A 235,207-nucleotide genomic window follows, 5' to 3' on the forward strand; every position below is an offset into this window, starting at 1 on the left:
ACGAATCCGTTTCTCACACACCGAGCGGCGCTCCGTCCACGTGGTTCACTGTTTACTGTGTGCGGCCCCGGCGGGACTCTGGGCTGGGGGCTCGTTCCTGCCCAGCACCTGGCGGAGCCCGCGCACAGGGTCCGCAAGTGTTCGCTGGCGTGAACGGACGGCGCAAAGCTGTTGGGCCGGGGGTGCCGCCAGGCTGACCCGGCGAGCTCTCCTCGGCTCGCGCTCTCGGGGTCTGAGAGACGGGGGTCGGGTGGGGTGAGGGCGCGGGGGCGGAGCCGCCGCGCGGGGCGGGGCCCGGGCTGGGGGCGGGGCCCTAGGTGTGCCTGGCGTCCGCTCCCATTCGCCCTGGGCGGTGAGCAAGGATTGGACTGTACCACCTTCCAGATGGGGGAGTACCTCTCGGAACAGCCCACAGGCGGGGGCTTAGACTCTTCAAGTTCTCCCAGTAAACTAGTCTTTCTGGACGACAACAACGTATTAAATGGTGTTTCCAAGGCCTCGAGATGCCTGAGCTCAGGTAGAGGCGCCCTCCTCTACCTCAGGCGTTTCCTCCCCTCCCTCGTCCCAATGGTGCCCACCAACAGGCGGGGCGGGAAAGCCCCGGAAGCCGGCTCCATGTACTTCCGGGTCAAGGAGCGCGCGGCGGAGGCGACGGCGGCGGTGGCGGTGGCGGCCTAGTTGTGCCTCTTGGTGTGGCGGCGGCTGCGGCAGCGGCGACGAGCGCACGGTTCCGGGTACGTGCGGGCCGCGGCGTCCCGGGTTTCAGTAGCGCCCCGGCCGGAGGGCCGCTCCGGGCGCCGCGCGCTTTGTCTGAGGCCTGCCCGGCGGTGCGAGGCCTGCGCTGCTCAGGCCCCGGGCTGACGGGCAGCGGCGGCCTCCTGCGGGCGCTGGAGGCCTCGCGCAGAGGCCGGGCGGCCCGCCTGCAGGCGGGTTCCCGGGAGGCGGGGAGCCCTCCGCCTCGCCCTGTGGCACCCGTCCCCTGTGCTGTCGCCCTCCCCGGTCCGAGAGCGGAGTGTGACCCTTTGCTAACTCGCCTCCAGCGCCTCGTCTTCTCTGCTTTTATTGGCTTCGCCTGTGTGTCGACAGGCCCGTGTGGTTGTTGGGATGGTCTCCCGTTCCTTAACTCACGTAGTCTTCATAGCAGTCTCTCAGGAGTAGGTATTGGCCTTCCTGTTTTTACAGATAAGTAGATTGGAGTCCGGAGACGTTAAGTAACTTGCCAACGTCACACAGCTGCTGAATGCCGAGCCAGGGCCGGTTGTTAACCTAAGCCCTGATCCTGATTCCTGGCCCATGTTTTTTCTTTTCTTTTTCTTTTTTCTTTGTAACAAGGATTGTGTTACATCGTTGTCAACTTGGCGGCGTTTATATACTCTTCTTGCTTCTGTAACAGTATAGTACTCAGCTGGTGAGCCACGGTTTGGCCATTGGTCGCTTGGACAGATCCTAAGGCTGAAGTGAGGTTTGACTTGGGCTTTAGCACGCCTGCCCCCTCCCTGAACCATTGGTGTTTTTCTTACGGAAAGAATGTTGAGTCAGAATGACAATAACTGGTTCTTCTTTTGCACCAGGCTGGTGGCAGGGCCCTGACAGAGCCACCCTGGCTTTGGTTCTTCCAGCAGCCCCCTGTATTGGACTCTTGGTGTCTCTCTTAACCCTGCCAAGACCTTACTGGACTCTAGTTTGTTGGTTTTTTTGGTGGTGGGGAGGCTGGGCTCTCGCTTTTTGACTTGTATTGCAGCTTACAGTTTCAAGGTCTTGTAGCTGCTCCGGCAGATGATGAATGAAAAATGAGAATTGAGCCCGATGGACCTGAGCCGCTGGACCTAACACCCTTGCTCAGGGCCTGGGGACGGGCACCCAGGTTCTGGTCACGGCACAGCTGCCAGTGACCACACCGGAAGGCCTTTTGGTTCCTTAGTTGGGATACAAGGTGCTTTCAGTCCCTGGATTTGAAAATAGAGGGAAATACTACTTTTGTTTAAATGTCCCCCGGCTCCCCCAAGCTTGGAGACTGGGCAGGAAAGCCACAGAGCATTGCGGGCACCGCCTGGGGCGGCCAGCAGCCGGGAGGGGCCGAGCGCCTCCTGCAGAAAGGGCTTCCTGGGCATTGGTCTGGAGTGTGCGAGCGGAGGTGGGGATAGTGGATCTGGGCAGGCGCATCTGAGCTGGGGCTGCCACTGGGGCCGCCACTGGGGCCGGTGGGTCCTGAGCCGGGGTCACATTCCCGCAGTGTTTGAGTGTAGCGTTCCTCACGGAGAAAGAGGGTGCCAGGGGTCCCTAGTGGTGGTCTCTTATTTAGTGTTTGCACAGCTGCTTGGTCTGGGAAGTACTTTCGGAGACTCCTGGGCTCTTCCCCCTGGGTGCTGCCGGAAGGTACTGCGTGTGACCGTGCAGGGAAGGGAGAGGGGTGTTGGGTGGCCTTTGGAAAGTCTCCTCCCCGGCTGTGATGGTGGAGCACAGGCTTGAGGGGCTGAACCCCACATGTGCAGGGACACAGGGAGTCAGCCTCGCTCCAGAGCTGGTGTCCCTGGCAAGTCCCCGTGGGCCAGACCCCATCGTGGCCACACTGGCCTCTTCTGACAGCTCTCTGAGGCAGGCCTCGGTCTCAGTCACTGAGGGAGAAGCCAGGGGTTACTTGTGCGAGTGAACTGTCCCTGAGGGTGCTCTGTGGTCTGCTTGGAGGGTTACATTTTCTGAAGTTTGCCCTGGTACTTTCCTGGGTGTGAACACTGACCCCCCACTCATAGGCTGAGCGTCCCCAGTGCAGGGCCCGTGCCGCGCACAGTCGGGCAGGGTAGGTACGGTAGGTAGGTGTCGTACGATGGCGCTGTGGAATCTGGTCACAGGTGCAGCTTGAGGCTCACAGGTCGTCCACCTGCAGTGGCCCAGCTGCCGCCACAGGCACAGGAAGGTGCCGCGCTCCTGGGTGGGCAGTGGCAGCGTCTCGTCCGACGGCCCGTGTTTCTCCAGCAGTGCTTGTGGTCGGGGCTCGGGTGGAAGACAGCGAAGGTCCCTGCCGTGCTGCTGACTCACCAGGCAGGGGAGTGCAGACCCTTAGCTGAGCAGGACTGACTGATTTTTTCAACCTCAGGGTACCAGGTAGAAAAAAAGTGGTGACTTTAGGGGGTTCGTAGTCTCAGTTGACTGTTTCCACGCAGACGCATCGTTTGGCAGGTGGCGATTTAGTGAAGTTAATATGCCTTCACTGTTTTAGAAGACACTCATCCAGAGCCTGGGGCTTTGTCTGGGATGTGTGACACCCTGGCTGTGATCCTGGCCCCAGCCCCATCAGGGACCATTCTTCAGGAGCATCTATACCGTGGCGGTGGCGACAGCGCCTGCCCTGGGTGCCAGCTGACGCGTGTGAAGCGCGCGGCATGTGGGGTCCGGGAGTGAGAGGCTCTCCTGACTTCTCGGCTTGCTGCTGTCTGCCTCACCTCCTGCCCCGGTTCTTGCTTTGCTTCCGTCCCTCCGATCTTGCTCTTTAAATGTGCAGACTGGACTCAGAAACGCACTGTGCCACGGCGGGGGGTCCCCTGTCAGGGTCACCGGGAAGTGAGTAGCCCTGACGGGAAAGGAGCCCTCGTTTCGAGACCAAAGTCAGAGGTCCTGGTGCAGGAGGGTGCCTGTGTCCCTTTATGTTTGTGAGGTCACCGGTCTTGGTCTTTGCCGTTACCCCGGCAGTGGCCTTGCAGAGCAGGCAGGCTCGGCACCCCCAGGTGGTGACCAGGAGCTGGTGGACATGGCAGCCCGGCCCCTGCTCCCCGTGGCCCTGTGCTGCTCCTGGGTAGGCAGCTGACTTGGCCGTGTTCCTGGAGGGGTCGAGGCCAGGTCAGAGGAGCCCCAGCTGGTGCCCGTGGCCTCTTGTGGGAGGCAGGTGTGCGAAGCTGGGCTGGCCAGCCGTGGCTGAGGGGGACATGCCACGGGAGTGTGGGCAGAGGGCCAGCTTGGCACTTGAACATTCTGGCGCTCACCCGCCGCTGAAAGCCCCGCTTTGCCTCAGATTGTGAAGTGCCGTTTCCCTCGAGCCTGGCCTTGGGTACCCGGGGAGTGTTGAGGTGTGGCAGGTGGCTGAACAGGAACACGGCTGGTCTGACGCTACGCTGGGCTTGCTGTAAGTTGGCGTCTGGCCGTGCGCATGGCTCTGTGAGCAGGAGCCAGGCTCGTGGGTGCCTGCACAGTTCTGAGACACCCCTGCCTGCTGTGCTGCGGGGGGACACGTGTCAGCAGGCCTGTGACGTGCAGTGATTGTCACTCGCTCTCGGTGGGGAGCTTAACGCAAAGCCTGGGACAGCGGGGACTTACTCGAGCCTCGTTTCTTTCAGAGCTGAACGCCCATGTCCAGCGATGGATGACGAGAGCCTGGACGAGCTTGTGGACCGAAGCCCGGGGCCCAATGGCCACCCAAGACTCCGTCCTGCCACCCTGGCCAGCGATGCTGGTGAGCTCCCCTCCGCCCAGAGCAGGGAGTGAGTCTTTACGCTTTGCCCTTAGAGTGCTCGAGTAGCTCGTGGTCTGGTCTTTATTTTTGACGTAGTCGATACAAATCTGCTCTTAAACCCAGCGGAAGCCTCCACCCCCGCACCTCACCCTGGCTGCCCGGACGCGGGGCCAGGGTGCTGCCCGGAGCCCTGTGGGCAGGTGTGCTCTGCACACCCTGCACACCTTCTCCCCAGCCCTGCTCTCTGCTGCCTCGGGTGTGACACTGCCCCTCAGGCCTGTGTTTCTCCCTGTCGCTCTAGAAGGAAGCAGTGATGCCCACTGTGACGCCTCCGAGGACGACTCTGTCAGCGAGCACAGCGATGAGGAGGACGCGGACAGGGACCTGGAGGACGGATCTGGTGAGAACACGGATGTCCTCGGGGCCCCGGGTCTCCTCGTGCCATGACGGGGGTTGCTGTTCACAAAACAGCCTTGGTGAGCTTGCCACCTTCAGCACACCCGCCAGCGGAGGCTGTGAGCTGTCAGGATGACATTGCCTGACACGGTGGCCTCCTCTGGCAGTCCCCTGCAGTGAGTTTCGTCTTCAGCTGGGCAGCTGGCTCACATTGATGTGGTTGGGCTGATGACACAGTGGGAAGGTCTCTTGTCTGGTGGCAGCAGGAGAGTCAGTTCAGTTCAGTCGCTCAGTCGTGTCTGACTCTTTGCGACCCCATGAATCGCAGCACGCCAGGCCTCCCTGTTCATCACCAACTCCCGGAGTTCACTAATACTCAAATCCATCGAGTCAGTGATGCCATCCAGCCATCTCATCCTCTGTCGTCCCCTTCTCCTCCTGCCCCCAATCCCTCCCAGCATCAGAGTCTTTTCCAGTGAGTCAACTCTTCGCATGAGGTGGCCAAAGTATTGGAGTTTCAGCTTCAGCATCATCCCTTCCAAAGAACACCCAGGGCTGATCTCCTTTGGAATAGACTGGTTGGATCTCCTTGCAGTTCAAGGGACTCTCAAGAGTCTTCCCCAACACCACAGTTCAAATGCATCAATTCTTCAGTGGTCAACTTTCTTCACAGTCCAACTCTCACATCCATACAGGACCACTGGAAAAACCATAGCCTTGACTAGACGGACCTTGGTTGGCAAAATAACGTCTCTGTTTTTCAATATGCTATCTAGGTTTCCTGTGGCTCATCTGATAACTTTCCTTCCAAGGAATAAGTGTCTTTTAATTTCATGGCTGCAATCACCATCTGCAGTGATTTTGGAGCCCAAAAAATAAAGTCTGACACTGTTTCCCCTGTTTCCCCATCTATTTCCCATGAAGTGATGGGACCAGATGCCATGATCTTCATTTTCTGAATGTTGAGCTTTAAGCCAACTTTTTCACTCTCCTCTTTCACTTTCATCAAGAGGCTCTTTAGTTCCTCTTCACTTTCTGCCACAAGGGTGGTGTCATCTGCATATCTGAGGTGATTGATATTTCTCCCGGCAATCTTAATTCCAGCTTGTGCTTCTTCTAGCCCAGCGTTTCTCATGATGTGCTCTGCATAGAAGTTAAAAAAGCAGGGTGACAACATACAGCCTTGACGTACTCCTTTTCCTATTTGGAACCAGTTTGTTGTTCCATGTCCAGTTCTAACTGTTGCCTTCTGACCTGCATATAGGTTTCTCAAGAGGCAGGTCAGGTGGTCTGGTATTCCCATCCCTTTCAGAATTTTCCAGTTTATTGTGATCCACACAGTCAAAGGCTTTGGCATAGTCAATAAAGCAGAAATAGATGTTTTTGTGGAACTCTCTTGCTTTTTCCATGATCCAGCGGATGTTGGCAATTTAACCTTTGGTTCCTCTGCCTTTTCTAAGTCCAGCTTGAACGTCTGGAAGTTCACGGTTCACGTATTGCTGAAGCCTGGCTTGGAGAGTTTTGAGTGTTACTTTACTAGCATGTGAGATGAGTGCAATTGTGCGGTGGTTTGAGCAGGAGGGTAAAGCGCCTGAGAGCAGCGAGAGAGCAGCGTGCAGGGTGTTTGCAGGGAGCGTGTGCAGCTGGACGGACCTGTGGGCAGGGCGGGCCCAGAGCCCGTTACAGAACAAGGGTAGCCTGAGCCCTAGTTCCCAAACTCCCGAGGGAGCCGGCAGAGGCGTGGAGCGATTGCTACAAGGCTGTCAGTCTGCACCTCCGAACTTACGTGCGGGAGTTTTGCCGTGTGCACGTCCTGCCCCGAGTGCCGTGCACCCGCTGTACCGCCTTCCCTGGCCTTCCTGCCCGCCCTGGCTAGTGCGTGGCCTGTGGGCTCCCCAGACTATCCCGCCCAGCCCCTCCCTGTGTGGTGCTGGGCTTCGGGAGCTTGGCTCACCACGGCTTCCCTTCCAGCACCGCCATTGGGACCTGTGTGGATGTTGAGGCATCCGCCTGGTCTGTCACAGTCCTTGGAGCTCCGTGGATATGAGCGTTAGAATGTCCCAGAGAGCTAAGCCCTCATGTTTGGGGCAGTGCCTACGGAGGAGCAGCGTGAGCTTGCAGCCCTGTGTGCACTGGTGACATGTTACGCCAGAGTTAGGCTGCGACTTCTCTGCAGGCACAGGCAGCTCTGGGCTGAATCTGCAGGTCATGATGGGGCTGTTCCACTCGCTTCTGCAGATAGACTTGGGGCTTGGTGGCAGAGGACGTGAGGTCCTTGTCGGTTCAGCCCTGGAGCAGAGGCCAGAGGGCCTGTGGATGCCAGTGGACAGCCGCTGGGTGCAGGGGGCTGGAAGACGGGCAGGGGGCAGAGACAGCGCGCAAAGAAGCGGTTAGCTCAGGGGGATAGATGCCAAGGGTGTGGTTTAGGGGACATCACGAGAAGGGGCTGGGCTCGGGCTCTTTGGTCCTGGGTTGGTGAGAAGCTTCCAGAAGGACAGGTCTTAGCTGTGATCTGGAGGGCTAGCTGGGCGGTGGTGCACGTGGGGCAGGGGGAGTGCTGGCGGGACGGCTGCCACGGAGCCGAGTCCCAGGAGTCCCGTGGGCGATGAGGAGTGCCGGTGGGGGCCAGGCACCTGGAGGCCACAGCTGTAGCTGAGGGGCACTGACCCGCCCTGTACACCCTGCAGTCTCCAGCGCCAGGCTGTGAAACAGGCTGGGCAGCAGGGGTCCCTGGCTGGTGAGAGCCTAGGCGGCTTGGAGGGCCTGCCTTCAGAGAAGCGACCTGCACCCTCACAGCCCCGTGCCGGCTGAGCCCCTCGCGTGCAGCTCTCCACCCGTGTTTGCTTTTCTTGCCGTGGTGTTGGTCCCTGAAAGTCACCTGCTTGTGTTGCTGTGTGCTCAGGTTTCAGCTGTAGAAACGTCTGTTCAAGTCTCAGGATGAAAGAGGAGGACTTAGGACTCTGACCTGCTGTCCAAGTGGTGCGCACGCACCCTCCTGATCTGCTCTGCGCGCCCCTCCCCACAGGTTGCTCTCAGCTCTTCCCCACGTGGTCCTGCCCTGCTCACGGAGCCCTTGCCCTCGCCTTGCCCAGGCTCGCAGGCGTGCCGCCAGCTGTCTCTCTGGTCTCGTACCCGTGTCTGCACCTCCCTCCTCCCGGGCCCTTTTCTGTCTGGGACCTGGTCCCACGGCTCCCAGGACGAGGTGGGCGGGCAGCTGGCTCGGCCTCGGCGCCTCGCTGCTGGCGGCTCTCAGGGACTCTGGGCGGCCTCTGGGGGCGGGGCACCGCAGGGTCTGGTGGCCTCAGACGCCGGTTCTCTGCCTGCCGCTCAGCTCCTGGTCTTCTGGGATTCTGGAGGAAGAACCAGAGCACCCGGTTCCCATGCTCCGCCTGGTGCTGCGCCCTTGGCCTCAGCCAGGCGCGTATCTGAGCCAGAGCACTCTCAGAACTTCGTGGACCCCAGCTTAGTTCTCTTGCTTTGTGACAGATTGTCACAAACACAGCAGCTGAGAAGAGCACGCTTGGTGTCTCAGTGTAGTCTGTAGCCCAGATACCAGTGGCCAGTCCTCTGCGCAGGTCTTGCCCAGTTGACGTCAACGGGTCGCAGAGGCATCACTCCTGTCTAGGCTCAGGGTCCTCCCCCCAGGTCTGGCTGGTTGCCAGGTTTCACGCCCCACAGTGTGGGGCTCTCGTCCTGTCTCTGCCTGGGTGGGCCCCCATCTCCTCCTCGCTCAGGTCCTGGAGGCCATCCCTCGGTGGACAGGGTGCGTCAGCCTCTTGTTCTCTTGGGTTGTACAAGCAGCCAGAGGAAGCTGCTCTTCCAGAGCCCGTGTGATTATGTCGTGTAACAGCAGGGTCTCAGGCGTGTGAGGACCCTGCCCACCGCGCCCCTCATCCGCGTCTCGCGTCCCTGTGGCTTGGACCTTTGCTCACTGGAGTTCAGTGGGGAGAGAAAACAAGCGCACACTGACGGCAGTGCGAGCTGAGTGGCCTCAGAGACTGAGAGGCTGATCAGGGCTGTGGTGTGCAGCTTGCCTGGTTAGGCATTTGTGGCCTCTGGTCCGGAGGAAAGAAAAAGGAGACCCCTGGAGCAGAGGCCTTCCCCGAAGGTGGCAGCTCCCTGACGGCTTTGAGAAGGTGCCGCTGGAGTGAGGTGTCCTCCAGAGCCCGCTGCGCTGCGCCCAGAGGCCCGCTGACCCCTGGGGGCCGCCTGCCTCCTGCGGGGGTTCCGATTCGGCTCCAGGTGCAGTTGGGGCTTCGTGCCTCCTGAGGGCCAGTTCACAGACTTGTACCCTTGCCTCTTAAGGTTCCGAGGACTCTGAGGAAGATGGTGACGACGTGGACACATTGGCAGGAGTGGCGGATTCTCAGGGAGCGCTGGAAGGCAGCGGTGCGTTTAATTCTGACGACGACTCTGAGAGCTGCCCGATCTGTCTCAATGCTTTCAGGGAGCAGGCTGTGGGCACGCCCGAGAACTGCGCCCACTACTTCTGCCTCGACTGCATCGTGGAGTGGTCCAAGGTGCGTGGCGTGTCTTCAGGCTGGGCTCTGTGTGGGTGACCAGCCCCTGGCTGGCCCCTGGTGGGTCTGGGTCTCTGCCTGATGGCAGGGGTTGGAGCCCTGGGTGGCATCCGAGCCTGGTCTCTGCTTTGTCCCCGTTCTGGGCCCTTGGGTGCTGGTGACGCTCACTCTGGGCAGCACAGGACGAGGGGTGGGGGGGTCATGGGCGAGAAACCCCGGGTGGCCCCGGGCAGCCTGCCGGCCAAGCTGGCTGGTAGGCATGTGCTGAGGGGTCAGCTCACAGACACGGAGCCTGACTCGTGAGCGCGGCAGTCGTGCACACGGGGGTTGTGGGTGCTGCAGGGTGAGCTCTGGAAGCACTGCCCGCCCCACTTCTGAACTTTGTGAAAAAAACTCAAAGAGGCGTGAGCCCAAGGTCGAGTGGCCGCAGCTCCGGCCCGGGCCGTGCTTCAGGACACCGGCCTCACCTGCTGCGCCCCGCTTCCCTCCGTCATGGCCGTGGGCCCTGGAGCAGGGGCAGGTCTGGCCGCGCTGCACCCGCCCTTCCGCAGCGAGGGTGGCAGTGGCCCAGCGACTCGAGTGCTGAGCCACCTCGTCCATGCCCGGCCGCCCGCCCAGCCCCCAGCGCACCTGCCGCCCCGCGGCCTCCTGTTTCCTGGCCGCTGACCGTTCCTGTGTCGGCTCCCCAGGAGAGCTGCCCCGCACCACGGGAGCGTGGCTTCTCTCTTCCGCTCGGCTGTGCTCGGCCCTCACACGGGGCCTGGTGCACACCAGCACCGAGTCAGCAACTGGGTTTCTTGTGAAAGGAACTCTTGGCTTCTAAGAGGAATCGTCTTGAGGTGGTGTTAACAGTAACTGATTCTTCAAGGTTATAACACAGTTTTTATTCTTTTACAGAACGCCAATTCCTGTCCAGTTGATCGAACTATATTTAAATGTATTTGTATTCGAGCTCAGTTTGGTGGTAAAATCTTGAAGAAGGTAAGTGTAGGTGCCCCCTTACGTGTATTACATTGGTCCCCGTCTCGTGGGAAAACCTTCCTTCAAAAGATGATTTGCTCTTCTGAAGTGTTGATTGCGTGCACTTTAGAAATCCGCTGAAATGCCATTTGCGGCTGTGGGCTTGAAGCCCGGCCGGTGGTGGTGCCGTGTGCCTGCCCAGCAGGGGCTCTGCAGCAGAGCCATCCCTGGCCCCTCCCCTCCTCTCCACGCACCTCTTCTGCATCTCCGAGCTGCTTCCTTCCTGAGCCACAGCGGCCACAGCGCGGAGGCCGGGGTGGACCCCAGACTTGGGAGAGGAGGCCAGCTCTTGGGACCAGACTTCTGAAGGCACAGGACAGGGCCAGGAGAGCTGAGAGTGGGCGTGTTCCTTGCTGCTGGGGCCTCTGCGGGCCTCCTTTTGTTGAGCAGCAGCGTTAGAGGGTCTCAGAGAAGGCATTCCCTGGTGGCCTGGTGGTTGGGACTCCCTGCCTGCACGGTCTGGCCCTGGTTCAGCCCTGGTCAGGGAGGTCCTCGCAAGCCTCAGGGTGCTGCCGGGGAGGATGGCGTGTGCAGCCTGGCTGCACATCTTCTCAGTGGGCTGCTTGCAGCCAGAGGTCTGCTCTTCACTCTGGAGCCAGAGGCAGCGGGGACTCCGCTCTGGGCACAAAGGTTTCCCTGAGTATGTGTGGGTGACGTGGCCCCGTCCTGCCAGGGATGCCCTGCTGTGCCCGCCTGCACTCTGCCGTTCTGCCCAGAGGCCGCGGGAGCGCGGGCAGTTTCCCCACAGGCCGGCTCTGCTTGAGTAGCTATGAGTGAGGGCGGGCCCTGAGCCGTCCTCTGGGGAGGGAAAGTGGTGCAAGGACCCTCACACCAGCAGGTCTGGACCCGACAGAGAGCCGGGAGGCGCAGGGAGGCCCTGAGTGCCTGCCTGGCGTGGGAGCGAAGCTGGGGAGCACGGTGGGGAGGGCGGAGCAGACGCGGCTCCTCGGGCGGGACGTAGGGCAGGAGAGCGAGACGGCCCACCCCCCGCAGATGGGGCCTGCTGGCGGCACCGTGGGGAGCAGTAGTGGCCGTCGAGGGGCGGCGGCCGCTGGAGGCCTGGGTCCCTGTCTGCCCGCCGCCTCCCCGCTCTGCAGCGCCGCCCATGGGCTTGGCTGGCCCGTTGTTCCTCTGCCCTGGGGCCCTTCTGCAGCGCACACCTTGTTCTCCGTTGAGTCGTTTCTTTCTGGGGGCTTGCTGTCTTGAAATAGTTAGAAAACGTTAAAACCACGCGCGTGTCACTTCAGAGCCCCTGGGCCCACGGAAGCCGTGTGAGCGAGTCCGCTCTGGGCCAGTGTAGAGCGACACGGATGGCCCTGCCTGCTGTGTGCTCAGCGCATTCTCGTACCCAGATTCCAGTGGAGAGCGCCCAGCTCGGGGAGGACGAGGATGAAGACCCGACCTTCTGTGAGGTGTGTGGCCGGAGTGACCGGGAGGACCGGCTGCTGCTCTGTGACGGCTGCGACGCTGGGTGAGCCCCTCCCTGTCCTGTCAGGCCTGGCTCCGAGTTGGGACCCCCGGGGCCTTCCTCACTGCAGAGCCCCCAGCAGCGAGGAAGACGCCCGCCCTCGGTTCTCCTGGCCCTGCGCTATTGGGACATGCTAGAGGGGAGCCTGTGGGCCACTGCTCCGCGAGCCGCCCCCACAGGCCTGCCCGGTTGTGCTCGGCGCCGTGAGCCCCCACAGGTCATCTGAACCCCAGCGTCTGCCGCTGCCCCCGCCGGCCTGGCCTCAGCTCGCACGCCCCATCCCCTCTACCCTCCCCGTGGCTGCTTCCCTTGTTGCCGTGTACACCCTCCCCGTTCCCAGCCATCTCCTGAGACTGCTCGCAGGGGTGCACCGTACCCCTCAGGACGGAGGGCAGACGTGGGAAACGGGGGTGTGGGCCGGCCGGGCCAGGGTGGACACGGGCGGGACCTGCCCGCCATGCAAGGCCAGGCATGGGAGCCTCTCCCGCAGGGCAGGTGGGCAGGATGGGCTGCCAGCCGTCCTGTGTCCGCAGTAGCCTGTGGTTGTCGTCCGTCCACGCGGTGGGGGCTTCTGCTTCCCGCAAAGCGCACCCCTCACCCTGGGGCAGCATGGGCCCTGAAGGACCGGTGCCCGTGGAGCAGCGCAGACTGCTGGGGCCACCCTCCAGGGCCCACTTGCTGCCGTCGCCCTGCCCCAAGGCAGCAGGGCCCTCTCTCAGGGCCTGACCGCATCTCCGCCTGCCTCCCAGTCCCCCTTGGGGTTCACACCGCTGAGAACACGGGCCTCCTCCCTTCCTCACCCGCATCGGTGCCCAGTGGCAGCCCCGGAGGTCTGCCTGCCCTGTGCCTGCCCCTGGGCAGGCCCAGCGCTCAGCCGTGTCTGGGGGAGGCACGCTCTGCCTGCTGTCACTCTGGATCTGGAGGGCAGAAGCGGGCCCTGGTGTCCAGCCCACGGATCTTGCTGTCATGTACCGTGACCGTGGGACGCGGGACAGACCGCGTCCTCTTTCCCAGTATGGCTGGCTGCGCAGGAAGGGGCTGGGACCGCGGGACGCCGCCTGGGAGGCCACACGCAGGGGAAGGAGAGGCTGGTTCTGGCGTAGCGGTGGTTACCACCTTTGCCTCTGGCTTCCCTGAGCCTGAAACCAGCCTGTGCGTTTTCTGGCGGTCTCGTGGATGCTGGGACACTGGGGAGCCCTGAGTAGGGTATTCATTTGCCAAGCTTCAATTTTCCCTTAAGCTTTTACCTCTTTGGGGGAGTAGGGGCTGCACCATGGGGCTTGTGGCACCTTAGTTACCCAACCGGGGGTTGAACCCAGGCTCTGGCAGTGAAATGGTCCCTGAACCACCGGGGACTCCCCCTATCTGTGTTTGACTTAACGGTGTTCGTGAATGGGGACCTCTCCATGTCAGGGCTGTGCCGCCGTCGGTGGGGGGGGTCGTTGCTGTAGGCGTGTGAGCACTGCAGGCCCCCTTGAGCGGCCACAGGGGTCTCCTGGGCTCGAGCCTGCAGCTCTCTTCTCCGTGGAGGGATCTGTGGGTGCAGACTGGGCAGGAGGGGCCCCCGTCACCCCCGCCAGCCTCCGCTGCAAGATCCTGGGGTGGTGGTGAGAGCACGGTTGAGCACGCTCAGTGCTGGAGGTGTTTCCGTGAGACTCTGCCTCTCCCTGTCGAGTGGTGCCCTTGAGACTGACTGCGTCGGGGGGTTTCTCAGGCTGGAATCTAGTGTGGGTTCTGGGTGCTCCCCGGTGCTTGGGGTCGGCCTGTGGCATCTGTCCACTGGGTGCTCGGGTGAGGTCCCGCCTGGGGATCCAGCTGTGACCTCACACAGGGCAGGGCCGGGAGCGGCAGGAGGCTTTGCAGGGGAGTCCAGCCCGGGCCTGGGTGTGCAGCATGGGGTTGGCGCTGGTTTCCACCTGCCTAGGTGCTGCCTGGAGTCTCCAGGATGCCAGCACTGGAGACTCCTCCCTGACTGCTCCCCTGAGGACAAGCTAGGGAGCACTACGGGGCAGGTGTCTCTGGGCAGAACTGGTGCCGGTGTAGCTCCTCCTCAGGGCTGGGGGGCGTGGGGCCACCACCGTGGTGGTGGGTGGGAAAGGACCTCCTAATGACGTCCTTGGAGACCACCTCCCAGGAACGGTGGGCACCACCCGTACAGCTGCCAGCTTCCAGCTGCCAGTCTCTTGGCCCCAGATAGTACGTGCCCCGCAGAGAGTTGAGCAGCTGTTGGGCCCTTCCATAGGGCCGAGATGCCCTGAAGCCTATGGAGGAGGTCCGGCCGCCCAGAATGCCTGGGGGAAGGGAGCGGACAGGGATACCCAGCTCCAGGCACAGTCGCCTGCCCCACGTCCTCGGGAGGGGCCTCCAAGGCAGCCCAGGCGGGCCCTGGTGCTGCTGTCAGGGTGGGGTGGGCACTGTGTCTCCTCTCTGTTCTCAGACGCCCGTCCTGGGGCCTGGGGTGCACCCTGTGAGCTCACTTAACCTCACCACCCTTGCAGGTCCATCTCCAGACGCAGCTACGTTGCAGGGTCAGGGCTCCAGCGTGGATGGGGGTACAAGGGCACAGCACCACGTGGGGGGCACCGTCGTGCGGCTCAGACGCCCTCTTGTCTCCCAGGTATCACATGGAGTGCTTGGACCCCCCTCTCCAGGAGGTTCCAGTGGACGAGTGGTTCTGTCCGGAATGTGCTGCTCCTGGGGACGCTTCTGCCGCTGGTAACGTGCTGCCTGCTCTCAGGCGGCCCAGACCTTTTCGGTGGAGGTGGGCACCTCGGCCCAGGGTGATGGCATCAGGCTGTCTGGCGGGGATGGCTTTCAGTTGGACTCCGGTGCGAGGGCGGGAGGGCACGTTGGACATGGGGTTGGTCGATGGGGGGGTTCTGAGGGCCCAGGTGCCAGGCAGGTGCCCCCTGCCTTCTGTTCCCGAGTCCCCCTGCCAGGGCCAGGGCGTGGCGGAGCGCGTCAGCCATGGGTGTTTTCTTCCAAGATGTGGGTCCCGTGAGCGAAGAAGAGGTCTCCCTGCTCTTGGCTGACGTGGTGCCCACCACCAGCCGGCTTCGGCCCCGCACGCGGAGGACACGGGCCATCGCCAGGACGCGGCAGAGCGAGAGGGTGCGAGCGACGGTGAACCGGAACCGGATCTCCACGGCCAGGAGGTTCCAGGTGGGTGCCTGTGGCCCTCCACGCTGGCTGTGTGCAGGGAGCGACGCTGAGGGGGCCTGAGCTGGCGGCAGCAGCGGAGAGCTGGCCCTGGGGCTACTGGGCAGCGCTGTCACCCGCAGGGCCCGTGGTGCTGACCCGGAGGGCTGAGGGACTTGGCGGCGGACTTTGGCTCAGGACCTGCCACCGAGGCCTGCAGTCCACTCTCCTCAGGCCCAGGAGCGCTCCTCCTCCTGCCTTCGGGCCTGACCTGCCCCTCGGGAGGCCTCCCCAGACCCCGCTCCCCATGGGTACTCGGGAGCCCCCGCAGCCTGCCTGCTGTCTGTCGCTGCAGCTTCTGGGGCTCGGGGTCCCCGGGCTCCCTCGCGAGGTCTGAGGCGACTCCGCCCCCCGACCGTGCCATCCTGTGCCGTGCAGCGCGTCCCTAGGTACCTCATGTCCTCTCTGCTGGATGAAACCATTGACGCCGTGGCTGCCGGGCTCAGCACAGCCGTGTACCAGCGCCCTGGGCCGCGTGCCCCCGCCCGCCGCAGGAGGAAAGGAGGTAGGCGTTCCCGGCTCCCGCTGCCCGCGGTCCCTGCCGTGGCGTGGCCTGGTCTCCATGGCGGCCAGACCAGTGCGTCCGAGGCCCTGCAGGCCTGGGGTTTGGGTCTGGTTAGTCCCTCTGAACGCCCTGTTGAGGGGCTGTTGGTGTGGCAGCACCCCGAACGTGCCTCAGAGTGACCCAGCCTCCCTGCGTGGGTTCAGGAGAGCCCGCAGGGGCCTCGTGGAGGTTCGCGCTGTTCCTTCGGATCGGGCAGCCCGATGGTGCATCCCTGTGCCTGGCCTCCCTGGGCGGGGCTGTTGACGTTACTCAGCCTCTGTGCAGCTGCCGTGCTGTGCACGCTTTCTGGGCCTTTTCTGTGTTAGTCTTGGTAACTTTGTCCCAGGAAGTTCGGTTCATCTCTCCCAGGGAGAGGCTTTCACCGGAGGTCAGCGTCCCTGGCGGCTCCTGCTCCGTCTTCTGTCTATCTGCTGGTCAGAATTCTGCTCCGTACAGGAGCTGGCCCTCCTGCCCGACTGCTTGTGTGAATCAGAAGACGTGGGTTCCTGTTTTGTTGAGTGGCTCACAGTCTGTGGTCTTTTAAAAGCCAGTGTTGCTGAGACACATTCGCCGTGACAAGTGCTTCCACGCTGGGCACGTGGCTCCCACTGAGGCCAGTGAGCCTTCCAGCCGGGCCCCCGCCATCCTGCCGTCGGTGCTGTCTTTGCGTCCTTGGCTCCCGCTCGGGAGGCCGCGAGTGTGTGCCCTGGCTTCTCCCCAGCAGTGACCTGGGCCCATGTGGCGGGTGTGTAGGGTCGCCTCTCTTTCCTGTTGAGGCGCGTGCCCTGGCTTGTCTCTTTGCCTGTGCCGGGCGTCTGGCTGGTTCTGTGGTGAAGCTGCTGTGCGGACCCTTCCCCGGGGGTGGGTGTGTCCGCCGCTCTGGCTCAGTAGAGAGGGCGCTGGCTGGCGCAGAGGGGCCGTGTCAGAGGCGCCCACCCCGCTTCCAGCGGCAGTGTGCACCTGCAGCGGCGCTGTGTTCTTGCCCAGCTCCTCCCATCTTCCTGCGCTCCTGGCCTCCCCAGAGGACAGGCGGGGTGTGGAGATGAGACCTGAGGACTACCTGTGGGTCATGGTTTTCTGCACCCAGAGGTCACGCTGATCCCTGAGCTGCCCGCTCAGGTGAGAGGTTCCGCTTCGCCTGTCTTCCTCCTGACTCTCCCCGCTCACATCCAGGACCTCACATCTCAGTCCCAGCAGCTCACCCTTCGTCTGCTCGCCCCTGCTCTGTCCCGGGCCTCCCCGTCTTTGGCTGTCACGTCTCTGCAGCTGTGGTCACAGCTGTGGGGGCTGAGGGACACAGGCCCTGTCACCTTCTCCCCGGGGCCTGGCCGCTCCCGGCCAGTGTGGCCGTGTCCCCCTCCCCTCCTGCGTTACTTTGAAGCACGTCCTCGTTTTATACCTGCACATGTCTCGCAGCGTGTTTCTGGAAGAGAGGGAGTGTTTTCTCTGACTTAACCCCAAGGCCGTCGTTAGACCTGAGGAGATGAATAGTAATTCCACAGCCTCGCGATGCAGCCTGTCAGCATCGGGAGTTCTGATTGTGTCACAGACGTGGTGGAATTTCAGAGCAGCTTACGTGGAGCTGGAGCAGAGCTCTGTGCTGCGCTGGGGCTGCCTGTCGCGCGCCTTGTCCTCCGACGGGGTGGAGCGAGCAGGTCTCCTGGGGGCAGATCTCACCTCCTGGGCAGCTGGAGGCCCGCGGCTGGTTCAGGCGTGCGAGGCGCTGAGGAGACGGCAGAGCGGCTCCCTCCTGACGGGCCGTGTCGCGGAGCGTGGTTTCCGCCTGCTCCTGTGTTGACTGGTTCTGGTCCCTGAGCTGCGGCGGCTCCAGTGGAGATCGCTTAGGGCTCTCGGCCTCGTCATGGGCTCAGGGGCCCAGGCTCGGTGTACACACTTCCACCGCACAGTCACGAGGGTGGGCCTCTGTCTTTCCTGGAACCTGCTTCTGGGCTGAGGTTCCTGAGTGCTCCAGGTCTGCGGGGGCAGCGCGGCCTCGGGGCACCCTGTGGCTGCTGGGCTTCTGCCATCGCCCAGAGCACCCAGGTGGCTGCTGGCTGTGCAGGGTCGTCCTCGGGATGTGTTTGCTGGAAATGTATTGGGACGTCTCCAGTTCCAGCCTCTGGGGGCACTCCTCGGCGAGGCCGCTGAGCGGCTCGCGTCCTCTGCTTTAGTGTTCCGTGGTGGTGTAAAACCGTCTCCTTGCTGGTTCCAGTGGTCAGATCTGGAGGTCAGTGTAAGCTCAGACTTGCCCTGTCCTCGCCGTGCGCTGCCCTCCACCCCCGGGGGGAAGCGTGTAGAAAGCCCGTAACGAGAAGCAGGGAGCAGTGCCCCAGGCCGGGTGGGCGGGTGTTGGTCAGCTGAGTCTTGGGGGACAGCGGGGTGGGCACACAGCCAAGCGAGCGCTGTCAACGTGCTCTCGGCAGGAAGGCGGAGGAAAGCGTCAGGACGGAAGAGAGCCCTGTCCAGGCCGCCTGCAAAGAGCAGGAGCTCAGGGGCGAGGCTGAAGAAACGCCCAGGTCGCGTGAAGAAGAGGAAAGTGCAGAAGAGAAAGGTAGCCCGGGGCGGGGTCTCCCTAGGCGGGTTCTCTGGCCCGTGCGGTGGGGGGACAGAGGGAGGCACGGAAGAAGCGTCTCTGTAATTACTTGGAGACTCACCGATAAAGATGCACATTTCTGCAGCGTGGACTGAAAACAGGCCTGAAGCGAGGTGTGTTCAGAGCACTGCAGAGTGGCTTCTGGAGCCACGGGGGCCTGTGGGGCCAGGCCCCCCCACCTGTTTGGCGCTTGTGCCCAGGGTAGCAGGCACCTGGTGTGAGGCGGGTGGAGTGAGGCCTGGGCGGGGTCTTTGTGTGATGAGCACGTTCACCCCTCAGGCTCCAGGGCGGCCGGCCCTCTGCCCCGTGTTTGGTGCCGTGGGTTCCTAGTTGAACTGGCATTCCCAGAGGCCGTGGATCTCAGCCCTGTCGTTTCTCCCTCTGACCCTGGGTTCAGAATGAAGCTACAGCTCGTTCACGCATCGCACGGACGCTGGGCCTCTGCAGGCCGGCCCATGGAGCCTGCACCCCCTCCGTGTACAAGCCTGCAGACCCGTCTCTGGGGCTGATGCGTGCCGACATCGGGGCAGCCTCCCTCTCCCTGTTTGGAGACCCCTATGAGCTGGACCCCTTTGACAGGTGGGTGCAGAGCGGCTGGGCTCTCTCCCTCAGGCCGGGGGACACGCCACTTCCGCTGGGGCCTGGCTCACTCTCGGGGTTTGTGTTTGTGAAGTTCCTTGCTCTGAGCAGCTCTCAGACCCCATTAGGTGGTGAATGAAAAGAGCTCTGTGCTCCCTTGGCGTGTCTGCCCCCGTCCCTCCCGACTTAGATGCTGGGGCAGCTGCTGACACAAGCTGACACAAGGTCCCTGCACAGGGCCCCGGTTCGGTGTTGAGTCACAGAGCCTGCCGAGGGCTGCTCGCTGTGGAGGGTGGGTGGGAGCTCCCTGGGCCTGGATGCGCAGGGCCACCTGCCCTTTGGCCTATGTTCCTCCCCAGCAGTGAAGAGGCGTCTGCAAGCCCTGCTTCCCCTCTGAGCGCCAAGAGGAGGGTTCTGTCCCGGTCAGCCCTGCGCTCCCACCAGCCTGTGGCCAGACCCGTCTCCATGGGGCTCTCCAGGTGTGTCCTGGGGGGCAGGATGGGATGGATGGGGTGTAGGTGGGCCCCAGACCTGCGAGAACAGTGGACTACACAGCGGGTGGGCGCTCTGCCACCCGGCACCCTGACCTCTTGTGGCCTCTCCGGGCTCTAGGAGGAGCTGCAGCCAGTCCCGAGCCCGGGGCGCGGGGACAGAGCAGGGACAGCACGGGGACAGAGCTGGGCGCGGGGACAGGGCGGAGCGCGGGGACAGAGCGGGGACAGAGCGGGGCGCCGGGACAGAGCAGGGCACGGGGCGCGGGGACAGAGCGGAGCTGGGCCAGGAGCCAGCCTTCTCTCCTGGCTGACGGTCCCCCAGCCCAGCCAGGCACCACTGCTCATGCGCCCCGCCTGTCGGTGGAGCCGGGGCCGAGGGCCTCGCACCTGTCTGCCCCCTCGCCCTGCCGTCCGTTAGTGGGAGCTGCTGTGGGGGTTCCCTCTCGGGGTCCCTGCCTGCACGAGGGGCACTGGGGCTGGAGGGGCTGAGACAGCGGGGCCTGCCTGCAGGAGGAGTGCTGCTGACATGGCCCCCCAGCCGGACGTGGACACAGAGCCCAGCCCTGACCTGCTGGGGAGCATCCTGTCTGGCCAGACCCTTCTGATGATGAACGGTGCCGACATCGTCATCCACCGCGACGGCTCCCTCAGCGCCAAGAGGGCAGGTAAGCAGCTGTGCCCATGGCCTCCTGCCGCCCTCCGCACACCTGGGCTTAGGGCCACACGTCCCTAAGAGGCGGTCTGCGTTTTGTGGCCGACCGAGCGACCCTAGAGTTTACTCCCGAGCAGCGCTGAAGGCTGAAGATGCCTTTCCGTCGCTTGCTGGTAGCGCAGTTGGTGGTGGGGTTTCCAGGCGGCCCACAGGCCCTCCTCACCGCGGCACAGCTGCTTGCCTGCTCTCACAGCCCCAGGGGCCAGCACAGGGCCCTCTCCATAGATGGGGGCCCCGGCGGGTCTCAGGGCTGGGGTGGATCTGGCCATAGAGGGCAGGCCAGGCCGCACAGCTGCAGTCAGTGGCACCAGGCCCGTTCTGATCCACAAATAAATAGCATAAAGACAGTGCGGGGAGCAGAGGCGACGTGGGCCGCAGCACAGAGAGCCTGCGGCCCCCGCCCCCCACACCGCAGTGCTGGGCGAGCAGGCATGGAGACCACACCGCGCTGGGAGGGCGTCCCGGGGGAGGTGAGCCCCTGCGGGGCCAGCAGGACCGACGGCTTGGCCTTCCTGTCTTTCAGTGCCAGTCTCCTTTCAGCGGAACTCAGCTGGTCCGTCCAGAGCGCCAGAGGGCGCCGGGCCGCAGAGCTCAGGGCCCAGCTGCCCTGGCACGGCTGCCCCTGCCCGTGTCCCTGCACTCACGTCAGGGGCAGCGGCGAAGCCGGACTCCTCGGTTACCCCTCGGTCGGGCCAGCCTCAGACCTTGTCCACCGAGAGCAGACCTGGTGTAAAGCAGAGTGAGGACAGCCGGGTTAGCAGCGACAGCAAGCACTTGCTGCCTCTCGGGCCTGCAGCCTTGAAGGCCTCACACAGTGGCTCTGACTCGCCCTCCAAGAGCACGTTGCCAGGCCAGGCCCTGAGACCAGCTCCCAGGCGGACAGACATCTCCGAGCTCCCCAGGATACCAAAGATCAGGAGAGACAGCCGGGGGGACGAGGGCCCCGCTAGCAGGCAGGGCGTCGAGCTCCCCAGCTCCTGCATCAGCCGGCTGACAGGCAGGGAGGGCCCCGGACAGCCGGGCTGCAGGGCCCGGGTAGAGGGTGAGCCCAGTAATCGGGGCGCGCAGGAGCCCAGCACACACTCGGCGGGGGGCCCCCAGCCCCCTGGCCCACTGGGGCCCGCCCGGGGGAAGGCTGTTGGCTCCACCTTTGAGAGTTTCAGGATCAACATTCCTGGGAACACAGCCCATTCTGGCAGACTGCTCAGCCCTGGCTTCTGTAACACGTTCCGGCCGGTGGACAGCAAGGTGCAGAGGAGAGCGAGCCCCTCGCCCCTCTTCTCTGTCAGGAAGACGAAGCAGCTCAAGAGCGAGATCTATGACCCCTTCAACCCCACGGGCTCCGACTCCAGCTCCGCCAACAGCAGCCCCGAGCACCTGGGCCTCCTGCCCTCGGAGATCACGCGGACCATCTCTGTCGACAGCCCCAAGGCCCCAGCGCTGCCCCCCGTGCGCTGCGTCACCTCCTACACGGTGCAGACCTGCGCGGGGAAGGAGCTGGAGCCCCCCCAGGGGCCCTCCAGTCTGTCTGAGCTCCAGGACGAGGAGCCCTGCGCACAGGCACAGCAGCCGTCCCCACCGGAGCCCTGGGGCGATGAGAAGCTGCCTCCCCACAGCTCCTTCTTCGGCTCTGAGGGCCGGACAGTGACCTGCGTGACTGTGGTGGAGCCTGACACGCCGCCCAGCCCTGACGCCCTGCCTGCGACCACCCACAGGGTCGTGGAGCTGCGCTCCCCCTCCCGCTCCCGCTCCCGCTCCAGCTCCCACAGCCGGAAGAAAGGCCCCCCACCGAGGGTGGCCACCAGAGAGCAGCGGGCCGGCCGCTCAGGCTCCCGCTCATCCTGCTCAGGAGACCGGAGTTCCAGGTCTGCCTCGCCGCCGGCGGGCGAGGACCAGCACAAGAGACACCGGCCGAAGGCCCGGGGCCGCAGGTCATCCAGCGAGCGCTCCAGCAGCCGCGAGCGCGCCAAGCGGAAGAAGACGAAAGACAAGAGCAGGGAGCGGGGCAGAGGCTCCTGGGGCCACAGCCGGCGGAGGTCCCGCTCCCGCTCTGGGAGCTCATCCCACGAGCAGCGCGAGGGCCGCAGGAAGAAGAGGCGGCGGTCAGGGTCCAGGTCTCGGGGAAGGGAGTGCTCCCCGCCCAGGCACCCCAGGGAGAGGAGGGGGCGGCCGCGAGACCGGCGCGGCTCCCGCGAGAGGCGGCGGCGAAGGTCCAGGTCCGCCAGCCCGGAACACAGGCCCCGGGCGCACCGGCGGCCTCGGTCCCGGGAGAAGCGTCCGCGGCCACACCCCCACTCTCCTGAGCGGAAGTTGGCCCCGAAAGAGGCTTCTGCAGCACCCCCTCCCCAGGGGGAGCCCAGGCCGGACAGGGAGCCCCCGGCCAGGTCCCCGGCCAGGCCCCCATCCTCAGCGGGAGCAGACGGCTTGCCAGAAGGGCCCGCAGTCGACAAGGCCGCCCCAGTCCCGGAGGTGCTGGCCGAGTACCCAGCGGAGGACGCGGACTACGGTGACTCTGTGGAGGCGGGGCACCTCTTTGAGGACTTTTCCAGTGACACCATCTTCATGCAGATCGATGATATGAGTTCCCCGCCCTCCCCGGAGAGCACGGACTCCTCCCCGGAGCGTGACCTCCTGCCCAAGCCCACCGTGCCCCCAGCTGGCCCCCAGCACGACACCAGCCTGGCGGTGGCCGTCATCCGGAGGGAGGTGTCCCGGATCCACGGGGAAGACGTGGTGCAGCCCTCGCCGGGGGCCGAGGGCCCCCAGGAGAAGCGCCCGCTCCAGCAGGACGCGGACGAGCCCGCCGCAGTGCCCTGCGCCCTGGGAGCCCAGGCCCCGGGCGGGACACCTGTGGGGAAGGAGGAAGGCCCCTCTCAGAACCCCCTGCTGCGAGCTAAGGCGCTGGTGAAGAGGGTCACCTGGAACCTCCAGGAGGCGGAGTGCGGGGCCCCGGCCGACGACAGAGGCCTGTGTGAGTAGGCGCTTTGGGGGGCGGGGAGTGATCCTCGGGTGACTCCCAGGCCACCTTGGTGGTTGGGGGTGGGATGGCAGCGCCTGCCCTGGGGTCCTTGCTCCGGGACGCTTTTCTGGAATTTTCTAGCCAGGAGGCAGTCTTGTGGCCTGGAGGGCCCCAGTACACCCACCGCCATATGTTGGCCCCCAGGGACACCACTTCACAGGCCACAGAAGCCGCGGGAAGGAGTCTGGGAATCTGACGACGTGGGCCCCGTGGCTGGGCTCCATCAGGCACCCTTCTCTGCGCTGCCTGCCCCTGCTTATGCGCTTCCAGAGCCTGGCTTCCCCCCAACTGACCCCTCTCAGGTGGGCCCCTGGGCTGGAGGGATGTGGCCTAGCACCCAGGCTACGCGGGCTGGGCTGGATTGGGGCTGAGGCCTGCACGCACCAGCCCTTTGCTGCCTGGGCTCTTCGGGTTCAGAAGTGGGGGTTGAGGGCACAGGGTAGTGAGTGTGTAGAGGCTGAGCAGGCTTGTGTTCTCGCCCAGGTACAGAGCCCCAGCCTGCCCCCCGGCCCAGCCCTGCCATCAGGCATCCCACCATATGCACCTATCAGCCAGCCCGCAGTCCAGTTCCTCCTCCAGGGGAGCCAGCCCCTCCCAGGCTGCGGGGCAGCCCAGAGCCTGGCCCCAGTGTCCACCATCCCGACTGCAGCCTCAGAGCCAGCCGGCCACGCTGCCGCCGCCACTGCTACCAACGACTCTGAGGAGAGGACGGCTCCCACCAGGCCGGCCCCAGAGAAGGCCAAGAATGAGGAGGTGAGACCCTGCTCCTCCTCCAGGGGCAGGCGCGGGCCGGTAGCCCGGTGCTGAGCCTTCACGGTGTCCTTGCCCCCAGTACATGAAGAAGCTGCACGTGCAGGAGCGGGCCGTGGAGGAGGTGAAGCTGGCCATCAAGCCCTTTTACCAGAAGAGGGAGGTGACCAAGGACGAATATAAGGACATCCTGCGCAAGGCGGTGCAGAAGGTGGGCGGGGCCTGAGAGCCCTGGGCTGGGGCGGTGGGCGGGGCCTGAGAGCCCTGGGCTGCGTGGCCACACCCCCACACCCCCTCGCTGTAGCCGGCCGCTTAGGTGCTTGGGGTGTAAAGGTGGCTGTTTGTGAGCAGTTGTTAGAGGTTAAGCAACACTACGTTTAACCCCACTCATGGCTAGGAAAATGAGACTCCTAGAGGCGGACGTGCCAGGTCGCCTCAGGAGGGCCGCCAGCCACCCTGTGAAGTGGGCAGAGCTGGGAGACGCGCGCCAGCCTGCCTGCCGCCCCTCCCAGCGTCCCCAGGGCCTGGTCCCCATGATCCATGACCGTGTGGGGAGCGAAGGGATGTCTGGGTCACTGTCTCCCCTCCCCCAGATTTGCCACAGCAAGAGCGGGGAGATCAACCCCGTGAAGGTGGGCAACCTGGTGAAGGCTTATGTGGACAAGTACAGGCACATGCGCAGACACCGGCGGGCCGAGGCCGGCGAGGAGCCGCCCGCCCAGGGCGCCGAGGGCTGAGGAGCGGCTGGAGCGGAACGCGGGGCGCGCCCTGCCCTCCTGTTTTCAGGGTTCTGCGATCACCCGTGGTCTGTGCACCTCTTTTGCTCATAGTTTAAAACTGGACTTTTTTATATGTATATTATAGATACACACTGTTCCCACTGTGTTCTAATTTATCAAAAATGGATTCTCTTTAGACATGTCTGGCTCGGTACTTGAAAGGTGGTGAGAGAGCGGGCCCGGGCGGGGGGGCTTCTCCCCTAGTCAGCCTTCTGCTCCCTTGTGTTTCACAGACAGTTGCTCGAGTTTTTATTTGGGCCCCCACCTCCCAGGTGGCACCCTGCTGGCAGCTCACACTGGCCAGAAACAGGCCTTGGGCACAGCAGGCGGAGCCCCTGTCTGCAGCAGAGGGGCCCAGGGGCTGCCCCTCGGGCACGGGGGGACATCTGCGTGGCCAGAGCTTGCACTGTGAAGAAGAGATCCGCTGAATCCACCATGCCCCTCCAGAGCCCAAGCTTCAAGCCTACCCCCAGTGGACACTGCCATGGTTCTTAGAAGCTTTTTCTTTTCTTTCTTGGCCAAGCTGTGTGGCATGTAGGATCTTAGTTCCCCAACCAGGGACTGAACCTGTGTCCCCTGCATCGGAAATGTGGAGTCTTAACCACTGGACTGCCAGCCAGGTCCCCTTAGATCTTTTTATTGGATTGGGAGGGGTTGGGGGTCTGGCCTAGGCAGCCTGTTCCACCTCCATCATGAAGTGCTCCAGGAAGTGCTCCAGGTCCTCGTAGAGGCTGTTAGAGCTGGAGAGGCAGAGGCTGAGGCTGCCACTGTCCAGGGAGGACACACCTTCGCGTTGCACAGCCTCCAGGTACGCCCGGCACAGCCACGGCTCCAGCTGCGGGGAGGGTGCTGTCAGGCCAGGTGGGGGCTGTGTGCAGCCTCCCCCTGCCGGGGACCTGGCCCCTCACCTTCACCAGGACCAGGCTCTTCTCCTTGGGCCTCCCCACTGATAGGTCTTGCCCAAAGCCCAGGTAGATGGTGTAGTGCGGGGAGCTGCGGCGCTGCCGGGCCCGGAACTCCACCAGTTCTGTGGAGCAGGGCTCTGGTGAGGGGGCGGGGCACGGAGGGCCCACAGCCCCAGGGCAGGGGTGTCACTGACCTTGGAAGAAGGTGCCGAAGTCAAAGATGGGCGTGTCACAGTCCCGGGGCAGCAGGCGAGCGGGGCTGGAGGCGCTGGCCGAGCCCAGGGGGCCCCCCACCTCCCAGTAGACTTTGCACTTGCCCAGGCGCCGGGCCCACAGCCACGGCCCCCGGAGCTCCAGCTGCAGGCCAGGGGCCACGTGCTGCAGCAGCTTCTCTGTGTAGTGGAGCTGCTTCTGGTCGGGCAGCTCGGCGGGGCTGGGGAAGGCTACCTGCTGGGGCCCCAAAGCCTCTCCAGCTACGCCAGAGGGGCCGTACAGGAGCACACAGCTTGGACGCCCCACCACCTCCTGCAGCACTGTCCGGCCTTTATACAGGATGGTCAAGTCCAGGGCCCCTAGGCTGGGCTCTGGCTGCAGACCAAGCTGTGAGCAGCCAAGGCCAGCCAGGGGCGGTGCCCCTGCCGTCGGCGTGCAGGCACTGGCAGAGGCTCCCACGTGCGGCTCCGCCTCTGGGGGCTGCCAGGGCTCTGGGGGTGGGCCTGCGTCTGGAAAGGAAGAGAAGCCTGAGCTGACACCTGGGCCCCCAGGTCCTCCCTTTGCCACATGTTCCCTGGCTCCTGGGGCTGTGGCCTGAGGCTGGAGGCACCACCTCTGTGGCAAGTACAGCTCCCAAGCAGAGGGCTCTGGGCCTGCGGAGGCCCAGCTATACTGGCCCAGCTGTGACCAGCACCATCCCTGCCAAGCACCCCCTCCCCTGGGCCGCACTCTGCTGTCTTGCCTGTCCCTGCAGGGTAGAGCACTCCCCACCCCCTGCAAGAGGCCCTCACCAGGAGCCTCTGGGGAGATCAGATCCAGCAGGTGGTCCTCCAAGCAGCTCTGCTGCAGCGCCTGGATCAAGATGTCCCCGGCATCTCCAGCTAGGCTTGGGGGGCAGGGTTCAGGGTTCAGCCGGTGCCGCAGGCTCTCACCAGTATCTGCTGCCAGGCATGGCCCCGGGAGCCCGCCCTGCAGAAGAGGGCAGCGCCAGCATAAAGGAGCTGCCCCCAGGCTCAGGGAGGGGGCGGCCTCAACCCCGGATGCAGAGCGGCCTTACCCTTGCAGGTGGGGCATCTTCTAGGGCCTCGTCCTCCCCCTGGTCAAAGCCTAGGCCTTCTAGGGGAGAATTAGGGTTGGGGAAACACTGAAGTGAGGCGCCTGGATGTCAATGCCCCCTTGCCCCCGGAAGCTGGGCTGCGCTTCCCCTTGGAGCCCCAGCGGGCTCCCTTCACTCCAGCGCTGCCACCCCCCCCCCCCAACTGGCACCAGCTTCTCCCACGCCAGTTTCTAAAACCTAAAATCTGACTTAGCAGCTACTCCCAGGACACAGCACAGTCCCCCTGCCGGCAGCACCCCAAACCCCGGCCTTCCTCACCTCGGCACCCCGGCTCAGAGCTGATCTTGTACACCTTATGAGGGTCGGTAGGGTCCCCCGAGTTGTCTTCCAACATCACGAAGCGCTGCGTGCTGTGCAGAGCGCAGCGGAAGTTGGTTTTCCAGGAGGCCCGCAGCGCACTCTCAGGGATCGGCCGGGCACCTCCACCGCTGCGGGGCGGCCACCTGCCTCGGGCCACGGCCCAGGCCTGAGAAAGACAGAGTGTAGAGCACGTGGCCTGGACTTGCGGACCTGGGCCCGGCCCTCCCCAGCCCGGGCAGAACTGGGGTCTCACCTTAAAAATGCGCGAATCGGCTTCACCCAGGTCCTTCCGCGCGAAATGCTTCCAGGGTACGCGGAAGCGCGTTCGGGCCGCGTCCAGCCACCGTAGCCCCTCATAGCGGCCGCTGCTGACCTCGCCCAGAAGCCAGTCTCCGAAGAGCACGCGCGGGGTTCCCCTGCGGGCGGAGCAGCCAAGTGTCAGGGCGCAAGGGGGCCGCCGGGGGCGTGGGGCCCGCACCGGGCAGGGAGGCGGGCTCACCGGTCTGGAGCCTCGGCCATTGGTCCCTCCGCAAAGGCTGGGCCTGGAGACAGTGGCACGCCCTCCGCGCAGAGGGCTGGGGTCTCGGGGCGGTCGGGGGTTGGCGCAGGAGAGGAAGGTTGTCTGTGAGTCTCCACAGGTAGTCCCGGGTGTTGGGGGGTCACAGATGCGGGCTTCCCGGCGTTGCGGGAGGTGAGTCCTGGCCAAGACGGCGCTGGATGTGGCTACAGATGCGGCCGGTGCGCGCACGACGCGTCACAGGTTTTGAGCCGGCGTCCGGGCTGGCCCCTACGGGGGCGCGACGGGAACGGCCGCAGGAAAACGAAACCCGGCGTTGCGGAAAAACGAAACCTAACCCGCCACGCCCCGCGCGTCACCGCCACCTCCCCGTCCAGGTCCCCGAGTTCCAGACCCGGGCCCCGCGCCGTCATCCGTGCAGCCCGCCCCCTCCTGGTCACTGCTCTGCGAAGCGCGTCCGGGACCCGTGCCTTCCGCCGACCTCCGTGGTCACTGCTCCGAGAATCGACCCCGGAGTCCGACGAGGCCTTACACTCGGGTTCTTCCCGGGTTGGGCCTCCCCAGTACCTGGCGCAGGTTCGGGCCGCCTCCAGCCTCAAGACGCGGAGTCACCCGTGGGGAGATTGATCCCCTGGGGCTCGCGAGCAACCGCTTTTATGGTGGCGGGGGGCGGGGCGGGGCCGGGGGCGGGGCCGGGCCGGGCCGGGGCGGAGCTCCAGGTGCCGGGGAGGGAGTCACGTGCGCCTGGAGCGGAGCCGAGCGCAGGTGCGCAGGACCAGCTCTTGGGCCGCGGCGGGAGGCGGCACGGGGGTCCTGGCGACCCTGGACCCAGCCCCGATGCGGCCCAGCCGCTCCCCTCGCTCACCCAGCGCAGCGGGGCCTGGGGCCAGCAACCAGCGTCCCGGGAGAGGCCGTGGGATAAGCCGAGGGTTCCAGAAACAAAACCTGGCGCATCGCGGAGCGGAAGAGCGGGCGATGGGTGCGTGGGAGGGGCTGCGGCCGCGCTCTTTGGATTCTTAACCAGTGACAGTTCCTCAGGGAATAATACTCAAATACTGTCGAGATTAAAATACTTGGAAAGGGATGGGAAAACACCGGCGACCCGGAAGGAACGGTAGTGGGGGGGGGGGTTCGGAAGTCTTGCCTGAGGGCCGCCCCGAGGAAGCCAGTGGAGGGGGTTCGGGCCCCAGCTTCGTGACTCTGGGTTCCGTCCGTCCATAGCCTCTGTTCTGTGCACCCACCAGCCCCACGTGCCGCACTAGGCTCGTGGCCACCGTCGTTCTGGGCCACACCCCCCACCGCCAATCAGTCCAGCCACCTGGACCCGGTGGCTCCGCGAGAGCCCCAGAGCGCTTACTGCCCTCACTGCGGCCCTCAGGGGCAGCAGTGTGACCCTCGGGGCGGTCCCGGGGCCCACGCCCTCCCACACGAGTCCCTGAGGGGAGCTTCTGGCCAAGTGGCTCCTCAGCTTCCCCCAGACGAAGAATCTCCATGTCGAGGCGGCCGCGGTCAGACCAGGAGAGGAACTTCCTGGCCACCAGCTGGCACCAACCCTGGGAAGCCCCTCGCGCAGCAGGTGGTTTCCGGGAAACGGCGCCGAGAGCTCAAAGCAGTGCCCAGACCGCCCGCCCCTCGTGGCTCCCACAGCTCCCCTGGCGGCCAGCAGACGTCCCCGCAGAACCGAAAATGTTATTTTATTCTGCGCCGTGGAGTGTGGGGACAGCCACCAAGCCGACTCTCGGGGTCCCGACTCCGGGGGAGGCGGCATTAGAAGTGGATGGAGTCGGTACCAAGTGCGTCCTGGGCATCCGCAGCCTCGTCGCCGCTGCCCTCGCTGCCAGAGTCGCCAGCGCCGCCCACTTCCGAGGCAGGCGTGTTGAGAACCACCACGTCGGCCTCGGCGCCGATGTCCTCTCCGAACCACACGGCCTTGTAGCCGCCCTCAGGCCGCCGCTCCTTGGTCAGGATGGACCTCACAGCCGCCGGGCTGCCCCCGTCCGTGCCTTTGGCAGGGGCCTCTGGGAGCCCATGGGGGGTCTCAGGGCTGGGTGGCGCGGGCTCCGGGGGCTCGGGCTCCTGGGGAGCCGGCAGGGCGTGGCTGGGTGAAGGGCTAGGCGCCGGCGCCCAGTTGGCGTCGTCCGAGTCGTTGAGGAAAGCCCGGCTGTCAAACCCTTGAGGCTGGGACTTCTGGGGGTAGGCAGGAGCCGGCAGTCAGCCAGCGGCCAGCTGGGCTCGGCCACCCTGCCCCCCGACACTGGGGGGCCGGGCGCTCTGCCCCTCCGCCCTGCTCCCTAGTCTTTGTGGCATCCCCACCCCACTCTCCTCGCCTCTGCACCCCGTCTCCCACGCTGACCACCAGCCTCCCTCCGTCTCCCACGCCGCCCGCTGCCTCACGCTGCCTGGCTCTCCATCCTGCTCCCTCTCCACCGCCCCGCCGTCTCCGGCTGCTCTCTGACTCTGCAGCCCCTCTCGGGGCCGTCCAGCGAGCAGCTCCTGCCCCCACGCCGAGCCTCACCAGTGCTCGGCCAAAGCCGCACACGAGCCGGTGGTCGTAGTGCTTGCAGACCAGGACCGTGAGGGCGATCAGAGCCAGGAGGAGCAGGGCGCTCAGCACCCCGCCCAGTGCCGCCATCTCTGCCTCCGAAAAGCGCCGGTCCCCAGCCTGGCCGCCGTCTGGCCTGCCTTCTGTGCGGGCTGTTTCAGATGTCCCTGCGGGCAATGTGACTGCTGCCCACTTACTCTCACATCCCAAGCACTCCTAGGCTGAACTGCGGGAAGCTCAGGACACCGAGAGCAGGCCAGGCCTGGCACCAAGGGCCGCGGTTCCCAGGGGTGGGTACACTGATTCCCCACAGGGAGCCCAATAGGCCAGGCTGCTGGAGAGGGCGGGGAGGGGGTGTCAGTGCCCACCAGTTCCAAGTGGGAGGCCGAGGGGGCCACTATTCCAGCAAGGAATGCGGGCAGCACAGGGCCTGTGGACTGAATGACCCTGGGAACTAGGGGGGTCACTGAACCCCAAATCTGGGCTCTGCCCCAACCCCCACACCTTCTCCAGTTTTAACTCCTGGCACCCTTAGGACCTGTCTCTCCCCCAGACCGGAACAGACCTCCCTTGGGGTTTCATGGTTGTGCTGGGCTGACCTGAGATCAACCGTGCCCCACTGTGATGACCCAGTCATGAGTCAGGGAGCCTGAGGGTGACTCAAAGGTAATGGGGGTGCTACCTGGCATCCAGGTGTTCCTGCTGGACCCAGGGGACGTCGGCGGAGAGGTTCCTGGTTTCGAGGTCTGTGCTGAGCCCCCACTGGGTGAGGCTGCTGGTGGGGAGGGGCTGGTCCCCACACTAGGGGTCCCCGCAGGCGCAGGCATGGAGGAGGCCGGTGGCCTCAGAGTGGTGCCTGGGGAGGGGTGTGGGCCAGTGTTCCCCCCAGAGCTGGTCATGGAGGACCCCTGAGAGGGCTCAGAGGGTTGGGGAGCTTCTGAAGTGGGGCCGCTTGAGGGTCTGGTTGCTGAGCCCCGGCTGGGTGAGGCTGCTGAAGGGGAGAGGCTGGTTCCCACACTGGGGGGCCCCGAAGGCGTGGAGGAGGCCGGAGACCTCAGAGTGGTCCCTGAGGAAGGCTGCAGGCCCGTGTCTCCTCCAGAGCTGGTCGTGGAGGACCCCTGAGAGGGCTCAGGGGGCCGGGGGACCTCTGAAGTGGTGCCGCTCGAGAGTCCGGTAGTTCTTGCCGTCTCTGGGGACGTGGGGGGGCCTGGGGCCAGGGACAGGGCTTGGACTCACCACTGCCCCAGCAAGGGGCCCTCCCCCTGCCAACCTGGGGTCCTGGGGAGGCTCACCTGTGGGGGAGGGCTCCTGTTCTGAGACCTGAATCTCCACGACCGTGGTCGCAGTGCCTGAACTCACTGTATTCTCGGCCTCGACCTGGGCAGGAAGGGGGCTTGTCCCTCCTGGGCTCCAGCTGGAGCCCTGGCCCTCGGAGACCGCCGCCCACCTCTCACCTCGGCGTAGAAGACCCCGGCGTGCTCCAGCGAGGCGGCAGTCAGGACGGCTTCTCCGTCCATTCGGAAGTCAGAGTTGTTGGTGATTCGATACGTGATGGCTGAATTGAGGTCCTAGACGTGGCCCCAGTTAGTCCTGAGCCCAGGCTGCTCCGCAACCCACTCCACCCTCGCGCCCACCCCCCGGCCCAGAAGGAGGCCAGACAGACCAAAAGACCAGGCGGTGCCTACTGGGAACTCAGGGTCCTGGGCCCGGATCCTCAGCGGCTGGGAAGGGTCAGCTGCATCCTTGATGGCCACGCCCACCCCAGAGCCAAGCCCCGCAGTGCCATGATACAGGCTCTGCGCGAAGTGGGGCACGCTCCCGCTGGCATTCCGGGCCTCCACCGTGACCTGGGTCACGGAGTACTGGGCGTTATCAGCCTGCTCGCCCTGGAGGTTTGGGAGACAACAGTGACCAGCTGGCCCTTGAGCTGCATGTGCTGTAGCTGTGGGCCCGAGCAGGGCCTTGTGTGGGCACCAACCTTGACCACCAGAAGGAAGGTCTTGGCATTGGGGATGCTCTTGGTCATGGTGAGGTTTCCCGAGTCGGCACTGATGGAGAACGTGCTGTCCTCGTTTCCTGAGAGGATGGAGTGTTTGGGCGGGGTCCCCTCTGGAGGCCTGAGGTCTGCCCACGTAGGGATGTTCCCTGGAGAGGGAAGTCGGGAGCTGCTGCCCACTCACCACTGATGATGCTGTACTTGATGGGCTGGTCGATGCCCCGGTCCCCATCCACGGCGTAGACTGGCCCAGGGTGCAGGATGAGGGGGCCTGGCTGTGGGAACAAGGAGGAGTGAGGACCCCATGGGGCTGGCGCTGTGGCCGCTGCTTGGCATTCCTGCGCCCCTCCAGGAGGCTGGGGTCGCTACCAGTGGGCAGCCAGGGACACAGCCCAGTCGCCCAGCACAACTCTCCACTGCAGCTCCTGGGATCTGGTGCTAATGAGTCAGTTTGCCCAGAGGCACTGGATCAATCTGAACGTGCGTGTCTGTCTCAAGAGGCAGCATTCAAGGATGGGAGGGTGCATCTGGTGGCCGTGCCAGGCCCGGCTGCCCCCCAGCTCCTCTGTGGCCCTCGAGCCTCCCCAGCATCCTCCCCAAGCTCACTGCCCACTTGCTGGGCCCCAGGGGGCTGTCTGGCTGTGCCCTGAGGACAACTGGACCCAGTTCCCTCACTGGCATTTCAGAGGCCCTGGCCACCACGGCTTGAGGCAAGATTGGTTTACGAAAGAAGGCTCTCTTTTCCTTGAAAATTACAACCACTCCGGCCCCTTGGCAGCCAGGCCCCACGCCCCTGCCACCCTGCTCCTTGGGGTCCGCAGTACCAGTCTGTGGCCGGTGGGCACAGCCCCATGGTACTGGGCATGGACGCAGACAAGACCATCCGAGTAGCTGCAGGGCAGGAACCAGGGGGGCCGCAGGTCGGCGGGCTGCACCTCCAGGACCAAGGTGGCTGTGGCTGTGTGGCTGGGCTCCGTGGTCTCCTGTGTGTCCTGCAACAGCCCCGCCCTGCAGTCAGGCCCGAGGTGCTGGGGGCCGAGGCCGCGCGCAGGGCTGTGAGCGGGAGTGGCCTGCTCACCCGGGCCAGCAGCCGGAAGGTCATGTTTGGCCACCTCTCCAAGTCCAGTGACTGGTCCAGCCGCAGCGCTGGGCGGTTCGCACCCACCAAGGAGAAGAAACTGCCGGCTCCCTGGGGAGGTGGGGGACTCAGCCCGGAGGACGCACAGGGTGGGGCGTGCCCAGAGCAAGGAGCTGGGAGCACTGACCAGAGTGACCTCTTGGAGGGTGTAGAAAAGGACATCGTCTTTGTCCTGGTCCTGGGCCTCCAGTTCTGTCTCTGAGACGACGGTGGTGTTCACCCGAGTGTCCTGGGGGCGGAGGGGCTGGTCTGGCCGTGACCCTGACCCCCAGGCTTAGACCCCAGTCTTCAGATGCCCCAGATGGTACCGGCCGCTGCCCCCTCTAGCTCACCTCAGGCACTTTCCAGAGCTTGGTCTCATAGGGGAACCTGGGCGGGTTGTCGTTGACATCCAGCACGGACACAAACACCCTCAGCTGAGTCACCTGGGGGAGGGAGAAAGTCCCCGGCCAGGCCGGGTGAGCTCATTCCGGATGCTGGGGTGCACCCCAGACTGCTCTCCGCCTGGGGCTCCTGCTCCAGGCATTACAAACAGGGAACAGAAAGTGATTTTAAAAGCACAGATGTGCAGGACTCCCAGTGGTCCGGTGGCTGAGACTCTGAGCTTCCAACGCAGGGGGCCCGGGTTTGATCCCCAGTCCCTGGTGGCTCAGCTGGTAAAGAATCCGTCCGCAATGCAGGAGACCTGGGTTCGATCCCTGGGTTGGAAGATCCCCTGGAGATGGGAAAGGCTCCAGTACTCTGGCCTGGAGAATACAGTTCATGGGGTCACAGAGGTCCGACTTTCACTCTCTTGTCTTTGAGGGAACTGTTAACAGATCCCACACGCAGCAGCTCAGGACCCCGTGTGCCACAACTAAGGCCTAGTGCAGGTGAATAAATAAAGATTAGCACTAAAAAGCACAGAGAGGTGCGGGTGACCTGGAGGAAAACGGCACAGGCCCTGTGGGGTGCGACCAGCTGAGCCCCACGATGAGGAAAATGGCCAAACAATCCAATTTCTTCAAACTTAAAACTCGGGGGAATCAGGAAACCCTCAGCCAGCTGCTCCAGGTGGACCTTGCTGGGGACCCGATTCAGGCAAGAAACTGTCATAGACGCCTCTGGCCCCGGGGGAGTGGGGACGCGGGGTGTCGCACAGCTGAGGGGTCCCTGCCTTCCCTGGTGTGTGACGGCATCACCACGGGAGCGAGCCGTTAAGAAGCAGCCGTATCTTTTAGAGGCTCATCCTGAAGTCTCCGTGGTGCCCTGTGATGTCGGCTGGGGGCACCTACGGGACTAGGGAAAACCGAAGCGCCGGCTGGCGCGCGGCAGGGGCCGCGAGGGTGGGCGCCTCCCCGAGGAGCGGGCTGGGGGCGGGGCGCCGCTCTGCCTCGATTCACTCCTTTCGGGAGGCGGGGACCCCGCTGGAGAGAGCCCCCCTCTGCTGGAGACTTTCTCCTGCCGCGCCCTGGGCTGGGCGGGGCCTCGGGGGGAGCCAAGCACCGGCTGGAAGGTGCTGCTGACCGGGCCCCGGGGGGGCGCCCGGGGCGGGCAGGACCTGGCCTGGGGCAGAGGCAGAAGATTCGCTGGGGAGGGGCCGGGAGGGCGGCACGGAGCAGGCGCGCGGGGTGCCTCTCGGGTCGGCTTGGGGGGCCCTCTGGGCGGGGGTTGGGAGCTTAAGGCACAGTCTGCTGGAGGCAGTGTGGCCCTGCCGGCAGAGGGGACGCCTGAGCACGCCACCGGGCGGGGTCAGCAGGGAGTGACCGCGGCCGGGCAGGGCGGAGCGCAGAGGTCCAGGCCAGGAGGGGTGGGCTCGGGGGGGCGGGAGGGGCCTGGGGGCGCACTCACCGCGGAGTCACCGCTCCTGCACTCCAGCTGAGCCTCCAGCACTGTGCTCGCCTGTGAGGGGGTGGGCGTGGGACTCACCTGACCGGCTGGCCCCGCTGACCGTCCCCATCGCCCAGCTGAGGAGACGAGCGCCGCAGGCGCTGGCTCGGGGTCTGTGTCCCCCGCCCTGCGTCCAGCGGGCGTCAGGGCCTGGCAGCTTGACTCCCTGAGGGGCCCACCCCCGAGACCAGGCCCTCAGCCAAGCCAGGGGGCCCAAGAGGCCCCATGGGCAAACTGAGACCCAGAGATCCCCAGAGAGCTGGGGAGGAGTGTCAGTGCCCAGGGGGGTCCCACGGGAGTCCCTGCTGCCCCCACGGGCACAGCCAGCCTGGGTCTGCTGTCCGCACCTCATAGTCCGGGGTCACGTTGAGAAACAGCTGATTCCTCTGGATCCGAAACGCAAAAGGGGTGGACGAGGGTCCAAGGGTCACCTGCTGGCCCTCGGGGACGTAGATGTCCAGGAGGGGCTCCCCGGGGTTCGTGTTCTCCTCGACTGTGAGGAAGGTCTTCTCCACGGAGCAGACTGGACGTCGGGGAGGAAGGGTCGGTGCCGCCAGCCCCCCGCGCCCCGCCCCGCCCGGCCCCGCCCGGCCCCCGGCCCCGCCCGGCCCCCCGCCCCTCCACACCTGTACCCTGGGCCTGGGCCTCAGCCGCAAACAGCAGCGGGAGCAGCAGGACCCAGGTCCCCATCTGGGCGGTGGCGGCGGGCAGCCCGCGGAGGGTCCGAGCCCGTCTGGTGTCCAGGACTCGTTGAGCTGCCCGGGTGCTGCCTGGTGCATTCTCCTCCCGGGTGACCTTCGCCCCGCCAGACGCCGCCCCACTTTATGGTCCTTGACAACTGCCGGCTGCAGGCCTGGCCTCCACCAAGGGGGCCCTCGTCGGCCGCCGGCCAGGCCCCTCTGACCGCAAGGAGGGGGAGACCAGATCCAGGCCGTGTACAGGGGCTGACGGGGCTTACCCCACAGACCCTGAGACAGAGGAGCTCACAGCAGGGCAGGGGCAGCGGATCCGGGGCTTGGACTGGGGGGCGGGGTGGGGGGGCGGGGGGAGACTGGCTTCTGTGCTCGCCGTATTCCCGCCCCACCCCCACGAAGAATGCCCCTCTGCTGGGCTCCTCTGCCAGAATGATCACAGGCGCAGTGCCAGGAGTCAGCCCTGTGAGGTCCAGGCCCACCTCCTCTCCTTACTCAACCCTCTAGGTCTGGAAGGGAAAGGTTATTTGTGTTATTTGTGTCTCAGGGACTCCTCTGCCTGTCCCAGAAACAAGCTGGCTTCCTCCAGGCAAGGCTGGGTGAGCCCACCGTGACAGAGACAGAGTGTTCCAGGAGCAGCTGGCAGCTCTGGGGGGGCACCCTGGGTGCCAACAGAGGGGCATCCTGGTGAGGAACCTTAGCCCAGGCCCCCAAGCATCCTGCCTCCATTTCCTTGGCCACCTAAGTTCAGTAGGTGGGAGACAGCAATGGGCGGGGTCCAGAAGGGGAGAAGGGCCTGCTGTGATGGGGCGTGGGGTGGAGTCTTCCCCACCTCCTGGCCTGAAACACCTTCCCGGAGCAGCCCTGCCGGCACCCCTGGTCCTCCAAGCCCTCCTGCAACCCTGGCACTTCCTGGGCTGTCGTCACCGGCCCTGCCCCACAGGCCCCGGGTAGTCAAGGCACTCTGCCAGACGGCAGGCCAGGACACAGGGCCAAGAGTCACGCTCAGGCCCTTCCACTGGGGAGTGGCCTCCTGGGCGGCGTCTCCTGCCTGTCACCTCTTCCTGCTTGGCTGAGCCTCCCTGCCCCGTCCTCGTCCCTTGCTAGGCTTCAAGAGTACGTGAACCGAGAACTTCCAGATGCCCAAGCTGGACTTAGAAAAGGCAGAAGAACCAAAGATCAAATTGCCAACATCCACTGGATCATAGAAAAAGCAAGAGAATTCCAGAAAAACATCTATTTCTGCTTTATTGATTACGCTAAAGCCTTTGACTGTGCAGATCACAATGGACTATGGAAAAATTCTTAAAGAGATGGGAATACCAGACCACCTTACCTGCTTCCTGTCAAACCTGTATGCGTGTCAAAAAGCAAGTTAGAACCAGACATGGAACAATGGACTGGTCCAAAATTGGGAAAGGAGTACGTCAAGCTTGTATATTGTTACCCTGCTTATTTGGTCCCATCACTTCATGGCAAATAGATGGGGAAACAATGGAAAGAATGAGAGACTTTATTTTCCTGGGCTTGAAAATCACTCTGGACGATGACTGTGGCCATGAAGTTAAAAGACGCTTGCTCCTTGGAAGAAAAGCTATGACAAACCTAGACAGCATATTGAAAAACAGAGGTGTCACTTTACCTACAAAGGTCCATATAGTCAAAGCTATGGTTTTTCACGTACAGATCTGAGAGCTGGAAAATAAGAAAGGCTGAGTGCCGAAGAATTGATGCCTTTGAACTGTGATGTTGAAGACTCTTGAGAGTCCCTTGGACTGCAAGGAGGTCAAACCAGTCAATCCTAAAGGAAATCAACCCTGAATATTCATTGAAGGACTGATGCTGAAGCTGAAGCTCCAATCCTTTGGCCACCTGATGCAAAGAACTGACTCACTAGAAAAGACTCTGATGCTGGGAAAGATTGAAGACAGGAGGAGAAGGGGATGACAGAGGATGAGATGGTTGGATGGCATCACTGTCTCAGTGGACATGAGTTTGAGCAAACTCTGGGAGATGGTGAAGGACAGGAAAGCCTGGTGTGCTACAGTCCATGGGATAGCAAAGAGTCAGACACGACTGAGCGACGGAACAGCCTTGCCCCCTCATTGCTGCCTCCCTGGGAAAGGAGCTGGGGGACATGTGAGCCCCCCACGGTCTCTGAATGTTTGCTGTGTGGATGGCAGGGGTGCAGCCAGCTCCCAGGGAGCCCAGGGGATGGGCAGCAGATAAGGAAGTGGGCAGATGAAGCTCCCCACTGGCTTCCCAGGTTTAAAGGGCAGCTGGGCGTGGCCACCATCTTAGACTCTGGAGGACAGGGCCCTCCCTCCCTGGACAGCCACACACCACAGGTGCTTTGAGGGTACCAGACGGCAGTGCACAAAGAGAGTTCGGGGGGCTAGGGTCTGAATTCCTCCTTTATTGGTGCCAGATGCAACCCCTCCCCCTCCTCCCACCCCCTCCTCTGTCCAGGCCCCCCTCCGGAGGGTCCTTCTTCCTCAGGGCCTCATCGGGTCCCCTCAGCAGTCGGGACGGCCGGCTTGGACATCATGACCCCTGCCTTCAGTGCAAGAGGCAGCTGGGAAGACCAGGCTTGACCCTCGGGGGGCCTCAGGGGCGCCCTGCAGAGACAGCCGGGTTAAGGGTTGCGGTCTTGGCGCGGGAGACCACGCCCACCTGGGGACAGCAGGCCTCTCTGATCACCGGCGCCGGCAGTTTCCCCTTCCCAGGCTCCCGGACCGTGCTTGTGTCCAGCTGTGCCCGAGACCCAGGGTGCCTCAGGGAGGGAGGCGCTGGAGGAGGGATGGGGAAGGGCCGCTGCTCACCAAGCCGGCAGGGCGGGCGCGTCCGACCACAGCAGGCATAGCGGGCCCTCCGCAGACTCGGTCCAGGCTGTGCTGTTCTCTGTGTCCTGCTCGCTGCCCCCCACCCCAAGTCAGGGTTAGTCTGGAGTCGGGGGGCTCCCCCACCGCGTCGCTTGTGCCCCGCCAGCCCCTGACCGGCGCTCTCCACCAGGCCCCGCCCCTCGCCGCCTTCCCCCACCAGGCCCCGCCCCTCGCCCGCCTTTCCCTCACGCCCCGCCCCTCGCCCGCCTTTCCCTCACGCCCCGCCCCTCACCTACGTTTCTCCTCTAGGCCCCGCCCCTCACCTGCTTTTACCCCCCCCAGGCCCCGCCCCTCACCTGCGTTTCCCCACCAGGCCCTGCAGCAGCCGCTGCAGCCGCGCGCTGTCCCTTAGGCGGCTGAGCTCGCTCGTGAACGTCCCGTCCGAGTGTCGCGGGGCCCTGCGGAGGGGACGGGAGGGCGGCCGCGGGTGGTCAGGGCCGGGCGGGGGCAGGATGGGCTGGGGGAGTGGGCGCAGGCCCCGGGCCGCAGGCTCACCTGGGGGGCGCGGGGCGCGCGGCACAGCCTCCGAGCAGCAGCGGCGGCAGCAGCAGCAGCAGGGCCAGCGTAGCCATGGTGCGCGCCGGACCGGGCTGAGCAGCCGCGAGGCCCGGGCCCCTTTATAGCGGCGCCCGGAGAGGGAGCCGGGCGGGCGGGCGGGCGGGGGTCAGCGCCGCCCCGGCTCCGCGCCGCCAGAGCCGCGCCCCATCGATCGCGCGGGAAGGTCAGGGCCGCCCCCCCAGCTGTCGCCCCGGCAAGCCCGCCCGCCCCTAGCGCCGCGGTGGCGCCCCTCGGCAGGCCAGCGGGGGTCGGGCGCCCGGGGACCAGGGGACCCCGGTGGAGGCGGCGGGCGGAACCTGCAGGGGGACGGCCTGTGCGAAGCTTAGAGGCGCCAGCGGAGGCCCGATGAGGCGGTCCAGAGGGCCTGGAGGGGACTCAGGCCGAGGCCACCGAAGCTGCGGACCGAGTGACCTTTCCCCAGTCTCCGGACGCGGCACGGCGCGGGGAGCTGCGGGCAGCTTGGGGCTGGAGGGCTGCGGCCGAGCGAGACCAGGGCCTGGGGCGCCTGGGCCTTCGTGTGCGGTTCTGCAGGCGGGAGATCTGAGCCTACCTCGGTCGGCCTTTCTACAACCAGCCCCTCTGAAATCCTGGCACAGAAACTGCGAATCAAATCAGTGGAGTTATAAACCAGCAGCTCTTGTGTTAAACTTCATGTGCATTCTAAAAGTAGTCCCCAGACTTGGTTTTTTAGAACAGTTTTAGGTTTACAGAAAAATCGAGCTGAAAGTACGAATTCACACACACACACACACACACACACACACACCCAGGCTCACCAACAGGGCGCATTCATTTAGGACATTTGTTACAAATGAACCAGTATTGCACATTATTGCAACTACATCCGGGATTTTCCGTTACTAGTCATCTTGGTGTTACATATTCTATGGGCTTTGACAAATGTATAATAACACGAATCCACTAGTGTGGACGCTACCTCACAGAGCTTTCCTGCCCTAAAAATCCCCTTAGCGCCACCTGCCTGTCCTTCCCTCTGTCCCCAGCGCCTGCTTACTGTTTCTGTTCAGTTCAGTTCAGTCGCTCAGTCGTGTCCGACTCTGCGACCCCATGAATCGCAGCACACCAAGCCTCCCTGTCCATCACCAACTCCCGGAGTTCACTCAGACTCACGTCCATCGAGTCAGTGATGCCATCCAGCCATCTCATCCTCTGTCATCCCCTTCTCCTCCTGCCCCCAATCTCTCCTAGCATCAGAGTCTTTTCCAATGAGTCAACTCTTCGCATGAGGTGGCCAAAGTACTGGAGTTTCAGCTTTAGCATCAGTCCTTCCAGTGAACACCCAGGACTGATCTCCTTCAGAATGGACTGGTTGGATCTCCTTGCAGCCCAGGGGACTCTCAGGAGTCTTCTCACCTTTTCAGGAGTGCCATGTGGTTGGAGTCGTACAGTGTGTGTGTGGCCTTTTCTCATTGGCTTCTTTCTCTTACACAGACCTAAGTTTCCTCCATGTCTTTTCATGGGCTGACAGCTCATTTCCTTTTGGTGCTGAATAATACTCCACTGTCTGAGACACCAGCTTATTCATACTCTCACCTCCTAAAGGACATCTTGGCTTGCTTTGGTTACTTCCAGATTTTGGCAATTATGAGTAAAGCTGCTGTAAACGTCTGCACGCAGGTTTTCGTGTGGATGTAAGTTTTCAGCTCCTTTGGGTGAACATCAAGGGCCGTGATTGCCGGATTGCAAGGTGAGAGTATGTTCGGCTTTGCAGAAAGCCACCAAGTGGTCTTCCAAAGTGGCTGCACCAGTCTTGCATCCTCACTGGAGCATGGGTCGTGGTATCTCATTGTCTTCTGTGTTTGTATTTTTAAACAGCTGCTGTGGCCTCTTCTTGCACAAATTTGGCAGATTACAACCCCTAAACTTTAGCAGCATTGACCAGTTAATCACTTTCATGAGAATACTCAAAACCCTAGTACTCGTTCAGATTTTTTAGCACCTCAAACACTTAAGTGACCAGGCAGATCTTCATAGGAAGGATCTTCCTATCTTAAAAAAAAAATCAGCATGCAGGCATATTGACTTCTAAAAAATTAACATACAGTAAAAGATGAATTATGACATGTCTGGATAGAGTGAGTGCCACCATAATCGGGATACAGAACAAGCCCATTGCCCCAAAGAACTGCCTCCTGCTGCCCATAGAAAGGGTCCAGTCTGTTATACAACTTAGCGGCTGAAAAACAGCAGCTTAGGGCACACCCGCTGTCCTATGCTGCTCTGATCACAGCGGCTCCAGGTCCCAAGCAGTCACTAGTGCAGAAGGACAGACAGGCTGAGGTGAGGCCTGAGTGGCAGAGCCGGGCGGGGCTGAGGCAAGGAGGGGCAGGCAGGCCTGCGGGTGCCAGTCGTAGGGGAGCTTGTAACCAGCTGTCCCCGTCACATCTGAACAGCCGTGCCCCGCTGTGCCTGCTGCTGGCACTCTCTCCAGACGGCTCCCGGCCGGTGTCCTGCACATCCACGTGCACGGCTCAGCACTTCACGCTGGAATGCAGCAGGTAAGGTGGACTGGCCTCTGACGGGAACTGGAGAAGCAAGCGGGGCGCGGCTCAGGTCTGGCCTGGTTTGGACCCTACTTTGCAACAGCAGCTACATGACCAACACCACGTGGGACCCACAGATTCCAGGGAGAGCCCCAGGGTTTCCCGGGACGTCAAGCCCAGCTGGGTCCTTGTTACGGGCACACAGAAAACAGTCAGGTTACGTGAATAGCTATGCAAAGCCTCAGATCAGACATCATTCTGTGTGCGGGATCCTAATAATGGCCAGTTTCAGGGTCCAGGAGTCTCCTTTTTTTTTTTTTGGCAGGCTTGGATCTTAGTTCCTGACCAGGGATCAAACCCAGGCCCTCCGCAGGGAGCACACAGAGGCCTTTGCACTGGTCCCCCAGGGAATTCACAGGGTCGAAGATTGTGAGGAAGAAAAAGCAGCTTGATTTTTTCACAGTAGAATGTACCAGGGAACATCGTCAGGGCCTAAGGATATATCTCACTGTGACACAGTTTTATTCTCTGAATACTAAATCACCAAAAATGTTCTGTTTTGGGGGCTTTAACTAAGATTTAAATGAGCTTCCCTGGTGACTCAAACAGTACAGAGTCTGCGTCCGATGTGGGAGAACCGGGTTCGATCCCTGGGTCAAGAAGATCCTCTGGAGAAGGAAATGGCAACTCACTCCAGCGTTCTTGCCTGGAGAATCCCATAGACTGAGGAGCCTGGCAGGCTGCAGTCCATGGGGTCGTGAAGAGTTAGACACGACTGAGCGGCTAACACTGCTACTGCTAAGGTTTAAATGGCAAGTTTAATGGCGCCGACTCTGAGCTCTGCATTAGGAGTGTTGCGGGAGGGCACTGGAGAGAGCTCTTCTTTCAGGTCTGTGACCGCTTCTTTCACAGACCTGCAGAAGCCAGTGTCTTAGGCTACCTTTGGCTGAGTGCTTCAGGATATGAACCTGGGGCCCAGACTTGTTCAGTCGCTAAGTCGTGTAATGGACTATAACCTTTCTGTGGCTTTAACGAACGTCCCGTCTTACAGAGCAGAAAAAGAAAGATCACTTCACTCCTTACAGAGAATTAAAGTACAAAAGTAGACAGACTCCCAGGTACCATTACTCAGCTTCAACAATTTACAGCCACTCTTACCCACCCCTACTGACTTTCTTTATTTTTTCAACTTAATTTTGGAGCAGATCTCAGAGCTTGTATCAGCTCACCTGTGAGGATTTCAGTATGTAGCTCAAAAAGGTAACGACTGTGGATTATCAGCTACCCGACAGATCGTCAGGGAGTCTGGCTGACCGACCAAGCTGAGTTATCTGAGTTACCAAACGTGAGCCAGGAAGGGCAGGGGCTGGGAAAGGTCGAAGGGGTGTCGGGGGGAGGTTGTTACAGGGTGCAGTTGCTGTAAGAAGGGTCTTTTAAGGCAGGAAACTGATAGGCACTGATAAAAGGTTGTGAATAGTTTAGGACTGGTGAGCACAGGGGGACAACGTTCTTCGCGTTAATATGAGGAAACTCAGAATGTTTCCCTATTTCTTGTCTCCTGAGTAAATAACAACATAATATATGGGAGATGCCCCCATATATTACCTCCCAAAGTGTCATTATTTTACATTTCGGATACAGATCTGAGATTCATGCTGTGCGTGGTGTTAAGTGGTGACGCAGCTTTGCTTTTTTCCATGCGGCTCTCTGCTGTCTTTCAGTGTTGCCGCCGTGGACCAGCTGTCTGTATACACTTGGAGCCATGGCTATGCTCTCCGTGCGCGCCGTCTGCCCGACTGTCACCCCCCCACTGCTTTGCCTACAATACCTCCGTTAATTCCCCCTCCTAATTACAGTACTTTTATAAGTCTTCATATCTGACAGATCAAATTCATTCACCTTGCTTTTCTTCAAGAGTGTCTTGGCTATTTTTGACCTTCTGAGATCAGCTCAGTCACTCAGTCATGTCCAGCTCTTTGAGACTGCATCAGCTGTCTGGGGCCGTACCACCCTGATCTTGGAAGCTAAACAGGGTCATTGAGTGAGACAAGGCTGTGGTCCTAGTGTGATTAGATTGGCTAGTTTTCTGTGAGTATGGTTTCAGTGTGTCTGCCCTCTGATGCCCTCTTGCAACACCTACCATCTTACTTGGGTTTCTCTTACCTTGGAGGTGGGGGTATCTCTTCACGGCTGCTCCAGAAAAGCACAGCCACTGCTCCTTACCTTGGATGAGGGATATCTCCTTACCGCCACCGTTCCTGACCTTCAACATGGGATAGCTCCTCTAGGCCCAGACGGGCGGGTCATGGTGGAGAGGTCTGACAGAACGTGGTCCACTGGAGAAGGGAATGGCAAGCCACTTCAGTATTCTTGCCTTGAGAACCCCATGAACAGTATGAAAAGGCAATATGATAGGAAACCAAAAGAGGAACTCCCCAGGTCATTAGGTGCCCAATATGCTACTGGAGATCAGTGGAGAAATAACTCCAGAAAGAATGAAGGGATGGAGCCAAAGCAAAAACAATCCCCAGCTGTGGATGTGACTGGTGATAGACGCAAGGTCCAATGCTGTAAAGAGCAATATTGCATAGGAACCTGGAATGTCAGGTCCATGAATCAAGGCAAATTGGAAGTGGTCAAACAGGAGATGGCAAGAGTGAACGTCGACATTCTAGGAATCAGCGAACTAAAATGGACTGGAATGGGTGAATTTAACTCAGATGACCATTATATCTACTACTGTGGGCAGGAATCCCTTAGAAGAAATGGAGTAGCCATCATGGTCAACAAAAGAGTCCGAAATGCAGTACTTGGATGCAATCTCAAAAATGACAGAATGATCTCTGTTCGTCTCCAAGGAAAACCATTCAGTATCACAGTAATCCAAGTCTATGCCCCAACCAGCAACACTGAAGAAGGTGAAGTTGAACGGTTTTATGAAGACCTACAAGACCTTTTAGAACTAACACCCCAAAAAGATGTCCTTTTCATTATAGGGGACTGGAATGCAAAAGTAGGAAGTCAAGAAACACCTGGAGCAACAGGCAAATTTGGCCTTGGAATACGGAATAAAGCAGGGCAAAGGCTGATAGAGTTTTGCCAAGAGAACGCACTGGTCATAACAAACACCCTCTTCCAACAACACAAGAGAAGACTCTACACATGGACATCACCAGATGGTCAACACCGAAATCAGATTGGTTATATTCTTTGCAGCCAAAGATGGAGAAGCTCTATACAGTCAGCAAAAACAAGACCAGGAGCTGACTGTGGCTCAGAACATGAACCAAATTCAGGCTTAAATTGAAGAAAGTAGGGAAAACTGCTAGACCATTCAGGTATGACCTAAATCAAACCCCTTATGATTATACAGTGGAAGTGAGAATAGATTTAAGGGCCTATATCTGATAGATAGAGTGCCTGATGAACTATGGAATGAGGTTCATGACATTGTACAGGAGACAGGGATCAAGACCATCCCCACGGAAAAGAAATGCAAAAAAGCAAAATGGCTGTCTGGGGAGGCCTTACAAATAGCTGTGAAGAGAAGAGAAGTGAAAAGCAAAGGAGAAAAGGAAAGATATAAGCATCTGAATGCAGAGTTCCAAAGAATAGCAAGGAGAGATAAGAAAGCCTTCCTCAGCGATCAGTGCAAAGAAATAGAGGAAAACAACAGAATGGGAAAGACTAGCGATCTCTTCAAGAAAATTAGAGATACCAAGGGAACATTTCATGCAAAGATGGGCTCGATAAAGGACAGAAATGGTATGGACCTAACAGAAGCAGAAGATATTAAGAAGAGGTGGTAAGAATACACGGAAGAACTGTACAAGAAAGATCTTCACGACCCAGAGAGTCATGAGGATGTGATCACTAATCTAGAACCAGACATCTTGGAATGTGAAGTCAAGTGGACCTTAGAAAGCATCACTATGAACAAAGCTAGTGGAGGTGATGGAATTCCAATTGAGCTGTTTCAGATCCTGAAAGATGATGCTGTGAAAGTGCTGCACTCAATATGCCAGCAAATCTGGAAAACTCAGCAGTGGCCACAGGACTGGAAAAGGTCAGCTTTCATTCCAATCCCAAAGAAAGGCAATGCCAAAGAATGCTCAAACCACCGCACAGTTGCACTCATCTCACATGCTAGTAAAGTAATGCTCAAAATTCTCCAAGCCAGGCTTCAGCAATACGTGAACCGTGAACTCCATGACATTCAAGCTGGTTTTAGAAAAGGCAGAGGAACCAGAGATCAAATTGCCAACATCCGCTGGATCATGGAAAAAGCAAGAGAGTTCTAGAAAAACATCTATTTCTGCTTTATTGACTATGCCAAAGCCTTTGACTGTGTGGATCACAATAAACTGTGGAAAATTCTGAAAGAGATGGGAATACCAGACCACCTGATGTGCCTCTTGAGAAATCTGTATGCAGGTCAGGAAGCAACAGTTAGAACTGGACATGGAACAACAGACTGGTTCCAAATAGGAAAAGGAGTACGTCAAGGCTGTATATTGTCACCCTGCTTATTTAACTTCTATGCAGAGTACATCATGAGACACGCTGGACTGGAAGAAACACAAGCTGGAATCAAGATTGCTGGGAGAAATATCAATAACCTCAGATATGCAGATGACACCACCCTTATGGCAGAAAATGAAGAGGAACTAAAGAGCCTCTTGATGAAAGTGAAAGAAGAGAGAGAAAAAGTTGGCCTAAAGCTCAACATTCAGAAAACGAAGATCATGGCATCTGGTCCCATCACTTCATGGGAAATAGATGGGGAAACAGTGGAAACAGTGTCAGACTTTATTTTTTGGGGCTCCAGAATCACTGCAGATGGTGACTGCAGCCATGAAATTAAAAGACGCTTACTCCTTGGAAGGAAAGTTATGACCAACCTAGACAGCATATTCAAAAGCAGAGACATTACTTTGCCAACTAAGGTCCGTCTAGTCAAGGCTTTGGTTTTTCCTGTGGTCATGTATGGATGTGAGAGTTGGACTGTGAAGAAGGCTGAGCGCCGAAGAATGGATGCTTTTGAACTGTGGTGTTGGAGAAGACTCTTGAGAGTCCCTTGGACTGCAAGGAGATCCAACCAGTCCAACCAGAAGGAGATCAGCCCTGGGATTTCTTTGGAAGGAATGATGCTAAAGCTGAAACTCCAGTACTTTGGCCACCTCATGCGAAGAGTTGACTCGTTGGAAAAAAATCTGATGCTGGGAGGGATTGGGGGCAGGAGGAGAAGGGGACGACCGAGGATGAGATGGCTGGATGGCATCACGGACTTGATGGACGTGAGTCTGAGTGAACTCCGGGAGATGGTGATGGACAGGGAGGGCTGGCGTGCTGCGACTCATGGGGTCGCAAAGAGTCAGACACGACTGAGCGACTGAGCTGAGCTGAGCTGAGCTGAAGCAGGGTCAGGCCTGGTTAGCACCTGGATGGGAGACTGCATGGGCCGCAGCACACCAGGCCTCCCTGTCCGTCACCAACTCCCGGAGCCTGCTCAAACTCAGGTCCATTGAGTCGGTGATGCCATCCAACCGTCTCATCCTCTATCATCCCCTTCTCCTTCTGCCTTCAACCTTTCCCAGCATCAGGGTCTTTTCCAGTAAGTCAGTTCTTCGAGTCAGGTGGCCAAAGTATTGGAGCTTCAGCTTCAGCACCAGTCCTTACAATGAATATTCAGAACTGATTTCCTTCAAGTTTGACTGGTTTGGTCTCCTTGCAGTCCAAGGGACTCTCAAGAGTCTTCTCCAACACTACAGTTCAAAAGCATCAATTTTTTCGCGCTTTGACTTTCTGAATTTCCATATAAATTCCAAAATCTACTTGTCAAGGTTTACAAAAGACTATTAGGAGATTAATGAAAACTGCATCAAATTGTTGGATCAATTTTAGAATTACAAAACTCTTCCACAAAATACGATCAAACAAATCCAGCAGCACTTTTTAAAGGATTGTACACCAGGACCTAATGGAGGCTTACCCCAGGAATGCAAGGGCGATTCAACAGAGAAAGCTCCATCAGTGCAGCACATCACATTAATAGAATGGAGAAACACGTTTAATCATCTGAATGGATGCAGAAAAATGCATTCCATCAAATCAACACTCTTTCATGATAAAAAGACTTCATAAACCAGGAACAGAAAGCTATTTCCTTAACATGATGAAGGCCTTATATGAGAAACACACAACTGACATCATAGGCAATTCTGAGGGACTGAAAACTTTCCCTTGAGCCCAGGAAAAAGACAAGGGTACCCACCTGTGTTGCTTCTAGTCAACGTTTTCTGGAAGTTCTAGCCAGAGCAATTAGGCAAGGAAAAGAAAGAAAAGCCTTCCAAAATTGGAAAGGAGGGCATCCCTGGCGGTCCAGGGACAACCAAGCTCCAGCGCAGGGGGCGCAGGTCCTGCTTCTGGCAGGGGCGCTAGATGGCATGAGCCACAGCTGAGGCCTGGCACAGCCAGATTCAAACAAGAGAGAGAGAAGCGAAACTACTTCTATATGCAGGTAGCATGATCTGATACACAGAGAGCACTGGGGGAAACACACAGATCCCGGAACCTGTTAGAACTATAAGCAAATTCAGCAAAGTTTCAGGATATAAGGTTGAAATGTAAGAATGAGCTACACTTCGACACAGTATCAACGAGCAATTCAAAACCGCAATTAAGAAAATGATTCATGGGACGTCCAAGGACTGAGCAACTGGCACACACACCACACAGCACGTAGGGCCTTAGCTCCCCACCCAGGAACCGAACCTGTGCCCCCTGCAGTGGGAGCGTGGCGTCTCAGCCACTGGGCCCCCAGGGAAGTCCCACGCTGTGACTTTGATTGCCATGTCCCTGAAGATTAAGGACTCTGAGCACTTTCTCAGGTGCTTCTTTGCCCACGGAACATGGTTAGGGTTAGGATACCCTCTCTTGTAAATTGCCTGTTCAAGACATCTACCTTTGTTAAAATGGGTAGTCTTTCTTTTCTTGTTGATTTGACAGGTATCCTTACACATTCTGGAACTGCACTCTTTGAAGGGACAGGCTCCTCACTCCAGGATTCTTGGGCTTCCCGGGTGGCTCAGATGGTAAAGAATCCGCCTGCAATGCGGGAGACCCGGGTTTGATCCCTGGGTTGGGAAGATCCCCTGGAGGAGGGTATGGCAACCCACTCCCGTATTCTAGTCTGGAGAATCCCATGGACAGAGGAGCCTGGAGGGCCACAGTCCATATCGTCACAAAGAGTCGGAGATGACTGAGTGACTGAGCACGCACACACAGCTTACTGCTTGTGTATCACGTTCTTTGCCCAATCTGGGCTGCCTTTTCACTTTTTAAAAAATATATTTTTTTCTTTATATGCAGATTTCCAGTTTCTTAGCATCACATGCCTGTTTTTATTTCTTTATTTCTTTGGCTGTGACAGGTCTTGTGGGCTTTGTTGCCTCAAGGTATACGGGATCTGGTTCCCTGACCAGGGATCAAACCTGCCTCCCTGCACTGGAAGCCAGACTCTTAACCCCTGGACCACCAAGGGAAGTCTGTGGGCTGCCTTTTCACCCTTAATGGTGGCAGATGTCTGAGGTCCAGGCGGGAGAGTCAGCGCTGATCAGGGGCTGGGCTGGCCTCACTGCTTGGCACCCAACCCAAGGTCACGGAGCCAGCCCTGCCTTGGATTTTCGTCTTGTGAGAAAAGTCGCTAGGATTGTGAGTTCTCTTGCTGAAGCCGTCAGGAGGGACAGGAGCCTGCCTGTCCCTTTCCTGATCCGCAGGAGCGGGACTGAGGTGCTGGACGCGACGCGGTGCCCACTCACACCACGTCTGCACACACACTTCCTTTATGAGGCCTCCTGGGATTGTGCCCCTTGTGAGTGCCGTCACGGCGTGTCTCTTCAGGGTCTTTGTCTTCTCTTTAACACACACAGGGAGCTCGTGTGTAGGGCGTGCAGGTTGAGAGGGATCTCCTTTGGGGCTTCTTTTCTCTGTGAGGACGTGACTCAGGTAAGATGCGTCTAATGAGTGCGAAGAACTCTGGCGACTGCTAAGCTCCCAGTGGCCTTCTCCTGGCCTTGGCTGCCGTTACAGCCTCCAGGCTTTGTGGGGTGAGCTCATTTTACCAGGTTCAGACGGGCACACAGCTTGCTCAGGGTGATGGAGCCAGGATCAGGGTTGCCACCCAACTGCTGGGGGAGGATGAAGGGTCAGGCAGTGGCTGTGGGGTGGAGAGTGGCTGAGTGTGGTCCAGGCTGGGGGAGAGGCTGCTCTGGGGAGTCGGGTGCAGGGACCCAGGTTGGGGTCTGCATTCGTTGCAGGGGGAGATGAAGGGGCCAGAGAGGCCGGGTCAGGTGGGGGTGTAGAGAGAGGAGTGTGCCCGGAGGGAAGGAGGGGGAGCCTGGACTGGGGCGTGCCAGCGTCTGGTGGAAGCAGCCTGGGAAGGATGGCCCCCATGTGGCTCCATCTTTGCCTCGGGGGTCTGCAGAAGCATCTCTGGAGGGGGACGCCCAGCCTGGGCCCATGCAGGGTTGCGGGGGTCTCTGAGGCTGGACCTGGTGGCGCTGGCGTGGGTGCCCGCAAGTCTCGAGGGATGGTTGGGCCGCCCTTTCATCCTGTGGGTTTTTCTGGGCGCTGACCCTCGCGTCGTCCCGCAACCCTGCGTGGCAGAGAGCGATGCTGGACCCGCCCAGGCCAATCACATCTCTTCACTGGGCCGGCGCTGGGCCGTGGCGTTTGTCCATCTGCCCGGCCCTAGGGGCGAAGTCCAAGATGGGCCAAAACTGGGTGCAGCTTGGAGCGCCCTGGGGTCCGCGGGACCGGGCGGCCGGGGCGGGACTAAGGCCGGGCTGGGCGGGCCTAGGGGCGGGGCCCCAGCGCGGCCGGGACTGTCCGTGGTGCTGAGCGCCCGGCGGGGCGCGCCGGCCGGGCGCCATGGGGAACCGCAGCGCCGCAGACGCGGACGGGCTGCTGGCGGAGCGCGCGCCCGGCACGGGCGGCGGCGCCGGGGGCCCCGGGGCGGCGGCGGCGCTGGTGGGGGGCGTGCTGCTCATCGGCGCGGTGCTCGCGGGGAACTCGCTCGTGTGCATGAGCGTGGCGGCCGAGCGGTCCCTGCAGACGCCCACCAACTACTTCATCGTGAGTCTGGCGGCCGCCGACCTGCTCCTCGCCCTGCTGGTGCTGCCTCTCTTCGTCTACTCCGAGGTGAGCCCGCGTCGCCCGCGCACGCGCACCCTCTCCCGCCCCGGATCCCCTGTCCCGGCCACACGGAGGACCGAGCCCGACCCCGCCGCTTGGCTTCTCAGGATCCTGGAGCTGGGCGCTGTGCAGGTCCCAGGACGACCGGAGCCGGGTCCCCTCTGAACCTCGCTCCCCTCCCCCATCCCGCTGTCCGTCAGCCCTCCCGCTCTGTCCCTCTCTCCGCTTCGCCTTCTATGTCAGTTACCCAAGAGATGCTTCTGTTCCTCAAGCACAGACCCCAGGAAGGGACGGCTTCGGGAGTCCAGACCGCCCCCCCCAGCCCCCTCCGCTGGGTTCCAGTCCCCCCAGGGGGAGCCAGCTGGCTAGACTGGCAGAGGCAGGCTTACCCCACACCGGCTCCCCTGGGGCAGAGACACAGAGGTCACCCCATGAGGCCACAGCCACACAGGACCACGCGTGCACTCGTGCGCACGACCCGGGCAGGGCACCCTCACTCCTGCGCTGACGTGGCTCACAGCAGGAGGGACCCTTCCTGGAGGTGCAGGGCACGCCCACCCGGGCTGGGGAAGGGCCTTTGCCAGAACCTGGGTCCGGGAACCGCCACACCCAGCTCAGGTCCTGGCCCTCGGGTGGGTCCCCCTTGGTGTCAGCCATGTCCACTCTGCAGTTTGGGCAGAGACAAGCTGCTTAGGCTGGGTTGGGGACGCGGTGTCCCGGGCTGTGGGGGGAGGGGAGGCATGGTTTTCTAAGGTGGAGGGTGAGTCCAGGCAGGGCTGGGCAGAGAGGCCAGCAGGACAGGGACGGGCATGACCTACTGCCCCCCCACCCGAGCTGTAGACAGACGTCACAGTGACGGCTCTTAAGCTCCTAATCGTCCCAAATCAGCAGGAGGAGATTTAGAAGGGGCGGCTGTCTGCTCCTTTGCCCTTGGTGGGGGCGCAGGGCACAGGGGCCGAGGCTACTACTTCGTAACAATGATGTGGATGCTACCGTTGCCCTCACTTCAGGCGTGCAGGGCCGAGAGTGGGATGACCTGTCCAGAGTCCCAGAGGCAGAGTTTCAGCAGACAGGCCAGCTGCGCGGTCTGCTGGAGACGGGGGTGGGCGCTGGGCTCCCGCTCTAGGGCAGCAAGGCCCCCACCTGCAGGGAGGGGCCCCGCGCACCCTGAGCATCAGGGATCACAGCCCGCCGTTGCCTACGCCCCCCAAAACCCGCTCCAATCCGAAGGCGTTTCCCGGTTCTAACAGGAAGGTGGGAGGTCTCTCGGCTCCCGGCCTGAGGGGAGGGGAGGACCGCCCTGCTTTCCGGGGAGCGACTCCTCCGTTATTCAGCCCCCTCGCTGCCCGCAGCAGCGGGGGTCAGGAAGACATCTCGGGGGCGGGGCGGGAGGTCAGCTTCCCGCGACTACCGTTGCCGCGGCTCCTCCCCGTGCTCAGGTGCAGGGCGGCGTGTGGCTGCTGAGCCCCGGCCTCTGCGACGCGCTCATGGCCATGGACGTCATGCTGTGCACGGCCTCCATATTCAACCTGTGCGCCATCAGCGTGGACAGGTAAGCCGCCCCGCCGCCCTCCCCGCGCGTTCGTGGCCGTGGGCGCGCCCCGTCGGGCCGCCCCGCCCCGCCGCCCTCACCGCGCTCCCCGCAGGTTCGTGGCCGTGGCCGTGCCCCTGCGCTACAGCCGCCAGAGCCGCGGCGGCCGGCAGCTGCTGCTCATCGGCGCCACGTGGCTGCTGTCGGCGGCGGTGGCGGCGCCCGTGCTGTGCGGCCTCAACGACGCGCGCGGCCGCGACCCCTCCGTGTGCCGCCTGGAGGACCGCGACTACGTGGTGTACTCGTCCGTGTGCTCCTTCTTCCTGCCCTGCCCGCTCATGCTGCTGCTGTACTGGGCCACGTTCCGCGGCCTGCGGCGCTGGGGGGCAGCGCGCCGCGCCAAGCTGCACGGCCGTGCGCCCCGCCGGCCCAGCGGCCCCGGCCCGCCCGCGCCGGACGCCAGCCCGGCCGCCGCCGCCGCCCCCGGCCCGCCCCCCGACGCCGCCCCGGACGCCGCCACCGCCCCCGGCCCGACCCCCGACGCCGCCCCCGCCCCGGACGCCGCCGCGCCCCCGGACGCCGTTTTGGCCGAACCCTCGCCTCAGGCCCGCAGGAGGAGACGTGCCAAGATCACAGGCCGGGAGCGCAAAGCTATGAGGGTCCTGCCCGTGGTGGTCGGTGGGTACCGGCCCCGGGGGGCGCGGCGGAGGGGCACGGTGCCCGGGGCGGGGGCGTGGCCGTGACCCCGCCCCGCCCCGCCCCCAGGGGCCTTCCTGCTCTGCTGGACGCCCTTCTTCGTGGTGCACATCACGCGCGCGCTGTGTCCCGCGTGCGCCGTGTCCCCGCGGCTGGTCAGCGCGGTCACCTGGCTGGGATACGTCAACAGCGCCCTCAACCCCGTCATCTACACCATCTTCAACGCCGAGTTCCGCACCGTCTTTCGCAAGGCTCTGCGCCTCTGCTGCTGACACAGAGCGCCGCGCGGCCTCCCCTGGCCGGACCCGCCTCGCCTGGGGCTTTGTAGGAGTAATTAAACAGATCCCAGGTCACCTGCTGGGAAGGCTTTGGTGGGGGCGAGGAGGAGGCATCCCCACTGGCCCCGTCTGGTCAGTGAACCCTTTCCTTCCTTCGAGGAAGGTCCCGGCTGAGCCCTGGGCTGAGCAGTGGGGCGCCAGGAAGGTGCATGCCCGGGGACAGGGGCGCCTGCGACCTGGGAAGGCTGCCTGGGCTCACACCCTCCCGCACACACTCCACCCGACTCTGCTCCCGGGCCAGCGGCCGCCTCCCTTGTCCTGGTGGCCCGTCCACCAGCCCTGCCCCCACTTTGGCAGCCCCCTCAAGGTCAGAACGCAGCTCCCGGCCTGCCCCCCAATGCCCGAAGCCCAGGAGAAGGGCCGGGGGGCCAGGGGGCTGGGTGGGCTCAGGGAGGGCCAAGCACACACCTGCTCAGCCATCCTCTGCCACGTGGCCAGGACCAGGCCAGAGCAGCTAGCTACCTGCCCGCCCCCTGCCGCAGCGTGACCCCCGTAACCTGAGGCAGCCCCTCCTGGACTTCACCTGGGCCCTCTCAGCCCCTGTCGTGGGTGCCAAGCTGCTCCCCAGTGCTGTGGCTGAGCCTCTGGCCAGGGACACTGACCACTGAGCTGGCCACAACTGGGTGCCAAGTCCTTCTCCGGAAGGCGCTCCTGTGGGCTGTGAGGTGACAGCATCAGGCCCAACCTCAGGATGTTAAACTATTCCACGAAAAGAGGGGCTGCCCATCCCCTCTGTGGGCGAGCACCCTTTCCTTCTCAAGGGCTCAGCTGCCACCTCCTCCAAGAAGCCTCCCCTGACCGCCTGCAGGACCAGCCTGTCAGCATCACCCTGGGAGAGACTTGCCCTCAGGGAGCCGAGCAGAGGAACGGGGGCCCGTGCAGGACACTGTGCCTGCATGGCAGGGGCTGACACAGAGGGAGGGGCCCTGGGCGGGACCCTGGCCCTGCAGCTCCTCCAGCCTCCGGCAGCTCCTCCCCTTCCAAACAAGAGGACAGCCACAGCAGGTACCCTGGGTCTCGCCCAGGGAGGAGCCCCAGTGCCCAGAGAGGGTCCCCCAAACCCAGGGGGAGCCACTATGCCCAGGGAGGGCCCCAGATGGTACAGCCGAGCCCGGGCAGGAGGCCTGCTCCAGAGCTGTGCTGATGACCCCTCTGAGAACCTCAGACTTGAAGTGAAGACCAGGAGGGACCCGCTGGGCTGACGGCAGGCTCAGGGTCAGGGCCAGGACGGGAGCAGGGGCCCTGACTGTGGCCGCTGGCCCTGCCGCCTGGCTCCACGTCCCCAGGTCCACAGGCCACACCCGCGCCCTGAAGCCCGTGTCTGCCGTGCACCTGTTGGGCCTTCCGTGGTCACTTCCGGTGGTCGGAGCTAGCTTCTGCTGTCGCCAAGAGGATCTCTGCTGGCAGCAGCCGCACCCAGTGTGGACACCAGCTGCTCTGCCCACCCCCAGGGTCTGCGTGGAGAGAGGCCACGTCCCCATCTCTGCCCCCTTCTCGTCTGTGCTGGGGACAGGGTGACCGCGCCCCTGGTAGGCCAGCCCAGTAAGTGCACCTCTCGTGGGGGCAGGGACGCGGATGCGCTGGAGCCTGCTGCCGTCCCTGGGCCATCCCCACTGGCCCTGTGCACAGACTCCAAGGAGGGGACAAGCTGGAAATGGAGGGCAAGCTGGGCATGGGAGGGGCACGGTGGGCACGGGTGCAGATGCCCGAGGCTGGCAGACCCGGGGCCCCAGCAGGTGCCTCAAGGGTCCCAGCACTGGGCAGGCCCACTGATGCCGCGCGTCTCGCCTCAGCAGAGGACCAGCATCCTGATGGCCACTGTGCTGTGCTGACAGACGCCGGCCCTGCCCTGTCCCCTGGGGGCTGCGTCTGGCGGGAGGCGCGCTCAGAAGGCGATGCCGTCGGAAGCGCTGACATGGAAGTGAGGGTGCAACCCATGCTTGGTGCCGGGAAGTTTCTGGAAAACTCCTGACGTCCAGCACGACCCAGAGACAGCTTCACAGGCTCAGAAACCATACGTTTTGGAAAGTGCCCCCCAAACACAGGGTCCCCAGGCTTCCGTCCTGAGGAGAAGCTGCCCCATCCCAGGAAACCCTTGCCCAGGATGGCCTCCCTGCAGGGCCTGGCCCAGAGACCGCTGCACTGCTTGCAGGGGCCCCTGGCCGGAGCTGGACATCAGGGAAGGACCTGGCACCCTTTGCCTGTGGGCTTCGTGCCCGCCTCTGTTGCCGCTTTAGCCTTTTCATGTTTGGGGGGACTCCTTCCAGAGGTGCAGCCATCCCCAGCTCCTCCTGCCGAGGCTGACAGGCCTCCACAGCCCTCGTAGCTGTGTACACCCCAGGAGGCCAGGCCTGGCCTTCCCTGAGGCAGTGGAGAGACATGAAGACCAGGTAAATGAAACCCAAATAAACCCACTTAGTCTGTGGAGGCCAAGCAGAGGGCTGGCAGAGGCTTCTGGGGGCAGGGCCCCCCGTCTCCTGCAGCCAGGCCAGGTGTGGGGACGGGCCCTGGGGCTCCTGGGCTCACAGCCCCATCCCTCGGGCCTCCAGCCACCCCCTGGGCTCACCCGGAGCCAGTGGCATCCCCAAAGGCCATGTGCTATGGACTGAGAAGAACCTTCTGGAAACAGGACCTGGGAGATGAACGTGGCAGAATCGTCCAGGGGGAAAGCATCGGGGTCAGAGTCTGTGACTGGGGCAGAGCTCCTACCTCCTCAGTGCGGAGCAGAGGGGGTGCCGTAGACCCAGGGCTCCCCCAGAACTGGCGCTGGCCACAGGTGGGCTCAGGAAGCCGCGGGGACCAGGCCCCAGGCTGCTGCCGTGCTGGGTGGGACTGCTGGGCTTGGGCAGTAGCCGTGCCGGGCAGGTCCCCAGTGGCCCGGTGCACCCTTGCAGAGGAGGGTGGCAGGCCAGGGCACCTCGTCTCCCCCGAGCCTGGACAGTGGGGCTTGGCCTTCCTGGCTGGTGGCTCTGGGACCCCCGCTGGGCAGGGCCCCTTCCGTTCAAGACTTCTGAGCTGCACCAAGAACAGCCCCCTGGGGAGGTCAGGACTGGAGTCACCTGTCCAGGTGGGACAGGGGTGTCGACTTTATTGACAAGACACAGATATGTACACGCGTGTTACAGAACACGACACACCCGTAGGGAGGATTGGATGCTCATGATCCATGGGATTAAAAAAAGCACCACGAGCATCGGGGCCCAGGCCACGCCCACCAGGCATCGGGGACCAGGCCGTGTCCACCAGCAGCCACGGAGAGGCCAGTGCCCAGTCCCGGAGCTCGGCACCGGCAGCGCGCCGCCGAGGGCACCGGGCACCCGGCGTCCACTTGTAACTTGGCCAGCAAGTTCCTCTTTGTCCTCAGAGTCCCCTGTCCTCCAGGGTCCTTCCTGGCCGCAGAGGCCCCACGGGCCCTCACACGGTGACTTTCTCGATCACGCCCTCGCCGACGTGGACGTCGTCCCCCTGGACGGTGACAGCTGCAGGCTGGCCACACATGTGCTGGTGGTCCTTCCAGTCCTGCAGGGAAGGACAGACTGGGTCACGGCCCCGGGTTACGGCTCCCGGTCACAGTTCCGGGAGTGGTCGCCCACCCGAGGCCGCAGTCCTGCACGTGCTGAGCAGCCAGCCTTCCTGGGCAGGGGGTGCCTAGCCTCACCACCCTATTCAAGGAACCCACTCGGAGGCAGACAGCCTGACGACCCTGGACACACGTCCACACTCTCATCTGGCGGCTTCCTTCCTGGGATCAAGCAAACACAATCACACCTGCAGAAACACTTGTGTCTGATGTCGCTGCCCACCGTGTTATCTGTAACGGCCCAAGTGAGAATCCTCAGCACATCCACAGAGGGGCTGGGTGACTGCGGCCCCCCGGGAGGTCGGGAAAGATGGCCCACGCCTGCCGTCAGGGTGGGAGATGCTGCCGCCGCTCACAGGCTCCGGGGGCCTGACGGGGTGCGGTTAGGGGAGACATGGGCCCCGAACACACGAGAGGTCAGGGTCCAGTGAAACACAAGACGTGAATGAGCGTCACACACACGGAGGAGCAGAGGCCAGGGCGACCCGGGAGCAGGCTCTAGGTGCCTGCCTCCGTGCTGGCCTCTGCTTCCGCACTGTCTACGATAAGAGTGCCTTATTTCCACAATAAAAAGGTGAAACTTCAAATCATTACAGGCATACCTGGGAGACAGCACAGGTTCATCTCCAGAACAAAGCGCCCGTCACAACGGAGCCAGTCACCGGGCTCGGCTGACCCAGGTTCATTCCGGCTACGTTACGCGGCACCATGGCCTGCTCAGTGTCCGTGGACCTAACTCAAAAGACACTCTGCTCCTAAAAACGCTGACTGCCCCGTCAGTGCATGGAGGCCACAAGCCTTTCGTTTGTAAACACACAGTTGTCTGAGAAGCGCAGACAGGTCTGCCCGTGCCTCAAAAGAGCAGACGAACTTTGGTGAAGTATCGCTGACTCGCGATGGTAATTTCTGCTGCACAGCAAAGTGACTGCTAAGCACGTCTGTTTTCTCGTACACATTCTTTCCCATCATGGTCTGTCACAGGATACTGAACACAGTCCCTGCGATATACAGCAGGGCTCTGTTTTCATCCATCCTCCTTCTGCTATTCCAGACTCCCGGCCGCCCCCGTCTGCCCCGCCCTCCTTGGCAGCCCCCAGTCTGTTCTGGTGTCTGAGTCTGCTTCTGTTTTGTGAACAAGCTCGTCTGTGTCGTTTCTTGGATTCCACATGAGCGCTATGATGTTTGTCCTTCCCTGTCTGACTTACTCCACTCAGCGCGATAAGCTTCACCCATGTGGCTGCAAACGGCATCATCCGCTCTTTTCGCGGCCGAGCACCGCCCCACTGTGCGCTCACACCACGACTCCATCCGTCCCTCTGCTGACGGACACTGAGATTGCTTCCATGTCTTGGCTACTGTAGACACTTGCTGTGAACACTGAGGTACATTTATCTTTTCAAATTAGAATTCTGTCTGGATATATGTCCAGGATTGCTGGGTCATACAGTGACTCTACTTTTATTAAATTAAGGAAATCTCACACTGTTTTCCATTGTGGCTACCCCAATTTACATTTCCACCAACAGTGCCAGGAGGGTTCCATTTTCTCCACACCTTCAGCATTTGCTGTTTTCAGACTCGAATAAATTTTAATTTGAAAACTACCTGACTGTAAACCTATAGAGTGCGTAGAACTTAACGTGTGTTGGGCTCATGTCCACAATGTTTCACACCATACATAAAAATTAACTCAAGATGGATCATAAATCTGAAAGCGAGCTACAGGGAGTTCCTGATGGTGCAGAGGTTAAGATCTGGCCAGGGTTCAGCCCCTGGTCGGGGGACTGAGATGCAGCAAGCTGTGTGTGCGGTGCAGTCCCCAAAATAATAGTAAATTAAAGAAAATAAAAATTCAAAAGACTTAAAATTATAAATGTTTTAGGAAAAGATACATTTCCCTGACCTTGAGTCAGGCAAACTTTCTGAGATACTACACCAACAGCGTGATCTCCATTAGAAACATTTTTAATAAACTGGGCTTCTTGGGGTCCCTGGCCACTCAGTGGTTAGGACTCCACACTTCCCCTGCAGGGGACATGGGTTCAATCCCTGGTTGGGGAACAAAGATCCCATAAGCTGCACACCACGGCCAAGCAAAAAGAATAAAAAATAAAACATTTTTAAAAGCTGGGCTTCAAGCGTGTATCCAGACTGCTCATAGACACTGCCATACTCGATAGGGAGAGGCACAATCACATTTAAAAATGAGCAAAAGATCTGAACAGACATTTCTGTCCAAAGGATATTCAGCTACCCAGTAAGCACACAGAAAGTTGCTCAACATCGTCGGTCATCAGGGAGACGCAAGCTAGACCACGGACGTTGCCGCACACCCAGGGGCAGGGCTACAGCCAGAGGGCACGAGCGCGCGCTGAGGATGGGGTGGACTCGCTGCTGGCCAAGCTGAGTTTCGTAAGAGTCACACACAAGTCTGCCTAAAATGTGCATGTGAAGCAGCTGCCCTCTGGCGAGCCCCTCCTCAGTGTCCACCGACACTCACCCAGTGGGGGCTGTCCAGACGTCCGTCAGCTGACGGCTGGAGAACAGGCGAGGTCCAGCCGCACCGGGCACGCTGCTTGGGCCCACGGGGTGGGCCTGAAAGCTGCTCGGGGGAGCCGGGTGCAGATCACACGTGGCCCGAGCCTGCTATGGCCGGCGCGCAGAGCGGGGAAGCGACACAGGAGGAGGCTCCTGGTCGCCAGTGCCCGGAGGTGTCGGCCTGAGGGGGCTTTTGGGTGTGATGGGAGGTCCTAAAACTGAGCTGTGATGTTTTCACAACTGCAGACTTACTGTGAATGTTGAACTGTGCGCTTAAACCTGGTGGAGTTTATGGTCTGTGAATCCTGCCTCCCTCAGTGAAGGCATGACACACATGTCCCCCCCTAAACGGGATTTGGGAAAGAAAGAGCGTCTGCACGTGAGGGCGCCACAGCTCACGGCCGGCCCCACGCGCAGGAAGGGCAGCGGCACTGAGTACCCTCGTCTCAGGGCGCAGAGCGTGGGCCGGAAGCCTCAGCGCCAGCACCAGCGTTTACCACGAGCACCCCGGGGTCTCTGGGGGGCGCAGAGTGCGGGCCGGAAGCCTCAGCGCCAGCACCAGCGTGTATCACAAGGAGCTGCAGGTCCTACCGAGTGTTCATTTTGGATTGCACGTGAGAATCAGCGTTTCTGAAATTCACTATACACTGATTTTTGTAAACAAAGCCGAAGCCCATGTCTTTATCAGGACAGCATGCTGAAAGAGGACAAACCTAACCCAGTGGACAGAAGTGGCGTCTTCATCTACAAGGTTATCCCCGAACTTAAGCGCCCGATTCAGTAAGAGAGCGGCTGCTTCTCGTCAGGATGGCACCTAGCTAAAACGACCACGTCAAGAAATAAACCCACGAACCTTCCTGGGATGGTTCGAAGTCAGGGACGCCAGCAGTCAGCTGCCCTCTGGGATCACAAGCTGGCTCCTCCTGGCAGCCCAAGCTCCCCGCAGTGCCCCAGGCACAGCGGGCAAGCAGGCGCCCTGTCCTCAGTGCCCAGCCCACTGGTGAGACCACGGAGAAACAAACGCATGGGTCTCTTCCCCAAGCGCCCAGACCGACACACAGGCAGGGCCCGGGAGCAAGCTGGCAGGCACGGACATGCTTTCCACGCTGTGCTGACCTCCTCAGCACCCCATGCAGCCCTAAGAGGCGGAGGAGGAAGGCCCCACACACCCTGGTCGTGGGGCTCATCCCTGCCCACCTCTCGCTGGAGGGCATCTAAGGACGGGAGTCGTGGGCATCGCAGAGGCTGTGTCCACACACGCGGCTCCAGGTCCCGGGCAGCCCGGGCAACGCAAAGGACGACAGGCGTCACTGCTTGCCCACCCATCACGTTACTGTCTCTCATTGTAGACAATTTCCAGAAAAGGCGAACCCCACAGGCCCCCAGCCCATGGCTAGGCCTCGCACTCTGAGTAAGGGCCAGCAGACCAGCAACTGCCACTCTCTCCAGCCTCCTTAGGGTCAAAGGCCAAGGGATGGAAACAGAAGCACAGCGTGCAACTGCACACACAGCTAGGGCCTGTGACCAGGCGGCCGGGCTGGGGATGCTGACCGCGATGAGGTCCGGGCCGCCAGTGAGCAGCAGCTTTCACGGCCACAGCCCACGGCACAGGAGGCTGCCTGGGGGCCCTGCTGGGCCCTGGGGACACGGGGGACGGGGGCGGGGCCTACCTTGCGCTGGCAGAAGGTGGAGCAGTAGTTGACCTTGTGGCAGCCGGTGCACTCGCTCAGGGCCTCGCGGCCGCAGTTCACACAGGACTGCTGCAAGAGGACAGGCTGTCAGTGGTGGGCACGCTTCCCAGAGACACAGAAGGGGGGTTGGTGACCGGGACCAGACCGACCCGCATCTCCTGCCCTTGCCATATAGACTCTGAGCAGGAGGCAGGGGGCTGGATCACATACAGGCCAACCCTGCTGCAAACTGCAGGGATTTCATTTCCACCCAGTATGCAGAAAGCAAACCTGGGAGGACCAGAATTCTCAGGCGTTCAGGACCAGCCCCTGAGTGGCCAGGCCCTGGAGGCCCCCGGCTGGACCCCCACTAACAGCCTGGGTGCCCCTTGTCCTGCACCCCAGGCGCCCCCCAGCCCACCAGTTGGGCTCCGTGAAATGGGCCTTCTATGTGCTTTCCCCACAAAGCGTGACGCTGCTCCTTCTAGAGCGGGGAGGGGCGGTAGGGCGCAGTGCAAGGGGGTGACGGGGCCGGGCCAGTGTGTGCAGCTGTGACCCACGGTGGCAGGCAGCCAGGACCCCAGCACGCTGCAAGCCAGGCCCCTGCTCCGGCTGGTGGGGGACTGTGTGGGCAAAAACAGCATGTGTGTCTCGGTTCCTGTTCTGGGTTCAGCTTCCTTCTCTGCTGACCATGCTGACCAACACTTTCCACCTATAACTTGCCACCCCCCACTCCTTCAGGAAACTCCAGCATCAGCGGGTCAGGCTCGCCCCTGCCTCTCCTTTCCAGGACAAAGAGGTTCTCCAGGGAGAGCAGAGGTCCTGCAGAGCCCTCAGCACCGGGCATGGAGCAGCTGGCAGCCGCCCGAGAGGTCTGGGGCCCCAAAGACCCTCCTGCCTCTCATCTGGGAGCCCTCACGTCGCACCCCGACCCCCACCAGCACCTGGGCCCACCCTGCCTGTTCTCCCAGCACCAGGGCTGTCTTCGGACAAGAGCAGGCGCTCAGTAAACGCCTCTCACCTGAAGCAAAGGCCTGCGTCGTGATGAATCTTGGGGGGCAGGCGCTGCTTTTGTGCAGAAAGTATTTCCAACCCCTTGGGCCTTCCCAACATATCCCCTTGGGAAAACCATTTCTTAACCCAAAATAACCAGAAGCCCAGGATCCGAGTCAGACACACCAGCACACGTGCAGGGGGAAGAGGACAGTGGCAAGTAACCAGGGCAGGCTCTGCACACGCCTGCCAGGACCCACACGGCTCTGTGCCGCCGGCCAGCAAGGCCCAGATCTTGGTTCCTAAGACCATTCGTTCTTCACGGCTGATTCCAAGCCTGGGGCTGGATGGCACCACTGATTCAAAGAACAGGAGTGTGAGCAAACTCCCAGAGACAGTGAGGGACAGAGGAGCCTGGAGTGTGCTGCAGTCCGTGGGGCCGCAAAGAGCCGGACACAACTGAGTGACTGAGCAGCGGCAGGGCCGGGCAGGGGGCCCCCGGCTTGGGCCCGGGGGTCTTCCAGTCCCAGAGAGGAGGAAGGAGTCCAGAGGGGCAGGTGAGGGACTTGGGAGGCACTGAGAGAGCTCCAGCCGCCTAAGATGCAACAAGCTGAGTGAAGTGCACCACACGGGCCCCCTGGGTCCATTCAGACACAAAAGGACTAGACACGATCTGCGGGGAGGGAAACACCCCACACCAGCCCTGTCAAGGAGGAGCCGCCACCAGGGTGCCCAGGGAGGAAAAGGGGGGCTGCTGCACTTCACAGCTGGAACCTCCAACGTGGCCCACGTGCCAAGCTGGACCCTGGGGGGAGATGAGGCCCTGAGAAGAGAAATGCGAGAGCCTCCGCCAGCAGCCACAGGAGACACACCTGCAGAGACGGCACTGCTGACCCACAGGCCCCGGGCTTCCGCCAGCGCTGAGAGCAGTGTCTGCTGCGTGCCCGCGGCGCTGGAAGGGGCCCCCAGCACGGCAGCTCTTCTGACCACACTTCCTCCTGACGGGGAGTCGGATGACCAGTGTAGGCCCGAGAAGGAGCCAGGGACGCAGACACGGGCCACAGCACAGCCCGGCGCCCTGCAGCCACACGGCTGGTTTCTGCTGGACGTGGCGTCCTTCATGGGAAGGGCATCTGGTCTTCTGCCCTGTTTAATCTCTGCTGAGCTAATTATACACACGCAACACCAATGCCCCATGGTTAGAGCTCACTAAACCTCTCTGATAGTTCAGTTAGGCTAAAATTTGATTTTCTAAGAAATTCCACATGAAACATCCAAGAAGGCAACCCTGGTTCCCTCCCTGGGAGGCAAGTGCCTGGGTCTCACATGGAGCCCCTTCGTGGACCACGCGGCCTCACACTCTGCTCCCCACCACACACGACCCTCAGAGCTGAGGAGCACGCTACGGACGCTTCCCAACAGGCTCCACAGCAACAGTTCCTCTGGGGCTGCCTCTCTCCGTGTGATCCGGGGTGGAGGGCTCTCTCCATGTGATCCGGGGTGGGGGGGCTCTCTCCGTGTGATCCATGGGGCAGGGGGGCTTCTCTCCATGTGATCCGGGTGGGGGGTCTCTCTCCATGCGATCCAGGGTGGGGGGCTCCCTCTCCGTGTGATCCAGGGTGGGGGGCTCCCTCTCCATGTGATCCGGGGTGGGGGGGCTCTCTCCATGTGATCCGGGGTGGGGGGCTCTCTCCATGTGATCCGGGGTGGGGGGGCTCTCTCCGTGTGATCCATGGGGCAGGGGGGCTTCTCTCCATGTGATCCAGGGTGGGGGGCTCTCTCTCCATGTGATCCAGGGTGGGGGGCTCTCTCCATGTGATTCATGGGGCAGGGGGGTTCCTCTCTCCATGCGATCCAGGGTGGGGGGGTGTCTCTCTCTGTGTGATCCGGGGTGGGATGCCTGCCTGTTGCTGTGTGATCCAGAGTGGGGGGATCGTCAGGTGCCCAGAAGCCCCTCCATGACAGACCCGTGCCCCCTCCACCCCCGCCTTCTGGTTCCTTCCATCCGGACCCTGAAGGTCGCTTCTCACTGCCGCCACCTGCTTCAGGGACACGTTTTGGGTGCCTCTCTCGCATGAGTCAAGTTATGACCCCTCAGTCCCCAGATGATCCTGGCAAAGGCTCCCCAAGGCGTCTGGCTCCCAAGACCCAGGGTCCAGGCACTGTGGCCAGCAGGGGCCATGGCTCAGACACATCAGCAGGTACAAAGGTGAGCGCACAGGTGCGGAGGGTGGCCAACCCACATGTGCAGGAAACGGAACCAGGTCACTCGAGGAGCCTGGAACCGCCGGCGTGGGCACGCGCACACACGAGGACACCGGCTCCACCAACCAGCAATGCCAGAACAGAGGACGCCTGCTTCCCCTGGCCGCGTGTCCAGCTTACAGGACGGCCACGTGAGGGCACGTCACGCCAACGGCTCCCGAGAGAGGACGGGCCTGCCCGTGAGCCCCTGCCGCTGTCAGAACTCAGGCTATGGACACTGACGATGTCCCAGTGGAGGCAGAGGCTCAAGCCTCTCACTAAAGGCTGAACATCTTCCACCAAAAGGGACTGTTAAGTATAAGGGCACTTCATGTCACATTCCTTTCCTAGAAATACGTGAAATTACCAACAAAATGCACAGCCCAGCCTTCCATGGGTGGGGACCTGAGGAGCCCCACCGTGCCAGACGCTCCTGGCTGACCGCCGGACACGCAGGTCAGGAGGTCTGCATGGCAGGAATTCAGCCTCTGGACCCTTCGTGTGGATGGGCCCGGCCGTGACTGTGGGCTGGTCCTATCTGAGAAACAAAACCCAGGCAGCTGGCCCAGCTGAAGCGCCCGCATGACCCAACCAGGAGGGAAACCCACGCTGCACCCTAACCTGTACTTTCTCTTTCAGCCCATCTGTCATCAGAGAATTTTCACAGAATTTACTCGTAGTTTTATTCTGTGAAAGAAAGTCCAAGAAAACCTATGAAAAACGTAAAGCTGAAAGCTAACCGCTCCCTCCTGCACTTCCCTCCTGGGGTGAGGCCCCGCTTCCCGTGCAGTCAGCAGCCCAAGCCACCTGCCGCTGTCCAGCTGGTCTGGCTGTTGAGGTGGCGGGCCCAAGCGGTCTCCCCACGCCTGCGCTCCCGGCCCTGGACCCTAAGCAAGGACAAGGGCCTCCCCACACCCCCAGGCTCAGCAGGGGGATGGCACACACGGCGGTGGACGCTGGCCGGGCAGCCACAGGGGCATACAGCCTGGCAGCTGCGTAGAGAGTGAAGCGGGAGCCTCCTTGGACCCGGCGGCTGTGCCCCCAGCCTCACACCCTGGAGCAGAGACAGCACGCACCCACACAGACGGCTGTGCACAGAGGCCAGAGGGCAGGAGCGCTGGGAGCGCCCACTGATGGAGGGGTGAAAAGCAGCCCGGGCAAGGCGGCACTAGTCCAGGCCCCCGCGTGGGAGCATCGTGAGCACACGCTGCTCAGGGAGGAGCCAGACGCAGACGGCCACATCCTGTGTGACTCCCGGTTCCAAGAAACGCGCAGAGCAGGCAGCGCCAGAGACAGGAAGCGGGCGAGTGCAGCGGGGTCTGGGGGGGTGGGGACAGGCAGAGTCAGCGAGAGAAAGCGGGCGAGTGCAGCGGGGTCTGGGGGGGCGGTGGGGACAGGCAGAGTCAGCGAGAGAAAGCGGGCGAGTGCAGCGGGGTCTGGGGGTTGGGCACAGGCAGTCAGCGAGAGAAAGCGGGCGAGTGCAGCGGGGTCTGGGGGGGGGGTGGGGACAGGCAGAGATTGAGAGAGAAAGCGGGCGAGTGCAGCGGGGCCCTGGGGCTGGTAGGGTGGTGCTCACGGTAGGGGTACGGGGCTTCCCTGGGGGGTGAAGAGCCCTGGAATCAGTGGGGACAGCTGAACGAGTGTGAGAGCAAGCTCCTGCACTGTGCAGCTTAAAGGGGTGAATCCTACAGCATGTGAACCGTGTTTCAACGAGAAAAAGAATATGATTTCATTACGCACGTCGGGGGTTTTTCTAAATATAAGATCATAAATATGTGAGCATATGAACCCACAAAAACAGCAAAGCCTGGTTATAATGCAAAACCACATACAAATGAATACTTAAAAAATAAAAGTAAAATGCTTATAAATGTGAAATATGCAAATATTAAATGATTAAAAAGCTAGTCTCTGAGCAACACGAGAGCACTGTGGTCAGGCGAACAGCCTCCCAAGCCAAAGAGGAAAGGGCAGCTCTCACTCGGGTCACCAGAGCAGCCAGCAGGCAACCCTCCAGACAGTCACCACGGAGCCAGAAGGCAACGATCTGAGGTCTGGAAAGCAAGGAGAGCAGGTAGGAAGGGAGGGGGCCTGGCTGGGGGGAGGCCCTGGCAGGTGGGGCAGGAACTGGCGGGGAGTGAGGGGATGACACTGAGCCTGGGGCAGGGGAGGGAAGGGTGTGGGCAGAAAGCTGAGGCTGGAGCTGCAGATGGCCGGGAAACCAAGGGAAGCGGACCCGCCATGCACGGCGGCCACAGGCCCTGGCCGTCCCCAGGGAGCCAGCCCGGGGCTGAGCCAGCAGAAACAACGGGCGAGACAGCTGTGCCCACGGTGCCCCCACCCGCTCCAGGAGCGCCTGCAGCCCCATGCGTGAGAACAGCAGCTGGGCCACGCCCGTCCTGCCCAGACCAGGCCTACAGCCATGCCCAGCAGCAGACTCCGAGACAGACCCCCACATGACGGGCGGGAGAGCAGCCAGCTCAGCTGCTGGCAAGGACCAAGTCCAGCACTTGCCAGGTGAGCAGACAGAACCCAGCAGGGCTCAGAGCTTCTGCCTGGAATCAAGGTGCCTGGAACCAGCAGGAGCAGGGTATCCCCAAGTGCAAGGGGAGGCGTGAGCACAGCGGAGCCTGAGACGACCAGAGGGTCAGAATCAGCCGAGACAGCAGGGGCGACCGCGGTACGCGGCCGCACGACCAGAGGGTCAGAATCAGCTGAGACAGCAGGGGCGACGGCGCCAGGCGGCCGCTCAGGACTGGTCAGAGCAAAGGAGCCTCCACAGGACGCAGGTGGGTTTTCGTCCACCACCTCCTGGCTATGACAGCCCTCCCCAGGCCCCTGCCTGATCCTGCAAGCCTCAGCAAAACAAAAGCACACTTAAGAACCCGATAAAACCTTCTTTCCTCTTGTCTACAAAAAGTGATACTAAAGTGAAAATTTTTCTTATATAGATTTGGTGAGAAAACCACAGTCCATGGGGACTGTGACCAGCAACACCCCCGCGACTCTGCGTCACAGCAGACGATCCCCGGGGAGGCTGGCCTGACGGGACGAGCGCCGTCTGCCACAGGTGTACTGGAGCGTGTGTGAGAGCCGAACACCGGAGGGGAACACCTGCCCTTGCTAGCAGAGAAGCTTCACTTGCGTGCGTACCCCTAGCGCCCCTGCCCGGGAAGGCGGGCGCAGACCCGCGGCGCGGATGGTACCTCCTTCCGCTCGGCGTCTGCCTGGGCTCTGGCCTGGGCCGCGGCGGCCTCCCGGTAGGAGCTGGCCTGCTTGGCCTGTTCGAACAGCGTCTTCAGCTGCTGCGCGGTGCTGAGCAGGGAGTTAACCATCTCCTCCAGGTACAGCCAGCTCCGCTGCTCCGACACCTCCAGCCCGCCGACCACCGAGGGGGAGACAGCTTTGGTGGGGGTGGAGGGCGGCACCGCCAGGGCCGGCAGGGACGTCAGCACTAGCCCGAGGGAAGCAAAGCAGAGCAGAAGTCAGCATGTCCCCTGGCTCCAAGGGGCCTCCGTGCTCTTGTCGAGTGTGGGAGAGCGGGCTGGTGCACAGAGCGCAGGCCTAGGGGGACCCAGGACACTGCAGGTGCAGGGACGCCCTCACCCCCCCTCCCCGGTTCTCCCCCTCTAACCCCTGCTGCGGCTACAGCCGCCTGACCATGGACGGCCCGCCAACTACAAGCAGGAGCTGAAGCCTCCTGGTTTCGTTTCTGCTCACACAGAAACCTTTAGGGCCGTCTGTGGGCACGGGGTCTGGGGCACAGATCAGGGCTGGCAGGGGACAGGTTCCTCTCAGCTGCAGAAGAAATCATGGCAGTGAAAAGGGAACCTGGGGCGACGGTGGCTCTGGACAGGACGTGGAGACTCACACTTTGGACGCACAAGGCCTGCCCACCTCTGTCCCGAGGGGCCTGGGCAGAGACGGCCCAGGGGAGACACGCGCACCCAGGCCGTGCTGAGCACGTCAGCCTTCTCTGAGGAAAAGCTCTGAAGGGAGCGCCGGCTGAGCCCCTGGCGCACACGCCCCACCAAGGCCCGCTCCCAGCTCCCAGGTGCTCCCACTAGATGAGCTACACGAGACGCACGGTCAGCGCTCAGGAGCCAGACCCACCGAGCAGTGAGACCGTGGCTGTGAACCCGCTCCCGGGAAGGCACTGGGCTGGGAGCACGGGACCCCGAGAAAAGCCTCCCCCTCCCTCCTCCTCGCTGCGCCGGACCTAAGGGGAGGGGCAGTGGGACAGGGCAGACAGAGGGCAGCAGCTGCTCTTGGGGGCCCCCGCGGGCTAGACCAGAGCCCACCCCGACATGATCACCCCAGGAACAGGCTGCACCGCCCGGAAGGAAACAGGAAGCCCCGAGTCCACCCTGGAATCAGTGAGGAGCAAGTAGGCAGGGGGGCCGCGGTCACGTGGTATGGACACCCCCGAGGCTGGCTGCGGCCTGCTGGGGCTCTGCCGGGGCGGGGCTGGGCTTCAGGAGGTGGGCTGGGGAGGCAGGTAGTGGCAATCACACACACACGCACGGCGACGTCCTGGCAGCTGCAGGCCAGTGAGTCACAGACACACACACTCTCACACCTGAAGCCAGGGACAAGTGCCCTCAGGGGCACCATCCCAGTGCAGCGTCCCAGGTGGAGCCTGGCGGGTTCAGGCTCTGCTGGGCACAGGGCACTAGGTGAGCAGCCGCGCCCCACCTAGCATCCGGCAGAAGCTTCCGGTCTACCAACAGCCCTGCCTCCCCAGACCTTGGGAGCGGGGCTCTTCCTCACTCACCTATTTTGGGATGAGACGTTGGCAGTGCGGCCTCAGGGAACGGTGCGATCTGGCAGCTGTCCTGATAACCGGGGTAGTGGGGCTCCGGGTGGCCGACCCTGCACGGAGGCTGCACGCCCGCTTCCTGCACTGTGCGGAGAGAGGCGCCACGCCCGTGACCCCGCTGCGGTGCGTCCAGCCAGGCAGCCCTCGAGCTCACAGGTGAAGGAAGACAACAGCACCGGGGGCCCGGAGGGAACCAGAACCGACGACAGCGCCGGGCCCGGAGAAAACCAGAACTGACAATGCGCCAGGGGCCCGGAGGGGGACGGAACCGACGACAGCGCCGGGGCCCGGAGGGAACCAGAACCGAAGACAGAGCCGGGGGTGGGAGCGGATCAGAACCAACGACACGCCGGGGGCCCAGAGGGGGACGGAACTGACGACAGCGCCGGGCCCGGAGAGGGACGGAACTGACGACAATGCTGGAGGCCTGGAGAGGAACAGAACCGAGGACAGCACTGGGGGCCTGGAGGGGGACGGAACCGACGACGCGCCAGGGGCCCGGAGGGGGACGGAACCGACGACGCGCCGGGGGCCCGGAGGGGGACGGAACCGACGACGCGCCGGGGGCCTGGAGGGGGACGGAACGGCACAGGAGTGGGTGGGCTCCCGCTTGCTCCCTTTCGCTCCCTAACGTGGCCTCAGAGTTTACAGACGCACAGGGGGCCTCTGCCCGCCGGCTCTCTCCACATTCCCCAAGCAGCCTCAGCTTTTCAGGTCCTGGTCCTGCCACCACCGGCCAAGCCCCCAGCCCCCACCCGCTGCTTCGGGGTCTCCCTGGCTCCTGCAGGTGGAAGGGGGAGCCTCTCGGGGCCAAGGCACCGGAGCTGAGGCAGCTTGCCTGTGGCTCCCGCGAAGACGTCGCCCTGGGCTGGACTTTCCGAGATGACGGCAGTGGCCTCCACGGTGGACGCCCGGTCAAAGGTCAGTGCGCCCGAGGTAGTGATCTGTCCTGAGGGGGTCACGGTGACTGCAAGGGCAGGGCAGCCGTCACTCGCCCAGCAGGAAGCCCAGCACTGGGGAGGGGGCGGCGTGGGGTGCGCAGCAGCACCCGGGGGCCCCCAGCCCACCTCCGCTGGGTGGCGCCTGGTGCCAGTGAGGGCAAGGCCCACGCCCCCCAAGGCGGCTCCCGCTGTTGGGTCCTAAACACACACACGCGTGTACCCTCTCTAAGGAAAATACTCATCGAAGCTGAAGAGAAACAGCAGCCACGCCTCCTCGGAGCTCCGTATCCTCCGGGCCCCCAAGGACCCACTGGGTCGTGGACAGTCTCTGAGGACCCGTCAGCCCCCAGACCTTCCCTCCCTTTGGGTCTTCCCTTACCCCCACTCACCATCTCAAGGTTTCAGGAGCGGGGGCTCCTCCCTCAACCCCCACCAGCCTTGCCTGCCCACTGGGGTGTATGCAGCCCTGAGGGCGGGGGGCTGCCCGAGACCCAGACCCGCGGTCTTGGCATGAAGCTGGTGTGGAGGAGAGGCCGGGACCCAGGAGGCCAAGGGGCCTCTGGGAGAGGAGCTGTGCCCCTTTAGACCCGAAGCCCTTGGCCACACGCGTGAGCAGGACGCGCTAAGAGCGCGCACGGCGGCAGGGGCTTCGCAGACACTCACAGGTGGTGGCGGCGGTGGCGGGGAGCAGGGTGATGTTCTTAGGCGCGTCCTTCTTGACGGGCGTGGCCGGCAGCTCGCTCTCCTTCTTGCGCCTCTTGTAGGGCACGAAGAGCCTGACGGGGCCGCTCTAGGAGGCGGGGGGACAGAGGGAGACGTGAGGGCACCACCCCAGACTCTGTCCCGACGGACGCCCTGCGTCCACATCAGAGTTCTGAGAATTCCCAGAAGACAGAAACCAAACAGGGCCCACGAGGGCAGGGGCGCCCCACAGGCCCAGACGCGCGGGAGCGGAGGCCCTCGACGGAACAGGAAGGCAGGACAGGGGAAGGCTGGGGAGCCGCCAGCTCGCGCCCGAGACCGCGCGGGCTCACGGGCCCCCGCTGCCCTCCCGCATGTGCTGTGGGCCCAAGCGTGGACTTTCTTCTCAGCCCCAGGATCTCCACTGGGCCCCTCCCTTTCGTGGTTTTCTCCACGCGATGAGATGTCGTTGTTGCACCCTCTGGGCTGAACTGTGGGGTCTCAGCCAGCAACGTGGCTGCATTAGGAGTAAGGACAGTGGGGCCCTAACCTGGTGGGATTAGTCCCTATAGGAGGAGACACCAGAAACACCCCCTAACTGCCACATGAGTGAGAGCCTGCAAGCCAAAAGGAGCCCCAGCCAGCAGCAAACCAGTGCTGGGACCCAGGCTGCCGCCTCCACAGCTGTAAGAAAGCCCGCGCGTGCCGCAGCTGCCCTGGGAGTGGTGCCCACCCCAGCCCCATAGACTGGGACCGAGACCCCTGCTGAGAACGCTGCCACCCTGCAGACACAGAGCCTGCCTGGAAGCCCCCTCAGCTGCTGCTGCAACGGGAAGCATCTCCTGCCTGCTGCTGTTCCTCCATGGGGTCCACACACCCCCGTTCCTTCACACGCCTTGTGACTTTTGTTGGAGCTGGACATCTGTGCCGACGGCTGCTCCCCTCCAAGCTCCCCAGCTGCAGCCCTGCACACGGGGTCCCTGCAGGCCCCTCCGGGCAGCAGCAGTCAAGCTGCCACACCAGCTGCTGGCTCTGCTCTTTCCAGCCGACTGCTCTACCCTCTGCAGACTGCTCCGCTGTGGGATCCAGGCACCCGGGGCTCTGCACTGGGGGCTTTCGGGACACATCTAGAGGAAATGCCCCGGAACAGTCGCTTAGCTGGCACCCGCCCACACACTGCCTGGGAGCGGAGCCTCGGCAGCACTCACACCATCAGCCTAACTCGTGGTCCTATCGCTGCCTCCACCGCAGGGAATTCCACCGCATGGGGTATGGGCGAGCGGGGCCAGGACAACGGGGCCGGCGGCCTGGAACGGAGCTTCCCCTCAGCCGAGCAGGGCCGCAGGCAGAGAACAGGCCCTGGCTCACACACCAGACTCACAAAATTCTTCCGGATAAATATTTTTTGCTATATGCCGCCAGGACAGCTTTCAGAGATCCTAAGCAGGCTTTTTGCATTATTTCACCAATGAGGATTATGTCTCTGGGAGATGGTCCATAGAGCTCTGCACACCACTGTTCCTGATTCGGAAGCCAAAATGTGTCCATTTGATGAAGGAGACGTACAAGATTTTATTTCATGGACTGAACCTTTGGTTCCATGTCTAAGAAATCCCAGGTCTAACTTGAGATCACGAAGATTTTCTTCTAAAAACTTTAATTTTGTTTTCAACAAATCTCACTCTCGAATCCACTTTTAATTCATTGGTATATAAAATATGATGTCTAGGTCAAGGGTCACTTCTATGCCTACTGTGTCGACTGTCCCCACACTTTCTGGGTCCGACTGTGGGTGGCTGGTCTGCCCCTAGATTGACAGGCCCCCCTCCGCAAAACCACAGGCTCTCACCCAAGGACCCCACTCGGCAGGTCTGAGGCCCCGAGCTGTGGCCCCTCCAGTCTCAGTCTTCATCCTCAGAGCCCTGCTGCAATCCCATCTCCTCTGCCTTTCCATAGAAACCTTAGAGTCCTTAAAATCCAGCCAGGACTGTGAAGAGAGCCACATCACACCTGCAGACCTATCTGGGGAGCGGAGCACGCTCCCCACAGAGGCTCCCACCCCACAGGCCCACAGTGCCCCTGAGTTCTCTTCTGGCGGCTTCTAGCTTTCAGCATTCAGGTTCCGCCCTGCAGGTCACACCTCGGGGTTTCAGCATTTGCAGGGACTACAGACAGCCCTGCTGTGTGCTCGAGGCTTCCTGACGGGGCAAACCCCCTGCTCTGCTCCTCTGACCCCTACAAGATCTCCAAGAACATCACCTGCCGGTCCCCTGAAGCAAACTTTAAAAGTATTTTATTCTTACACAAATATCCTGCTGGGTAATTCTTCAGCCACCTGATGCCAAAAGCTTACTCACCGGAAAAGATCCTGATGTTGGGAAAGGCTGAGGGCAGGAGGAGAAGGGGGTGACAGAGGCTGAGACAGCTGGAAGGCATCATGGACTCACTGGACGAGTTTGAGGAAACTCGGAAATAGCAGGGGACAGGGGAGCCTGGTGTGCTGTGGTCCACAGAGTCGGACAAGCCTTAGTGGCTGAACCACAGCATTCTACCAGGATCACGTGTGATCTGTGTACAGGCTAGGCAGCTTCAGAATATTGGGTTTTCCCAGTTAAGAACGTCTCTCCAGTTAGCTTTCTTCCACAGCTGCTAATAGTTAACCAGATGAGCAATCGAACTTTAAAAAGGAGGACTTCCTCATGGCACAGTGAATAAGGATCTGCCCGCCAATTCAGGGGGCGTGGCTTCGATCCCTGGCCTGGGAGCACTGCACGTGCTGCGGAGCAACTGAGCCCGTGCGTCACAGCCCCTGAGCCCAGGCCCCGCCGCTGCCGAAGCCTGCGTGTCCCAGAGCCTGTGCCCTGCAGCGAGCGGCCCCCACCCACTGCAGCTGCAGAAAGCCCGCACGGCAACGAAGACCCGGGGAACGAAAAGAAAGTAAATGTTTTTAAAGCACTAAAAAAAAAAAACTCAAATTTTTATGAGAAAACCTCATTAAACAGTTTTTTAAATTCTGAGACATTTAAAATAATATTCGACAACAAGAAAGCCTGAAACAAAGCTGGTGGTTCACACAGGACACGCTGGCATCACACTGAAAGCCACTCAGCAACGTCAGTTAGAACAACACTCATCTTTAAACAGTTAAGAATCAGGGTAAGAAAAAACCTCAAAAGACATTAAGAGTTCTCTATACAAAGCAGTTCCAGGCAGCGTTTTTTACAAATTGATGTTAAAAATGCAAATCGTAAAATACCACATTGTCATCAGCACGGGAAAACACTTGGGGGGCAGGACGGGAGGGGGGGCAGGACGGGGACGTCATGAGGTTTAGTTTATCTAGGAAGGTCCCCTTCGGGTCCTCTGAGCAGTCCTGGGCCCACTTGAGGCCTCAGCCACCAGAGCAACAGCCGAAGAACAGATTCTGAGGGGAAACTCAGGGGGAAACAGCGCAGAAGAGTCAAAGGGGCGGGGGCACTCACCAGGGTCATGTCGTCACAGCAGGCAGCACAGGTGCAGGAGGCTGCGTGAGGGTTCAGGATGCCATCCTGGGGTCAAGACAGTGCGACAGGGAGAGGGCGTGAGACACCGCGACACGGGGAGGGCGTGAGAGACACCGCGACACGGGGAGGGCGAGAGACACCGCGACACGGGGAGGGCGTGAGAGACACCGCGACACGGGGAGGGCGTGAGAGACACCGCGACACGGGGAGGGCGTGAGAGACACCGTGACCCGGGGAGGGCGTGAGAGACACCGTGACCCGGGGAGGGCGTGAGAGACACTGTGACAAGAGGAGGGTGTGAGAGACACCGTGACAGGGAAAGGGCGTGCGAGACACCGTGACGGGGAGAGGGCGTGAGAGACACCGTGACGGGGAGAGGGCGTGAGAGACACCGCGACACGGGGAGGGCGTGAGAGACACCGCGACGGGGAGAGGGCGTGAGAGACACCGTGACCCGGGGAGGGCGTGAGAGACACTGTGACAAGAGGAGGGTGTGAGAGACACCGTGACAGGGAAAGGGCGTGCGAGACACCGTGACGGGGAGAGGGCGTGAGAGACACCGTGACGGGGAGAGGGCGTGAGAGACACCGTGACCCGGGGAGGGCGTGAGAGACACCGTGACGGGGAGAGGGCGTGAGAGACACCGTGACGGGGAGAGGGCGTGAGAGACACCGTGACCCGGGGAGGGCGTGAGAGACACCGTGACGGGGAGAGGGCGTGAGAGACACCGTGACGGGGAGAGGGCGTGAGAGACACCGTGACAGGGAGAGGGTATGAGACACCATGACAGGGAGAGGGCGTGAGAGACACCGTGACACGGGGAGGGCGTGAGAGACACCGTGACATGGGGAGGGTGTGAGAGACACCGTGACAGGGAGAGGGCGTGAGAGACACCGTGACAGGGAGAGGGCGTGAGAGACACCGCGACACAGGGAGGGCGTGAAAGACACCGCGACCCGGGGAAGGCGTGAGAGACACTGTGACAAGAGGAGGGTGTGAGAGACACCGTGACAGGGAAAGGGCGTGCGAGACACCGTGACGGGGAGAGGGCGTGAGAGACACCGTGACGGGGAGAGGGCGTGAGAGACACCGTGACCCGGGGAGGGCGTGAGAGACACCGTGACAGGGAGAGGGCGTGAGAGACACCGTGACGGGGAGAGGGCGTGAGAGACACCGTGACCCGGGGAGGGCGTGAGAGACACGGTGATGGGGAGAGGGCGTGCGAGACACCGTGACGGGGAGAGGGCGTGAGAGACACCGTGACCCGGGGAGGGCGTGAGAGACACTGTGACAGGGAGAGGGCGTGAGAGACACCGCGACACGGGGAGAGGGCGTGAGAGACACCACGACAGGGAGAGGGTGTGAGAGACACCGCAACAAGAGGAGGGTGTGAGAGACACCGTGACAGGGAAAGGGCGTGCGAGACACTGTGACGGGGAGAGGGCGTGAGAGACACCGTGACGGGGAGAGGGCGTGAGAGACACCGTGACCCGGGGAGGGCGTGAGAGACACCGTGACGGGGAGAGGGCGTGAGAGACACCGTGACGGGGAGAGGGCGTGAGAGACACCACGACAGGGAGAGGGTGTGAGAGACACCGCAACAAGAGGAGGGTGTGAGAGACACCGTGACAGGGAGAGGGCGTGAGAGACACCGTGACAGGGAGAGGGTGTGAGAGACTCACGACACGGGGAGGGTGTGAGAGACACCGTGACAAGAGGAGGGTGAGAGAGACACCGTGACACGGGGAGGGCGTGAGAGACACCATGACAGGGAGAGGGTGTGAGAGACACCGCAACAAGAGGAGGGTGAGAGAGACACCGCGACCCAGGGAGGGCGTGAGAGACACCATGACAGGGAGAGGGCGTGAGAGACACCGTGACAAGAGGAGGGTGAGAGAGACACCGTGACCCAGGGAGGGTGTGAGAGACACCGCGACACGGGGAGGGTGTGAGACACCGCGACACGGGGAGGGCGTGAGAGACACCGCGACACGGGGAGGGTGTGAGAGACACCGCAACAAGAGGAGGGTGAGAGAGACACCATGACAGGGAGAGGGTATGAGACACCATGACAGGGAGAGGGCGTGAGAGACACCGTGACACGGGGAGGGCGTGAGAGACACCGTGACATGGGGAGGGTGTGAGAGACACCGTGACAGGGAGAGGGCGTGAGAGACACCGTGACAGGGAGAGGGCGTGAGAGACACCGCGACACAGGGAGGGCGTGAAAGACACCGCGACCCGGGGAAGGCGTGAGAGACACTGTGACAAGAGGAGGGTGTGAGAGACACCGTGACAGGGAAAGGGTGTGCGAGACACCGTGACAGGGAGAGGGCGTGAGAGACACCGTGACGGGGAGAGGGCGTGAGAGACACCGTGACCCGGGGAGGGCGTGAGAGACACCGTGACAGGGAGAGGGCGTGAGAGACACCGTGACGGGGAGAGGGCGTGAGAGACACCGTGACGGGGAGAGGGCGTGAGAGACACCGTGACGGGGAGAGGGCGTGTGAGACACCGTGACGGGGAGAGGGCGTGAGAGACACCGTGACGGGGAGAGGGCGTGAGAGACACCGTGACGGGGAGAGGGCGTGAGAGACACCGCGACACGGGGAGGGCGTGAGCGACACCGTGACGGGGAGAGGGCGTGAGAGACACCACGACAGGGAGAGGGTGTGAGAGACACCGTGACAGGGAGAGGGCGTGAGAGACACCGTGACAAGAGGAGGGTGAGAGAGACACCGTGACCCAGGGAGGGTGTGAGAGACACCGCGACACGGGGAGGGTGTGAGACACCGCGACACGGGGAGGGTGTGAGAGACACCGCGACACGGGGAGGGCGTGAGAGACACCGCGACACGGGGAGGGTGTGAGAGACACCGCGACACGGGGAGGGCGTGAGAGACACCGCGACACGGGGAGGGTGTGAGAGACACCGCGACAAGAGGAGGGTGTAAGAGACACCGCGACAAGAGGAGGGTGAGAGAGACACCATGACAGGGAGAGGGCGTGAGAGACACCGTGACACAGGGAGGGCGTGAGAGACACCGTGACACGGGGAGGGTGTGAGAGACACCGTGACAGGGAGAGGGCGTGAGACACCATGACAGGGAGAGGGCGTGAGAGACACCGTGACAGGGAGAGGGCATGAGAGACACCGCAACAAATGAGGGTGGCCCTCAAGCGACAGGCCCAGGCTCCAACCAGCTCCACCCTGACCCCCCCTCCATGAGCATGGACCCCATTCTTTCCAGAACCTCTCTGCACACACCATCCACCTCTCCCATCCAGGGAGTATGGGCGTGATGCCTCTGCTAACCCCAAGAGCTAAACTGGAAACAGGAGCAGAGGCCCTCTCCTCACGGATAAGCTTGAGAGACAGCTGGTGTCTTTCAAAAAGTCACGGACAGAGTTACTCCGTCTTATTGGGTCTCTCCCCCACACACGTCATTAAACTTCCATTTGATTTTTTCCTGTTAATAAATAAACTCACGTGCGCTCACTCAAACGGAAGCTGTGTTGCCTCATCCACTTCTTATCCTTGCACAAGGTACCATGCAAACATCCTCAACATCCCATTTGAAACATCAGGAAACAGAAAGGTTAAGTAACTTGCCCCAGGTCACACAGCAAGTGATTGGAGGACTCAAACCCTGTCTGTCTGACTCCGGCCTGTGGGCCTTCAGAGCCCCGTAGCTGACACCCTGGGAGGCGGGCGGCGGGGAGGTGAGCGCTGGGGTACCTGGATGAGGCACTGCAGTGGCCGCCCCGCATAGCGGATGCTCCTCTTCCAGTCCTTGCTGCTGGCCCTTCCTGCCATGGCTTCAAACTCGGTGGGGCTGTACCAGTTCTCCCCTTGCTTGATACAGCGGCCTCGGCCTCCTGAAAGGACAGGCCACCTGCTGTGGTTCCTGCCCACGCCAGGCCAGCTGGGCCCTGGTACCCTGCTGTGAACCCACACCCGTGGGCGCTGTGTCTGACCACCTGCCCGAGTGTCCACCTGATGCCCTGGGCACCATGCGGCGACCACCTCCCTCATGGAGCTGATGACCTCTGCCCACTTGCAGAGCTTCCTGCCGACCGGACACCAAGTGGACCCAAGACTTCAGGAAACATGGTCCAGGCCTACCGCCCCCTCAAAGTGCCTGTTTGCTTAACTAGCCTATGCCATTACAGCCTTCCTTGAGCCCAGCTTATGTGGAGGTTGCAGAAAGAAGACCAACCTCAAAGAAGAAGCAGTGGTCTGAGCCCAACCCACCTGGGCCCACCCCTCACCCACCTGGATCCGCCCCTCACCCACCTGGGCCCACCCCGCTCAGGCCCACCCCATCCTCCTGGGCCCGGCCCCGCCCACCTGAGCCAAGCCTGCTCTTGTACAAGGTGCCACTGATGTTGCGGCAGCGCACGGGCAGCTCACTGTCGTACACCGAAGGGTCCCAGTTGTACTTGGTGCCACCCTTCTCTTGACCGGGAGCCAGAGGAGTCGGAGGAGACTGAGGTCCTTGAGCAAAGAAAGCACCGTGAGCGTGAGAGACCCTGAGCGCAGCCTGGACCCCAGGGAAGCACAGGGACAGCTCTGCTCTCACAGGTCCTCCTCAGCTCAGCACCCCGTCCCCACAACCCTGGGCAACACTCACTGCCTGGAACATTTTCTGCTTAAACACTGTTTGATATTTAAGCTCCCCACAAAACACAGAAGCTCACCCAGGAATACACTCCAGCAGCCCAGGGGGCACTTGGCCCCGGAGGCCCGGAGCGGGCAGGCAGTACCTGGGGTGAGAGGCGCTGCAGGTGCCTTCAGCCCGGCGGTCTCCACAATGCTGCCATCCGTGTGCACGACAATGAGCGTGGCCTTCTCGGGGTTCAGGCTGTCCCCGATCTGCAGGGCTGTCCTGCCCGACTGCAGGACAGAACACCCACCGTCTCAGGGACAGCAGCAGCACCCCTCTGTACCAGGCTGTGGCCCCCCAGACAGGTTCCAGATGACACCGCCCCCGGGGGGGCCTCTTCCAGACTCCGAGCCAAGACCAACCAGCGGCGAGGTCTGCGTGGCCCCGAGCAAATGCTCACGTGGCTTGCACAGATTAAGGGATGAACATGCTTCCAGCCCAGGAAAGGCCCTCTCTTCTACCCTGGAGGCTCTCACAAGGTCACAGGTCTCAAGGGATGGTCTCCAAGAGGCCAAGTCCATTGGTACAGGAGCCAAGATCCGGTTGGTATGGGACCATTTCTCATGCCCAAGTCCCACCCAGAGCAGGGGCCTCCCAAGCCACACTGCCCACATGCCTCCCCATGGGCCTGTATGCTGCTGTGCCCTCAACTGCCTCTCCTGGGCCAGTGAGACACCCCATTCTGCGCGTGTGGAAGGCGAGCCCACCCCGACTGCCCCCAAGCACACCTCACGGCCTCGCCCAGACAGCCCTGCAGTGGACCAGGGACCCAGGCGCACTGCACGCCAAGGCCTGGGACATGCTCCTGCTACCACGCCGAGAGGGAAACGCTGAGGCAGAGGCCTTTGCTCCTCTCTGGAAACGCCGCCTTCACATCAGAGGAGATGAGGAGGCGGCCGCGGGACTGAGGGCCCCCACCCATGGGCACACGCACACCCGGCCTGCTCTCACAGACCTGCGGGGTCACCAGCTCAGTCAGGGCATCAGCCCTGCGTGAGTGTGAATCGCTGGACTCGTGCAACTCTGGAGCGGAAAAGCAGAATGCTTTGCGCTGGTTCAAGAGCCACAGAGGGTCTTTCTAATGAGGCAGGCGGGACACGCGGAAACTTGAACCACCCTCTCCCTGTCGGTGTCCAGGAAGGTCGCACCAGATTCCGGGCCTTCCTGTCGTCAGAGCCTGTGGACGCGGGTGCCCTAACTTCCTGGCCCTCGGGACCAGAGAGCCCGTTGTTGGGTCGGACACCAGCCTGAGGCACGGAGCTGTTGCCTGGCTACCGGCCGGTGTCTCCGGGCACCAGAGTGCATAAACCCACGCTCTTAAACCTGCGCCCTGAGGCCTCCACAGACCTGCCGCCCTCACACTCGAGAGCGAGCTTCCTGCCGGTCGCCGTCCCAGTGACAACTCTGCTTCCAAGTGTACAGAGCCCCAGGCGTGCTCCTGCCCCCCACCCCGGGCGCTCGGCGGAGGGCGGGCTCAGGGTCCCCCCGCCCAGACTTGGCCCGGGTCTTACCAGCACGTGGCCTGAGAGCGAGGCGGCATTCGCCGCAGACGTGGTGAAGACGTTGTCTGCCGAGGCGCCCACGCTGGCTACCGTCACGGTGGTCACCTCTGCAACACGGAAGCGTGACTCAGCGCCTGGCTGGAGCCAGAGGCCGCCAGGGGATGGCGTGGTGGGCAGCTGCCACGGCAGGTCCCTGAACTGCCAAGGGAGGCCTAACCCTGGGCATGAAATGCCCAATGTTTCCAGACCACAGCCTGATCGACCTGGTCCTTCCAAGGATAAGAGGCTACCTCTCCATCCCCGCAAAGCCTGCCACGCACAGTGAAGACCCACTGAGCTGGTCACAGCTCTGCCAAACTGCCCTGGCCTCCTGCTCCCTTCTAGGGAAAAAAAAAAAAAATCCAGAAGGAGCTTCTCAGATCCCTGAGTCCCCTCCCTTGTTGTGGGGACCCTCCCAGACCCCATGGGTCAGCACGGTTCTGGCTGAGGTCCACCCCTCCCTCCCCCTCCATCACCGCGACCTGCCACTGACCTCTTCTTCCTGAAACCCATCAGACCTGCCAGTGCCCTCCGCCCCCCGACATGGAGCCTGGCCCCTCCCAGCAGCCTTCGTGCCCCACCTGCCTGCATCCTCGCCACAGCCCACACCTGACAGGCTGCCCTGGCAGCCTTCCCTTGCTGCTCGCCCCCCTCCAGGGGTGGCACCGCGTTCCAGAATGTCCCGAGCCTAGCTGTGTCTGTGCCTGGCAGAGGTGCTCAGATTGACAGAGGGTCCCGCACAATCTGTCAACCTGCACTCACTGAACTGCTCTGAAAATCCCTGCCCCCCGTGTGTCTTCTCCACCATTTCCCAGGGAGCCTGGGGCTAAGGGGCCTGAGCCCATGCTCAGGTCTACACACCTGGCCAGCGGCCCAGAGGAGGCAACCTCAGCCCAGCACGCTGTCCTGTTGAGCTACCGAAACCCAGGAGTCACCTGACCTCAGTAACCCACAACAACCAAGTTCTAACACATTCAAAAAACACAACTATAAAACTGTCCAAAGAAAAAAAAAAAAAAAAAACACCTGACATTGGGGTTTCCCCAGTGGATTGGGGCTTCCCCGGTGGCTCAGCGGTAAAGAATCCACCTGCCAGTACAGGACACATGGGTTCAATCCCTGGTCTGGGAAGATCCCAAACGCAGCAGGGCAAGTCCATACACCACAGCTACCGAGCCTGTACCCTAGAGCCCAGGAGGCGCACCGACCGAAGCCGACACAGCCTAGAGCCGACCTTCGCGATGAGAGAGGCCGCTGCAGTGAGAAACCTGTGCACCACAGCTGGCAGCAGCCTCCACGCACAGCTGGCAGCAGCCTGCACCACAGCTGGCAGCAGCCCCCAGGCACAGCTGGCAGCAGCCTGCACCACAGCTGGCAGCAGCCTACACCACAGCTGGCAGCAGCCTTCACGCACAGCTGGCAGCAGCCTCCAAGCACAGCTGGCAGCAGCCTGCACGACAGCTGGCAGCAGCCTCCATGCACAGCTGGCAGCAGCCTCCACGCACAGCTCGGCAGCAGCCTCCACGCACAGCTGGCAGCAGCCTGCACCACAGCTGGCAGCAGCCTCCACACACAGCTCGACAGCAGCCTGCACTCACAGTTGGCAGCAGCCTCCACACACTGCTGGCTGCAGCCTCCAAGCACAGCTGGCAGCAGCCTTCACGGACAGCTCGACAGCAGCCTCCACGCACAGCTGGCAGCAGCCCCCAGGCACAGCTGGCAGCAGCCCCCAGGCACAGCTGGCAGCAGCCCCCAGGCACAGCTGGCAGCAGCCCCCACGCACAGCTGGCAGCAGCCTCCACGCACAGCTGGCAGCAGCCTCCACGCACAGCTGGCAGCAGCCTCCACGCACAGCTGGCAGCAGCCTCCACGCACAGCTGGCAGCAGCCTGCACCACAGCTGGCAGCAGCCTCCACGCACAGCTGGCAGCAGCCTCCACGCACAGCTGGCAGCAGCCTGCACCACAGCTGGCAGCAGCCTCCACACACAGCTCGACAGCAGCCTGCACTCACAGTTGGCAGCAGCCTCCACACACTGCTGGCTGCAGCCTCCAAGCACAGCTGGCAGCAGCCTTCACGGACAGCTCGACAGCAGCCTCCAGGCACAGCTGGCAGCAGCCTCCAGGCACAGCTGGCAGCAGCCCCCAGGCACAGCTGGCAGCAGCCCCCACGCACAGCTGGCAGCAGCCTCCACGCACAGCTGGCAGCAGTGAAGCAGCAGAAAAGCCCACTGAGCACTAGGCCCAGCAAAGTCAAAAGTCAATTAAAAAACAAACAAAAACTGACGTTGGTACATTTCTCTGATGTCAGGACAAACAGCATCATATTTCTTTTCTGCCTTCAGAAAGATGTGAGCAAAAATAACATAAACCTGAAGAAAAACCTAACTATTCAAGATCTCAATGTTAAACTAGTTTAGCAACGAAAATGGAACCCTTATTTAAGGGCCACACATCTTTCTTCCCATGCTTCTGCGAGACTCCCAGAAGACCACAGCCCAGGCAGACCAGAGGCAAGGTGGGTAGCAGGGGAGCTGGCCCCACCCAGCACCTCCAGCGCCAGATAAACGCAAGGGCACCTGGATGCGGAGGCCGCTGTCCAGTTCTGAAACCCATGAAGTTCCTTCTGGAAGAAGAGCCTGAGGACACTCCCCAAGGGTTCCAGCACCTGGCTCTGTGGGCCAACCCGGAGCCTGACGTGGGAGGGACCGTCACTTGGGAAAGTCTCTACCTCCTTCAGGATGGTGTCCCAGGGAGGCACAACCTCTACAGGGCGCTTTGGGGCGTGGCTCAGGAACCTTGAGAATGAGCGTGTTCTGTTCATCAAGAACAAAAACGCGGAAGGGAAGACCCATCAAGGAAACGAGGAGTGGGGGGCATAGGGACAGGCCAGAGGGGGCACTGAGGAACAGGGTCCCGGCCTCCAGAGCCACTGCCCCCAACGCTTGCGAGCCCTCCCTGACTGAGCGCGCCTCACTCCCATCTGGAGTTCCATCTGGACCAGGCCAGCAGGATTCTAGGTGACCAGACACGCCCATCCCCGCGCTCCTCCAGGCGAGGACCTGACCCCCGTGTCACCAGCAACCAGGACATAAGGAGGGGAGAACGGGCAGGGCAAGAAGCAGGTGCAGAGAAGGTTCCGGAAGGAACGCAATCCTGAAAGAAGGGAAAGGCGTTCAGGGAGCAAGTGTGCGGCAGGAAAGGGCCGGGGCGCTCCCTGGGGCAGGTGTGCAGGGACCACGGAGCACACGACGTGCGTGCGCGGGCGTGCTGGGCGGAGGCACGGCAGGTGTGCGCGGGGGACAAGAGAGCGGGGCGGGCGCGCGGCAGGTGCGGGCAGGTGGGCGCGAACCGCGGGCGGCCGGCACTTGCCTGCGAAGGCGGCGGCCGCAGCGGCCTCGTCGGGGCCCGGCAGGGCCTCGGCGCCCATGTCCATGTGCCCGGGCTCGGCGGCCATCACCGCCACGGCCGTCACCCGCCGCGTCTCGCGCTCCGACTCCGAGTCTCCGTCCTCCGAGTCCTCGTCCCTGTTGAGCACCGGCTCCTCCGCCTCGCCTCCCGCCGCGGCCGCGGCCGCCGCCGCCACCGCGGCCGCGGCCGCCACCGCCGCCGCCTCGGCCAGGCCCAGCTGCTTGGCGGCCGAGTCCGAGTCCTCCATCCGGACTCCGCCGAGCCCGCCCGAAGGCTCCGGCCGGGGCCGCCCGAAGGCCGGGACAGAGCCCGAAGCGCGCCGCCCGAGGAGGCCGCCCGAGCCGGGCCGAGCCGAGCCGAAACCTCCAGACGAGGGTCGCCCGAACCGAGCCGAGCTGAACCGAGCCGAGCCGAGGCCGCCCGAGGCCGGCTGCCGAGCCGAGCCGGCGCCACCCGAACAGAAGCCGAACCGGCACGAAGCGGCCCGGTCGAGCCAGGCCGAGGCCTGCAGTCCAGAAACGACGAGGGCCGACTTGGGCCGAAGTGGGCCGAAGTGCGGAGCCGAGTCAGGCCGAATTGGTCCGGGGCGGCCCGAGGGTTTCCGAGCGACTCCGCGCCAGCCCTCTCCGCGTTCAGGAGGCCGCGCCGGCGCGTCCTCAGCCGGCGAAGGCACCTACTGTGAGGCCGACTCTGCCGGCCTCCGACGCGGCGCGGCCCGGCCTGGAAACTCTTGCGCCACCGGCTCCGCCCGCCCCGGGAGCCGAGCCCGCCCGAGGAGGAGCCGAGAGGAGCCGAACGCTCCCGAGCCGGGATCCTCTCGCGTCTCGGCTCGCCTCCTCCTCCTGGCCGAAAGTGCCCGAGCGCTGTCGGACAGGCTGATCGGGCCTCGGCCACGGTTCGGAATCAAGTCCCGAAACGCGGCGCCGTCGAGCCCCTTCGGGAGCAGGAGCGAAAATGGCCGAAGGGATTCCGTCCGAGTCCCGCGCCGAGAGGCTGCCGGGATCGCGGCGGACTCGGCGGGCGGGGCGGGGCGGGCGCGGCGGGCGCGGCGGGCGGGGCGGGGCCCGGGGGCAAGATGGCGGCCCCGCGGCGAGGTGAGCGGCCGGCGGCGCCCGCGGGGCGGGGAGCGGGAGGGCCCGGAGGGCGCCCCGGGAGAGCGGCCCGCTTGGTTCGGCTCTTCCCGGTGCGGGGGCACCTCGCGCGTGGTATTAACCAGTGGGCTCAGCGTGTGCACTCGGTGAGACCGCCGCCCGCAGAGCCCGGCCCGGGCCCGCGGCCGTGCGGCCCCGGCTCCCCCGGGCGACGCGCGGCGCCCCTCGGCCCAGACGGGCGCCCGTGTGCTCCTCGGCCGGCAGCGAGCGGGACGGCTTCGTCTGAGGCCGGGCGGCGGGGGCTCCCCGGTTCGGCTCGGCCTGGCCCGGCGGCGCCCTGCGCGGGGGCCCGTGCCAAGTCCGGGCGGCGGGGGCGCTCGGCCCGAGGGAAGAGCCGCGCGGCCCCGGGGGTCTGGAGCGCCGAGCCCGCCGGCGGCGCTGCCTGCGCTCTGAGCGCCCGCCGGGCTTCCCGGCCGCGGAGTTCCGGAGCGCGGACTGGTGCCGGGCGCCGGTCTGGAGTTCGCACGTTCTCCTGCGGTGGGAATCGCGTGCCCACCAGGGCCGGGGTCCCTTCACACCCTTCCTGTGTCACCAAAGGGAAGACGTTTGTTCTCTGCTTCTGCATCGAACTTCTGGCACACTAGTGGGTCAGACTGTAAAGACTCCGCCTGCAATCGACCCGGGCTCGATCCCTGGGTCGGGAAGATCTCCTGGAGAAGGGAAAGGCAGCCCACTCCAGTACTCTTGTCTGGAGAATCGTATGGGCAGAGGAGCCTGGCGGGCTACAGTCCATGCGGTCGCAAACAGTCGGACACGACTGAGCGGCTAACATGGACGCCTGTTCACAGCCGCAGTTACTGCAATAGGTCGTTGACAAAAATGTGAAGTCCTAAAAGCCCCGGCTGTCTTGTCAGAATGAGCCTCTTTCTGTAGATCCGAAATCATTGGAACACCGGATCTGATGGTAGCTACCCTTGACGTTCCTCGTTTAAATCCCAAATAGCTGACGGGTTTTCTACAGCATATTTTCCCTGAGCCCCACCATCTCAGTCTGCAACAATGGGCAGGCGGCAGAACTGAAGTTCTGCAGCGCACTGTCAGAAGGGTCGGAAGAGAGGAAACTCCTGATTAGCGAGAAGTAGGTAGCCGAGCTTCCCCGGGCTTGGAAGAGGGCGCATCCGGCGTGGAGCCCACTCTTCCTGTGTGGCCTTGCCGGTTTTCTTAGTGATGGCGCTGGCACCCGCCTCGGCTCCCTGCACTCAGCACCTGCTGCCTCTCCGTGGCTCATGTCCTGTTCCGACCACTTAAGACCTCTCCCCAAGTGAGACTCCCTAGAGGACCTCGGATCTGCCCGGGAAGCAGGGTCTAACCCTTTGACGTCCCCCCAGAGCTCACTCAGGCCAAAGGTTTCTCTCTTGCCTGCTTGGGACAAGGAGGATGTGGTGTGGGAGAGAGCACCGTCCCAGCTGCTGCTGGCAGATTCCGAGGCCCACACTCGTCTCACGATGCAGGGAGAATGCGTAACTGCTGTGCGGTTGGAGAGGGTGGAAAGAACTTGGATTGCTGGCTCAGGAAATGCTTATTTGGGGAGAGATTTAATTTTATGAATAAAATTCCAGAGAAAAGCAAACGTCTCTTATCAACGACAAAGACCTGAATCAGAAAAGGTCTTCATCTGCACACGTGCGGCCAGGTGCACGTCTGGCTTATCCCTGGCGATGGGGCGGATCCCCCCGTCCTGGCCTTCAGCGTGTGCGTGGGTCCGGGCTGCGCCTCGTCAGGACGCCCTGCCTCCCCGCCCAGGTTCAGCACAGCAGGTGGTCAGGTCCTGCTTGGAGGGATGACGTGCAGAGGTGCTGGAAAGGAGCCTCTCTGGGGGCCAGTGATGCTCGACAACAGAGCAGGCCAAGGCTTGGGGCCTCCCTGACGGGGTCCTTCTCTTCCAGGGAGAGCTTCCTCCACCGTGGTATCCTGCTGCTCCATCCCCTGGCCCTCTGTCAGCCCAGGACCCAGGCCTCCACACAGGGCACCTGCAGCTGGCTCCTGGCTCCTGCTTTTTGCTCCTTCGAGCCCCACCCCCACCTCTGGGTTCTGAGTACGAGTCGGGGGGGGGGTGGGTGGACCGTCCTCTGCCAGGCGAGAGAGTTGACCTCCACCAGTGCCTCCTGCTCAGCCCTGCGCTGAGGGGCAGCTGCCTGACTCCCACCCAGGAGGCACAGGAAACTGACAGCCCTTGCCTGGAACACAGAGAAACGACAAGTGTTCAGAGCTGAGCAAAGCTCTGGGCAAAACATTTCACTCCCCCCCCCCCCGCCCCCATCCCTCAAAGACGTTTTCTTTGAAGAAAATGAGGAAAAGTCACTTTCTGCTTTCAGTCTTATAACTGGGACCCAGGTCAGGGTGATGCGCCTGGGAAAGCCCAGGAAGCCGAGGCTTTCCAGCCTGCGGTCACCAGAGGCGTGCTGGGTCCTCAGGCGACGATGTCCCGGGAGGGAAGCCCAGCCCCGCCCCCGACCCCACAGGGGCCCTGCCAGATGGCCAGGTCTCCATGGCCACCCCCCGGGGCCTGGGCTGGACCTACCCACCGGCAGGGCCTCCTCTGTCGGCCCCCTTGGGGCGGGTGCCCCGGCAGGGCAGTCTGGGCCTGAGAGTCCTTGACCGCTGGCCAGCTCTCGCCGCTCGCGCTGCAGGTGTCGCTCTGTCTGAGTGGGACATGCTGCGCCCTGCACTTCCTGGCTACGCTCCTGCTGCTCGTGTATAAAAGTGAGTCACCCGGGAAAAGGCAGCACGAAGGGTGGGGCCCGGGCACCTGTCACGCGCTCTGCTCTGACGCTGGTTTGTCTCCAGGTCAGGTTTTCACTTATCCTCACAGTTGCCTGGTCCTCGACCTGACTCTGCTGTTTCTGATGGGGATTCTGGAAGCGATTCGGTTATACTTCGGTGAGTTGACTGGAAACCATATAGTGCTTGAGATAACAGCGTTGCTAGCTTCAAGAGGAACCTTTAAACATCACTTTGTATCACAGTTCATCTCCTAAGTGCAGGAGCCCTAATAGAACTTTGTCCCTTCCCTGTTTCACAGCTCACCGCCAGGGCTCAGGCCTCCCCACGCCCAGTCACAGGCACACAGACGTAGGCGTGTCTCCATGTCTCTTAAATGAGGTCACGCTGCGTGTTCCCCTCCTGCTGCCGGAACGGCAGATAGAGCAGCGGGCACAGCCGGGGCCCCCCTCCCCCCCGAGCATATGACGTGGGAGGGCGGTGGGTGAGAAACGGCCTCTGCCCCCACCCTGTCTCCGGGTGCCCCTCACCCCCGGGGCCCCTGGGCATCTCACCCCCTGTGCACCCCTCACACCTGGGGTGACTGGAGGTGAGCGTCTTCTGTGCTGCTCCTGGTCTATGAGACGTGCAGCTGCTTTGTCTTCTTGTGAGTGTGTGTGACATCTTCCAGAATGACAGCGTAGAGGAAAGCAGTTTTGGAAATTTTAGAGAAAATCCTCTCAGTCCATGTGGAATTAGGGAAAGCTGTCAGAAGATAGTTGGGATCACTTTCAGATCCAGACTGCTTCTATCCCCCCACTGCTGACCTGGAGACCCAGAGCTGGGCCTCAGTGAGAGCACTTCCCTCCCCCGTGACGGTCACTCAGGAGGGCCTCTTGCGATGGTCACTCAGGGCTGCCCCCTGACACCCTCGGATGCCGCATGGCAGTCAGAAGCTGGCTCTGGCCTCAGCCATACCGCCAGGGCCCTCTCAGGCGCCCGTGTCCGGAAGGCCCTGCCTGCCCATCGCGCCTGTTCTGCTTTCCAGGCACCATGGGCAACCTGATGGAGGCTGAGGTGCCGCTGGCTGCCAGCCTGGTCCTCACCGTGGGCGTCGCCCTGCTGTCTGCCTACTTCCTGCTCTGGCAGACCCTGGTGCTGCGGGCAGACTCAGCCCTCAGCGCCCTACTCCTGGCGCTCCACGGCCTGGAGGCCGTCCTGCACGTGGTGGCCATTGCTGCCTTCGTCAGCTAGGTGAGCAGTGCCAGCCTTGTGGGACAGCCCTGGATAGGAGCCCTCCTCAGGACCTCCTCAGTGGTCCCCCGACTGTCACCTCGAGCAGGAAGGGCATCTTCGTGCTCACCTGCCCCAGTGTTAGAGAGACTGTGTGTTTGCGGCGGGGTGTGCAAGGCAGAGGCGGGGCTGGGCTCCAGGGCAGAACAGAGTGCTGCAGCGGGGGCCCTGGGCAGGCTCGGGGGGCAGGGTGGGGGTGGAACCTGAGAGGGCTCCGGTTCTGGCTGGTGATCCCTGGGGTGCGGAGGGGGTTGAGGCTCTTTGGAAAGCAGGCGGCCAGGTCAGAGCCTCCCGGGGTCCAAGGCACCCCACCCCATGCAGGGGCTGGAGCTCTCTGTTCCCCTGTAGCCGCAGGCAGCTTGGGGGTCCTGGGCTCTGCCTCCCACAGGAGGCACTCGCGGGCTGCCTAATCCCCCTCTGCCTGGGCGTGCTGAGGAAAGGGGATCTGGACGCTGCACACCTGCGGGGAGCTGGCGGCAGCCTCCTCTGGGGATTTGTGCCATTCACAGTGTTCCCGGGAGAAATCCGAGCTGGTGTTTTCTAGCGGCCTTCCTGCATTTGTTTCAGTTGCACGTTTTCTCTGTTTAGAAAAACACTGTGTTTGAATATCTAGACGTTTTCTCTTCATTGTATCTTTAAAATAAAGGAATGTTTGTACCTCCCTGAACTGCGCCTGCCTGAAGCCACCTGCCTCCAGGCTTCTCCCTCCTCCCAGGTCCATCAGGGCCCAGGCCCAGCAGCTCTGGAGCAGCCCTCCGCTGGCCTGGGCCTCGGGGCTGGCCTCAGCGAGGAGGGCCGAATTATCACCCCAGTGGTCTTGTCCTCAGGGGTGAGTGGGCGTGGGAGCGCCTCTGCCCCCTGACTCCTTGGGCTCAGCACCCGTGAGCACCTGTAGCCCGAAGGCCAGGCGAGATGCCCTCCTGCGGAGCCCTCCTTGCGTTCAGCAGAGCTCCACCCCCTGCACCCCGAGTGGGCTCTGGAAGCCTCCAAGGATGCCACAGCCGCTCCCTGTGGCAAGATGCCTGATGTCTGCCGGGTTCGCGACCCTCCCGAGGATCTGGGCCAGGCCCTAGACACACCCATAGCTTTGGCCACAGGTCACTCCATGTTGGAGGTGGCCACAGGCAGTCTGGGGCTCCAGGTTCCCACCTGCATCCTTGCGGGGGTCAGCTCTCCCGCTCTGAGGAGCAGAGGGTGCCCACCTCGGCAGGTCCCTTCTCCCTTTTGCCTGTTCAGGCTCGGCCTCCAGGAAGAGCGGGCGAGGGCAGGCTTGCCTTCCCCTCAGGGTTGTCAGCAGAGGGGGAGAATCAGGAAGCCAGGCCTCGCCAGGGCTCGGGCAGGGCTAGGCCGGAGGACGAAGCCACTCCCTGCACCCCTGTGCAAGCTCGCCCGGAACCCGAGGATGTGGGCAGGGAGGTCCCCGCGGTGTGGGAAGGGGCAGTGCCGCCGACATTCCAGGACAGGGTGCCTCCTTCCCCAGGGGTTCCTGGCAAGCTGCGCGCTCTCCTCGACCCTGGGACACCGGCACCCCACACACGCTTCCCTGCTCCCCCCGCCCAGGAGCAGTAGGAGAGCCCTGGGGGCGCCTGCCCTCCTCTGCACTTCCTCTTCACCCAGCTCGGTGGGTAGCACCATCCTGGGGGGGTCAGCTCAGGAGGAGGAAAGGCAGAACTACGGGCAGGGCTTGGGGCCTGGCCTAAGGCAGGGGGTCGCTGCCTGGAGCGCCTTCATGCCGGCTGCCCGGCCACTCAAGGACATCCTGGGCCACAGGCGTCCCAGCCCCCGCCAAGGAACAGCCCCACCCCTCTCGGAGTGCCCACCTGGGCTGGGCAGCGTGAAGAAAGATGTCAGGAGGGACACCTCCCTGTCCCCCCACCTGGCCGGCTCAGGGCACAGGCCGGCAGGGTCTCTGGCCAGTGGTCCTGCCTTGGAGACTCACAGTCTGAAGCCCAGCCCTGGCGCCCTCTCCAGACCAGAGGGGTACCAGGCGAAGAAGATGGGCCTCCGGCCCGAGTGCTGGGGCCCTGAGGCTGGGGGCACCTAGCAGGCGCAGGTCTGCCCTCCCCGGGGCTCCGCAGGCAGCTCGGCCTGCCTGCAGAACCTCAAAGCGTCAAGGTGCGCCCTCCTGCCACCCCCGCGAGGGAAAGGCTCGCGGCCCCACCCGTGCGCCCACCGGCGCCCCGGCTCTCCGGGTGGGGTTTGCGCAGGGAGACGGCGAGTGTGGTGGGGGCCCTGTCCCGGGAGCCTCGGGGGGCGGGCCATCCGCGTGCCCCCGCCCCTGCCCAGGGCCAGCCCGCGCGAGGTGACTAACCTGCCGCTCAGGTTCCTCCCCGTGCCCCGCCCCGGCCCCTCCGTGCGTCCCTCCCTCCTTCCGAGCCAGGCACCGACAGACGGGCAGGCGGACGCGGGGACGAAGGGACCAGCGGACGGACGGCCAGGAGCGGGGCTGCGAGAAGAGCAGGTGAGCGCCCCGACCCCGCTCGGCGCCCGCACCCGCTCAGCGCCGGAGCGGCGGACGGTCCCCGGGCCTCGGTTTCCCCAGGTGGCCGCACGACGCGGGGCTCCGCCTGGGTCTACAGGCCGGGCTGGGGCGCGCGGGGCATTGGCGAGAGGGGCCGCGCCGGGCCCGCGGGCTTTCCCTGGGCTGGCGGCCAGGAGCGGGGCCTGCGGCCTGGCCTGCCCCGTCTGGTCCTGGGGCGGCGCCGTGAGCTGGGGATGTTTGTAAGCCAGTGACTTCTGAGTCAGACAGCCCCTCCCAACCTTGGGCTCAGTAGGAGGAAGCCCCTCCTCCAGTGAAGAAGGTGTTGAGGGGGTTCTCCTGCCCCTCAAAGGCCCCGGACCCTGCCCCCCAACCCCGATGCCGGGCAGGCTGGGGGCTCCTTTGGGGCCGGCTTCCTGGCTGTGGGAGCTGGGGAGTGAGCCCCAGTCCAGGGTCAGGCCCTGGGTCAAGTCTGGGGTGTGGGAGGTGGAGGGTGGGGGAGCTGGGGCCCCGCGGCGCGGCCCATGTGCCTCCAGTCTGGGTTGCGCTGGCCTGGCCTGGGCAGCCCCTGTGTCTCGGGCGTCTGCCATGGCAGGGGAGGTCGTTGGGCAGGGCTCCCGGGCTTCTGAAGTGCCCACTGACCACCTGTGTCCCTGCCCTGATGTAGTCAGCCCCAGCTCTGCTGGGAGGCAGGGCCTGGCGGGGGACTCCTCCGCCTTCGCCTTCGCTAGGGCAGCCTGACCCCGGGACCCCCTACTCCGCTCCAGCTTTGCCCGTGGCAGCAGCGGCTCCCGCCCCGCCCAGCAGTGCCCGCAGCGTCCAGACCTGGGCGCAGCCCAACTGGAGGGGCTCCCCCGTCCCAGGGCCCCACCTGGCTCCCTGGCCTCAAGCTGACTCCTCCCCAAGGTCACTCTTCTCGGAGCTGGAATTTGAACTTGGAGCTGGTCCCTCCGCCCTCCCTGCCCTGCTCGGGCCTCCTCCCCTCCAGGCCTGACCCGGCACAACATGCGGTCGTCCCTATGCACCCGGAAAATGGCCACAGTGAAACCGAAGTGCAGCCCGTGGCCCTCAGGGCCAGTGCTGGCCCCACCCCAGCCGGCTGAAACCCGTGCTCCCCACTCCCGCCCCATAGGCGGCCCCTCCCCCAGCTGCTCCCCAACCCAGATGCCAGCACCTGGAGTCACCTTCCTGGCTGGCTCTGAGCCCCCCACCCCGCCCCAGGGAGTCAGAGAACAACCCAGGTGTCCGCCCACAGGCCTAGGTTTCACCCGGGGGGGGTGTGTGTGTGTGTATTGGACACACGTGCCCAGCACCCTCAGCTCAGCCCTCCAGGAATCCCACTAATCAAACACTCCGGTTCACCTACTGAGGCCAGAAGCATTCCGGACATTCTCCACAGGCAGATGGACAGAGGAATCTGGCCAAGTCCAGACCCTGGGGACGCGGAGGGGTGACCTGAAGCCCCCAGTCCCTCAACCCTCTTGGGAGCTTCTCTGTAGGTAGAACCTGGAAAGTCCAGGCAAAAAGTCCTAGGCAGTCCCTACGCTGGATGCCAGCACCGCTGGCTTGTGGCCCGACCCTGCAGGCCCCTAACACTAAAGCCGCAGATGGATGGCGTCGCCGGTGCCGTCTGCTGGGTGCAGGTGTGGGCCCCGGTGTCCCCACGGAGCACGGAACCCCACAGGGCACGTCATCCTGGCCCAGGGGTGCCAGGCTGTGCTTGGCGCCCAGGGGGTGGCTCTGTGTCCCTGCGGCCCTGCCTCCCTCCCCAGGCTCTCGCCTCAGCCTCTGCTGCCTTCCGCCCTCGTCTGGCTCTGACTGCCTCAGGGCCTTTAAACTTACTATTCTCTCTGTTTGGAAGGCGCCTGCTTCCCCCGAGGCCCCTGGAGAGCCCCAGGACATATTCCTCAAAACTCCCCCAGACAGCCTCTGGAGGTGGGGCGCCCCTGTTGGCACGCCCCGGAGGTCCCTGTGGAGGACCGAGGGTCTGCGGAGCGATGGGGGTGCAGTGAGCCCCAGCCAGGACGTGGAGCAGGACTGGGCCTGCTGTGTGCAGAAGGCTGGGCCTGCTCCCTGAGGGCCACCTCCCCAGGCACCCTGGGGAGTCTGGCCAGGCCCTGGCCTGGGGGGCGGGGAGGAGGAGGCCGGGCCCTGCGTGGGAGCGGCAGGGCCCTGGCCGGGTCTGGCCGAGGGGTTCGCTTGATTCCCCTGTCCACTCGGGTGTGGGCCGGGCACCAAACCCTGGACTCCGGCCACACTGAGGTCTGCCCTCTTCCCGCCAGCCACCGTCGAGGACGCCATGAGCCAATCAGGGTCCGTGAGCTGTTGTCCGGGTGCCGCCAAGTGAGCTCCCGCCCCACCCGCCCACCCCTCAACACCCCCACCCGCCCAGCCGTCCCAATGGGGGTGTGTGGCGTGGCCCCACCCTCACCAGCCCCTCCTCTGCAGCGGCAGCCTGGGCCGGTCTGACGGTGTGCCCAAGATGAGTGCCAAGGACCTGTTTGGTGAGTGAGGTTTGACAACAGGAGGCTGGGGACAGCTCAGCGGGGAGAGTCTCCCCACTGCCCTCCCCAGGGCTGTGCCAGGCCCCCACAGGGGAAGGCAGAACAGCCTGGGCCCCCAGAGGAGGCCCCTGGGCCCAAACCAGCCAACAGGTGCTCAGGCCCCGCCCCCAAACTCTGGCCACAGAACAGCCCTCCCCCAGTGGGTCAGTAAGGGGAGAGGCCTTAGGAATAATTCAGGGAGCATCAATATTGATTCTCTGCGCTCCTCTCTGCCACCCGATCCTCCGGATGGGGGGTTCTGGGGCTCCTGCTGGGCTGAGTGCCAGGTGTCTACTCCCAGAGGGCGGGGCCCGGCCGGCCCCCTCGCCCAGCTCCGACCTCCCTCAGTCACACAGGCCCTGGAAAGCAAGGAGCCCCGGGAGGGGCAGCAAGATGGTCTCTGGCAGCCCTTGGAGTCGGGGCAAGGCCTGGACCAGACCCCTCCCCAGGCAGATGGGCCCGGGGCCTACGCGGGGAGAGGCTGAGCCTCCTACACCCGCTCCAGGGCAGATCTGGGCACAGCCGTGCCTTCACCTCGCTGAGCTGGGGGTCCCTCCTGCGGACGGAGGGAGCCCCGGGTTCAGCAAGGAGAGGCCGCCCCCCATTCCGTGCGCCCACGTCCATCCTGGAGGTCGTGAGGGGCCCATAGGCAGCCTGCGCTCTGGCCTCCCCTCGGCCCTACCTGGGTCCTGCCTGTGGGGCCGAGTGACGGTGTCTCCTGTTCAGAGCAGAGGAAGAAGTACTCCAACTCCAACGTCGTCATGAACGAGACCTCCCAGTACCACGTCCAGGTGAGCCCCAACCCCCCGAGACCTCCCAGTACCACGTCCAAGTGAGCCCCGACCCCCCGAGACCGCCCAGTACCACGTCCAGGTGAGCCCCGACCCCCCGAGACCTCCCAGTACCACGTCCAGGTGAGCCCCGACCCCCCGAGACCTCCCAGTACCACGTCCAGGTGAGCCCCGACCCCCCGAGACCGCCCAGTACCACGTCCAGGTGAGCCCCGACCCCCTGAGACCTCCCAGTACCACGTCCAGGTGAGCCCCCCACCCCCACGAGACCTCCCAGTACCACGTCCAGGTGAGCCCCCCACCCCCACGAGACCTCCCAGTACCACGTCCAGGTGAGCCCCCCGACCCCACAGGGCGCGCCTGTGCTCTGTGTAGGGAAGCGGAGGCCGGCCCGGGGAGGCGTGGTCCCGCAGCAGGCCGTGTCTGAGCTCCCCGCAGGTGGGGAGCCCCACTCTCGTCTGGGGAGCTCCCTGTGTGAGGGCGCAGGAGCCCTGCGGCTGTGTCAGGGAGGGGGGACGCCCGGGGTGACACAGGCAGGTGAGGATGGACTCTGGGTGCCCCCGCAGCCCTCAGACAGAGGGCCCAGTGGGGAGGAAGCTGTCCTCCTGGCCCCACAGCAGAGGCTGGAGCAGGAGGGCGGAGCCGTCAGACTCCAGACTCGCTTCTGAGCTCCTTCTGGGGGCCTTGACAGCAACTCCCACGGAGCCGGGAAAGATGGACGACCGAACTCTAGGCCAGCTGACAGCTCAGGAGACCTTTGCTCCCGGGTCAGTTTTAATTCACACTTAGAACCCAGGAAACATGTTTTTTAAATGACCTTCCTGTTCCTGGCAGCTGGCAAGTTCCTGGTTCCTGGTCACTGTCCCAACCTGCAGGACAAGAGGGCTGGGAAAGGATGAGAAGGGAGGAAGTGGGGGGGCCTGGAGCAGAAAGGTGAGGGTGGGGTCCTGGAGCAGGAAGGTGGGGGGACCCCATAGCAGGAAGGTGGGGGGTCCTGGAGCAGGAAGGTGGGGGGTCCTGGAGCAGGAAGGTGGGAGCAGGAAGGTGGGGGGTCCAGGAGCAGGAAGGTGGGGGGTCCAGGAGCAGGAAGGTGGGAGCAGGAAGGTGGGGGGACCTGGAGCAGAAAGGTGGGGGGACCTGGTGCAGGAAGGTGGGGGACCTGGTGCAGGAAGGTGGGGGTCCTGGAGCAGAAAGTTGGGTGAACCCTGGACCAGGAAGGTGGGGGGTCCTGGTGCAGGAAGGTGGGGGGACCCCATAGCAGGAAGGTGGGGGGGCCTGGAGCAGGAAGGTGAGGGTGGGGTCCTGGAGCAGGAAGGTGGGGGGACCCCATAGCAGGAAGGTGGGGGGTCCTGGTGCAGGAAGATGGGGGGTCCTGGAGCAGGAAGGTGGGAGCAGGAAGGTGGGGGGACCTGGTGCAGGAAGGTGGGGGGTCCTGGAGCAGAAAGGTGAGGGTGGGGTCCTGGAGCAGGAAGGTGGGGGGACCCCATAGCAGGAAGGTGGGGGGTCCTGGAGCAGGAAGGTGGGAGCAGGAAGGTGGGGGGTCCTGGAGCAGGAAGGTGGGGGGTCCAGGAGCAGGAAGGTGGGGGGACCTGGTGCAGGAAGGTGGGGGTCCTGGAGCAGAAAGTTGGGTGAACCCTGGACCAGGAAGGTGGGGGGTCCTGGTGCAGGAAGGTGGGGGAACCCCATGGCAGGAAGGTGGGGGGTCCTGGAGCAGGAAGGTGGGGGGACACTGGAGCAGGAAGGTGGGGGACCCCCATAGCAGGAAGGTGGGGGATCCTGGTGCAGGAAGGTGGGGGGACCCCATGGCAGGAAGGTGGAGGGTCCTGGTGTAGGAAGGTAGGGGGACCCCCTGGCAGGAAGGTGGGGGCACCTGGTGCAGGAAGGTGGGGTGGGGACCCCATGGCAGGAAGGTGGGGGGACCTGGAGCAGGAAGGTAAATACTTTCCTCCCCATAGAACCCTCCATGCCCAGGCAGCCACGGGAGTCACTGCTTTCTGAGCCTCAGCCTTCTTGTCTAAAGAGCGGGTCCACTGAGCCAAGGGGGTCCTGGGGCTTTTGCCCAGGGTCGTGCTGTGATCAGCCCCTCATGCCAGCCTGCGCAGGAGGCCTCTGTTCAGCCAGCTTGCGCCTGCTGCTGGCTCAGCACCCAGGGCAGCCCTCCACAGAGGAACTTTGCCCTCCTGGTGAGGAGCCACCTGGTCACTGGGGCCTCCCAGCGCTTCTCCTAGATTTTAGTCCAAACTAGCCTGTGAAGGACCCCGGCTCGGGGCACCTCTCCTGCCCACCCAGCAGCCAGCAGGGCTGAGGAAATGAGCGATCTGTGGCCCCGCCGGCATTCCCTGATGGCTCAGAAGTGAAAGAGTCTGCCTGGAGGAGATGCGGGTCTGTGGGTTCCATCCCTGGGTCAGGAAGGTCCCCTGGAGAAGGAAATGTCAACCCGCTTTGGAAAATCCCACGGACAGAGGAGCCTAGGGGGCTGTAGTCCATGGGGTTGCAGAGTCAGTCTCGACTTAGTGACTAAACCACCACCCAGACGAGGAAACTGAAGCCGAGAGAGAGAGAGAAAGAGAGGTGGCAACAAGATCAGACCGACCGTGGCAATGGGAGGGGGTGCCCGAGGCTTGTGGATTTGTTTCTTTATTCCAAACACACCATGTGGAGAAGGAAATGGCAACCCACTCCAGTGTCCTTGCCTGGAGAATCCCAGGGACGGGGGAGTCTGGTGGGCTGCCATCTATGGGGTCGCACAGAGTCGGGCACGACTGAAGCGACTTAGCAGCAGCAGCAGCGACACACTGTGACGTGGACCTCGGGGGCTGGAGTGTGAGGCTCTGCAGCAGTGCGCTCAGGACACCGGATGGCTCTGTCCTTCGTGGTTGCAGCCGCCCGTGCCCCAGTTTTCGGCAGCACTGCTCTGCCCCCCATTCCTGCAGTTGCGCGTTTTTGAGAATCCTGGAAAACTGAACTCGTAGAGTTTACAACCATCTTTGCTCTTCTGCTTGGTAAACTCATTTCAAAGATGCTGTGTGTACGAAAGAGTTCTCCAGGTCCAAAGCCCCGCCTGGCCCCTGGACCCTTCGTGGGGTGCTGCCTGTGTCCACGTCAGATGTATAGGTTTCTTATTGAGCAGTGGTGGGTCCTTCGCATTCAGCTAAAGGTGTATGGATAAGAAATACCTCCTCCGAGTCTGGCTTGTCAACGCATATGCATTAACTGTGTTGAAGCGGGTAGAAACGCTTAATTTTGATGACTTCCAGTCACATCCATCTTTTTCTTTAATGGTTAGGTGGTTTTGGGGAGCTTGAGAAGTCTTATTTGCTTCGGTCATCACTTGACCCAAGGCTCTGAAAACGTCTTGCATTTTCTTCTAGACACTTTGTAGTTTGTGTGTGTGCTAAGTTGCTTCAGTGATGTCCAACTCTTTGTGACCCCACGGACTGAGATCTTCCCGACTCAGGGATCAAGCCCACACCTCTCGCGTCTCCTGCATTGGCAGGCGGACTCTTCACCACCAGCGCCACGTGGAAAGTCCCACTTTGTGGTCTAGGCTGTTACATTTAGGTCTGTGTTGCTGTCCAGTCTCCAAGTCTGGTCTGACTCTTCGAGACCCCAGGGACTGCAGCACGCCAGGCTTCCCTGTCCCTCTCCATCTCCCGGAGTTTACCCAAGATCATACCCATGGCATTGGTGATGCCATCCAGCCATCTCACCCTCTGTCGTCCCCTTCTCCTCCTGCCCACAATCTTCCCCAGCATCAGGGTCTTTTCCACTGAGTCAGTTCTTCCCATCAGGTGGCCAAAGGATTGGAGCTTCAGCTTCAGTGTCAGTCCTTCCAATGAGTATTCAGGGTTGATTTCCTTTAAGATTGACTGGTTTGCTCTCCTTGCTGTCCAGGGGACTCTCAAGAGTCTTCTGCAGCACCACAGTTTGAAAGCATCAATTCTTAGGCGCTCGGCCTTCTTTATGGCCCTGCTCTCACATCTGTACTTGACTACTAGGAAGACCACAGCCTCGACCACACAGACATCGGCAAAATGACGCCTCTGTTTCTAACACACTGTCTAGGTTTGTCGTAGCTTTCTCGCCAAGGAGCAAGCATCTTCCAACTTCATGACTGCGGTCACCATCTGCAGTGATTTCAGAGCCCACGAAGAGGGCTTCTGTCACCGCGTCCACCTTTTAGAGCTATAATCCCCTTCACATTCATTTTTTGGTTTGAGACCCAAGGCTAACCTTCCCTGTAGGGAAGTGCAGTCACAACAAAGCCCTTCTTCCTCCCTCACCATCACTTTGGTGCCTTCGTCAAAGAGTGACTGTTTGGGTCTGGATGGGCCTGTTCCTGGATTCTCTGTGGTTCATACAATTCTACCTCTTTCTGGCTTATTCACCGTCTTGAAATCAGGCAGTTTTGTTCTTTTTCTTTAAGGTTTTCTTGACTATTCTAAGTTCTTCGGGCTTGCATTGACATTTTAGAATCAAGTTGTCCATTTTTACCCCTCCCCCCAGAAGCCTGCTGGAATCTTGATTTGCACTGGGTCGAGTCTGAGGATCAGTTTAGGGAGACTTCGCTCTGCGTCTTTCCCACCCATAAACAGGGCACCTCTTCACTCACCAGGTCTTCTCTAATCTCTCTCAGGCCTTTTTTGTGATTTTTTTTACTGCAGAGGTCTCACAGCTCTTTGTTAAAATATTCCTTGGGTGTTTGATTTTTTTATGCTGTTATAAATTCTATCATTTTTTAATTTAATTTTCCAGTTGTCTTGCACCATTTGTTTTGCACAGCTGAATTTTGTAAAGTGATTGACACCCTGAGTCTTCGCTGAATTCATTCGTTTCAGGAATTGCTTGTAGATTCCTTGGATCTTTCGTGAGTCGTCTTGTCTGAAAATGCAGTACTTAGTTTCTTAATTTTAACCACTTCGTCTTTCTTACATTATTGCTCTTGCTAGAACCATCAGGATACTGCTCAATAATAATGATTGTGGGCATCCTTGCCTGTGTCCCATCTAGAAGGAAGTGTTCAGAACTCCCTGTTTCATCAGCTGCCTGTCTCTGTAGACGCCCTTTACAAGAACGGCAAAGTACCTTTCCATTCTTTCGTTTGCTGAGAGTTTTTATCATGAAAGTTGTTGAATTTCGTCAAGTGCTTCCTCAGTTGGGATGTCCCTACTATCCTGTTAACGTACGAGTCTTGCTGGGTTTTGGGGTTTTTGGCTGCGTTGGGTCTGCTGCGCTGCACACGGGCTTCCTCTCGTTGCGGGGCACGCGCTAAGGCACTCGGGTTCAGTAGTGGGGGCACATGGGCTTCCTTGCCCCTCGGTATGTGGGATCTTCCTGGAACAGGGATGGAACCTGTGTCCCCTGCTTTGGCACGCAGGTTCTTAACTACCAGACCACCAGGAAAGTCCTGAATCACTGTTTTTTTAAAATGTTGCACCAGCCTTGCATTTCTAGGATAAATTTCACTTACTAATGGTTTATTATCCTTCTTATGTGTTGGCAAGACTAATTTGCTAGTATTTTGTTGAGGACTGTTTGCGCTAATATTTATTAGAGCATCGGTCTGCAGCTTTCTCTTCTTGCAAAGCCCTGGGTAGGCTTTGGTATCAGAATTTTGTCGGCCTTATGATGAGTGGAGTGGTGTTGCTGCCCCTCTCGTCTTCAGAAACGGTTAATGGAAGGTTGGGACTCCTTCACGCATTTGCTGGGGTTCACTTGTGAGGCCCTGAATATAGGGTTTTCGTTCTGGCACGGTTTCTTTTATTATGAATTCACTTCTATGCCTGTACGGTCTCTGGTTACGCCCCCTCCTTCCTTCTGGTTATTGATCATTTGTGTTTTCTCTGTTTTTTCTTGATCAGTCTCGCTAAGGGTTTATCAATTTCATCAACCCTTTCAGAACCACCTTGGGCTTTGTGGGTTTTTCCGTCTGTTTTACTAGTTTGTTGGTTTCTGCTCTTAATTTTCTTCTTCCCACTTGCTCTGGTCTCCTTTTTTAGCGTTTATTTCCACGGCTATGATTCCCTCCTTCCCACTTGCTCTGGTTTCTTTTATTTCCGCGGCTGTGAGAGGCCTTAGCTACAGCACGTGGGGTCTTCCGTCTTCACTGAATCTGGTTCCCTGACCAGGGACTGAACACCTGCCCCTGCAGAGTCTGAGCCAGGGCAGTCCCACGAGGTTCCATGTGGTTGCCATTTTCTAGTTTCCTAAGAAGAATGCGCAGACCATTGAAACCGCCCTTCTTCTTTTCTGATGTCCACTTACAGCCATAATGTTCCCCGAGGGACTCCTTCAGCGGTCTCCTGCAAGTTTTGATGTGCTTGTTTTGACTATTCAGCTCAGAACATTTTCTTTTCTAATTTTACTTTATTAGAGTATAGCTGATTTACAATGTTGTGTTAGTTTCAGATGTACAGCAGTGTTTCAGCTATACAGATAACCCTCCTTTTTCAGATTCTTTACCCATGTAGGTTATTACAGAACACTGCAGATAGTTCCCTGTGCCACACAGTAGGCCCTTGTTGGTTACCTGTTTTATATACGGCAGTGTGTTAATCCCAGGCTCTTAATTTCTCTCTCCCCCACTTTCCCTCTGGTAACCATAGCTTGTTTCTGAAATCTGTGAGTCTGTTTCTGTTTTGTGAGTAAGTTCGTCTGTATCGTATTTTAAAATTAGATTCCACATACGAGTGACGTGTGTCAGTCACCCAGTCACGTCCGACTCTTCGAGACCCCACGAACCGTAGCCCACCAGGCTCCTCAGTCCGTGGGATTCTCCAGGCAGGAACACTGGAGTGTGTCGCCATGCCCTTCGCCAGAGGATCTTCCCAACCCAGGGATTGAACCCTGGTCTCCTCCGCAGGCAGATTCTTTACCACTTGAGCTACAGGGAAGCCCTGTATGAGTGACACCATCTGATATTTGTCTGACTTACTTCACTGACTGTGATAATCTCTAAACCTCTCCACCTTGATGCAACTTGGAATATTTTCCACTTTTCCTTGTGACTTCTTCGACCCAGGGGTTGTTTAGATCTTTCTGCTTTTTAAGCATTTAACAGTGTGAGCATTTATAGGTAGGAACTCGCTCTGGCGCTGCTGTTGCCGCACCCCTAAGTTTGGGATTATTTTGTGTCTGTTCTCCTTTGTTACTAGGTATTTCATTTTCCTGGTGATTTCCTTTCACTCACTTGTCATTTGGAAGTGTGTGTTTCTACAGGTGTGGACCCAGAGTAATTTAGAAAGATGTTGCTCAATTTCCGGTTAGTAGGTTTTGCAGTAAAGAGTCTGGTATTGATTGCTAAATTAACCCTACTGTGTCAGAGGACACAGGCTGTGTCTTCAGGGGATTGGAAAGACGGGCGGTATGCTTGGTATGCTTTGCAGACAGACTGGCTGCCTGACAGTCACTGCATGTTTCTGCTCCCTCTCCAACCTGCCCGTGGACCTGTAGCCCAGCCTCTGAGTTGTGCGGGGAGTGGCCTCGTCCCTTCACATGTGCAGGTTGCCTGGGTGGAAACATAAGAGGGAAGCCCCTGGCCCGGCCCAGTGTCACCAACTCCTCCCGGAGCGGCCAGGCGAGGCCCCCTTTTTCCACATCTTAACCAGCCAGCGTTACCCACCAGAGCAACAGAATGCGGGAAACTCATTCTTAGAGGAATATTCTCATGAGGCTTCAATCTGCAATTCTGGTATCGAACGAGTCTGCACAGAATTGTCTTCTTTTGGTTTTTGGCTGCACCGTGTGGCTGGTGGGATCTAAGTCCCCAGACCGGCTGTCAGAGCTCAGAGTCCTGGCCAGTGGCCTGCCAGGGAGGTCCCTGGTGTATAATTTTCTATGCTGAAAGGTTACTCCGTGTCCGTTTTCCTGTAGACTCTCTTTTCATACCTTTTGTCGATTTTTCAATCGGGCTGTTAATCTTTTATACTTACTTGCTTATTCTTTCATCATTTATTCATTCACTGTTGGTGCCCTTAATTATTAAACAAAATAGAGCGCTTAACAAAGTGAGAACTATCGTAATACAGATCAGTCTTTTTCTACTTTAAGAAAATTAGTCTGCATCAAGTCTGTTATAGCTATTATTTTGTGTTTTCTCATTTTTTTAAAACTTTGTGTGTGGTATTTTTTTTCACAAGCAGAATTTTTTTTAGGTCAGATTTATGGTTTTATCTTTTTGTTTCCTTTTTTATTTCTTGTGGCCGTGCTGCCTGGCATGTGGGATCCTAGCTCCCCAACCAGGGATTGAACCCGAAGCCCCTGCAGCGGCAGCACAGCCTTAGCCACAGGACCCCCAGGGAAGTCCTGATCTTCCGAGTATCTGGGTTTTCTTCCTGGCTTAGCAAAGTCCCCCAGGGGAGAAGCCTTCCTGAGGTCATGCAAAGTCCCCCTTCATGCATCCACGTTCTGTGGCTAAGCCTTGCCTACTTAAGAGTTTATGTCAGTATTTACCCAGCTGTCTCAACAAAGGTTGGCACAGACACTCGGGGGCTCCTGGGAGGACAAGGCGCCCGAGCCAGGCTTCCAGAGAGAGGAGGGGGTGGGCAGGGCTAGCCGGCCGGGGGCCCCTGTGGGCTGCTCACTCCCTCCCTACACATTCACTGGGGGCCTGCCATGGGCCCGGCCCTGTCACAGGGGAGACAGCAGGCAGGCGGCAGAGAAGCGCGTGGTACCCCACATCGGATGACGATAAACCAAAGGGCAGGTCAGGGACGTGGTGACAGGGAGCCTGTGGCTGGGCAGTCAGGGAGGAAAGCGCCCCAGGAGCGTCTGGAAGGAAGAGGGAGTTGGGAGCAGCCGGGTGGGCAGAGACAGCAGGGGCGGAGGCCCCGCCTGGCTGCAGGGGACCAGGGGCGCTGCGTCCCCCAGCCACGGGCAGACGAGGCTGGGCAGGGGGGTGGGGTGTGTGCAGGGCTGCTAAGGGTTCACCGGGGCCTGTCTGTGGCCCCGAGAGACAGCCCCAAGGTGGGGCTTTGTCTCCTCAGAGCTCCAGGGCAGGGCTGTTCCCCTCAGACCCCCAGGCACAGCCCCTTGGCCCTTGACTCCAGGAGGGCTGCGCCCAGGGTGACACCCTGCCCACCCACCCAGCACCTGGCTACGTTCATCATGGACAAGAGCGAGGCCATCACGTCGGTGGAAGACGCCATCCGGAAGCTGGTGCAGCTGAGCTCCAAGGAGAAAATCTGGACACAGGAGATGCTGCTGCAGGTCGACGGCCAGTCGCTGCGGCTGCTGGATATGGAGTCGCAGGTGCCTCGGCGGGAGGAGGGCGCGGGCTGGTCCTGCCAGGCGGGCGGAGGCCGCGACCCAGGCGTGCTGGGCCTGTCCATGGGACCTGAAGGCGGAGGGCAGAGGGCAGGAGGACCCGCCGGGGCTGGAGTCAGGGGAGCCACGCCCCACAGGCCCACGCCCCCCTCGCCAGAGCCCTCCGGGGCTGGACCGAGGCGGGCGCGCGGTGTGGACCTTGCCGTGCCGGCCCCTTCTGGGCCGTGTCTGGCGTGAAGGCCACAGGCCAGGCCAGTCAGCCCGTGTCCGTGGCGCCCCCTCCCTGAGCCCACCCCCGGGAGCCGCTCCCAGCCTCCTGTCCCCCAGGAGGAGCTGGAGAACTTCCCTCTGCCCAGCGTGCGGCACAGCCAGACGGTGCTCAACCAGCTGCGCTACCCGTCCGTGCTGCTGCTCGTGTGCCAGGACTCGGACCAGAGCAAGCCCGACGTCCACTTCTTCCACTGCGACGAGGTGGAGGTGAGGCGGGCGGCCGTGGGCTCGGGGGGCGCGCGTCCCTCCGGAGAGCCGGCCTGACGCCCGCCGCCCCCACCCCGCAGGCGGAGCTCGTGCACGAGGACATCGAGAGCGCGCTGGCGGACTGCCGCCTGGGGAAGAAGATGCGGCCGCAGACCCTCAAGTAGGGGGCTCGGAGGGGCCGGGGCGGCGGGCCAGGGCCGGGGGCTGCCCCGGGCTGAGCCGCCCCTCGTCCGCCTCAGGGGCCACCTGGAGAAGATCCGGCAGCGGCTGTCGATCCTGCCCGCGGCCCCGGGCCCGGCCCCCATCCCCTTCCAGCGCTTCGGCGGGGACTCCCCTTCCACCAAGAACCGAGTGGGCCTGCCGACGCCGCTGGGAGAGCTAGGTGGGCCCCGCGGGGCGCGGCTGGGGGCGGCAGCAGAGGTGGGCGGCGGGCCGGTCAGCCGCAGCTGTGCTCCGTGCAGGCCTCCGCCGCCGCGAGTCGCTGGAGGAGGAGCCGCGGGCCGCGCTGGCGCAGAGGATCGAGAAGGAGACGGTGGGTCTCGCGCGGGGCGCCCCAGGCACTCCGGGCCCCTCGAGCAGCCCTCCAGCCACCCCCTCCCCCGGCCCGGGGGCCAAGAGGCAGCAAGTGGGGGTGTCCCTGCGGCGGGTCGGGCCGCCTGAGGCTGACCCCTGCCCTACTCTGACCCCAGCAAATCCTCAACTGCGCCCTGGACGACATTGAGTGGTTCGTGGCGCGGCTGCAGAAGGCGGCGGAGGCCTTCAAGCAGCTGAATCAGCGCAAGAAGGGAAAGAAGAAGGGGAAGAAGGGGCCGGCAGGTGCGGGGCGGGGGCGGGGCGGGGGGCAGAGTGACCCCTGAGCAGGGAAGGTGCGGCCGAGCTGGTGGGCAGCCTCAGGCTGAGGCCAGACCCGCCGGGCACGGCGACAGCGGGCCAGCCAGGCTAACGTCCGGCCCCCATCCAGAGGGCGTCCTCACGCTACGGGCGCGGCCCCCCTCGGAGGCTGAGTTTGTGGACTGTTTCCAGAAGACTAAGCTGGCCTTCAACCTGCTGGTGAGGGCAAGGACGCCCCGTCCCGCTGAGCTGACGTGGGGGATGGGGTCCCGCTTGTCCGCGGTGCCACCTGCCCCCACATCCGTGTGCCCGCTCCCCTCCCCCACCGTGTGCCCGCTCCCCTCCCCCAGGCCAAGCTGCAGAAGCACATCGAGAATCCCAGTGCGGCTGAGCTGGTGCACTTCCTCTTCGGACCTCTGGACCTGGTGCCTGGGGCTGGGGGAAGCGGGAACCTGGGGGCTTGTCGGTGACTGGGAGAAGCAGGTGCCCACGTTGGGCAGTTGGCTGGGGCTGGCATCCACGGTCAGAGCTGCGGACACAGTGGGCCAGCCTGTGGTGCTGCCCGGGGTAGAGGGGTTGGGAGATGGGGGGAGGGATGGGGGAGGGGGAAGCGGCCAGCAGTCCCCTCTGACCCCGGCTGTGCCCCCCAGATCGTCAGCACTTGTGGTGGCCCAAACATCGCTCGCTCTGTGTCCAGGCCCCTGCTGTCCCGCGACGCTGTGGGGTTCCTGCGTGGCCACCTGGTCCCCAAGGAGATGGCCCTGTGGGAATCCCTGGGGGAGACCTGGACACGCCCCCGGTAGGGCAGCCGCTCGGGGCACACGAGGATGGGGTCCTGCGGTTGGGTGGGCCGGGGGTCCTGAGTGGGGTTGGCTCTGTCAGCGGGCGCAGCTCACCCCAGGCCCTTCCACCCCAGCTCCGAGTGGCCACGGGAGCCGCAGGCACCCCCCTACGTGCCCAGGTTCCACAGTGGCTGGGAGCCGCCCCTGGACGTGCTGCAGGAGGCCCCCTGGGAGGTGGAGGGGCTGGCAGCTCCCGACGACAACGAGGTCAGAGCTGCTGCAGCCCTGCTGACCCCACTTCCGCCCCCACCCTCACTGCCCGCCCTCCTGGCCCAGCCCCTGCCGCACACCAAACCTAGGCGCTTGCTTCCCCACAGCCGGCTCCAGTGAGCCGACCGTCCTTTAGAAACTCCCCGAAGCACGGCCTGGTCCTGGAGCCCACGCCCCCAGGAGACGTCCTCCCCCAGGCCAGCTCCCAGCACACTCCCAGGTGAGCTCCTCTCAGGGTGAGGCGGGGCGCCGCTCACCCCTCCAGTCACCGATGCTCTGCTGTGGGCGGCACCACCGGCTCAGTGGGCTTGAGTCTGAGCAGACGGGGGGAAATAGCGGAGGGCAGGGAAGCCCGGCGTGCTGCAGTTCACAGCGGATGGACGCCTGCGGCGGGTTCGCTGCCGCCAGATGGCGGCCAGAGGCTGGTACCCGACCGCCAGCGCTTTCCGCACGGGAGCAGCGCCCCCTTTCAACTGTGTTGTGTGCGACTGAGAGAACGCTGAAAGCACCCATGAATCCACCGCCTAATATGACATCTTTTTTCGGTCTCCACGTTTATGCTTTAGAAACATGTAGATAGGTACTAAACCCCTGGACTTAAGTGGTCTCCCCGATGCCAGTCACCAGGTCGGGGCTGATTTAGACCCAGCCTCAGGGCCCAAGGAGAAGGCTTAGGGTCCCCATGGGGACAGCCTCCCTCCCCGCCCCCCCCTCCCCCCGCCATACGCATTTCCATGGACCACATCCCCCAGCCCCAGGGCCTAGGGGAGTCCCCGTCCTTCCTCCCCTCCCCTCCTCTCCTCTGTTCTTGGTCCTGGTCTGGACTTGTGTGGGGAGCACCTTACCTCCCGGACCCCAGGATTCAGTCTCAGGAAGGGAGGAGCTGGAATCCATGTTTTAGACAAGTGTGCCCCTCCTTCCGCCCCACATCAGCAGCCTGATGCCCCTGGTGCCTGGCCTAGGGTCACCTTTAAGAAACGTTTTCATCCTTTGATCTCCAGCCTCCAGCTGCTCCACCCGAGCCCATCCTGACACACCCCCAGCCAGGGCCCCAGGAGCCACCCCAGCCCCACTCCCCACGTCCCGGGGTCCTGAGCCCACACCTGTGTGAGCAGTGCCCTTGTGCCCTAGCAGCAGGCTGGCCAGGAGGGATGGCCCACACGGGTGGCAGGCACAGGCCTGCTCCTTGCAGGGGCTGGGACACCCCGTGCGGTGCGTGTCCACACGCTGTCTGCAGCACCAGAGGGGCTGTGGCTCTGAAAGCTTCTGCCCGGCCCCTGATGGTCAGCTGACGCTGGGTCCCCTGGGGGCTGGACCTGGAGACCCCTGAGGGGGCCTGTGCTGGGGCGGGCCTTGCTGTGCCCACAGGCCCCCGCGTGCCACCCGCCTCTGCAGCCCCCCCACGCAGGGGGCCCCAGACGCAACGGGGCTGTCACAGTTTCCATCCCAGCTGACAGCCGCAGCCTCTGCGCCGCAGACAGGAGGCAGCCACACACCTGGGAAGCTGTGCCCGGCCCGGTGCCAGGCCGAGGAGAGACCCCAGCCCAGTGCGGGGCCTCAGTCCTTCCTGTCCCACAGAGGCTACGAGTCTGCGCCAGCCATGGCCAAGTACGTCAAGGTCCTCTATGATTTCACGGCCCGCAACGCCAACGAGCTGTCAGTGCTCAGGGACGAGGTCCTGGAGGTGAGTGGGGGCTGGGGGGGCTTCCCAGAAAAGGCGTCTGCCTGACCCCGGGGCTCCACTCTGGGTCCTCAGCCTGGCACCCCCAGCACAGCCTGGCTAATCCCCCTTGGGGATCTCAGAGGGGTGTCAAGGGCCCCTGAGCTGGGCAGGACTCTCCCTGTGGGGGGTGAAGAACCCCCCAACCCATCAGGGCCTTGTCATTCACTTCCATCCGGGAGCCCCCTCAAGGCACTTCCCATGTTTCGTGCCAGTCCTGAATCCAGGCCACCCACTAAAAAGTGGAGCGGCTTGGGGGCGGGGGTGATCTATATCCGCAGTCAGGCTAGAGGCTCGGGACCCCCCAGGGGGAGTGGGAAGAGGGTGGGAGGCCGGGGGGCCAGGGGTGCTGGCCAGGATGTGACCATCATCACGGGACTGGGCGTGGGCCGGCTCAGAGGGGACTGCAGAGCCCTCTCTGGCCCGTTGGTAAAGAGGGGCTCCCCCTGGCGGTCCCCGGTGCTTGCGGGGGTGGGGGGGTGGGGCCCGGGTGATGGCGGGATGCCGGGCCTGCAGGTGCTGGAGGACGGCCACCAGTGGCGGAAGCTTCGGAATCGCAGCGGCCAGGCAGGCTACGTGCCTGGCAACATCCTGGCAGAGGCCCGGCTGGAGGACGCCCCCCAGGAACAGGTGAGGGGAGGTCTGCCCTGTCCCGCTATGGGTCGGCGGGGGCGGGGCGAGGTCGCGAAAGACCCAGCCCGGACCCCTCCCTGTGGGGACTCATGAAAGCTCGCGGGTCTGGGCCGAGGCTGGGGAGGTGTGGGCCCGAGCAGGTCCTGGGGGTGGGGGTAGGAACGGGGAGCGGAGGGAGAGGCCTGGGGAGGGACGCCGAGCTGACCTGCCGGCGCCGCCACCCCGTGCTCTGGCCCCCTCCTCCTGCAGGGAGTGAAATACTGGGGTCCTGCCAGCCCAACCCACAAGCTGCCCCCCAGCTTCGCAGGAAACAAAGACGGTGAGGGATGGGGACCCTGGGCCCCAGCGCCCCGCAGCCCGTCCGGGGAGGGGCGGGCGGGGGGAGCCGTCGGCCGCGGCGGCGCGGGTCTGAGCCGCCCGGCGCCCGCAGAGCGAATGCAGCACATGGACGAGGTCAACGACGAGCTGGCGAAGAAGATCAGCAACATCCGGGCGCAGCCGGCGCGGCCCTTCCGGGTGGAGCGCAGCCAGCCGGCGGCCCCGCCGCTCAGCCACGCGTCCGGGCCCCGCGAGGTCCGCGCCTGGCTGGAAGCCAAGGCCTTCAGCGCGCGGTGAGCAGGGGCGGGGCGCGGGCGCGGGCGCGGGCGCGGGGGCCGCGCCGGGCAGCCCGGCCTCGGCCGCGCTCACGCTGGCGCTCGCTCCGTAGGGTCGTGGAGCACCTGGGCGTCCTGACCGGCCCGCAGCTCTTCTCTCTCAACAAGGACGAGCTGCGGAAGGTGTGCGGGGAGGAGGGCGCCCGCGTGTACAGCCAGCTCACCGTGCAGAAGGCCTTCCTGGAGGTGAGCCCGCCCGCCCCGCGGCGCCGGGACGGCGGCCGGCGGGACCCTGACCGACGCCCCGCTCTCCCCCAGAAGCAGCAGGGCGGGTCGGAGCTGGAGGAGCTCATGAGCAAGTTCCATTCCAAGACCCAGAGGCGCGCGGAGGACAGTTAGGCCTGCAGCTGGGGACGCGCCCCGCGGCTGGAGTGTTAGTTTTGTTCGCGGACGTGTTTCGGACCCTGGACTCAGATGGACAGTCGCGCTGGCTGGGGTCCCTGGGGTGTGACCTCGGGCCCGGCGCTGCCCCCGCGCACGCCCCCCAGGCCGCCCCCACACTCTCCTCAGCCAAACTTGCTGCCAGGCGGTGCCAGCCCCTCCTCCGCCTGCCCCCTGATTCCGGAGCGCCGCCCATACCCCCCCCCCCGCTCCCCCGCTCCCCCGCTCCCGAGGCCGCAGGAACCCCCAGAGCCGTCAGGGACCTTTCCTCAGGCCGGCTGCGGGGCGGAGGGCAGCAGACCTCAGCCACCCTGCTGCCCTTGGCTCTGAGCTGGCCAGGTTGGTGCCCCTTGCGGGCCAAGGCCGCCTCAGCACCCACCCAGTGCGCTGCTCTCCTGGGGGGGCCTGGGGGGCTCCCCCCAGGAGTGGGGTGCCTGTGGCACTCCTTCACCGCCTGGAGGATTGAGGACGGACTGAACCCCATTCACCCGAGGACTGGCCCTGGGCACCCCTCAACCCCCCACGCCTGTCCCCAGCGCCCCCCCACGCCTGTCCCCAGCGCCCCCCCACGCCTGTCCCCAGCGCCCCCCCACGCCTGTCCCCAGAGCCACCCCCATGCCTGTCCCCAGCGCCCCGGCCCCGCACGCCTGTTCCCAGCCCTCCGCGGAGCTCAGGCGCTCCGAGCTTCCTCTGACCAGGTCTTAGGCCTGCTGCCCTGGCCTGCTGTGCGGCGGGAGGTGAGTCTCGGAGCCCCGGACTGCGGTCACACCCTGAGGAGGAGAGGTGACCAAGTCTCAGGATCCACGCCATTAAACCCCTTCAGTCTCCCAGCAGCCCTGTGTCTGTGTCCTGGAGGTGTGCTGGGGTCGCTGTGGGTTCTGGAGCCCCCGCTGGGATTGCACATTTGGAAGAATTGCTGGGCAGAGGCAGGCAGTGGCCAGGCGGGGCTGGGGACGTTCCCGTGAGGCTTCTCACCCCTCCACACCCGAGGGAGAGGGCCCAGAGGACACCCCTGAGATCTGTGGCTGTGTGCCCACTGCAGAGCCGTGGCTCTCCCAGCCTCGAGGTCCTGTCCGGAAGGCCGGATGGGAGGGGTGGGAGCAGGTCTGTCAAACCTCCAGCAGGGAGGGGGCATGAGTCATGAGGTCAAGATCGAAACTAGACTCGCAGGGTGAGCCCCAAGCCACGGGAGGGGCCCCAGAGAGGACGTGGGGCCTGCGGGGCGGGGCAGGCAGCCGGTGCAGGGACTGGGGACCCTGAAGGCAGGGGTCAGGGGCACACAGGCACCTGGGCGGCTGGCCAGACCACAGCAGGCCCACCCTCGGCGCCGGCCTGTGGCTCCCTCTGCTGGCTGCTCTGTGCATTGCGAGCCAGCAGACCAGGAGGGAGCAGGCAGCGCCTGCTACCGGGCCCTGCACCCCTAAAGCCGGGGAGGACCCCCCGGGGCTCCAGGGTCTCTGCCTGGTGGGCGACCACAGGTCGCTTGGACACAGAGGCTGGTTGTGCCTTTCAGGGTGGGAGATGGCGGGAGTAGGGGGCTGTCCCCTGCCAGGCTGGGCCTCAGAAGCCCTGTGAAGCTCGGTCAAGGGCAGCTGGAGGTGTCTGGGGCCTTCTGGGCAACACCAAGACTTGACTACCACGGAACCCTCCTCCTCACTCCAGCTCCAGGCCTCGAGAGGAGGGTGTTTGCTCCCATGCCTAGGCAGGATCTCACAAACAAGGAGCTCGAGAGGAAAGGGGGAGAATTGGGCATCCACCCTCCCATCAAAAAGCACACCCCCGCTGGGCCAGGACTGCCAGCCCCCCTGCTTGGCTGGGACCCTCCCCAAGCAGGCCTGAGCACCTCAGCCCCCTGGCTCCCGGGGTGGCCTCTGCTGGCCCAGGGGTGCCCACATTAGACCTGAAGGTTAGAGGGACAGCTCCCAGCGCACCCTCTGTCCCCACCCAGCCAGGCGCTGTCATCAGCTGGATGGTCTGGACTTTGGGGACCCTGCCTCTGGGCTGGGTCATTTGTTTCTTGGAACCTATACCTGCCTCCTTGCCCAGCCTCCCTCCTCCCCCCACAGGCCGCCTCCTGCCACGGCCCCCTCTGGCCCACCCTGCCTCTTGGGCAGCCTGAGGGGAGCCCACTCCCCCAGCTCCCAGGCCCCCTTCCTGACCAGGAGCTGCTGGTTCTGAGCCACCCCCACCCCAGGGGTCTGCTCAGGTTGCAGGGCTCCCTGACCCCCCAGGACAGACACGTGCAGGGCCCAAGTCCCTCAGCTACTGGGGTCCCTGCAAGGAGTCCCTGTGCTTCCTACCCCAGGGCGTCACTCTGCAGGGCTTCCAGGTTAGGGGGTAACTGAGCACTTCCCTCCCTGGGGCCTGGTGATCTCAGGGCCCCAGAAGCAGGCACAGACAAGGCACAGAGGGTCAGGGCCCCTGCCTGGAGCCCCACAGAGGGGCAGAGCCTGGGAGGCCCCCAGCCTGCACGGGTCATGCAGGCAGAGGTGGGGTCTGATGGCACAGCCTGGGGCAGAGGGTGGGGGCCACGGAGGTCTGACCGCGGGCAGAGCAGGCCGTCTCGCCCAGCGCCCGCCCAGTGCCCAGCTGTGCCGCCCACGGACGTCCCCACCAACAAGGCCGGCTCTGTGCTGTGGACAGGCTGTCTTTGTGGCCGCCTTCCCACCCGCGGCCTCTGGTTCCCCCCGTCCCCCCAGCGGGGCCCAATGCCATTTTGGGTGGAGATTCTTCTTTTCCATTTCTTTCTGACTTTTTCAAAATATTTGACTCACTGGAAGGTTATTGCACAGAAGTAGCAGAGGAGGCAAGATGTCCTCACACCCGAGTCAGCCGCCGGGATCACAACAGGCACGATGGACGCCTGTCGCCGGGGAAGGTGTGCTTGGCAGGGCGGCTTCACGGTGACGGTGGTACTGAGAACAGCTCCATCTGGAGAAACGTAAAAACGACTCCTATTAACCCTCCCCCAAAAGTGCTTGCGGTGGGAATTGCTAGGCCAACGTGAGGGGCAGAATTAAAGTTGAAGAGCACATGGCCTGTTCCGTAGTGACCCCCACAGAGCATCCTCCCGGGCGGGGTCCGCAGGTCCCTGGGGGGCCCTGAACTCTAGACGAGCGTCATAACGACAGCAGAATGTTAAAGGCTGGATTGTATCCCCCAGTTCACATAAGGTGGGGTCGTTAGGATGGGCCCTCACGCAACGTGACTACTGTCCTTATCAGCAGTGGGCACTTGGTCATAGACTCGCACAGAGAAGGTCCCCTGAAGACAGGCGGGGACCAGGCTGCTGCTTCTACAACACGAGGAGCCTCAAAGACCGCAGTCAAGCTGGGCCAGAGGGGGTGATCCTGCTGGTCTTGGGCTTCCGGCCTCCGGGACTTGGAGACAGTGAGTTCCTGGTGTTGAAGCCTTGGGGGCTATGGTGCTGTTACCACAGCCTCAGAAACTAGTGCAGGGTGATTCGCCTCTCTCACGGGGCTCCCGTGGGCACGGATGGTGCAGAAGCCCCGGTGGGTGAAGCCGTTGGCTCCTCGGCGAGGATCCCGGCGTGGCATGGCAGGACCCCCTCACACACGCCCCCCGGAGGAAGCGCCCGAGCGAGCCCGGGGCCTCGGGGAGAGCCGGCAAACGCCCCCGACGCAGCGGGCTCCAGTCTGGGCCCTCGGCGAGAGCCCTCGGGTGCCAGCCTCCCCCAGCGCTCGCTCAGGCGACGGGCGAGCCCCGACCCACGCTGGGCCGGCCGCGCTGTTCACACCTAGGGTCTTGGCAGGCGTTTGCCCCCGAACGAGAGGCAGCAGGCAGTCTTTGCTGCCGCGGCAAATGCGCGCTTTCTACTGGAAGTTAGAGTGTTGGAGCCTGGCAGCATCAGCGAGCCAGCTCCCCGACCTGCAGGCCCTTCTCCGAGCGTGTGATGCTGGAAAGGGAGGCTCTGAGTCCGCATTTTCCAACAACCAACGCTCGGTGTTACAGAATCACGGGGCCCAGAGACCCGTCCTTGGAGCGGGAGGGACCAGGAGTCCCCGGGGCCCCAGTGACCCGCGCCCGGGGTGGGCTCCCCGTCCAGACGGCGGCTGCCCGGAGAGACGCCTTGAGCTGGGGTTCAGTGTCAATCGGGGGAGAATGTCCCCAATGACCTGAAAAGGCCGCTCACCTGCTCCTGGTTTCTAGCTGCGAGTCCGGGCGAGGCCGGGTTTTCTCTGGATGCTTCGACCAGGATGGTGTCCCCAACAGAACGAAGGTGGGCATGGGGATGAGGTCCAGCTGCTGCTGGGAAGCCCAACGTCAGGGAGATCCGTAAAGACATGCATTCATGCCACCATTATTTTTCATAGAAATCTGCTCTTTATGTGTTGAGTGCTGGTGCCCCGAGATGCTGTCCCCCAAATGGGACATGTTGATAAAGCTACTTGGGCTCAGCTACCCTGAGAGTCTTGGCAGGGTCTGGGGGTGAGGGTAAGGAGTGCCTGAAATTTGGAGCTGGGATTAGAATTGGGCAAATTCAAGACGTACTGATTCAGGATTGGTGAGCACGTAGAGGGCTAGAAGTGAGCTTAGAGGACCTGCTGAGGAAAACGGCAAAGTTGATGTTTTCTGCAACTGTCTGTCAGTGTTATTTCGAAAGAAAGAATAAATCGGGGCCTTTAACTTGTCACAGTTTTACTTTCTAATACAGTAAATACGGACGGATAACGCCCACAAGAAAAAAGCTCTTTGGGACCTGCAATGATTTTTAAGTGTGTAGAAGTGTCCTGAGGCCCAATAGCTTAAGAACCGCTGACACAGAATTTATGAGTAACCAGTGGTATACAGCAGAGCCTGGGGGGCTGGGCAGCCCTGGACGGAGTGGACAGAGCGAGGGGTGGTGTCCACGTTCCCCGGGGAAGCTGGGCTGCAAGTGTCCCCGGGCAGAGACTCAAACTCGTCCACCACCGGGAAAGACGCAGGCTCCACTTCCGCCTCTCAGACGGACAGAGCAGGACGCAGGCTGAGGCCCAGCGCTGCCTGTGATGTGAGGGGAGGTCTGGGACGTCCCCAGAGGGCACCCCCAGGGCGTGGGGAGCGGGAGAGGCTGAGGCAGCCCCAGCCGCAGGAGAGGCGCAGAGCCGGGGTCCGCCTGGGCTTCTGACCAACCGACCAGAGCGGGGCTTCCCGTGACCCCCTCCTCTGATGGGACTGATTTGCTAGAGCCGCTCGCAGAATTCAAGAAGCCAGTTTATGTGGTAGATCGCTAGTTTATCATAAAGGATATTAAAGAGCATGAAAGAACTGCCAGATGGAGAGATACTCAGGCTGAGGTTTGGGAGAGTTCCAAGCACGGGGCTTCTGTCCCTGTGGAGTTGGGGCCCGTGGAAGCTTTCTGGACCTCCAAGCTGCATGCGCTCTGAACCCCCTGCTGTGGAGCTTTTGTGGCGGCTCCATCCCTCCGACTGTGGCTGTTTACCCCCTCGTGGCTCAGGTGGTAGAGAGTCTGCCTGCCGTGTGGAGACCCGGGCTAGACCCCCGGGGACAGCTCCCTAGCGGAGGCAATGGCAGCCCACTCCAGTGACCCTGCCTGGGAATCCCATGGGTGGAGGAGCCTGGCCGCTGCAGTCCATGGGGTCGCCAAGAGTCGGACGCAACTGAGCGGCTCCACTTTCACCTCCACCCTATCGTTGGGCTTTCCTGGTGATTCATCTGGTAAAGAGTCCACCTGCCATGCAGGAGACCCTTGTTCTGTTCCTGAGTCAGGAAGATGCCCTGGAGAAGGGATAGGCTACCCACTCCAGTCGTCCGCTTCTCCTCCTGCCTTCAGTCTTTCCCGGCATCAGGGTCTTTTCCAGTGAGTCAGTTTTTCACATCAGGTGGCCAAGTATTGGAGTTTCAGCTTCAGTATCAGTCCTTCCAATGAATATTCAGGACTGGTTTCCTTCAGGATTGAGTAGTTTGATCTCCCTGCAGTCCAAGGGACTCTCAAGAGTCTTCTCCAACACCACAGTTCAAAAGCATCAATTCTCCAGCAGTCAGCTTTCTTTACAGTCCAACTCTCACATCCATACATGACTACTGGAAAGACGGTAACTTTAACTAGATGGGCCTTTGTTGGCAAAGTCATGTCTCTGCTTTTTAATATGCTGCCTAGGTTGGTCACAGCTTTTCTTCCTAGGAGCAAGCGTCTTTTCATTTCACAGCTGCAGTCAGCATCTGCAGTGATTTTGGAGAAGACTCTTGAGAGTCCCTTGGATTGCAAGGAGATTCTCCAACACCACAGTTCAAAAGCATCAATTCATCAGCGCTCAGCTCCCATTCATTAGCCTATGGAATTACCCAGCCTATAAAAATGAACCACACATTTCAAGGAGCACTAGCCCTCCACAAAGGCCCACGTGCTGGCTGTGGAGTATGTTTCTCTCTGAATAAATTCACTTCTTCCCTATCAATCACTTTGTCTCTCAACCGAATTCTTTCTGCAATGACACGTCAAGAACCTGAGCTTCATTAGGTCCTGAAAGAGGTTTGTGATCCAGTTGGAAGACAGAGGGTCTTGCCTGGGTTTGAGTCCCAATCTGTAGTAAATGTCTCAGGACTGGCTTGGTGGTCCAGGGCCTGGGGGTTGGCCTTGCCGCACAGGGGATGTGGGTTCAGTCCCCGGTCAGGGAACGTGCGTCCCCCATGCCCGATGCTCTGCTCTGCACACAAGTGGGGAGCCTGCCCTGCAGTGATCACCCTGCGTGATGCAACGAGGGGCCTTCGGGCCGCGACTGAGGCACGTCGCAGCCAGATAACGTTGAATGAAATCAGTGAAATATTTTTTAGAAAGTATCCACCTGCCAATTCAGGGATATGGGTCCAATCCCTGGTCCCGGAAGCTTCCGCATGTGTGCCACAGCCAAGGAGGACTCAGCCAGACATAAAGAAATAAAAAGATTAAAAGGACCAGACCTTGCACACAGCCCAGTCTTGTCAGCAACCCCACCCTGTGGAAACTCTGCAGAAGAAGAATGCAAGACTGTTACTGCCTTGATCCTTATCACCTATGCTGGGGATACAGCCCCTCCCTATGCACCAGGGAGAGGGGCAGTTCTTGTGTCTCTAGCCTAATATGTTTGCCCTTTGCTTGGCAAACAAAGCCACCCTTTCCTTCTCCGAAACTCTGTCTCTGTATTTCTGCTTGGCACTGGAGCACAGAGAGCCAAGGTTTCGGCAGAGCTGGCCCCTCTGGGTCAGTCAGAGCCGGCCAGGCGGCCCCCGGAGAGCTTTCTCCCAGGAGCCCTCCCCCCACACCTTGCACCTTCCGCGACCCTGAGGCTTTAGCTGTACCTCGGCCCCCTAAACTTCTGTTTCAAACGCTGTCCCCACACGACCCCCGTCTGGGTTTGTGTTAGAGCATCCACGTGGTGACACGGCGCCTGTGGGTTCTCTGGGCTCCCCCTTCCTGAGCCACACCGACGCCTGAGAGTCAGTGGACGGGGCGCCAGCCACCGCCCCGCGCCATCTTCACAGTTGGGGCCAAAAGCCCAGCCTCTCCGCCCAGAGGGACCAAGGCAAGTCTCAGAGACAGACCTTTGGGTGAAGCTGAAAAGGAGAGCTTCATTGCTTTGCCAGGGCTCATGCTTTGGAAACCTTCTCCACCCTGGGACGATAGTGACAAAGGGTGTGGGGAGCTCGTGGACGTGCTTCGGATGGATTCGTGTTGAGGGAAGCAGGAATCTACCTGATCACCCTTCAGGTGCAGCTGGTCCGGGATCTCCATGCTTGCGGGCAGCAGGTCATCATTAATCGTTCATGTCTCCCACCTGGAGGGGGTTTCAGCCTCTGAAGAGCTCAAAGATGTAGTTGCCTGTATCCTGATGGGGAAACACAGCCCTGCCCCCAGGCTGCCCTTGACTGCTTGTTTCTCCTGGTCTCAATGGAAAAAAAAAAAAAAAAATCACCAATCTAAAAATGAAATAGAAAAAAATGGTTTGAGCCAACCTGAGGATTATGACCCTGGAGACAGTCTTTGAGAAGCTGAGGACTGTTGCGCCCAGTCGAGGTCAAGGAACGGTTATGAAAGCTTTTGAGACAAAAGGTTACAGGACACGCGGGCAGTTTACACAGCTCAGATATGCAGCACAGAGGATGACTCTGCAAGATTAAGAAGGAATGCTGGCTCCTAAGGAGGTTAGTGCCGACTCACCCCACACCCAGAAGGGGGCGGGAGCTCAAAAGTGGAGAAAAGTTTCCTCATTACATTTTTCTTGTCATAAAATGTGAACAATATTTCATCACGAGGTTGGGAGAAACGGCCGGTGTCCCCTGTTCAGCATAGTGTCAGGGGCCAGGTGCGTGGACACCTCCCTCCTGGCCCAAGTTCTGCAGCTCCTGGAAGTGACCGTGGCCCCCAGAGCCGCAGCCTGGCCAGACCCCCTCCTCCTTCCCAGCCCAGTGCCTTGCCTCCACCGCGTTGCATCAGCTGTTCTCAGCCCACGGGACCTCAACTGTGCTGAAGACCTGACTGAGGCCAAGTGGGTGAGTGCCCGCCAGAGCACAGCTGAGGTGGGCTTCCTGCAGGCAAAAAGCCCCCTCTTTCCCCTGGAGTTTCCCACTTCTCTCCCCTCCCCGGGGTGGGGCCCACATGGGCAGAAGGCAGAGAGAGGCGGACAGTGGACTCCACGCCCAGGGACTGCCTGGCAGGCCATGCCCCACCTCTGTGCGACCTTTCACCCCAGGACGCTTACGTGCACGGGTGCTAAGTCGCTGAGGGTCTGACTCTTCAACCCTATGGACTGTACCCCGCCTGGCTCCTCTGTGCCTGCTATTCTCCAGGCAAGAGCACTGGAGTGGATGTGTGCAGCTCTTGGTGACCCCATGGACTGTAGCCGCCAGGCTCCTCTGTGCACGGGATTCTCCAGGCAACAGCGCTGGCATTCTTCTCCAGGGATCATCCCGACGCAGGGGTCCAACCTGTCTCATGCCCTCTGTATCGGCAGGCGGGCTCCTTGCCACCAGCACACCCGGGAAGCCCCCTAGGACACTTATGTCGGGAACCAGCAGACACCAAGCAGGTATTGTTTGTGAGGGCTTGTATTCTGTTGCGTTTTGTTAACTGTCTACACTGAGTGATCACTACCCCGTGAAAACACAGCACCAACGTTCTCAGAGCCTGCCCTGTGACACCGTCAGCCAGGCTTCCTGAGCAGCCAGAAAACAGACTTCTCAGAAAGGTCCTGGAGGGAGCGACTACCCGGTGGTCCAGGGGCTAGGACTCTGCGCCTCCAGCGCACGCGCTTCAGGTTCCATTCCTGGTGGGGGACCTAGGGGCGAGCGCTGCAAGTAGAGAGCCCCGAGCTCTGGAGCCCGAGCGGTACAGCTGCAGAGAAGCCAGGGCGCCGCGGGGAAGAGTCCGCGGGGCCCGGCCAAGACTGAGGCAGCCAAAAATAAATCAGTTAAGGAGAGAAAGAGAGCTCCCCCGGAGCCGATGCTGCTGGTCCCGCCTCACCCTAAAACCTCAGCTGTGAAACGCTCCCATCGCCCAGACAGCCTCCTCATCCCTTCTGAAACCCAGCAGGACCCGGGGGCCTCCCGGGCACAAAGGCCTCTCTGCGTCCCTCACTTCCCGTTTGTCGAAAAAGGTTCTAGTCTCCCAGCCCCTTCCTGAGTCCAAAGAGCAGGGACAGTTCAGTTCAGTTCAGTCGCTCAGTCGTGTCTGACTCTTTGCTACCCCATGAATCGCAGCACGCCAGGCCTCCCTGTCCATCACCATCTCCTGGAGTTCACTCAGACTCACGTCCATCAAGTCCGTGATGCCATCCAGTCATCTCATCCTCTGTCATCCCCTTCTCCTCCTGCCCCCAATCCCTCCCAGCAGCAGTCTTTTCCAATGAGTCAGCTCTTCGCAAGAGGTGGCCAAAGTACTGGAGTTTCAGCTTTAGCATCATTCCTTCCAAAGAACACCCAGGACTGATCTCCTTCAGAATGGACTGGTTGGATCTCCTTGCAGTCCAAGGGACTCTCAAGAGTCTTCTCCAACACCACAGTTCAAAAGCATCCATTCTTCGGCGCTCAGCCTTCTTCACAGTCCAACTCTCACATCCATACATGACCACAGGAGAAACCATAGCCTTGACTAGACGGACCTTAGTCAGCAAAGTAATGTCTCTGCTTTTGAATACACTATCTAGGTTGGTCATAACTTTCCTTCCAAGGAGTAAGCGTCTTTTAATTTCATGGCTGCAGTCACCATCTGCAGGGATTTTGGAGCCCCGAAATAAAGTCTGCCACTTTGGCAGCTACTAATCGCAGAAGTGAGGGAGACAAGGTTAAACAGGAGAAGCAAAGACAACAGTTCAGGATAAAACAGCCCCAGCAGCTCCCACCGGGATTCTCCGAGCTGCGAGCTGCGCTTCAGGAACTAAGGCGCCCCCGCCGGGGATGGTGAGACTTACGGATCACGGGATGGCAGCCTCCAGAGCGACTGCAGCCAGAGGTGACGACCGAGGGTCCTGAGACGTTGAAACCCTTTGCCTCAGACTGGGGCTCAAACCCACGTGACCAGGACTTGGACCCAGACTAAACCCGTGGTCTCCCAACTAAGACTACACATCGGTCTTAGGACTTAATGAGGCTCAGGTTCTCTGTGTCTCAGCACAGGGGGAATTCAGTGAGAAGCAAGGGGTTAGGCAGGAAGTGGGCTCAATAGCATAGGACGTGTGTAAAAGATTCGGTTGTGGTGGGGAGGGAGTTCTCTCCAAGGATGAAGCGGGCTACAACTCTGCAGTCAGAGAGAAGGGGAGGGGAGATGGCTGTCCCGCAGGCAGACAGGAGGCTTGCCTCCTCCTTTGCATCTGGCAGGAGACTGACCTTGTGAGGTCAGAGCAGGACTATCATAGTGATCATTCAAGTCTGTAGGAGGGTGGAGACATTGTCCTTTCACCTGCAGCCTGGGTCACTGTTGTTCACTCACTCAGTCGTGTCTGACTCTTTGTGACCCCATGGACTGCAACACACCAGGCTTCCCTGTCCTTCACCATCTCCCAGAGTTTGCTGAAACTCATGTCTGTTGAGTCAGTGAGGCCATCCAACCATCTCATCCTCTGTCGCCGTCTTCTCCTGCCCTCAATCTTTCCCAGCATCAGGGTCTTTCCAATGAGTTGGCTCTTTGCATCAGGTGGCCAAAGTATTGGAGCTTCAGCTTCAACCTCAATCCCTCCAATGAATATTCAGGGTTGATTTCCTTTAGGACTGACTGGTTGGATCTCCTTGCAGTCCAAGGGACTCTCAAGAGTCTTCTCCAACACCACAGTTCAAAAGCATCTATTCTTCGGCACTCAGCTTTCTTTACAGTCCAACTCTCACGTCCATCCATGACCACTGGAAAAACCCTAGCTTTGGCTATATGGCCTTTTGCTGGCAAAGTGCTGTCCTGCTTTTTAATACGCTGTCTAAGCTGGTCATAGCTTTTCTTCCAGGGAGCAGGGTCTTTCAATTCCATGGTTACAGTCACTGTCTGCAGTGATTTTGGAGCCCAAGAAAATAAAGGTGTCACTGTTTCCATTTTTTCCCCATCTATTTGCCATGAAGGGATGGAACTGGATGCCATGATCTTGGTTTTTTGAATGTTGAGTTTTAAGCCATCTTTTTTGCTCATCTCTTTCACTTTCATTAAGAGGCTCTTTAGCTCCTCTTTGCTTTCTGCCATCATTGAGCTACCAACTTCTCTGGTAGCTCAACTGGTAAAGAATTTGCCTGCAGTTCGGAAGACCTGGGTTCGATCCCTGGGTTGGGAAGATCCCCTGAAGAAGGGAAGAGCTACCTACTCCAGTATTCTGGCCTGGAGAATTCCATGGGTTCATAAGAAATGGACAAGACTGAGCGATTCACTTTGCCCAGTGGCCACAGGACTGGAAAAGGTCAGTTTTCATTCCAATCCGAAAGAAGGGCAATGCCAAAGAATGTTTAAACTACCACACAGTTGCACTCATCTCACATGCTAGCAAAGTAATGCTCAAAATTCTCCAAGACAGGCTTCAGCAATACATGAACCGTGAACTCCCTGATGTTCAAGCTGGATTTAGAAAAGGCAGAGGAACCAGAGATCAAATTGCCAACATCCACTGGATCATCGAAAAAGCAAAAGAATTCCAGAAAAACATCTACTTCTGCTTTATTGATTATGCCAAAGCCTTTGACAGTGTGGATCACAACAAACTGGAAAATTCTTGAAGAGATGGGAATACCAGACCACCTTACCTGCCTCCTGAGAAATCTGTATGCAGATCAAGAAGCAACAGTTAGAACCAGACATGGAACAACAGACTGGTTCAAAATTGGGAAAGGAATACAGCAAGGCTGTATACTGTCACCCTGCTTATTTAACTTCTATGCAGAATACATCATGCGAAATGCCAGGTTGGACGAAGCACAAGCTGGAATCAAGATTGCCGGGAGAAATATCAATAACCTGATGCACAGATGGCACCACCCTTATGGCAGAAAGTGAAGAGGAACTAAAGAGCCTCTTGATGAAAGTGAAAGAGGAGAGGGAAAAGGCTGGCTTAAAACTCAGCATTCAGAAAACTAAGATCATGGCATCCGGTCCCAGCACTTCATGGCAAATAGACGGGGAAACAGTGGAAACAGTGACAGACTTTATTTTCTTGGGCTCCAAAATCACTGCAGATGGGGACTGCAGCCATGCAATTAAAAGACGCTTGCTCTTTGGAAGAAAAGCTATGACCAAAGCAGAGGCATCACTTTGCCAACACAGGTCCGTCTGGTCTAGTCAAAGTTATGGTTTTTCCAGTAGTCATGTGTGGATGTGAGAGTTGGACTATGTAAGGTGTAGTTCGGGCTGAGGCAGAAAAGGAAAGACGACCTCAACAGAAGTTGTGAAGTCGCTCAGTCGTGTCCGACTCTTTGTGACCCCATGGACCATAGCCCACCAGGCTCCTCCATCCATGGGATTTTCTAGGCAAGAGTACTGGAGTGGGTTGCCCTTTCCTTCTCCAGGGGATCTTCCCAACCCAGGGATTGAACTCAGGTCTTGGGCATTGCAGGCAGACGGTTTACCGTCTAAGCCACCAGGGAATCTGATTCTACTTCAACAGAAGTAGGTCACCTTTATTCAGGCAAGGAGCAGTGACAGTCGGCCTAACCAACAGGCTGAGCAGAGAGGGATCAGGGAGGCTCCATATTTACAGGGAGGTTTATGGAAGTGATAAGGGAGATGTTACTTAGGCGGGATGTTTGGGGTGTTCTTTAGTTGAGATGGCATTTGTAGTTTGGGCAGGGGGTGATAAGTCTTTTGGGCAGGTGTAGGGGGTGGAAGGTTTCTGGACTGAGGGTGATAAGTCCCAGATAGATGCAACCGGCCTGGAGCATCAGGGCGGGACCTAAAGTCCTGTTTTGTTTTCTCAGAAGTTAGATGATTCAGCAAGGGCCTTTGAGACTGTTGTTTTCTTTTCTAGGCCCAAAGACTCCGTCAGACTATAAAGAAAGCTGAATGCAGAAGAATGGATGCTTTTGAACTGTGGTGTTGGAGAAGACTCTTCAGAGTCCCTTGGACAGCAAGGAGTTCAAACCAGTCAGTTTTAAAGGAAATCAGTTCTGAATATTCACTGGAAGGACTGATGTTGAAGCTGAAACTCCAATCCTTTGGCCACCTGATGTGAAAAGCTGACTCATTGGAAAAGACCCTGATGCTGGGAAAGACTGAAGGCAGGAGAAAGGGACAGAGGATGAGATGGTTGGATGGCATCACCGACTCAATGGACATGAGTTTGAGCTGGTGATGGACAGGGAAGCCTGGTGTGCTGCAGTCCACGGGGTCGAAAAGGGTCGGATATGACTGAGCGACTGGAATGAGTGAGTGACTCCCTTCCTTTTGCTTTCTTCTTTTGCTTCCTGCCATTAGGGTGGTTTTGTCTGCGTGTCTGAGGTTGCCGATATTTCTCCCTGCAATCTTATTCCAGCTGGTGCTTCGTCCGGCCCGGCATCTCACAGGATGTCCTCTGCACATAAAGTAAGCAGGGTGACAGTGTGTAGTCTTGAGGTACTCCTTTCCCAATTCGGAACCAGTCCGTTGTCTCACGTCCAGTTCTAACTGTTGCTTCTTGACCTGCATACAGGTTTCTCAGGAGGCAGATATGGTGGTCTGGTATTCCCATCTCTTTAAGAATTTTTCAGTTTGTTGTGAACTACAGAGTCAAAGGCTTTAGTATAGCCAATGAAGCAGAAGTAGATGTTTTTCTGGAATTTCCTTGCCTTTTCTGTGATCCAACAGTTAGTGGGGAGGTTTGTCCATGTATAAAATGCAGACACGGGATGCACAGTGCAGGAAAGAGGAGGCCAAAGGGCAGGGCAAATCTTTTCTGTTTACATTTTTCTTGTCTTCCCATAAAATGTGAGTTTTATTTCATACTTCTAAACTTAGTATTACTTCGCTAGGAGGGATTCCCAGATGTGGTTCCCATGGTCAATGGCCTGTCCTGGGCTCTGGATCCAGGGGAGAAAATGGAACCACAAGCCCGATTCCAGCCCCTCCCTGGCCTCCAGGCCCACGCAACCTAGGAGGGCTTGGAGCAGCTGCCAGGCCTGAGGGTGATGCTGTGCAGGGTGCTGTGGGAGTCCTGGGCATGACGCCTCTGTGTTCCCGTTTCTTTTATTACAGGAAACAGCTTTCACCCAGCCTCTATGACCTTCCCTGAGTTTCAATGGCAGATTCAAACAGTTGTTCTTTAGGGAGGGGAGGGGATGTGAGAACAGGGAGGAAAAACAAGTCAAGGGCAGTCTTGGGGCAGGGTCCTGTTTTCCCATCAGCAGACAGACGTAACTATATCTTTGAGCTCTTCTCCAGACACTGACGCTTCTCCAAGTGGAGAAGTTAACTGTTAACGATGGCATGCTGCCCACAAGCACGGAGACCCCAGACCAGCTGGACCTGAAGGTTGATGATGTTGACTCCTGTTTACCTCATGAACCTATTAGAAGAATGTCCTCAAGCTGATCACACCCTCTTTGGATAATTAATATAAAACTTGTCACTATCTTCCCCAAGTTGGGACACATGGTCCTGAGGACAGGGGCCCGCTGTGTACCTCTTAGCCTGGCAAAGCAATAAAGCCATCCATTTCTGCTTGCTGTTGCTGTTTAGTTGCTAAATTTTCTCCAGCTCTTTGGCACCCCATGAACTGTAACCCACTAGGCTCCTCTGTCCATGGATCTTCCCAGGCAAAAGGACTGGATGGAGTATGCCGCCGCTTCCTTCTCCAGGGGAGCTTCTGACCCGGGAACTGAACCTGTGTCTGGCTTGGCAGGTGGATGCTTTACCACAGAGCCCCCTGGGAAGCCCAGTCCTTTTCTGCTTCACCCAAAACTCTATGTCACCGAGACTGGATTCCACACCAGAGTACAGAGAAGGTGAGATTTCGGCCTCAAGGACAGAACTTGTACCCTGGGTGCCCCTGGCCTCAGGACGGCCGGGGGGCGAGGGTCGACGACCCAGACTCCCAGACCCAGGCCTGCATGCCCAGGGCCCCTTCTCATGGCCTCCCGAGGCGGCGGCTCAGATGCAGAGTCTCAGGTGTCCAGGTCTCTCCGAGACTCCGCTCGACCGCGGCCTGAAGCCTCAGCCTTTACCCCTTGATGCTCGACGACCCTCACTCCAGTTCCCGCTGCAAACGACAGAGGAGGGAAAGTGAGCCGGCGCGCCGTGGGGGACCGCGCAGCCCTGGGTGTGCTTCACTCCAGGGGAGCTCCGCCCCGGGGACGCATCAGTCCAGGGAAATAATCACTTCCACGTCCCGGAGGCGCCCCGCTGCAGGGGGTGCACGCTCCGGGAATCACGGCCCCCAGGGACGCGTCGTGGAGGCGGGAGCGCCTCTCCGGGGTCACCGCTCGGGGGTGCATCGCTCCCTGGAAACCATCCGGGGGCTGCATCGCCAGAAGGATGTGCGTCCCTCCGGCATAACCACGTCTAGGGCACACCGCCGGGGGGACTCAGCGCCCGGGGGACTGAGCGCCCCGGGGACTGAGCGCCCCGAGGACTGAGCGCCCGGGGGACTCAGCGCCCGGGGGACTGAGCGCCTCGGGGACTCAGCGCCCGGGGGACTGAGCGCCCGGGGGACTCAGCGCCCGGGGGACTCAGCGCTCCGGGGCGCCGCCCTGGCTGAGTACAGCTCCTGCGGCGCCGCTCCGCGGGGCGGGGACCGTCTCGGGGGCGGGGCGCCGCCCCGGGGGGTGGGGCGCCGTCTCGGGGGCGGGGCCCCGTCGGCGCCGGCGCGCAGGTCCGCCCTCCTGCGCCGCGCTCGGATTGGCTGCGGCCGGGGGCGGGGCCCGCGGGGCATTGTGGGTCCCCCCGCTCTCTCCGCCGCTCGCCATGTCGGGCTCCCCGGTGAAGCGGCAGAGGATGGAGAACGCGCTGGACCAGCTCAAGCAGTTCACCACCGTGGTGGCCGACACGGGCGACTTCCACGGTGAGGCCGCGCTGGCCCCCGCGCTCATGGGCGGGCCGCGCAGCAGGGAGAGACTTCGGGCGCGCGGGGCGCCGGCCCGCCGGGCGGTGTGGGGAGGCGGGGGAGGGCCCGGGAGCGCGGGCGCGCGGCTGGGCGGCGCAGGGGCGGCGGCGAAGCCCGGCCACCCGGCTTCCTGGGCCGAGAAGTCTGTCCCCCTTCTCCTGGGCGCCCCTTGCCAGACGCCTCTGCGCCTCGCCCCCGCCCCCGCTTCGTCCCTCGTCCCCGCTTCGGCCCTGCTGTTCCCCGCCCCGCTTCTCCCTTGCTCTCGGCGCCCCGTGCTCGGTCCGCTTCACCGTCGGCCGGGGCGTGGGTGCCTCAGGACCCGAACGCGCGGGGCCCGGCGCCCCCGTCCTCTCTGCGCTGCTGGAGTCCGCGGGGACCGCCAGTGGGTCAGGGGACGGTGTCCCAAGTACCTAGATTTGAAAAGCGATTCCTGGTCCGCCGTGGCGATGCGAACCTCTTGTGGTTACACGGGGCAGTTTCGTTGCGCGAATGTTGAGCAGGAACACGAGTTAGTTTTGGGCCCAGAAAGACCAGACACTGCGAATGCCGCCGCCGGCTTCTGAAACCCCGTGCTGCGCCCTTCCCACCCCTGCCCAGGGGACAGCTGTGCACGCTGGGGACCACGGCCGGGCGCGGGCCAGCTAGACGTTCCCCGCCTGGGACCAAGGAGCCCCGGGGGTAAAGCCCCACTCACTGCAGGGAGGCAAGCAAAGCTTGCCCCAGGTTTAGGTTTTCCTGGCTTGAGTCAGCTTCCTGGGAGGGAGCTGGGGGGCTTGGCCTGCCCATCCTCTGCAGCAGAAACCCAGACGAGGTGCCCTCCATTCACACCCTCTGTGAACCATGAAGGCTGTCAGAGAAATCGTGAAATGCTCTGGGGCTGGGAGTGCTCCGGGGCACACGGTAGGGAAGGGACTTCCTCGTTTCTGCTTTCTCATGGTGACTTGAGAAACAGGCTTTATTTCCTCTTTGGTAAGAATAAGACTCTATCTCACAGAGCTGAGGAAAATGAGTAAGCATATTTGGCTGCTTAAATATAAACACTGGCGATGGTGATGGGCTTGAGTCCAACCTGTACGTTAAACCAGCTGACAGAAGGTTCCCTCCTGGTCAGAGCTGGGCGCCCTGGGAAATTCCAGCTCCGGCTGACCTGCGAGGCCACCAGCTTCTTCCCACCGTCCCTCCCTGGTCCAGGCCTCTGGCAGTGACCTCACCATGATAGAGGGTCTGGGAAGGTGGCTGCACGTCTTCCTGCTCCTTTTTGGTCCTAATTTTGTTTGTTTTTGGCTGCACTGGGTCTCTGCTTTGCACGGGCTTTTCTCTAGTTGCGGCACGCGGGGGCTGCGCTGCAGCTGCAGTGGAGGGCCTCTCACTGTGGTGGTGCCTCTTGTGGAACATGGGGTCTCGGGCTCAGGGGCTTGGCAGTCACGGCTCGAGGCTCAGTACTTGTGGCGCACCAGGCTTAGTTGCCCCAGGGCGTGTGGGGTCATCCGGGCCCAGGGGCCGAGCTCCCGTCCCCTGCGGTGGCAGGCAGGTTCTTACCTACTGCCTCAGCAGGGAGGTCCTGGCTTGCTCCTCTTAGTGTGGAGGGTTTCCCACCTTGGCTGAGTCTGTTTTGCTTTCCTGTTGGGTCTCACTGGGCAGCAGCTGCAGGCTGGCTGGTCTTCAGGTTAACTCTAACCCCTGACCTCTGTTCCCAGCGCGTCCGGAGGCGTCTTGGGGAATGGTTGCTCTTTGTTCTCCTCTTTAGAAACGTTTAAACCCAGGTGCTGACACTGAAGATTGCTAAGTGAACGTTAGTGACTTTATTTAAAAACACGCTTATTGATAATGTGAACAGTACACTAGGTGTGTGTGAGCTGCTCAGTTTTGTCCGCCTCTTTGTGACCCCATGGACGGTAGCCCACCAAGCTCCTCTGTGGAATACTGGAGGGGGTAGCCATTCCCTTCCCCAGGGGATCTTCCCAACCCAGGTATCTAACCTGGGTCTCCTGCACTGTAGGCAGATTCTTTACCAGCTGTGCCACCAGAGAAGCACGTAGCTGTAGTGTCAGCTTTACGGTCACTTTATGGACTGAAGGGTCTTGCCTTCGGGGCATCATAAGCCTCTTTGAAAGTAAGTCAGAGCTGTGGATGCTCTTCCCGGCTCCACGCCCCACGCCAGGCTCGTGTTCTGTTTAAGGGTCCCTGGAGCCTGAAGCCCGTCTCTTGACCCCAGATTTTGTTTTAATGTTGTTAAAAATCAGCATTATCAAGGTACTGTCTTCAGCGCATTACACTGGGTTTCAACACATTTGTGTAAGCTCCACTCCAGAGCATTCTTTCTTAACTTGTTATTTTGAAATAATTAGTAGAGTCCAGGAAGTTGCAGAATTAGCTCATAGGGTCCCACGAATCCTATTGCCGCCACCTCCCCGGGTGTTCTGTGTGGCTGTGGTGTGATCTCAGAACGGGGGACTTGCTGCCAGCATGGTGCTGTGAGCAGGCTGCAGACTGGCCCTGCGTTCCCTAGTTTCCAGCTGCACAGAGGAGGGGGCGTCCTCTGTGGCGGGTTCTTACGGCCGCCAGGACAGGCAGGATACAGCTGTTCCCAGCCCCTGAGAGCCCCCCTTCCCTGTTTTCCATCTCTGTAGTCTTGTCATCACAAGATCCTTTGAAAATGCTATCCTGGAAGTTGAGTTTTGATGAACTTGAGCTCAGCATTGCCCTGTGACAGCCGGGGCCTCGAGACTCCTCGGAATTCCCGCCTGGTTATCAGGAAGGAACAAGTGTGTTAAAAGAATAGTTTGAAGGCCCGTGTCCAGCCCCTCCGCGGCTGACCTGGGTGCCAGCACCTGCGGACGCCGTCGGTCTCCTGGTCGCCTCCCTCCTTGCTCCTTGGTGCTGGGCAGCTCTTGGCTCTTGGCACGGCTGCTCACTGGCTTAGCCTCCAGGTTTCCTCACTGCGCTCAGCTGCCTCTTGGCCAGCCTTCCTGCATGAAGTGTGGCCGCGCCCTACTTGGCTCTGTTCCTGTGTTTAGAGCTTTCAGGGGTCATCTCAGGTTTCTGGGTGGAAGCGGGCACTCCACTGACCCCTGCTTCCCGCATTTACTTCCCAGCCATCGACGAGTACAAGCCCCAGGATGCCACCACCAACCCGTCCCTGATCCTGGCCGCGGCACAGATGCCAGCCTACCAGGAGCTGGTGGAGGAGGCCATTGCTTATGGCAGGAAGCTGGGCGGGTGAGTGCGGGGCTGTGGGTGTGGCCGGGTCTGCCTGCTTCCCACCCCTGAGGCCAGTTTGCCAGGGTTTTAGGCTCCAGGAAGGAATGCTATCTGCTTTCTTGCGGGCATCACCCACTGTGAGTAAACAGGTCGCTGAGTTTTGCTGGCAGGAGCGTGTGGACAGCGCCCCAGAGTCCTTCCCCCATTTGCAGCCGGTGTCCTCAGCCCTGGCAGCCGCAGAGCTGCTTTCTGGCACTTTGCTACCTTCTGACAGTTGTGTTGGAGTGAGAGTCACTGTCTCAGTGAGCAGTTCAGCTCTTTCTGGAGCATCCACGCGTGCAGTGGTGCAGCCACAGTCCAGTCCGAGAGCGTGCTCTCGCCTCCTAGAGTGTTCTCTCGTGCCTCCGCCTGCGACCACAGACGGGCTCTTCTCTCCATAGACTCACCTTGCTGGGTTGCATTTTAAATGTTCATCTGGGTACTGCTCAGCTGAGAGTGGGCTCGCAGGGAACAGCGGCGCCTGGCAGGAGCTGTGCCCCTGGCAGGAGCTGTGCCGGGCGGGCCTGTCCCTCTCTGGTGCCCTGTGTGCTGAGGTCAGCCGTGTGCAGGGGTGGCAGTCATGCCCGGGCCCCCCGCCGGGCACCCTGTGCTGGCGGCCCCGCTCGCTTCTCGATGCTCCTGGAATCGGTGGGGAGGCAGTGCCCTCAGTGGTCAGCAGGCTGGCCCTGCTCTCAGGCCGGAGATCTTTGTGGTCCATCTTGGAGCCACACTGTGCCCTTTATTCATCTGCCCAGGCAGCTTTAGAGAGGTTGGGAAGAGTGTTTTGTTCAAGCCCCCAAAGATGGGAGGGCTCAGCTCAAAGGATGGAGACACGAGATGAGGCGGGTGTGGCCGCCCCCGTGTGAGCAGCCTCAGTGCCCGGACCAGCTGCTTCTTTGGGGAGAGGGCGGGCGCTCGAGCTCGGCCCGTCGGGGAGCTGAGGTGTCCTGCGAGCCATGTGGTGCGGCCAGAATTTAAAAAGAAAGAAAATGGATAAGACGGTCAGTTTCCTGATGTGAATTTCATCACCACTTTAAAAGTTTTTTAACAAAAAAAAAAGATGGTGGGAAAAGAATTTGGGAAGCAGGTAACACTTTTTGTAGAATCCTGTGCATTTAAAAGTAAGCTTCTAACCTCCTTTTTTCCCTTGGAATTTCAGGTCACAAGAGGAACAGATTACAAATGCTATTGATAAACTTTTTGTGTTGTTTGGGGCAGAAATACTGAAGAAAATTCCAGGCCGCGTATCCACGGAAGTGGACGCCAGGTAAGGCCTCAGGGCCGCCGGGTGGGGGGTGTCAAGAGCAGCAGCCGCTGTTGTTCCCGGCGCCACGCGCTGCTGTGGGCGCCTGGCCTCCGCCTGCGTCTGCCCCACTCAGCCGCTGCAAGCGGGCGCCCGGTCCCCCGCAGGCTCTCCTTTGATAAGGATGCGATGGTGGCCCGCGCCCGGCGCCTCATTGAGCTATACAAGGAGGCTGGCATCAGCAAGGAGCGGATCCTGATAAAGCTCTCGTCCACCTGGGAAGGAATTCAGGCCGGAAAGTAAGTGTCCCCGTGAGCGAGGAGCTGCTGAGGCCTCTGCCCGTCCTGGGTGGGCCCCTCGGGCAGTGGGCCTATGCGGTGCCGCCGGCAGAGGTGTCGTCTGCCAAGGACAGAGTGGGAGTCGGCTTCCCCCAAGCACGCTGGGCGCGGAGGGGGCAGGCGGTCGTGGACAGGACGCTGCCCTCGCGCCCAGCCTCAGCCGTCCTGGGAGCGCCTGGCCACCCCCACGGGTCCCTGTGTTGTTACGGCCCCGCACCCTTCTGCCTCTGAACGCTTCCGCTGGAAGGGGCTGCGCCGCACGTGGCCTTCGTGTGTGGCTTCCCTTGCTTGGCTCGCGTTCCAGGCTCACGCGCGCCATGTGTGTGGCGGAGCTGAGTCCCCCGTAAGGAGGTCTCCCTGTGTGTGCACACCTTCCAAGCACATCCTCCCGGGGCACGTGGCTGCCCGTGTCGGATAACGCTGAGCGTGTGCCCGGGACGCTCTCCTGGGGGCACACACCAGCGGCGGAGTTGCTGGCCCAGTGCTCATGGTGTTGGCCACCGAGGTGGCGCTGTGCCCCCAAGGCTGTGCTTCTTGACCGCTTCCCTGTGGCCCGGTGGCCGGGCGCCTCTGAAACCATCCACCGGGACAGGAACTCGGCTGGCAGGTGGTAGAGCATGGCCAGGACCCCCTTCTCGTGGCCGGCCCTGACGTCATCTGGGGGACGGGCTTTCTGCAGGCTGACCCAGAGGGCAGGGCCTTGGGGCCGGAGAGGCTGTGGGATTGAGGCAGGACGCTGCTGCGGTTGGAGCCGGCTCCGTGATCTCCAGCCCAGAGATCCCTTTTTTTCTTCGGCTGTGCTGGGTCTTCACGGCTGCCTGGCTTTTCTCCAGGTGGGAGGCGGGGGCTTCGCATTGTGGCGGCTCCTCTTGTGGAGTACAGGCTCCGGTGCTCGGGGGCATGTGGGGTCTTCCCGGACCAGGGACTGAACCCGCGTCTCCTGCACTGGCCCAGCACGGAGGTTCTGTGACAAGGGAGGACGGTGTCTGCAGCTCTCGGGGGGCCTCTCCCTGTGCTCCCTGTTCTGAAATGTGGGTTTGATGAGGTCTGGTTGCCCACAAGCCGCTGGCCTGACTCGCCCTGGTGAACTTACGAGGCTGGGGCGGCCCGGCCCTGCCTTCCAGGGGCTGACCCGTGCGCCGTCCGTCCCGCAGGGAGCTGGAGGAGCGGCACGGCATCCGGTGCAACATGACGCTGCTCTTCTCCTTCGCCCAGGCCGTGGCCTGCGCTGAGGCCGGCGTGACGCTCATCTCGCCCTTCGTGGGCCGCATCCTTGACTGGCACGTGGCCAACACGGACAAGAAGTCCTACGAGCCCGAGGAGGACCCCGGTCAGTGGCCCCCCCCCCCGGGCCGGGGCAGGGGGTTGCTGTGCCGCGTGCTTCCGGGGGGGGGCCCCAGGACTGAGGGTCGGGCGGCACGGATGGCAGCTCCCGTGTGTCCCCCAGGAGTGAGGAGCGTCACCAAGATCTACAACTATTACAAGAAGTTCGGCTACAAAACCATCGTCATGGGCGCCTCCTTCCGCAACACGGGCGAGGTCAAGGCCCTGGCTGGCTGCGACTTCCTCACCATCTCGCCCCAGCTCCTGGGGGAGCTGCTCAAGGACCACAGCAAGCTGGCGCCTGCGCTCTCGGCCAAAGCAGGTAAGAGCAACCCTCCCGCCTTCCGCCAGCCTCGGGCTCCGCAGGCACCGGTGCCTCGGTCCCTCGAGGCTGTGGAACCTGGAGCCTCGGGGCGGGCTGCCTCCACCCGGCAGGGGGCCTCACTGGGCGAGGCTCTGAGCCTGCGGCCCGGCATCTGCTCTGCAGCCCAGGCCAGTGACCTGGAGAAGATCGAGCTGGACGAGAAGGCCTTCCGCTGGCTGCACAACGAGGACCGCATGGCTGTGGAGAAGCTCTCTGACGGGATCCGCAGGTTCGCCGCGGACGCGGTGAAGCTGGAGCGGATGCTGAGGGTGAGCGCCGGGCCAGGGTTGGGACGGGCGCCTGGGCAGGAGGGGTCACGGGCGGCAGGAGGGGCGGGGCCGCTGTCGGGAGGGCCCAGGGCGGCAGGTCTGGCCGAGGGCGGGGGCGGGGGCGGGGGGCAGCCTGGTGGGCGCACCAGCTCACACCACTCGTTTCCAGGAACGGATGTTCAGCGCAGAGAATGGAAAATAGCGCGGCACTCGAGGCTGGACCACGGATCTGTGCGTCTCTGAATTGGCGCCTAATTGCACATGCTTTGTGATGAATCTTGGATTTTTTTTTTACTAATTGGAGCGGGGACGAATCGTAGATTTCTGATTTATGTAAAAATCTGCTCAGCGCATTAAAGCCCTCACTTTTCCTTCCTGTCTGTCTCCTTCCCAGGGCCTGATGAAGGCAGGATTAGGTCAGCAGCCCCATGGGGACCCCCAGTCAGTGGTGACAGCCCCCCGCCTGCTGCTGGGCAGTGACCTGAGAGCTTCGACTCTGAAGGCGGGGACCCCCAAGCTTCTAAGCTGTGCCTGCAGAGCTGGGCGGGGGGTGCTGCCCTGGCGGGGAGGCCTGCTGTGGGGACACGCGGCTCCCCTGCCTCGGCCACGCTGCCCAGACTTTCCTTTGGCCCAGGTGCCTTTGGGGGTGGTGGTGCCACCTTGTGGGGACAGCGTGACATATTCGGGCCTCAGCTCCCACACCTCACGCCCGAGCGCAGGCGGGCAGCTTCTGCAGGCGCTTTGCTGCACCATTTGGACTTGGCAGTGGGCGCGCTGCACTGTGGAGGGCTTGGCGGTGGGTAGTGACGGGGGTCCACAGGGGAGCCCTTCCTCTCCCTGTGACCAGCCTGAGTTCCTGGAACTGAAAGGGGGTCGGCCCGGGGCTGGGGGGAGGCCGGGGCTGGGGGTCGGCGTGGGCGGGGCCCTGGGAGCAGGACAGGGTGGCTGGCGTCCAGGTCTGCACCAGGGGACCAGGCGTCGGGAGGGGCCTGTGGGACACCCCTCAGGTCTGGATGTGCCCACTGTCCTCCCTAGGGGCCCTGCCAGGCCGGGCTTGTCCCCCATAGCTCCATGCAGGGCAGCCAGGCCCCTGGGAGTGTGCCTCTGGAGCTGCCCTCCCAGGAGCAAGAGCAGTGCTGGGTGGGCAGGGCTCAGGGCAGGCACCACACTTCCAGTGTGCTGGCGGGGCGGGTCTTCCCCAGCCCCCTGCCAGCTGCCTCGCCAGCTTGGGTCAGAGGGCCACGGCTTCCTGCACGCCCTCAGCGACACCCCAGACTCCGTGCACCGAGCCGGTGAACAAGCTGTGTCCTAGGAGGTGGAAGTCGCCAGGCCGCCTGGCCCAGGGCCTTGGTGCAGACAGTGGGTACAGCTGACACGTGAAGCCCACCTGCTCACAGGCCTGACCCCTGCAGCCAGCGCTGTGGGACACACTGGCCCCCGACCCTCCCACAAAGGGCCAGTCCACCATGAATCTCCTGGACGCCTCATTGGGTGTCCACTGGGCACGATGTGAATACTGTCCATTAAGAACGCTCCTTTCATGTAAGCTACGACTCATTGAAAACACCACCAGGCAGCCACACACCGTTTTCGTGGACTTGGAGCTCAGGGTCTGTTTTCAACACTGAGCATGTGGGAAATCCCACGGGGCCTCTTGCTAGATCCTGGGCCACGGCCCCCACCCCAGCACCATGGGCATGGAGACCTGGCCACATGGGGCCAGCAAAGAAGGCTGGGTAGGGCCCCGCCCCGCAGAGCCCACCCAGGTCAGGTACAGACACTCAGAAGATGGCCCTAAGGCGTCACCATTTTTCTCTTTATTTGCGTTACCATTTTAAAAAACGCTTTTGTCCAGCTAGATCGATCACCAACTGGTGCCACACACGGGATGGCTGGTGAGGGGGCCCAGGCCCAGGGTGCGGAGGCCAGCAGGTGTCTGAAGCCGCCGGCAGAGATGGGTGCATACAGGGCACAGCCTGGTCTGCAGCGCTGGGACTGAGACGCCTGGCCGCCTCCCTCTTCCCTTCCGAGGGGCTGGCCAGGGCAGAGCCAGGCTGAGAGAGGAGACACACGTGGGGCAGGGCAGCTGTGGGCCCCAGGCCGAGCAGGCGCCCTGAGAAGCTGGAGAGCACCCAGGCTGCACTGGAGTCTGCTGGCTGAACAACCACCTGGCAACCCAGGACCGTCCGCCACCCCAGGCCAGCCGGCCACACTCCAAGAGGAGCTCAGGGCCCTGCCACGTCCACCCCGAAGCAGGCCTGGCCGTCAGGACCTGGACACCACTCGGCAGGGTGGCCATGTATGCTATCTACAAGCTTCACTCCCAACGTTGGAGGGGACGTGTAGACGCCGCAGCGTCCGCCTGAGTCCACCCCAGCCTTACGTGAGGTTGCCATCGTGTTGAAACAGTGCTCCAGGCTAGCGTCAGCCCCCACCAAGGCCCAAAGGGGTGGGCAGACCACAGGGAAGCCAGGAACGGGACCCTGGGGTCCTGGTCAGCAATCGCCCCAGCTTCCAGGAAGGCTCTGCGTCCCCCCCCGGGACCCCACAGCTGACTGTGGAGCACTCGGGGTGCTCGGGGCCCACGGACAGCCCGCTCCGCTCCCTACCCCTCCCCAGGGAGACCCACCACAGTCACCGGCTTGGCCCATCCCCCAAGGCCAACCCCTTCAGGGAGGATCCTCAGCGCACCCCAGGAGTTCCACCAGGGGCCAGGCAGGCCGGGTGTCACGAGGCAGGGTCTCGGGGGACACCCAGGACATCTGGAGGTGGCGGCATCTGCTCGGGGCCTGCTCACTTCCTGCGGGGTAGATGCCAGTTCAGACATGGGCCGGGCACCAGGCGGGCCCCACCGCCACCCGCGGCCCCTCACCGGCTGCCACAGAGGAAAAGCAGGTTCTGCACAGCAGGGACGGTGGAGCCGGCGTTCTGCCCGGTGACCAGGTGGCGGTCCAGCACCACGTGCAAGGCGTCAGGCTCACTGGCTGCAGGGAACCCGAGCGCCGGGGCCTCAGGCTGCGAGCGGGGCGCCCCAAAACCCCGCCGCCCTGCCCCACCGCCCCAGCTGGGGCTCGCGACCAGGGTTCCCACGCCCCCCTGGACGCTCAGCCCGGCCGCTCACCGCTGAAGCAGGCCCCTGCGTCCTTCACGAAGTCCTCCACGACCAGGGGCAGGTGGGCGAAACCCGGCGCCCGTACTAGCTCGTACACGGAGGGCTGAGGGGCCGGGGCAGCGCCCAGGGTCAGGGGGCTGTGGCTCCCCCAGGCGCTGCCCGTGGGGAGGGGTCCACTGCAGGGGCAAAGCTTCCCGGGTCCTCCCCAGCATCAGGACACGGGGCCACCAGAAAGGTCCAAGCAGGTGAGCTCAGGGCCGAGGGTCGGGCACGGAGCCCGACAAAGGGGTGTGGCGGTGCTCCTAGAGGAGCCCCCCCAGACCCGCCCCAGGACCTGCGAGCAGCCACCCACTCAATGGGGCTCGAGGGACTCCCGCTGCAAGCCCCCTGCCCCGCGCTGGGCCAACAACGGCTGCCCCCCCAAAGGGCCCCGCCCGTCTGTGCACTCACCCCGGTGACGCTGTAGCCTTGGAACACCCAGGACCTGTCCTCGCTGGTGGCGCAGCAGAGGGCGGCCACGCCATGGCCCACAGCACAGATGGGCTCTGCAAGGAGGCCAGTGCGTGCTCGACGCCGCGGCCGCCCAGACCCCAGCGACACCCTACCTCCCGGCCCTCCACACAAGGTGAGTTTGTTCAGAGCTCGGATCCCCTCAAGCTGTTCAGGGGCTGAGAGCCAGGCTCAGTGGGAGGAAGGTGGCTGCTGGGTCCACCCGTCACACAGGAGCACCGCCCTCTGCCTGTCAGAGCCGCCTGACCCGGCCTCTGGGCAGCGCCTGGAGCCCCCTCCTCTGAATGCAGTCGGTAGGGGGGCAGGAGGCCCCTGGCTCCAAGCCCCCGTCTCAGAGGGCAGGCTGGCACAAGTGCATTCCCATGGCTGAGTGCCCGGACAAGCACTGCCCATGGACAGGAGGCCCCGTTCCCACCAACAAAAGACGCTATGTGCAGCTTTGGGTTTGCCCACTCGTCCTGACGCCAGGCCAGGGCAGTGTGCCACGTCCCCTTGGAGCAGACACGTCTCCTCAGGGCAGTTTTCCCAGCCCCTGCCCCACGGCCACCCACATACCCCACCAGGAACCAAGCCAGCATCCTGCCTGCCCATCTTGCGGGGGGTGGGGCTCCCAGCCTACAGCCCCCAAGGGAACCAGGCTGAGGCACCACAGGGGCAAGTCGGGAGGCCGGCGGTGGAAGGGATGCCCACCTGTGTGTGTGTGTGCACCACACGCGCGTGTATACGCGCTGAGTAAACCTGTCCACTGGTCAGGACCATGGCACCCCACACTGACCCTAGGCAGTTCCTGCAATGACTCGGCATTCCCACCAAAACCTGAGCCCCAATGAGGCCCACGACACCACCTCCCACACCCCCTCAGGCACTCCTCCCTGTCGGCGGGGTCCCATCTTCCCTGGATCTCATGCCACCCCCCAGCCCGGGCCCGAGGCACCTACTGCTCTCAGAGTGGAAGTGCTGCAGGATGCGAGCCAGGGACCCACTGCTGGCCAGGTCCACCAGGGCCCCAGGGCAGCTGGGGATCAGCAGGGCGTGGTAGCGGGCTCCTGGGGGACCACAGCCCAGTCAGTCACGGACGACGAAGCCAGCAGCCGGCTCCTCTCTGCTCCTGCTGCCCCCACCGGCTGAGGCTCCCGAGGCCCGCAAACCACCTGTGTGCCTGCCAGCTCCCTCCCCCGCTGGGAGCTCTGGCCACCGGACGGGACATGGCCCGGATGGCCACGGTGCTCCATGGCAAGCCCCAGAATGCTCCAGGAAGTCGAGAAAGTAGTTTGGGGTCAGGACCCAGCAGGAACCGCACCCCCCAAGGCCCTCCCAGGCCCCACACCATCAATAGACTCCAGCTTGGCGGGGCTGGCGTAAGCTTTGAGGCGGAAGTCCTGCACCCAGCGCGCGTTGCTCTCGTTCACGTCGACGAAGTCCATGGGCTTCCCCTGTGGGAGCCCAGAGGCCAAGGGTCAGCACCTCACCCCCTGCTACTGGCATACGGAGGCGCCAGGAAACTGACAAGGGCTGGGACCCCCCGCAGCCCCTCGGGACAAAGACACCGTCAGCTCAGCCCCTCAGCCCCTGCCGGCCGCAGTCCCCGCCCGTCGAGTGGAAGCAGGTGTCCCAGGAGCCTCTGGGGAGACTCAGCACAGTGCCCCTGGGGTCCGGGGCCCTAGGCCCCTCCACGAATGGCATCACTCTCCTGGAGACACGGGCTCCCCTGGAGACACGGGCTCTCCTGGAGACACGGGCTCCCCTGGAGACACGGGCTCTCCTGGAGACAGGGGCGCTGGACTCACCCCAGGGGTGGCCACTTGCAGGCTGAAGGCAGCGCTGGCCAGCGTGAAGCAGTGCAGAAAGGACTGGGCCGACACGCCTGCGAGGAGACGCCGCCTGGTCGGTTCGGGGCTTCTCCCGGCCTGGGGAGCAGCCATTCACCCCGCCTCACCCAGGGCCCACCCCGCACGTGGCTGGGGCAGCAGCTGCAGCCCCCTGGCCCCCTCATCCCCTGAAGGGGGTCCCTCTCTCCCCCCAGCCTGACCACTACGGGCCTTTTCCAGAAGGCGAAGCCAAGTGTGAGGGCCCCTAACACTCCCTCACCAGGGACTGAGACCCCCACACGCCCGCCGATTTCAGCCGGGGGAGGGGAGGGGGGCAGTGATAGAGGCCTGTGGCTCTGGAGGCGGGGCCGCGGCCTGTGTCCGCGGGGAAGGGGGGTGCATGCGGGATCGGGGCGGTGGGCTCCTTCCCTCACAGAGCTCCTGGGTCCTGCACGCCACCCCAGCCCTGGCGCTGTGGCCCACCCTCTTCTCTGTGGACCCAGGAGGAAGGCTCCCCACTTCTGGGGGCTGAGGCTCCATCACAGACACCTGCTTCTAAAGGGACCTGATCTGCGTCCTTCCGCCTTTACGTCAATCAGGGGACTCCACGCTGAACCTCACCTCGGGCCTCCCCTCTCTCCAGTCTGTGGATCGGTGCATGTACACTGTAGACAGTCTGCATATCTGGCAAAGGCAGTCTCCCCAGTTCCGCCCGGTTCCTCCAGCCCCCTCTACCCCACCTGCTTTGGCCCAGGGTCCCCGGAAGGGCCTACTCGTCCTGCCCACAGAGCCCAGCAGCCTTTCAGAGCGGTGCCCCCAATCCATGTCCTCAACATCCCTCCCCGGGGGCACGCCCAGGCCGGCGCGACCCCTCCTCACCATTACCTTGCTCCCAGCAGTCACCCACGACTCCAGGACTGAACCCCACTCTCACTGGCTCAGCCGTGACCTCTCCACGGGAGGTGGTGCCCCTCAGTGTCTCTGTTCTGGGGGGCAGCTCAGGGGCCCTGCCTGGTGCTCAGCCCACTGCGACCCCGTGTCCCGCTGTCCTCGCTCTCCCGCCCACTTGGGCAGCAGCTGAAGTCAGGCCGGAGGCAGGCTCCGGAGCGGGACCCTGGGACCCGCCTGGGCGCCCCGCCTCCCCGCCGATCGACCTCCTAGCGGAAGCCGAGGCGCCCGGCGCCCTCGCCCGCCGGCCCGGAGCACCCGAGGCCTCGGCCGAGAAGCAGCGCTCGTGGGCGGGGCCCGGCCGCCCGGCCCCCCCGCACCTGCACCCGGGACCCAGCCGGGGGGCGCGGCGCGCGCACCGCAGGGCCCCGGGACAGTCCCCCCACCCCCGCGTCCCCGGGCGGCGGCCGGGCGCACTGGCCAGCCCGCAGCGAGCACCACCGCGGGCCGCTCTCCACGAGCCCGAGCGCTCGCGGCCCCGACCCCGCCGTCGCGAGCCTCACCTTCCGCGGCGCCGCTGGCCACGAGGAGGCAGGCGGGCCGGCTCGGGAGCCGCTCGGACGCCATGGCGCGTCTGCGGGGGGGCCGGCACGACTGCGCGTGCGCGGGGCGGCGGGGCGCGTGCGCGGGGCGGCGGGGCGCGCTTCCGGGCGCAGTCACGCGCCGCGCGGCCTGGGGGCGGGGCTGAGCGGCGCTGGCCCCGCCTCCTCCCACCCCCAGCTCGAGTCCGGGTCCGATTCCGGGTCAAGCCGGCCGCCCGCCGCGGGCAACTGAGCCCTTGGGCGCGCTCCCGGACCGCGTCCGCGTCGTGGCCCCGGGGGTCCGCAGAGAGGTCTGAGCTGGGCTGCGGGACCGCAGCTGCACGGAGCAGACTCCTAGCCCGACCCCCGCTCGCGGTGGTCGGGAACACGGTTCCTGACCCTCCCGAAACCCAGGTCGGGGCGCGGGCCAGCCTGAAAGGAATGCGTCCCGCGTGGCATTTGACACCTCGCAGGACATGGCAGCGGCGGTAGCATGCGGCCTCCCCGTCCAGAAGCCTCACTCTGGGTCCGGCAGTGGTCCGTCTGTCAGTGTCCAATGGGGCGGACACCCACAAGGTGACCTGTCAGGGCGATTGAGGTGCCCCCCAGGTGGACTAGGAGTCTCGCTGCCCCTTCCTGAGCAGGTTCTCATACCAGGGAGTGGCCACTACCCTCACATGGGAGGGGGCAGCGGTGAAGAGGTTCCTGTTACTCAGGCCTGGCCCTGAGGCCAACACCTGGGCCAGGTGGCCAAGCGCACCTGGGCATGATGGCCGGTGCTGCAGCAGGTGTCTGCTCCCCTGAGGGCAGGCGCAGGACCAGAAGGGCCAGCAGCCCAGGCCCAGTGACTGTCTCCTGGCCCATCGCTCAGTCTAGAGGCGAGAAGAAGGGGCACCCCCTTAGCCCCCATCCCATCCTGCTGAGCCCCCTCCCACAGTTGTTGCCCCGGGCCACACCTGATGTGTGAGCTCACCTGCCTCCCCCTGGGCATCACCTACAGGCTGTGCCAGTTCCTGGTCATCAGCTGAGTGCCCAGTGGAACAGTAGGAGGTTGGGCAGGCCTCGGGGCTGGGCACGAGGGCTCTGCTGTTGGGGCTGTGACGCCCTTGAACCTGGGCTCTTGCAGGTGCTGGGGCCCCCGAGGCACAAAGTCCCTGGGGACCAAAGGTCATGTTTTCCTGCGACAGCGTTTCATTCCTGTCCCTAGAACCTGCTCACCCTTGAAGCCAAGAACGGGTGACTGGGGGGGCCATTCCTGGGGGACTTTCTGCCCGGTGGGGCTGGCCAGTGCCTCAGGTCTCCTCTGCTTTCTCCCCTGGAAACTTCCTCTTTTCAAAGCACATCTGAGCCTTTCCCCGGGAGCCATTTCACTTCCTATTTCTATCTTCCAAATGCTGGAACCCACCTCTCTGCCCTTCAAACTCCTAACCATCCCTCAAAGCCCATGGGCACCAAAGCACTGTCTACCCAATACTCCCTTCCTGAGAATGCCCCATGCAAGGACTTCCCTGAGTGCCCCTGTGTTATCTCAGTCGGCCTGCTGGGTGGACCTCCCATACAGGGACTTGGGATCCAGGCTCTCTCAGGGAGGGTGTGTCATGGGCAGCTCAGCTTCCCAAACAGGCAGCAGAGGGCCAGGAACCGTCCCACTTCCCTTCAGCAGTCAAGCTCCTCAGCTCCGGGCTCTCTTTTGGCTGGGGTTGGGCTGGGAGGCCTCCATAGACTTAGATCCCAAGCACCTGTGGGTTGTGCTGCAGCGGCCCCTAAACCTAGGACTGCCAAGGCCATGCCTGCCGGCTGGGCACAGGGCCCCTGCATCTGGAGCGGGAGCGTCGGCAGGGCTGCTGAGAGCGTGGAGCCGCTGGTTCCACTGCTGACCCCAGGCTGCCAGCGCCTGGCCAGCAGCTGCCAGGCAGTGGCATTTTGTGGCCTGGAGTGGGGTGATGCGAAAGGGAGGCAGGCCCTGTCCCAGTCTGGCCTATCCCAGGGCCCAGGACATCAGGACAGGGAGCGACAGAGGCCTGGGAGGGTCCAGAGGAGCGTCTGAAGGGGATTCCCCGCAAACACACCTCCAGGTCCTACAGAGCTGGACGGGGAGCCGGCGTGGATCCCAGGGGCATCTCCTGAGTGCTCTCTGCAACACGACAGGTGTGCGCTGCCCTCCAGCCAGGACAGGGGCTGCTCTCGGAGGGCAAGTGGAGGCATGGGGCTCTTGTCTGCTCAGCAGCCCTCTGACAGCCACTGAGGCTCCACGGGCTGAAGGCCCCGGACGGGAAGCGCAGGCAGAATGGGGTTGGTCACTGGGAAGCCGGGAGCCTGTGCCTGCCTGCCCTTTCACCTCCCTGAGGGCAGGGAGCCATGGCCACGGCGGGGCTGGAGGCGCAGGAGTCCAGGCCCCGCTCAGCATCCACGGGACAGTCCAGAACAGTGGGTCGCCGGCCAGCTCTGCCCTCCCCAGGCCTCTGCCACTCTGCCCTGGAAAAGAGGTTCTGGAGGCCCCTACCTGGCCTGAAGCACCAGCCCAGCCCACCCCCCGGTGCACCAAGAATGAGGTCCCAGGCCTCCAAAAGGGAGCTGCACACTCAGGGAAGGAGAGGGCGCTAGAGAGGAAAGCAGCCTGGACCCCCACAGGCACCGTCTGCATCCCTGTGCAGTGACCCCACGTGCGACCCAGCTTCCCCTGCCGGCCCGCCCACAGGGCCTCTGGCCCTGGGCATGCTGCTACCAGCTGAGTTCTCCTGGCTTTCAGAGGTCCTTGTAAGCCTGCGTGGGATTTGCAATGTGAGCTTCTTATATATGGAGCACTTTTTATATCTGGTATTTTGTTCAGATCTCAAGAGTGGTGCTGTAGGAAAGGTCACTGGTCAGCAGGGCTTCCCTGGCGGCTCAGCTGGTAAAGATCCACCTGCAATTGTGGGAGACCTGGTGTTGGCAAGATCTCCTGGAGAAGGGAAAGGCTCCCCACTCCAGTATTCTGGCCTGGAGAATCCCATGGACTGCATAATCCATGAGGTCGCACGGAGGACACAGCTGAGCGGCTTTCATTTTTACTGGGCGTCCCCAAGAGGTTTTATTTTTTTATCGTTTGGAGGCATCCCTACCTTCCTCAAGCTTAGGAATGCTATGAACCAGAAGCTGAGGGGCTTCCCTGGTAAGAATCCACCTTGCAACACAGGGGATGCCAGTTTGATCCCTGGTCCAGGAAGATTCCACAACGTCATGGGGCACCTAAGCCCGCAAGCCACAGCTATGAAACCCGCATGGGCTGGAACCTGTGGTCGGAAACCAGAGAAGCCGCTGCAACGGGAAGCCAGCCCACCGCAGCTAAGAGAGAGAAAGCCCACGCGCAGCAACAAAGACCCAGCACAGCCATAAGCACGTAAATACGTATACACACACTTTATTTTTTGTTTTTATTTTTAAATATTTTTTTGATGTGGACCATTTTTAAAGTCTTTTTATTGAATTTGTTAGAATATTGTTTCTGTTTTATGTTTTGGTTTTCCGGCCGCAAGGCATATGGGATCCTAACTCCCTGGCCAGGGATTGAACCTGCACCCCTTGCGTCGGGAGGTGAAGTCTTAACCACTGGACCACCAGGGAAGGCCCCGTGTACAAACACTTTAAAAGCTGAGCCTCAGAACCCTCATGGCACCCTGGGACCTCAGCTGCCCAATTCTAACATTCCCCGCAAGGGGCCACCAGTAAGTGAGCATGCGTGGAAATTCAGACGAAATAAGGAAACGAGAGAAGCGAAGCATCCCTAAAGCTTAGATGCTGTGTTTCTCTCAGTGAAAGTGAAAGCCGCTCAGTTGTGTCCTCCGTTGACCCCATCGGATTCTCCAGGCCAGAATACTGGAGTGGGTAGCCTTTCCCTTCTCCAGGGGATCTTCCCAACCCAGGGATCGAACACCAGGTCTCTTGCAGACGGGAACAAGAGAAGATTGCAAAGTAGTGTCACAAAAGTACAGTGTGGCCTGGAGGCAGGTGCAGGCAGACGCAGGCCCAGGACAGACCCTGGCTGTGTGCAGAGTGACAGCGGGAGCCAGAGTCACCACGAGGCTGAGGGGACCCTGGCACCCTTCATCTCTGGTGGGAGAGAAGCGCCACGAGCTCCTCCACTCAGTCCCCACGAAACCCGAGGTTCAGATGGGTTAAAGTCCTTGCTGTGAGTAAGTGCCAAGAGTGTTAGATTAGAAAAGATTCCAGAAGGTTAGACAGTAAAGGGGTCAACGGTTATGTGTGAAAACTTGAGATTTGGGGACTTCTAGACACAGGAAACAGATGCAAGCCAGCCACTAAATGCAGATAAGTGCCATTTGGCAAAGGCTCGGAATACGAGGCACATAAGGAAACGCACGCGGGAGCGCCCTGTGGTTAGAGCTCTGCGCTTTCACTGCCTCGGCCAGGGTTCAATCCTGGTCAACCTTTGGTCGGGGAACTAAGATCTCCCAGGCCCTGCATCCGGACCAAAAAAAAAAAAAAATCCTCCAAATAAATGACAAGAAGGCCTCTCGTCCGCAGAAAACCAGGTAAGTGGCATCAACAGAAAAATCAGGAAAGGCGACGCCTGGACAGCCAAGGACTCAGTAAGCAGCAGCGGTTGGGTCCGTGCAGCCGAAACGACCCAAGGTGGCCCCTCTCAGACAGGCTGTCAACCTCGGAGGCTTCGCCCGCTCCCGTGTCACGGGGTGAGAGGCGCGCTTCTCTCCCGGCCGCCCCACAGGCATGAGACACGACTGCCAAGTTTAAGGGGCACACCATGCAGCCCAGCCGCCCCACCTTTGAGCAGGTCCCCGAGTGAGCTGTGTGCTGGGCCCACAGTCGTAGCAGCCAACAAGTGGAGGCAACTCAGCACCCATCAGCGAACGATGCATCCACAAAATATGGTCCACGCGTAGGGTGGGACTTAAAAGGAAGGAAATCCTGACACAGGCTACACCATGGATGACCCTTGAGAATGTGATGCTCAGAGAAATAAGCAGACACAGAAGGACAAATCCTGTCTGACTCCATTCACCTGAGGTCGCCCACAGAGACAGAACGAACAGGTCTTTAACGGGGACAGAGGGTCAGTTTGGGAAGAGGAATCATTTCCGAGGGCCGATGGGGTGACACTCCCATAATGTGAATGTGCTTAGGGCTCAGGACCTGTGCGCCCTCAGGGTTAAGATAAAACGGGGGAAACAGTGGAGACAGTGGCTGACTTTATTTTTTGGGCTCCAAAATCACTGCAGATGGTGACTGCAGCCATGAAATTAAAAGATGCTTACTCCTCGGAAGGAAAGTTATGACCAACCTAGACAGCATATTAAAAAACAGAGACGTTATTTTGCTAACTAAGGTCCGTCTAGTCAAGGCTATGGTTTTTCCTGTGGTCATGTATGGATGTGAGAGTTGGACTATAAAGAAAGCTGAGTGCCAAAGAATTGATGCTTTTGAACTGTGGTGTTGGAGAAGACTCTTGAGAGTCCCTTGGACTGCAAGGAGATCCAACCAGTCCATCCTAAAAGAGATCAGTCCTGGGTGTTCATTGGAGGGACTGATGTTGAAGTTGAAACTCCAATACGTTGGCCACCTGATGGGAAGAGCTGACTCTTTAGAAAAGACCCTGATGCTGGGAACAATTGAGGGCAGGAGGAGAAGGGGACGACAGAGGATGAGATGGCTGGATGGCATCACGGACTCGATGGACGTGAGTCTCCGGGAGTTGGTGATGGACAGGGAGGCCTGGCGTGCTGCAGTCCATGGGGTCGCGGAGTCGGGAACCGCTGAGCGACTGGACTGAGTTGAGTGAAGGATCCAGCTGCCGACGCAGGGACACAGGCTTGGTTCCTGGTGCGGTCACACCTGCCTCAAAGCGACTCGGCCTGTGGCCACGCCTGCCGAGCCCGAGCTGCAGCAGGAGAACCACCGCAGCTAGGGAGCAGCCCCACTCGCCACGCCTGGGGAAGGCCCGTGTGCAGCAGGGGAGCCCAGCGCAGCCAACGGTGGAAAGGCAACAGGAAGCCGGGGCCGCGCCCCGAGAGAGCGCCGCCGCGGCCGAGGGCCGGACCCTCAGCTCCCGGCTGCGGGGACAGAACTCCCCTTCACAGCCACCCCCATCCTGCCCCGAGTCCCCACACGGCAGGAGACTTTTTTTTCTTCTTGTTTTGCATTTAAGGTGCAAGCGGAACAGAGAGTGGGAGAGGGGACCAGCTGGCTGGAGAGGGGCAGCGTGGGTGGCCACAAGGCCTGTGGACAAGCCCGTGGGCTCTGGCACCTTCCCTTGGTGGTTGGGCCTGGGCCAGGCGGTTCAGGGCGAGGGGTGCGTGTCCCAGGGAAACGCCCCAGGTTTGTGTGGGCCTGAGGTGTGGGTGCAGAGCCGGAGGTGGGTCCTGAAACTTGTGCCTGGGTCCTCTAGGGCCAGGGCTCGCAGGAAGGCCGGGCGCAGCCATCTGGGTGGGGCCGGGCCTGGGCAGAGCCACGAGTGGAACCCACCCGGTTCAGGGGCACCAGGTGGTGGGAGAGGCTGGGGAGGGGCACTGGGGGGCCCTGGCCCTCCCTGGAAAGCCCGCAGTGTGCGTAGATGACCCCCTGCACCCAGACAGGCCACCCCGCCTCTCCCGACCGCGTGCAGTTGAGGACGCCAGCCTGGTCTTTAGATAACAGAGTTTATTTCAAACTGACCTCCACTCAGGCCCAGGGTTCCAGTGGCCAGCTGGCCAGGCAAGGGCACGTCGGGCTCCCAGTGCCCACTGCCGCCATGACGTGCTCCCAGCAGAGCGCGTCTCCCTGCAGGCTCGGGGGGCTGTGGCAGAGGGTGGTGGTCGCCTGCCCAGCGGTTCTATTCTGTTATTGCATTTATATGCTTCTTAGACTCCAAGGACCCTGGGTGGGCAGGAGGGGCCGTCTGCGGGCACTGGGCGGCATGGCTGCCTCCCCGCCGGGCTCTCACCTGCCCCCAGGACAGCCACTGCAGAATAGGGAGGGGTTCAGGGCAGAAAGGGTAGGGCCCGGCTTCAGGGGCCCCCTGGGGTCTGCCAGAAGGTAAACTTCAAGAGCACCTCTGACACCAGCCTTTGAGCGGTCTGTCCACCCAGCCAGGGCTCAAGCGAGCAGGCAGGAGGCACGGAAACTCAGCTAATGTGACCATCCACCTCGGATCAGCCCACTGAGGCAGCCCACCCAGAGGAACCCCCATCCTGGCTACACGCAAAGAGCAGAAATGGGACAAACAGCCACACCCTTTAATGTCCCCATGCCGGCTGGACCTAGCTCAGAATCCGTCCCAGGCCCCTGCCCAGCCCTGCTACCCTGGGGGTTCATCAGGAACTGCTGTCAGGAAGATTACAGGACCACTGGGGTCCTTGGCACAGGCTGGTAGACTTAGGCAGGCAGGCCACCTTCAGAGCCTGCTTCTCCGTCCGTCCGCCGGTGCCTGGGTCCACGCGGAGCCCCACCCTGGGTCAGGGGTCCACCTGCAGAGCCTGGGCCCCTTCTGCCCTCGGGCTCAGAGGGGAGAGTGCTGGGCACCGCTCGAGGGGGCTGGGTTTCCGCTGCTGTAGGCGCCTGTCCACCTCTCCCTCCCTCTGCTCATAGGTGGGGGATACAACGTGCTACATGTGTATAGATAGCGGGGTGTGAATTCGGCATGCACTGGACTCCCAAGGTCTGTACAGGAAGTGGCTGCGCCCAGCCTGGGCACCGGCCATCATTTTTTTCGGACCAGGAAGGCCACCCCGAGAATCAGGGCTGCAGCAGCCACAGCCACACCCCCGGCCACTAGCAGCGGGGTCAAGTTCTCGAGAGGGCAGGGCCCCCGGCCACCGGGGCCCCCACTGGGGGCCTCGCCCTCCTCAGCCCCGTCGCCAGGGCCCTTGGGCTCGGGGGCTGCATCAGGGGTGCTGGGGGCCGCGGGGGCCGGCTTCAGGTTGCTGTGGTTGTTGAGAAGGGCCGGGTCTGCCTTGGCCGGGGTCTTCTTGGCAGGTGGCGGCGTGGGGGTTGCCGGCGGCTCCTGCTTCTCCGCCTGGGCCTCCTTCTTCCCTGGCTTAGAGGACGGGGCCTTCCCGTCCACAGCGGTGGGGGCTCGGCCCTCAGCTGCAGCCTTAGTGTCGGCCTTGGGGCTGTTGGTTGACTTCCCTCTGGACTCCATGCTGGGTGTGCCGGCGGGCTGTGTGGGACACGCGGGGGCAGGCAGGTGTCTAGATCACGGCAGCTCAGGACAGTTCACCTCTGGGCATCCTATGGGCCTGCTGGGGGAGACCCGATGAGGTTGGTGTCCTGTGCAGGCCCACGTCCTTGTCCCTTAGAGACCCGCTCAGCTCTCTGGACACTCCTCTCCCAGGGCTCAGCCTCCAGCTGGCCTCAGGCACCTCCTGAGAAGCCCTCCCGAGCACATGGGCAGGCGCTGTGGGCCCCCTTTTGGGCTGGGGTGCTGGGATGAGGCCTGCTAGAGGCTTCAGTTCCCTCATCTGTGAAATGGTCTTGCCCACGCATGTCCTGTGTCCATCTTGTCGGCCCAGGGTGGGGAGCTCCTGACCAGGAAGAGAGCACCCACCCAGCCCTGAGGTGTGTGGCCAGGGAGGTGGCTGGCAGCCCCTGGGCCTGGACAGAACGGACCATGCGCCCTTCTCAGGGCTGGGTGGGTTTGCGGGGGGTGGGTACGTGGGAACCCAGAGTCTGGGCTTTCAGGCACGTGGGGTCATAATGGACCCAAGGTCGCCAGGACCCAGCTTGGACAAAGCCAGGGTGTCTCCCCAGAGGCTGGAGAAGCCGGCGGGAGGGCAGCGACAGGCCTGGGCTCCCAGCCGGTCATGGACCCCTTCTCAGTGCCCACCCCAGGCCTGGCCTGGCCTTGCCTGCTCCAGCTTCAGAGCGGGGAGCCCTTCCTGACCCTGAGGTCATGCCTGCCTCTGGGGGCGGAGGGAGTCCCTGGGGTGAGCCTGGAGCGGGCACCCCCAAGGCAGGGCCAGGCAGAGACTGGGCGCTCTGGGCAGTAGGGAAGGCCTGGCCCTGATCCTCAGAGTCGGGCACAGGGCAGGGGGCTGGTGGCCTTGCCCTTCTGGACCCGTCTTCCCTCCCGGGAGTGGACCCGGCTGTCCACAGCTCCTCTGGGAGGCTGAGGAACTCCGGCAGGGGGAGGGAGCCTGTGTGGGAGGCAGTGCCCCGGGGGCCCCACCCCGGCAATGCACACCGGCACAGTGAAGGTCGCCTGAAGGTCACGTGCGGGATGGGGGTGTCCTGGGGAGGACTGTCCCGCTTCCAGGGAACGCAAGAGCCCATCATCCCTGTCATTCTGGAGGGGCACCCCGCTGCTGGGCATCAAGTTCCCAAAGGGCAGGTGGTCCACGCTCCCCCTCCCCCAGACCCTCGGTTATTTTGGGCTCATACTGACGTCACCGGCTGCCCCTCCCCCTCCAGGCGTCTGTGCCCAACAGAGCAGGGGGCTCCTGAGCGCCCCCGATGACCTTCATAGCGGAGAACCTGCCGCTCTGTCCAGGGGCCCCACGCCCCGCTCCCGCCCCAGATCCCGCGCCGCCGAGTCCCCGCCGCCTTACGCTGCCGCTCGTGGCGCTCCCACCTCAGGGCCGCCCGCTCTCTGCGGGACCACGGCTGACCGGACGGACAGCGGCGGGCGGCGGCTGCGGATGCAAGGACTGGGAGTTTCCCACAATGCACTGCTCCCGGCGCAGGAAGCGGGGCGGGGACCGCATCCGCGCGGGCTCCGCCCACCCGCTCGAGGCCACCACAGCGCCCCGGAGCGGCCGGGACCTCTGGGGACCCCAAGCCCAGTTCCGCTCTTGATCCGAAGGGCGGCTTAGCGTCAAGGTGAGCGGCTGAGGCGGGCTTTCTCGCACCTCCATCAGACCGCGAGGGAGTCAGGAGGCCATTCTAACCAGGCGCCGCTACAGCCAGTGTGCCCGTCATAGCTGGGCAGGCGGACCCAGGACAGGATGGGGAGCGGAGCCAGTTACCAGGCGAGCGGGACGCCCTTCACCCCCAAGAGTCTAGAAGAGGCATCTACTTAGAATATTTATTTATCTTCTTACAGGACAAGACACAAAAAGTTACAACTTCTTAAAACTCTTCAAAAGAAAAAAATAGAATTCTGTAAGCAGCAGCAGCAGCTTCCAAGGTACAGATGTGACGGGAGAGAGCAGCTCCCAGGAACAACCGTGAACTGGGGGGCCCAGGCCTGAGCCCCAGGTAGTGTCACTGGGAAGGGGCCTCCGGGAGGGGGCCCGGGGGTGGGGCCACAGCACCGGCACATCAGATCAATCACCAACACGACCACGTGGCTGGGGGTGGGGCAGGTCTGGACGAGCTGCCTCAGGTCACAACATCAAGGGTGGGGGAGGGCAGAGCTTTCCTAAGTGTGGTCAGGGGCCTTACCCAGAGGCCTGGAGGGCAGGCTAGGCCCGGGGAAGACCGGAGGGGCAGCTCCTGGTGCCCCCCAGAAGAAGATGCTCCCGGGCTCCATACTGGTCCTCATGCCCGCCCTCCCCAACCTCGAGGGGGCGTGGCCTCAGAAGTAGGGCCGGGGGCGGAGAGACCGATTCCTGGACGGGGTCACTGGGGAGTCAAGGGCACACACCCAAGTGCTCACACGCTTCAGCACGCACGCGCGCGCGCGCGCGCGCGCACGCACACACACACACACACACACACACACACACACACTGCCTGGCCACGTGGGGACGGCTGGAGCCCCCAACAGCCCTACCCCTGAGGGGCCAGGGCAGCAGAGGGTGGCCGTCACCCGCCCCCCACATTCACACACACATGCACAAAGCCTCGCATGGGCTGGGTCCCCAGCTGGGTCCCACAGTGGGGGCGGGGGACCTGTCCTGGGAGTCAGCACTCAGGGCCACCCCCGGTCTAGGATTCCTGGCTCAATGTGGGGGCAGGGGAGCCCTACCCTCCTGCAAGGCTGGCCAAGGCAAGTGAGCAGCAGCAGGGGAGGCTGGACGGACAGACGGAGGGGTGGACAGAGCCGCTTGTGCTCGGCAAGTTAATAAATAGGTTTGTGCGGGGTCCCCTTTGTGGACTAGGGGCCAAGCCTCGGGGACAGGAGCTGGTAGACTGGAGGGGAGGGTCCAGCCTGCCCAGCCCAGGCTGGTGGCCCCCAGTCCAGAGACCAGCTCTGTCCCTGGGGGTCGTTCAGACCGGGGCAGAGGTGGGCAGGGCTGGCTCCAGGAACGTTTCTAAGTAAGACGTTGGTCCCGGGGGCTGTGTAGGCAGGGCCCCGCCAAGCGTGGGTGCCTACCCTGCACTCACCCTCTCCCCACCCCCACCCATCCGGGCAGGGAGAGACTCTTGTGGCGTCCCCGGGGTGGGGGTGGGGGGCTGCCTGCCTCAGCCTCAGCCCCACTCTGGTCCCGCTCGACTGAAGGGCAACGGGCGGCTGCCCGGGCTCAGGGCTGGATGCGCGGCAGCCCCAGCAGGGTCTCAGCGATGCCCAGGAAGTAAACCACTTGAGCAATGCCGAACAGCGGGGCAATGACCAGGGCACGGCAGTAAGCGCCCTTCAGGAAGGCGGAGGGGCCCTCGTTCCGCAGGATCTTCCTGCAGGGAGACAGCGGGGGTTGGGGCAGAGCCACGACGCTGGGGCCACCCTGCCCTCCCCGGCCCCTGGGGGCTCACCCACCTGGCACAGTCCAGGAATCCTGAGTAGGTGTCCTCGTTGACGCCACGCTGCAGTGACTGGAGCCGAGTCTTAACCACTGCAAGGGGCACACGGGTCAGGGTGGGCCTCCAGCCCGGACCCAACCCCCAGCCCTGCCCTGCCCCAAGCTGGGCACCGACCATCACAGGGGTTGACGGCCACCGCAGCTGCGCTCCCAGCCACGCAACCGGCTAGGAAGGACACGTAGAAAGGCGACTTCTCCCCAGGTGCCGGCCGGCCCAGCTCGTTCAGGTTGGCAAAGAGGGGGAAGTAGACGATGGAGAAGGGGACGTCCCTGTCGGGGGGTCGCAGAGTGACTGGCTGGGACGCGTGGGGCGGACGGGTGGGTAGGCCTCCCCTCGCCCTGCCTGCCCCCCAACCTGAGCAGCGTGGCCCCCAGGCCCTTGTAGAGACCAGCGATGCCGCGGCTCCGCAGCAGGTCCCTGGTCAGCTGAGTGGCCGTGGGGCGGGGGGCGGCCGGAGCCTCCACCGAGGGCTGGGCACTCCCCTGGCCCGAGAGCTGGGCCTGGGCGGACAGGATCTTCCTCTGGGCGGCTGGGGAGAAAGGAGGCGGCCCGCTGGTCTCCCTCAGAGCACGGGGTGGGGGCGGACACGGGGTCAGCCCCCCACGCCCCGCCCCCCACACCCTCACCGAGGCGGCCCGCGTCCTGGAGCTGGATCTTCAGCATCTCCATGGGGGTGGTCACGATCACCTGGCAGGTGCCGGCCCCACAGCCCGCCAGCATCTCCTTCAACAGGGTCAGCTGCTGCCTGCAGTAAAGAGGACGGGGCTGCAAGGCAGAGGCAGAGGCCCCGGCAGGGCTGGGGGACGTGAAGGGGGCGGGACTGGGGAAGACAGAGGTGGGCCCCCTCCCCCGCCGCCCTCCAGAAACAGGCACCGAGCCCGAGAGGCACCGAGCCCGAGAGACAGACGCTCACAGCAGGGCCGGGGCCGGGGCCGGGCCGAGGGCTGTTCTCAGCAAACAAAACTGGAGGCGGGGTGGGGGGTTTAAGTGCTCCTCGGGACTACTGCCCTTTCACCCTACCCTCCGGTGATAGGGAAAACTGGCCAGTGCCCCCCAAATCCCAGCCTACAAGAGGCAGCAGGCAGTGGCTAGGGGCCAAGGACCCCTGGGGCCTGAGCACATCGGAGGCAGAGGAAGCAGGCCCTGCAGGTCGGGGTGAGGGGCCCCCAGGACGACAGGTCCTTCGTCCTCTGGAGGCACAGACTCTCCTCCCTTCGTGACTGTGGCCCAGCAGCCAGCCCCTCACCCGTCCTTGGAGAGCTGGTGTCGGAAGAAGTCATTGGCTGCCAGCTTGATGGCCTTCTCAGGGGTGACGAGGGTCAGGTTCACGGCGGCTCCTGCGTGGCGCGCGGATGGGTCAGTGGCCGGGGCCGGGAGGCTCTTGGCGGGCATTTGCCTCTCAGTTGGCAGAGCCCTCCCCCCGCCCCCTCGTGCCTTGGCGGCTCCTCCTGCCCTCTCACCCACATTTGTGCCCAGTGGGGGTGGGGGCAGCGCGTCCTCCTCCAGGCGACCCTCCCGGTCCAGCGGGTGGGCCTCCATGAGGAACACCCCCTCTGCAATACAGAGGTGGGGGGCTTGGGGGGGGGCCCTGCATCCAGCCTGGGGTGCGCCAGAGCTGAGGAGGCAGTGTGAGCCCTTCTCCGTGCGAGGACTCAGCTGCACAGCATCTGGGCAAATCCAGGCTTGGTGGTTGTCTGCTAAGCGGCTTTGCAATCAGGCACCCCGCTTCCCCGAGAGTGTCCTGGTGCAGACAGTGTCCCGCCTGTCCCGGGAGGAGGTCCTGCCATGCTGGGTGCCAGCAGTGGTGGAGGACGGCGCTGAGCGCTGCCCTTCCCCGAACCCAGCCAGGGTGTAGCTGCAGCCAGCCCCCACGGGGCGCATCCCCACCATCCATCCAGGCCCTCCCGCCCCCCCGCCCCGCCTCACCTCGGTACATCCCGAAGTAGCCCTCTGAGCGGATGGTCTTGATGAGGCAGTCGGACCTGCAGCCCCAGGGGTAGGAGGGAGCCAGGGGTTAGCCAGGGTCCAGCACCAGCCCCCGCCTTGACCCAGGCAGGAGTGCCCCCAGGCCTGCCCCCACCCCCCCAGCTCACATGCTGGTGTACACGCGCTGGCCATTCTGCTGGTTCTGAAGCCTCGTCTTGGCCAGGTCGATGGGGAACACGCAGGTGACCCCGATCAGGCCGGCGATGCCGCCATTGATGAGCTTGGCTGGCAGGCTGCGTGGGCAGACGGGAGGTCAGGCGGCCTCCTCGGCCATAGGCCGGCCAGGAGGGAGGGCAGGGTGGGGTGAGGCTGGGCTGGGCCCTGACCTGATCTGCTTATCGGCCATTTAACTCGGGAGCACCCAGGTAGGAGCTGCGGAGCTGGATGCCAGACAGCGGGGGAGGGAGCGCAGGGCGGAGGCTGGTCCTCTGCTTTCAAGGGTATTTCCAAACCAGCACGTCTGTCCTAGGAGAGAGGGGACTGCAACCAGCGGGGGCGGGCAGACGGCAGAAGCACACCAGAGGAACAGGCTTCCTTGTTTTTCTTCCAGGGACCAGCAGGGGCTCCGAGCGGCGCCCCCAGGCCCCCAAGCCCACTCGGGCGGGCTGCACGTTGTGGGCTTGCAGCGTGCCAGGAGGCCCACCACCTGGCCCCATCCCTGGGCCACCTGGCTTCCTCTCAAGGTTCCCCACCAGCGCGTCCTCCCAGCTGGCCTTGCTCACGCTCACATGCACCGAGCCCTTTAAAGGGCCAGGCACTGCCTCTCCCTGGGCTGGGCTGTGCCAACCCCATCCTCAAGCAGCCTGCTCTGTCAGGAGATGGGTGACAGAGCCCCAGGGGCCCCCGCAGGGCTCAGCTCACAGCTGCCCAGGTAGATGCACCCAGCGCAGGTGGAACCCCTGCTCATGGCACCTCCAGGCTGGAGCCCCAGACCAGGCTCCCCTGGAAGAAGCACCAGCTCAGCCACAGCCAGCCTGTGCCCATCCTCCCAGGAACTTCACCCCCTGACTGCACACACACACAGGCTCGCTGTGGCTGGTCCACCCCCTCTTCCCGGGGGCAGGCCCAGGAGGCCCCTCTCTCTAGGGGCAGGGCTGGGGAGCCAGAGCCGGCCCCAGGGACCTCTGGCGGGGGGCGCCCCCCAGCCGGCGCCGAGACCAGCTGTCCCTGCCTCGCACCCGCAGCGCCGCTAGTCCGGTCACACGGGTGGCTCACACCTGCCGTCGCTCGCGGACCGGTGACCTTCACCCCGGCTTCCCGGGCCGGGCGGCCCCCTGCCCCCTCGGCAGCCCGCCGCCCCCGCCGTGGTCCCGCTCACCCCGGGCGCGCAGGACCGGCTCCTCCACGGCTCCTCCCGGAGACTCCAGCCCGCGGGCGGCGGGCGGGCGGGGGAGGGCCAGCGGCCGGGGGCGGTGCCGGCGGCGGGGATTGGCTGCGGGGCGGGGCGGGGCGGGGCGGGCCTGGGGGGGGGGCGAGTTTCTCTTTCACTTTGGGCGGGATAAGGCGCCCTGCCGCCGCGGGAGAAGGGATGAGAAGGGGGTGTGACAGCTTCTGGGAGGCTTGGGCTGGCCTCCGAGTCCCCTTCGGCCCATGAGGCAGCGGGTCTGACGGGCTAACCCAGCCAAGCTACGCAGCCGGTTCGAGGGGCCCCGGCCCGCGGACGCCGTGCGCCCAGATGTTCCCTGAGTTTTCCTCTGCGGCCAGCAGGCGGGCTCTGGGACCCCAGGAATGGGGCTCTCTCTGTGCCCGGGCACAGGGAATCCGGAGCCGTGGGGTGGAGATGGGCTGTGCCCACTGTGTCTGTGGACCGTGTGTCTTCTGGGAGGTGCATTTCAGGGAAAACTCATGCGGGAGCGGAGAAGACACGCTGTCTGCTGCAAAGGCCAGGGGGTGGCTGGGTCGCAGAGACCACCCGCTGCCACCCACACTCCCAAAGCCCTCTGACCCTCCAGATGCCTCCCAACGAACTCACCCAGAGCCTCAGTGCCCCAGTCTCAGAGAAGAGCCTGACCTCTGCACTTCAACCTGACCCTCTCTCCCCAGCCCCACTCCCCAGGTGCAAACTGGCCGCAGCCGGCTGTTGTCCCCGACCCTTGGGGACAAGGTCCACACTCTGCCCTCTTGGACCTGAGCGAGCCCACCAGACGCCACTTCTTGCCCAGTGTAAGGGACACCTGGATGCTGGAGTCCCGGAAGGGGAGCAGCTGTCTCGGGATAGAGGCACGCCTGGAGATCCCAGCCTGAGGCCGTCAGCCCTGGGTCCGACCCTGGCGCTGGGATGGAGGAGACGCTTCCGAACCCAGTAGCGTGGGGAGGGTCTCCGCCGGGGGAGGACCGGCAAGGGGTCCTCCGGGCCAGGAAGCCTCCTTTTCCTGTCCTCACTCGATGGTTCCTACCACCTGCTCATGAGACAGCTCAGAGGGCCCTCCCCTTGCACCCCAGGTTGCCATAGAGACTCGGCAGCCCCAGCGCGGCCTCAGGCCCCGGGCTGTCAGCGCTCCCGGTCGGTCTCCCCCGGCTCCTGCAGCGTCCTCAACTGGGGCTGCAGGCGAAGCTGTGGACAGCTCAGCTCAGAGGCCCCACCAGGAGGTAAACTCTGCCACGAAACCACTGGACTCCCTCACCCCCAAGAAAGGGAAAGGCTGTGAGGCTCCGAGTCTGGGACCGGCCCTTCCCTCCCCATTCATCTCCCCCCGCCCCTTGCCCCGGAGAGGCGCTTTCAGTCCCGCCGGCTGGAGGGGCGCCAACCTGGCGACAAAGGAGGCGCGGAGTGGGGGTTCAGGGCTGCGATTGGAAGCCCGGCTCAACTCCCTGTCCAGCTGGAAGGAGTCCCCATGAGGCCCGGATCGCCACGCTGAAGCCCGCCAGGCGATGGCGACTTCAGCCACCCACGTGTCCACGTACGTCCCGCAGGGCCCCACGTGCGGGTCCCCCACGGCCCGGCTCGTTCCTTGGGGACTGGCCTCCGTCTCCCGACCGGCGAGGACACGTGTGCGCGGGGAGCGCGCCCGGCACCGCCCGGGGCCCGGCCTCCCACACTCCGGCGGCAGCGGATCCGAGCATCCGCCGGCGCGGGCCCCGCAGAAACCGCCTCGTCCGGGCAGATGTCACTTCCCACAGCCGCCGTGGTGCCCCTCGACTCCGCGGCCGGGCTGCACTCGGGTGGGCGCAGCGGAAGGAGCCGCCAGGGGGGCACTCACCGCGCGCTCTGCCGCCGCTGCCGCCGCCTCTGCCGCCGCGCTGGCCTCCCCGCCTCGCCGCGCGCGCGGCTGCACCTAAGCGCGGGGGCGCGTCCGCTCGGCGCCGCGCGCGCTCCGCCCCCGGCCGGCGGTTGGCTCGCGGACTCCGGCTCCCCCTCCTGGCCGCCACGGCCACTGCGCTCGGCAGGCCCCAGCCCGCGCTCCAGGTCTCCACGGGTTTTCACTGGCCGTTCGACCTCGCGCCGGTGCATCGGCCAGGGACTAGCGTCGGGCCAGCGGATGGGGGTGCGCTGGGACGAAGTGTCCCTAAGGGAGGAGCCGTGGGAACTGAATTGGCCAAACAGCGGGCCCCCAACCAAAAGGCAGATGCGCCATCCTGCACACGACTGTATTCACGGGGCAGCAGCTGTTACTTTGTAGCTGGGACTCCACTCCCTCCCTGAGATCAGGACCCAATGCAGGCCGTGGGCGCAGACCAGCGGGAATGAGAGCTGTGCGGAAGGAAGTCTGTACCCAGGCCCGCTTGCAGCAGAGCAGGGCCGGGCCTCAGATCACCTGGCCGCCCCTGGCCTTCCACCGGCCTCTCCACCCGAGAAAGTCAGTGCTGAGACAGCGACCAGGCAGTGCATGTGTGTTACACGGGTGGGGGTCACTTTGCTCACACGCAGGGCAGGTTTGAAAGCGGGAGCCTCAGGGTCCAGCCCGAAGTCCGGGGTCTAAGCCTGGGCAGGCTCTGGGGAAGGTGACGGCGACCGGTCAGGCGAGGCGAGGTTCCTGGGGGCCAGGCTCGTGTGACGGATGCCCTCCTGGTACTTGCGGCGGCCAAGCTCCAAGACAGCCCGCACCTCTTCGGCCACGTCCCGCCGGTCACTCTGCTCCAGAGCCTGCACGAGGCGCCCCACGGCCCCCGGCTGCCCAGCCTGGCGCTCCGCCCAGGAGAAGAGCATGTGGCGGATCTGCCCATCCAGGTCATCCCTGGGGGGACAGGGGAGCAGTTGGGGGGCCCGCCAAGACCACCCACCACGCCCAGGGCCTTGCTCTCCCTCCTAGCATGGGGCCTTGCTCCCTGGGCCAGGGGCGGCCAAAGCCTCCCTTTCCTGCCCGTCTGCCCTGCCCTCCCTCCCCTGGACGGAACCTCAGCCAGCCTCTGGGGGGAAGCCAGCAGGAGGAGAGAGGCTCAGAACTGACCGGAACTCATGCCGGATGCGCTGGAGCTCACGGTAAGGCAGGCCCAGGTGCAGGGCCACAGCTGGCCAGTCAGGGCCCAGGCGCCCAGCCACATTCAGCAGGTTGCTCTGGGTCAGGAAGCCAGTCTCGGCGTCGCCCAGGTTCAGAGGTGCCAGGGAGAGGCCAGGCTCCCGGGTCGGGGCCTCGCATCCCCGCAATCTCTGCGGGCAGGTCGAGGTGGCAGTGAGCCCTGGCCTCACCCCAGCCCACCCCGGCGGCTCCTCCCCCGTCCCCTCCACACGGGGCTCCCCGGCCAGGCCTCACCGGCAGCTTGATGGGCAGAGTGGCCATCCACAGGGCAGCTGGGCCCCTCTTCTGCCGGGCAGCCTCTGCCTCCTCAGGCACTCCCTCCGGCACCTCGCCCCGGTAGAAGGACACCTGGGGAAGAGGAGAAGGTGGGCTTCGGCGCTCTGGCTTTGGCCCGGGCAGCCCGGGGCGCCCACCGCACGGCCCACCTGGCCCCTCACGGCCCGAGCCCGTCGGTCCAGGGTGGTGGTCACGTACACCTCCTTCAGGTTCTTCAGGTGGGAGTAGAAAACAAAGCAGAGCCTGCCCTCCACGCAGTCGGGGCGGTCTGCGGGCACAGGGGGCTCAGCGGGGGCTTGGGGCAGGCCCAGCGCCCCGCCCCCGGGCGCCCGGGCACACCTGCGTCGATGTCGATTCCCCTCTCGAAGGCGGCGAAGAACTTCTCGCCCTCAAACATCTCCACGGTGTCTGAGGGCTCAGGGCCGCGGTATCGCTCCAGCAGCCGCCGCAGGGTGGCGTCCACCTGGGGGGCGGGGGACCCGCTGGCTGGGAGCCCGACGCCCTGCGCCCCTGCCCCGTCCCCCAGCCCTCTGCTGCCCCCACCTTGCTGCGGGGCAGGCACTGCAGCAGGACCTGCTTGGGGTCCCGGCGTCTCTGCAGCGCGATGAGGTTCACGCGGTGCAGCCGTAGCCGCTCCCAGGCCTTCTGTGCCAGGCTCCCCACGCAGGCCTTGGTGGTGTACCAGAGCCAGTACCTGGAAAAGCGGGGGTGAGGGGGACCCTGCAGGCTGGGGGGGGCTGTGGGGAGGGGGCCGAGGAGGTGGGGGCACTGACCAGGAGAAGCGCGTGACCTGGAAGCGTGCGTACAGGTGCGTGAGCTCCAGGGCTACCTGCGCCGTGACATCGTCCCAGGCGGCCGCGGGGGCGGCCCGATGCAGCAGGTGCAGGCGGGCACGGTCCAGACTCAGGCCTGGGGGGGTGCAGTGGCTGAGGCCTCTGGCTGGGGCGCCCCTTCTGATCACCACCCCCGCCCCGTGCCCGCATGGCTGCCCTCACCTGTGACGCCGGGCGGCAGAGGCAGCTGGATGGTGACTGGCCGAAGGAAGCTCGAGGGGCTGCTCTGCGAGAGGCAGAGCAGGGGGCTGGAGGCCGCCTCGGGCTCCCCGAGCAGGGCCTGCAGCTCTCTGCTGCCCACGCGCACCACCTGGAGCAGACGGGCCGCCCCTGCGGTCACTTCTGTGCCCGGGCGCCTCCGCCACCCCAGCGGGCGTCCCGGCCCCCACCTGCATGCGAACGTGCCGGGGCTCCTCGGTGGCCCCCGGGGGGAAGGTGACCCTGACCCCGGCGTGTCCCGAGGAGCACAGCAGCGTCCCCTCCGGCGGCACCAGGCGGGCGTCAGACACAGGGCGCGAAACCACGAGGAACCAGGAGAAGTGGGGCACCTGGCAGTGGGCCCAGAGCCGCTGGCGTGGGCGCAGAACACAAGGTCAGGGCCGGCAGGGAGCGTGGGCACGGGCGCAGGGCATGGGTGAGGGTCAGCGGGCCGGGGCCGGCGTGGCGGGTGGGAGCAGGGCTGCGGGTCAGGGCCAGACGGCGTGGGCGCAGGGCATGGGTCAGGGGCGGCGGGCTGGGGCAGGGCTGTGGGCGCGGGGCAGGGCTGTGGGCGCGGGTGCGGGGCACAGGTCAGGGCCGGCCCTCCCTGATGGCCCAGGCCGCCCTCACCGTGGGCGCCTCCTCCTCCAGGCAGGTCTCCAGGTCGCTCCAGCTGTTGCCACTCAGCGTCCTGACCACCACCTCGCGGCAACGCCGGGCCCGCGGGGGCACGAAGGGAAGCCACAGGCCCACCTCCTACCAGGCGAGGGGGGCGTGAGTGCCGGGGCACAGTGGGCCCTGCTCTCCGGGGCCCTTGCCCGCCCCACCCTGCCCTGGCCGTGCCTGCTGGAAGGCCGCCCCGTGGGGCTGCAGCTCCAGGACCCCGCTGAGCAGAGCGTCGTGGGGACCCAGGGGCACGAGGCGCGGCTCCGGCGGCCACAGGCGGTAGCGGATGGTCATGGGAGCAGCAGCAGCCCCCGCAGGGAACCGCAGGCGGACGCCGCAGGCCAAGGTCACGGAGCAGCCTTGGGGGGTCACGGCAAAGCTGGGGGAAGACAGGAGCGCACAGGGCCAGACACAGCAGGGTCCCCTAGGTCAGTCTGGCACCCCGGGCACCCGTGGGAGGCCCTCGAGGCACAGGCAGGTGCATGGCGAAGGCAGAGTGCCGAGGTGGACAGAGGCTTTTCCAGCCCAGCCCCTCCCTCACGTCATACCTGTCCAGATCTGAGGTCAGCAACAGCCGGGGCATTTCTGGGACGACGGGTGTCCCTGGGGAAGGACAGATGTGAGGTTAGGCCAGTGATGACACCTGCATCCTGTCTGTGGTCTGCCCCCAGCCCCACCGCGACCCTACCTGGGGGGCTAGGGGGGTCAGGAGGGGGCCTGCCCAAGGGGTTTCCTTGCAGCCTCACGAAGGGGGCGTCCAGCAGCTCAGGGGGCACGTCCCGGAGCTGGTTGTCTCTCAGGTCAAGCCGGGTGAGCAGCGGGAGGCAGGCCAGGCTGGCGGGCACCGACGCCAGGAGGTTGCTGTGCAGAATGAAGAGCCGTAGGGCCCGCAGCCCCGCTGCGGGAGGCGCCAGCTTAGGGCCAGCAGAGGATTGTCACGGCCACCCCCGTCCCCGAGTGCCAGGCCAGCCGGCTCGCACTGGGGCCTCCTGGGAAGCCCTTTCAGTCTCCGCCCTGTAGCTGGACTAGAGAGCTCGGGGAGGCCTGTGCAGGTGGAGAGCCTTGCCAGCCAGGGAGGCGGGGGGCACGCAAGGGCTGCTGGGGGGGCGGATGCTCAGGCGGGCTGGCCCGTGTGTACAGGGCACCGCAGAAGACACAGCCGCAGAGAGGGGCAGGGCAGCCAGCGGCCCACAGGCACTCCCCAGTGGGCCTGGGGAGCCAGGGCCGCGACTCACCGAGGGAGCTGGGGAGGCTCTGCAGCCGGTTGGAGGCCAGGTTGAGCTCGGCCAGGCTCCCCAGGCCTCCGATCTCAGGGGGCAGGGCCTCCAGCAAATTCCCAGAGAGATCGAGGCGCTGCAAGCTGGACAGGGCCCCCAGGGCTGGGGGCAGTGTTCGCAGATGGTTGTGGGTGACGGCGAGGAAGGTGAGGGCGGGGAGGGTCCCCAGGGCCGCGGGCAGTTCTGAGAGGCAGTTACGAGACAGCAGGAGGGCGTCCAGGCCACACATCTGGGGGACGCAGGCCGGCAGTGTCTCCAGGCTGTTGAAGCTCAGATCCAGGTGGGCCAATTGGGCTAGGCTGCTCAGGCTGGCGGGCAGCGTGGTGAGGGACCCCCGGAGGCAGGCACCCAGGGCATCCCGACGTTGCCCACCTGATGAGGGAAAGGCAGACAGACGTGGCCGTCAAATTCAGAGTCCCAGGTGAGCCCAGCTCTGCCAGCCAGGGAAACGGGCACAGGGAAACGCAGAGCTCCGCCCCAACCCCAGCAAAACAGACACAGACAGATGCTGGAGAGAGCCACCCGCAGGTGAGGTGGGCAGACATGAACGGCGCGGTCTCAGCCGGCACCGGTGGCCCGCCTCAGGAGAAAGACCCACCCTGGGGACTCCCAGAGACCCCACTGTGCAACTGCTGGGTACGGGAGTCCGGGCACAGCCAGCTTCCTCTTGGGGGAACGCAGCTGGGTAGAGCTGTGCAGGGAATAGGGCTGGGGCCGGAGTCCACCTTTCGGGACCAGGAAGCAGAGGCAGGAGCTAGAGAGAGGCTGGGCCAGGGCTGGGACTTGGGGGGCTCACCTTTGAGGACCAGGGAGCGGAGGCGTGGCAGGCTCCAAGGCAGCCGGGCCAGGGCGGCCTCCAGCAGCTGAGGGTCCTCGTGGCCACTCAGCTGCAGGAAGTCCACCTCCAGCAGCTGAGGGGCCTGCTGGGCGCACAGGCGCAGCAGCCGGCGGCAGCCCCCGGGGTGCAGGTGCAGGCTCAGCCGGTTCCCTGCCGGGAGCGGGGGCACCTCCGGCCCCGCACCCGCAGCCTCTGAAGCATCTCTCGCAGCATCTTCTGGGGCTGATGTCGCGGGCACCGGCCCCGCCTCCACCGCAGCCATCGCCCAACAGCCGTCCTCGGGGACCAGACATGTCCCAGCTCGCCAGGCAGGCCTGCTCAGGCAGGGCCCGAAGAGGCTGCAGAGTCAGGGGGAGGAGTGGGCTGGGCGTCCTCCCAGCCAGAGGAAGGGGGACTCGGGCTGGGGGGAGCCAGGTCCGCTGGTCCAGAGTCCAACGCCTAGGCTGGACAGACTGTCACTGACATGGGCTGGGCAACAGGACTCCCCGGGGCTGGGAAGGCGGCAGGCAGAAGACCTGAGTGCAGAGGGGTTTGGGGACATGCCTGAGGGACTGGGGGAGGGAGGCTTCACACCCCGAGTCCACAAACTTGAAAAGGGACTCCTAGTCCAGCGCCCTCCCCCCCCACTCCGCCTGCTGGGCACCAGAGTCCCACCTCCAACCTTCACATTTCTCGGCTCCAACCCGAGGCACTGGCTCTCATCTACCACGTGGGGGCGGTGGCCCAGGAAAGGACGCGAGTGATCCTGCCCGCGTCTTGTCCAGCAGTGCGAGGGGGTTCCTGAGGACGGGACCCCACTTCCTGGCCCTGGCGGAGGACTCTCCCGCCACCAGCTCGCACCTCGGTCCGCAGGGGAGGTCGGTGCACCGCGCAGTCGCCGCCCCCACGGCCTGGGGCGTGTCCTGGGAGAGAGAGCACCGCAACACCCCCACCCCAACCTCCGCGTGCCCTAGACGCGCCCGCGGCCCGCGCGGCACCTGCGCTCCCGGTGGCGCGTTTCCGGGTCCGGCCGCGTGGGAAGCTCGCCTGGCGCCGGCAGGGTCGGCCGGCAGGGGTCTCAGGGTCCCGCCCGCTCCTCCCGCCCCGCCCGCTCTCTGCCGGACACCGCCCCGCCGCACTCAGCTTCCTGTCGGCCGGCGTGCGTCTGTGCGACCGGCCTTCCCGCGGGAAGGCCCGCTTTTCGCGCCACAAAACCCAACCTTTCCGAGGCTCTCGGGCCCTGGGCCCGCTCTGCTCTGGCTGCGCATTCCCGGCCCCGTGTTAAAATGGACCGGTGCGCCCTCTGGCTGTAGGGGGTACTGAGGCCTGATCGCAGCTGCTGCCCCACGCCCACCTCCTGCCGGAGGACAGCACCGAGCTCCCCAGCCAGCCCCCAAAGGCCTCCTCTCAGGCCCCGTAGAGCTCAGGGCCCACCTTCCATGACCCTACCTTACGGACACAGTCTGGGCCACCTCCCAGCGCCGCCCCCCTCCCCCAACCCCAGCGGGCTTCCCCATAGTGAAGTTGCTCAGTCGTGTCCGACTCCTTGCGACCCCATGGGACTGTAGCCCACCAGGCTCCTCAGTCCAGGGAATTTTCCAGGCAAGAGTCCTGGAGTGGGCTGCCACTTCCCCACAGGCTGCCTGCTTTCTCAGCGTCTCGCAGCGAGGAAAAGGAGACGGGAGCGATCAGATGTGGCCCAAGGCCACTAGCTGGTGAAGGCCAAAGTCAAGGACTTCAAGCCAGATCTGGCTCAAAAAGTCTTCCTGACTGGTCCTTCCTCACCTCACAGAATAGGTGCCTGTGAACATACACGTCTGCTCCGGCCTGTTCTGCCCCAAGTGACACCTCTCTACCCTCTTTCCGCCACCCTCCCCACCTGGACAGGCAGTTCCTGCTAGGCCTGTGTTCTCCCCAGCTCGTGTTCCCCCTTCAGTTTCCACATAGCCGCCAGAATAAACACACACACACATGCAGGAACACCACCCAGACTTAAAAAGTCATGAGGAATGGGTCATCAACTCAATGGACATGAGTTTGAGCAAACCCTGGGAGCTAGTGAAGGACAGGGAAGCCTGGCGTGCTGCAGCCCATGGGGGTGTAGAGTCCGACAGACAGAAGGGAGCAACTGAGCAACAACAAGTAATGAAATCCTGACACATGTTACAATGTGAATGAACTTCCAGGGTGTTACACTGAATGAAATAAGCCAGACACAAGAGGACGAATTCTGTATGATTCCATTTATGTAAGATCCCTAGAACAGTCAACATAGAAATGGAAAGTAAATGGGAGCCAGGGGCTGGGGAAGGGATGGGGTGTTATTGTTTAGAATTCAAGGAGAGGGGAAACCTTCTGCAGACACACCGTGGTGACGGTCGCACGTCAGTGTCAACGCATCTAGTGCCACCAAACTGTATGGTTAAAGTGGTTTTACAGTATGTATTATCGTACCATTAAAAAAAAATCACAACCGACCACTCTCCCGTGTTACTGCAACAGTCCCATCCTTGCCAGATGGTTTTCCTCACCAGCTGCATGATCTTGAGCAAAAACCTTTTCTGTGCCCGACCCTCATCGATGGTTTCCGTGGGGCCTGCGTTACCACATCGGGGCTGGGCCCTAACACGAGCCCGCCTGGGCTGCCTGCTGCCTCTGAACCCATCTCTGGCCACCTCAGCAAGGCCTTTACTCCTGGGGCCTGATGCTCAGATCTTCGCGCTCACTCACCCTTCAGCCCTCTTCGCTCAGGCTTTACCTCAGCCTGGGACTGCCTCGTTTAACTACTGTGTCCGCGCACCAGAACATAAGTTCTGAGGAAGCAGAACCGGGCCTGGGCGCCCCCCAGGACTGAGGCCAGCCTGCTGCAAGGTCCCCGACACGGAGTGAAGGAGCAACGTGTGCTGTGTCCACGGGGAAGCTTCCGAGAGGGCACGGACCGGGTGGGAGCGGGTCACACGGGCGTGGACGGTTCTGGCTCCGCTCCTCCGAGCGGCGGTGACAGGGCCTCCCAGCTTCACCTGGGGCCCCCGCCGTGGCACTAGGGATGGGGGAAGCAGTGGCTGGGTTCCGCGGAGTGAACGCGCGGGGAGACGCGCCCGCCCGTCTGGGCCAGGCCAGACAGCCGGCTCCCGTCGCGTAGCAGGCCCGACCGCAGCCGCGGCGCCGGGCCACGTGCGGCCGGCAGCGGCGCCCCCTCGCTTCCGGTAGCCGTGCACCATGGGACTTGTAGTTCGCCGGCCGCGTCCGCCGCTCCGGCAGAGAAGCGACCAGCGCGCAGAGGCCGCGCTGCATGCTGGGAGCTGTAGGCGCCGCGCGGCATCCTGGGAACCCTGAAGGGAGAAACCTACACTCCAGGCTCACTCTTCTCTCAGCTCCACTTCCCCCAGGGATCTCGGGCGGCAGTCACCCCATTATATACACGAAGACAGCCCTGGAACTGCCTTCCGCTTTTGCGGTGGCGGCTGCGGGACAGACGGGATAATGGCGTCCCCCGCGTCCTCATTGGCTAGGCGCTGCGTGACGTCACTAGGAGGCGCCCTCGTGGGGCGCCGAGCGCAAGTCCCGGAGGCTTCTGGGTAGCGAATTACTCCCGCCCCCAGCACCGGCGCCTTCCTTTCCGTCCCTGACGCCACCGAGGTCGCACGCGCGAGGCTGCTCTGCCGCCGCTGAGTGAGTGGGCCGGGAATGCCGGGCCGCGGGGCCTGGCCGCGGTCGTGAGTGCCGCCGGGGGCGGGCGGGGCAGGGCGTGGGCCAGGCCTCGGCGGCGGCTCCGCACCAGCCGCGCGCGGCCGGGCACTGGCCTCGCAGGGACCGGAGGCTGCCCCTAATGCCGTTGTCCTTGCCTTATGCGCTAGGATGCGTTACGTTGCCTCCTACTTGTTGGCCGCCCTCGGGGGCAATTCCTCCCCTAGCGCCAAGGACATCAAAAAGATCCTGGACAGCGTGGGCATCGAGGCAGACGACGACCGGCTCAACAAGGTAGCCGCCTCGCAGGGGCCTGAAAGCCCCGCCGACCCTATACGGCGCATACGGGGCTCCCTCTCCTACCCAGCCCAGGGAAGAAGGTTGCCGTGGGTTTAGTGGAAGGCCTTTGCCAACCCATGTGGTTTTGGAACTGCCCTAATGTATTGGTACAGCCCAAAGTAAGAAAAAATGGGGATGAAGTCAAGTCCGCGTTAGCGTGGCTCAGTGAGAACAAGTCACCTGTAAGCTTTTTTTTAAGTGAAAACAAGCCCACGTTAACTTTATTTTTTTGAACTCAATGTGGTGGTGATTTACTCGCTAAGTCGTGTCAGATTGTTGCGACCCGATGGGCTGTAGACCGTCAGACTTCTCTGTCCATGGGATTTCCCAGGCGAGAATATTGGAGGGGGTTGCCATTTCCTTCTCCAAGGGATCGTCCCAACCCAGGAATCGAGGTGCTGTGCTTAGGCGCTCCGTCCTGTCTGACTATGCCACCCCACGAACTGCAGCCCATCAGGTTCCTGTCCGTGGGGAGTCTCCAGGCAAGAATGCTTCCCAACCCAGGGACGGTACCCGGCTCTCCCGCATTGCAGGTGGAGTCTTTACTGACTGGCCACCAGGGGAGCTTTCATTCAGCCTAGTGAAGGTTATTTTGATACGCATTGAGTGTGAAGTGAGATATTTTGCATTTTTTTTCAGCAGTAAGTTTTGGTGTTATTTTCCACATGCGGGATGTCTTAACTTACTGTCCTGAGTGGGTCATAACTGCTGTGCGGGGGGAGTTACGTGTGTGGCCGGCCTCTGGTAACCCCGCTCCTCATCTGCTCTAGGTCATCAGTGAGCTCAACGGAAAGAACATCGAGGACGTCATTGCCCAGGGTGAGGTCGTGTTCGAGGCTTTGGTTTTCACGGTCCATTCTGATCCCTGCCGGTCAGCTTGTGGCCTGCCAGGCTTCGCTTGTGGACCAGAGCACTCTAGAAGCCTAACCCAGAGCAGTGAGCAGCGTCTCCGTGGGCTCATGCTGTGGCGCTTCTAGACAACGCCCCGGGCAGGGCGGCAGGGGCGCCTGTGCCTTCAGTGGGCTTCTGTAAACAAGCCTCACTGCTGGGGGGCTAGGACTGACCACAGGCCCCTGCCCTGTGAGGTCAGGCTGGAGCTGGACTTACTTGGGAGTTGAGCTTTGGGGGAGTTGTTTTTGTCTGGGTTCGTGACAGGGCAGAGGCAGCCTTGTCTGTGAACTCACTGCGGGGGGGTGAGGGCCTGGACACTGGGACAGTGGATTCTCTCTGCCTGGTCGAAAGCATGTTTGTTCAACTTAACCTCCCTGGTGGGGCACCGTGGGCCTGCAGATCTGCTGGGGGGGCTGGGGGTTCCTAGAAGCCAGTGTCCGGGAAAATGGGACTCTGGCACAGACCCGAACGAGCTGGACAGTGTGTCTTCATTCTGAGGTGACATTCAGGCGGGACACCTGCTCTGGGCTCACCTCCCCTTTGGTCTCTGCAGGTATCGGCAAGCTGGCCAGTGTGCCTGCTGGCGCGGCTGTGGCCGTCTCTGCTGCCCCAGGATCGGCAGCACCTGCTGCGGGTTCTGCTCCAGCCGCAGGTAAGTGGAGGCTCAGGCAGCTGTTGGTGCACACGCCCTGAGGTCTTTCTCTGCCAGGTGTGCGGCCTGCACTGCGACTGAGCTCACCCTGCTTTCTCCCCACAGCGGAGGAGAAGAAGGAGGAGAAGAAGGAAGAGTCGGAGGAGTCAGATGACGACATGGGCTTTGGCTTGTTTGACTAGAGTCCCTCTCCTTTGCAAATAAAACCCTTTTTATGTATTTCTTGAGCTCTCTGTGAGTGCTTTGTCGGTGTGGTCTCTGCATCCTTGTCTCGTTCTGGGATGAAGCAGGACCCTTGTTCCGTGGAGTCAGAAGAGCCGGGAGTGGGGTGCCTGGGAGGGGTCACTTCCTGTGGGTCTTGAGTATGGCCAAGCCTTGTGCCTCCTTGGACATTGTCCCAGCTCCTGAGGACTGCCAGGGTCTTGGAGGGAGTAAGGTTTTCAGGGGACTCCCCGTCCAGAAAAGCTTCAGAACCTCTGCTCTGTGAGGCTGGTGCCTCCAGTTGAGGCCAGCAGTTCCCATTAGACTGAGTGGTTTCACTCACACAAGGAGATGGGGTGCGACCGGACTCCGTTGCAGGAGTCGGGCTCCTGGTCTTGTTCGAGTCAGCACCCCAGCTCCACCGTAGCGCCTGAGCAACTCGGGTGTCACTCAGCTGCTCTGAGCCTCAGTGCACCAGCCGTCTGGTGGCCACTGCCTTTGCTCGGCAGATGTGGAAGTGCCTTGCAGACAGCAGCGCTGGGCCGCATGCTTTTCAGGTCCTTTAGTGGCAGGCTGGCCCACGCCCCTTCTCCAGGTTCTGGCCTAAAATACAGGGCAGAGGGGAGAGGCCCTCTCACTACCCAGTTCAGTCGCGTCTGACTGGTACCCTGTGGACCGCAGCACACCAGGCCTCCCCGTCCATCACCAGCTCCTGGAGCTTACTCCAATTCTTGCCCATTGAGTTGGTGATGCCATCCAACTACCTCATGCTCTGTCATCCCCTTCTCCCACCTTCAATCTTTGCCAGCTTCAGGGTCTTTTCCAACGAGTAACTTCTTTGCATCAAGTGACCAAACTATTGGAGTCTCAGCTTCACCATCAATCCTTCCAATGAATATTCAGGACTGATTTCCTTTAGGATGGACTGGTTGGATCTCCTTGCAGTGCAAGGGATGCTCAAGAGTCTTCAACACCACAGCTGAAAAGCATCAATTCTTCATCTCACTGTCCTGGCCCTGTAGCTGCTGGCAGCCTTCACGGCCTTGGGCCTCTGCCTGCCAATGCCAGGCTCCCCGGTAGATGCTCTGCCTTTCTGAAGGCTGGTGTGGTGGGTAGGCGCTAGGAGCTCACCCCGCAGTGGGCATTCATGGAGCTGTGGACTCACTTCCAGAGGGGAGTGGTAAGGGCAGAGCAGGGGCCGGCGGAGCCGGGGGGTGGGGGCCTCCGGAAGAGGCCCAGGCGGGGCGCTGCCCTGAGGGGTGGGGGCTTGGACGGGGGTGGGGACCACGGCAAGGAAAAGGTCTGGGTGTGGGGGTTGGGGGGGCTCTGTGTGCCCAGGGACACAGCTGACCTGAGGCCGTGGTGCAAGGCTAGGGTATTGGGGCCCCTCCCAGAGGAGTGGACCCCGGGTCCAGGGGCAGAACTCACAATCCTAGGCTCGACCCCGTGGGGGCAGAGGAACCCTGCCTGGTGGCCGGCAACCCCCAGGGATTCTCATCTGTACGGGCTGGGGGAAGGGGCAGGTCCGCCTCCCACTCCACAGGCAGCATTCTGAGAAGGGCTCCATGTTCCTGGCTCCAGAACTCCTGGTCCCAGGGGCCTGAAGGGAGGGTTATGTACCCAAAACAAGCCAGCTAGCGTGTGGAAATGGGAGCAGAGGCCTCCCCGCATGCGGCTCAGCCTCATTCCCTCAGAAACAACCCGGACACTGGCCTCCCCCAGAGCAGGCTGCAGGGACAGCCTTAGGCCCGTGGCTGAGCTCACCGTGTCCAGCTCCTCCTTGGTGGTCCACCCTGGTGGCCCCTGGGCTCTGCAGGCTGGCCTTGGGGGTCTGTTCCATCCCCACCGTGTCCCCGTCATCTCCTGCTGTGTCCCGCAGCCTCCCCAAGCGCTCAGGAACCCCAGTCCTGGGCTGCTCCTCCATCCAAAGCACTCGGGGTTCTAAGCCAAACACCCTCACCCCTGCCATCCCTTTTCCCAGGACCCAGCTCCCCTCCCCTCCTCCCACCCAGGGCCCTGTGCCTTCCCACGCTTCACCCTTCTCAGTCCTTACTTGAACCTGCGGAAGCACTCTCTCCCACTTCAGCCCAACCCCCTCCCCAAGCGGCCCGTCTGGGCTGACTTTCCTCACTGCTCTACTGGCGCGGGTTCCCATGCCAGGCACACATGCCAAGCACGGGTGGCTTGGAGCTGAGGACTGGTTGGCATGATGCCCGATGGCCCTGTCCCGGGGAGGCCCTGCTCTGGCTTTGCCTGGGCCTGATTGGGGAGCAGCCCCAGGCTGGGTCCTGAACCAAACTCCTGCCTGGGGAGCGAATATCAAGGGTGACATGCACACTGGCCACCTGCCTTCAGCATAGATAAGCCTTGTTTGGCAGGTGAAGTGAGGTGCCAGATGGCCTGGTGGCTCAGGCGTAAAGAATCCCGCCAGTCCAGGAGACGTGGGTTTGAACCCTGAGTCCAGAAGTTCCCAAAAAGGAAATGGCAACCCACTCTAGTACTCTTGCCTGGGAACTCCCATGGACAGAGGAGCCTGGTGGGCTACAGTCCATGGGGTCAGAACAGAGACAGGACTGAGCCAGGAAACAAGTGAGATGCAGGGCTGGCCTCTGGATACAAGGCAGGCTAGCCCTGCCCTGCAACCCAGGAGAAAAATGCGGAAGGGGGTGGGAGGGTGACGTTACCGGAACCTGCTTGGGCAATTAGTGAGGGCGGGTCGGGGCTGGACTCACCCCGGAGTACACCCCACAGCCCGAGGAGCTGGGACAGGAGGCGGGTGGAAACCAACTTAGTGCCCAGGTAGAGGTGGCTGCGGGGCGGTCGGAGCTCGGCCGGGAGGTCGGGTGCGGGTCTGAGACGCCAGTGTTCTCTCTGGGAATTGTGGTTTGCGCGCAGCCCTGCGTGTTTACGGGTGATTCTGTGATGAATCTCGGTGGGTCCTTCAGGTCCCTGGCCCGCGGCGAGCTCCTCGGAGTCCCGGGCGGGCGGAGGCCTACGCCTGAGGGAGGCGGGATGCTGCCCGGACAGCAGGGCCCTCGGCTCCCGGGTGTCCAGCTCAGATGCCGACGTCCCGGGCCTGACAGCGGCCATCCGCACTGCTCTGGGCCCCCGCCCGCCCCTTTCCGCCGCCCACGGGGGTGGGGGTGGGGCAGCAGGACGTGGGGGACGTGGACTCCCGTCCGGGCCTGGCTACTGCCTTTGGCGGGGCCGCAGGTGCGGCGCTTCAGAGCCCGGGTGGCTGGACGGCGGGCGGGGCCTCCGTTTCGGGGCCGGGGCTCGGGGCGGGGTCGCCGGGCCCAGGTGGGCTTCCGGGGAGGGCGGGGCCTCTGGCGGGGCGGGGCCTCGGGGCCGGGGGCGCGGCCGTTCCCCGCGCGCCCCGATAGGCCCGCGCGAGCCGGCTCCGCCCCGCCCCCTGCTAAAATCGCCGCCTCTGCGCAGAGTCCCCAGCTCCGCCGGCCGAGACCCCGAGCCGCAGCGACCGAGGGGCCAGCCGGCCGGGGTAGCCCCGGCCCCAGAGCGAGCGGCGAGCGCGCGGCGCACAGGGCGGCCTGCGGAGCCCGGGAGCCCGGCGGGCCGCCGCGATGTTCCCCAAGGAGACGACGTGGAACATCTCGTTCGCGGGCTGCGGCTTCCTCGGCGTCTACCATATCGGCGTGGCCTCCTGCCTCCGCGAGCACGCGCCCTTCCTGGTGGCCAACGCCACGCACATCTACGGCGCCTCGGCCGGGGCGCTCACGGCCACGGCGTTGGTCACCGGGGCCTGCCTGGGTAAGAGGGCCGGGGGGGCTGGGCAGATGCCCCTCGCGAGGGTGGAGCGGCCCCTTCCGTCACCACGGGGAGGTGGGAGGGGGTCTCTACCCGGGACCCGGGCCGAGGGTCCAATTCCGGGCGCCAGCCAGGGGCGGGGCCTGCCTTGTTTTGCTCCAAGGGTGCCCGGGGATTGGGGTAGGGCCCGGTGCGCCTCTGGGCCGAGGCTGCCACCTAGGGCCCGCCTCTCGGGCGCAAAGGTTGGGGGGAGGGCAGGTGCAGCAGGAGTTATTTCATTGGAAAGAGAAAGTAGTTCGTGGGCGGGACCTCGAGAGTCGGGGTGGGGTCTAGGCCGTCCGCTTGCCCCGGACGTGTAAGACCGGGTGCCAGCGGTCACTGTGTCCTGCGGCTACGGCAGTCCAGACTGCCGTGGCCCCGGGGCCAGGAATGGAGTTGGCCTCTGAGAGAGCGTCTGGGCATTGTGGCTTGGTGCCTCCCGAGGACTCCTGGAGGAGGGCCGAGCAGGGCAGGCCTGGGCCTGGCCAACTCAAGCTCTCTCCGGCTCTCCCGCTCCTGACGCACCGCCCACTTGTGGGCCTGGGTCCGCGGCTGCGGCCAGACGTTTTTGGCCCCTCCATGGGGCCAAAGGCGCGTGGTGACTCTGGAGTCCCGGCGTCGGCCTTCTCCGCCCGCACTCTTCCGGCGGCCCTTGCCAGTGATGTTTACGGCACACGGAGTTCTCCTGGAGGCAGCCAGTGACAGAGGGGTCATTAGCTTCTGGAATGCCCTGCCCAGCAGGAGCCTGTCCAGGGTTCTCCCCTGCCCTCTGCCGGTGACTGTCCCCCGGAGAGGTTGGGGCGGGAGGGGCAGACTGGAATTCACCCTGCGTCCCGGCCCTTTCCCCTCCAGGTGGCCTCCGCCCAGGGTTCCTCAGACCGCCTATGGTCTCAGGACACCCCTAGGTCCGTGGTACTTTGTTGAGGAAATGGCTCGCGTGGCGCCTCCCCCCAGCACACACTCCCAAGAAACCTTTCTCACAAGCGCCCGTGGTCTCGGGCAGCTGGAGCCTGCGCCCCGCCTCACCCCTGACCCCAGTGGCGATCCCAGTGCCTCTGGGGCCTTCCTGCCCCGGCTACTCCTGGGCCTCTTGCACACCGGCTTTGTCCCGGCCAGTGCCCATGGCCCCCAGAGGCATGTGGAGGGGCTGCAACGGGCTGCGAGCGGGTTTCATGCCCCCGGGCGGCATTACGGTCTGTGGATCTGGAGCTGGCCAAGTAGGTGAAGGCTGAGGCTGCTCAGAGTTGAGCCTGTGGCTTCTGCCCTTCCTGGGGGGAGCTGGGTGCCAGGCCACACCAGGCTCTGTGATTCATGGATCAGGGAGAGCATTGGGAAATACTGGGCAGAGGGCAGGCCATGGCCTCAGCTGTCTGCCCTCCCAGGAGCCTCTCTCTTCCCAGGAACAGGTGGCAAATGTCCCAGTTGTGGGCCAGGCTCCACAGTGGACACAGAGACTCCTCCTGGGTGGATAGGGCTGCCTTGGGTCTGTGCCATGGTCCCTGGGCACGGAGCCCTGGGGAATGTGCGAAGCCCAGGAGTGTGGCCCGACTCTTGGCCCTGCTGTTCCAGGTGAAGCTGGTGCCAATATCATCGAGGTGTCCAAGGAGGCCCGGAAGCGGTTCTTGGGCCCGCTGCACCCTTCCTTCAACATGGTGAAGACCATCCGGAGCTGCCTGCTGAAGAGCCTGCCTGCTGACTGCCATGGGTGTGCCAGCGGCCGCCTAGGCATCTCTCTGACCCGTGTCTCTGATGGCGAGAACGTCATTATAACCCACTTCAATTCCAAAGAGGAGCTTATCCAGGTGGGCCCTGCGTGCCGCACTGGGGTGCGGTAGGAACCCTGAGCCCCTGCTCACTGCCCCCTCTGTCCCTGCCCCCAGGCCAATGTCTGCAGCACCTTCATCCCCGTGTACTGCGGCCTCATCCCCCCTTCCTTCCAGGGCGTGGTGAGTATGCCCTGAGCGCCCTGCCCGGGTGACAAGTCGGCTCCTGTGTGTGGGGTGGGATGAGTGCCCCCCCAGCCCCACCCTCCTGCCAGCCTGTGGCCTCGCTTCCCCGGTTACTCAAGAGCTGTGAGCCCAGCGTGAATGCGAGTTTCCGGGGGTGTTCTCCCCAACCCCGCGGTCTGGCTGTCTGTACAGTGGCCAGTGCCCAGTGGGTGAAAGGCGCAGATGAAATGGCCCCAGGGGAGGGCCATCAGCGCCCCCTGCTGGGCCCTCCCCATGTGACCCGGTGTCCCTGCCCCCAGCGCTATGTGGATGGCGGCATCTCAGACAACCTGCCGCTCTATGAGCTCAAGAACACCATCACGGTGTCCCCCTTCTCGGGCGAGAGTGACATCTGCCCGCAGGACAGCTCCACCAACATCCACGAGCTCCGAGTCACCAACACCAGCATCCAGTTCAACCTGCGCAACCTCTACCGCCTCTCCAAGGCCCTGTTCCCGCCCGAGCCCCTGGTGAGGCCCGCCCTCGCCAACGGCATGGGGGACAGCTGCCCGGGGGCCTCTCCTGGCGATAGCTCGTAACTTGCCCAGCCTCTGTCCAACCTGGATCTGGCCCTGGATTCAAGTTCGCTTAGGGTGGGGTGGGGGGATGGTGCAGGGACCCCCGCGGACCCCAAGGGGGCAGAACAGGGCGTGTATGGCCCCCTGCCCCAGTTTATGCCTCCCCTGCCTCAGGTGCTTCGAGAGATGTGCAAACAGGGCTACAGGGATGGCCTCCGTTTCCTGCGGCGGAATGGTGCGCGGGCTGCCCGGGGCTGGGTGGGCTCTGCTTGGCCGTCCCCTGTGGGCCAGCTGGCCGCAGCCCTGCTGATGGCCTGTCGCGTTCTCCCCACCCAGGTCTCCTGAACCGGCCCAACCCCTTGCTGGCACTGCCCCCCAGCCAGCCCCCTGCCCCTGAGGATGCCGACGCAGAGGAGGGGGCAGTGGCCATGGAGAGGACTGGAGGGAAGGACCACCCGCCTCCGCCCAGGGAGGATCACATCCTGGAGCACCTGCCCTCAAGGCTCAATGAGGGTGGGTGGGGGGAGGGGGCGGAGGGGTCCTGGGCTCTGCTTCCCCCCCGCCCCCGACCTGCCACCAACCACCCTCCTGCACCCACAGCCCTGCTGGAGGCCTGCATGGAGCCCACGGACCTGCTGACCACGCTCTCCCACACGCTGCCCGTGCGTCTGGCCATGGCCATGATGGTGCCCTACACTCTGCCCCTGGAGAGCGCGGTGTCCTTCACCATCCGGTGAGGAGCAGGGGGCGGGCGCCCGGGTCGGACTTGGGAGTCATTCCTGGGTGGTGGGCACAAGGACACAAGGAGAGGGACAGCTGGTATAAGGTGCTGCAGAGATGCCATGTCGGGCCCAGAGCCAGGGCACAGACCGGGCCGGCCCGCCGTGGCCCCTGAGGCCATGCCTTGCACCCTGCCCCAGCTTGCTCGAGTGGCTGCCCGATGTCCCTGAGGACATCCGGTGGATGAAGGAGCAGACGGGCAGCGTCTGCCAGTACCTGGTGATGCGCGCCAAGAGGAAGCTGGGCAGCCGCCTGCCCTCCAGGTGAGCCCCTTGCCGCCGTGCTGCCCCGGCCCGCAGCCTCCAGGGCAACCCCCACGCGAGCCCACCCTCCCTCCCGCCCTCCCGCAGGCTGTCGGAGCCGGTGGAGCTGCGCCGCGCCCGCTCGCTGCCCTCCGTGCCGCTGTCCTGCGCCGCCTGCAGCGAGGCGCTGCCCAGCTGGATGCGCAACAGCCTGTCGCTGGGGGATGTGCTAGCCAAGTGGGAGGAGTGCCAGCGGCAGCTGCTGCTCGGGCTCTTCTGCACCAACGTGGCCTTCCCGCCGGACGCCCTGCGCATGCGCGCCCCCGCCGGCCCGGCCCCCGCTCCCCCGCAGCACCCGCCCAGCTCGCCCCCTTGCTGAGGGCCCGGGGCCCTGGCCTTCTGGCCCCGGGGCCCCGGTGCTGGGGGCTGCCCGCCCCCCCACACCCAGCGTCCCTGTCCGTGAGGCGGGGCCCCGGGGCCAGCTGAGCTCCCCTCCGCAGTCCCTCTCCACCCCACTGCACCTGAGGAGCTGGGGGCCCTCACGCTGCCCAAGGGGGCTTTGCGGTCCACCGGCCGCTCATTCGCCGCCCTGAGGAGGGCCGGGTAGCCCTCCCAGCGTGGCCACAGGGGCCCCTGCCTGTGCTTCGACCTCCCCTTCGGGGCCCCGCCCCAGTGTGGGGCCAACACTCTGGGGCGCGGCGCCCCCGCCTGCGAGCGCAGTATTACTCCTGAGAACTTCGCACCTGCTCCGCCGGCCACAGTTTTTCATTTTCTGAAGAATGTGTGTGAAGAACTATTTATTTTTTGCCAAAGCAGATGTAATAAACGCCACGGCCCAGCCCTGCCTCCTTCACTTGTGTGTGGCTGCCGCCCCCCAGTGTCGCGTCTCTGCAGCCTCAGGCCGGGGCTTCCCGGGACCCTGCGTGCCTCTAACCTGGCACTCAGGGCCTGCCCGCCAGCTGTGGGGCTCCCTCTCAAAGCACCGAGGGCTTCCTAGGCTGCCGCCCACTCCGTTGGCTGGGACCCTTGGGCACAGCTTTCCAAGGGCCGATGGAAATATTTGGGACCAAGATCCTTGCAAAATAAAAACAGAACTGTTTAGTTTAGAACTTCATGGCGTCCTGGGGGTGTGGGATGATTTCCCGGTTGGATGGCTGTGCAGGCTGAGGTTCCCCAGCTGAGCGCAGGGGAGAGGTGGGCGGTGGGGGGTGGAGGGGGCTGCTCCACAGTGGGTGTTCGGCCCAGGCTGATGGGAGGTGTGGGTCTTGCCCCTGTCATCAGGAGCCTTCCTGCCCCCGAATATAGGAGGGAGCAGGTGTGCTGAGGGGGGCTGGGTCTTGTGGGTGAGACATGCTCTGGAGGCCTCCTCTGCTCTGCCTGGGCAGTCTGAGGGGATGCGGCCAGCCCCTCTTGACCACAAGGGCCCATGGGGGAAGGAGGCGTTTCTGAGCGGAGCCGGGCGCTTGGCTGGCAGTCCAGAGCTGATTGCTGCTGGGGGTTTGCCCGCACCTGCCCTTCATGCTTCCCCATGGCCGCAGCCCCCAGCCAACAATAACGGTCGGGCCGGGGCTGTGACCGGGAGAGCCGGCTCAGCAGGTCCCTGCGTGCCTGTGCCAGGGGCCACCCCTTGGTCTCAAGGTCCTGTCCTGTAGGCCCAGCCGGTTCTAGTTCAGCAGGATCCCTGGGGGAGCGGAGGCCTCCAGGCCCCAGTGCTGCCAGGAGGGCCCCGGGAGGCCCCTCCAGGTGGGTGCAGGGCTGGGCCGGGACCTGGGAGGGGGACCCCTGGGAAGAAGCTGGCATTTTCTTCCCCTGCAAGGAGGTCACACACAGGTCCCCCCAGCACCTTTCTGGCAACCCTCCCCCAATGGGAGCTGCAGTCAGGGCTGTGCCCCCAAGGAGAGTTTGGGGTGACTGCTGAGACAGGAACCCCCTGCCAGCCCCCCCCAGTCATTCCCCCTCTCACACACAGGCCTCTAAAGCACTGATTTAAATACCGTGTTGTAGTACACTACCCGTTTATTGTTTTAAAAAATATGGGAAAGAATGCTGCAGAAGCATAGGGAAGGGAGGAAAGTCACGCCACTCCTAGAGATAACCGTTGAGAATATTTTGGTCTATTTCCTGCCTGGTTTTTCCTGCACGCTCTTGGGCGCGTGAAATCGATATCCTGAGGACTGTCCCCCCTCCTTGGCCCTGTGCAGGAAGTGTCCCCGCGGTCGTCTCCACCCCATCAGGGGCTCAGACAGGACAGACCCTGGGGGTCGGGGGCTGCATGCAGGGGCGGGGAGGCTGAGTGCTGGGCTACAGGGCAGTGCCGAGAGGCGGGGACACGGCGGGGACACGGCGACAGCGGCGGCGGCCCCGCCCGGCCGGCCCTGCCGGGGTCTCGATACTGGCGGGAGGACAGCCCAGTGTGCGCAGGTGTGGCGGTGAAGCTCGCAGGTAGGCAGGCACCTGGCGGGTCCCCTCGCCCCCCCCGCCCCCGCCTGCATTGGCGGAGTACCTCCACACCCGCCCCGCCAAGTCACCACAGGGTGCACGGATCCCTGCGTATCACGGCCAGGGACTCCGGTACCCCTGGGGGCGCGCAGTGGCAAGGGCAGGACAGACTGGGGCCCCAGGGCGTGGGGTTTCGGGAGTCCCCTCCACCCTCCGCTCCGTGGCCGGGACACAGTGCAGCTTCCGGCTGGGACGGCCTTCAGGTTGCAGGGAGCCAGGGAGCCGCTGGTGGGGTGGCGCGCCCGCGCTGGGGTTGGGGGCGAGCCCACGCTGGGGGAGTGGTCTCCGTCCACGTCCCCTCCTCCTGCCCTTTCTCAGACCCGCCCTCTTTATCGGTCGACCCCCACCCTCAGGAATATGGGTAGGGTCCCAGTCGGGGGGTGATGCCACACTGGGGGCTGGCTTCGGGAAATTCGGGGGTCAGGGCTTTGCAGGAACGAGATGCGGTCTGATGAACGGGCAGGGCACCCCCTGGGAAGGCCAGTGTGGTGGTGAGCACGGTGCCAGCAGGGAAGGCTGCTAGGCTAGACCCTGGGGTTCCCGACAAGGGCCCTGGAAGGCCTCGAGGCCCGGGCTGGACCCTGCACCTGCCTTCCTTGGGGCCCCAGGTCGGTGGGAGGGGCTGCGAGCAGGGAGGGCGGAGCCAGCCCGCCTGCCAGCTGGCCGGAGGCGGGGCCCAGGGTCCGCGCTGAGAGCAGCCAGGACTGGCTGGTACTCTCATTGGCCCGGCCTGGTCAGCCCCGTGCCCAGGTCGGCAATTCCAGGACCTGTTCAAGTCCTCTGCAGCTTCCCATCCCCTCACCCAAGCCCTTGCCCCCTCTCTAGAGCCCCCACCTCATTTCAGTCGCAAGGCCTAGAGCAGCCCCCAGCCCGCCTGCCTTAATGCAGCCTCTCCTGCCCCTGCTGGCTCCGAGGGGGGCCCGGAGCCTGCCTAGCTCCACCCAGGCCCCAGCCCGCCGGCCCCACCGCCTGAAACTGGGCCACATGCCCCTGGCGGCCCCTCTGCCGGGCCCTCTCCCGCTTCCCATGGGGGCAGGGAGGCTCCTGTGCACCCCACCTCTGGGTGCCCACCGCTCCCGCTTAGCCCTCTGCCGCCTTTGCCTCTCACCCGCTTTGCCTGCCCTTTCCTTCTCCTCGTCTCTTCTCAGCTCTGCTCAGGCCACCCAAGGCTGAGCCCACCGCCATGGCCAGCCCCGGGAAGCCCAGGGCTGGGGAGGCCCAGGAGGAGGAGGGGTGGGAGCAGGGGCGCACCCCGGGGTCCCCGGCCGCAATGCTGGAGCAGGCCCAGGAGCTCTTCCTGCTGTGTGACAAAGAGGCCAAGGGCTTCATCACCCGGCACGACCTGCAGGTGAGCCCCTGCCCCCAGATGCCGCCTGCCCCCAGGGCTGACCTTGGCCACTCAGCCCTGCCATCCACCTTGCCAGGGCCTGCAGAGCGACCTGCCCCTCACGCCCGAGCAGCTGGAGGCTGTGTTTGAAAGCCTGGACCAGGCACACACTGGCTTCCTCACCGCTCGGGAGTTCTGCCTCGGCCTGGGTGAGCCCGGCCCCTGAGCCCCACCCCCAGCCCACTGGCACGTGTGACTTGGGGCCCACAAGGTCGGCAGCCCACGCCCCTCCGTGGCCTCCCTCCGGAGCACATACACAAAGACACAGAGGGCCCCCAGCGCGGCGGTGTGCTCACCGGCTCCCACCCCACTGCCCGAGCCTAACCCTAGTGAGGCTGGGAGCCAGGCGTGCCTCATTCTGGCCTGAGCCCAGCTGTCACCTCCCATTCCCAGGACGGGAGTCAGACCAGAGTAAGGAAGAAAAACAGGAAACCGGGCTCAGAGAAGGGCAGGATATGTGAGAGGGCGGTGGGCTGAGCCGTGGGGGGTAACAGTCTCTCCTTCCCACGCCCTGCAGGCAAGTTCGTGGGCGTGGAGGCCACCGTGGGTGCTCTGCCCTCCCGGGCTCCAGAGGAGACCTTCGAGTCGGGCTGGTCGGATGTGCAAGGCGCGGGGGGCTCAGTGGAGGAGGACGAGGAGCTGCTGTGCTCGGCGCTGGAGCAGCTGGGGGTGGCCCGGGTCCTGGGCGAGTAAGTCGATGTTAGCCTGACCCCAGCACCCTCCACTGCTCTGTCCACCTGCGCAGGCCTGTCCAGGTTGCCCGCGTGCCTGTTCCCAGGCAGGGACCCTCGGCCAGGCTGGGTCCGGCCCTCAGCTGCCACTGCTGTGTGCCGGGCGTGATTTCCCACAGAATTTGCATTTCTGGAGTCAGCAGTCATGGCTAAAGCCAGCACAGGCAAAGCCCTGGGTACACAAGGACACAGCCCCACTTGTACACACCGCCTGCCAGGCCAGCCCCTCAGGGGTGAGAGCACCCGGAAGAGGATGCCCTGCCTGTCCAAGGCCACGGCCTCTGCAGGCTTACCCTTCAGGGTGGGGGAGTCCTCCCTTCGGCTTCAGCCCCTACCCACCCACCCCAGGCAGCAGGCAATTCGGGCGCTCTGGACCCGGCTGCAGCGTGAGCAGCCGGAACTGCTGGGCTCCTTCGAGGACGTTCTGATGCGCGCGTCAGCCTGCCTGGAGGAGGCGGCCAGAGAGCGGGACGGCCTGGAGCATGCTCTGCGGAGGTGAGGGCTGGGAGGCCGGGGGCGGCCGGAGGGCCAGGCGGAGGGTCTCCTGGCTGCAGTGCTGGCAGGCTCTAAGCCGCCGTCTCACCCTCGGTTCCCCGAAGGCGGGAGAGCGAGCACCAGCGGGAAGTGCGGTGTCTGTACGAGGAGATGGAGCAGCAGCTTCGAGAGCAGCGCCAGCGCCTACGGGGTCAGGTGGGCCCATCCCGGGCGCGCGGGTCTCCCAGGGGCTGCCTTCTTGGAGGGAACTGGTCGCACCTGCGCCCCTGCCGCCCGCGGGGGCTCAGGTGTCCCCGCGCGTCCTAGGGGCTCCCCCGGGAGGAGCGGAGAGGCCGCCTGGAACTGGAGCTGCAGAGTCGCGAGCAGGAGCTGGAGCGCGCGGGGCTGCGGCAGCGGGAGGTGAGCGGCCGCCGCGCGGAAGGATGCACGGCTGCCCAGCCCGGGCCCAAGCTCCGCCGTCCCCACGCACTCCCTGGCGACTTGGGGGGCTCTCTCCAGCCTCGACCCCTCGCTCCCCCAGCTGGAACAACAGCTGCAGGCCCGGACCTCCGAGCAGCTGGAGGCGCAGGCGCAGAACGCACAGCTGTGGCGGGCCAACGAGGCGCTGCGGACGCAACTGGAGGGCGCGCAGGAGCAGCTCCGCCGACTGGAAGGCGACGCGCAGGGCCGCCGCGAGCAAGCCCAACGGTGCCGGAGGTGGGCCGGACCCTCGGGGGCGGGCCCCGGGGAGGGGCGCACCTGGAGCTCCGGGCTGCAGTCGCCCCCGGCTCCAGCCCCGCCTCTGGGGTCTCCGTGGCGGGGCGGGGGTGGGGGGGTCCTCCAGGGGGCCGTGCGGCACCCCGAGGCGCCTTCCTGCACCCGGATCACCACCTCCGTCCTGCAGAGACGTGGTCGCGGTCTCGAGGAACATGCAGAAAGAGAAGCTCAGCCTCCTGCGGCAACTGGAGCTCCTCAGGTGCGTCTGGAAGGGGTCCGCGCCGCCGGTTTCTACCCAGCCCCCATCACCGCCCCCCCACACCGCGAGGAAGCCCTTCCGTGCCCGCGCTCCCCACCCAGGCGTGCTTCCTCTTGAGACCCCTCAGAGCCTGTGGGCTGCTATTCCCCAGGGAGCTGAACACGCGGCTCCGAGACGAGAGGGACGTCTGTGAGGCCCAGCGGCTGGGCAGCGGCCGCAGGAAGGCGCTGAGCTCCGCCCCCCTGCTGGGCGCCCCCTGCTGCTGCTGTTGCAGTAGCTGGGCTCGCCCCCCCAGACGCGGCTCCGGCCACCTGCCCAGTGCCCGCTGACTAGCCCGAGTGACTCACTGGGCCTCACCTGGCTGCTCAGAGAAGCCGCCCCTTGAAGGCGACTCGGCGTCGCTGGGGGCTGCCTATCCAGGATGTGGGCTCTCCCCAGTGAGCTGCCCGGCCTGCCTGACTTGCAGACATGAAGGAACTAACCTGGGGGGTCAGGGACTCATGTCTCTCGCTGCGGTCCTCATTCTATCCCCAGCGCATCGAAACTATCGGAAAACCCCTTCCTCTGAATAAAGTTCACTGACTTCATCCTCCTTGGCGTGTGGGAGCCGTAGCATTTGGACCAGGCGTCCATCGTCCTTGTGTGTCCACTGGACATGTCCAGAAGCCGTCCGCCAGAGTTGTAGGGACCAAGGCACAGAGGCCAGTCGGCCAGGAAGCGGTGGGCGGGGTTCCCTGACCGCTCCCAGCCTCCAGCGCCACCCCCTCCCCATGCCAGTCCTCACACAGCCCTGGGTGGGCTAGTTCAGCCCACTGGAGTCCTGAGTGGAGGCACCGGGGGTGGGCCTGAGCTGTCGCCAGTGCCCTCCGCCCTGCCAGCCCGAGCCTCGGGCAGGGAGCAGGGGACGAGGGCCGCCCACTGTCCCGGGAGAGCTGTCCCCACCGACGGCGCCGCCTCGAGCCGTCGGGCACTCGGCTCTAGCTCCCCAGCGCAGCCGGTCGCAGCCTCTGCCCTCGTTCCCGAACCTTTTCCCACCACTCCCAGGCGACACCCTCCTGTCTGGACCCTCTCACGCCGTGACCCGAGCCTCCCCTGCGAGCCGTCCTCCGCAGGGCGCCCAGAGAGGCCCCTCTCTGCCCCTGACCGCACCTCTAGGCCGTCCCCCGGGCCGGCCCGCGTCTGTCCCAGGGAGCCCCGCAGCCCCGCCCCGCCGCTCCTCCCGAGCGGGCGCCCTCGGGCCGCTGCCCGCCTGGCCTCGGCCTCCTCGCGTGGCCCCCCGGCGGCCGCCGGGGCTGGCGCCCCGCCCGCGCGCGCCGAGCGCTGCCCGGACCCGCCTGCGTCGCCGGCCGGGGGCGGGGCCTGCGGGCCCGGGGCGGGGCCCGGGGCGGCCCCGCGCGTCTCGGTCGCAGGCCCGGGCCGGCTGTGTCCTCTGTGCTCTCCGAGCCGCCGCCGCCGCCGCCCCCGCCGCCCGCCGGACTCCGACGCGTGGCCGGTGAGTGCACCGCCGGGCAGCCACGACCGGGAGAAGCTGCGCGCCCGGCGACCCCGCAGGCTCCTACCGGGGGTAGACGAGTGCCCGGAGGCCCGGCGGGCCGAGGGTCCGCCGGGCGAGGGCAAGGCGCCTCCCTGGTCTCCGGACGGTCCCTGCGGCCCCCTCGAGCCGGGGGCTCCTCCCGAGCACCCCACGCACTGCGCGAACACCGGCGCCCTCCCCTCCGCCGGTGCGAGTGGGCGGGCCGCGCGCCCCGCCAGGGCGTGGGGGTGGCGGCGGCGGTGACTTCATCGCGGTGACGCGCGAATTCCTCACCGGCCTGCCGGGAGCCGAGCTGGGCGTCCCGCACCTTGGGGCGTGGGCCGCTGACAGGCCCGGCTGGGCTTCGGGAGCCGGGGGTGGGGCGGCAGCGGCCAGGGCCGCGGGAACTATTTCTGGCCGGCCCTTCCCTGGGGGCTCATCTCCTCCGGGCACTCCCGGAAAGGCGGCCGGCTCCTCAGCCTTTCTCGCCCGAGGGCGGGCCGTGCGGGTGGAGCCTGTGCCTGGAAACAGCCTTCCCGGGACCCGGACCCCAGGACAGGCCCAGGTCCGCCGGCGCGGGGGGTTTCTGCACCTTTTCTTCTTCCCAAGCCGCTTGGTGGGGGAAGGGCCAGTTACAGGCCAGGTGCCAAGGCTCAGACTAGGGGGCTTGGAGGAGGCGTGCGGTCCCCTCCAGAATCGGACTGTCCAGAAATGTCTTCTGCCCTGCCCCGCCCTAGCCCAGGCCAAAACACCGGGCCTGGCGGCTCCCTTCTCTGCGCGCGGGGGGCCGGGCTTTGGAAGGCCAGCTCGCGGCCAGTACCTGGGTCAGCTACAAGGAGGGATGGTGGGATCCTGCCCATCCAGGTTGAGCCTGACCTGTGGCCTGTCCCTGGCCCTCTAGTGAAGCCTCCTCAGGTGGGAGCTTCTGCCTGCCCGCCCTACAGAGGAGCCCTCCCACCAGCCAGGTGAGTGGTAGGCGCAGCAGCTGGGAGCCCGGCTCAGGGAGGCACCGTGTCTGTCTGGAAACAGGGCCCCAGGGCTCCTCTGCCCTCTGTGTCCCCACCCCGCTCATGCAGACCCCCAGAAGCGAGAGGGTGGGGTGGCTCTGGGGAGGGGCACAGTCTGGAGCTACATTTCCCCCTGGGTCAGCGTGGCTATCCCCATTCAGGAAGGACCCCCAGGTCTGGGGGTGGCGCCTGCCAGCTCTGGCTGGAAGGAAGGCAGGCCGGCCCTTTATGAGGCCTGAGGGCCTTCTCCAAGGCCACAGGACTAAGCTAGAAAAGCACAGATCAGCCTACCTTTGAGCAGCTTCTGCCGCCCCTGCCCCCCCAGCAGCCAGTAGGATCCTGCCAACCTGTGACGTGGGGCACAGGGAATGTTTGGGGTGGGGTGGGGTGAGGGGCCTGTGTGAGCTCACCTGAGGTGCCTGCAGGGCTGAGTCAGCCCGTGGTGGTGGTCGGGGGTCCTCCATGCCTCCCCCGCCACGCCCTGGGCGCTGGTCAGGGGAGCCGGGCCCCCCAGGCTCCAGCTGGGCTGTGGGCACCATGTCTGCCCTTGCCGCAGTGGTGGCAGGGGCTTCCGAGCAGCCCTCCCCCACAGACGCTCCCAGAACCTTCGCCCAGGCAGGGGGTTGGCTTGGGCCCAACCTGGTCTGGACGTGTGTCCCCCGCTCCTCTCCCCGCTGGCGTTTGGCCGTCCTCCCGGGCAGCCCCTCCGCCACCTCCCGGCCCCAGGATGGGCGAGTTTGGGGAGAAGTCGCCAGCATGCGGCACCGTCTGCCTCAAGTACCTGCTCTTCACCTTCAACTGCTGCTTCTGGGTGAGCAGTGGGCACCCCCTTCCCCGACCTCGGAGGAGCCTGGCCAGGGGTCCAGGCCCGGGGCCGGATGTGGTGACCGGTGTACACTGCCCGCAGCTGGCTGGTCTGGCCGTCATGGCCGTGGGCATCTGGACGCTGGCCCTCAAGAGCGACTACATCAGCCTGCTGGCCTCGGGCACCTACCTGGCCACAGCCTACATCCTGGTGGTGGCGGGCGTTGTCGTCATGGTGACCGGGGCCCTGGGCTGCTGTGCCACCTTCAAGGAGCGGAGGAACCTGCTGCGTCTGGTCAGCGGGGCTGGCCGCACCGCGGGTGGGGGTGGGGCTCCCTGCCAGGCTGCCTGGGGTGGTTCTGGGTTAGGAGGGGTTAGAAGGGAGAGATGGGTGAGACTGCAGGACAGACAGACTCTGCTGTGCTCACCTGGAAGGGGCTCCCTGCCCACCTGTGGGTCCCCGTATCCCGGCTGGGCCAGCAGAGGGAAGACGCCTGAGGAGCACTGGGAGGCCGGGGTCCTCCAGCCCTCACCTGCTGCCGGGGGCCGCCATCGTGTGGCCACTTGGCAGCTGAGGGCAGTGGCTCTGCTCTGCCATGCCTGGTGCTGGGCGTCCTCACGGAATGGGGGCGTCTGTGTCCCAGCCCCCCTGACTGAGCCGCTGCCCCTCCCCCCAGTACTTCGGCCTGCTCCTCATCATCTTTCTGCTGGAGATCATCGCGGGGGTCCTGGCCTACGTCTACTACCAGCAGGTGAGGGCTGGGACGGGCCACCCGAGGACGCGGACGTGCAGGGACACACGTGCAGTGAGCTGGACACGAGCACGCAGGAGACGCACACGTACACATAGGGACACGGACACCCACGCACTGGGCCACACGCACAGGCAGGGCACGCACGTGAAGACCTGCCATGTAAGGGTACACGTGCGTGTAGGCTAGGAAGGACCAAGACATACAGGCTGCGGTGCTGAGCCTGGAGATGGGGGCGGGGCCCCAGGTGGAGGGTGGACCACAGGGACGGCCAGCTGGCCCTCAGCACCCAAGCTGCCTGCTCGGCGGAGGCAGGTGTCCAGGGGATCTGGAGTGCCTTCCCTGCCGCCGACCCTGCCCACGGCCGTCTGGGTGACTCCCAGCCACCTGGCCCCACAACCACCCGTCTGAGCCAGCATCCAATGCCCACTCCCTGACCCCAGCCCTTCCCAGAGTCCTCCTGCAGGCCCCCCGACCCCGGTCTACGCCCACTCCCACCCTGCCCCACCTCGGAGTCTGCAACCAAGGCTGCAGCTGTCCCTCCCTCACCCCAGCTGAACGCAGAGCTCAAGGAGAACCTCAAGGACACCATGACCAGGCGGTACCACCAGCCGGGCCACGAGGGCGTGACCAGCGCTGTGGACAAGCTGCAGCAGGAGGTGGGTGGCCAGGAGGCGCGGGGCGGGGCCTCCCCGGGCCTCTGCGGGCGCCTGGCCCCAGGGCTTCGGCCCGGTGCTCCGCCTGAGCTCTGTTCCTGCCGCAGTTCCACTGCTGCGGCAGCAACAGCTCGCGGGACTGGCAGGACAGTGAGTGGATCCGCTCGGGCGAGGCGGACAGACGGGTGGTCCCCGACAGCTGCTGCAAGACCGTGGTGCCTGGCTGTGGGCGGCGGGACCATGCCTCCAACATCTACAAAGTGGAGGTAGGCCAGTGGGGGCCTGCTGAGCTGCCTGGGATGCGTCCTCGAGGCGACTGTAGGACTTGCCACCTTCAGCAGCCCCTCCACCCCTGCAGGGCGGCTGCATTACCAAGCTGGAGACCTTCATCCAGGAGCACCTGAGGGTCATCGGGGCCGTGGGCCTGGGCATCGCCTGTGTGCAGGTGTGTGTGTGCAGCGGGTAGCTGGGCATCGCCTGTGTGCAGGTGTGTGTGTGTAGCGGGTAGCTGGGCATCACCCGTGTGCAGGTGTGGCGTGTCTGGGGCCTGGGCATCACCTGTGTGCAGGTGTGTGTGTGTAGCGGGTAGCTGGGCATCACCCGTGTGCAGGTGTGGTGTGTCTGGGGGCTGGGCACTGCCCGTGTGCAGGTGTGTGTGTGGGGCTGGGCATCGCCCGTGTGCAGGTGTGGTGTGGGGGCGTTGGCATTGCCCGTGTGTGGGTGCGTGTTGGGGGCTGGGCATTGCCCGTGTGCAGGTGTGGTGTGTGTGGGGGCTGGGCACTGCCCGTGTGCAGGTGTGTGTGGGGGGCTGGGCATCGCCCGTGTGTGGGTGTGCGCGGGGGGCTGGGCATCGCCCGTGTGCAGGTGTGGTGTGATGTTGGAGGGGGCTGGGCATCGCCCGTGTGCAGGTGTGGTGTGTGTGGGGGCTGGGCACTGCCCGTGTGCAGGTGTGTGTGTGGGGCTGGGCATCGCCCGTGTGCAGGTGTGGTGTGTGTGGGGGCTGGGCATTGCCTGTGTGCAGGTGTGGTGTGTGTGGGGGGCTGGGCACTGCCCATGTGTGGGTGTGTGTCGGGGTGCTGAGATTGCTGTGTGCAGTGTGTTGGGGGCCGGGGCCGACGTGCTCACGCTGGCCCTGTGCTCAGGTGTTTGGGATGCTCTTCACCTGCTGCCTGTACAAGAGCCTGAAGCTGGAGCACTACTGAGTGTGTCTGCGGGCGCCGGCCCTCCGTGCGCTGCAGCTTCTCGCGACGCGCTGACTACTGACACTCCTGAGAGCCCCAGTGCTGCGGTCCAGGCGGCGACCCTGCCCCTCGCCTACCGGGGAGACTGTCCTGCTGCCTGGGCCCCCCACTGTGCCATCACCGTGCCCTCTGGGGACCCTCAAGCCCCAGAGGCAGCTTCAAGTGCCTTTAGCTACACACCAAAGTCCCAAGGCCTAAGGTCAGCCCCACCTATCTGCTGGGCTGGGGGTTAGCAACAAAGGCCCCCCTCCCGCCACCGTCTTTGGGCTGAGATCAGGGCCTTGGGGTGCTCCCTGAGGCCTGTGCCAGTTGGGCAGAAATGGGCTGGTGCAGGGGGGCCAGGCAGCAGCAGGTGAGGCGGCCCCAGGTGCCTCCCCCAGGCCCCCTGGGTACCGGGCCTCCTCCTCAACCAGGGAAGAGCCGTCTGGGCCGGGCCTCGGCCGCCCCCCCGCTGACCGTCTGCAGCCTGTACTGACTAGGTCGCCGCTCCCCCAGAGGCAGGACCCTGAGGGTTAGAGTCGCTGCTGTGCCCCACGCCTGGACTGCTCCTGCTACTCGATAGGTGCTCAATAAACGTCTGTGGGACGGACGGCTGAGCTGACGTCGCTGACAAAGGCAGTCTGGTCTCCAAGGGCTGTCCCGATCGCAGAGTGAACAGACCCACCCCCAGGGCTGCAACAGAGGCAGACACAGGGCGGTGTGAGCTGAGAGCTCCAGGGGATGGAGGCTGGGCCAGCTGCAGACAGGCCTCGCAGAAGCTCAGCTGTTCCCTGGATGCAGGGCTGGTGATGTGGCTGAGACCCCAGGGAGCGGGTGACTGGACCGCTGCGGTTTCCAAAGGCCTGTCTGGCCACTGCACAGGGACCAGGGACGGGAGTGGGGTCTTGGGAGCGAGTCAGGTGGGGTCTGGCAGGACGTCTGCCGACAGGGCAGGGTGGGGCCAGAGAAGGGTGCTGGGCCTGGTCTCTGCAGAGACCACCCATCAGACGCCTGGGCAGGTGGCCTCAGGAAGGCCGCCTCCCTCCTGCCCTCTGAGCTGCTGGAGGCACCAGGGCCCGCTCGAGCCCCGCCGAAGCGACAGCTTCTGGTTTGAAGCCTCAGCCTAAGCTGGACCGCGATGAGCTGCCCCCCGCCCCCGCCAGACAGCTCTCTAGTTGGCTTTCAGGGCAACGCATTTAACGCCTGGGCACTGAGAGCCCATTCAGAACAGATGCCCAGGAGAGCTGCCTCAGGGCACCTCCCTCCTGCTGTGGGGTCTCAGGGGTGGCCACAGAGGCGCGTGCCCTCCGGAGTGGAGCTGCCTGCCTGCCGTGGGTGGAGCCTGGAAGCTTCTGGCGGCAGCAACCTCAGGATGCGCAGCTGTGACCACAGGGGGCACTCCACTCAGGGCGCAGAAAGTCTGGAGCATTAGACACTGGGGAGGAGGTGGGGACCTCTGTTCTCGGCGGAAGGGCACCCACAACAGCGCTGTGGGACGCCGGTGCCCCCACCCCAAGCACTCGTGACATCTGTGTCTTCTGTGGGGCCAAGCGCCCACAGAGGAAGGGAGCCCCGTGCTGAGCACTCCCGTGTGGAAGGCCCACCCTCCTCCTGGGCCGTGAGGGCCTCGGGCACCAGGTAGAACCCCAGGAACCGGCGGGGCAGCCCACAAACCCAGACCAACTGTTAGGACTTCCTGGCAGTCCTCAGAAACATTTACTAGACAGTTCTTTCCAGAGAGGAAGACCCACGCCAACAGAGCCGTGGGCGGGCGTGGCTTCCGGCGCCCCACGCCCCAGGGGAACAAGCCGTGGGTGAGGCGCCACCTGCGGCATCGCGGGGTCACTTCTCCAGGGGAGCGTAGTTGAGCAGTTTCTCGATCAGGTCCACGTGGGCGAGCAGCATGCGGCGGCAGCAGTAGCGCTTCAGGCCCAGCGCGTCCAGGGCGTCCCTGCAGGTGGGGAGAGACCTGGTTGCAGCCTGCTCCTCCTGGCAGACAGAGGGCCTCGCCCGGGGGGAGCAGCCCCCTCTCACCTCCCAGAGACACGGCCCCAGTCACCCTCAAAGCCTCCTGTGTGTGGGCACTAGCGTGGCACCCATAAAAGGGGCGGCCGCTTGGGCAGCCCTGACCTGAGGCATCTCGTGGAGTCTGGGGCAGGCTGCCAGCATCCACTCGCACTGCGGTCATTCCAGCAGCCTCCTCGGAACCTGGTGCAGATACTACGGCCGTCCGTTGCTTCCCTATCCACCCAACACAGCTACACGGAGAACCTCGCCTGGCTACCACACTCCGAGTCCCAGAGGTTCACACTTTGATAAGGATGGGGCTGTCCACACAAGGACCAAAGTCAGACTCTTGTCTAGGGTAAACTCAGACAAGTAAGGCGGTAACTGCAGTGCCAAGGGGCAAACACGGAAAAGGGACCCCACAAAAGCCTGATGATGAGGGCTATGTGATCAGAAGCTTGTCCTATGTCCTAAGAAAGCCCGTGAGTCTGCAAGACACGGTTTGTCGTTCAGCCGCTTGGTCGTGTCTGTGATGCCGTGGGCTGCAGCACGCTGAGCTCATGTTCTCCAGTATCCCCCAGAGTTTGCCTGAATTCCTGTCCGTTGAGTTGCTGATGTTACCTAACCATGTCCTCCTCTGCCGCTCCCTTCTCCTTCTGCCTTCGATCTTTCCCAGCGTCAGTGTCTTTGAGGACACAGGGATGGGCCTAATAGCAGGGAGAACTTAGGGAGCTGATGGACAGAGGTGGCCAGGGGCCTATTTGCGGTGGAGGCGTGGAGCCAGAATACTCGAGTCCCCAGACACCAGCGCTTGACAACTAGCTCCCCTCGTCTGCCTGAACTGGGGGGTGGGAGATGCTTTCCTGAGAGCAGGTCTGGAGAACAGGGCTGGCAAAGGCTCCGGGAATAAAAGCCTTGCCAGCGTCACCTGGGATCTGATGAACGTCCCTTGCCCCTGACCTGGAGGCCGAGACCCCTGACTGCCGCCTCAAGACCCCAACTCCTCAAGCCTGGATCCTCGACAGCCGCCCGAGACGCCGACGCCGCAGGCTAGGCCCCCCTGACCCTGCCCCGGGCCCCGCAGGCCGGGCCCCCCTGTCCCCGCCCCGGGCCCCGCAGGCTGGGAAACCCTCCCCGCCCCGGGCCCCGCAGGCCGGGCCCCCAGCCCCCGCCCCGGGCCCCGCAGGCCGGCGGCCGGGAGCGCGCCCCTCACCCCTCGGTGTACTCGGCCTGCAGCAGGCCCAGGTAGGCCTCCCACTTGTTGCCGACGATCTTGCCACACGTGAAGCAGCGAACGGGGATGATCATGGCGGCGGCGCGGGAGCTAGAAGCTTCGCGGCCCGGCGGCCCGACGCCCGGATCCCCCGGCGCTTCCGCCCCGGCGCGCCCATGGCGCGGGGGTGCCGGCCCGGCCCGCCCCGTCCACCTCCCCGCGGCCCCGGCGCCGCCGGCATCCGCCTCCCGCCGCGACGGCCGCTCCCCCGGCGGGCGCGGGGCGCGGGGCGCGGGGCGCGGGGCGCGGGGCGCGGGGCGCGGGGCGCGGGGCGCGGGGCGCGGGGCGCGGGGCGCGGGGCGCGGGGCGCGGGGCGCGGGTCCCGGCGGGAGCCCCCCGCCCGCGCCTTGGTACGTCCCGGCCTACGGCGTCCGCGCGGGGCCGCAAGGGCTCGGCGGCGGCGCTCGCGTTCCTCGTGCCCGGCCGACTGACTCCGCGCGGCGGGCGCGAGGCAGGTACAGCGCCCCTGCCGGGCCGCGGGCGGAGTGCGGCAGGGCCCGCGGCCCGCGCCGGGCCCGCGCGAACTGGGGCCCCGAGCGCAGAGCGCGAGCCGCGTTTCAGCAACAAAGTTGCGAGCCGGGTCTGGGGCGCGGAGAGCGGCCGGAGGGGCCGGGCAGGGGGCGGCCTCTCCGCCTGGGGCCGCTGCCCGCGGGCACTCGGGGGTCTCTGCGCAGAGTCCGAGGGACCCTCGAGGTCGCCGCCTGGCCGGGTCGCCCGCACAGTAACGGTCCCGGCCCGGTAGCTGCCCGTATCCCTGCAGGCGGGCGGCGCGGGGCGACCCAGCCGGTGGGGGGGCTCCGGCCGTCGCCGCGGTCAGCTTGGCCCCCCCTCCTGCCTTCTTCCCGGGGGAGGCGCTGGCGGCCCAGGCTCCAGTCCGCGCTCGGCCGGGGCGGGCGCCAGTGACCCGGGAGCGCCGGCTCTGAGGGTCGGGAGGGCACTCGGGGTGTCTTTTGAGCTGAGACTTAAAGAGGGAGCCGGACAGACACCCGTCCGTGCGGGACAGAAGCTGTGGGAGCTGGAGGCGGTGGGGGTTTAAAGGGAGCGGGGGGGGGGGGGCTGTGTCTCGGGAAGTGGCGAGAGGTGAGCCCCCTGATCCTGTGACTGGCGGCTGGGGGAGGGCTGTGTGCACTGAGAAGCAAGGAAGGCTCCCTGGAGGAGGCGAGCTTTGGGCTGAGGAGGGTGGGCTAGGCACGGTGGCGCTTGTGACCCAGGCACCTATGCAGGGTCTCCTCACGTTTGCTGGCCTGGGGCGTCAGGGTCTCTGGTTGGGGTGGGGGGTGGGGGTGGGCCCACCATGTTGGGTCCCAGGCGTCAGCTCAGAGTCCTCCTGGGGTGGGTGGTGGACTCTGACTGTAAGTCAAGGGGCAGGGAGTGGAGGTCCCGGGGAGGCTGGCCAGCACTTCTGCGTCTGGAGTTTGGCTCTGGCCACCCTCCCCAGCGGGGTTCGCCGTCCCCCACCCTGCCACGTGCGGAGCCACGAGCAGAAGCCACTTCCCTGCCCTGCCTGCCCGCCCCCCCCGCCCCCCCGCCTTCCCAAGCTGACTGGACGCACATCCTGTCCCCGGCTGGGATGGGGCCCTGAGTCACAGTGGCCTGGGGTGGACCCATGCTCAGCTGTAGAGGCGGCTGCAGAGGTGAGGGGGACAGGCGGGAGGCTCTTCTAGAGCGGGGGTGGGTGCGTGCAGGCTTCCTGGGGGAGGGCCCCGTGGTCCACCGCACCTCGCTCTGGCCCAGCGGCTGTTTACTCCCAGAGACTGAGGGGCGGTGGGAGAGCCAAGTGGACATTCCGGGAATTCCGAGAACTGCGTGTGGATTCGGGGGGGGACTCCCCCCTGCAGCTCCCTGGTTTCCCAGGAGGGGATTGCTGAGCAGCGTGGTGGCACAGGCCACCAGCACACGTGTGCTCAGAGGCCTCTTGGGCACTTGGCCTCCGTGCCCACTCCGCCCTGGCTCAGGCCTGGCCAGGCTGGACCTGAGGACCCTGGGGGGGCCTCACGTCAGCCTTCTCCCCCGCTTGGCCTTCTCCCTCCCTGTGGGTGCTGAGGGGGCAGGCTGGGCGTAGTCCAGCTGTCCTCAGGGTGGGCAGGGGCAGAGAGCACCCCAGGGGCCTGGTGCACTCATGGGGGCGCCGGAGTGGGACAGGCCCGTGGTGGGGGCCCTGGGGATGAGCGCAGATGTGGCCCAGACCTCGGGCTTGGCCTGGAGATGGGCAGGGAGAGCGAGGCGCTGGGTTTCCGAGGAGGGGGTTCCTGCCCCCAGGGGCGGGGGCACAGGGCGGGAGGGTGGTGCTCACATGTGGTCTGGAACACGTGCGCCCTACTTCCTGCCAGAGGAGGGTCACTTCAGGGCAGGCGGGGGACAAGGGGAAATCCGCGATCAAAGCTGGAGCCGCTGAGACCCTGTGCCCTGGGTGTTGTCCTGGAAACGCCTCCTGAGAGACGGAGCTGCCCAGGAGGCAGCTGACCCTGCGCCCCGTCTTGGACCACAGCGTCTGCCTCCCCTTCCGTGTTGGGGGGCCGGAGGCCACGCAGGTGGAGGGGCGGGATCCCAGCGCAGCCCCGAGCGCCCAAGCTCTGGCTGCTCTGGTTAAGCTGTGCTCACACGTGGGGGGGCGGTGTGGTGAGCAGGGGGCGTGGATGCCTCGTCGGGGTTTGACGGGGTCGCCCACCTGCTGCACCTGCGGTGACCCTCTGGGCCCTGGGGTCCCTGGCGGTGTTTGCCGGCCAGCTGTGCAACCTAGTGACCCTGTGGATGGGCATGGCCCTTGAGGATGGTCTGCTCGGCCGTGCGTGGGGCTCCCAGAGGGCACTGGTGTGTAGGGGGCAGGCTGGAGTGTCAGTGCCCAGGTGGGGAAGGGAGCTCCCAGGCCCCAGGGTGGCGGGAGGGTCCTGAGGGGAGCCCCTGTCCTCGGGGTTGGCCTCACTGGGCCTGGGGAAGTGCTGGAGGCCTCTGGGTGGCCTCTTCCCCGGGGACCCCTCTCCTGGAGGCAGTGTCTTCCAGGCCAGGGGGAGGAGGGCTTGTGGGCCCGGGTGCTTGTGCGCCCCTCCCCCGGGGTCGGGGGCTGAAGCAGCAGCAGGAAGGCCGGCTCCGCAGGCCTGTTTGTGTTGGCGGGGCCTCCTGGCTCCTCGCAGTCGCCTCAGAGCCGGCAACCTGGGGGCCCGGGCTGGGTGGCCGGCTCTGCACCCTGAGGTGCGGGCACGCTCACTGGCTCTGCTGGGCCCGTCTGCCGCAGGCCTCCGAGGCCGCCGGGCCAGCACTTTCGGTGTTTGGGGAGGTCCTTCTCTGAGCTGGGCCTCGGTCTGGCCAGGTAGGTGCCCACGCTCCCCCGGGCTCCCTCCTGCCCCTGCCCCGGGCCCCAGAGGGTCCCAGAGGCCCAGCCTGGGGCTGGCAGGGCTGGCGAGGGCTTCTTGCTCTGCCCATCCCGACCGCCTGCCGCACGCGTTATTCTGGGGACCCAGGCCTCTGCAGTCCTGCACACAGAGGAGGCCCAGAGCAGGCCAGGGGGCAGGAGGCTTCCTGGAGGAGGCGGCCGGGCTAGGTGAGGTGGTGGGACAGCCGGTTCCTGTCTGGCCCTATAGCCACCCCCACCCCCCGACTGAGGCTTGAGTATGGGTTGCCCGGGATGGGGTGGGGCCCTGGGTTCACGGAGGGGCATGGCGGTCACCCGTGGAGGGTCCCGGGGCTGCACTGGGTGGGGGTGTAGGGGGGTCGGCGGCTGGGAGGGGTGCGGGTGGAGCTGCCCTTCAGGGCCTGGCTGGGAGGCCCATCTCCTGAGCCCAGGTCTGGGGGGTGCGGCTGCGGAGGCGGCCTCAGGGCTGGGGGCTGAGGCTGTGGGTTTCGGCGTCTGGAGCGTCGCTGTGGGCTCCGGTAAGGGGGCTCATCAGAGAACACGGCGGGGTGGCCCCCTCACGCCCCTGCCCTCCGTACTCCTGGGCCTGAGCCCCGCCCTGGGCGCAGGGGCACAGGGTTCACTGAGGTGGGGGTGGGGTCCCGGGCCTGGTCCGGGTGCCTCCTTTCTCGCAGTGGTGGGTGCTGGTCACCCCCCGAGTGAGGGAACCGGTCTCAGGTTGCCAAGCCTCCACCCGCTCGGTGGCTTTGTGTCTGCCGCAGGTGTGGGTTTGAGAGGACGCGCTGCAGAGGGTGGCCCGGGAGGGGGTGCGCGGGGCGGGGGGTGGGGGGCTTGTGAGCCTCTGCTGTCCGCCGCCAGCTGCTGGAAGACCACCAGCACCCCCCGCCGCCTGCAGGGAGCCCCTGACCGAGGGGTCAGGCGTTGGGGGAGGAGTGTGGCCTTGGCCCTCCTCACCCGCAATACCTGGCTGGTAGGGGTCACAGAGTCCCCTCTCTACGCAAGTCCATTAAGGGCCTCGTGACACATCGCTGGCTGGCTCCGCGGGGAGGCTGGGGGCTCAGGGCATCTGTCTCTGGGAAGTGGGAGGGCGCGGGGTGCAGAGCCCTGGGGCACGTGGACTGTCAGGCTGGGCTCCGGGCTGCGGGGCTGCTGGGGGCTGGACGGCCTTCCGTCTGCTGACCACGTGTATTCTCTGAGTGCAACCCCATGCGGGCATGCTTGTGCCTCAGGGCTGGGCCCTGAGTCTGCGCACATCGCCCCCGGCCCCCAGCCGCCCTCTCTCCCTGCAGGGATCCCGCCCCGGGTGCAGAGCCCCCGCAGAGGCTGGGAACGGGAACGAGGCGCAGTGTGGCCTCCACTCCGCCTGTCTTCCCTCCACAGAGCTGCGGCTTTGGCCTTGCTGACTGCTCGCCTGCCGGCTGGCCGGCCCTCAGGGCCACCAGGCACCGCCCGCCTTCTTCCCGGGCAAGCCAGGTAGGGCAGGGCCTCACTGGTGGAGGCTCTCCTGGTCCCGGGACAGACCGGGACTACGCCAGCCTGGTGTGGCCCTCTCGGCATGTGTCCCACTGCTGGGGGAGCTGCTGGGCGTCGGGGGTGGGGTCCCGGGGCTCCCGTCCACGTTCCCACTGGTCCCGGCATCCTTGGTTGTCTCCTGGGTGAATCTCAGCTCAGGCTCAGCGGCTCACGGCAGGGACCAGAGCAGGGTTTTAGAGGCTGGGGAGGGTTTACAGGAGTCCTGGGGCATTGGCATGGTGTTGGCTGAGTGAGGCAGGGTAGAGGGCACCCTGGGTGCTGGGCCCCTTGTGGGAACCAGCCAGCCTTGCACTGGGCTGAAGGGTGGGAGGGGAGGCTCCTGGCCCCCAGCCCTGTCCTCAGAGGCTCTGCCCTTCAGCCTGCCTGTGCCCACTGCGCCTCTCAGGGCCCTGAGTGGCCGTCCCTGGCTTGGGCATGTGGGCTGGCAGAGTTGGGCCAAGGGGGAGGTGGCCAGAGGCTGCTGGTGGTCACCAGGATCTCCCGGGCTCACCGCTGCCACTTGCTGCCTCAGCAGCGCTGTGGCCAGCGGTCTCTGCAGAGCCTGCACGGGGCCCTCCGCGGCTGGCCTCTCCACTGGGCCCTTGGTCAGCAGCGTGTCCCTTCTTGGGGGCCCAGCAGGGCTCAGCCTTGGTCTCCTCATTGTCGCCTACCCCCCAACTTGTTTTCTCCCTCCCCTCCCCTCCCCCGTTCCTTCCTGCCCTCCGAGCTCTGCTGACCTTGGGCGAGTTGAGTCCTTCCCTCTTTCGACTGCAGCTTCCTGGACCATCCGACAGGGTGGGTGCTGCTCTAGGTGGCCTTGGTGACCGGGTAGACCCAGTCCAGGGCGGGGGGCGTCCCTGCCTGTCGCACCACCCTCCCCGAGGCCGGGCCCCCTGCTGAACCGAGAGGAGGAGGGGGGCTGCAGGCAGGAGGGGAGGGGGCGTCCAGGCCTCCGGCGGGGGTCTTCCCTCCACACCCAGGGCCTCCACCAGTGGGGTGGGCTGTGGGGGCGCAGCAGAGGGGCGTCTGTCCCCGTGCAAGGGGCCTTGGAGCTCCACTGTGCTGCCGAGGCTTGTGTGCAGGTGTCTGGGAGGGGCCGGTGCGGCGTGACAGTCAGGGCACCTTCGTCAGATCATGGAGACTCTCGAGACTGGCAGCAGCGTGGCCCACCTGCCAGGGGTCCTGTGTGACTGCACGTCACACGTGCCCAGGAAGCCAGGACCGGGGCGAGGGCGGAGGGGTCCTGCGGGCTCGGGCCTGGAGTGGGCTGCCAGCCTTGCACACGTCTGTGGCCTGCCTTGGGCCCAGTGATGACGCCAGCGCCCTTGCCTGGCAGGGTGGCCGCCCTCCCGGCTCCCCCTGCCCCGGCCTCTCCCGGAGGCTTGTCCTTCCCCTCTGCCTGGTCTCCCGGGACCGCCCCCGGCTGGGGTCCCCAGGCTGACCCAGGGCCCCGCGCATCCCTCGCCGGCCCGGGGTGCACCCCGGGTGTGTTCCGGCTGCGCCCTCTGCGCTGCCTCGATCTGGGCGGGCAGGCGGAGCTGCCCCACGTCGCCCCCAGACAGCAAGTGGGTCACCCCTCATCTGCAAAGCGCTTTGCGTTTCGCGTGCGGTCGGAGGCCGCCGAGCCCGGCCGCCAGCGGGGTCCCGGCGCGCTGCGGCTTCCGGGCAGGGCCGGGGCGTCGTGCCGGGGCTGAGAGCTGCCGGCCCCGCGCCCCCAGCCCCGGCGGGCGCTCCGCGGGCGGGCGGAGGGGCGGCGGGCGGGGCGCGCCGAGGGCGGGGTCCGCGCGGGGCGGGCCGGGGGCGGGCCGGGGGCGGGCCGGGGCTGCGATTGGCCGGCGCGGGGCGGGGCGGCCGGAGCGGCGGGGCGGGGGCCGCGCGGGCCGCGCGGGCCGGGCAGGCCGGGGCTGCGGCGCGCGGGCAGGTGTCCGCGGCCCGCCGCGGGTCCCAGCGGAGCGGCGCGCCGGGTGTCCCCGCGGGCCGGGGCGGGGAGCCCGGCGGCCCCGCGCGATGCGCCGCTCGAGCACGGACGAGTCCACCTACCGGCGCAGCCCGTCGCCGCCGGGCAAGGAGCCGGGCTTCGCACGCGGCGGCCCCTTCTTCGGCCTGCACGCCGGCCCCGGCCCCAAGGCGGCCCAGGCGCGCTACACGTCGCCTAAGGGCAACAAGTACGTGGTCTTCTACCTGGACCTGTCCTTCGTCTTCCTCCTAGAGCTCAAGCGCTGCAGCATGGCGCGCGGCTGCCTGCAGGGCGTCAAGTACCTCATGTTCGCCTTCAACCTGCTCTTCTGGGTGAGTGGCGGCGGGCCCGGGTCGCCGCTCCCGCTGGGTGCGGGGGGTGGGGGCGGGACACTCGGGACGCTGGCTGGGGGGGTGCCTGGGGTCGCTGGGGCCAGGGCAGCGCGGCTCCTGGGGGTTCCGGCACTGCTGGGGTCCGCCAAGCTGCACCCTGGGCGGCCGCCCTGCATCCCCTCCGCTCTGCCTCTTGCTGAGACTGGATGTGTGCTGCACCTGCCGTGGGGCGGCGTGGGGCCCCGCGCCTTCCCTCTGCCGGGCCGCTGGCTCCTTCCCCTCCGCCGTGCCCTCGCTCTTCGTGGGCACAGCCTCCCCAGCAGACCCGCCTTCCTGGCTCCAAGGACCGTACTTGCAGAGGGGCTGGGGGGCGGTGGGGATGGCAGGGCGAGCCCTCCGCTGGACCGGCTCCTGGGCAGGACGGGCTGGGGCCAGCGGAAGGGCTGTCTGGCCCTTCTGCTGCATCTCCAGCCAGGTGGGGGCTTGTCTAACTTTGTCTAAGGTGGCTGGGTTTGCTCAGATGAGGTGCCTGTGTCCAGGGTCAGAGCTGTTGGTGCTACAGGGGGGCCCCCTCCCTCGAAAAACCCCAACACCGGAGGGCAGAGTTGCCATCCACACCCAGGTTGGGGGGTTGGGCACGCACGTGGGGGTGTCACACTGGCACCGGGAGCCAACCCAGCCAGGCCTGGGCCCCCCAGCCGGGCTGCGGGGCCTGTGGAGAGATGATGCCAAGGTCACAGCCGCTCCATCGCTAATTCCCGACGCCGCTCTCCTTCCATGGTGGGAGCGTGGGGGCGTGGCTGTCCCTCCTGCGGGGGCTCTGGACCCCAGAAGGAGGCCACCGACTGTAAACTCGTTCGCCTGAGCTCCACTTACCGCAAAAGGCTCAGAAAGCACCACCTTACTGCACCTCCCCTTTCCTGGGCTCTGGCCTAAGAAGTACAGGGTCACTGGGAAGGTGGGGAGGCTCCTGCCCCAGTTGCCCACCCCCCCCAGGGGTCACTCAAAAGGTTCTCTGCAAGGAGCTCCTGGGAGGGGCCAGGCCCAGAGCTGAGAAGCCCCCATAGGCCAAGAGCAGAGGCGGCTGAGGCTGCACTCTGCCCAGGAGTGGGGGGCACAGCTGTCTCCTCCTTGCGGGGCCCTGGGCAGGAGCGGGGGCACCCGGCCAGGAGGGGGCACCGGCCAGGAGCGGGGGGCACCAGTGTGGTGAGCGGCGAACAGCTGGCAGGGTCAGTCTGCCCCGGGCAGTGTGACAGGAGAGGGCTGCAGGTGGCCTTGTGACTGGTGAGCAGGAAGGGTGGCGGGTGGATGGGGGATGGGCGGTGGCAGGGGGAGGTCCCGGGGGGCAGGACCTGCTTCTCCCCCCGCACCCCTCCTCAGAGACGGGGGTATCTGCTTGTTGGGAGGAGGAGAGGGGGCCCTCGAGGGGCCTGTGCCCGAGGGGCAGCCCCCCAAATGGCCCGGCAGAGCTGTCTCTGCCCTGTGAACCCCGAAGGCGCCTCTACACCAGCTGCGGGGTGGACACGCTCCAGTGATCCCTGCCGTGGACGCCGTCCTCAGCCCCTGAAAGAACATCAGGAACCCCTGGGGACCCTCTCCAGGGCTAGAAAATCTGATCCCTTTATTATCCAATTACACTTCCTGGCCAGGTGCCCTGGCCCGGGGGCTGGCTTGGTCCCTCCACACCCCACCTTGGTGCCCCGCGGCCTTGGGGATCTGCGGTCGGAGATAGGACCCCCAGGAAACACAGGCCAGGGGTGGTGAGCGTGGCTGGGGGGCTGGCTGGACCCCCACCCCGCCAGGCCCTGCGCAGGTGTCAGCCGGGCCCTCGCTGCTGCTGATGGGGCTGCGGGGTGGGGCAGAGCCCCCCTTTCTCGGGATTGGCACCGTTGCTCGTGGGGGTGCTGAGCCCCTGCTGGAGGTATTCTTTGCCTCAGTGTTTCCCACTTGGGAGAAGCTGAGGGGAGGTGGAACGCCGCTTGCAGATCAAGGTGTGGTGACCCCTGGGGCTCCCTCCTGCGCCTGCAGCCCAGCAGGGCACACTTGTCCTTGAGCTGCCCCGGAGCCCCCTTCTCCACTGCAGACCCCGTGGGCCCACCCCGCGCCCGGCGCACTCTGCCTGGGCCTAAGCCGGCCTCCCCAGCAGCGCCTCCTGCCCCTCCCATCCATCCCCGTGGTCCTGGCTGAGGGTGGGCAGGGGGCTGGCTCTGGAGGCAACCGTGCTCTGCTGGACGGTTTTCCCTGGGGGTTCCTGGACGGAGTCTGGAAGGGCTGGGCTGGGACCTCCAGCCGCGGGTCCTCGTGTGAATCTGCTGGGTCCTGTGTGTCCTGCGGGTCAACAGCATGGCTCAGGAGAGTCGATGGTATCCCCCGTGCTTGCGAAGGGGTGTCCTGAGATGGAGCCCGGAAGGCCCAGGCGAGCTGCAGGGGGCACAGGGGGCCGGTGAGGCCCAGGTGCCCGCCAACCCCCAGACTGTGCCCCCACCCAGGGCCACCGGGCCCTCCCGGGGAGGCACAGCCCCACTGGGGACACCACCGCCCTCCAGGGGCACCGCTACCTTCCAGGCAGGCAGGCGGTGGGCAGCTTAGGGCTAGGGTCCCTGAGTCAGGGGCGTCCACTGGGGAGGAGGGCTGTGTGCGGGGCTCAGGAGGTGGCAGTGGGGCTGAGCAGCCCCTGGGCACTCTCCCTGCCCCTCCCCAGCTCTGGGGGGTGCTCAGGGCTCCCCGGGGCAGTTTCTGCAGCCCTGGGGATGGTCTTGGTGGTGGGGGTGGTCCTGAGTGGAGGCAGGGCTGGTTCTGAAAGGTGAAGATGCTCCCGTGACTGGCGGGGCCTCAGCTTGCAGCCCGGCCGCTCCCGGGCGTGGTTAACTTGCTGCCGTCCCCCAGCCCCGTCCAGGCGGGAGGGCTCCCTGTGCCGCCTCCCCTGCGTCATGGGCCGGCCTGCCTGTGTGGCTGCGGTGGGTGCCCTGCCTGCTCCCGTTGTCTGCTGCCCAGGCCTCCCTGGTTCCCTGGGCAAGTCCCACTCTGTGGACCCTCTGCCCCCCCAGCCAGCCCAGGGTGCGCTTGGTTTCCCCCTGAGGAGCTGCAGACAGGCCTGGCCTCTGGTCCCAGTCTCCTGGGACGGTGAAAGAGGGCTCAAGAGCCAGAAGGCTCTGCAGACCTGGGACCACCTCCGCCGGCGCCCCTACCCTCGGGGAAACAGGCAGGCCAAGGGGCCCTGCTGGAGGTCATGGGGCGGGGCCGGGGGTCTGCGGACCTCAGCCCCCATGACTGCTCTTGGCTCAGGCCTTCTGGGGGTGCTGGGGGCAGCTGTGTGTCCTGGTTCCGCTTTCTTCCTGCAGCGGGGAGGGGGCGGGGTGGTGGGGGTCCTGCTGCCGGTGACCACGAGCCAGGGTAGGTGGGCCGCGAGTGTGGAAAGCCGGGGTCCTTGGCTGTCCCGGTCAGGTCAGGGGTCAGGATGCCCCAGGACGCCTGTCCCACATGAGGCCTGTCCCTGGGGCCAGCAGCTGGAAGACAGGGCCTCTGGGGCCCGAGGTTGGTCCCCTGTGGTGGCAGCGGTGGGCCTCCCTGTCCCACCCCCACCAGCATGCCAGCCCCCTCTGATCAGGGACTTGATGGCTTCTCACATGGGTTGGGGGTGGCAGCAGTTGGTCAGGGGGCTTTGGGAGCTCTGTTTGGGGCTGAGAGGTGTGGCTTCAGCCCCTAAGGGGGCCAGGGGGCAGTGGAGAGGCCCCGGGGCCTGTATGGGGGTGCAGCCCTAGCTCCCCGCAGAGGTCCCACCGGTCTGCTCCCCAGCGGCCCCCCTTCCTCTCAGACACCAGTCTGGGGCGGGGGTCGGTGGGCTGGAGCCGGCCCCTCTCTCGGAGCCTGGAGGGAGGCCGGCCTTCCTGGAGTGTAAGGACAATTGCAGTCAGCTGCACAGGTTCTTTGTTTGTGGCCGCGCGGCACATGGGTCTGTAGTCCCCGGGCTGGACCAGGGACTGCCCAACCCCTGCAGGTGCAGGCTTCCCCGCTGTGCCGGCGGGGCAGCCCCTTCGCCACACAGAGTTTCTGCTCCCCGCCAGCGTGGTGCCCGAGCCCCGGCATTCGGGCCCCCAGCCCCCGCCCTGGGGACCTGCAGACCTGATTTCTAGCCCAGGGGACAGGCCTTTCCACCCGTGAACCTCACAGAGATGGGCTCCTCCCTTCCCCTGGGGCTGTTCTTGGCTCAGAGGGGGATGTCACCCCACCGTGCCCGGCCACACCCCCAAGACGGTGCCAGCTGCCCGGTGAGGGGCTTCTGACACACGCTTGCCCCCTGTGGGCACCTGGCCCCTCACCCCGTTCCAAGGATCGGGCCAGCTGCCCGGCCATCTGCCATGCCGAGCCACGTGACTGGAGGGCCGGCGCCCCCCATGGGCCTCACCAAGGGGCCCCAGCTGCCTAGCCCTAGCCCAGTCCTCCAAAATATGGACGAGAAAAGAGACAGCAGGAGGTGGCGAGGGCGTGCCAGGCTGGGCACAGGGGGTAGGGTGTGCACTCCAGGTGTGAGACGGGGACAGGAAGGCCCTGGGGACTGCAGGGTTGGGATGGGGGGCCCGGGGCGGGGCTGCCGTGCGGTGGGGGTCTGCTCCTGGGAGGACACAATGGGATGGGGTGGGGTGCAGCCCCCTGCCCGCTGCTGCCCGCGGGCCCGTCCTGGGAGGGGCCTCAGGCCCTTCTACGCTTGCTCCTCTGTCCGGGTTCCACAGGGCCCATTTCCTCCGTACTCAGAGGCTGTAATTTTCCTGCCAAAATGTTTTAAAAGCTGCCTACGCAGAAGCAGCTTCACAATTACAGGTAATTTTCTTACCCACGTGCCCGCATCGCGTTCACGCTGTTGTTGGTGGCTGGTCTGTGCCTGAGTGCGGAGCCGAGTGACGCGTCTGGGTGTCGCCGTGGGCCAGGTCCGTGTCATGGGCGGGCCCAGGCCCTGCAGGACGCTTCCCCCAGACGGCCTCCCGTGACCCTCCCTGGGTCTCCGCAGGGCCAGGGGCTCGGAGGCACTCGTCCTGTGGACCACAGCTGTCCATGCCGACCTCAAGGGCAGAGCCGGCTGGCTGGCTGTTGGGTTTTAGAGGAAGGTGCTCCCCTCTGCTCAGAGGCAGCCCCACACCCCCCACCAGCGCCGGCCTGGGGGCTTGGCCTGGGGCTGAGCCCCTGGAGCAGGAGAGGGTGTGCCTGGTCAGCGGGGATGGGCAGGTGTGGGACCAGGATGCCTGCTTTGGATTCTTTGGGGGGGCAGCCCCTGCCCTGGGTCCCCCCTCTGCTGCAACGCTGGGCAGAGGCCAGGGGAGACCATCTGTGTGTGTGTGGCCCACATGGGCACCTGGAGAGCCCAGGGACCTGGGGTGGCCCTGAGTGCCTGTTTCCTGCCTGTCGGCTGGTGGGAGGGCTTGTGACCCGCGCTGGTCCCGGCCTCTTCAGGGTCCCCTGATGGCGCCCCCGGGCTGGGGTGGGTGCCCTGCTGCCCCAAGTGGCCTTGCCTGCAGTCAGCACCGTGGACAGCTCTGTCCCTGTGCCTGGCGGGGGCCTGCCACATGGGGGTCATCCCTCTCCCACAGGAGGGGCGCACACACACTCTCACGTCTCCTTATGGGGACACACAGAGACATATACACGTGTCCTTACGGGGACACACACACCCACATCTCCTAACAGCCAGCAGACCCTGCCCAGCCTGGACACACACACACACACACACACACACACACATACACACACACACACACTTATGGTCAACAGACCCTGCCAGCCTTGGGCTTGAGCTCCCATTTCATCTTGGGGCATCCCCAAGGCTTCAGAGTCCCAGCTGGCTGCGGGCCCCCACCCTCCTGGCCGCCCTCGCCCCCCCGGGGCCAGGTGTCTCCCCGGATTCATCACCGCCTGGCCTCCCCTGCCTCTTCCTCCTGTTTGAATCAGTTTTTGAAAGGAGCAATTAGGAAGTTCAGTAAAAGCTGCAGTGGTCGGGGGAGCGGGCCAGGGAGTGGGCTGGTGTGGGCTCGGGGGCAGCCCCACCGGGGGGACGGCTGGGGCCGGGGACGCAGGCCGGACGGCCAGTGGGTGCCTGGCGGGCTCCTCACCTGCGCCCCCCTCTGTGCCCCGGCCCAGCTGGGCGGCTGCGGCATCCTGGGTGTGGGCATCTGGCTGGCGGCCACGCAGGGGAACTTCGCCACCCTGTCTTCCTCCTTCCCGTCGCTGTCGGCCGCCAACCTGCTCATCGTCACCGGCGCCTTCGTGATGGCCATCGGCTTTGTGGGCTGCATCGGGGCCATCAAGGAGAACAGATGCCTCTTGCTCACCGTGAGTCCAGTGGGGGGTCAGGCTGGGCCGGGGTGGCCCTGATGGACACAGGTGCACGTGTACACGCACCCCCGCACGTGTGCCAGGCAGAGCCCCTCCGACTGGCACTGGGCCTGCTTTCTGCGAGACCGCCTGTCCCAGGACCCCCTCCCAGCTCCTGTCCCAGCCCTCTCAGTCCCCCAGGACCCTGTGCGGGGCGGGTGGGGCCCTCCGTGCGGGCCGGGTGGGCAGCACGGCTGAGGCTGGCGTTCCCGGCCCGCAGTTCTTCGTGGCGCTGCTACTGGTGTTCCTGCTCGAGGCCTGCATCACCATCCTCTTCTTTGCCTACACTGACAAGGTACAACTGCGCTGTGGCACGGGCTGCACCCTCCCAGAGGCAAGGGGGCGGGAGGGGCCGAGAACCGACGCCAGGGACCCCAGCCCGGCTCTGGTTGCAACCACAGGTTCTGGCGGCCAGGCCTGGGGGGAACCGCAGGGCCTTGGAGGCTCCAGAGAGTCTGAGCACCCAGGGGGCCCCCGTCTTCAGCCGCCTGTCAGCTCGATGGGGAAGTCTCCCACCCCCTGCTGTTGCTTGATGACACACGCGAGGGTGTTTACATGCTTTATTCTCTGGTTATGCCCCAAGACTGTTACTTTTTGTTCAGCTGGTTTAGCGCTGGCTACTGGAGCTCTGTGGCTCCCACATCCTTACCTCCTCCTCCAACACCTCCCTCTCTGCTGCTAGGAGACACCCCCCAGGTCCGTCTTGGGGGGCCCCTGCCCCAGCCCTGGAATCGGCCATTTCTCTAGGGAGCCTGGTTCCTTCATGGAGAAAGAATGGTCTTAGGAACCAAGGTCTGGGCCTTGTTGGAGCCAGGGGTCCCAGCGGGCGCGTGCATACGCTGCCCTGGGTGTGCGGTGCCCGACTGTCTCCATCTGCAAGTTAACTGCCATAAGCTCGTGCTGACGCGTCTGACTCGGATCCCATGCTCAGCACCACAAGAGGCCCAGGGAGGCCTTGGGGCGCCAGAGCGTGGTGGAGCCTTCAAGGCGGGGCGACTGCAGGGAGGCGGACAGAGGGCACCTGGGGCCGGCGCGGGCGCGGGTCCGGCCGAGGCAGGTGGAGCTGGCCGCAAGGTGGCCCTGCCGTCCTGCAGATCGACAGGTACGCCCAGCAGGACCTGAAGAAGGGCCTGCACCTGTACGGCACCCCGGGCAACGTGGGCCTTACCAACGCCTGGAGCATCATCCAGACGGACGTGAGGCGGGGCAGGGAAGGGCGGGGCCCGGGCGTGGCGGGGCGTGGCGGGGCGTGGCGGGGCGGGGCCCCCTCCGTGCACAGTCCCAGCCCGCCTCTCCCGCAGTTTCGCTGCTGCGGGGTCTCCAACTACACCGACTGGTTCGAGGTCTACAACGCCACTCGTGTCCCCGACTCCTGCTGCCTGGAGTTCAGCGAGAGCTGCGGGCTGCACGCGCCTGGCACCTGGTGGAAAGCGGTGAGCCTGTGCCCTCCGGCCGGGCGCGGCTCGAGCCCCTGGGGGCAGGGGCCGACCTCGCCGCCTCCCTGACGCCGACTCTTCCTCCAGCCGTGTTACGAGACCGTGAAGATGTGGCTCCAGGAGAACCTGCTGGCTGTGGGCGTCTTCGGGCTGTGCACGGCGCTGGTGCAGGTAGGAGGCCCCACCTCAGCCCTGAGCCCGAAGAACCGGGCAGCTGAGGAGTCTGGCTCCCTGGCAGAGGTGCAGGGGCCTCCGGGGGATTGTCAGGGGCGGCGTCCACGGGGAGGTGACCTGTGACACCTCAGGGACAGACTCCTGAGCTGAGGGTCTGATCTCGTGGACGGAGATCAGTCCCGGCGCCTCTGCTGAGGGTTGCGCACCAGCCGTGTCCCCACACCCCTGCCAGGGGCTGTGGGGGGAGGGGCGTGGTCACAGGACTGCCCAGTGCAGGGCGAAGGTGGGCAGTGCAGACCCTGCTGAGGCCCGGCCGGCCAGCCCCTGCTCCCCAACCTTCATGCAGGACCTGAGGGCCAGCCCCGGGGGTAGCCCAAGTGGTGTCAGGGCAGCCGTTTCTGGGGTGCAGGCAGAGGCCACCGCCAGTCACCCCCAGGGTGATCGCAAAGGAGTGCAGGGCAGCTGCTGGGGGCCCAGCCTGGAACCTCTAGGCCCTGAGGCCAGCGGAGCCCGGGTGGCGAAACCCACTGCAAGGGGAAGCGGGTCTGGGTCTGGCCCACGGGGTGCCTCTAGGCCTGTGGGGGGCACGCCCTGCCGGAGGCTTCCCCGAGGACGGGAGTTCCAGCCCCCCAGGACGCGGCGAGTGCAGTGGCCGCGCCGGCCACTGGCCGTGGTCCTGAGCGGCCCTGCCCAGCCCCCGCTGTCGCCGCAGATCCTGGGCCTGACCTTCGCCATGACCATGTACTGCCAGGTGGTGAGCGCGGACACCTACTGTGCATAGCTGCCAGCTGCCCACCACCCCGCTTCGCCGCCAAAGGATGTCGCCCCCTCAGGAGACGGCCGTGCCCCTGCCTGCCTCTCCTGCCAGACCTCTCACCAGCCCGGGCCTGGGAGCCCCTGGGACTCCCGGCCTCAGCAGCGTCGTGCCCAAGCAGGCGGGGTGCTGGGCTCCGCGGGGGTTTCTGGCGCTTTTCTTGCCCGAGTGCTCTCCAGGGCAGTGTTTCCCCACCAGCCCCGTCTGGGTTGGGGTGGGAGGTGAGGGGCTCCCCGCTGGCCCTGGTGCTGGAGACGGGCCTCAGGCTGCTCCCTCACACCCTGCAGTGGGGCCGCGGCAGGCTCCAGGCACGTCTAATAAAGTGTGGGCAGCAGTCCCCCTCCGTGTGTCTCAGTGCCTGACCGGGGGGGGGCCACACCCAGGCGGGCCCTGGGGGCCGTGGGCCCTGCACCCACTCCCACCGCCTGCTGCTTGGAGGGGGGCTCCGGGACAGGCGCGGCCCCGCTGCCTGCACGGGTCGGCAAGGAAGCCCGGAAGGCGGGCTCCAAGCTGTGGCAGAGGGGCCCTGAGCCTTGCTGACCCACCCGCAGCCAGTGCAGTGGGCACGCCATCTCCACGCCCCTGCTCCTGACTTGGGGGTGCTCCCCCAGCCTCAGGGCCGCCACCTCCCCCAGGGGTGTCCTCCCGAAACGGAGCTCAGCCCCATCTCCCCTTGTTCTGTTCCCGTCTGGCTCCTGAAAGCTTCATCCCTACGTGTCACTCGTGGGTGCTGTGAATAAAGTGGGCTGTCAGGATGGAAGGGCCCAGACTGGGGAAATGGCTGAAGTGCACGGAGGCACCTCGGAAACGGGGATGGGACTCCTGGGTGCGGAGACCGGGGTGGGGGGGGCTCTCTGGGGCACCCAACACCGCCCCCCTGGCCCACGGCAGGCTGCTTGGCCTCCAGCCCCTCCCCCCAGCGCCCGCAGGCCCACCCTGCCGGCCACCCCTACATCCCTGCAGTGCAGCAAACCTGCCTTGGGGACACCTGGCTGGCCACTAACCACCGCACAGCTCAGACCACCAGGACGCCTGGCCCCTCCCGGCCACCCACCCCTATCCTATCCCATCCCTGTGTCCCCCGTCTTCCGTGGAAGCTCCCAGAACACCAGGGATGGTCAGAAGTAACAGCAGATCACACCTGGGAATGTCTAGGCGCCACAGAAAGCAAGTGGGAGTGAGAACGTTCTGGCCAAGCTGTCCCCCAGCCCCACCGGCACCCTCCGCCCTGTGCCCACGGCCCCGGTCGCACCTCTGTCCACCTCTGCCTACGAGGCCCCTGTGTGGTGGGCTCTGCCGTCCCAGTGTCTCGGGGAGGGCTTGCAGGCCCGCGACTCTGCTTCCCCTCTGGCTCCGCGGGACGCACAGGGCCCTTGTCTCCAAGGCCATCCTGCCTGCAGCCGTGTCCGGGTGCCCTGCCTCCGTGGGGTACCCAGGCTCCTTCCCCCCTGGGGATGCCCGCAAGGGTCCGGCGCCAGGCCCCCCTTCCCAGCTCCCTGCGCCCTTTGCTGCTTCTCCCATCCTCCAACCCAGGCCGAGGAGCCTTCTGCCCGGCGTCAGATCACCCCCGGCTCCACATACACGGGTGGTGACCACGCTGACCCCATGGCGGGTCTGTCCCCGACACCCCAGAGCCCAGGGCTGCTCCTGACCCAGTCCCCACCCTTCCACCCAGGCCCTCACAGCACGGGGACCAGCCAGTGCCTACAGCCCCGCCCCTGGGGGCCTGGCAGGGTGGGGACCTGGGCGGGGGGGGGGGGGAGGGGGTGCGTCGGACCCAGTATCTCAAGAGCCTGCCTGCACCCATTGACCTAAGTGGGGTGCCCAGGCAGGCTGCCCCTCAGCCAGTCTGGAGTCTTCTGTGAGACCCACACCACGAGCTGCAGGGCTCTTCCTCGGGACAGCTCGTGAGGGTCCAGCCGGGCCACGACCCTGAAGATAAGACCTGTCCTCTTAGAACCCCCCCAGCCAGCTCCCCAGAGCCGCGCCCGCGCTCACGGCCAGCATCTGGGCAGCAGCGCTGTCACAGGGGGACCCTCTGCGTGGAGCCGGCGGGCTCACCTGGCGGCAGGGCCTGGTCAGTTGTCCTTAGACTCCCAACAACAGCACTTCTTCCCAACGTGCCCTCCTGGTGAACAGCCGTACCTGGCAGCAGCCCGCAGCCTGCTCGGGGGCGGGGCCTGCCTCTCTGAGCCCTGGCTCCTGCAGTGCGCCTCCGCACCTTTGCCACGTGGTGCCCACCAAGCTCCTGGGCGGGCAGGCCAGGTCCCTCTGTGTGGCCCGGGGGTGTCGCCTGCCCGAGCGTCCACAAGCAGGGCACCTGGGGTTGCCCTGGAGCCTTTGGACCCTCAGGGACAGCACACCACGCGGGACTCTGCCGCCTGTGCGGTGGGGACTGCGGGCCCTGCCTCGGCAGCCAGCGGAGGGCAGGCAGTCAAGGCTGGTGGAGGATCTGCATCCTTAGCCTCCCCCTGGCCCCGCCAGGACTCCCCACCCCAGGTCACTGCCCTGAGGGGCTCGGGTTCCCGGCCTGCTCAGTCGCCGCAGCAGCCACAGCACACAGATCCGGGAACGGAAAAGAGTCTGTATTTCACACATTAGTCCCTCTGTCTCTTAGAAAAGGCAATGCTGGCTGCAAGCCCGGCCTACAGTAGGTCGTAGAAATAGTCCAGGCCCTGGCCGAGCTCCCAGATGGACAGCCCCACGCCCAGCTCCTGGGCCAGCTCCAGCCGCACCTGCAAGGACTGAGGCAGAGGGAGCGTCGGTCCGGCCGCACCGGCCCTGAGGCCTGCCTGCCCGCTGCCGCCTCACCGAGGGCCACCCCCACCCGCAGCCTCAGCCCCGCACGCACCTTCAGTGTCGGATAGAACACGACGTGCCTCCCACCGCGGCTCCTGCAAGAGAGCAGACGGTCCGTCCGAGGCGGCCTCAGCCCCTCCTGGCCCTGCCCCGCCAGCCCCGGGCACAGGTTCGTGCCCCTCCTTGCGCCCAGGGGCCTGCACCGTGGGCCTCCCCGACACTCACTTCTTGTACTCGAAGAAGTGCTCTGCTGCCTGGCTGTCCCACACCATCTGGGGCCGGTGGTCCTTCAGTGTCTGGATGTACCTGGGGGAGATGGGGTGTGGGTGCGGGGCCCTCCCCCGCCCACCCAGATGGGTGGGGGTGACCGCTGCCGTCACGGCATGTGGAGGCTAACCGGGGCTGCGTGTCGACCCCCGGTGGTCCACAGAATGCCAGCGACATCGGGCGAGGTGGGAGGGCCACGTGGGGTGGCCTGGGCACGCTGGAATGCCAGGAAGCAGGGACACCGGGGGGTCTCAAACGCTTGGGCCGAGGCTGTGGGGGTGGGGACAGGGGCCCCAACAGAGGCTGCTGAGATGTGGGGGCCGGGGCACCGCCCTGACCCGACGGCACCGCGGGCAGAGCAGTGTGAGCGAGCCCGCAGTGTGGGCGCAGCACCGGGCGGGCAACAGGCGGTGCTCCTGGCCCCGCCCAGCGGAGAATAGGCGAGCAAGCCGTGGGGCAGCCTTGGCTCTGCGACCCCCGACCCCCCGCCCAAGGAAACAGCGGGGTCCGGGCCCTCTGGGGAGCCAGGCTGTCCTCCCTGCCTCCTGGCTGTGGACACGGCTGCCCCAGGCCAGTGGTGGGCCCGGCCTCACTGCCAGAACCCACCGGTTTCAGACCCACCCCCAACATACACGAAGACGGGCTGGTTTCCAGGGTGCTGCGTGGCCAGGACAGTGGGGTCTCCAGCCCACACTGCGTCTCCCTGGCCAGCAGCCGGCGCCCAGACAGGCTGAGGGGGCAGGTGCAGCCAGCCCAGCCCTGGGCCCAGGGGCGCTGTGTGCTTTGGGCTGGACCACGGACACCGGTGGGGCGCGGGGGTCAGGCCTGGACAGAGCAGCGGGGAATCCATGGAGGCAACAGACGACGTGGGGCTCTGCACAGGGTTTGGGCCAGGACACAGGACACCCACCACACCAGGTCCAACTGGCCGAAACGATGGCCTCACCCTTGACCAAAGCCACGCTCTTGGAGTCACGAGGGTCACTTGCTGCTTTGGACCCGTCTGCCTTGGGGCTAAGGTGATCTGGGACGTGGGCTGGGGCGGGTGTCTCTGAGCCCCTGAGTCCTGTCCTGGGGCAGGTGGCTCCAGGCCCTCGGGTTTGGGGAGCCCTGGCCACGCGCTCCTCACAGAGCTGCCTGCTGGAGCTGGGGAGCTGTGGGGGCAGCTGAGGCTGCACTCTGTTGGGGTCAGTTCCTCACCCCGGAGGCTGAGGCCTAGCAGTGCCAGGACCGGGGCCACTCAGGACCCCCACGCTCACTGGGGTGGGAGGTGGAGGAGCGGGGCTGAGCACCCTGGGTGGGGACAGCTGAGCAGACCTCTGCGGAGTGAGAGCAAGACCACGGGGCGGCCCGGGTGGAGGGGCTGGGGTGTGGCGGGGGGCAGGCGTGAATGAGAGAAAAGTGCCGACGGGACCCGCGCGGTCCCTGAGCTAAAGTGGAAGGCCTCAGCCACAGGCCGCCTGGTCCGTCTCTACGAAACGTCCCGTTGAGGCAAGTCACAGACGAATCCCAGGTCAGCGGCCACAGGGCGCGGGGGTGATGCCGGGACCAGCTCCTCAGGCTGACGAGACGTTGCGGGAACAGAGAAGGTGGCCACGTAGCCTGACGAGGTTCTGAACGTTGCTGAGTCAGGCGCTTTGCCACGGCGGACCTTACAGTGTGTGAAAGACAGCTCCCCAGTCAAAAACGTCATCAGCACTTGGGATGAAAGTTCAGGCAACGGCAAGGAGAATCATACACAGAAACACAGCAGACAGGTCTGCGGAGGGTTCTGGGCCTGGAGGCGAGCTGCATGGCCCCCTCTCCGGGCGAGCGAGCAGAGAGCAGGCGGAAGGGCGCCGTCAGGGCGGTGGGGGGAAACCAGCCCGGGGTGGGCTTCCTGCCTCCCACTGGGGCCTGGGCACCCTGCGCTCTCTGCCATGGCCCCGCAGGACTGAAGGGACCCACCCTAGAGGGCACCGCCTCCGAGTTGCTGAGGACCCAGCTGGGTCCCCTGCCGCAGGCCCACGCGGGGAGTCCGGTGGGCACCGCCACAGGCAACGTGAGGAGGCGCCCTTCCCCCATCTCAGCTCCCAGGACCTACAGGCAGTTTACACGGAAGACCTCATGTCAGCTACAGGCAGCAGGAGCCCCGTGGCCCCCTGGAGAGTCCCTGAGGGGAGAGCCGGCAGGGACCACGATGAGGGGTCAAGGTGCACTGGGAGGCCCCGGGCACAGCGAGGGCAGGACACTCGGGAACCCAGGGAGGACGGCAAGACCCAGGGACCAGCGGGGGAGAGGGTCTCAGCGCAGAACGCGACACAGGGACGGGAAAGATCAGAGCCGCGAGAGCCGCCAGCCCCGTCCAGGGCAGCGCAAGACCCCGGGGCAGGGTGGCCCAAGCCCCGTGAGCTTGATCCCGGGCCCCCTGGCCCGTGAGTGGTGGGGGGAGTGTTGCCGGGCATGGCCCAGCCCTGGGCTGGTCTGGCTGTGTGCCAGTGGGCCTCTGAGTGGGGCCAGTGGAGTCCAGTCTGGGCGCTGCCAGGGGGATGGGTGCCCACTTGGCCTGGGGGCGTTCAGGAGGCTGGCCAGGCACTCTGACCGCCAGGGCAGTGCAACAGCCTCCCCGAGCGGGGGCTCAGCAGCATGGCCCAGACGTGTGGGGCACCCTAACCTCTCGAGGGTGTTTCACAGCCACTCCGCCTCCTCGAGGGCGGGGAGCGATGAGGCCGTGGGGCGATGGGGCCTCGAGTCGCCCGGGGTGGAGAGCAGAGGCAGCGGTCAGAGGATCCGGAGAGTGCAGGCTGCCTCCCTGCCGCCCCCTCCCGCTGAGGCAGGCCGAGGCCAGGAGACCCCCCCATCCCCCGGCTGGCAGAGCTGGCCTCCCACCCCCGCTGTAGGTCCTGGCTCTGTGTGAGGAGCAGATGGTGGGGCGCTGATCACCCGCTGTCCCTGGAGAGGACACCTGCCACACAAGGCCAGACCAGTGCTGGGGAGGCTGAGCCTGGAGGGCGGCTGGTCCTGGACAGGCCGGCCGGGGCTGCTGTCAGGGCAGCAGGGCGCCAGGCCCCAGGCTCACTGCCCCCACACCTGCTGGTCGCCCGCTCAGGGCTCCCGGGTGTCCAGTGAGGGGTGCAGCCTGGTGGGCTGCGACTCCGGGGCCCTGGGCCTGTGAACACGCCCACCCCCTGCAGAGGCAGCCTGCCCGCCCCCACAGACAAGCCTCCATCTGGGGCCTCGCTAAGCCCTCCCATCTGGCTCTCCAGACTCGGCCTAAGAAGGGCTGCTCTCTGCCCTGCAGAGGCTCTGCCCATCCCCACAGCCCCAGCGTGGGTCAGCCCCCTGCACGTCGGGGGACGGTCTGGAAGGAATCGGCCATGGGCAGAGGAGATCAGGGCAACCCAGGGCCAGCCCCTGCCCGAGGCTCCCCTAGATGGCTGGCTGGCAGACGGCTGGCTAGGGCCCTCGGGAGGAGGCAGTGCGCAGGGTCACCGGGTCGAGGGAGGGGCTCTGGACGGGCTCTGCTGGGCCTCCAACAGCGGAGGGGGGAGGAGCAGAGCCCCGGGCCTGGTCAGCAGCGACCACCCTGCTGAGCCCGGGATGCCCCACGGGACAGCTGAGCCTGCAAGGAGGGGGCTTGGCGAAGTGCCCCAGCAGCCCCCCTGCCCACGGCCCCTCAGAGACCCACACGACCCCTCAGAACAGTGGTCAACCCCACCTGGGCCTCCTTCAGCCTCTCCCCAGTGTAAGCACCCTGGGCAGGACCCGAGTGGGCGCCCTGAGGTCAAGGGACGTGGGCGGTGTCCTCTGGAGTCTGTCCTCTGGGGGTCTGTGCCGGGTGGTCCCTGACACGCCCTGGGCCTGGGAACCCTCTGCCCCACCCCCACGGGCCTCCCTCCCTCTTTCGCCTTTGGGCAGGGCGGGATACCCCTCTGCTGGCTGACCTCAGCAAGCCCCTGGCAGAGCGGTCCTGTCCAGCTTCCCCGCCATGGGGCTCCACCAGCAGCGGGAGGCCGTCCCAGGCCTCAGCACAGTGGACCCTGGGGACTCGCCTGGGGGGCGGCCAGGAAACGGGTGCCCCACCCTGCCAGGACTCCCAAGACCAGCCAAGGGCCAACCCAGCGGCCTGTCCCTCCGCAGGGCGGCCCTGAGGGAGCAGAACGGGTCGGGGCGAGGCCAGCTGGCAGGCGGCCGGCACGCAGGTTTTGGGCCGCCTGCTGTGTCCCCAGGGCCAGCGGGCCTGTGGGCGACCCTGCCCACGGGGGGCAGCAGCAGGCTCACACACTCGGATCACTGGCCTCAGGACAGTCCGTCACGGGACGGCTCACAGCATAAGGGCAATGGCTGAGCGCGCGCAGCCGGGTGAGACGCGCGTGTAGCCAGAGGCCCCGGAGAGCCGCTCGGCGACGCGCAGGGGACAGGGCTGGCTCGCCTGGCAGCCGCCACACACGCACTCGGTGCTCCAGACAAACCCCCAGACGAGAGCTACCGGGACACGCGGGAGGGAGAGGCCCCGAGCGAGACACAACCGGGAAACGGGCTGCTGGCTTGGAGAGCAAGGAAAACCGAGCAAGAGCCCCCAGGACGGCGCGAGGCCCCGGGAGCAGGAGAGAGAGACGGCCGACACGCGTGCTCGCGGGCCTGGAAAAGGAGGAGAGAGGGCGACGTGGAACCGGCTACGTCCTTCCCAAACACGACAGAGAGAGTAAGCCCAAGGCTTAAAAAGCTCAACAAAAACCAGGTGCAAAGAACATAAACGAATCTCCACGAAGGCGCGCGATTATCGCGGTGCGGCGGGCGCTGGATGGGGACCAGTGTGGCACAACCACACAGGCTGAGCAGCTCATGGGATGGCGCGCCTGGGCGGATGGCGTGGCAATGGCGTCAGAGCCCAGCACACACAGCCCAAACTGAGCGAGAGCACAACCACGCGGCCGGGAACACAAAGGAGGGGCTCCTCCAGGCCACAGCAGAGAACGCCGGGGTGGCCGGCCCCCTGCACTGCGTCGAGGACACTCCCACTGACACGGCAAGAGGGGGTGCCGGGATGGCGCCCCGCGGACAGCCAGCCTGAGATCAGACCCTGCCCGGCCTCCTCCCCACCGCAGCCCCTCACCCCCCGCAACGAGGGTGCTGCGGGAGACGGGGCCGCCGGCTCACCTGGCCCCGATGATGGGCTCGCGGGCATCCTTGGAGGCCGAGTAGTCCATGCCATAGAAGTTGAGCCCCAGCAGGATCTTGCTCCGCCACTTGGACTTGGGGTCCAGGACCTGGACGCAGGCTCGCACCCAGGGCAGCGGCGCGTTGGGGCCAGCCCTGCAGGGTTGGGCAGGAGTGGGCTTCAGCACCGGGCTGAGGCCCCGGGCGCCTGGGTCAGGGCAGGAGGCCGCACACACCACAGCAAGGGTGCCAGCAGACAGACGGCCCCGCTGCACCTGTGCGGGAAGTCTGCTTCGCCTGGGACCCTCGGGCGGCAGAGCGCTCAGGGGAGGCCCAGGAGGGCCGGGGCAGCAGTGTGACCCCCGACACAGGAGCACCTTCTCCTGGGCGTGGAGGTGGGCCCAGCACCTGGCATGGGGCAGCCAGGGCTGGGAGATGTGGATGGACACCCCGAGACAGCATTCCCATGGGGTGGCCAGGTGCCCTAAGTCACCCCCAAACAAGAAGGTCGCCCAACGCAAGGCTGACTGGGCTCTGGGAGAAGAGACTAGGCCCTTCATGATTCTGGAGCTGAGAGCTGACCGCGGGTCACAGCCTGAGGAAGCTGGCGGGATGTGCCGATCGAGAGCGCGTGGGCCCGGAGCCCCACTCACGGCTGTGCCGTGGAGTAGTCGTAGGTCATGAGGCTGAAGCCGTCCAGCATGGGCGCCAGCTGCTCAAACTCCATGTTCGTGAACATGCCCAGCTTGTTGGTCCTGCAAAGAGACGGCATGGTTTCCGTACCCACCTCGGGGTCATGGCCTCTCCCCAGCTGACCTGGGCTCAACGGAGGACAGGGCAGGCCGGCCGGGGGCTCCCAGCTCAGGCCCCTTCCGCCCCTGCTCCAGGAAGACACCTCAGTCCCTTTCCCTGGAGGGGGGCGGCGCTCAGGTGTATAGGGTGGCCCACAGCTGGGTCAGGGCTCCGCAGAGACGCCCCCCCCCGCCCCAGGCCCCAGAGGCCTCTCTCACAATGGGGATGGGCAGCCCAGGCCTGCCCGCTTCCACTCCGCCTCAGGCACGGCGCCCTCCCTCGGAGGCCTCAGGCCTGGGCAGGTGGGGGCCCCGGGGGCCGTCTGCAGGACACAGCTGACTGCCAGCCGCCTGCTTCATGGCAGCAGCCCCTACGACCCTGCTTTGTCCCTGGGTGGGGCGCAGTGGGCTCTGCGTCCACCCCCCCACACAGTGTGAGCAGAGAAAACAATCCATCCTCTCAGCCAGCACCTCCAGTCCCTGGGCAGGGGCGGCCCACCATGTGGACCTCAGCCTCAGTCACTAGTTCCACGGGGTCCAGGCAACCCTAAGACACCCCATCGCCAGGCTGCTCCAAGGCCACTGAGCAAAGGCCACCCACCCCAGCCTCCGCCTTTGGAGGGAGGGGGCCTGGAGGCCTGACCCAGGCCTCCCAGAGACAGCAGGCTCCTGGGGCCAGGGGCCAGGAGAGCCCCTGACGAGCGCTGACTGTGGCCAGGAGCACAGGACGCAGCTGGGAGCCAGACTCTTCCACCAGGTGGCGGCGGCCACAGGCCCGGGGCCGCACTCCAGACCATCCCGCACAGCTGGGAGGCGCTGGGCAGCGTGAACCCCACACCGGCCCTGTGTTCCAGGCCAGGCTCCGCGCCCCATCCCGGCCCCTACGGCCCCACGACACCGTGAAGCCGCAAGCCCCAGGGCGAGACGCCGCCTACTGGGCTGGAAACCCAAGCCCCGCCCCGGACCAGTCCTCTGCAGGCCGAGCGTCCTCAGGACCAGTGCAGACATGCGCATCCCTGGCGCTGCCGCTGACCACAGGCAGGGCATCCCCTGGCCCACGGACACCTCCCATAGAGCCTTGCCCACGGCCGCCCAGTAGGCAAGAGGGTGGGCCTGCTGTCGGTGCCCACCACTGCCCCCCATGGGCCCGCCCCAGGGCCTCCTGCCCACAGCCACCCTACGCGATCAGAGCAGAACCGCGCCTGCAGGTCCGGGCCGTCCCACACGTCAGCAAGGGCCCCTCCCCTCCAGTGTGGACCTCCGGCGCCTGCACCCGCTCTATGTCTAGGGGTGACCCCTGCCCACGGCCCCGCTGAGCCTCCACAGTCTGGCCCCAGGCCACCCCTGGAGCTCAGGAGACGTCAACGGGGGTCAGCCTGGGCAGGGGTGTCCCTCCCGGGGAAGGACCCTCACTCATTCCCTTCCTGTGGTGACCCTAAACCCCAGGGGGTGCTGGAGGACAGCTGGGTGCAGCGCCCATCAAGGGGGACACCTGCCCGTGAGGATGTGAGCTCGCTGCGGGGAAGGTCCTGGGAAGGAAGTCAGCCCACCATGCCTGAGGTCAGCTCCTTCCGGGGCTCTGGGAGCTGGATCCTCAGAAGAGACAGCCTGAGGCGCGGAGGCGAGGACCGGCTCAGGGCCCTTCCAGAGCCAGGGTGGCTCAGAGCCCTCATTAAGCCTGCTGACTGGCGCTGGACCGTCGGCGGGGGCCAAGCTGAGACCTCAGGAGCAGGGCTCAAGGTCAGGATGGCCACCCGTGCCAACAGCCCCCAAAAGGCAGGAGACACAGGCCACAGCAGCAAAAGGCTGCCACGCAGACACCCCCCCGGGCTGCTGTTTCCACGGGCAGCAGCGCGGCCTCTGTGACGCGGCTGACGCTGCAGAAAGGCCAGATCTGCTTACAGCCCGCTGGTTCCTGTGCGGGGCTGCCGTCCCGAAGCGCGGGTGCAGAAGGACAAAGCCAGCAAGGCAAACCTCGGCCACTGAGGCCTCTGGAGGAGGAAGGGAGGCATGCTCGCCAGTGTGAGGGTGCAGCCGGGCTGTGCCCCTGAGACACGGCCTGGGCCAGCAGAGGCAGCCGTGCCCAGGGGCCCCGCCGTCAGCCCGGCCACACGGCCCCCACCCCCGACTCTCCTCTCGCTGCCAGGGTGCGTCCTCTCCGGTCACTGCCGAGAGAGGGGACCCAGGCTCGCTCCATCCACTCCCTGCCTGGGAGCTCACGTCAGAGGCCTGGGCAGAGAGGGCGCTGGCTGGAAAGCTGCTCCCCACCCTGTCCCGAGCCCACTGCCCTTGGAGGCCAGGCCTAGGGGTCAGCCCCTCCAGGGGTGTCAGGCCCGCTCACCCTCCTCCACACCCTCCAGCACACGGGGGTCTGCCCTGCACACCTGTCAGCACGAGTGCCCTGCAAGGGGGCCGGTCCCGCCTGCGACCCGGGCCCTCCCTGGGCGAGAGGAGCTGGTCTCCACCGATGGCCCCGATCTCCAAGGTTGACTGGGTTGACATGTCCCAAGCCAGCCCAACTGAGAGACCAGAGACCCTAGAGACAGGCGCTGCGCTTGCAGCTGAGCCCATGGACCACGCAGGTGTCCACTCCCCGGCCCTTCCATACCAGGGTCCCCATCCTGGGGGGACCGCTGGGCCCTCACACACGTGTGTCCCACGCATGAGCACACACTCAGAAGCGTAGGTGACACCCGGGGCCGAGGCCCCTCCTGCGGCCCGCAGACCACAGCCCAGGTTTCTGGGGACACGTGGAGACACCACGGGGTGGGGGCGTCAGGCGCAGGTGGGCAGCCGCCCGGAGTGGCCGCAGCCTCTTCTGTCTGAGCGGTGGGGCGAGTGTCCATTGCCCCGGCCCTTCCATACCAGGACCCCCATCCCGGGAGGACCGCTGGCCCCTCACACCTGTGTCCCACGCACAAGCACGCACCCAAAAGCGTCGGAGGTGGCACCCGGGGCCGAGGCCCCTCCTGCGGGCCGCAGACCACAGCCCAGGTTTCTGGGGACGCGTGGAGATGCCATGGGGTGGGGGCATCAGGCGCAGGTGGGCAGCCGCCTGGGGTGGCCGCAGCCTCTTCTGTCTGAGGCCAGACAGTGCGGGTCCAGAGGCCACCCACCCCGTCCCACTCACTGGCCCGAGCTCGCCAGTGAGCCGATGACTGGCCCCTCTGGGCCCTCACCACCCCTCTGCTCAGCCCCCAGCCCTAGGTCACCGCCTGGGCCTCCTCCGTGCCCAGCGCGGGCTGGATGGTGGTCAGGCCACAGTGCTGACAGCCAGCACCGGGCCCAGCTCCCTGTCTCAGGGCTGGGGCAGCGGGAAGCGGCTGGGCTGAGTGGCAGGAGGCCTGGCCTGAGGCAGCCCGGGCCCTGAGCTGTGGACCCCTGACCTGCAGGCCCGCGAGGACGTGCTGACAGGGTCCCCCACGTGGGCAGTGGCTGGCGTGACGAGGCTGGGGCTGGGTGGGGGCCAGGAAGGGCCTCCTGGACGAGCAGGCACAGCACTTACCCCGGGGCGACGGCAGGCGGGATGACCAGGAAGACCAGCAGCCGGGCCTGGTGCAGCGCCTCGGCCATGTGGGTGAGCAGGTGAAGGAGCCCCCTGCCAAGGAGCAGAGCACAGGTCAGGGGCAGCGGCGCTGGGAGGCGCCCGGGCCACCCCCCACCCAGCCTGGCCTCAGCCCCCGTGGTAACTCATCCTCCAGGGCCCCGTCAAGGGCAGCGGCGCTGGGAGACGCCCGGGCCACCCCCCACCCAGCCTGGCCTCAGCCCCCGCGGTAACTCATCCTCCAGGGCCCTGTCAGGGGCAGCGGCGCTGGGAGGCGCCCGGGCCACCCCCCACCCAGCCTGGCCTCAGCCCCGGCGGTAACTCATCCTCCAGGGCCCCGTCAGGGGCAGCGGCGCTGGGAGGCGCCCGGGCCACCCTCCACCCAGCCTGGCCTCAGCCCACCTGGTAACTCATACTCCAGGGCCCTGTCAGGGGCAGCAGCGCTGGGAGATGCCCGGGCCACCCCCCACCCAGCCTGGCCTCAGCCCCCGCGGTAACTCATCCTCCAGGGCCCTGTCAGGGGCAGCGGCGCTGGGAGGCGCCCGGGCCACCCCCCACCCAGCCTGGCCTCAGCCCCCGCGGTAACTCATCCTCCAGGGCCCCGTCAAGGGCAGCGGCGCTGGGAGACGCCCGGGCCACCCCCCACCCAGCCTGGCCTCAGCCCCCGCGGTAACTCATCCTCCAGGGCCCCTACCCCCGAAGCACGGGGGCAGAGCACGGAAGGGGGCTGTGCAGCGCCCTGTCACCTCTGGACCCTGCCGGACATGCAGCCGGGCAGGGGTGAGGAAGGAGCCCGTGACCCTGGGCTGCTGTGGCGCCTGGGGATGAGTGTGCGGCGCAGCTCCACTGAGGGGCCTCGTGCCCCCTCGGCAGTCATCCCACCCCAAGCAGTCGCCGACACGGAGCCCCGCCTTCCCCAGCCCCAGGAGGGCCAACCAGACGCGCCTGAACCCAAGGAGCAGCATCTCCGAGGGCAGCGTGCTGCCTGGCGTGGACAGGGAAGGCACAGCCTCACGGCTCCTCTGGTCGCGAGGGCGAGGGGTGTGGCGGCATCTCAGGTCTGGTGGGCGCGCAGACCGCAGAGAGGCCGGCTCAGCCCCCAGGGGTTGCCCTGCCAGGAAGGCAGGTCTTGGGCGAGCTCCGGGCTGGGTCCTCTGGCCTGGCCCCATACTGCCTGGGAGGGTGTGGGCCCAGTGACTGACCTGGGTCCTTCCCTACAGCCCCTCGGGAGCCGCCTCAGTCCAGAGAGAGGCAGCGAGTGACCCCGCCCAGCGCGGGCAGGTGGGGGGCTGTGCACCCCCAGCTCTGCTCAGCTCGAGCCAGTCTACATGCCCCGAGGCTGCACGGGGCACAGCTGCAGCCCACCCTGCGGAGGCGGGCATGGGGCGGCCTCCATCCCCTCGGGTCCAGCCTCAGTGGGAGGACCGCAGGGCCAAGGAGACAGCACTCCGGCGATGGCTGGGGGTCAGGGATGCCCCTGCGGAGCACACGGGCTGTGGAACCCAGCTCAGGCCCTCCCCGAGGCCGGGAGCTGGCCCTCAGCACCCGTAACCATCAGTGCCTGCCCGGCTTTAGGGACCACCGGGGGCTGAGTCTCTGAGAAGGGGAGGTGGTCTTGTGGCCCAGGGGCAGTGCCTGCCCAGCGGGGCTCTGCTGGGACGAGGTCCAAAGGGACTCCCGAGGCCGCCTGCCCGTTGGTGTGAACGCAAGAGACAGGCTTCTTGCCACAGCCAGGCAGCCCCTGCTCACTCCTACATAGCAGGCTGTCCCGGGAGGGGCCTGGCGACCTGCCGCCCAGGGCGGGGACAAAGTGCATTGCCTCCATCACATGCCCAGGGAGCCGGGTCCAAAGCCATCTGCAGGGCTGGCCGGCCCCCACCCTGCCCCGCAGCGTGCCTGCTGCGCACACCCTCCTGAGCCGCCCTGACAAGGCTGTCTCCCCCAGCCCCCCTCAGGCGTTAGCTCAGCAGGGGCTGAGGCAGAGCCCAGGGGTGGTGAGATCGCCTCTCAACTGAAAGCCACCAGAGGGGCCACCAGAGCACAGTGGGGTGTTGGCTCCCGACACAGGGGCCCCCCCGCCCTCAGCTGGACTCGCCCACCGTTCTCCACCCATTCTCCTTCTCAACTCCGGCCTCAGGGCGCCCCCAGGGCGGAAGCACCCACGGGGGGGAGTGTGGTCAGTGCACAGAGAAGCAGGAACCATGGTGGGGCCTGCATCCAGGCTGCCCCCACTTCCAGGCAGGCAGTGGGGTCTCCCTGCCCCCAGGCAGAGCCCAGCAAGCTGGGCGCCAGCTGCAGCTTCCTGGGGCCTCAGGCAGGAGTCTTGGCCCCCACACAGCCCCTTGAGAATACCCTCTTGCTGCACTGGGAGGCCCGAGGAGGCCGCCTCCGAGCAGGTGGAGAGCAGCCCGCAGCTGCGAGAGGGATGGGGCTGGGGGGGACCCTGCCCGCGGGCCCCTGGGCTGGAGGCGTGGAGCAGCGGGGCTCGGGTGCAGGAGGCCAGGCTTGCGGCGGCTGCAGGCCCCCGTGCCCGGCGCGCTCCTCCTCCTGTGGGGCTGACCCCCTGGGCCTGATGGGACCGGAGCAGTGGTCGCCGGAGGGGACCCGCCCTCCCTGTCACCCTGGCTGAGGGGGATCTGGCCGTGCGCCTCAGGGGAGGGGGTACCTCCTCGGGGCTAGGCAGCCCCCCTGCTGGCTGAGGCAGGGCTGCAAGCTCTTCTCCCAGAGAAGCCCGTGGCCGTTTGCCACAGGGGCCCCGGCCCCACTCGGCTGCCTCCTCGCCAAGGCCCCTGAAGGCTGTCAGGCCCGCCCCAGTGGTCCCAGCCGGGCACCCGCCCGCAGCCGCTCCCAGACTCCTTGGAGCTCTCTGACCTTCTTGGGGTGCCACCCCAGCGCCTGCACAGACTGGGGGAAGACGGCCCTCCCCCCAGACGAGGTCCCTCCACGTCCGGCCTCAGCCTCTTCCCGACACCGGCAGCTGGGAAGGACACGCGCACGCCCACGCCCACGCCCACGCCCCGCACACTGCCCAGGCCCACTCACACGTGCTTCTGGGCCAGCAGCTGGTTCCAGACCTCCACTACCAGGCCGTCAAAGTGCTGGCTCTGAAAGGACAGAGGCAGGTGGGCGGGGCTCCAGGAGGAGGGGCCGCAGAGCCAGCCCCGGCCTCCCCTCCCGACTGTGGGCCCAGGGGCAGAGAATCGCGGATCTCTTTCCCGGGCACTCGTGTGGCCCCCCCGACACCGCCCCTGGGGCCCCGAGCGGCTCTCCCTGCCCTGCAGCCCGGCACTGGCCCGGGCAACGTGTCCCCCGGGAGGGCAGCCCCTGTGCCCGAGACGCGTGTGGTCAGGAGGGAGCCCCGGGTGTCACCTTGGCCACCTGGACGACGGTCCTGCTGAGCTCCTCAATCTCGTCCTCGTTGTCCAGGACGCTCTCAAAGTCCTCGTACGTCCAGTCCTCGAACCGGAGGCGAGGCACTGGGGGCAGACGCACAGACCGTGACCCTCCTGGGCCAGCCTGGCCCGTGGCGGGCCCGTGGCCTCCAGAGCAGAATGACCACTACCAGCGGCCAGGGCAGGCACCCGGTGCCACGTGGCCTGGGGAGGGAGGGGCATGGGCGGGGCTGGGGACGCAGACACTGGCCCTTTCCTCCCTTCACCCACCAAGTCCCCGAGTGTCCAGACCCTGGCTCATCCAGCTCCTTGTTGCCTGGCTCTCGCTGGACTGTCCCCCACCAGCTCCCCGTGAAACGAACTGCAGGTCCTCTCCCAGCCCCGGCCCCTCCCCAGGCCCCAGTGTACTTGGCAACGTGGCCCTCCCTCACCAGCCATGAGCTCTAGGATGGGCAGGGCAGGGTGAGCGTCACCCCTGGGCACGGCCGCCAGGAGAGCGCCATGAACCCTCAGGGTGAATGGAGAGATGGGAGGGCAAGACCACAGGGGAAGGGGCTGGCCTTGGTGGGCTGACCAAGGCGGGCAGCCCAAGGTGGGCAGCAGGGCCACCGGGGTCTGGCTGGATCGAGGCCACGAATGCTGGGCTGGGGCGGCCTCGTTTCTGAGCAGTCAAAAGAGGGACATGCTAAGCATGCGAGGCAGCGTGGCCTGGGTGAGCAGGTAGGTTTGGAGGCCCACAGCCCTGACCCCCGGACTCACCTACACGCAGACCCTTGGCTTGTTTCCGGACTGCCCGCACCCACCCTGTGGGACGTGGAGAGGACGGTCAGCGTGGGGTACAGCCCCTTCCCCTGACCTCCCCTGGGAGGAGCACGGAAGGGAGGTGGCGGGGGAACCTGGGGTCATGTCCCCCCCCACCCCTGCAGAGCAGCCAGGGCTGGGGGCATGTGGCCGCACCAGGGCCACCACCCCAAGGGGCCCGGCCCGCCTCTCAGAGCTGAGGGCAGCAGAGAGCAGGAGCTGGCGCTGGCCCGCTGTCCTCTGACCCACGCCCCCCACCCCCCGGTGTCGGGGAGCCCCGCCTCTGGCTAACACGTCCTCTCTCTGAAAACAAACGGGGAAACACCCGAGTAAACTCAGGTGCCAAACACGGCTGTCAGGGCAGCCAGACCCTCGCCTCCTCCACAGATCCTCCCCCGGGACACCGCGTACAAACCGCCGAGGCAAACAGGGACGCAGCTGAACGCCAGGCAGGCATGGCACTCACGCGCTCACATGCAGGCTCGCTCATCTTCACACACACTCTCTCTCATACTCACTCTCCCAGACCCCCCAGGGCGGGCACAGACAAGCGACGGTGTCAGAACCTTGGTCTACGTCGTCCAGGCCCGTGACCTCGAACATCTCACGGCCATGCCTCCTCAGCTGCAGCCACACGGGGGCGACGTGGGTGAACTTGCCCCCGAAGATCTTAGCGACGTCATACCCGTGCCGGTTCCACTGGCAGAGAGGGGAGAACGAGTGAGCCTGCTGGCAGCGGGGCCAGAGGCGGGGGACCCCCTCCGGGCGGGGCTCCGCAGGGCCGCCCGCCCCGTGTGCAGCAGGGCCCTGCCACCATCCTGGGCACTTTGCTGGGAGGCGCCACTCCCACTGCTCCCTTGGGTGAGAGCAGCCTGGGGAGGTGAGAATGCAGACCCGAGCAGCCCCCCTGCCTTCAGGGTCCGCCTTCCGCCCCGGGCCCGGCCTACCGGCGTGACGTAGCCCAGGACGTCCCCAGCGAAGTGCTTCTTGTGGGCCTTCGCCGAGCAGTAGCTGCGGTGCTCGAGGACGACGTCCTCAGCCCTGAGGCCTGTCACCACCAGACCCCGCTCCTGGGCGGGCTTGCCTGCAACCTGCGTCTGAGAGAGGAGGCAGAGAGGACGCTGTCAGGGCGCGAACCCAGGCTGAGCCCTGGGGCCGCAGGTCCTCTGGGTCAGCAGGGACCCTGTCCCCGAATCAGCGCTGCTGACCAGGAGCCCGCAGGGCAAGGTCGTCAGGTGGGGTAGACAGTCCCTGAAGGCTCGCCCTGCCTCCCAGGGCCCTCCCAGAAACTGGCACAGCCACAGCCACAGCTGGCAGAGCTTGACTGACTCGCCCTGCGAAGCAGGGGAGAGCACAGGGGTCGAGGGAGGCAGCAGGCGGGGTGAGGGGGACCCTGGGGGCACGGGCAGAGATGCGAGCCCAGCGGGGGCAGGCCTGCCCTCGGGCCCCAGCACCAGAAGCTGCTCCCTCTGAGGCCGGCTGGAGCCCCGAGGGGTACGGTGCTGGCCGCCCAGACGCGAAGCTCCCGGCTCGCAGTCGGCTCCCGGCCCCCAGTGGGAAAGGAGGCGTGATGGTCAGCCCTCTGGCGAGTCCCCAGACCACCTACCTTCTCCTGCAGCGTCTTCGAGGCGGCCTTTTTGGCGTCTGACTTCGACAGCGTGGCATGCACAGAGCTGCAGGCCAGAGCGAGCCAGAGCGTGCCAAGGAGCGCCCGCATGCTGGGCGGGTCACAGGAGGGCCCAGCCTCGCGGTCCAGGGGGCTGCGAAAGACAGAGGCCGTGGAGGCCCTGGCAGGTGGACGCTCCCCATGCCTTCTGGGGCTCTGGTCCTGACGGAGCCTGGAGCCTCCCAGCACCAAGCCGGGCACCGAGCCAGCCCCGACGCCTGGGCTCCAGCGGCCAGCATTGCTGGGCCCTGGCTCCCCAAGACGCCCCGAAAGGGCCTTCCCTGCTGCAGGCCAGGAGCCGTCCGACTGCCTCAGGGGTGCCCAATCACAGCCGGGGCCGACTGAGCAAAGCTTGGCCTCCACCCCTCACAAGCACAAAGACATTCTGGCTACCAGCTACTGGCTTGAGTGTAAAACCACGGAGCCGTGGAGAGGACTAGAAGAAAACATGCCTGTGTAGATAAACCTGGGGCGGGAGCTGGACAGGGGCTGCCTTTCCCCCTAAGTCAGCATCAGTAAAAGTTACCAGGAAAACGTCTACATTTTACTACAGAAAAATGTGATCCTGTCATTTAGGAAACAAAAAACCGGGTTAAAGAAATAAACACGAAACAATGAAATTCTTGACAATGAACTTCTAGCCCACATTCACAGGTGACTCACAGACTGTACACAAACTCAAGCTGTGAGACGCAGGAGAGACAGAGACCCCCCGCAACACAGAGACCCTGCAACACACAGACCCCCTGCAACACAGAGCCCCCGCAACACACACAGACCCCCCGCAACACACACAGACCCCCCGCAACACACCCCCCCCACAACACAGAGACCCTGCAACACACACAGAGACCCGCAACACCCCCCGCGCAACACAGAGACCCCGCAACACACAGACCCCCTGCAACACACAGAGACCCTGCAACAGAGACCCTGCAACACACACAGAGACCCCACAACACACAGACCCCCTGCAACACAGAGACCCTGCAACACACAGAGACCCTGCAACAACCCCCCGCAACACAGAGACCCCGCAACACACACACCCCAACACACAGAGAGACCCCGCAACACACACAGAGACCCCGCAACACCACCCCCGCAACACAGAGACCCCGCAACGCACAGACCCCCTGCAACACAGAGACCCCGCAACACACACAGACCCCCTGCAACACACAGACCCCCTGCAACACACAGAGACCCCGCAACACACACAGACCCCCTGCAACACAGAGACCCCCTGCAACACAGAGACCCTGCAACACACAGACCCCCCGCAACACACAGAGACCCCGTAACACACAGACGCCCCAGGCCCCAGAAACAGCACCTCGGCTCTTGGCTTCACCAGCAACCAAAGGAACGGAGGCTGAGGTGAGACAGCATCGCCTCCCCCACCGCCTCCCTGCCGTGAGGACGAGAATGACACCACCTTAGGGACCGGGGCAGCTTCCCCCTCAGAGCTGCTGCTGGGAATTCACGTTCAGGTGACTATCTGGTCACAAACGTGCTCTCCCATCTGCGTTTCCTTTTTTCCCACTTTGGGGGACTTACTGTCTACACGGGAAGCGCTTGAAGATGCTCATTGCAGCTGTTCAAACCCCACGCTTCCAAACGCTGGCATCCTGAGGGCACCGCAGTGCTCACGACCCCCCAGTACAAATGTCACAACGTGCACTCGCAAAGCACGATCCTGTCTTTAGAGAATCTCTCAGATGACTGCGCCCACAGTGAGAAAGGACGGGGACGCTAAGTGCGCGTGCAGGCCGAGTGTGCCCACAGCGACGGGACGGGGGCGCTAAGTGCACGTGCAGGCCGAGTGTGCGTGCAGGCACAGCGAGGGGCCGGGGGCGCTAAGTGCGCGTGCAGGCTGAGTGTGCCCACAGCGAGGGGCCGGGGGCACTAAGCGCGCGTGCAGGCACAGCGAGGGGACGGGGACACTAAGTGCAGGTGCAGGCCGAGTGTGCCCACAGCGAGGGGCCAGGGGCGCTAAGCGCGCGTGCAGGCTGCCTGGAGGCGTCGCTCGGTCTTTCCGTGGCTTCCCCACTGGACTCTCACCCTACCAGCACCACCACCCCGACCCCGCCTTCACGTCCTTCTCTCTGGGGACAGCTGGGCAACATGCAGGGCCAGGCCACACGCGCTCCTTGTTGAGGTTTTGAGACAGTCGGTGTGAGAGCCTGTCAGTCAGCGGTGTCTCAGGCCCGGCGGCATGTCCCCTCTCAGCCTGACCAAGGCCCAGCTGGTCCAGAGGAGACCCCACAGGCAACCCAGGCCCTTGCTCGTTGGGTGGACACCCCTGGGGACACCAGAGCCCCGGCCAGACAGGGTGCCCTTTCAGGAGCCAGCAGAGCCAGGCCTGTGTGGGTGCCTGGGGCCTCCACCACCACGACCCCCTGGCCTGGAGCTCACTGCCCTCAGCCCACAGTCCTGCACAGACGGCACGCGCCTGGTCTGGGCTGTCACTCCCTGGGGCCTGCAGGACGGGGCCTGGGTTGGGGAGTCTAGGAGCCTCCCCCATCCCCTCGCCCCCAGGCAGAGAGGCAGCCACGGCTGATCAGGTGCTCTTGGCGGGGGGCGGGGAAGATTATGGAGACTCAGGCCTTATTTGCCACCCTCTGCCCCCTCCCGCGGAGAAGGCAATGGCACCCCACTCCAGCACTCTTGCCTGGGAAATCCCATGGACGGAGGAGCCTGGTAGGCTACAGTCCACGGGTCGCTAAGAGTTGGACATGAATGAGTGACTTCACTTTCACTTTTCACTTTCATGCATTGGAGAAGGAAATGGCAACCCACTCCAGTGTTCTTGCCTGGAGAATCCCAGAGACAGAGGAGCCTGGTGGGCTTCCGTCTCTGGGGTTGCACAGAGCTGGACACGACTGATGCGACTTAGCAGCAGCAGGAGCCCCTTCCCGGCCATCAGATCCATCCAGGAAGGCAGCCTCTGCCACCCAGGCCCAACCCAGGCCCTGTGCCACCATGGCCGGGGGCCTGGGCTCCTCCTTGGCCTCAGCCTGGGGGTGGGGGCGTGCAGCCCAGAACCATCTGGTGCTCCCTTGGCAGGACTCAGACTGTGGCTGCTGAGCTGTAAGCGGCCAACCCTGCAGGGCATCCCATCTTCAGCCCTGGTCCCCTCAGCCTCTCACGACTGTGGGTTCCTCCCTGGCCCCAGGGTGGAGGTCAGGGCACCCAAGAATGGAGCAAGAAGAGAAATAGGCAGGACCTGGTCCCCTAGGAACCACTCAGCTGTCACCTGGGGGCACATTCTGTGGCCCTTCCCAGCCTCTGCCCATGGCTGGCTGGTCTGCCTTCTGTCCCGCCTGCGTTGAGACCCCCCTGCCCACCATTTGCCCGCCCTATGACCTGTGCTTTCACACCACAGGAAAGAAGAAAGAGGAAAGGGTGGAAGTGGGGCCGATCTGGAAGAAGGAAGATGGGCCCTGCTGGCTTCTGCACCTGGCGCAGGGGCAACAGAAGCAGACCAGGCGCGAGCGGGCTGGCATGGCCACAGACCCGGCACCCTGGGCCCGTTGGGCCAGCTCTGGAGTGCGGCTCCACAGCACCGGGGGAAGCACTGAGATGCCAGCTGCTCACACGTGCAGGGCTGCTCTCCAGTGGCCGTGGAACTTTCCAGATGGACTGCCTGACCGGGTGGAGGGGACATGTTGGCTGTGATGTGAGAGGTGTTCAAGCCCAGCAAGGTGAGGTGTCCCTGAGGGCTCTGTCAGTGCGTCTGAGAGCCAACTCTTCCACCACACTCTGCACAGAGCTCAGCACACACACAAGCCCAGCACACACACAAGCTCAGCACACACACACAAGGGTCCAAAGTGCGTATGTGTCTTGAGTGCAGAGAACAGCTGATCGGTGCTAACGCTGCTCTGGGATGCACTCTGACGTGCTCCGCTTCCTTCTTAAGGAACCCGTTTTAATCCAGCCCACTTGTCTCTGCTCAGCAATGTGCCGTTTGAGAGATGCTGACCGCTGCGCGCTGACTGATCATCACTCACACCCAGCGGGACCCAGAGCCGACTGTCCCGTGAACAGAACGGTCTCGTCCCCACAGCTCAGGTAGCGTCAATCAGATTCTCGCCGGTGGGCACAAATTTTGGGGCCAACTCTGCTCCTGCGGGGAGGGCCGAGGGTGCGCTCGGAAACGGATGCAGTGTGAGAGCAGAAGCCCCGCCCTGGCGGAGGGACACTTGCGACTCTGGGATGCCGTCCCCACGGCGGGTCGCAGGTACCGTCGTGTTCCCTCGGCGAAGACGGAGGAAGCCCAAGACAGCCTGCTGGCCGCAGGGGGAGCGGGCGACACTAGCTCGCGGGGGCCCGGGCCCGCCGCCCGCCCACCCGCCCGTCGCCCCGGTCTCTGGCTTCGGATCTCGGCGGCGCCCTCCAGCGCGAAAAGGCCGCCGCGCCCCAGGTCTGCGGCGGAGGCCGAGAGACAGCCAAGGAGCGCGGCCCCTCGCGCGCCGCCGCCCCGCGTCCGTCACACCCACTCACACCCCCTCACTCCATCACACACGACCGCTCGCACAGCCTCTCGTCCACACGCGCCGTCACGCCCGTTGTCCCTCGCGCCGCGCCTCCGGCTTTCACACGCACCGCCCGCAGGCTCGCTCCGCGGAGGAGACCGAGGCTACGGGGGCGGGGCGCGGAAGTCAGCCCGGGCCGCCGCCGCGGCGCTCACCTGCATGTCCCGGAGACGCGCCGGCCCTTGGAATCGCCGGAAGACCCGCGCGGACGCCACCGGAAGTCCCGCCTCTGAACGCCTGAGCGCCGCCGCTAGTGCGCCACGCCAGCTTCCGGGCCGCCGCCGCGCAAGGCACGCTGGAGGCGGGGCCGGGGCGAAGAGGGGGCCTGGAGACAGGCCAGGGCGGGACGGGGGTGGGGCGGGGGTTGGTCGGGGAGAGCCAAGGGGAGGAGCCTGGGCTGGGAGGGGAGGGGCATAGGGGCGGAGCGAGGTTGAGGGGCGGGTCTGAGGGCGGAGCCTGGCGGACTGGGTGGGGCTGACTCGGGCTAGAAGAGGCCGAGGGCGGGCCGAGGGGCGGGCCGAGGGGCGGGCCGAGGGGCGGGCCGAGGGGCGGGCCGAGGCGGGGCCGGGCCAGCGAAGCGGGCGGAGAGAAAGGGCCCGCGCGAGGCTGGCTGGTGGAGACGCGAGCGCCGGGAGACCCCGGGACTATCGCGCGCCGACCGCCACCTTCCGCGGGCCCCAGGTTCTCTTGGGAACCTTACGCTCGCGCTCGAGAGGTGGCTCAGAGGTCTGGGCTCCCGCGAGCGCACGTCTGGCGGAGGACCGGGCTCCGGGGGCGCCGTCTGCGCGGCGACCACGTGGGTGACCGCTAGGGAGCGCCGTGGGCTCCAGGGCCTCTGCCCGGCCAGGCCAGCGGCCAGGAGGACCGCGCCGGCCCGACCTCCCACACTTCAGCGTTCTCTCCTGGGTGCGGGAATCGCCTCCGCAGACTTTCCTCCCGCCGCCTGGTGGCTGCCCCCCAGCCGGGCCCTCCTCGGTCAGCCCCGTCCCCCTGGGTGAGCGCTTCTTAGTTAGCCTTTGGTTTTGGGGATCCAGAGGCCCGAGGTGCCCACAGCGCTGTCTGGAGTAGGGGCACGTGCTCCAGACCCTCTGGATGGTCCCTGGACATCTTAAACCCCAGGAATCCTGGAGTCAGCGCGCTCTCTGTCCCTGCCTCTGGGAAGGGCGGCACTTCTCAAACGTGGATCCTACAAAGCTGGAACCCTCCGGAGGCTAACAGTGACCGCCCCCACCCCATCCCCAATCTCAGCTCCCAGCAAGGTCAGTGCCCCTCAGGAACCAACTGAATACACAGTCGCAAGCAGTTTTGGCCCTGAAGCGTTCGCCACCTGACGCAAGCTGGCGGACCCCGCCATCCAGAGTTGCTCCCGGCAGTTTCCTGCAGAAAACCGCAGCCCATCCATGCAGGTCCAGCCCTGACACCCGCCCCACGGCTGTTTCCCCATTTCTGCTGTTCTAGAGGCTTCTCCCTGAACTGAACTTTGTTCTCTTTATTCCTACTCAGATTTCCTTCCTTCTCTTCCTCCTATTCCTGCCAGCTGACCCCCACAGTCTTCCCAGGGGATGGGGGCTGGTGAGTGTGCCTAAGGCATGTCACATACCAACCTTCAAGTGTCAGGTTTAAGAGAATCTCAGCCAAATGTTAGCATTTACAGATTAAGTGAAATCTGAACACATGGGTTGTTCATGTTTCTGGAAGATTTGCAACAATTTGGGGTTCACCATTTTAAATATCTAACCACTTGAGGACATGAGTTCTTGAGTACCTGATATTTTGTCAATTCAGACAAGTTGGAGCACATAAAGGGAAATAAAAGATAAATTCAGTTTGAAGTGTTGAAAATGCTTAATTGAGTTGTAGATGGCAAAGGCCCCTTAAAAATGACTATAAAACCTGTTAGGGTTATAAAGGGGATAACAGGGTTTGTAAAATTGAACTTAGCAGGTTAAAAAATGGAGCTTTTAAATTAGAACATTAATAAATCGAATCCCAATTATTTAAATTTATTGTAAGTCTGAGTATAGCCCCCTTGCTCAGCCCCTAAACTCTAACCCTTAGCCCCCATCGCTGGCCCCGTTGCCTGAGGAGCAGCCGGCCCTGTCAGGTCCAAGCTCTGAGCGGCGAGCCCAGGTCTGGCCCACCTTGCCCGCCCCCTGTTGCAGAGGGCACCAGAGGACACACCAGGGCAGATGCAGCCCCATGGAGCAAGGGGGCCTTCAGAGGCCAGCCCTCCTGCCGCCACTGAGCCCTCTCCCCATGTTCTGGGACACTGCAGAGCCCACCTCAGGGGCACCAGCAAGCTGAGGAGCCCGAGTCAGAGGCGGCCTCTCCAGGGTGACCTTGAGGGCATCCCTGACTCACTACGGGGAGCCCATTGCCTGTAGATACCCCGAGGGCACCCACACGTGGCTGCTGGCGGTGCCTGGTGGCTGTGGAGCTCCAGGAGGCCGGGCTTGTGTCTCCCCTGGGCCGGCCAGCGCTCCCGGGGGCAGGGGCGAGGGGGGGTCCCTGTCCTCACCGGTAGCCCCAAGGCGCCCTTCACTTGCCGAGTCAGCGCAGGATTAGTCTTTCCTGCCAGGGGCCTCTCATGACTTGTCCTGTTTTAATGGGGTCACCCCAAGGGCAGGGCACGAGCACGATCACCGATGGTGTCCTGCCACTTCTGGGCCTCAATCTGGTTCTCAGGCCGGAAGGCCGGGAGGAGGCACACACGCCCGGATTTCCTGCCGCCCAGCCCTCCCCTGCTTGTGGATGGAGACATCCTCCCTGGGTGCTGGCATAAGCAAAGTCCAGAGGGAGAAGGGCAAGGGCGCAGGGCGTGTCACATGGGGCGGAAGCTTCCAGATACCGCTCCAAGCCAGCACAGCAGGCCTTCTGTCCCTGCGCCCCGCCCCAGCTCACCTGGCCGGGGCATCACAGACTGACCGGCACGTGGGTGTCCAGTCAGCGGCAGGGCGGGTGCTGCGCCCCAGGGTAGGTTCTGTGACAGGCAGGGGCTGTGCACGGGGTCGTGTGCTTTGCGGTGTCCATCCCGGCTTTTAATGCTCCTCGCCACCCCACGCCCACGTGAAAATACCATAGCAAGGGTGAGATAGTACGTAAGTCCACAAAGCCAAACGGGCAGCGTGTCTTGGGGGCTGTAGTGGGGCACATGGAGTGGTGGACCCTGGCAGGCTGTCCACGTCCCGATCTACGGCCCCTGTGACGCAGACCTTGTTTGGAAACAGAGTCTTTGCGGATGTGAGTAAGAAGCTCGGGACAAGGTCAACTTGGATCTGGGGGGGACCTCAATCCAATGACTGGGATCCTTAGGAGAGGGAGGAAGATCAGAGACAGACATGGGGGAGAAGGCCATGGGCTGAGGGAGGCAGAGACGGGGTCCCACATCCCCTAGCCGAGGCTGCAGGCGGTCCCTCGAAGCTCGAAGAGGCGGGAAATGCAGTCCTGCTTATCGCCTCCAGAGGACCCACGCCGCAGGCACCTTGACCACGGACTTCTGGCTGCTGGAACCACGAGAGCGTCCATTTCTGCCCTTCCCGAACCGTCAGTTTCTGATGATTTGCTGCAACATCTGGAGGAAACTGCTATGAGTGAGCCGCTCAGCCGTGTCCAGCTCTTCGTGGCCCCGTGGACTGCAGCCCACCAGGCTCCTCTGTCCATGGGATTCTCCGGGCAAGAATACTGCAGTGGGTTGCCATTCCCTTCTCCAGGGGATCTTTCCAACCCAGGGATCGAACCTAGGTCCCCTGCATTTTAGGCGGATTCTTTACTGTCTGAGCCTATGGTGGTGCTGAAGGCCTGCAGTGATATTTTTAGGTATATTTTCTTTCCCAAAGCTGTTTTTCTCAGGCTAATCTTAAAATTGGCATAGATTCCATCAGCTCACCCTTAGAGGAAAGAGCTGCAGTGGGTGAGTGTAGGCCTGGAACGCCCCAAACGCTCTAAAACAAGAGGCCTGTTCAGTGATAGCTGACTGCCTCCCAGGCTGGCTGATCTGTGCTTTAAGGGCAAGGGGTGTGTTTTTCAGCAGGTACCTCAGGGAGACTGAGTTATGGGTTCCTTCTCTGGAGGTGATCGGGATGCCTGACCTGGCAGCATTCTGGAGGGCCAGGATCCCCACAGCCACCTCCCCGCCCCTCCCCCGTTCAGCGTCACCAGCTGCGCTGCTCCTGTAGCCCATGAGTGACAGCGCTCGTAAGGCCCCTTCAAGCCTAAGGGGAATGGATGTGAAATGGTCCTTGTTTGGGGGCTTTTGGGTTTGTTTTGGGGGGTTTGTTCTTGTTTCTTTGTTTAAAGAAAGGTAGACCGCTGCAAGTAGGACCTCGTTTGAGGGTGTCTGGCATCTTGGAGGGGCTTCCCAGGTGGCACCAGTGGTAACGAACCCGCAGGCCAGTGCAGGAGATGGAAGTGGTGTAGGGTCAGTCCCTGGGTGGGGAAGATCCCCTGGAGGAGGGCATGGCAACCCACTCCAGTATTCCTGCCTGGAGAATCCCATGGGCAGAGGAGCCTGGTGGGCTACAGTCCACAGAGCTGCAAAGAGTCGGACACGACTGAAAGGACTTAGCATGCATGCGTGGAGTCTTGGAAGCTTGACTACCCTAAATTTTCTTCCAGACGGACCTCGAGAGCTTGTCTGGAGGTTCCAGCAGGGGCATACAGCTACTCAAATCTCTTGACCCCAGAACACTCCCCTGCTATTGGGGGAGGTTATCCTCTTCAAGTGAGCATGCTGCTTTGGGATGGAAGCTTATGGAGCTGTGGAGGAGGAAGGGGACGCCCGCCTAGTCAGCCAGAGCAGCCAGATCAACCCTGGTGATCAATGGGGTGGCAGATGTTGCAGCCAGATGGCCCTGGAACGTGGTCTTGATGAGAAGCCACAGGCCAGATTGGGGGGCATTCTGACATGTCCCAGGCACCAGAATCCCACTGACACAGCGCCATGGGCATGGGAATAGGTGGGAGTCAGCAGCTAGGGTTGGCAGGTGTAACAGAGCCCCCAGTTACAGCGGCACAAACGTGGACAGGCTGAGGGCTCACGCAGTGCAGGGCTGGTGTGAAATAGAGCTCAGCCATCAGAACCGTGCTCCAGGTAGGAAAATGGAAAAGGAGGGGCAGGGATTCAAAATCAGGTCCCCAAAAGTGCTCCCTCAAGTCATCGTCTGTCCTGGGTTGAATTATGTCTTCTAAAGTTTCACACGCAGAAGTCCTCAGTCCCCGTAGCTCTGATGGCGCCGTATCTGGGTCGTTGCAGGTGTAATTCATTAAGAGGAGTTCATACTTGGCCCCTGATCCAGCATGATGAGTGTCTTTGTAAAAGGGGGAAATCTGGACACAGACAAGCATCGAGGGAAGATGGTGTGGGAGACACAGGCTGAAGACGGCTGTCGAGAGGCCAAGGACAGAGGTCTGGACCAGATCCTCAGTCTCAGCCTCGAAGGAACCAGTCCTACTTGATCAACAGCGTCCAGCCTCCAGAACCGGGAGAGAGCGCAGCACTGAGCTCCCTCCGTGCATCACACGCAGGAGCTTCTA

The 235,207-nt window shown here is 64.0% G+C and overlaps 19 protein-coding genes and 1 non-coding gene across 42 annotated transcripts; 11 read left to right on the top strand and 9 right to left on the bottom strand.

Moving 5' to 3' along the window:
• The first annotated feature begins 639 nt into the window (after positions 1-639).
• PHRF1 (PHD and ring finger domains 1) lies at positions 640-24,565 on the top strand. 6 transcript variants are annotated; one of them, XM_068976348.1, is made up of 18 exons: positions 640-734; positions 4,329-4,444; positions 4,746-4,844; positions 9,146-9,360; positions 10,258-10,341; positions 11,733-11,851; positions 14,466-14,563; positions 14,835-15,010; positions 15,425-15,551; positions 18,014-18,141; positions 18,581-18,762; positions 19,122-19,241; positions 19,767-19,921; positions 20,492-22,939; positions 23,069-23,289; positions 23,471-23,740; positions 23,820-23,948; positions 24,331-24,565. In XM_068976348.1, exons 2-18 carry the CDS (start codon positions 4,351-4,353, stop codon positions 24,472-24,474), a joined length of 4,809 nt encoding a protein of 1,602 aa, XP_068832449.1. In that variant the 5' UTR covers positions 640-734; positions 4,329-4,350; the 3' UTR covers positions 24,475-24,565. The 6 variants fall into 6 exon arrangements, with proteins under 6 accessions (XP_068832449.1, XP_068832452.1, XP_068832451.1 ...); XM_068976351.1 differs by having other exon boundaries at positions 23,555-23,740; XM_068976350.1 differs by having other exon boundaries at positions 23,132-23,289.
• Positions 24,566-25,175: 610 nt separating this feature from the next.
• Positions 25,176-28,173, bottom strand: IRF7 (interferon regulatory factor 7). The gene is made up of 9 exons (XM_068978020.1): positions 28,136-28,173; positions 27,551-27,838; positions 27,305-27,467; positions 27,010-27,217; positions 26,692-26,750; positions 26,426-26,603; positions 25,616-26,143; positions 25,425-25,543; positions 25,176-25,351 (listed from the first exon to the last, which is right to left on the bottom strand). The coding sequence occupies exons 2-9, from the start codon at positions 27,568-27,570 to the stop codon at positions 25,184-25,186; spliced, it is 1,443 nt and encodes a 480-aa protein (XP_068834121.1). The 5' UTR covers positions 27,571-27,838; positions 28,136-28,173; the 3' UTR covers positions 25,176-25,183.
• A 1,113-nt stretch (positions 28,174-29,286) lies between these two features.
• On the bottom strand, positions 29,287-35,861 carry CDHR5 (cadherin related family member 5). Of its 2 annotated transcripts, none has more exons than XM_068977663.1 (15): positions 35,740-35,861; positions 35,461-35,636; positions 35,075-35,125; positions 33,577-33,669; positions 33,372-33,473; positions 33,185-33,295; positions 32,931-33,098; positions 32,291-32,381; positions 32,089-32,186; positions 31,796-31,996; positions 31,565-31,678; positions 31,403-31,487; positions 30,793-31,317; positions 30,084-30,277; positions 29,287-29,755 (listed from the first exon to the last, which is right to left on the bottom strand). In XM_068977663.1, exons 1-15 carry the CDS (start codon positions 35,801-35,803, stop codon positions 29,336-29,338), a joined length of 2,493 nt encoding a protein of 830 aa, XP_068833764.1. In that variant the 5' UTR covers positions 35,804-35,861; the 3' UTR covers positions 29,287-29,335. The 2 variants fall into 2 exon arrangements, with proteins under 2 accessions (XP_068833764.1, XP_068833765.1); XM_068977664.1 differs by having other exon boundaries at positions 35,746-35,851.
• Positions 35,862-38,308: 2,447 nt separating this feature from the next.
• SCT (secretin) lies at positions 38,309-39,259 on the bottom strand. Its single transcript, XM_068976138.1, has 4 exons — positions 39,183-39,259; positions 38,984-39,085; positions 38,628-38,720; positions 38,309-38,423 (listed from the first exon to the last, which is right to left on the bottom strand). Exons 1-4 carry the CDS (start codon positions 39,257-39,259, stop codon positions 38,309-38,311), a joined length of 387 nt encoding a protein of 128 aa, XP_068832239.1.
• Positions 39,260-50,680: 11,421 nt separating this feature from the next.
• DRD4 (dopamine receptor D4) lies at positions 50,681-53,443 on the top strand. Its single transcript, XM_068978908.1, has 4 exons — positions 50,681-50,950; positions 52,384-52,496; positions 52,591-53,153; positions 53,241-53,443. Exons 1-4 carry the CDS (start codon positions 50,681-50,683, stop codon positions 53,441-53,443), a joined length of 1,149 nt encoding a protein of 382 aa, XP_068835009.1.
• Positions 53,444-56,623: 3,180 nt separating this feature from the next.
• On the bottom strand, positions 56,624-84,342 carry DEAF1 (DEAF1 transcription factor). The gene is made up of 12 exons (XM_068977899.1): positions 84,057-84,342; positions 80,657-80,754; positions 79,246-79,375; positions 78,830-78,976; positions 78,218-78,357; positions 74,458-74,523; positions 70,958-71,084; positions 70,192-70,320; positions 69,309-69,437; positions 67,741-67,988; positions 61,298-61,387; positions 56,624-57,028 (listed from the first exon to the last, which is right to left on the bottom strand). Exons 1-12 carry the CDS (start codon positions 84,340-84,342, stop codon positions 56,924-56,926), a joined length of 1,695 nt encoding a protein of 564 aa, XP_068834000.1. The 3' UTR covers positions 56,624-56,923.
• Positions 84,343-85,170: 828 nt separating this feature from the next.
• On the top strand, positions 85,171-89,778 carry TMEM80 (transmembrane protein 80). The gene is made up of 6 exons (XM_068978690.1): positions 85,171-85,189; positions 87,133-87,152; positions 87,856-87,949; positions 88,034-88,126; positions 88,995-89,200; positions 89,628-89,778. The coding sequence occupies exons 1-5, from the start codon at positions 85,171-85,173 to the stop codon at positions 89,198-89,200; spliced, it is 432 nt and encodes a 143-aa protein (XP_068834791.1). The 3' UTR covers positions 89,628-89,778.
• Positions 89,779-91,595: 1,817 nt separating this feature from the next.
• Positions 91,596-110,877, top strand: EPS8L2 (EPS8 signaling adaptor L2). 5 transcript variants are annotated; one of them, XM_068976216.1, is made up of 21 exons: positions 91,596-91,700; positions 94,001-94,061; positions 94,167-94,222; positions 94,988-95,052; positions 104,140-104,301; positions 104,644-104,793; positions 104,874-104,953; positions 105,033-105,175; positions 105,255-105,325; positions 105,483-105,609; positions 105,755-105,843; positions 105,975-106,049; positions 106,275-106,423; positions 106,541-106,673; positions 106,784-106,896; positions 108,255-108,360; positions 108,913-109,026; positions 109,279-109,348; positions 109,460-109,640; positions 109,736-109,868; positions 109,941-110,877. In XM_068976216.1, the coding sequence occupies exons 2-21, from the start codon at positions 94,018-94,020 to the stop codon at positions 110,019-110,021; spliced, it is 2,142 nt and encodes a 713-aa protein (XP_068832317.1). In that variant the 5' UTR covers positions 91,596-91,700; positions 94,001-94,017; the 3' UTR covers positions 110,022-110,877. The 5 variants fall into 5 exon arrangements, with proteins under 5 accessions (XP_068832317.1, XP_068832318.1, XP_068832320.1 ...); XM_068976217.1 differs by having other exon boundaries at positions 105,975-106,019; XM_068976219.1 differs by lacking the exon at positions 91,596-91,700 and having other exon boundaries at positions 94,052-94,061; positions 94,993-95,052.
• A 15,514-nt stretch (positions 110,878-126,391) lies between these two features.
• TALDO1 (transaldolase 1) lies at positions 126,392-133,666 on the top strand. Its single transcript, XM_068976788.1, has 8 exons — positions 126,392-126,496; positions 129,634-129,757; positions 130,938-131,045; positions 131,189-131,320; positions 132,514-132,689; positions 132,807-133,004; positions 133,170-133,315; positions 133,485-133,666. Exons 1-8 carry the CDS (start codon positions 126,400-126,402, stop codon positions 133,515-133,517), a joined length of 1,014 nt encoding a protein of 337 aa, XP_068832889.1. The 5' UTR covers positions 126,392-126,399; the 3' UTR covers positions 133,518-133,666.
• Positions 133,667-135,135: 1,469 nt separating this feature from the next.
• GATD1 (glutamine amidotransferase class 1 domain containing 1) lies at positions 135,136-140,263 on the bottom strand. Of its 4 annotated transcripts, none has more exons than XM_068977126.1 (8): positions 140,197-140,263; positions 138,725-138,801; positions 138,265-138,370; positions 137,876-137,983; positions 136,878-136,972; positions 136,437-136,530; positions 136,188-136,299; positions 135,136-136,115 (listed from the first exon to the last, which is right to left on the bottom strand). In XM_068977126.1, the coding sequence occupies exons 1-8, from the start codon at positions 140,258-140,260 to the stop codon at positions 136,109-136,111; spliced, it is 663 nt and encodes a 220-aa protein (XP_068833227.1). In that variant the 5' UTR covers positions 140,261-140,263; the 3' UTR covers positions 135,136-136,108. The 4 variants fall into 4 exon arrangements, with proteins under 4 accessions (XP_068833227.1, XP_068833229.1, XP_068833228.1 ...); XM_068977128.1 differs by lacking the exon at positions 140,197-140,263 and adding an exon at positions 139,367-139,547; XM_068977127.1 differs by lacking the exon at positions 135,136-136,115 and having other exon boundaries at positions 136,184-136,299.
• A 7,644-nt stretch (positions 140,264-147,907) lies between these two features.
• On the bottom strand, positions 147,908-148,348 carry CEND1 (cell cycle exit and neuronal differentiation 1). The gene has a single exon (XM_068975928.1). It carries the CDS (start codon positions 148,346-148,348, stop codon positions 147,908-147,910), a length of 441 nt encoding a protein of 146 aa, XP_068832029.1.
• A 1,897-nt stretch (positions 148,349-150,245) lies between these two features.
• SLC25A22 (solute carrier family 25 member 22) lies at positions 150,246-155,247 on the bottom strand. The gene is made up of 10 exons (XM_068976184.1): positions 155,192-155,247; positions 154,200-154,338; positions 153,981-154,106; positions 153,814-153,869; positions 153,134-153,224; positions 152,514-152,632; positions 152,242-152,416; positions 152,002-152,156; positions 151,844-151,919; positions 150,246-151,761 (listed from the first exon to the last, which is right to left on the bottom strand). Exons 2-10 carry the CDS (start codon positions 154,217-154,219, stop codon positions 151,611-151,613), a joined length of 969 nt encoding a protein of 322 aa, XP_068832285.1. The 5' UTR covers positions 154,220-154,338; positions 155,192-155,247; the 3' UTR covers positions 150,246-151,610.
• Positions 155,248-157,496: 2,249 nt separating this feature from the next.
• PIDD1 (p53-induced death domain protein 1) lies at positions 157,497-163,092 on the bottom strand. 2 transcript variants are annotated; one of them, XM_068977932.1, is made up of 16 exons: positions 163,073-163,092; positions 162,377-162,756; positions 161,539-161,952; positions 160,992-161,201; positions 160,852-160,906; positions 160,481-160,682; positions 160,268-160,393; positions 159,829-160,008; positions 159,602-159,749; positions 159,380-159,515; positions 159,150-159,300; positions 158,946-159,069; positions 158,756-158,874; positions 158,565-158,678; positions 158,262-158,461; positions 157,497-158,048 (listed from the first exon to the last, which is right to left on the bottom strand). In XM_068977932.1, the coding sequence occupies exons 2-16, from the start codon at positions 162,678-162,680 to the stop codon at positions 157,790-157,792; spliced, it is 2,742 nt and encodes a 913-aa protein (XP_068834033.1). In that variant the 5' UTR covers positions 162,681-162,756; positions 163,073-163,092; the 3' UTR covers positions 157,497-157,789. The 2 variants fall into 2 exon arrangements, with proteins under 2 accessions (XP_068834033.1, XP_068834034.1); XM_068977933.1 differs by lacking the exon at positions 163,073-163,092 and having other exon boundaries at positions 162,377-162,882.
• Positions 163,093-165,995: 2,903 nt separating this feature from the next.
• On the top strand, positions 165,996-168,185 carry RPLP2 (ribosomal protein lateral stalk subunit P2). Its single transcript, XM_068977820.1, has 5 exons — positions 165,996-166,069; positions 166,255-166,378; positions 167,194-167,242; positions 167,868-167,966; positions 168,072-168,185. The coding sequence occupies exons 2-5, from the start codon at positions 166,256-166,258 to the stop codon at positions 168,146-168,148; spliced, it is 348 nt and encodes a 115-aa protein (XP_068833921.1). The 5' UTR covers positions 165,996-166,069; position 166,255; the 3' UTR covers positions 168,149-168,185.
• Positions 167,273-167,406, top strand: LOC138084898 (small nucleolar RNA SNORA52). Its single transcript, XR_011145299.1, has one exon. It is a non-coding gene; the product is annotated as a small nucleolar RNA SNORA52 (small nucleolar RNA).
• A 3,508-nt stretch (positions 168,186-171,693) lies between the features above and the next one.
• PNPLA2 (patatin like phospholipase domain containing 2) lies at positions 171,694-176,549 on the top strand. The gene is made up of 9 exons (XM_068976328.1): positions 171,694-171,935; positions 173,541-173,773; positions 173,852-173,917; positions 174,220-174,429; positions 174,652-174,712; positions 174,814-174,990; positions 175,078-175,210; positions 175,398-175,520; positions 175,608-176,549. The coding sequence occupies exons 1-9, from the start codon at positions 171,749-171,751 to the stop codon at positions 175,876-175,878; spliced, it is 1,461 nt and encodes a 486-aa protein (XP_068832429.1). The 5' UTR covers positions 171,694-171,748; the 3' UTR covers positions 175,879-176,549.
• A 1,258-nt stretch (positions 176,550-177,807) lies between these two features.
• On the top strand, positions 177,808-182,144 carry CRACR2B (calcium release activated channel regulator 2B). The gene is made up of 10 exons (XM_068977793.1): positions 177,808-177,941; positions 179,147-179,346; positions 179,423-179,534; positions 179,903-180,074; positions 180,465-180,611; positions 180,716-180,806; positions 180,918-181,010; positions 181,132-181,298; positions 181,495-181,566; positions 181,718-182,144. The coding sequence occupies exons 2-10, from the start codon at positions 179,182-179,184 to the stop codon at positions 181,893-181,895; spliced, it is 1,197 nt and encodes a 398-aa protein (XP_068833894.1). The 5' UTR covers positions 177,808-177,941; positions 179,147-179,181; the 3' UTR covers positions 181,896-182,144.
• Positions 182,145-182,966: 822 nt separating this feature from the next.
• Positions 182,967-188,107, top strand: CD151 (CD151 molecule (Raph blood group)). Of its 3 annotated transcripts, none has more exons than XM_068976748.1 (9): positions 182,967-183,058; positions 183,981-184,044; positions 184,788-184,897; positions 184,994-185,185; positions 185,568-185,642; positions 186,197-186,301; positions 186,406-186,564; positions 186,657-186,743; positions 187,441-188,107. In XM_068976748.1, the coding sequence occupies exons 3-9, from the start codon at positions 184,814-184,816 to the stop codon at positions 187,498-187,500; spliced, it is 762 nt and encodes a 253-aa protein (XP_068832849.1). In that variant the 5' UTR covers positions 182,967-183,058; positions 183,981-184,044; positions 184,788-184,813; the 3' UTR covers positions 187,501-188,107. The 3 variants fall into 3 exon arrangements, with proteins under 3 accessions (XP_068832849.1, XP_068832850.1, XP_068832848.1); XM_068976749.1 differs by having other exon boundaries at positions 182,973-183,058; positions 183,944-184,044; positions 186,640-186,743; XM_068976747.1 differs by having other exon boundaries at positions 182,973-183,058; positions 183,944-184,044.
• A 4,209-nt stretch (positions 188,108-192,316) lies between these two features.
• TSPAN4 (tetraspanin 4) lies at positions 192,317-207,052 on the top strand. Of its 5 annotated transcripts, XM_068976244.1 has the most exons (10): positions 192,317-192,432; positions 195,528-195,620; positions 196,434-196,454; positions 197,869-197,948; positions 204,078-204,269; positions 204,532-204,606; positions 205,406-205,507; positions 205,613-205,744; positions 205,835-205,918; positions 206,634-207,052. In XM_068976244.1, the coding sequence occupies exons 4-10, from the start codon at positions 197,886-197,888 to the stop codon at positions 206,700-206,702; spliced, it is 717 nt and encodes a 238-aa protein (XP_068832345.1). In that variant the 5' UTR covers positions 192,317-192,432; positions 195,528-195,620; positions 196,434-196,454; positions 197,869-197,885; the 3' UTR covers positions 206,703-207,052. The 5 variants fall into 5 exon arrangements, with proteins under 5 accessions (XP_068832345.1, XP_068832343.1, XP_068832342.1 ...); XM_068976242.1 differs by lacking the exon at positions 196,434-196,454; XM_068976241.1 differs by lacking the exons at positions 195,528-195,620; positions 196,434-196,454 and having other exon boundaries at positions 192,364-192,432.
• Positions 207,053-209,330: 2,278 nt separating this feature from the next.
• Positions 209,331-229,880, bottom strand: CHID1 (chitinase domain containing 1). 3 transcript variants are annotated; one of them, XM_068976663.1, is made up of 13 exons: positions 229,831-229,880; positions 225,075-225,228; positions 224,416-224,565; positions 224,035-224,167; positions 223,427-223,471; positions 222,645-222,751; positions 222,318-222,379; positions 219,237-219,329; positions 215,594-215,695; positions 214,941-215,096; positions 209,760-209,840; positions 209,587-209,629; positions 209,331-209,479 (listed from the first exon to the last, which is right to left on the bottom strand). In XM_068976663.1, the coding sequence occupies exons 2-13, from the start codon at positions 225,183-225,185 to the stop codon at positions 209,381-209,383; spliced, it is 1,182 nt and encodes a 393-aa protein (XP_068832764.1). In that variant the 5' UTR covers positions 225,186-225,228; positions 229,831-229,880; the 3' UTR covers positions 209,331-209,380. The 3 variants fall into 3 exon arrangements, with proteins under 3 accessions (XP_068832764.1, XP_068832765.1, XP_068832766.1); XM_068976664.1 differs by lacking the exon at positions 229,831-229,880 and adding an exon at positions 229,746-229,768; XM_068976665.1 differs by lacking the exon at positions 229,831-229,880 and adding an exon at positions 229,666-229,688.
• Between the last annotated feature and the right edge of the window lie 5,327 nt (positions 229,881-235,207).

This window comes from Capricornis sumatraensis, chromosome 8 (assembly GCF_032405125.1).
Source record: "Capricornis sumatraensis isolate serow.1 chromosome 8, serow.2, whole genome shotgun sequence".
Classification (NCBI taxonomy): Eukaryota; Metazoa; Chordata; class Mammalia; order Artiodactyla; family Bovidae; genus Capricornis; species Capricornis sumatraensis.

Coding starts and splice junctions, on each gene's coding strand:
- PHRF1 (XM_068976348.1), top strand. CDS start 4,351: ATGGATGACGAGAGCCTGGACGAGCTTGTGGACCGAAGCCCGGGGCCC. Junction 4,845..9,145: donor GGACCTGGAGGACGGATCTG/GTGAGAACACGG, acceptor TTGCCTCTTAAG/GTTCCGAGGACTCTGAGGAA. Junction 23,290..23,470: donor CCCCAACTGACCCCTCTCAG/GTGGGCCCCTGG, acceptor GTTCTCGCCCAG/GTACAGAGCCCCAGCCTGCC.
- IRF7 (XM_068978020.1), bottom strand. CDS start 27,570: ATGGCCGAGGCTCCAGACCG. Junction 27,218..27,304: donor CCGATTCGCGCATTTTTAAG/GTGAGACCCCAG, acceptor TGTCTTTCTCAG/GCCTGGGCCGTGGCCCGAGG. Junction 25,544..25,615: donor CTTCGGCACCTTCTTCCAAG/GTCAGTGACACC, acceptor CCTGCTCCACAG/AACTGGTGGAGTTCCGGGCC.
- CDHR5 (XM_068977663.1), bottom strand. CDS start 35,803: ATGGGGACCTGGGTCCTGCTGCTCCCGCTGCTGTTTGCGGCTGAGGCC. Junction 33,670..35,074: donor GCAGGAGCGGTGACTCCGCG/GTGAGTGCGCCC, acceptor TCCCTCCCCCAG/GTGACTCAGCTGAGGGTGTT. Junction 32,382..32,930: donor TGCCCACCGGCCACAGACTG/GTACTGCGGACC, acceptor TTGTTCCCACAG/CCAGGCCCCCTCATCCTGCA.
- SCT (XM_068976138.1), bottom strand. CDS start 39,259: ATGGCTACGCTGGCCCTGCTGCTGCTGCTGCCGCCGCTGCTGCTCGGA. Junction 39,086..39,182: donor GCGCGCCCCGCGCCCCCCAG/GTGAGCCTGCGG, acceptor TCCCCTCCGCAG/GGCCCCGCGACACTCGGACG. Junction 38,721..38,983: donor GGCCTGGTGGGGAAACGCAG/GTGAGGGGCGGG, acceptor GGTGGGGGGCAG/CGAGCAGGACACAGAGAACA.
- DRD4 (XM_068978908.1), top strand. CDS start 50,681: ATGGGGAACCGCAGCGCCGCAGACGCGGACGGGCTGCTGGCGGAGCGC. Junction 50,951..52,383: donor CTCTCTTCGTCTACTCCGAG/GTGAGCCCGCGT, acceptor CCCCGTGCTCAG/GTGCAGGGCGGCGTGTGGCT. Junction 52,497..52,590: donor TGCGCCATCAGCGTGGACAG/GTAAGCCGCCCC, acceptor CGCTCCCCGCAG/GTTCGTGGCCGTGGCCGTGC.
- DEAF1 (XM_068977899.1), bottom strand. CDS start 84,342: ATGGAGGACTCGGACTCGGCCGCCAAGCAGCTGGGCCTGGCCGAGGCG. Junction 79,376..80,656: donor CGCTCTCAGGCCACGTGCTG/GTAAGACCCGGG, acceptor TCTGTCCTGCAG/TCGGGCAGGACAGCCCTGCA. Junction 61,388..67,740: donor CAGACGCCGAGCGGAAGGAG/GTACCATCCGCG, acceptor GTCCTCTTGCAG/CAGTCCTGTGTGAACTGCGG.
- TMEM80 (XM_068978690.1), top strand. Junction 87,153..87,855: donor GGAGAGCTTCCTCCACCGTG/GTATCCTGCTGC, acceptor ACCGCTGGCCAG/CTCTCGCCGCTCGCGCTGCA. Junction 87,950..88,033: donor CCTGCTGCTCGTGTATAAAA/GTGAGTCACCCG, acceptor GTTTGTCTCCAG/GTCAGGTTTTCACTTATCCT.
- EPS8L2 (XM_068976216.1), top strand. CDS start 94,018: ATGAGCCAATCAGGGTCCGTGAGCTGTTGTCCGGGTGCCGCCAA. Junction 106,674..106,783: donor CAGCTCCCGACGACAACGAG/GTCAGAGCTGCT, acceptor GCTTCCCCACAG/CCGGCTCCAGTGAGCCGACC. Junction 109,349..109,459: donor CTTCGCAGGAAACAAAGACG/GTGAGGGATGGG, acceptor CGGCGCCCGCAG/AGCGAATGCAGCACATGGAC.
- TALDO1 (XM_068976788.1), top strand. CDS start 126,400: ATGTCGGGCTCCCCGGTGAAGCGGCAGAGGATGGAGAACGCGCTGGAC. Junction 129,758..130,937: donor TATGGCAGGAAGCTGGGCGG/GTGAGTGCGGGG, acceptor TTGGAATTTCAG/GTCACAAGAGGAACAGATTA. Junction 133,316..133,484: donor AGCTGGAGCGGATGCTGAGG/GTGAGCGCCGGG, acceptor ACTCGTTTCCAG/GAACGGATGTTCAGCGCAGA.
- GATD1 (XM_068977126.1), bottom strand. CDS start 140,260: ATGGCGTCCGAGCGGCTCCCGAGCCGGCCCGCCTGCCTCCTCGTGGCC. Junction 138,371..138,724: donor TGCAAGTGGCCACCCCTGGG/GTGAGTCCAGCG, acceptor GGGCTCCCACAG/GGGAAGCCCATGGACTTCGT. Junction 136,531..136,877: donor AAGGCTACAGCGTCACCGGG/GTGAGTGCACAG, acceptor CCGGCCCCTCAG/CCCTCCGTGTACGAGCTAGT.
- CEND1 (XM_068975928.1), bottom strand. CDS start 148,348: ATGGAGTCCAGAGGGAAGTCAACCAACAGCCCCAAGGCCGACACTAAG.
- SLC25A22 (XM_068976184.1), bottom strand. CDS start 154,219: ATGGCCGATAAGCAGATCAG. Junction 152,633..153,133: donor CACCAGCTCTCCAAGGACGG/GTGAGGGGCTGG, acceptor TCTTTACTGCAG/GCAGCAGCTGACCCTGTTGA. Junction 151,762..151,843: donor GGATTCCTGGACTGTGCCAG/GTGGGTGAGCCC, acceptor GTCTCCCTGCAG/GAAGATCCTGCGGAACGAGG.
- PIDD1 (XM_068977932.1), bottom strand. CDS start 162,680: ATGGCTGCGGTGGAGGCGGGGCCGGTGCCCGCGACATCAGCCCCAGAA. Junction 161,202..161,538: donor GAGCCTCCCCAGCTCCCTCG/GTGAGTCGCGGC, acceptor CGCCTCCCGCAG/CGGGGCTGCGGGCCCTACGG. Junction 158,679..158,755: donor CTCGGGCCGTGAGGGGCCAG/GTGGGCCGTGCG, acceptor CCTCTTCCCCAG/GTGTCCTTCTACCGGGGCGA.
- RPLP2 (XM_068977820.1), top strand. CDS start 166,256: ATGCGTTACGTTGCCTCCTACTTGTTGGCCGCCCTCGGGGGCAATTCC. Junction 166,379..167,193: donor ACGACGACCGGCTCAACAAG/GTAGCCGCCTCG, acceptor CATCTGCTCTAG/GTCATCAGTGAGCTCAACGG. Junction 167,243..167,867: donor CGAGGACGTCATTGCCCAGG/GTGAGGTCGTGT, acceptor TGGTCTCTGCAG/GTATCGGCAAGCTGGCCAGT.
- PNPLA2 (XM_068976328.1), top strand. CDS start 171,749: ATGTTCCCCAAGGAGACGACGTGGAACATCTCGTTCGCGGGCTGCGGC. Junction 173,774..173,851: donor CCAAAGAGGAGCTTATCCAG/GTGGGCCCTGCG, acceptor CCCTGCCCCCAG/GCCAATGTCTGCAGCACCTT. Junction 174,713..174,813: donor CCGTTTCCTGCGGCGGAATG/GTGCGCGGGCTG, acceptor CTCCCCACCCAG/GTCTCCTGAACCGGCCCAAC.
- CRACR2B (XM_068977793.1), top strand. CDS start 179,182: ATGGCCAGCCCCGGGAAGCCCAGGGCTGGGGAGGCCCAGGAGGAGGAG. Junction 180,075..180,464: donor GTGGCCCGGGTCCTGGGCGA/GTAAGTCGATGT, acceptor CACCCACCCCAG/GCAGCAGGCAATTCGGGCGC. Junction 180,612..180,715: donor CTGGAGCATGCTCTGCGGAG/GTGAGGGCTGGG, acceptor GGTTCCCCGAAG/GCGGGAGAGCGAGCACCAGC.
- CD151 (XM_068976748.1), top strand. CDS start 184,814: ATGGGCGAGTTTGGGGAGAAGTCGCCAGCATGCGGCACCGTCTGCCTC. Junction 185,643..186,196: donor CCTACGTCTACTACCAGCAG/GTGAGGGCTGGG, acceptor CCCTCACCCCAG/CTGAACGCAGAGCTCAAGGA. Junction 186,565..186,656: donor CCAACATCTACAAAGTGGAG/GTAGGCCAGTGG, acceptor CCACCCCTGCAG/GGCGGCTGCATTACCAAGCT.
- TSPAN4 (XM_068976241.1), top strand. CDS start 192,405: ATGCTCAGCTGTAGAGGCGGCTGCAGAG. Junction 192,433..197,868: donor CTGTAGAGGCGGCTGCAGAG/GTGAGGGGGACA, acceptor TCTTCCTCCTAG/AGCTCAAGCGCTGCAGCATG. Junction 205,745..205,834: donor CTGGCACCTGGTGGAAAGCG/GTGAGCCTGTGC, acceptor CTCTTCCTCCAG/CCGTGTTACGAGACCGTGAA.
- CHID1 (XM_068976663.1), bottom strand. CDS start 225,185: ATGCGGGCGCTCCTTGGCACGCTCTGGCTCGCTCTGGCCTGCAGCTCT. Junction 215,696..219,236: donor CCGCCTGCCGTCGCCCCGGG/GTAAGTGCTGTG, acceptor GTCTCTTTGCAG/GACCAACAAGCTGGGCATGT. Junction 209,841..214,940: donor GAGCCCATCATCGGGGCCAG/GTGAGCCGGCGG, acceptor CATCTCCCCCAG/GTACATCCAGACACTGAAGG.